Raw genomic sequence first — 288,358 nt, 5'->3', positions numbered from 1 at the left:
CTTGTCCATAGACAGCTTACATTGTAAGGAAACAAATATATAATTTTGTAATTTGGGTGAACTGTCACTTTAACCATAGAGTCCAAAGCTGGAGACAACATAAATTAACACCTTTCCCCTGGTTGTCAAAGGGCTGTGGATTCGTCCCAAAATGGCACCCTATTCCTTCTATAATGCACTACTTTTGACCAGAACCCTATGGGCCCAGGTCAAAAAAAAGGGAATCGGGTGCCATTTGGGACAAAGCCAGTGTAGGAGTTGCCGGGCTGATTGACTAAACCCCGACCCGTTTATGAAGCCAGATGTCATCTCAGACCACCAGTGCTTACGAAGGGTGACATGAGTGCTTAGTCTTTGATGACTGGCCTACCTGCAGCGACTAAAGGCCAATCTCTATGGCAGCGTAAGGAGGGTTGACCAGCTGTCAGATGACTAATCGAAAATCACCACTTGTGTCTCATATAATGAAGAACATGAAGCCAGACATTTGTAACATTTCTCTCCCACATGGTACCCAGGGGGCTGTTTCAGCAGCACCCTCACTGAGGAATATCAAAAAGCCTAAATAAGCAAACAGATGTACACTACCGTTCAAAAGTTGGGGGTCACAAAGAAATGTCCTTGTTTTTGAAAGAAAATCTCACTTTTTGTCCATTAAAATGAAATAGATCAGAAATACAGTGTTGACATTGTTAATGTTGTAAATTAGTATTGTAGCTGGAAACAGCTGATTTCTTTATGGAATATCTAGATAGGCGTACAGAGGCGCATTATCAGCAACCATCACTCCTGTGGAAGTTCCAATGGAACGAAAACCCTTTTGCAATTATGTTAGCACAGCTGAAAACTGTTGTGCTCATTAAAGCAGCAATAAAACTGGCCTTATTTAGACTAGTTGAGTATCTGGAGCATCAGCATCTGTGGGTTCGATTACAGGCTCAAAATGGCCAGAAAATAAAATATTTCTTCTGAAACTCGTCAGTCTATTCTTGTTCTGAGAAATGAAGGCTATTCCATGTGAGAAGTTGCCAAGAAACTGAAGGTCTCGTATAACGCTGTGTACTACTCCCTTCACAGAACAGCACAAAATGGCTTGAATCAGAATAGAAAGAGGAGTGGGAGGCCCCGGTGCACAACTGAGCAAGAGGACAAGTACATCCAAGAGTCTAGTTTGAGAAACAGATGCCTCACAAGTCCTCAACTGGCAGCTTCATTAAATAGTACCCGCAAAACACCAGTCTCAACGTGAACAGTGAAGAGGCAACTCCGGGATGCTGGCCTTCTAGGCAGAGTTGCAAAGAAAAAGCCATATCTTAGACTGGCCAATAAAAAGAAAAGATTAAGATGGGCAAAAGAACACTGGACAGAGGAATTCTGCCTAAACTTCATAAACAAGATCTCACCAATAATGGGTTTAACAGAAGACTGTATTTTGGTCACATTAGGGGGGGCTGGCAGCCCTAGCTCACTATTTGAGAGACAGAGATATTAACGAATACCCACCAACCAACTTTATTCTACAGCTGGCTGAATAAGTTTTGACGTATAACTACTTCAGGTCTGATGATGAATACTATCTCCACATTCGCTCCGAGTTACGCTAACCTTTATGTGGGTCTTTTTGAAGAACGTTTTGTTAATAATGAAAACGAAAATCCGTATTTGAATGAAGTCTTGAAGTGGTATTGATATATTGACGACACTTTTTGCATATGGGGAGGAACGGGAAAAGAGCTGTCAGACTTTATGACATTCCTCAATGACAACCCCAATCTCAACTTCACAATTGAATGTGACACTAAACGTGTTCATTACCTCGATATATGGATTGAGAAATCAAATGGAACACTGTTTACTGGAACACTGTTCACTGTATGGAAAAGAAACAGACAGAAATACTCTATTACAGGGGGACAGCTTCCACCCTGAGCCATTAAAAAGAGGACTTCTAAGAAGCCAGTTTTTCAGACTCGTCGTATATGCCACTCCACGGAGGACTATGCGCAATAGGTTTCTAATAAGAGGGTATTCTCCAGCTCTAAGAGGGTATTCTCCAGCTCTCTCCAGCTCTTCATTTAGCATTGCTGAAAGCACGACATGAACTGCTACAAAAAAGACCCGTTCAAGCTAAAGAACACCCTGAAATGTTCACAACTACATATACTTTGAACTCGCAAAATGTAGGAGATGCGGTCAAGAAACACTGGCATGTTGTATCATCGGACCCAGCTTTGCCTGCTGAATTTAAGAATCCACCACTTATTGTATATAGGAGAGGTCACAATTTACGCAATAAATTGGTCCATGCCAACTGCCAGCCACAAAAGAAAATCAGCCAGGCTCTTTTACGCCCTCTTCCAAATGGTAGCTATAAATGCAGAGGTTGCGCACAGTGCAGCAATATGATGAGGTGTGAATATTTCTGCTACCCACATACAGGAAAACGGTTCCAAATAAATGACATTTTTATGTGCTCCACCACCCATGTAATCTACATTGTTAAATGTCCATGTGGGCTGTGCTATGTAGGTAAAACCTCTCATTCTCTCAAACAGAGAATCAGTGACCATCAAAGTTCAAATAGGAGAAAAGACAGGGATTATCCAGTCGCTGTACATTTTAATGACCTAAAACATGACATTTCTACGTTGACATTTTGTGGCATAGAGAAATTTAAGATATCATACAGGGGAGGTGATATAAATAAAAATCAGAGTAAAAGAGAATGTTTTTGGATTATCACCCTCCAGACATTATTTCCTAAAAGGTCTTAATGATAAAATGTCCTTTACTCAAATCCAGATAGCTGATATTCTGAAAGAGCTGCAAAATCTGGACCCCTGCAAATCAGCTGGGCTAGACAATCTGGACCTTCTCTTTCTAAAATGATCTGCCGAAATTGTTGCAACCCCTATTACTAGCCTGTTCAACCTCTCTTTCTTATCGTCTGAGATTCCCAAAGATTGGAAAGCTGCCCCGGTCATCCCCGTCTTCAAAGGGGGGGACACTCTAGACCCAAACTGCTACAGACCTATATCTATCCTACCCTGTCTTTCTAAGGTCTTCGAAAGCCAAGTTAGCAAACAGATTACCGACCATTTCGAATCCCACCGTACCTTCTCCGCTATGCAATCTGGTTTCAAGGCTGGTCATGGGTGCACCTCAGCCACGCTCAAGGTCCTAAACGACATCATAACCGCCATCGATAAGAGACATTACTGTGCAGCCGTGTTCATCGACCAGACCAAGGCTTTAGACTGTCAATCACCGCATTCTTATTGGCAGACTCGACAGCCTTGGCTTCTCAAATGAGTTCAGTGTGTTAGAGTTCAGTGTGTCAAATCGGAGGGCCTGTTGTCCGGACCTCTGGCAGTCTCTATGGGGGTGCCACAAGGTTCAATTCTCGGGCCAACTCTCTTCTCTGTATACATCAATGATGTTGCTCTTGCTGCTGGTGATTCTCTGGTACACCTCTACGCAGATGACACCATTCTGTATACTTCTGGCCCCTCTTTGGCCACTGTGTTAACTAACCTCCAGACGAGCTTCAATGCTATACAACTCTCCTTCAGTGATCCTCGACTTTGGTGATGTCATCTATAAAATAGCCTCCAACACTCTACTCAACAAACGGGATGCAGTCTATTACAGTGCCATCTGTTTTGTCACCAAAGCCCCATACACTACCCACCATTGCGACCTGTATGCTCTCGCTTCATATTTGTCGCCAAACCCACTGGCTCCAGGTCATCTATAAGTCCTTGCTAGGTAAAGCCCCACCTTATCTCAGCTCACTAGTCACCATAGCAGCACCCACTCGTAGCACGCGCTCCAGCAGGTATATCTCACTGGTCACCCCCAAAGCCAATTGCTCCTTTGGTCATCTTTCCTTCCAGTTCTCTGCTGCCAATGACTGGAATGAACTGCAGAAATCTCTGAAGCTGGAGACTCATATCTCCCTCACTAGCTTTAAGCACCTGCTGTCAGAGCAGCTCACAGATCACTGCACCTGTACATAACCCATCTGTAAACAGCCTATCTATCTACCTACCTCATCCCCATACAGTATTTATTTATTTATTTATCTTGCTCCTTTGTATCTCTACTTCCACATTCATCTTCTGCACATCTACCATTCCAGCGTTTCATTGCTATATTGTAATTACTTTGCCACCATGGCCTATTTATTTCCTTAACTCCCTTATCTTACCTCATTTGCACTCACTGTATATAGACTTTTTGTTTTCTTTTGTTCTACTGTATTATTGACTATGTTTTGTTTATTCCATGTGTAACTCTGTGTTGTTGTATGTATCGAATTGCTATGCTTTATCTTGAGCAGGTCACAGTTGCAAATGAGAACTTGTTCTCAACTAGCCTACCTGGTTAAATAAAAGGTGAAATAAAAATAAATTTAAAAAATGCCTATGTATGTTTTGTACATTTGAACATGAATTATGCCCCTATTTCAGATTACTCTTGACATTTTTCTTACACTGTACCCAATGATTTATGAAAACTTGCTTGGTAGGTCGATGTCCTCATTGGGGTTTTACAGTTTTATGTACACACTTCCAACCCCATTCGATGCGTGGAACGTATGTGGGTGTGGCTAGGTCTACATAAGGGTGTAAAACTCACAAAAGCTCTGATGAAGGCCGTGAGGCCGATACTAAAGCTTATTAAAGATCAGTGATACGATCGAGAGCAGTGTGCGGGTTCCTTCTTATTTCTTCTCATCTTATCCAACTGTTAACATGCACCTGACAAAAAAGATAGCTCAAATGCCTTTTGCATTTTGAATGGGTGGCTAAGTGAAAATTTGACAGGGAAGTTTGGATTCGCCCCTAAATCACAGTATTTATTTCATATGCTTTTTGTTCTTACTGTCAAGACCTTTACCTCTTCAGTCCAATTAGCAGGTTAGCATTTTTTGTCATGAATTGTGTTCTGGAGGCAGCTCTCCCGAGTGAAATCTGATTTTAAACCTTAACACTAACCTTAACCGCACTACTAACCCTAACCTTAAATTAAAACCAAAAAGCAAATTGTTGTTTTTGTGAATTTTTACAATAAAGCCAAAATCGCTCAGTTCTGCCTCCAGGACAAGATTTGAAGTGGGCATTGGCCAAAGAAGGTGTCTTCAAGGTGTTCTTAAAAAATGTCCTTCTATTCAGTATTCCTTGATAAGAATTTGTGATTGCACTTTATTTCACAGCCTGGTTTAGGTTGGTACTTACAGTACCTAATATTTACCTGCAACAATAGATACTTTCTAGACAGTGACTTACCGCAAATAACTCAACACAAATGGTACCTGGTACCAAATGGTACATATGGAAGTTTATGGAAGTTCTACCAGTAAGGCTGTCATAACCTTACATCACAAGATCATTCAAACTTAACCTGTCCCATGTCATTAGTCAGTTAATGCGTGTGTGGTTCCATTGCACTGTGCTGTGGACTCGGTATGTGAGGTAGCGATGTCCCCAGGGAGTGGTTCCAGTCAACATGAATGTCCTGCAGTGCCACTCATGGTGCAGCTTTTATTGTCCTGACTGCCACTGACAAAGGGGCCAACACAACCGGTCTCTAGCAGGTTCGTTATCGTACTCTCCCCACTGCACTCAGAGAGTCAACACTAATCCTACACAATCCCTCAGAAATAATCATGTGTTCAAAATAGAAGCAGATGAAGTCATGTGCTTCATAGGTGAAATGTTTCCTGTAGTCCTTTTGTCACAGCCTATCATTAACGCTTTATTTGGATAGCCCATGTTACCTTATATTACTTAAGTCATGAATAGTTCTCTTGTAATCCTTTCCGTCATGATCACTGATCTGAAGGGTATCTGATAGGTGAAAGCAACATGCTTGAACCTTTGTCCAGTCCCTCTCCTTGAATCACTAACCAGCAAATATGGGGGAAAGGCCGTCCCACGAGTTAAAGGACATTCTCCCATCATTCTACAGTGCATTCAGAAAGTATTCAGACCCCTTCACTTTTTCAACATTTTGCTACGTTACAGCCTTATTCTAAAATGGATTAAATAAAACAGTATCCTTATCCATCTACACACAATAGCCCATAATGACAAAGCGAAAACATTTTTTTATTTTTATGTTTGCAAATGTAATAAAATAAAAATAAAAACAGATACCTTATTTACATAAGTATTCAGACCTTTTGCTTTGAGACTTGAAATTGAGCTCAGGTGCAGCCTGTTTCCATTGATTGTCCTTGAGATGTTCCTACAACTTGATTGGAGTCCACTTGTGGTTTATTCATTTGGTTGGACATGATTTGGAAAGGCACACAACTGTCTATATAAGGTCCCACAGTTGACAGTGCATGTCAGAGCAAAAACCAAGCCAGGAGGTCGAAGCAATTGTCCGTAGAGCTCCGAGACAGGATTGTGTCGAGGCACAGATCTGGGGAAGGGAACCGAAATATGTCTGCAGCATTGAAGGTCCCCAAGAACACAGTGGCCTCCATCATTCTTAAATGGAAGTAGTTTGCAACCACAAAGACTCTAGAGCTGGCTGCCTAGCCAAATTGAGCAATCGGGGGAGAAGGGCCTTTTTCAGAGCTCCAGAGATTCTCTGTGGAGATGGGAGAACCTTCCAGAAGGACAACCATCTCTGCAGCACTCCAACAATCAAGCCTTTATGGTAGAGTGGCCAGATGGAAGGCACTCCTCAGTAAAAGGCACATGACAGCACGGTGCTGTGCCAAAAGGCACCAATAGGACTCTCATACCCTGATAAACAATATTCTTTGGTCGGATGAAACCAAGATTGAACTCTTTGGCCTGAATTCCAAGCATCACGTCTGGAGGAAACCAAACACCCCTCATCACCTGGTCAATACCAGGAGCCCAACACTCAGGGCTCCCGAGTAGCACAGTGGTCTAAGGCACTGCATCTCAATGAAAAAAGGTGTCACTGCATCTCAGTGAAAAAAGGTGTCACTGCAGTCCCTGGTTCAAATCCAGGCTGCCTCACATCTGGCTGTGGTTGGGAGTCCCATAGGGTAGTGCACAATTGGCCAAGTGTTGCCAGGGTAGGCTTGTTCTTGCACTGCAGCCCCTTGAATTCAGCCCCAGTATAGACCTTTGCACTGCCTGTTCTCCGTGGCAGTGATAAAATCATTATAAATGTGTTCTTAACTGACTTGCCTGGTTAAATAATAATTCAATTTTTTTTAAATACCCTCCCTACGGTGAAGCAGCATGGTGGTGGCAGCATCATGCTGTGGGGATGTTTTTCAGCGGCAGGGACTGGGAGACTGGTCAGGATTGAGGGAAAGATAAACTGAGCAGAGCGCTCAGGACATAAGACTTTGTTGAAGGTTCACCTCCCAACAGGACAAGGACCCTAAGCACACAGCCAAGACAACACAGGAGTTGCTTCAGGATAAGTCTCTGAATGTCCTTGAGTGGCCCAGCCAGAGCCCAGACTTGAACCCGATCTAACATCTCTAGAGAGACCTGAAAATAGCTGTGCAGCGACACTTCCCATCCAACCTGACAGAGCTTGAAAGGATCTGCAGACAAGAATGAAAAATAAACTCTGCAAATACAGGTGTTCCAAGCTTGTAGCATCATACCACAAGGATGTACACGTTGCCAAAGTCTGAATACTTATGTAAATGCCTTTTTCTTTTTTTTTTACATTTGCAAAAAAAAACTGTCTTTGCTTTGTCATTATGGGATATTGTGTGTAGATTGATGAGGCGGGAAAAAAACTATTGAATCCATTTTAGAATAAGACTAACGTAACAAAATGTGGAAAAAGTGGAGGGGTCTGAATACTTTCCAAATGCACTGTATGTTCATCTCTTATTGTGCACATCACGCTCTTGTCAGTAACACATAGGCCTACTGGTACACGACTCAGTCTGTCGACAGTATGTCAGCGCCACATGGCCAGCTGCAACCTTTCTCTTGGTGCTCACACCTCCAACCACCCAGTCAACAGTGTGGGATCCAACCTCCTGGCTCAGACTGGCACCAAATACCACTCGCATCAACTGACATGTATCAGCACTCATAAGTTGTAAAATATTGGTGGATGATTTGAAATGGGAAACCAAGTTCACAGTGTCTATATTAGGACAACTTCAGCAAATGAGGTTAACACAACATATATCTATGAGCCATTTTAAGATTCTCAGGGTGCAATCTCCAAAATAAAGCAATAGTAAAACGATGAACATTGTCACCAACAGTGACAATTGCCACCAACAGTAAACCAGACCCTTTGACTCCTGGTTGAGAAACTTTGTTTTGGTACTGTATATAAAAAGTCCAGACCTAAATGTGAAGTCAAAATGTTTAATCTGTAGTGAATTCTGGGTCAGAGTATTCTATTTAAGCAACAACGTTATGCATGAACGATCGTCCTGAGTTCAGTTTATCAGCCATCTTCGAATGAATTGGCAGCTTTGGTTTCGCCGTGCTTGAGAAATGTCACCACTGAAATGAGACAGATCTCTAATCCCAACAAGCTCTCCCTGTTTCTTGGTGAGAGAAAACAAAATGAACACACACGTGAGGTGGCGTGCCTGCTCCATAGAAGAACCACGGCTAACACGTTGAACACACTATCTGAAAACACATCTATTAATGTACTTTGAACACTAGAAAGGTCCAATTGCAGAAAAAGCGAGTGTGTACGCCTGAGGGGGATCGACTAATTCTAGCATGAGAGGTAATCATTTCAATATCTTTAAAAAAAACTACTGCAAGTGGGACAGAGAGAGCCACATGATGCCTGTTTCGTTCCAAGTTATGCCTGTGTCTGAAGAGATGGATTTGAGTGGCAATAGTCGACATTGAGTGCTGCTCCTCTGTGATTACATGGAGTTACGAGTGTACACACATTTTGATAGATATTACCATCCACTGTTGGTTTGAAAGTTTAAGGAAAGGATGTGGTATGTAAAACATTGCATTTCAATCCAAAGAGCTCAACTCTGATGCTAGTGTATGTACTGTATTGCACTCAGTGGAGTCTAACCAACCAAGTGGCAGAGTAAGGTCTTTTAAAGGGTCCTCAAATTACAGGTCTGTGAGTAAGAGCTTGTGTAAAATCTGATGTTTTGGCGAGTTTCAATTCCAAAAGACTGTAGGCATGGACTGCTCCAAGGGTGTCTTCTTAGTCCCATGTCCTAAATAAGGACCTGGGGCTGCTCCCTTTTGAGAGCCTTTGGCACTCTCTCTATTGCCGAGGCCTAGAAAGACAAAAAAACGAAATGCTGGAATTAATCAGCAGTGGAAAAATACTGCCAGGACTTGACCATCAAGGCCAAACATTATTTGTAGCACGACTAACGGGCAACCTCATTTGGGATGGCTCTTTACATGCTCTGTGAATTGTCCATCCAAAAGGATTTTATGCTCGATGGTGAGGTAAAATGAACCAGTAGCTAAAGAGTTGTTTTCCCCCATTGAGGCACAATGACAGTGTAAGATCAGTGTCAGGTTTTCTCAAAACAGCCAAGTCTAGTGTGTCTTCCTGTGAGGGGATAACTACCTTATGTATTCTACTCCCTTCCATACTGAATCATGGTTTGTCATAAAGAGCTCTCCAATGACATTGTATGTCATTACAAATCAACTCAAGAACCCGACAAATTGTAGTTAGAAGAAATTGAAGACAGGTAATCCTATGCTCGGGGGCATAGCACTGCATGGCCATTTCTAAAGAGCAGGGCTGCTGGGGAATGAATAGGTGTCAGCATTATTCAAAACAAGCAACAAGGAAATGGCAATATTACGTGCTTCTTCAGTTTCAAGGGTATAGATAATATGGTATGAGCGGAGAAGCGGTTAGACAGGGCAGAGCCTGGTTACTACATGATTCCCTATGTGTTATTTCATAGTTTTGATGTCTTCGCTATTGTTCTACAATGTAGAAAATAGTACAAATAAAGAAAAACCCTGGAATGAGTAGGTTTGTCCAAACTTTTGACAGGTACTGTTTATGGCCCAATAACACGAGGGAAAGGAGGGGGAGTGTCCAGGCATTTATTAATTGTAAATCCATAGGAGAAGTGTCGGACTGTTTCAGAAATAGGCCCACACTAATTGGTATTTTGACCAATCACATCAGTTCTTTTTCAGAGCTGGTATGATTGGTCAAAAGACCAATTAGTGAGGAGAAAAAAAGGATCAGCATTGGGCTGCTTCTCTAAATGCAGCCTTGGTTTCTCACTGAGGAGGGGATTTATCAAATTCCATCTAGGATATGTTGAGATAAGGTTAGATCAGTGTAGAAATTTGTAGTGTAAGATAACTAAAATGTGTATCCAGTCATATGAATTTTTACAGTAAATGTACCATGAAGTTATTTCAATATAGCAAAATAAAAAACATCTTGATAGATGATGAAAGAAAATATACCAACACGTACAAAGTATGCAACAACTCTTATTGAAGCTGATGCATTTTTGCTTCAGGGTTCAGTTTCTCAAGTATTCAAACAGTTGTAAAAACTTCACTTATCCAATATCCAACTTTTCTGGACCAATGAAACTGCAGCTATTTGTTATCTATTATAAATACTCTGATAATTCACACTTAACACACTTGTTCTGGCAGTGAGGCCAATTCACTTCGCCTGTAAAGTGAGCTTGTTCGTGGACTACAGCCCCTTGATTTCAGCCCCACTATAGAACTATTCACTGACCATTCCTTTGCACTGCCTGTTCTCTGTGGCAGTGATGAAATCATTGGAAATGCTATGCAGTATTTCACACATCCTCTGCTGGCACAGCCAAGCAATTACACTGCTGTAGTGATGAAGGAGGGGGGAATTACATAGGCTTTGACAGGCAGGGAAATAGGAATGCATACATATAGTAGGCCTATGTACAGAGTTTGATATCTGTTACCCTGAGACTCAACATAGGCCTGTTATGAGCAGGTGTAACATCAAAATGAGATGCATTTTATGCATACTTCAGTTATCCCTTATGGTTACTGCGCCAATGTTTAAAAAGGGGGGATACTGACACACAAATACTTCTAGCTGACTGGAGAGAATACCAATCGTCTGTGCATATTTAGAATTTCCTCCTGTTCAGACAGATTAGATAGAGATATTATAAACAATTGACAATGTGTTGCCTTCAGAGCAGCGGGAGGTCAAATCCCTGCCAAAAGTAGTCACAGACATCACTTTGTCACGCACTTGGATACAAAGATCCAATAAAGTCCCACGACAGCTTGACATAAGGTTAACTTCCCCACCCGAAACAGAAAGCTTACAGCCTCTTTCAGGTATTAATTATTGATCCTTCATTCACAAGCAGTGGTAATAATTGTGTTCAACAGCAGAGGAAATGGATAAATGTATCAAATTGCTAGCTTAATGTCACACCCTGACCATAGTTTACTTTGTATATTTCTATGTTTTGGTTGGTCAGGGTGTGAGCTGAGTGGGCATTCTATGTTTCATGTCTAGTTTGTCTATTTCTATGTCTGGGGGGGGGGGGGGCTCACAGGGAGTATGGCTATGCCAGGTAGGAGACCTGCGCAAACTCCCTGTGCTTACCGGGGGGCTAGAGAGACCGGGCAGGCACCATGTTATGCTGTGGTGCGCACGGTGTCTCCAGTGCGGGTGCATAGCCCGGTGCGGTATATTCCAGCTCCGCGTATCGGCTGGGCTAGATTGAGCGTCGAGCCAAATGCCATGAAGCCGGCTCTATGCATCTGGTCCCCAGTGCGTCTTATTGGGCCGGCTTACATGGCACCAGCCTTGCGCTCGGTGTCTCCGGTTCGCCTGCATAGCCCAGTGCGGGCTATTCCACCTCGCCGCACTGGCAGGGCGACCGAGAGTATTCAACCGGGTAAGGTTGGGCAGGCTCGGTGCTCAAGAGCTCCAGTGCGCCTGCACGGTCCGGTCTATCCAGTACCACCTCCACACCCCAGCCCTCCGGTAGCAGCTCCCCGCACCAGGCTTTCTGTGCGTGTTTTCGGTCCAGTACCACCAGTGCCAGCACCACGCATCAGGCCTACAGTGTGCCTGGCCTCTCCAGCGCTGCCAGAGCCTTCCTCCTCTCCTGCACTGTCGGAGTCTCCCGCCTGTTCAGCGCTACCAGAGCTTTCCGCCTCTACAGCGTTGCCGGAGTCTCCTGCCTGTTTAGCGCAGCCAGAGCTGTCAGTCTGCATGGAGCAGCCAGAGCTGTCAGTCTGCATGGAGCAGCCAGAGCTGTCAGTCTGCATGGAGCAGCCATTGCTGTCAGTCTGCATGGAGCAGCCGGAGCTGCCAGTCTGCAAGGAGCTGCCAGTCTGCAAGGAGCTGCCAGTCTGCAAGGAGCAGCCAGAGCCGCCAGTCAGCATGGAGCAGCCAGAGCCGCCAGTCAGCATGGAGCAGCCAGAGCCGCCAGTCAGCATGGAGCAGCCAGAGCCGCCAGTCAGCATGGAGCAGGCAGAGCCGTCAGTCTGCCAGGATCCGCCAGTCAGCCAGACTCTTCCAGATCTGCCAGTCAGCCAGACTCTCTTCCAGATCCGCCAGTCTGCCAGACTCTTCCAGATCCGCCAGTCAGCCAGACTCTTCCAGATCCGCCAGTCAGCCAGACTCTTCCAGATCCGCCAGACTCTTCCAGATCCGCCAGTCTGCCAGACTCTGCCAGACTCTTCCAGATCCACCAGTCTGCCAGGATCTGCCAGAGCCTTCCTCCTCTCCCATGCTGCCGGAGTCTGAAGAGCCCCTCTGTCCCGAGCTGCCCCTCTGTCCCGAGCTGCCCCTCTGTCCCGTGTTATTAAGTAGGGTTGCCGTGGCTAGGAGGTCACGGAAGCGGACAAGGTGGGGGAAGACTACGGTGAAGTGGGGGCCACGTCCAGCACCAGAGCCGCCACCGCGGACAGATGCCCACCCAGACCCTCCCCTATAGGTTCAGGTTTTGCGGCCGGAGTCCGCACCTTGGGGGGGGGGGGGGGGGGGGTACTGTCACACCCTGACCATAGTTTACTTTGTATATTTCTATGTTTTGGTTGGTCAGGGTGTGAGCTGAGTGGGCATTCTATGTTTCATGTCTAGTTTGTCTATTTCTATGTCTGGCCTGATATGGTTCTCAATCAGAGGCAGGTGTTAGTCATTGTCTCTGATTGGGAACCATATTTAGGTAGCCTGGGTTTCACTGTGTGTTTGTGGGTGATTGTTCCTGTCTCTGTGTTTTCACCAGATAGGACTGTTTCGGTTTTCGTTACGTTTCCACGTTTGTTGTTTTTGTAGTTTTTGTATTGATTCGTGTTTTACGTTTGTTGATTAAACATGGATCACAATCTACACGCCGCATTTTGGTCCGACTCTCCTTCACCACAAGAGAATCGTTACACTTAAATTATTACTATCATGATCACTAAGATTTGGTGGTTCACTAAATAGAAAATGCATTAAAAAAAGGTCCACCCTAAGATGTATGTAAATGTGTCTTTAATTGTTCAAAGGGGTAACATTTTACATTTTATCGTAGCACTTTAATTGTCTAGAAAACAATTAATTGATTTGGAGAAACATTTATTTATACCTAAGGGCAACACGGCCGGTGTTCTTTCATATACAGTAGATACCCTGCTGTTTTTCATCACTCCATTAGAATGTATAATTCCTCAATTGTGATGATTCCTCAAATAAAGTGTGATACAGTATAAATGATCATGTGATCAGGAGCGAACTGGGACCAGAAATTGGCCCAGGCATTTCTGACACACCGGCAAACAGGTTCTCTCTCGCATGAAACCAATCCACTAGCCTAAATATGGATTGAACCACCAAGCATTTGCCCGAACTGCCCTATCGCCAATCTGCTGGAGATTATCAATCGTAATATTAAGGGCACATATACTGTCTATCAATGAAGCCTAGAATACAAGCCCCACATGGGCCAACACTACTCAAATCAGTCCCCTTTGGTTTAGGTGCTGATTTGGGCTAAGATTAAGCTAATACCAGCATATCCCTGTTTAAATTGGAATCAACTGGGTCAACACATGCTACTGACCAACGAGGGTATTGGCCCACTCAAACCAAAGAAAGCCATGCCAAAGCTGTGTAATCACATTTTTGGAGGCATGTTTCAACAGGTTTTTATGATCACTGATATTTGCCAAGTGATAGATCACAACCCAGGCTTACCAGTGCTAACCTCCCTACCCATGATCCCCCAGATTACTGCTTCCTAAAACTCTGCAGTAAACATCAAGAAGCCCTTTAATTCGGATTGGGGGAGGAGCTGGTGCCTGGAGGTCTCTAGTTGTTATTTTCAGAGAAGAGCTTGAAGCCTAAAAAGCTAACTCTGCCAACGTTGAATCAGGCACTCTATACACTAGAATCCCCAACTGGTAGCCAGGACACAAGACTGTACAAACACCAGGAAATTTGCCCCAAATGATTTTAATTTTGGAAATCTGCTCCCAAGTAGTCCCACGCATAATAGAGAGATACGTGATCTAGTGGTGCACGGGTCAGCTGTTTGTTCACCTGCACCCGCCCGCAACTACTAATAACCCATCTGTAACCGCCCGACTATATGTGATATGATGTAATCTGAGGCCCACACCCAACCCGCTAATATAGAAAATGAGTCATAATTTTTTGACAGGGGGTGCAGGACTTTTTTGGGGCCCTGATTTTTGCATTTGGTAGGCTTTGTTTTATTAGTCAACTATTAGTCAACTTCTATAATTATAAAAATGCAGATTCTCTGTCATTATATGTTGCCCTAAAATACTAAATAAACCCTTGCTCACCAGAATAATGTAATACATCGATATAATGAATGCTTCCATCTAGTTGACATTGGTCATGTTCTCTGTCATCTCTGTTTCTTTCGTGAAGCAAAGCCGTTTAGGGACTGGGGAGAAAAAGCAATAACAAAGAAAAATAATTAAACAGGAAAAAATGTCTGTGCAAAATTTCCAAATGACAGAAGTTTGACCGGTTGTAATGAAATAGAAAGCTGTAAAATTGACCAAACATCTTTCTGATAACATTTCAGTTCGGCTTGGATGCATGTTTTATGTGGTTGAAATACTATCAGCTTTTATAATGCTGATAATGATACCCTCTGTAGATGAGCTATCTAACTGTGCATTTGCATTCTGTCAAGCTGAAATAAATCATCACACAATCATGTTTCTCCACTCCTGTTCCCAAGTAACTATTTTGCCTACATTTGGTATATCATTTCACTGCAAGAAATGCTTAATTCTGCAGGAGTTAATATTAAGGATATGTGAGAAGTTATAGGCCTATAGTCAGTGTCCAAATTTCAGTTTCCATTTAACCCATCTGAACAGGCATACAGTCCCTTGTAAATGTATACAGCCCCCTTGGCATTTTTTCCTATTTTGTTGCATTACCACCTGTAACTTAAATGGATTTTATTTGGATTTCATGTAATGAACATACACAATATAGTCCGAATTGGTGAAGTTACATTTTTTTAAATAGTGGTGCGTGCATATGTATTCACCCCCTTTGCTATGAAGCCGCTAAATAAGATATGGTGCAACCAATTACCTTCAGAAGTCACATAATTAGTTAAATAAAGTCCACCTGTGTGCAATCTAAGTGTCACATGATCTCAGTATATATACACCTGTTCTGAAAGGCCCCAGAGTCTGCAACTAAGCAAGGGACACCACTAAGCAAGGGACACCACCAAGCAAGCGGTACCACCAAGCAAGCGGTGCTATGAAGACCAAGGAGCTCTCTAAACAGGTCAGGGACAAAGTTGTGGAGAAATACAGATCAGGGTTGGGTTATGAAAAATATCTGAAACTGAACATCCCACGGAGCACCATTAAAAACATTATTAAAAAATGGAAAGAATATGGCACCACAACAAACCTGCCAAGAGAGGGCCGCCCACCAAAACTCACAGACCAGGCAAGGAGGGCATTAATCAGAGAGGCAATAAAGAGACCAAAGATAACCCTGAAGGAGCGGCAAAGCTCCACAGCGGAGATTGGAGTATCTGTCCATAGGACCACTTTAATCCGTACACTCCACAGAGTTGGGCTTTACGGAAGAGTGGCCAGAAAATAATAAGCGAACATGTTTGGTGTTCGCCAAAAGGCATGTGGGAGACTCCCCAAACATATGGAAGAAGGTACTCTGGTCAGATGAGACTCAAATTGAGCTTTTTTCACCCCGAGAGCCCAATGTTTTTCATCGGCAGGGACTGTGAAACTGGTCAGAATTGAAGGAATGATGGATGGCGCTAAATGCAGGGAAATTCTTGAGGGAAACCTGTTTCAGTCAAGACATTTGAGACTGGGAGGGAGGTTCACCTTCCAGCAGGACAATAACCCTAAGCATACTACTAAAGCAACAATCGAGTGGTTTAAGGGGAAACATTTAAATGTCTTGGAATGGCCTAGTCAAAGCCCAGACCTCAATCCAATTGAGAAACTGTGGTATGACTTAAAGATTGCTGTACCCCAGCGGAACCCATCCAACTTGAAGTAGCTGGAGCAGTTTTGCCTTGAAGAATGGGCATAAATCCCAGTGGCTAGATGTGCCAAGCTTACAGAGACATACCCCAAGAGACATGCAGATGTAATTGCTGCAAAAGGTGGCTCTACTGAATATTGACTTTGGGGGGAGGTAAATAGTTATACTTTCGCAAGCCACTGTATTTTAAGTCCCAGTCTTGTGACTGTCGAATTTGTATGGTGCGTCACAATCATCACACATAACATAGCCGGCACTGCTATCATCCTCTTTTACCACCCACAGATATAACCGAGGGGACTGCGGGTTATGAGTCAACCCGCACATCACTAATGTGATTGTTTACAAATGTAAGCAAGGTTTGAAATTATCATGTTTTAGTCAAATATTATATGCGTTTGGGCTTCTTACAGTCTACAGATTATTTGTAATTATGTTCCATCCCCCCGAGCATCCTCTCAAGACAAAATCGGCCTGCGGCTGAATCTACAATAGTTGATGATCCCTGCTATATACTGTTGTTTTGGCTTCACTTGGTGTGATGAATGAGTTAGAGATCAATGTATTTGTTAGCATAGCAAAACTAGAGTTGAAGACTGATTGACAATAAACCACTGACAATAAAGTCCACCTTATTGCAATATTCATGGTACTATATCCTATCCAAAGGCATCTCTCAACATAGTCAGAAATATAATGAGTTATCTACAATGTTCAAAATAAATAGACCTACTCTCTGTTGTTACAAATGTAGCGCTCTGCTGGTGTTAAGAGAGATGAGGGGAGTGTTCACATTTCTATTTCATAGGCCTTTTTCTCCTTGGTTTGAGGTCACAAGAGAGATGCATTCTGCCCCATATTCCCTTCTTTAGGCTTTCACGAGGTAATCTCACTGCTTTAAACTGGCCAATCCCCTTCCTCCCTCTTTTTTTCTCTCTCCCGCTCTCTCAATTTCTGTCTCTGTCCTCTCCTCTCGCTCCCTCTCTGTGTCTGACTTTTCTCCCCTCTATCTCTTGTTCTGTACTGCACGCTCTGTATCTCAGCCCCCCCCTCTCTCCTTCCGCTCTCTCTCTTTATGTCTAACTATCGCCCCTTCAATTTGTCTACAGTCCCATCTTTTCCCTCTTACATGTTTCTGTGGCTCAGCATTTTTTGCCTTTAAAGATCCCTTCCTAAATAAACTCCAATTAGTGGTTGCTCATCCAGTAATATAGGCGAGTGAGTTAGGAACCATCCATTCATCTTGGACTGGTGACAGCACACTGCATCTTGTGGCAGCTTTGTAAAGGGATCGGCCCAGGGCTGGGGAGTGTGTGGGATGGGGTGGGAAATGTGTGTGTGTTTCTGTGTTATGGGTGGGTGTGTAAACAGAGAAAATACCTGCACCTCTCTAACACAGTGGCCACATCCTAATAGTCTGAAATGGCTTCCTTTTTTAGGTTGCGTTCATTAGGCACCAAAGGGAAGAAAACAGACTAAAACAGGGAGCAACTACCTGGACTTTTCCAATAGGAAACTCATTTGTCATTTGTCCGTCGGACTGCCAGATGGTGAAGTGTGATTCATCACTCCAGAGAACACATTTCCACTGCTCCAAAGTCCAATGGCGGCAAGCTTTACACCACTCCAGCTGATGCTTGGCATTGCGCATAGTGATCTTAGGCTTGTGTGCGGCAGCTCTGTCATGGAAGCCCATTTAATGAAGCTCCCAATGAACAGTTCTTGTGCTGACGTTGCTTCCAGAGGCCGTTTGGAGTGTTGCAACCGAGGACAGACGATTTTCATGTGCTACGCGCTTCAGCACTCGGCCGGCCCCGGTCTGTGAGCTTGTGTGGCCTACCACTTCGCGGCTGAGCCGTTGTTGCCCCCGAGACGTTTCCACTTCACAATAACAGCACTTGCAGTTGACCAGGGCAGCTCTAGCAGGGCAGAAATATGACGAACTGACTTATTGGAAAGGTGGCATTCTATGACACGTTGAAAGTCACTGAGCTCTTCACTAATGCCATTGTACTGCCAATGTTTGTCTATGGAGATTGCATGGAGGTGTGATCAATTTTATACACCTGTCAGCAACGGGTGTGGCTGAAATAGCTGAATCCATCAAGTTGAAGGGGTGTCCACATATATATACAGTATATATATATACAAAAGTATGTATACTCACACACACACACACAAACACAGAGAGAGAGTACATGACTCCATACTCCTGAGCGTATGCGAGTACCCACACTGAGGGGATACGACAACCCTCTACTCCAGTAATCTAGCTTGGCCCACACACTTGTCACGAACAGACAGTTCTCTACTCCCTTGTCATTGTGACTTAACACAACATGATGCAGTGACGCTCGGGAAGCCTCCAGCCCGCATATAAGAAACCTGGGTCAAAATACTATTCACCCATTCCACAAGAACCAAGCATTTGCACAGAATTGCAACTTTCCCAAATACATGGTTAAGTCTAGTCCTGTCATAAGAACAGCTTGTTTTATAGTACAGGACTAGGCTTATTCTCTGTCTGGGAAATCCTCTCTCCGTCTTACTACTTCACTAGCCTAGTCCTATCTGCAGCTCGTTTCTGTGCTTTAGCCAACTCCTGACACTATTGTGGCTACAGCACATACAGTTCTAGGACCAGGTCTCATGTTCAGCAGTGGTGTCATATAAGCTCTGCCTTGAATGGTCATCGGGACACAATCCATGTTCTGTCAGGTTGAGGGAGAATGATGAGACAGGTAGTGAATCCCAAACCACTCCTTCGCCCCTAACAACTCGCTCGGGAAAGCCCTCCGTTGTCACGTGTTGCTGATGAAACTCCGAGGTTGACTTCCAGAGAGTGGCGAGGGTGTCAATAACCCATTAACTTCAGGACACACCCCTAACTTGAATGAATTCATGTTCCACTTTTAAATAATACAAATCAGCATGAAATTCAAATGAACAAATCCCCCCGTCGTTTTACAAGATATAAACCTCAGGAATAGTTCAACATTAATTCCTCTCCATTCTTTAGTGTGAAACTCAAAAATAACATGATGCCTTATGGGATTCCATTTCGCTCTGATGCCGGCAGCATTGTTGGCTCGGTCAAAGTGGTTATCCGAGGGTCTAATTAGCCCCCACACCCATCATCATTTTCACTCCCTCAGCTTTGAGACACTTGTGTATATGGCACTTGTGTATATAGTGCGAGTGAACACACAAATGGTGGGTCAGGGGAAAGGGGGTTAATTGGGATTCAGCCAAGGTTGTTGCTTTTATGTCTGGACTGATGAAAATAGATTTCGTTATGTCTAGACAGAGTGTCTGCTCTTCTATCAGAGTGTCTGCATCTCAAATGGCACCCTATTGCCTATATTGTGCAGTACTTTTTACCAGGGCTCATAGGACTCCAATATAGGGTATTATACAGGAGATAATGTAGGGTGACATTTGGGATGCAGACACTCTGATAGAAGAGCAGACACTCTGTCTAGACATAACAAAATCTATTTTCATCAGTCCAGACATAAAAGCAACAACACTCTGTTTTCACAAACAGCCAGTAGTGTTTCCTCTGTGAGGAGGGATATGAGGCCTTTTGAGACAGAACGCACAATTTTATAATCACCATGTACACAGACACCAAGATGGACACACTTTAGTTCCATACATTTGGATTTGTGGGTATTCATGCATCAATTCAAATTGACATGCATACTGAGTGAACAAACAGTGCCTTCGGAATGTATTCAGACCCCTGGACTTTTTCCACCTCATTCTAAAATGGATTAAATAAATAAAATATTATCAGCAATCTACACACAATACCCCATAATGACAAAGTGAAAACAAGTTTAGAAATGTTTGCACATTTATAAAAAAACAAAAAACAGAAATAGCTTATTTACATAAGTATTCAGACCCTTGCAATGAGACCCGAAATTGGGTTCAGGTGCATCCTGTTTCCATTGATCATCCTTGAGATGTTTCTACAACTTGATTGGAGTCCACCTGGGGTAAATTCAATTGATTGGATATGATTTGGAAAGGCACACACCTGTCTATATAAGGTCCCACAGTTGACAGTGCATGTCAGAGCAAAAACCAAGCCAGGAGGTCGAAGGAATTGTCTGGAGATGCGAGACAGGATTGTGTCGAGGCACAGATCTCGGGAAGGTTACCAAACAATTTCTGCAACACTGAAGGTCACCAAAAACACAGTGGCCTCCATCATTCTTAAATGGAAAAAGGAGGCAACCACCAAGACTGTTCCTAGAGCTGGCCGCCCAGCCAAATTGAGCAATCGGGGGAGAAGGGCCTTGGTCAGGGAGATGACCAAGTACCCGATGGTCACTCTGACAGAGCTCTAGAGTTCCTTTGTGGAGATGGGAGAATCTTCCAGAAGGACAACCATCTCTGCAGCACTCCACCAATCAGGCCTTTATGGTAGAGTGGCCAGATGGAAGCCACTCCTCGGTAAAAGGCCATGACAGCCCGCTTGGAGTTTACCAAAAGGCACCTAAATACTCTAAGACAATGAGAAAGAAGATTCTCTGCTCTGATGAAAGATTGAACTCTTTGGCCTGAAAACCAAGAGTCACATCTGGAAGAAACCTGGCACCATCCCTACGGTGAAGCATGGTGGTGGCAGCATCATGCTGTGGAGATGTTTTTCAGCTGCAGGGACTAGGAGACTAGTCAGTATCGAGGCAAAGATGAACAGAGCAAAGTACAGAGAGATCCTTGATGAAAACCTGCTCCTGTGTTGAAGGTTCACATTCCAACAGGACAACGACCCGAAGCACAGAGCCAAGAGAACGCAGAAGTGACTTCGGGACTAGTCTCTGAATGTCCTTGAGTGGCCCAGCTAGAACCCGGATTTCAAACCTATCGAACATCTCTGGAGAGTCCTGAAAATAGCTGTGCAGCAACACTCTCCATCCAGAGCTTGAGAGGGCCTGCAGAGAAGAATGGGAGACTTGTCCTGAAGCCACCCCTGTGTTGTCTTGGCTGTGTGCTTAGAGTTGTTATCCTGTTGGAAGGTGAACCTTCACCCCAGTCTGAGGTCCTGAGTGCTCTGGAGCAGGTTTTCATTGAGGAAATGCACGGTCCAGAGCTTATTTTTCAGTCCCCTATGGGGAACAGATGTCGATGACGTGACTGTAAACATTTGGAGAAGGCTGGCCGCAGCAGTTGGCCATTCACACTGCCCTTGTAAAAATCACTTGTGATCCAGAAAGGATTCCTCTATAGTTTGGAGCCTGCCGATAATGGAAGAATTACTTAGAATAGAGTCCAATCCTCTTGAATGCTGTGCCCTTGAATGGTTGTGTCTTATGGTGTGTTGAGTGATATCAGCCGTGTTCTGAGTGACAGCTTGTGGATTGAGAAGTGTTGTGGTTCCAATTCACAGCTTTTGTCCTTTTATTGACACTATTGATAGTGTGCATTGACAAATCAATCAATTGATTGTGTATGATTGCACCATGGACAGAAAGTAGTTTCTGTCTTGTTGTATAAGCCGCCTAAGGAGCCATTGCAATGTACACTGAGTATACTAAACATTAGGAACTGGCCTGGCACCTAATACCATAGCACTTAAATATTTTGTCTTGCCCATTCACCCTCTGAATGGCACACATACACAATCCATGTCTCAATTGTATCAAGGCTTAAAAATCCTTCTTTAACCCGTCTCCTCCCCTTCATATACACTGATTGAAGTGGATTTAACAAGTGACATCAATAAGGAATCATAGCTTCACATGGTCAGTCTATGTCATGGAAAAAGCAGGTGTCCTAATGTTGGGACTAGAGCGATTCCTTGGCCTTCACCTTAGCTCAGGATGGTTTGGGGTTTAAAGTACTTCAAAATGTGCAAATTATTATAAGATCCAGGGTATTATTGACCCCGGCCTTTGGTAGCAATTCATATAGAACTCTATGCTGGCATGCATGCCTCCCTGCTATATTATCAGCTGTCATAATCAACTAATGCTAGTTAATTACAACAGTCACCATATGCGGTCAGTTTGTGAGTTAGGCGACCTGCTAGCTACGAGCAAGCTTGCCAACTGCTGAATTTGGCCATGTCAGTGTTAGTAGTCATCCTAATGACCTATGTTGGCACGGTTATGATATGACTTTTGTTTTCTCCGTAAGCTTATGACAACATAAAGAGGGCAGTCTTGGCCTCCCGGGTGGCACAGTGGTTAAGGGAGCTGTACTGCAGCGCCAGCTGTGCCACCAGAGACTCTGGGTTCGCGCCCAGGCTCTGTCGTAACTGGCCGTGACCGGGAGGTCCGTGGGGCGCCGCACAATTGGCCTAGCGTCGTCCGGGTTAGGGAGGTGTTGGCCGGTAGAAAAATCCTTGTCTCATCGCGCACCAGCAACTCCTGTGGCGGGCCGGGCGCAGTTGCCAGGTGCACGGTGTTTCCTCCGACACATTGGTGCAGCTGGCTTCCGGGTTGGATGGCGCTGTGTTAAGAAGCAGTGTGGCTTGGTTGGGTTGTGTATCGGAGGACGCATGACTTTCAACCTTTGTCTCTCCCGAGCCTGTACGATGAGACAAGATAGTAGCTACTAAACAATTGGATACCACGAAATTGGGTAGAAAAAGTGGGGTAAAATTCAACAACAAAAAAACACACAAAAAAAGAGGGCAGTCTTGACCAAGGGTTCAAATCTAGTGTGAAGTGAACATTCTTTTAGGACAGCAGGAAGGGACACTGTTGGATATGGTAGAGGATAGAGAGGAATTGACATGGCGCCTGTCTGAAAGCCCAGTGGCTTAGATGTCTGGAGGAGAGATAAGGCCAATGTTTTGTAGATGTGTTTGTTGCTATTTCACTCTTTAAAAGAAAAATATTTTCATTGTTTTATTCTCTCTCTCTCTCTCTGTCTGTCTCTCCTCTGTCCGAAATAACACAGCCTGAGACACATCGGTCAGCCAAGAAACAGTCAAGACTAGAAACTAACCCGGTACGTCAAACTCAGCATGTCAAACGCTGACAGACAAATAAGATCTACAAATGCAGCTGTGCACCAAGACCAATCTGGCTCACTCCAGCTTTTTAAACCACTGTCACAGAGCCCAGTAGGCATACAGATACATTGAGAGTGCTGAAAAAACAGCACTCTCAATGTTTCCCAAATGACAAAGCCATGTACTGTATTAAATTCCAAAATGCAGTGGCTTGGATTATCGACTGTTGATATGTGTACTAAACCAGGCCATGTGGTTGTCCCAATCAATTCAAATTTGAATCGATTGAACTGGTGATCTGTACTGGTAAACTGTGTTGCACTTATCCAATGTGGATTCATCAGGAGTGTTGTAGAGCTCAAAGTACTGAATCCCCAATGTATCCCAACAGAGTGTATTAATCCAAAAACGTCATGGGTGGGTGGGTGGCACACACAAACACACTCACAATCCCTACACTTCTCGATATAGGCAGAGGGGGTAGGAGTGTGAGACAGGCCCACTCTCTGTTTGACCTAGTTAACTCACCCTCACGCCCTCTTCCCCCCCCAACCCCCCCTAAAAAAAATCCAGTGCCACACAGTATGTTCCATGCCTGTCGACCCTGGGTACAGAGAAAAAAGGGGGGCGGGGGTAAAGCTTTTTTTTCAGCGTCTCACGAATGTTCTTCTTTGTGATCCGAACACCTCAAACTTAGATTCGTCTGTCCATAACACTTTTCTCAAATCTTCCTCTGTCCAGTGTCTGTGTTCTTTTGCCCATCTTAATCTTTTCTTTTTATTGGCCGGTTTGAGATATGTCTTTTTCTTTGCAACTCTGCCTAGAAGGCCAGCATCCCGGAGTCGCCTCTTCACTGTTCACGTTGAGACTGGTGTTTTGCGGGTACTATTTAATGAAGCTGCCACTCGAGGACTTATGAGGCGTCTGTTTCTCAAACTAGACACTCTAATGTACTTGTCCTCTTGCTCAGTTGTGCACCGGGGCCTCCCAGTCCACTTTCTGTTGTGCTTAGATGTTGTGTTTGCGCCTGTTCTGTGAAGGGAGTAGTACACAGCGTTGTACGAGATCTTCAGTTTATTTGCAATTTCTCGCATGGGCTCTCCTTCTCTGTGGCCGATGTGAGAAAGACATTTAAACGTTTTAACCCTCGCAAGGCTGCCGGCCCAGACGGCATCTCTAGCCGCGTCCTCAGAGCATGGGCAGACCAGCTGGCTGGTGTGTTTATGGACATATTCAATCTGTCCCTATCCCAGTCTGCTGTCCCCACATGCTTCAAGATGGCCAACATTGTTCCTGTACCCAAGAATGCAAAGGTAACTGAACTAAATGACTATCGCCCCGTAGCACTCACTTCTGTCATCATGAAGTGCTTTGAGAGACTGGTCAAGGATCATATCACCTCCACCTTACCTGTCATCCTAGACCCATTTCAATTTGCTTACCACCCAAATCGGTCCACAGACGATGCTATCGCCATCACACTGCACACTCCCCTATCCCATCTGGACAAGAAGAATACCTATGTAAGAATGCTGTTACTTTACTTTAGCTCAGCATTCAACACCAAAACCTCCAAGCTCATCATTAAGCTTGAGGCCTGGGTCTTGTCGGGGTAGGTTCCTTGTCAGACAATATCTTCTTTAACTTTTTATGGCTGCAAGGGCAGTATTGAGTGGCTTGGATGAAAAGGTGCCCATTGTAAACGGCCAGCTCCTCAGTCTCAGTTGCTAATATATGCATATTAGTATTAGTATTGGATAGAAAACACTCTAAAGTTTCCAAAACTGTCAAAATATTGTCTGTGAGTATAACAGAACTGATATTGCAGGCAAAACCCTGAGGAAAATCAAAACAGGAAGTGGAAAACTCCCCTGTTCCATAGTCTCCCTCTGCTCCATTTAAAGGGATATGAACCAGATTCCTTTTCCTATCGCTTCCTCAAGGTTTCATGTCTTCAGACATAGTTTCAGGCTTTTAGTTAGAAAAATTTGCCAGAACGATAACATCTCGTCAAGTGGTCACATGAGTTTTGCTCGCGCAACAGAGTTTGGCTAGGTATTGCTTTTCCCTCTCCTACTGTGAAAGACATTTGCGGTTGATATAATATCGATTATATATTTTAAAAACAACCTGAGGAATGATTATAAAAAACATTTGACATGTTTCTGTGAACATTATGGATATTATTTGGAATTTTCGTCTGCGTTGTCGTGACCGCTCTTTCCTGTGGATTTCTGAACATAATGCGACAAAGAAACGGAGGTATTTTGGATCAAAAAATAATTTTTATGGAACAAAAGGAACATTTGTTGTGTAACTGGGAGTCTCATGAGTGAAAACATCCGAAGATCATCAAAGGTAAACTATTAATTGAATTGCTTTTCTGATTTTCGTGACCGAGCTACCTGATGCTAAGTGTACTTAATGTTTATCGTGCGATCGATAAACTTACACAAACGCTTGAATTGCTTTCGCTGTAAAGCATAATTTCAAAATCTGACACAACATGTGGATTAACAAAAGGCTAAACTGTGTTTTCCTATATTGTACTTGTGATTTCATGAATATAATATTTATAGTAATATTTATTGTATGTAGTGCTATGCTATTCAGTGGTTGTTGATGACACTTATCCCGATATCGGGTTTGCAGCCATAACAAGTTAAGGTCATCAATTAAACTTTTATTAACGCAATTGCAGACAGAAGTTGACAATGGAAACATAACATGTATGTTTCAGAGTAAGTTATGCAACCAACCTTATAAGGTAACCTAGTACAGTAGCTTCTCTGAATTCATTAGCATTGTCCACTGTCACACAAGATCAAAATGTCAAAGCCAGACAGTGGTTACTTCTCTTTATCTAGTTTCGGTCTGAATCACACATAGCCTGCAAGCACACTCTCGCAACAGCTAGGGCTTAACCGCAAAGACTAATATAGATAGCTTGTGCAAAGTATAGTGGCAGTGTTCAGACACATAGCAACAGTATAATAGTGAGACAAGCATATGAATATTTAGGTCCCCTTAATCAATAATGCGGATGGTCTTTGGGACCCTGCCCCTTACAGTCTCAACCCCGCCCTGTGCAATTGGGTCATGGACTTACTGATGGGCTGCCCCCAGGTGGTGAATGTAGGAAACAACATCTCCACTTCGCTGATCCTCAACACTGTTGCTCAGCCCCCTCAGGTACTCCCTGTTCACCCATGACTGCCCTCCAGGACACCTACAGCACACCGAAGGCCAAAAAGGTCATCAAGGACAACAACCACCCGAGCCACTGCCTGTTCACCCACTATCATCCAGAAGGCGAGGTCAGTACAAGTGCATCAAAGCTTGGACCGAGAGACTGAAAAACAGCTTCTATCTCAAGACCACGCAGCGCGTTATGTCAAAATCGCAAAATCGCAGACAGGTCGGTACATATAAGTGTCTTATATCAGCTGAAAGCTTAAATTCTTGTTAATATAACTGCACTGTCCAATTTACAGTAGTTATTACTGCGAAACAATGCCATCCTATTATTTGAGGAGAGCTCCTAACAACACAACACTTTTTTCAACGAGATAGATTTGATAAATTCACCTCTGAAGGTGAAATGTGTACTTACATTCTGAAATCTTGCTCTGATTTATTCCCCAAAGGGTCCCAGAGATAACAAAATCCTTTTTCATATCCTAAAAGGTCCATATAGCACACACAATCGATTTTGTATTTCCACTCGTTTAATTTGCAAAGAAAGGAATCTGTGAAAATCTCACCCTAAACTTTGTTTGAACGAGTCAAATCACGTTCATATCTATTCATCAGAGATCCTAGAAGGTAACAAGACTTCACTATTTAATTAGGGTGTAGTATATCCTATAGGACACCATATTTGGTCAGAGAGCAACGCCTTCATGGCAAGCCGATGACGCAGGCGGCCATCACTTGAACAAAAACCATGTTTATTTTATTAAAACCAGGTAGACTAATGGAGAACAAGTTCTCAAATGCAACTGCGACCTGGCCAAGATAAAGCATAGCAGTGTGAACAGACAACACAGAGTTACACATGGAGTAAACAATTAACAAGTCAATAACACAGTAGAAAAAGAGAGTCTATATACATTGTGTGCAAAAGGCATGAAGAGGTAGGCGGATAATTATAATTATCAGATTAACACTGGAGTGATAAATTATCAGATGGTCATGTACAGGTAGAGATATTGGTGTGCAAAAGAGCATAAAAGTAAATAAATAAAAACAGTATGGGGATGAGGTAGGTAAAATTGGGTGGGCTATTTACCGATAGATGAGGGAGATAAAAGTCTGTTCACTGATCAGTGAGATACACCTGCCGGAGCGCGTGCTACGGGTGGGTGTTGCCATCGTGACCAGTGTACTGAGATAAAGCGGAGCTTTACATAGCATGGACTTGTAGATGACCTGGAGCCAGTGGGTCTGGCGACGAATATGTAGCGAGGGCCAGCTGATTATAGCATACAGGTCGCAGTGGTGGGTGGTATAAGGTACTTTAGTAACAAAACGGGTGGCACTGTGATAAACTGCATCCGGTTTGCTGAGTAGAGTGTTGGAAGCTATTTTGTAGATGACATCGCCGAAGTCGAGGATCGGTAGGATAGTCAGTTTTACTAGGGTAAGTTTGGCGGCGTGAGTGAAGGACGCTTTGTTGCGGAATAGAAAGCCGACTCTTGATTTGATTTTCGATTGGAGATGTTTGATATGAGTCTGGAAGGAGAGTTTACAGTCTAGCCAGACACCTAGGTACTTATAGATGTCCACATATTCTAGGTCGGAACCATCCAGGGTGGTGATGCTAGTCGGGCGTGCGGTTGCAGACAGCGAACGGTTGAAAAGCATGCATTTGGTTTTACTAGCGTTTAAGAGCAGTTGGAGGCCACGGAAGGAGTGTTGTATGGCATTGAAGCTCGTTTGGAGGTTAGATAGCACAGTGTCCAAGGACGGGCCGGAAGAATACAGAATGGTGTCATCTGCGTAGAGGTGGATCAGGGAGTCGCCTGCAGCAAGAGCAACATCATTGATATATACAGAGAAAAGAGTCGGCCCGAGAATTGAACCCTGTGGCACCCCCATAGAGACTGCCAGAGGACCGGACAGCATGCCCTCCGATTTGACACACTGAACTCTGTCTGCAAAGTAGTTGGTGAACCAGGCAAGGCAGTCATCAGAAAAACCGAGTCTACTGTACAGTATATCAATAAATGTAGGTACCAACCTTGTACGACAGCATGCCTTTTCATTTTGGACAACATTTCCAAGGATATTCAGAGTTATGAAAACGGGTTGTTTGGCAAATGTTGAACTTATAATATGGCTACTAATACTTGGAAAGCCAAATCAAAGTCCAAGTATACAGATTTGATGATATTCTTGCAGAAAAATTGAATATGAATGCCGAATGTCTCCTTCACAATTTTCCCAAATGTCCCTGGGGACTTCACACTAAAATTCTTGTAGGTCAGTCATTCTACAAGTTATCCATCTGAAACTTTTCACATACACCGCTGCCATCTTCTGGACTCTATCGGAATTACAACCAGAGTGATGGTTAGAACTATGACCTTTTTCTTGCATTTCAAAGATGGTGGCAGAAAAAGACCATTTGTTTTTCTCTTTGTATTTTCTTCTACCAGATATATTCTCCTACATTCAATTCACACTTCCACAAACTTCAACGTGTTGACTTTCAAATGGTACCAAGAGTTAGATTTGGGTATGTCATTTAGGCGAAAATTTAAAAAAAGGGGGCTATCCCTCAAACAGCCATCACTAGCACAGAGGGGCTGCTGCCTACATACAGACATGAAATCATTGGCCACTTTAATAAATGGATCACTAGTCACTTTAATAATGCCACTTTAATAATGTTTACATATCGTGCATTACTCATCTCATATGTACTGTATTCTATACTATTTATTGCATCTTAGCCTATGCTGCTCTGTCATTGCTCATCCATATATTTATAATTTTATATTCTTATTCCATTCCTTTACTTAGATTTGTGTGTATTAGGCATTTGTTGTGGAATTTCTAAATATTACTTGTTAGATATTTCTCCACTGTTGGAACTAGAAGCACAAGCATTTCGCTGTGCTTGCAATAATAACATCTGGTAACCATGTGTACAGTATGTGACCAATAAAATTTGATTTGATATGACAAACACATGCACGGGCACATATAGCCTACACAAACATACAGTGGACAGTGTCCTGGTAGCCATCCAAGGCATTCTCTATGTCTGCTAGTAACGTCTCAGTGTCGTTTGGCTGACCTGGAACAGCGTCAAAGGTGCAGAAGGTTTTGACAAGTTTATCAAGGCATTCCGTGCCAAGAGGGTTGGCTTCATCCTGTGGGGAAATTGGTTCCGGAAGGCCAAGAGGAGAAGCCAAGTTTTGGCTTTGTTTGCAAAGAGGCGGCATATTACTCTGTGCCAAATGACAAAGAGGAGAAGACTGAGGGACACATGACGGAGGCAAATTCTGAAACCTCCTTTCGTCTTCACTCCTTTGAGTACCGAGCTCCGGTTGGGTAGTCACCCTGTAGCACATGACCGTCCTGGAATTCCTCCAGATTGTACCTAAGGGTGGTATTCTGCTGCATAGCAGAGTCCACTTAGGCTCTTAGATGACTGATTTTAGACACGTGAGTGTCGCACTTGCTCCGTTCGGCCTCATACTTATCTGTCATGGTTTGCACGTCTTGAGTACGGAGTGAGAGATTCAGTGATTAGATTTCCTCCACTTGCTAAGAAATCAATATTTCCATCTTCATCACCTGAGTTCTCTCATTAATTTGGTCAGCGACTTCAATGAGTTCTGCTGATTTGTCATCCACCTTAGTCATTGTGTTCACTTACTGATTGTCTTTGGTCTACAGCATTACGGCTAGAACATTATTGCTTTGAGTAAAGTTCATCAAAACTGCATGCAAGTTAAGCTCTCCTGTTTGTAGATAACTTGACAGATTTATCTAGGTTGGAGTGGACTACCTCGTATTTAGTTTTGGCTAAATCGAGTTGTTCCTGTAGAAGACAATTTTGTTGAAGAGTTTGTGCTCGGTCATCGTCATAAGTGTTTGCAATTACTTTTAATTGTTCCGTTTTCAAACTAGCAGAATGTTTTCACTTCCTACTTTTCTCATTAGTTGCTCGGTTCTCTCCACCTTTCCCTTCATATTAGCTATTTCTTGCACGTGCTTCTGCTGAGCATTGTGGTACTGGACCGATGCCAATCTCTGATGGCGATACATAAGGGCTAAAGTTGAGAGAACCTTTACAATGCCTGCTCTCGATGGTTGATTTTGGAGAGTTTTTTACCATTTCTGCTGTTTTTCCGCTAATGGCGTAGTTAGGGAACCACCCCCTCTGATAGCTTGCACATTATTAAAACATGTTATAAAATGTTTTCAAAGTTTGGGTTTTGAGTCGTTAGAAGCTGCAAAGACTATTTTAATCTATTTAAAGACATTAATGAACCATCAATACTGGATCAGTAATGTGGGAGTTGGACATGAACAAATCTTCAAGAGAAATTTTAATTGAGTAATCAATGTTAATAACCTCTTGGAACTACCCATCCCGGCTTTTGGCGGTAACATTAATTTTACTGCTAGCTAAAGTAAGCTGATCAGAATGGCTAACATATTGCATCTGAAACAGTTGGATTTTCTAGTGGATATGGGAGGAAGACCAATACCTGATCTTAGGGACCAACAGTTGAAGTCGGAAGTTTACATACACTTAGGTTGGAGTCATTAAAACTAGTTTTTCAACCACTCAACAAATTTCTTGTTAACAAACTATAGTTTTGCCAAGTCGGTTACGACATCTACTTTGTGCATGACACAAGTAATTTCCCAACAATTGTTTACAGACAGTAGAAAGAGGAGGAAGGGAAGCGCTACTAAAAGGATCCCTTTCAATTCAGTTTTTAGGTCCTCCGTAGGGTTGAAGGTAAGAGATTGGTAGAATTCATCATTGTCTAATTGACGGTAGGCTTCTGTCACATATTTGTCATTACTCCACACTACTGTAGCACCACCTTTGTCTGCTTTTTTAACCACAATCTATTCATTTTTGGACAATGATTCAACTGCATCCCGCTCTGTCTCAGAAAGATTATGTTGTGGGGGGGCGGGGGTAAAGCTGTGCCAGGCGAATGTGGAGCAAAGCCAGCCATCAGATACGCAATTATTTGTTCAGCTCCGTACATAATGAAAAGGAATTACTTGGGCTTGGCTGAGATTTTCGGATTTATGAAAATGTTCCACTTAATTTTTAAGTTACGTGGCAGAAAATTATTCTACTCAAATGTATAACCTAAAAATACGTCAGCAAAATGTCCTTACACAACAGTATACAACCAGACCATGGCTAGTTGTGTGGGCTAATAGTTTGTCTTGTCGCGGCTTTTCTCAGCTTGTACACAAGGGTACCAGCCAAACTAAAAAAATGCCAGAATGAGAATTATATTACCTTTCTTGATCATAGATCAAGGCCATCGACCACATGGGCTGGGTTAGATTAATTTGTCATTTATTTCTCTGAACGGTGCTAGGATGTTTGAGGAGTAACTAAAACTAGAATGTTAACAGACATAGAAAAAGAGAACAAACAGGGCTGGGAGTAAAAGACTGAAGACCATTACTGTATAGTCTGTGAACAAATTCCATTGTGTCAGAGCCCAAACTGCAGGAATTCTGGGAACACCAACTAGCTCAATAAGAGGAGCACAGAGCCATCACAGCTCCATTCCTGTTGTAACAGATTCCCTTGCAAGCATGGGGGCACTGGGCTTAGCTTCAGCCAGCCAGCCGGAAAGCAGTTTATCTGCCCTCCCTTTATGTCTTACAATAACCAATAACCACAGAGCCTGGGCCCAACTCATTTGCATTTGTTGAGTCAACTGCAGTTAACATTTTACAAAGCGCAGGACAACCCAAATGGATCCCTGAGTGTGGATAAGTGACAGTCGCGCAAGCGACTCTTTCGCTGTCCTTTTGAAATATGCACATTTTTTAATGGTGTGGAAAAACACAGACCTATCTATTGTCTTCTGCAGGTACACGAAGAGACAAAAGTTATTCCGTTCTAAAATGCCCGTGGGGGGCTTCGCAGATCTGTATTTTTTAATGCATGCACTGTACATATTAAAGCCTATACTAATTATATTGTCATGGTAACATGAAGGTATCAAATTTGTTCTTCAGGTTTATATTTGGAGGTCTCATTTTACTGACATGGGACTTAAGATGAATGACAAAGCAGTATGAGAATGTTTAACCTCGAACAAACAATACCTTGAAAACCCATTATGTATAGTAATTTCTTTAAAGAAACAAACCTTTGTATAAGTTGACCTCGAAAATGCATCCCCTCTCAAATAGGCATTATACATCTCTTTCTTATGGGCCTCCCTTGTGTGTGACACTCCGGATTGGCGTTGAGGCTAGCAATTTATGTCGTCTGCTGGCTCTCTCCCCCTGACCAACCTTTTCCCAAAACCCAGGAGAGCAGAGGGTCCAGCTGGCAAAATGGCCCACCATGGTGAGAGCACAAAGACTGACAAGCAGCCCGCCTTCACACACACACAGACAGACACACACAATATCCAGGACAGATGTCTTTACTATTATTCTAAGTTAAAGAAAAACCCTAGGTGTGTAGGTGTGTCCAAACTTTTGACTGGTATTATATTTGTTGTTTCCCATGGTCTGTCTCTTACATTTTCACACAAGGCAAAGCAGTGAGGCTGTAGCAACAGTCCTATTGAGGACAATGGCTCAGCTTACAGCCAAGCACTTTGTAAAGAACACAAACTCCAATGTATGAGTGCTGATCTAGAGTCTGTGGAAGTGGCTCATATATTTTGGAGTCTTTTTGGATTTCTATTTTCAACTCGCTCAACTATGGCTGTAGGGACTTGGATGTGAAGTGCTCCTACTGTTTTTTAGGACTTATTTGTCTGGCCCTTGGGATGTGGGGATGTGAGTCGTGTTGTCTTGATGAATCGTGACAATGCTTCAGGCTCTGTGTCTAGGGTTCTTGTAAACCATAATGTACTAGGGGTTTGGGCATATGGGGATGCATTAAGGCAGGCAATAAGGGCTGTAATATTACTGCTCTTACTTACAGGGTTGTTAGGGGAGCAAGCTTTTAGAGTGCCACTCGGAAAGGAAAAGCTTTTGGTAAATATTCTCCCACCAACTGTATGTGGATAAAGTACAGAGACTTATGGCACATCATAAAGTTCTGTAATTTTCAAATATGTAAACCCACCCCCAAAATAATGTTTTTTTCCCTTGGCTATTGTGATACCCATAATGGACTTCTGGAATTTACCATCTCTCACTTTGGCAAATGCCAACCATGTACTTACTGGGCATATTTGGTATGCCTATTCATATTTTCACTACCGTTCAAAAGTTCTGGGTCACTCAGAAATGTCCTTGTTTTTGAAAGAAAAGCACATTTTTTGTTCATTAAAATAACATCAAATTCATCAGAAATACAGTGTAGACATTGTTAATGTTGTAAATAACTATTGTAGCTGGAAACGGCTGATTTTTTGGAATCAATGATTTTTCTGTACGCCTATGGAATATCTACATAGGCGTACAGAGGTGCATTATCAGCAACCATCACTCCTGTGGAAGTTCCAATGGCACGTTGTGTTAGCTAATCCAAGTTTATTATTTTAAAAGGCTAACTGATCATTAGAAAAACTTTTTTGCAATTATGTTAGCACAGCTGAAAACTGTTGTCCTGATTAAAGAAGCAATACAACTGGCCTTCTTTAGACTAGTTGAGTATCTGGAGCATCAGCATTTGTGCGTTCGATTACAGGTTCAAAATGGCCAGAAACAAAGAACTGTCTTCTGAAACTCGTCAGTCTATTCTTGCTCTGATAAATTAAGGCTATTCCATGCGAGAAATTGCAAATAAACTGAAGATCTCGTACAACGCTGTGTACTACTCCCTTCACAGAACAGGCGCAAACACAACATCTAAGCACAACAGAAAGTGGACTGGGAGGCCCCGGTGCACAACTGAGCAAGAGGACAAGTACATTAGAGTGTCTAGTTTGAGAAACAGACGCCTCATAAGTCCTCGAGTGGCAGCTTCATTAAATAGTACCCGCAAAACACCAGTCTCAACGTGAACAGTGAAGAGGCGACTCCGGGATGCTGGCCTTCTAGGCAGAGTTGCAAAGAAAAAGACATATCTCAAACCGGCCAATAAAAAGAAAAGATTAAGATGGGCAAAAGAACACAGACACTGGACAGAGGAAGATTTGAAAAAAGTGTTATGGACAGACGAATCTAAGTTTGAGGTGTTCGGATCACAAAGAAGAACATTCGTGAGACGCTGAAAAAATGAAAATATGACAACCATCTGTCAAGCATGGTGGAGGCAATGTGATGGTCCGGGGATGCTTTGGTGGTGGTAAAGTGGGAGATTCTTACAGGGTAAAGGGGATCTTGAAGAAGGAAGGGTATCACTCCATTTTGCAACCCTATGCCATAACCTGTGGACGGCACTTAATTGGAGCCAATTTCCTCCTACAACAGGACAATGACCCAAAGCACAGCTCCAAACTATGCAATAACTATTTAGGGAAGAAACAGTCAGCTTGTATTCTGTCTATAATGGAGTGGCCAGCACAGTCACCAGATCTCAACTCTATTGAGCTTTTGTGGGAGCAGCGTGACCGTATAGTACGTAAGAAGTGCTCATCAAGCCAATCCAATTTGTGGGGGATGCTTCAGGAAGCATGGGGTGAAATCTCTTCAGATTACCTCAACAAATTGACAACTAGAATGCCAAAGGTCTGCAAGGCTGTAATTGCTGCAAATGGAGGATTATTTGACGAAAGCACAATTATAATTTTAATTAAAATCATTATTTATAATCTTGTCAACGTGTTGACTATTTCCTATTAATTTTGCAACTCATCTCATGTATGTTTTCAAGGAAAACAAGGACATTTCTAAGCGACCCCAAACTTTTGAATGGTAGTGTATATATTATCTTTTGTCATCTATTTTTAAAGCATACGGTGATAAATAATGAGTAGGGCCGTTAAGAGGCGAGATCCAAAAACATCAAGGGAACAGTTGAAGCTAAACTCATGAATATTTCACAACGAATCAGTTGGACGGGCATTTGATTTCCATAGGCGGGCACGTGTTTTCCCACGGGACCTCCTACAGTGGGGAGGCAGGTAGCCTAGTGGTTAGAAAGGTTGCTAGATCAAATCGCGAGCTGATAAGGTAAAAATCTGTCGTTCTGCCCCTAAACGAGGCAGTTAACCCACTCTTCCTAGGCCGTCATTGTAAATAAGAATTTGTTCACAACTGACTTGCCTAGTTAAATAAAAAAATACATAAAAAATACAGTGCATTCGGAAAGTATTCAGACCACTTGACTTTTTCCACATTGTTACGTTGCAGCCTTATACTAAAATGGATCAAATTAAAATAAATCCTCATCAACCTACACACAATACCCGATAAAGACAAAGTGAAAACAAGTTTAGATTTTTTTGCAAATTTACATAGGTATTCCGACCCTTTGCTATGAGACTCAAAATGAAGGTCTGATGAAACCAACTATTTGGCCTGAAAGCCAAGCATCATGTTTGGAAGAATCCTGGCACCATCCCTACAGTGAAGCATAGTGGTGGCAGCATTATGCTGTGGGGATGTTTTTCAGCAGCAGGGACTGGGAGACTAGTCAGAATCCAGGGAAAGATGAACGGAGCAAAGTACAGAGAGAGATACTTGATAAAAACCTGCTCCAGAGCGCTCAGGACCTCAGACTCGGGCGAAGGTTCACCTTCCAACAAGACAAAGGCCCTAAGCACACAGCCAAGACAACGCAGGAGCGGCTTCGGGACAAGTCTCTGAATGTCCTTCAGTGGGCCAGCCAGAGCCCGGACTTGAACCCGGTCGAACATCTCTGGAGAGACCTCACAATAGCTGTGCAGCGATGCTCCCCATCCAACCTGACAGAGCTTGAGAGAATCTTCAGAGAAGAATGGGAGAAACTCTCCAAATACAGGGGTGTCAAGCTTGTAGTGTCATAACCAAGAAGACAAAAGGATGTAATCGCTGCCTATGGTGCTTCAACAAAGTACTGAGTAAAGGGTCTGAATATTTATATAAATGTGATATTTTTTATTTGATCATATTTTTTGTCTAAAAAACAGTTTTTGCATTGTCATTATGGGGTATGTAGATTGTGTAGATTGATGAGTGGAAAAAACTATTTAATCCATTTTAGAATAAGGCTGTAAAGTAACAAAATGTGTAAAAAGTCAAGGGGTCTGAATACTTCCGAATGCCCTGTATATATAGACTGTAAACAGTAGTAGGCCGAATATCGAACCTTGAGGCACCCCTTTACATAACTCAAGGAACTCAGATTTGAACCCATCTACCTTGATGGCTTGAGTTCTGTCATTGAGATAATTATGAAACCATTGGCAAGCATCAGTACACAACCGTATCGAGGACAGCTTATACAACAAAATAACATGGTCTACAGTAACAAAAGCTTTTGACAAGTCTGCAAACATGGCAGAATATAGTTTTTTTTATCAACTAAGGCATTTGCAATATAAATTACCACAAGCACGGTAGCCGTAGTAGTGCTATGTTTAGGTCTGAATCCAAATGGATTAACATTAAGAATACCATTTACAGATAGAAAATAATGCAACTGTTTGTTGACCAATGATTCTAGTAATTTCGCAAGATAAGGGAGCCTGGAAATGGGTGGATAATTATCAAGTTAAATAAGAAATGTGTATTACCTAGCCAGCAATGATGGGCGCTGCATACTTAAGCAAAGATGTGTCCAAATCTGAACTTTTTCAGTAATGATGCAGGAGTCTAAAACTACTTCCTTTTTATTTTGTATTTTATTTCACCTTTTATTTAACCAGGTAGGCTAGTTGAGAACAAGTTCTCATTTACAACTGTGACCTGGCCAAGATAAAGCAAAGCAGTGCGACAAAAACAACACAGAGTTACAAACAAACTTACAGTCAATAACACAATAGAAACATCTATGTACAGTGTGTGAAAATGTAGAAGAGTAGGGAGGTAAAGGCAATAAATAGGCCATAGAGGTCAAAATAATTACAATATACCAATTAAACACTGGAGTGATAGATGTGCAGTAGATGAATGTGGAAGTAGAGATACTGGGGTGCACAAGAGCAAGAGGATAAGTAACCATATGGTTATTAGGTAGTTGGGTGAGCTATTTACAGATTGGCTGTGTACAGGTACAGTGATCGGTAAGCTGATCTGACAGCTGATGCTTAAAGTTAGAGAGGGAGATAAGACTCCAGCTTCAGTGATTTTTGCAATTTGTTCCAGTCATTGGCAGCAGAGAACTGGAAGGAAAGGCAGCCAAAGTAAGTGTTGGCTTTGGGGATGACCAGTGAAAGATGCCTGCTGGAGCGTGTGATGCGAATGGGTGTTGCTATGGTGACCAATGGGCGGGGCTTTACCTAGCAAAGACTTATAGATGACCTGGAGCCAGTGGGTTTGGAAGATGAATGTGTAGTGAGGGTCAGCCAACGAGAGCATACAGGTCGCAGTGGTGGGTAGTATATGGGGCTTTGGTGACAAAAACGGATGGCACTATGATAGACTACATCCAGTTTGCTGAGTAGAGTGTTGGAAGCTATGTTGAAGTCAAGTATCAGTAGGATAGTCAGTTTTAAGAGGGTATGTTTGGCAGCATGAGTGAAGGAGGCTTTGTTGCGAAATAGGAAGCCAATTCTCGATTTAATTATTTTGGATTGGAGATGCTTAATGTGAGTCTGGAAACTATGAAATAACACATATGGAATCATGTTGTAACCAAAAAAGATGAGTATGGGGCTAGGAAGCTGGTTGCGAGAATGCAAAGAGAGTGCAAAGCTATCATCAAGGCAAAGTGTAGCTCCTTTTAAGAATCTCAAATATAAAATACATTTTTATTTGCTTAACACTTTTTTGCTTACTACATGATTCCATATGTGTTGTTTCATAATTTTGATGTCTTCACTATTATTCTACAATGTAGAAAACAGTCAAAATAAAGAAAAACCCAGGAATGAGTCCAAACTTTCGACTGGTACTGTATATGTTTTTAAACGTCAAATCCATATCAATCCAAATGCTTAAGTATTTATATGGGGGAACACGTTCAATTAGAGAACCATTTAATAAGTGAACATCTAATACATTTTTACAAGAGTTTAAAAGCAACATGAATTTTGTTTTGCCTGTATTAAGCACAAGTTTTGAATCAGCAAGAGATTCCTGCATAGCTGTAAAATCGGACTGTAGTTTTGACACAGCCAGATCAAAAGTCTGGGTGGTGTTTATATAAATAGTGAAGAGAATAGGTCCCAAAATCGACCCCTGTGGTACATCTTTATGCACATCAAGAAATTCAACTTAACCCCATTACTCACAATGGCCTGAGATCTGAAACGATGAACAGGTGTTCAACTCAGGCCTATCGAGGACAACTTAGTCAATAAAACAGAATGATTAACAGTATCAGAAGCTTTGACACGTCCACAAACAAAGCAGCACATTTCATTTTAGTGTCGAAAGCATTGACAAGAATATTTAACAACTAAAGTGGTGAATGCTATGCCCAGGCCTAAACCCTGATTGGTTTACATTCAAAATGCATTTCTCAGATTTAAAAAAAGGCCAAAGTTTTATATTTACCAAGGATTCGAGAATCTTAGCTCGACAAGGAAGCCTTGAAATGGGGTGATAATAACTAAGATCCCTACTATCCCGCCCTTATGGAGTGGCAGCAGCACAAGCTGATTTCCATGCTCTTGGTATATTTTCTGATAACAATGTAAAATGTGAGTTATTGAGCAACAATGATGGGCGCTGCACACTTAAGCAGACCAGGATCCAATTAGTCAGCTTCTGTAGATTTCTTCTTGTCCATTGCTAGCAAAGCATCCATGAGTTCTTTTCTGTAAATAGCCTAAAAGAAAAGCTTTAACTATCATTTCTCTGATGATTTAACAAGTTTCCCCTATCAGCATCCAGCCCAATATCATTGTGAATAGGCTTAGAAGTTCTTTCAAAGAGAGAGCCCGCTGAAATAAAATGGTGATTCGGTAGTGAGAACCCTTCAGGGATTTGACAGTTTTACAGAATATAGCTGGGTTCCCATTACAATCTGAAAGAGCGGTTACATAATAATCAGATTTAGCTTTTCTGATTATTTTTTTTACACAATGATTCCTCAATTGCTTAAAAGCTTCCCAGTCTGGGCCTAAGCCTGTGTTCCTGACCTTGACATCATCTCTTTTATGAATGACTTCTGATAATTCTACCAGTACCAGGAATTCAATCTATATTTAACTCTTAATTCTTTGAAGGAAGCACGATTATCCACAATACTATTGAAGACCATCTGCAAACGAGGATCAAAGCTAGATCAGGTTCAGGGATAGCTGAAATACAATCAAGGTCACTAAAATAAAGAAAGTGTCAAAAAGACTTCACTGAAGTTTTTACATTTCCTCTTTGTAATGACACAAGGCTTAGATTTTTGTATTAATACATCTCTAACACATTGGATAAAAGTAGAGACTCAGAGCTACAAAATAGTATATTATACACTGCAGTTGAGGAACAATGGGAAAGTAATTCTGCTTTGAAAGTTTATAAGCTTGTAACCCCACTTTTTAGAAAATCCCGCCCGCCTGACTATGAGCCTGCCTGCCGTCATGTACCTTGGCCTCTACTCTGTATTATCGACCCCTGCCTGCCTTGACCTGTCGTTTGCCTGCCGCTGTTGTTACAATAAACATTGTTACTTCACACAGTCTGCACTTGGGTCTTACCTTGGTACTTGATAACTGGAGAGTCCATTTAAAATGTTGTATAATTATTACTCAGCAGGAAGGTCTGATTTCTCTATTATTAAAACAAGACCAAGATGGCATATATAAAGACCCAGTCTATCTAAAAAAACTGGAGGCCCCTTACACTTCAATGTTGTGATGAAAGGGTTTTACCAGGTATTGTTCATCCTGATCAGACAGGTTTTTACATGGACAATACATTGGAGATAATATACAACAACTACTAGCAATAATAGAACATCATGAAACATTTAAGAAGCCAGGCCTGGTATTTATAGCGGATTTTGAAAAGGCATTTGATAAAGTAAGACTGGATTTTTTTCAATTTCGGTAATTCGCTAATAAAATGGGTAAAAATAATGTATAGCAACCCCAAGTGTAAAATAGTAAATAACGGCTACTTCTCAGAGAGTTTTGAATTGTCAAGAGGAGTTAAACAAGGGTGTCCGAGGTCACCATATCTATTCGTTATGGCCATTGAAATGCTAGCTATTAAAATCAGATCCAATAACAACATTAGAGGATTAGAAATCCAAGGCTTAAAAACAAAGGTATCCATGTATGCCGATGACTCAAGTTTTATATTAAGTCCGCAAGCTGATCCCTGCAATGTCTTTTTTTTCACCATAATTTGCAAATAAATAAATTAAAAATCCTACAATTTGATTTTCTGGATTTTTTTTCTCATTTTGTCTGTCATAGTTGAAGTGTACCTATGATGAAAATTACTCTTTTTAAGTGGGAGAACTTGCACAATTGGTGGCTGACTAAATACTTTTTTGCCCCACTGCATATAATGAATATGAATTGGGTGGGTTGAGATTATTAAATATAAAAGCACTAAACCTCTCTCTAAAAGCTTCACTTATTCGAAAGTTCTACTTGAACCCTAAATGGTTCTCAAGTAGATTAATAAGAAAAAATTGCCTTTTTGCCTTTGTGCAGATTGCCATACCTCATTTTCGATTAATTGAAAATGATACTTTTTTCAAAGTATCTCTCTTTTTCAAACAAGCATTGGCTACAATTTCAATTTCATCCCCTGAAAAGATAGAACAAATATTACAACAAATAATACGGCTGAACTCAAATGTGCTGGTTGATAAAATACCTGTATTTATGGGAAAGATGTTTGAAAAGGATATTTTGTTCTTAAATTATATTCTAAATTGTAAGGGTAGAGTTATGTCCTTCATGGAGTTTGACCAATTGATTACAGCATTACCTAAAAAATGGAGGAGGCAAGTGGCAGTGGGAGGAGGTAGGGAACTGGTCTGTCTGCCCAATATAAAGGATCAAAACTGGCAGAGGAATAAAAATAGCATAAATAGGAAAGTATACCCGTTTCATTTGAGGACCAGGGTGTTGACAACTGTGCCATAGATATTGCAAAATAGTTGGGAAGAGATTTTTGATATACCGATTCCATGGTACAGGGTGTATGAGTTGATACATAAAACAATGCAAGATTAAAGACTTTGTGCTTTACAGCTAAAATTATTACATATAATTTTTGTCACCAACAAAATGTTGAATATTTGGGGCATAAAATCATCGAAATTCTGCAGATTTTGTTGTGAGGATACAAAATCAATGGACCATTTATTTTGGTATTGCTCTCAGATAGCCTGTTTCTGGTCTCAGGTTCAGGAATGGATGAAAATGCATAGCATTGATATAAAATTGACCCTAGACATAGTACTGTTATGAGATCTGGAGAGACCGGGTCAGTAAATTACTAATACTCTTAGTAAAAGTATTTATCTTCAACTCGCATTCTGTGGATTCTATTCGATTAGATAGATTGAAACTGTACGTTAAACATCACAGCATAGTTGAAAGATACAGTGCCTTGCGAAAGTATTCGGCCCCCTTGAACTTTGCGACCTTTTGCCACATTTCAGGCTTCAAACATAAAACTGTATTTTTTTTTGTGAAGAATCAACAACAAGTGGGACACAATCATGAAGTGGAACGACATTTATTGGATATTTCAAACTTTTTTAACAAATCAAAAACTGAAAAATTGGGCGTGCAAAATTATTCAGCCCCCTTAAGTTAATACTTTGTAGCGCCACCTTTTGCTGCGATTACAGCTGTAAGTCTCTTGGGGTATGTCTCTATCAGTTTTGCACATCGAGAGACTGAAATGGACTTTGACTTGGCCATTCTAACACCTGGATATGTTTATTTTTGAACCATTCCATTGTAGATTTTGCTTTATGTTTTGGATCATTGTCTTGTTGGAAGACAAATCTCCGTCCCAGTCTCAGGTCTTTTGCAGACTCCATCAGGTTTTCTTCCAGAATGGTCCTGTATTTGGCTCCATCCATCTTCCCATCAATTTTAACCATCTTCCCTGTCCCTGCTGAAGAAAAGCAGGCTGCCACCATGTTTGACAGTGGGGATGGTGTGTTCAAGGTGATGAGCTGTGTTGCTTTTACACCAAACATAACGTTTTGCATTGTTGCCAAAAAGTTCAATTTTGGTTTCATCTGACCAGAGCACCTTCTTCCACATGTTTGGTGTGTCCCCCAGGTGGCTTGTGGCAAACTTTAAACGACACTTTTTATGGATATCTTTAAGAAATGGCTTTCTTCTTGCCACTCTTCCATAAAGGCCAGATTTGTGCAATATACGACTGATTGTTGTCCTATGGACAGAGTCTCCCACCTCAGCTGTAGATCTCTGCAGTTCATCCAGAGTGATCATGGGCCTCTTGGCTGCATCTCTGATCAGTCTTCTCCTTGTATGAGCTGAAAGTTTAGAGGGACGGCTAGGTCTTGGTAGATTTGCAGTGGTCTGATACTCCTTCCATTTCAATATTATCGCTTGCACAGTGCTCCTTGGGATGTTTAAAGCTTGGGAAATCTTTTTGTATCCAAATCCGGCTTTAAACTTCTTCACAACAGTATCTCGGACCTGCCTGGTGTGTTCCTTGTTCTTCATGATGCTCTCTGCGCTTTTAACGGCCCTCTGCGTAGAAACCCGAAGTGGGTGGCCAGCAGAGATAGATGGGATGGGCTGAGGGAAGCTGAGGGTTAGGATGTGGAATTGGAGACAAGTGGGAGTGGAGTTGCTGTGCGGGAGATAGAATGATGGTCAAAGATAAAAGTTTTAAAAAAGGCAGAATAATACATAATAAAAGTAAGTTTGAGGTTTGCCTGAGGCTGATGCCGTGCAGGTGTTTGTACACATGCATATACACACACTCTCATTCAAATGAACGCATACAAGAATACACACATACATGTAATATTGCCAGACATGCACATAAACATTTACAGTTGCCATTGTTGTTATGATTTCAGTTGTCCTTGATGTCCTTTGTTTTAAATGGATTACTATTTTTTTTTTTTTGCATTGTTGTTTTCTGTTTTCTGTCTTTCTCTTTTATCTCTTCAGTTCATTCTCTTGGTTGTTGGTGCATTGTGGGGTTCTTGGGGGTGGGGCATGGAATTAATTGTATTTTCTTTCTTCTTCTTGGGGGGGACTATGGGAGGGACAGCTATTGGGTAACTGTGGGGGGGATCTTGGAGGGTTCGGGTTCACGTTTTTTGGCCTGGTGGGAGATCTGTCAACTTGCCCTTGAGCAGGGCATTGACCCTGGATGTTTCTGTGTGTCGCTCTGAATGGGAGTCTGTTCGATGACTGGTATGATTTAGTTGTTGAGCGGCTTCACTGCAAGTGTATTGTATGTTTCGAATATTCAATAATAAAAAATAAATAATAATAATAACTTGAAAAAATAAAATTGTGTAACTTAATATTACTAACTGCACTGTAGCTGGCGGCACTGGCGGCTCCTTGCAGACTGGCGGCGCTGGGCAGAATGGCGGCACTGGCGGTGCTGGGCAGACGGGTGGCTCAGGCGGCGCTGGGCGGGCAGACGGGTGGCTCAGGCGGCGCTGGGCAGACTGACGGCACTGGCGGCGCTGGGCAGATGGGTGGCTCAGGCGGCGCTGGGCAGACTGGCGACTCTGATGGCGCTGGGCAGACGGGTAGCTCAGATGGTGCTGGGCAGACTGGCAGCTCAGATGGCGCTGGGCAGACAGGAAGCTCCGGCAACACTGGAGAGGAAGGCTCTGGCAGCGCTGGACTGAGGAGCTCTGGCGCCTCTGGAATGAGGGGCTCTGGCGCCTCTGGACTGAGGGGCGGGGGCTCTGGACAGAGGGGCAGGGGCTCTGGACAGAGGGGCAGGGGCTCTGGACTGAGGGGCTCTGGCGCCACTGGGCTAAGGAGCTCTGGCGCCTCTGGGCTGAGGGGCTCTGGCGCCTCTGGGCTGAGGGGCTCTGGCGCCTCTGGGCTGAGGCGCCTCTGGGCTGACTGGCGGCTCTGGTGGCTCCTGGCTGACTGGCGGCTCCTGGCAGACTGGCGGCACTGGCGGCTCCTTGCAGACTGGCGGCACTGGCGGCTCCTTGCAAACTGGCGGCACTGGCGGCTCCTTGCAGACTGGCGGCGCTGGGCAGACTGGCGGCGCTGGGCAGACGGGTGGCTCAGGCGGCGCTGGGCAGACTGACGGCACTGGCGGCGCTGGGCAGACGGGTGGCTCAAGCGGCGCTGGGCAGACTGGCAACTCTGATGGCGCTGGGCAGACGGGTAGCTCAGATGGTGCTGGGCAGACGGGAAGCTCCGGCAACACTGGAGAGGAAGGCTCTGGCAGCACTGGACTGAGGAGCTCTGGCGCCTCTGGAATGAGGGGCTCTGGCGCCTCTGGACTGAGGGGCGGGAGCTCTGGCAGCGCCAGACAGGCGGGAGACTCCGGCTGTGCTGGAGAGGAGGAAGGCTCTAGCAGCACTGGACCGGCGGGACGCACTATAGGCCTGATGCGTGGTGCCGGCACTGGTGGTACTGGGCCGAGGACACGCACCTCAGGGCGAGTGCGGGGAGCTGCCACCGGAGGGCTGATGCGTGGAGGTGGCACCGGATAGACCGAACCGTGCAGGCGCACTGAAGCTCTTGAGCACCGAGCCTGCCCAACCTTACCTGGTTGAATGCTCCCGGTCGCCCTGCCAGTGCGGCGAGGTGGAATAGCCCGCACTGGGCTATGCAGGCGAACCGGGGACACCGTGCACAAGGCTGTTGCCATGTAAGCCGGCCCAAGGAGACGCACTGGAGACCAGATGCGTAGAGCCGGCTTCATGGCACTTGGCTCGATGCTGACTCTAGCCCGGCCAATACGCGGAGCTGGTATGTACCGCACCGGGCTCTGCACCCGCACTGGGGACACCATGCGCTCCACCGCATAACACGGTGCCTGCCCGGTCTCTCTCGCCCTCCGGTAAGCACAGGAAGTTGGCTCAGGTCTCCTACCTGTGCCTCCCCCCAAGACATTTTTGGGGCTGCCTCTCGGGCTTCCTTGCCAGCCGTGTTCGCTTCGCCAACCTCATTCTCCTGTAACCTTCCGCACACTGCTCCATCGAATCCCAGGCGGGCTTCGGCACTCTCCATGGGTCGACCGCCCACCTCTTCCCAAGTTGTGTAGTCCAGATTCTGCTCCCATGTCCCGAAATCCTGACATCGCTGTTGCTGTTGCCCGTTACCGTGGTGGGTGATTCTGTCACGGTTTACCTCTGTTGACGGAAAGGCGGACAAAAACGCGGCGTGGTTTGTGTTCATCTTGATATTTAATTAAAGAAAGTACTGAACACTGAATACAAAAACAATAAACAAATAACGACCGTGATGCTAAATGAGAACTGTGATGACACAAGCAATCACCATAAACAATCACCCACAAACAAACAGTGCAACCCAGGCTACCTAAGTATGATTCTCAATCAGAGACAACTAATGACTCCTGCCTCTGATTGAGAACCATACTAGGCCGAAACATAAAAATCCCCAAATCATAGAAAAACAAACATAGATTGCCCACCCAACTCACACCCTGACCATACTAAATAAATACAAAACAAAGGAAAGGTCAGAACGTGACAGATCAGTTGAAGAATGTCCATCTTGAGTATAACTTGACTCAGTTGATAAAGAAATCCACTCTGATTATTGTGAAAAACCTAGAAAACTCCTCATTGATTGACCTCATCCTGACTAACCATCCTCATAAGTATTTGGCTAGTGGTGTTTTTGCAAATGATATCAGCGACCACTGCCCTATTGCTTGGATTAGAGATACCAAATGGAAAAACTCTAACCCTCGTATAATTGTGAAGATGTTTTTTTTCCATTCTCCCCCAGGCGTTCCTTCATGATCTATATTATTCAGAGCTTTTTTCTACTAGCTGCATACTGTTTGACACTTGAATTTTTATCATCCACTTTTACCTCTCTGGATGATAAACATGCCACTTTCAAGTGACTCAGATGCAAAAACCCGAACTAACCCATGCTACTCTCCTGTACTCTCAGACCTCTTGATAAGAAATTAAGCCTGGGCCGAGGCTAGACAAACTGGCTCGTTAGCTGATTGGCAGCTATTTAGGCAATTGAGAAATAGGACAGGAGGCAGAGGCGAGGTTCGACTTCAAACAAGGAAGCAAAATAGAATTCATCGTTCTATATTGTGGTAGGATGCTGGACTGTGGTCGACATGGATGATAGTTCTGATGGTACGGGTGGGGATGATGAAAGTCATGGACCTGGATGGTCTGTGGTGAAAAGTAAAAGAAAAAAGAATGGCCCTGCTATAAGCGCTGCTGGCAGCATTGGCAGTTCTTGTGTTGAGACCGTGAAGAGTGTGAAGGTAGTGAAAAGCCCTACTATAAGCGCTGCAGACAGCAGTGGCAGTTCTAGTGTTGAGACCGTGAAAGTAGTGAAAAGCCCTACTATAAGCGCTGCAGACAGCAGTGGCAGTTCTAGTGTTGAGACAGCGAAGCGGGTGAAGGTAGTGAAAGGCCCTGCTATAAGCGCTGCTGGCAGCAGTGGCAGTTCTAGTGTTGAGACCGTGAAGGTAGTGAAAGGCCCTGCTATAAGCGCTGCAGACAGCAGTGGCAGTTCTAGTGTTGAGACCGTGAAGGTAGTGAAAGGCCCTGCTATAAGCGCTGCAGACAGCAGTGGCAGTTCTAGTGTTGAGACCGTGAAAGTAGTGAAAGGCCCTGCTATAAGCGCTGCAGACAGCAGTGGCAGTTCTAGTGTTGAGACTGTGAAGCGGGTGAAGGTAGTGAAAAACAAAAGTAATGATGTGTCAGAGTGGAAAGTCGTAATCATGTTTGATGTGACCACAGGGTCTCATCTACACCCTATTCGATTAACCAATGCTGTTAAGAAAGAGAGAGGGGAAGTCACATTAGCCCGGTTCATTGGTAATGGTATGCTGTTATTATTTTGTGCTGACTACGTTCAGCAAGGGAAGATTCTGGAGAAAAAAACCTCTCATGGGGAAGAAAATCACAAGTAATTTCCCTGGAACTTCGGCTAAGCTGAGGTTCTACTATCTAATTCTGGGGTTCCACTATCTATGTCCATAGATTATATTAAAGAAAATGTAGAGGGGGGCATATCGTGATATAACTGTCCCATCTGAATATGGATGTGTGATGACTCAAGTGTGTGCTGCTTGTGTGTTTGCCAATTCACGGGCTTGTTTTAGGAGGTGCGGTGCGGGCTCTATTTGGGAACTCACTGTGGTTTATAGCATTTTTTTTGTAAATTCCTGTTAATAGAGACACGGAAGCCCAATTAGCCTAGCTAGCCTGTAGTCACACACCAATACGACAAACAGAGAGAAAACGGAGGACTTTCTCATACACTATACGAGCGGGAGATGACCATCTCGCAAGGTGGTGCTGTAGAAGCAAGTAGTAAATTGCGGGGCAGTGAGCCAAACACCTGTCAACAAGTTGAGAGAGGTAGAAGGGGTATTCTCTTACCAACGAACAGTGTGGAGTGAACGAGCAGCGCGGCGTGAACAATACAGCATGTCAGATCACTAATCTGCCTGCCAGTTATGATTATTTTTATATGCACATTTTTTGTGGAAAAGTTGAATTTAAATAATAACGTTTTCGTTTCTCAATCATTGTCACGGGGCAAATCATCAAAATCTGAATAAAGTTACAATTCAACTCATGCGAGAGCACCAGCCTCTGCCAAAATATTTCAAATTTTGTGTTACAGCAGTCTGAATTGAACATTTATTCAATTTATTTATTTTCTCGCCCATCTACACACAATACCCCATAATGACAAAGTGAAAACTTGTTTTTCGAAAATGTATTTAAAATGAAATTCAGAAATATCTAATTTACTGAAGTATTCACACCCCTGAGGTAATACTTCAACGATGTTTCTAGAGACAATATCTCTCTCTTCATCACTCAATACCTAGGTTTACCTCCACTGTATTCACATCCTACCATACATTTGTCTGTACATTATACCTTGATGCTATTTTATCGCCCCCAGAAACCTCCTTTTACTCTATGTTCCAGACGTTCTAGACGACCAATTCTCATAGCTTTTAGCCGTACCCTTATTCTACTCCTCCTATGTTCCTCTGGCGATGTAGAGGTGAATCCAGGCCCTGCAGTGCCTAGCTCCACTCCTATTCCCCAGGCGCTCTCTTTTGACGACTTCTGTAACCGTAATAGCCTTGGTTTCATGCATGTTAACATTAGAAGCCTCCTCCCTAAGTTTGTTCTATTCACTGCTTTAGCACACTCTGCCAACCCGGATGTTCTAGCTGTGTCTGAATCCTGGCTTAGGAAGACCACCAAAAACTCAGACATTTTAATTCCAAACTACAACATTTTCAGACAAGATAGAACTGCCAAAGGGGGCGGTGTTGCAATCTACTGCAAAGATAGCCTGCAGAGTTCTGTCCTACTATCCAGGTCTGTACCCAAACAATTTGAACTTCTACTTTTAAAAATCCACCTCTCTAAAAACAAGTCTCTCACCGTTGCCGCCTGCTATAGACCACCCTCTGCCCCCAGCTGTGCTCTGGACACCATATGTGAACTGATTGCCCCCCATCTATCTTCAGAGTTCGTGCTGCTAGGCGACCTAAACTGGAACATGCTTAACACCCCAGCCATCCTACAATCTAAACTTGATGCCCTCAATCTCACACAAATAATCAATGAACCTACCAGGTACCTCCCCAAAACCTTAAACACGGGCACCCTCATAGATATCATCCTAACCAACTTCCCCTCTAAATACACCTCTGCTGTCTTCAACCAAGATCTCAGCGATCACTGCCTCATTGGCTGCATCCGTAATGGGTCAGCGGTCAAACGACCTCCACTCATCACTGTAAAACGCTCCCTGAAACACTTCTGCGAGCAGGCCTTTCTAATCGACCTGGCCGGGGTATCCTGGAAGGATATTGATCTCATCCCGTCAGTAGAGGATGCCTGGATATTTTTTTTAAATGCCTTCCTAACCATCTTAAATAAACATGCCCCATTTAAGAAATTTAGAACCAGGAACAGATATAGCCCTTGGTTCTCCCCAGACCTGACTGCCCTTAACCAACACAAAAACATCCTATGGCGTTCTGCATTAGCATCGAACAGCCCCCGTGATATGCAGCTGTTCAGGGAAGCTAGAAATCATTATACACAGGCAGTTAGAAAAGCCAAGGCTAGCTTTTTCAAGCAGAAATTTGCTTCCTGCAACACTAACTCAAAAAAGTTCTGGGACACTGTAAAGTCCATGGAGAATAAGAACACCTCCTCCCAGCTGCCCACTGCACTGAAGATAGGAAACACTGTCACCACTGATAAATCCACCATAATTGAGAATTTCAATAAGCATTTTTCTACGGCTGGCCATGCTTTCCACCTGGCTACTCCTACCCCGGACAACAGCACTGCACCCCCAACAGCAACTCGCCCAAGCCTTCCCCATTTCTCCTTCTCCCAAATCCATTCAGCTGATGTTCTGAAAGAGCTGCAAAATCTGGACCCCTACAAATCAGCCGGGCTAGACAATCTGGACCCTTTCTTTCTAAAATTATCTGCCGAAATTGTTGCCACCCCTATTACTAGCCTGTTCAACCTCTCTTTCGTGTCGTCTGAGATTCCCAAAGATTGGAAAGCAGCTGCGGTCATCCCCCTCTTCAAAGGGGGGGACACTCTTGACCCAAACTGCTACAGACCTATATCTATCCTACCGTGCCTTTCTAAGGTCTTCGAAAGCCAAGTCAACAAACAGATTACCGACCATTTCGAATCTCACCATACCTTCTCTGCTATGCAATCCGGTTTCAGAGCTGGTCATGGGTGCACCTCAGCCACGCTCAAGGTCCTAAACGATATCTTAACCGCCATCGATAAGAAACATTACTGTGCAGCCGTATTCATTGATCTGGCCAAGGCTTTCGACTCTGTCAATCACCATATCCTCATCGGCAGACTCGACAGCCTTGGTTTCTCAAATGATTGCCTCGCCTGGTTCACCAACTACTTCTCTGATAGAGTTCAGTGTGTCAAATCGGAGGGTCTGCTGTCCGGACCTCTGGCAGTCTCTATGGGGGTGCCACAGGGTTCAATTCTTGGACCGACTCTCTTCTCTGTATACATCAATGAGGTCGCTCTTGCTGCTGGTGAGTCCCTGATCCACCTCTACGCAGACGACACCATTCTGTATACTTCCGGCCCTTCTTTGGACACTGTGTTAACAACCCTCCAGGCAAGCTTCAATGCCATACAACTCTCCTTCCGTGGCCTCCAATTGCTCTTAAATACAAGTAAAACTAAATGCATGCTCTTCAACCGATCGCTACCTGCACCTACCCGCCTGTCCAACATCACTACTCTGGACGGCTCTGACTTAGAATACGTGGACAACTACAAATACTTAGGTGTCTGGTTAGACTGTAAACTCTCCTTCCAGACCCATATCAAACATCTCCAATCCAAAGTTAAATCTAGAATTGGCTTCCTATTTCGCAACAAAGCATCCTTCACTCATGCTGCCAAACATACCCTTGTAAAACTGACCATCCTACCAATCCTCGACTTTGGCGATGTCATTTACCAAATAACCTCCAATACCTTACTCAACAAATTGGATGCAGTCTATCACAGTGCAATCCGTTTTATCACCAAAGCCCCATATACTACCCACCATTGCGACCTGTACGCTCTCGTTGGCTGGCCCTCGCTTCATACTCGTCGCCAAACCCACTGGCTCCATGTCATCTACAAGACCCTGCTAGGTAAAGTCCCCCCTTATCTCAGCTCGCTGGTCACCATAGCATCTCCCACCTGTAGCACACGCTCCAGCAGGTATATCTCTCTAGTCACCCCCAAAACCAATTCTTTCTTTGGCCGCCTCTCCTTCCAGTTCTCTGCTGCCAATGACTGGAACGAACTACAAAAATCTCTGAAACTGGAAACACTTATCTCCCTCACTAGCTTTAAGCACCAACTGTCAGAGCAGCTCACATATTACTGCACCTGTACATAGCCCACCTATAATTTAGCCCAAACAACTACCTCTTTCCCAACTGTATTTAATTTTAATTTATTTATTTATTTTGCTCCTTTGCACCCCATTATTTTTTTATTTCTACTTTGCACATTCTTCCATTGCAAAACTACCATTCCAGTATTTTACTTGCTATATTGTATTTACTTTGCCATCATGGCCTTTTTTGCCTTTACCTCCCTTCTCACCTCATTTGCTCACATTGTATATAGACTTGTTTATACTGCATTATTGACTGTATGTTTGTTTTTACTCCATGTGTAACTCTGTGTCGTTTTATCTGTCGAACTGCTTTGCTTTATCTTGGCCAGGTCGCAATTGTAAATGAGAACTTGTTCTCAACTTGCCTACCTGGTTAAATAAAGGTAAAATAAAATAAAAAACTTTGTAGAAGCACCTTTGGAAATGATTACAGCTGTGAGTCTTTCTGGGTAAATCTCTAAGAGCTTTCCACACCTGGATTGTGCAACATTTGCCCATTATTATTTTCAGAATTCTTCAAGCTCTGTCAAGTTGGTTGATGATCATTGCTATGCACATTTTTATTCCTGAACTTGCCATAACAAAGAGGTTGAATACTTATTGACTGAACACATTTTAGCTTTTCATTTTTAATTAACTTTGACATTATGGGGTATTCTGTGTAGACCAGTGGCAAAAACTCTAAATTGTATACATTTTTTATTCTGGCTGTAACACTGCAAAATGTGGAAAAAGTCAAGGGGTGTGAATACTTTCTGAAAAAGCACTGTAGGCCTAAAGCCAACAAATAAAAACAGTAGAAAACATACTGATGAAAATTCAGGTTATTTCAATCTCATTTATCTCTCTACTTTGTCTGTCTGCTTCCCTTTCTATTTGTCTTGACTTGAGCTATCACTAGTGAAGTGCAATATTGTATAAAATCAATCATCATGGGTCTGGCCTGAAGCTGTCCCTAGAGAAATTGCAACATTGTATCAACTAGCCTATTCCGTTCCTCAGAGTTTCTCTGCCAGTGGGCTCAGGACAGACAGCTGTTTTTTTAATGACATTTCCATTGGATATATGGGATAATCAGATCATGATCATCATCATATTTTGCTCTTTCACACCGAGGCTTGGTGATTATCGAGGCCGGGAGAGTGTTGGAAAGAATGTTCAAATACTGTGAGGAACTATTATTAATTGCAATGGAGGTAAGAAAAATTGACTTTAATGACTTTTTCAGTGAGGTGAAGAAAAAAATGACAAAGAAGCTCAGCTTATTAGTGGTGGACATGGTGAGTTAAGACGATCAGAAATGAGATATCCCTAAATGGGCACTTTCCTACATTTTTTATTTATTTATTTTTTATTTTACCTTTATTTAACCAGGTAGGCAAGTTGAGAACAAGTTCTCATTTACAATTGCGACCTGGCCAAGATAAAGCAAAGCAGTTCGACAGATAAAACGACACAGAGTTACACATGGAGTAAAAACAAACATACAGTCAATAATGCAGTATAAACAAGTCTATATACAATGTGAGCAAATGAGGTGAGAAGGGAGGTAAAGGCAAAAAAAAGGCCATGATGGCAAAGTAAATACAATATAGCAAGTAAAATACTGGAATGGTAGTTTTGCAATGGAAGAATGTGCAAAGTAGAAATAAAAAAATAATGGGGTGCAAAGGAGCAAAATAAATAAATAAATAAATACAAATTAAATACAGTTGGGAAAGAGGTAGTTGTTTGGGCTAAATTATAGGTGGGCTATGTACAGGTGCAGTAATCTGTGAGCTGCTCTGACAGTTGGTGCTTAAAGCTAGTGAGGGAGATAAGTGTTTCCAGTTTCAGAGATTTTTGTAGTTCGTTCCAGTCATTGGCAGCAGAGAACTGGAAGGAGAGGCGGCCAAAGAAAGAATTGGTCTTGGGGGTGACTAGAGAGATATACCTGCTGGAGCGTGTGCTACAGGTGGGAGATGCTATGGTGACCAGCGAGCTGAGATAAGGGGGGACTTTACCTAGCAGGGTCTTGTAGATGACATGGAGCCAGTGGGTTTGGCGACGAGTATGAAGCGAGGGCCAGCCAACGAGAGCGTACAGGTCGCAATGGTGGGTAGTATATGGGGCTTTGGTGATAAAACGGATTGCACTGTGATAGACTGCATCCAATTTGTTGAGTAGGGTATTTGAGGCTATTTTGTAAATGACATCGCCAAAGTCGAGGATTGGTAGGATGGTCAGTTTTACAAGGGTATGTTTGGCAGCATGAGTGAAGGATGCTTTGTTGCGAAATAGGAAGCCAATTCTAGATTTAACTTTGGATTGGAGATGTTTGATATGGGTCTGGAAGGAGAGTTTACAGTCTAACCAGACACCTAAGTATTTGTAGTTGTCCACGTATTCTAAGTCAGAGCCGTCCAGAGTAGTGATGTTGGACAGGCGGGTAGGTGCAGGTAGCGATCGGTTGAAGAGCATGCATTTAGTTTTACTTGTATTTAAGAGCAATTGGAGGCCACGGAAGGAGAGTTGTATGGCATTGAAGCTTGCCTGGAGGGTTGTTAACACAGTGTCCAAAGAAGGGCCGGAAGTATACAGAATGGTGTCGTCTGCGTAGAGGTGGATCAGGGACTCACCAGCAGCAAGAGCGACCTCATTGATGTATACAGAGAAGAGAGTCGGTCCAAGAATTGAACCCTGTGGCACATGCAGCAGGCCAGGTAGGCCTACTTCTATGTGTTCTCAGCCGTATGCTCCCTTAACGAGAAACCAGGAACATGCTCATTGCTTACATGGAGCATTCAAAACAAAAGACAATGAAAAAATGTTTTAAAAAACTTGTAAATCATGGTTATGAAATCAATCAAAACTTGCAAGTGTGGCAGGTTGTGAACTCTGCAAACAACATTTCCACTCCAATAATGAGAGAAGTAGGTAAATTACTGTAATTAATACTTTCAACAACTGACACTGACTCTTATCAAACTAGGTACTGCCATTATTTGTATATTACTAATCAGCAGGTCTTATTATTTTATATCATGCCTATTAATGAGTGCATTTTAATCACGTGTGCTGTGTGTTGTTTACAACGATTGACTTTTACTTAAATTCGGACATTCTGACATTGGTGAATGTCAGAATGTGAAATTTGTGTGAAATGTAATTGCATGAACTATTTGCTTGCTTGCATGGTGTGCTGTGATTCCCCAGATTGGTATGGACTACATTAGAGATGGCCAACTGGTGGCCCGCGGTTTTGAAGGCCCTTGGATCAATTCTTCCCCTCAAAACAGAGGTAGAATAGTAGAATACACAAGTTGCAATTTCAAATTTTTGTTGTGCTTCAACAGTTTTTCTCTTGTTATGTCAGTCATTGATAGTCACTCAATTAGCCCATGTCAGCTAACAGTTTTTTAATTGTCAAATTCGTCTAGTGGTCAGCTATCCAAATGTATTGTAACCAAGGTTGAATTAGAGCCCAGGGAGAACCCATTGATTTTCTTCATCAATCTCACTCAGATCATATAAAAAACTGCAAGCATTTCTCTCCACCCTATGGCACAATTTCTATTTATGTATTTCACCTTTATTTAACCAGGTAGGCCAGTTGAGAACAAGTTCTCATTTACAACTGCGACCTGGCCAAGATAAAGCAAAGCAGTGCGACAAAAACAACAGAGTTACACATAGGATAAACAAACGTACAGTCAATAACACAATAGAAAAATCTGTATAGAGTGTGTGCAAATGAAGTAAGGAGGTACGGCAAAAAAATAGGCCTATAGTGGCAAAGTAATTACAATTTAGCCATTTACACTGGAGTGATAGATGTGCAGATGAGGTTGTGCAAGTAGAAATACTGGTGTGCACAAGAGCAGAAAAACTAAAATAAATATGGGGATGAGGTAGGTAGTTGGATGGGCTATTTACAGATGGGCTGTGTACAGCTGCAGCGATTGGTAAGCTGCTCTGACAGCTGACGCTTAAAGTTAGTGAGGGAGATATAAGTCTCCAGTTTCAGTGATTTTTGCAATTCATTCCAGTAGAGAACTGGAAGGAAAGGCGGCCAAAGGAGGTGTTGGATTTGGGGATGACCAGTGAAATATACCTGCAGGAGCGCGTGCTACGGGTGGGTGTTGTGATGGTGACCAGTGAGCTGAGATAAGGCGGAGCTTTACCTAGCAAAGACTTATAGATGACCTGGAGCCAGTGGGTTTGGCGACGAATATGTAGCGAGGACCAGGCAACTAGAGCATACAGGTCGCAGTGGTGGGTAGTATATGGGGCTTTGGTGACAAAACGGATGGCACTGTGATAGACTGCATCCAGTTTGTTGAATAGAGTGTTGGAAGCTATTTTGTAAATGACATCGCTAAAGTCAAGGATCGGTAGAATAGTCAGTTTTACGAGGGTATGTTTGGCAGCATGAGTGAAGGAGGCTTTGTTGCGAAATAGGAAGCCGATTCTAGATTTAACTTTGGATTGGAGATGGTTAATGTGAGTCTGGATGTGTAGAATTGCAGGACATAAAGCTGTAAAACTGCTCATGTTCCTCTCCACCACATGGCAAAATGAGTAGAATTGCACTAAATGAACTCTAAAATTAAAGAATTAGCATGAAATTAGTTTTAAAATGGCTAAATCTTCTCTCTGCACCATGGTAAAATGTGTAGAATTGCAGCAAACTAGCTTTAAAACAACATTTTCTCTACACCCCATGGCAAAATGGGTAGCAACTGCGGCCCTTCATGATGAGTTCAGATTTTTTGTGGCACCTTGAGACATCTGTTGCCAATTCCCTATAACCTTCTCACTCCAATAACTATATTGCTAAACACACCCTAGAACGAGAGTTAAAAGGAACTTACCTTCAGGCACCATTCGGACCGGGGACCCCTTGACATCCACCTTGGTGCTGCTGTTCGCCTGCTGTGGGAAAAAGACATCACAACGCTCTCTATAGCCCTTCTAAAGGAAAGTACATGTTTAGAACATGCGAGTGTGACTCCAATTGTTGGCCAGCACATGCTCTAATTGTATGTTTTGTGTCCCCTGCAACTGTGAGAGGCTACACCCAGCGCTAAAACCCAGCAGGCCAAGCATAGAGCGAGAGATAGCCCTGTAAGTAGCCACCAAATCTGCTACTGATGACTGAACCAGTCATTGACTACCGGACTAGCTATCGATTAACGACCCATGCTTGGGAGGAAGAGCCGAACCCTGTTTGGGTAGGGCCAAACAAACAAAACCTGCCTGGGTAGAGCCGAACAAACAAACATATGCCAACGCTCTGTAAGTGAATCAACTGCTGTGTTAGTTTCCTCTGTGGTCATAGTTAGCCTATAGCCCTAAATCCTGGCTCCTTTATACATTGTGATACTGTGTATTGTCATTGTTGTAAAAGCTGAATTTATAATAAAGAACCTTTGATTGTACTTTGGCTTGTCTCTGTGATTGTGTTTGCTGTAGGATTATAGAACTCTGTTTTTGACACATGCTGTAATGGTTTTCCTCCTCTTCGTCTGAAGAGGAGAGGCGAGAAGGATCGGAGGACCAATATGCAGCGTGGTAAGTGTCCATGGTCTTTATTTAAACACATAAACTGAACACTCCATACAAAACAATAAACGTACCGTGAATAACGAAAACCAAAAACAGTACCGTGTGGTGTAAAACACAGACACGGAAACAATCACCCACAAACAAACAGTGAAACCCAGGCTACCTAAGTATGATTCTCAATCAGAGACAACTAACGACACCTGCCTCTGATTGAGAACCATACTAGGCCGAACACAGAAAAACAACCTAGAAACACAAAACATAGAATGCCCACCCAACTCACGTCCTGTCCAACTAAAACAAACAATTAGCACAATAACTAGGGTAAGAACCTGACAGATGCATTAACATAAAAGAATGGAACCAAATTCTGGGGATTACAGGTACATTTACTAAGCCTACTGGTGACATGTAATGGGAAATAGATCAAAATAAACAAAGGGCAAACAATTCACACAATGAAACAATGAATGAGCAAGAATTGGCGAGAGAGACGCGCCAGCATCCGAACAGTGGGAGTCGTTGTCCCAAAGAAACGCATTGGACTTATTCTGGACAGATTTTGGTGAGAGTGAGCCCTCTCGCTTCGCCTCTTCCTCTCTTCTTAATCTCAATGGAGAAAGCACCAGAGCAAGCAGAACGGCGCCCCTCTGTCTTACTATATGTAGCCCATGTATCTGATGCTGTCTGGACAGAAATAGTACGACATACCATACTCTTTTAGCCTCTTTTTGTACATTCTCTTCCTCAGGGATGGGCAAATAGTTTTGTTTTTTTGGGGGGGGGGATTATAAAAATGAAATTATAAAATTACTAAATCTTATCTCTGCCCCATGGCAAAATGTGTAGAATTGCAGCAAACTAGCTTTAAAACAGCAACATTTTCTATAACCCCATGGCAAAATTGGTAGAATTGCACAAAATTAACTATAAAACAAACAAATAAACCCCCATCAAAGATGCCCATCCCTGTTCTACACATACTGAGACAGAGGAGCACTGTTTCGCTCGCTCTGACACTTTCTCTGAGATTGATGTGTCTTTCTGAAGGCACGCGTCTTGATCAAATAAATTATCAATATTTCAATATTTTATTTGGACAGGCAAGGAAGTACAGTAGTGCGGGCCAGGCCCCCTTAAGGCCCCCCCATAACTCTGTAGATTATTACACTGTCACAGATTATCATGAAAAAGACACATTACTTATTCAAAATTTGTGAGGCGCAAAGGAAAAAGTATTTTTTTTTCGTGTCCACCACATTATTTTCTTCTTCATAACTCATTCGTGTCCAGAATGCGATTTTCTTCATAACGATTCCAATTTGGTTTGGCTAATGTTAGCTAGCTAGGTTAGCTTGGTGGCTAACATTAGCTAGGCTAGGGGTTACGGTTAGGGGTTACATTTAGGTAACATGCTAGCTAAGTAGTTAAAGGGTTAAGGTTAGGGCTAACTTATGTAACAGTACTGCTTCCTTCCCTCTCCTTGCCCCAACCAGGGATCCTCTGAACACATGAACAACTGCCTCTCACCTATTGCTCCACAAAAGCTGCAGCCCTTGCAGAGCAAGGGAAACAACTACTTCAAGGTCTCAGAGCGAGTGACATCACCGATTGAAACATTAATAGCGTGCACCGCTAACGAGCTTGCCATTTCATACCCGTTAAGCTTACATGTTAGCAAAGTAGTTCAAAAGTAATAAGAAGTTGCAAAGTTGCTAATTAGCTCAAATGCTAAAGTGGTCAATCATGTGATTCAAACATGCAATGTTTGGGTTGCTAGACCTTTGCATTACACATCCGCCCATCCTCCCTGACCAACCTTGATTCTATCATTTTTGTCTTAAGTAACCTACTACCTTTATCTGTGATTAACCACTGCTCAGTCCCCAACAACTGGATGTTCCGGTTTTCTGGGGAAATGTAAAGAGAGCCTGTGACGTGACTTCCGCTTTTAGACATTAACAAGACGACAATCCATCCTAAATCCACCTCCACATTTACTGGATTGGTTGAACAGTGCAGAAGAGAACCTTCCCCGACAGTTTTTTTGTTGTTGCCATCAACACCATATGTTGGGAATCTAGTTTCAGGCGTTTATTTTTCACATCCTACGTTAGGTTAATCTGTGATTGAAATGCACTGTATACACATTTGTGTGGTGGACACAAAAAATGTGTCTGTCACGAATTTTCAAAAGTAATTTGTCTATTGCATGATAATTTGTGATAGTGGGTTGTATCATTAGGCAACCAGCAGAATATTAATCATTCCTTTAAAAGTTCAGAGCTTGTTAAATGGCTTTATACTGTACAATCAATCAATCACGTTATGCTAACAGTGTGCAAGAGTAAATCTTACATAATGACACGTTTACATTGATTAGGTCAAATATTTAGTTTTGTCACTTAGTTGAAAGGGCTGTAGCTTTGTAGGGCAATAGAAAATAATATATTATCATGCATTAAACTTTATTTGTCCACGATCCCCTGTCCAAGTGCATTTTGATGCCAAAGATTTATTGGGCCCAGCACGTAGAAATAAACATTGAAGATGAGAAAAACAGTGCATCTTGGTTAAGTGTCAACCTGAGTGCTGCCCAGCTGTAAAATGTCATAGAGGCTGGCATAATTGAGGGTCAGAAAGCATTGGCAGTCCACCAATGCTTCCATTAAAAACGTCTGAAATAGCAAACCATTCCCACTGTACGAGGCCTACTAGCTACGGAAGAAAGTGTCCATAATTACGACTGAAGGATTTACTGTTGTTTGCATAGTGCTACTTTGCAAATCATACACAGATTACTTCCTTACTTATTGTTTTAACACTTTTAATACTAATATCTTCTCCCAATAGTTTAGAAATTGTGTATTATGTGGTTTAAAATCAAATCCCCTGGACTAAACATATATTATTTAAAGCTCTTAGGATGGTATTTAAACCCTCACGAGTAAAAAAAAACTCATTACTCCAGATTAATTGGCACGTGTTTACGTTTCAAAGTGTGTTCTGCATGTAGGCTACACTAATATAATGTACCTCTGAAATCTTCTGTCCACACTGGTAACACATTCAGCTAGATATGCATTCATAAAGCCTTTAGAACAGCCTACATAGGACATTAACCAATCATATGGTATAGTACACACAACACAATAAAAAGCTCATCAAATAATGTTGTAATTACACAAATGGTTAATAACTTATTACAAAAGTGTAATAGCCTACGACTGGTGGGCTAACTATTAGAATAGCTATTCTATGCGGTGGAGATACAGAATAGTTGTGCGCAAGCAATGACAATTTGACTTATGGAAAGGGGAACTATCCTCAGAAAACACGAGATAAACTATCGAGATGTGTTCTTCACGGACTTATGGGCAGTATCGTTAGACGTTGGCGTAGCTTTACTCAGGGCTATATCAGAATGACGCATGTTGCGCTTCGGTTGATGGCAATATTGAATTATAGTTCCATGTAGGAAGTAATCCAATATTCCTGAACGCCATGAATCAGTAGAAAATATGTTAATTAAAGTCTGTGTCAATAAACGATTAGTGTATGATAAAGTAGCACGGTGGACCGCTCACCGTCAAGAGTGTAGGAGCGCGCGCAGGTTGCACCTGCAAGTCGCCTCATTTTTTTTGCATCAAGTCCCATGAAGATGGAAGACATATTTGGAATCCTAACTCTCCGCTCGTGTTAGTGAGTGCAATTATGTTTTAGATAGAGGAACTTGCATATTCGATCCAGAACCTATCACTGTTATTGCGCATGATTCTGCGGCTCTTGTACAACTTCACGCTCCAACTCACCTTGAAACAGGGCTCGTCTGGTATTCTGGTAGTGCCTCCAGAGCGACAGTGGGGAAACCAATCCACGCCCCAAACCCTCCCAAACTCACCAATAAAAATAATGCGGAGGCGGATCTAATAGCTAAATTATCACGCCTGGTTTCATGTTAGATTTGCCATCTAGACCCGTCTGCTCTCCTCTCAGTGTTGCAGGTGCTCTGTCTAAGCGAGAGAGGATGCGAAAGGAGTGCAGGGGAGGGATAGAGAGAAGGAAAGCGCCGGTGAAAAGTCAGCAGTATGGTGCAGGGAATGATAAAAATGATATCAACAGCAGCAGAAAGCGCATTTATTGACCTGGGGGCTCTGCAATGAAAGGTTTCTTGCAAGGGACACTTTGAGATATGATGAGGTTTCTTTCTGGTTGGCAATAGTACTATGATTTGGTATGTGGTCACTTTGATAGCAAGTGTATTCAGCACCCGAGGAACGGCAGCTCAAGGTGAGTTGAAGTGCAATATTTTATACTGCTTGCTGATTAAGTTTTATTGTGGATATGTTTAAAAGGGTTTATGGCTTTCAGAATGATTGGTTGTTTGCCTGTCGTAAATGTTGTCCACAAGTAATTAACAGAAGTACGAAATTTGAGATGATTAAATTGGATATTCAATGTGTTTGAAGTGCTTGCACCTGTTTCGAAGTGTCATGTTGCAAAATGGTCTCAGAGTATTTACTATTATTCTGTACGTAAATCCAAGACACTCCATTTAGTATGATATGTTACGTTTGGTTGAATGATGAGACGAGCACAAATTAGGAGGAAAAGTAATACAAATTATTTTAATTATGAATAGCCACTCCATGTCCAGTATCTAAATTAGGGTAATGGGGGTGGATAATAAGAAATTAACAGCACTAATCATGATATATATCACTAATATATCTAATAATATGGTTTGGGCATGGATTGTCATGCTGCTATAAATTTGATTAACCCTCTTTAGGTAGCTGCAGAGGCGCATGCAAAGCACCATCCTGATTCTCAATAGTGTTGTAAGCTACAGTAAGCATATTGACTGACTGGTCTATAGCTTTTTGTATGTTTAAAAACGCATGGTTAGTTCAGTGTGTTATAGATTCTAAAACACCCGTCCTGTAGAGTTTTCTTTTGACTTCCTTCATCGCAAAATGCAGGCCTACTTGTATGTTTGTGCTACCAACTATGGTAATACATCATGTCTTGCCAAAACAGGTAAAGTGATACATTTTCATCCCAATATACCGGTCTCTTTTATGGACTCAATTAGGCCAGTACTTCCATATTTGTCCACTGGGTGGAGGGATCTTTGATATTATCAAATTGCTGCAACATGGTACATTGTACAGTATGTTGAAGTATGGTGAAACATGCGCAAGTTTATACTGCATATATCCATTGACAGTTGACAGTTCATTTTTGGTTTAATAATCAAGAGGTCGAGTTTACTTTGACAGTTAGCCTTTCCTGCTGTGTAGATAATAGATACACGTAGCCTACAGCATTCATTACAACAGTAGTATATCTTCCTTTCCCATGTAGTCCCATTCAATGCAGTATCAGCCAGGCAGGCAGCAGATGGTTGTCATTGCCAAGAAGACGAGGACAGTACAGTGAGTGACGCTGTGCTGCTGGTGTTATATGCCTCTGGGCGACTGAGGACTGACTGTCTGTCACCTTGCTCTGCCGCTCCTGCGCTCCTCTGCATATGTTCCCCGTCTCGGCGTTACAGACAGACAGTCACTGAGCTCTAGAGCTGTACACACTCACATACACACATACATACCAGCAGAAGCTGGCTGTACTACGTTCTTCTGCCCGAACGCTCTATCTGAAGCTGTCAGCTGGCAAACGCCACCCTCGACTCTGGCCAGCGATAACCCTGGACACAAGTTCTCTCTTTTTGCCCCCCCGTTAATCTGTTACTCTCTCCCAGTCTTAAGTCTCATCTACTGTCTTTCTGTCTGCTCCTCTCTCTGTCTGTGTATTCTCTTCCCCCCCCCCCCCCCACACACACACACCCTCCATCTCTCCCCCGTTCTTTGGTCAGGTGCTTTCTCTAAGTTATCTTCCTCTCTGCCACACTCGCTTCCTCTGTCTGTCTGTCTCTCCTTCCACCTATTTCCCTAGCTCTCCACACAAACTCAACGCCCCCCCACCACCATTTAAGTTGGCTGGCTCTAAGCAATATGGGATGACAGAGTGGGGGGGCGTGGGAGCATGGAGAGCGTTGTTAATGGAGGCCTGGAGGGGTGCATGGCAATCGGCTGCTAGTATCCACACTCCACTTGTTACATCCCCCACATAGCCCCCCTGAGGGAATAGTGAGTCTTTAACCATGATATGAGCATATGCCCACTAACAGGATGGCGCTCTCCCCCTGTAAAACTGATTATGATTAGGCTGTGAGTTAAATGCCACTCTGGTGCTCCACCATAATGCACATGGCACAGGTGCAGAGTGGCCAGGTTGTGTTGGGTCAAGGGGCGGGTTGGAACATCACTTGCCCCCCAGGATCGTTTCTCAGGTGTGTGTGTGTGTGTGTGTGTGTGTGTGTGTGTGTGTGTGTGTGTGTGTGTGTGTGTGTGTGTGTGTGTGTGTGTGTGTGTGTGTGTGTGTGTGTGTCTGTGCATGTATTTGTGCTTGCATGAGTGGGCTATATGTCTTGCGTGTGTGCAGACCGGGGAGGGTAAAGAGTGTAAACACACAGGAAGAGATTTAGTTAAAGGCATAATGTTAGAGATTTCAGTTCCTAATACTTTTACTGCCTCACAGGGCAATTGCAAAAAAAAATACTTCAGTGGTATGTATACACATTGCAAAAGAGGAGATTGGAGAGAGTGGGCGACTGTTGATGACCTCACAGAAACCTTAAGACTAGTTACTAATTAACCAAAAATAGGAATGCTGAGACAGCCAATTTAAAGCAATCGATTTCATTGTGAAGGTTCGGTATAAGGTGTGTATGTGTATGTGTGAGTGAGCGCGTGAGATTGGTACAACTTTATAAATGCAGACAGATAATATGGTTCGTTCGACATGGTGTCGGTAAAATTCATTATGCAAGAAATGGTGGTGGAAATGCCTTTATGTGCAAATATTTATATAACCATCATATCGAAGTAAACTAGGTGTCATATGATAAGTCAGTGTGTGGTCCTCCCACTATGACTCGGAAAAGCATGCAGTTTATTGGACAGTAATTACATTTGACAGTAGTTACACATAATGGAAACAGGTAATATATACATTAAATTATTATGACAGATTTACTTAATTTACTTGATTTGTTCGAACACACAATTGAGAAATAATCATTAGAAATAATTATGTAGAAATAATTCATGTTTCGAACACAACTGGGTCAAATACCTCCAAAATGAATCAATTACTCCTTTGCAATAAATATCAAGGGTCTTATTCTGATGACATGATGATCGATACTTGGCTGCTGTATGACAAATACAAATAATCTTGCTATTTTGTCCATAATAATCTCATCATGATGTAGGCTAGCCACACTGTATCTGTGAGCTGTTGGCTAGAGTGCATGTACCAAGACCAGAGTGGGCACAATCGCCGTATGATGCAACTTTTTTGTGACAAAACCATCAGTAGAGTTGAAAATGCGATGGAACCCCAGTTAACTTGTATCGGTACATGGTAATTGAACTGCAAAAGTTATTTTTATGTGCACTACGTCATCACGCACAGACTTTTAACAAGTCAATTTTATGGAAACACCTCTGGTGGGAATATGAGCACACTGTTTTTATGCGTATTTTAGAATATATGAAGAATATTTAGAATATGAAAATCGGTCATAAATTGGATGGAAATCCAGCTAGTTAGAGTGAATTTGTGTTTGCATGTATGATGTGTCCATATGTGTGTGTGTAAGGTGTGTGCATTTAGGGCATTCCTAACACTGCTGACAGGTTTTAATCATGACATGGATATTCAAGTGACATGGTCACTTGGTGTTCCACATACACACAACAAATCACATAGCATATGTTGTATTTCATACGACAGTGATTGCTCCACTAAATGTTTTGCGATTATGCTGCGGTACTTAGAGGTCATTTGTAGTTTATTACGGTACCCTGCGTCACCACTTCATTTCTCCAGTTCAGCGCAAGGGGGAGTTAGAGCACTGATTATGCTTTTGGGTCTTACTGTGTCTCTAACTGATAATGAATGGGCGACATAAACCTAAAAAGAAACTGATAATTGTGCACGACTTTTGTATTACTTATTAAAACTGTTGTTACACTAAGTTTTGTATTATTTTATTTTGTAAGGATAATTTTGATCTTACTGTAGTACTGTAGCCCACTCCCGACCGGTCATGTTGTACAGTGCCTAGGTGGCGCAAGAGTCTAAGACACTGCATAGCAAGCTGTGTTGCTACAGATGCTGGTTCAATACCTGTGCTGGCCTCGACTGGAAGACTTGTGAGATGACTGTAGGTTTTTGGTTTCTCTCCCTCTAAAAACAGAAATAAATACAGTGGGGAGAACAAGTATTCGATACACTGCCGATTTTGCAGGTTTTCCTACTTACAAAGCATGTAGAGGACTGTAATTTTTATCATAGGTACACTTCAACTGTGAGAGACGGAATCTAAAACAAAAATCCAGAAAATCACATTATATTGATTTTTGTATGATTGTATGATTTTTAAGTAATTCATTTGGATTTTATTGCATGTCATAAGTATTTGATACATCAGAAAAGCAGAACTTAATATTTGGTACAGAAACCTTTGTTTGCAATTACAGAGATCATACCTTTCCTGTAGTTCTTGACCAGGTTTGCACACACTGCAGCAGGGAATTTGGCCCACTCCTCCATACAGACCTTCTCCAGATCCTTCAGGTTTCGGGACTGTCGCTGGGCAATACGGACTTTCAGCTCCCTCCAAAGATTTTCTATTGGGTTCAGGACTGGAGACTGGCTAGGCCACTCCAGGACCTTGAGATGCTTCTTAAGGAGCCACTCCTTAGTTGCCCTGGCTGTGTGTTTCGGGTCGTTGTCATGCTGGAAGACCCAGCCACGACCCATCTTCAATGCTCTTACTGAGGGAAGGAGGTTGTTGGCCAAGATCTCGCGATACATGGCCCCATCCATCCTCCCCTCAATATGGTGCAGTCGTCCTGTCCCCTTTGCAGAAAAGCATCCCCAAAGAATGATGTTTCCACCTCCATGCTTCACGGTTGGGATGGTGTTCTTGGGGTTGTACTCATCCTTCTTCTTCCTCCAAACACGGCGAGTGGAGTTTAGAACAAAAAGCTCTATTTTTGTCTCATCAGACCACATGACCTTCTCCCATTCCTCCTCTGGATCATCCAGATGGTCATTGGCAAACTTCAGACGGGCCTGGACATGTGCTGGCTTGAGCAGGGGGACCTTGCGTGTGCTGCAGGATTACAATCCATGACGGCGTAATGTGTTACTAATGGTTTTCTTTGAGACTGTGGTCCCAGCTCTCTCCAGGTCATTGACCAGGTCCTGCCGTGTAGTTCTGGGCTGATCCCTCACCTTCCTCATGATCATTGATGCCCCATGAGGTGAGATCTTGCATGGAGCCCCAGACCGAGGGTGATTGACCGTCATCTGGAACTTCTTCCATTTTCTAATAATTACGCCAACAGTTGTTGCCTTCTCACCAAGCTGCTTGCCTATTGTCCTGTAGCCCATCCCAGCCTTGTGCAGGTCTACAATATTAACCCTGATGTCCTTACACAGCTCTCTGGTCTTGGCCATTGTGGAGGGGTTGGAGTCTATTTGATTGAGTGTGTGGACAGGTGTCTTTTATACAGGCAACGAGTTCAAACAGGTGAAGTTAATACAGGTAATGAGTGGAGAACACGAGGGCTTCTTAAGGAAAAACTAACAGGTCTGTGAGAGCCAGAATTCTTACTGGTTGGTAGGTGATCAAATTCTTATGTCATGCAATAAAATGCTAATTAATTACTTAAAAATCATACAATGTGATTTTCTGGATTTTTGTTTTAGATTCCGTGTACCTATGGTAAAAATTACAGACCTCTACATGCTTTGTAAGTAGGAAAACCTGCAAAATTCAAATCAAATCAAATCAAATTTATTTGTCACATACACATGGTTAGCAGATGTTAATGCGAGTGTAGCGAAATGCTTGTGCTTCTAGTTCCGACAATGCAGTAATAACGAACAAGTAATCTAACTAACAATTCCAAAAAAAACTACTGTCTTATACACAATGTAAGGGGATAAAGAATATGTACATAAGGATATATGAATGAGTGATGGTACAGAGCAGCATAGGCAAGATACAGTAGATGATATCGAGTACAGTATATACATATGAGATGAGTATGTAAACCAAGTGGCATAGTTAAAGTGGCTAGTGATACATGTATTACATAAGGATGCAGTCGATGATATATAGTACAGTATCTACGTATGCATATGAGATGAATAATGTAGGGTAAGTAACATTATATAAGGTAGCATTGTTTAAAGTGGCTAGTGATATATTTACATCATTTCCCATCAATTCCCATGATTAAAGTGGCTGGAGTAGAGTCAGTGGCATTGACAGTGTGTTGGCAGTAGCCACTCAATGTTAGTGGTGGCTGTTTAACAGTCTGATGGCCTTGAGATAGAAGCTGTTTTTCAGTCTCTCGGTCCCAGCTTTGATGCACCTGTACTGACCTCGCCTTCTGGATGACAGCGGGGTGAACAGGCAGTGGCTCGGGTGGTTGATGTCCTTGATGATCTTTATGGCCTTCCTGTAGCATCGGGTGGTGTAGGTGTCCTGGAGGGCAGGTAGTTTGCCCCCGGTGATGCGTTGTGCAGACCTCACTACCCTCTGGAGAGCCTTACGGTTGAGGGCGGTGCAGTTGCCATACCAGGCGGTGATACAGCCCGCCAGGATGCTCTCGATTGTGCATCTGTAGAAGTTTGTGAGTGCTTTTGGTGACAAGCCGAATTTCTTCAGCCTCCTGAGGTTGAAGAGGCGCTGCTGCGCCTTCCTCACGATGCTGTCTGTGTGAGTGGACCAATTCAGTTTGTCTGTGATGTGTATGCCGAGGAACTTAAAACTTGCTACCCTCTCCACTACTGTTCCATCGATGTGGATGGGGGGGTGTTCCCTCTGCTGTTTCCTGAAGTCCACAATCATCTCCTTAGTTTTGTTGACGTTGAGTGTGAGGTTATTTTCCTGACACCACACTCCGAGGGCCCTCACCTCCTCCCTGTAGGCCGTCTCGTCGTTGTTGGTAATCAAGCCTACCACTGTTGTGTCGTCCGCAAACTTGATGATTGAGTTGGAGGCGTGCGTGGCCACGCAGTCGTGGGTGAACAGGGAGTACAGGAGAGGGCTCAGAACGCACCCTTGTGGGGCCCCAGTGTTGAGGATCAGCGGGGAGGAGATGTTGTTGCCTACCCTCACCACCTGGGGGCGGCCCGTCAGGAAGTCCAGTACCCAGTTGCACAGGGCGGGGTCCAGACCCAGGGTCTCGAGCTTGATGATGAGCTTGGAGGGTACTATGGTGTTGAATGCCGAGCTGTAGTCGATGAACAGCATTCTCACATAGGTATTCCTCTTGTCCAGATGGGTTAGGGCAGTGTGCAGTGTGGTTGAGATTGCATCGTCTGTGGACCTATTTGGGCGGTAAGCAAATTGGAGTGGGTCAAGGGTGTCAGGTAGGGTGGAGGTGATATGGTCCTTGACTAGTCTCTCAAAGCACTTCATGATGACGGATGTGAGTGCTACGGGGCGGTAGTCGTTTAGCTCAGTTACCTTAGCTTTCTTGGGAACAGGAACAATGGTGGCCCTCTTGAAGCATGTGGGAACAGCAGACTGGTATAGGGATTGGTTGAATATGTCCGTAAACACACCGGCCAGCTGGTCTGCGCATGCTCTGAGGGCGCGGCTGGGGATGCCGTCTGGGCCTGCAGCCTTGCGAGGGTTAACACGTTTAAATGTCTTACTCACTTCGGCTGCAGTGAAGGAGAGACCGCATGTTTTCGTTGCAGGCCGTGTCAGTGGCACTGTATTGTCCTCAAAGCGGGCAAAAAAGTTGTTTAGTCTGCCTGGGAGCAAGACATCCTGGTCCGTGACTGGGCTGGGTTTCTTCCTGTAGTCCGTGATTGACTGTAGACCCTGCCACATGCCTCTTGTGTCTGAGCCGTTGAATTGAGATTCTACTTTGTCTCTGTACTGGCGCTTAGCTTGTTTGATAGCCTTGCGGAGGGAATAGCTGCACTGTTTGTATTCAGTCATGTTACCAGACACCTTGCCCTGATTAAAAGCAGTGGTTCGCGCCTTCAGTTCCACACGAATGCTGCCATCAATCCACGGTTTCTGGTTGGGGAATGTTTTAATCGTTGCTATGGGAACGACATCTTCAACGCACGTTCTAATGAACTCGCACACCGAATCAGCGTATTCATCAATGTTGTTGGCTGACGCAATACGAAACATCTCCCAGTCCACGTGATGGAAGCAGTCTTGGAGTGTGGAGTCAGCTTGGTCGGACCAGCGTTGGACAGACCTCAGCGTGGGAGCTTCTTGTTTTAGTTTCTGTCTGTAGGCAGGGATCAACAAAATGGAGTCGTGGTCAGCTTTTCCGAAAGGGGGGCGGGGCAGGGCCTTATATGCGTCGCAATTGGCAGTGTATCAAATACTTGTTCTCCCCACTGTAATTCTAATTAACAAACTGGCTTTATTTACAAATTAGTAACCATGTCTCACCCAAATCAAGTGAATTTATTTTTGTCACATCCACATGGTTAGTAGATGTTAATGCGAGTGTAGTGAAATGCTTGTGCTTCTAGTTCCGACAATGCAGTAATAACCAACGAGTAATCTAACCTAATAATTCCACAACTACTACCTTATACACACAAGTGTAAGGGGATAAAGAATATGTACATAAAGATATATGAATGAGTGATGGTACAGAACGGCATAGAAAAGATGCAGTGGATGGTATCGAGTACAGTATATACATATGAGATGAGTAATGTAGGGTATGTAAACAAAGTGGCATAGTTTAAAGTGGCTTGGGATACATGTATTATATAAAGATGCAGTAGATGATATAGAGTACAGTATATACAGTGGGGCAAAAAAGTATTTAGTCAGCCACCAATTGTGTTATATACCCTTTGTTGGCAATGACAGAGGTCAAACGTTTTCTGTAAGTCTTCACAAGGTTTTCACACACTGTTGCTGGTATTTTGGCCCATTCCTCCATGCAGATCTCCTCTAGAGCAGTGATGTTTTGGGGCTGTTGCTGGGCAACACAGACTTTCAACTCCCTCCAAAGATTTTCTATGGGGTTGAGATCTGGAGACTGGCTAGGCCACTCCAGGACCTTTGAAATGCTTCTTACGAAGCCACTCCTTCATTGCCCAGGCGGTGTGTTTGGGATCATTGTCATGCTGAAAGACCCAGCCACGTTTCATCTTCAATGCCCTTGCTGATGGAAGGAGGTTTTCGCTCAAAATCTCACGATACATGGCCCCATTCATTCTTTCCTTTACACGGATCAGTCGTCCTGGTCCCTTTGCAGAAAAACAGCCCCAAAGCATGATGTTTCCACCCCCATGCTTCACAGTAGGTATGGTGTTCTTTGGATGCAACTCAGCATTCTTTGTCCTCCAAACACAAGGAGTTGAATTTTTACCAAAAAGTTCTATTTTGGTTTCATCTGACCATATGACTTTCTCCCAATCTTCTTCTGGATCATCCAAATGCTCTCTAGCAAACTTCATACGGGCCTGGACATGTACGGGCTTAAGCAGGGGGACACGTCTGGCACTGCAGGATTTGAGTCCCTGGCGGCGTAGTGTGTTACTGATGGTAGGCTTTGTTACTTTGGTCCCAGCTCTCTGCAGGTCATTCACTAGGTCTGTGGTTCTGGGATTTTTGCTCACCGTTCTTGTGATCATTTTGACCCCACGGGGTGAGATCTTGCGTGGAGCCCCAGATCGAGGGAGATTATTAGTGATCTTTGATGTCTTCCATTTCCTAATAATTTCTCCCACAGTTGATTTATTCAAACCAAGCTGCTTACCTATTGCAGATTCAGTCTTCCCAGTCTGGTGCAGGTCTACAATTTTGTTTCTGGTGTCCTTTGACAGCTCTTTGGTCTTGGCCATAGTGGAGTTTGGAGTGTGACTGTTTGAGATTGTGGACAGGTGTATTTTATACTGATAACAAGTTCAAACAGGTGCCATTAATACAGGTAACGAGTGGAGGACAGAGGAGCCTCTTAAAGAAGAAGTTACAGGTCTGTGAGAGCCAGAAATCTTGCTTGTTTGTAGGTGACCAAATACTTATTTTCCACCATATTTGCAAATAAATTCATTAAAAATCCTACAATGTGATTTTCTGGAATTTTTCTCATTTTGTCTGTCATCGTTGAAGTGTACCTATGATGAAAATTACAGGCCTCTCTCATCTTTTTAAGTGGGAGAACTTGCACAATTGGTGGCTGACTAAATACTTTTTTGCCACACTGTGAGATGAGTAATGTAGGATATGTAAACATTATATTATATTAAGTGGCATTGTTTAAAGTGCTAGTGATACATTTTTACATCAATTTCCATGTTCTCACTCATTTTACGTTATTTGAAAACTAAATAATCGAAATAAGCTATTATTATTATTATTATTAATTTATAATTATATAAAAGCCCCTTGGATATTATCGCAGATATATAATTTAAACTACATTTTTGTTGCACTTCCACCCAGCTCCACAACCACGGGTAAAACCTTGTTGAGATGATCAATGTATTTGTTGCATTGTTGTATCGGCAATTTCTCGAGCCAAAACGTCTTGATGGCCTCAAAAGTTTGGACACACCTACTCATTCCAGGGTTTTCCTTTATTTTTACTATTTTCTACATTGTAGAATAATAGTGAAGACATCACAACTATGAAATAACACATAAGGAAACAGTTAAGAACAAATTATAATTTACAAGGACAGGCTACTCCTTCCTACCCGTCGGGGAATTGAATCCTGGTCTTCCGCGTGCCTACACGACATGGGGATTCTTTAGCTAAAAAGCCCAGCACTGTAGTTTACAACCGTCATGTTGAACCGCGCCATATTTTCCGTTCCATCCTATTGGAGACCCAGAGGGCTTTTGTTTTTCTTGGAATATAAACACCATAATATTAATCTAATTATTTAAGCAACATTTCTTAAAATCAGTCCCATATAGTATGCTCTTACAAAAATAGGTTTTAAATTCTCTAGTACAGCCACTATTGAAGGCTATCAAATGCTTCTCAAAGATGCCCTCTGGTGGTCAAACTATCACTAACTAGCATTAATGGTACCAGTGGTTGGCACTTAATCTTAAGGATCGCCCCTTTTTTCTATTTTAATTTAGCCTAAAATGACATACCCAAATCTAATTGCCTGTAGATCAGGCCCATTTGTTACCATTTGAAAGGAAACACTGTGAAGTTCGTGGAAATGTGAAAGGAATGTAGGAGAATATAACACAATAGGTAAAAGATTATACAAAGAAAAAAAAACGTTCTTTTGTATTTTCTTTGTACCTTCATCTTTGAAATGCAAGAGACAGGCCATAATGTATTATTCCAGCCCAGGTGAAATTTATATTTTTGCCACTAGATGGCAGCAGTATATGTGAAAAGTTTTAGACTGATCCAATGAACCATTTAGTTTCTGTTCAAAATGTTGCATCTTCACAAGGTCCTTTGCTGTTGTTCTGGGATTGATTTGCACTTTTCGCACCAAAGTACGTTCATCTCTAGGAGACAGAACGTGTCTCCTTCCTGAGCGGTATGATGGCTGCGTGGTCCCATGGTGTTTATACTTGCGTACTATTGTTTGTACAGATGAACGTGGTACCTTCACCTACTCTGGTACCTGATGCTCAACTTATTAGTATTATTATGTGGCCGGTGACACTTTGTTTCTTTAAAGTCCAATATCTTGAAAACTTGACTGCTAACATCCAAAATATTTTAGGACTGTATCAACAGTGGACTTTTGAAAGAAATATCAAAAGTGTAGAAAATGTTTTTGGGAAACTGGTGCTCTGGCTTGGCGGTCGTACTTAGAAGTAGCTCTCGAAGAGTGAGGCCTTGGCCAGTATTTGAATCTGCATAAGTTCATAGGTTCTTCAATACCTTTTATAGAGATATTTTTGTACATGGTTCTTTATTATGTTACTATGCATCTAATGGGATGTATTTTCTGGTGAGTAGTTAACCAGTATGAGAAAGAAGTCTGTTATGGAGAGATGTGGGTCACTGCTTATAAAGATTTTCTTGAAATAGATCTTAAAAAGATGCTTAAGGAATTTGGTAGAGCATGAAGAGCATAGAGCAGTAACACATAAAGCTACTTTTCATCTTTCCTCTAGTTCATGGTTGTTTATGCTTGTTAGCATGATAATATGCTTTCGATAGAGTCCATGTCCCGCTAAAGGAAGTCCTTCACCCTGTTTGAGCTTGATGGGTAGTAAAGTTGCAGCCTCCCCTCTCGCCCAGGGCAAATGCCGTGCTCCATAAAAGTCACCAACCTTCAGACATCAATCAGCTGATATTTGGAATATGAAAGATTGCCTCAGGTCAGATTGCCTGGAGCCCCCTGGGATCCAGACTCCATTTTGGGTCACTGAGAGAAACCAGTTTCTATGGTTGAGGTGCCTTCTGGACCAACTGATGCTAGAGAGTACTGGTGAAAGATGCTCCAGATGACGATGGGCGGGAGCCTTGTGGAACATCTTCAATTATGCATGATTCTACTCCACAGAGCTTTAGTGTAGGTCAGTGTGTTATTATTTCAGTCTTGTCAACACTGAAAACCACCCAGTTCACATTTGCAACAAAGTAAATTGCTGTTTTATTCATGTTGCAGTGGTGGATAACACACACTATTTTACCTGTCTGTTTCCCCTCTCCATGTCTGCTGGACGTCTAACCATTTGGAGTAGAAAATTGCTAATTGACCGATAAGGTAGCACATGTGGCCCTGTCTCAGTGTTTCATGTTGTTAGTATGATTTATATGATTAGCTATTGCCTTGTTGGAAGATGTCTTATGCAGACAGGGGTGCTAGGGCAACTTGTCAAACTGCCTCAAGGTCAAGCAAGTGTCTTGTGTCTCAAAGGACACAGCTGTGGCATTCAATTTCTTAAAAATATATTGCACTTCAAACAATGGCTCTCCACAGCAAAAGGAATCAGGAATCCACATTTAGTTTTTAGTCTGGCAGATTAGTGGCTTCATGCATGCATATATGCATGTGCTCAAGTGTTTGACGCCCCACCGCTTAAGTCTTTTGGGAAAAGCTCAAGTCTGTACAGGGAAAAGGACTTCCTCACCTTGTAACTTCCTGCATGCTTTAAATTATGTATCAGCCAGGAGGGAAGGTGGAGTAGAGGAGTCTGGGTGCGCTGTTGTTTTTGTGTGGAGGGAGACGGGCGGGTAGTCTCTTGGCCCCGTGTACTGATCTCATGAAGGATGGAGACAGGAGCTGATAGTTGGGAGCCATTGATCGGCATGTTAATGCTATACTTGTCCTATTATGCATTGACAGGCCCACTCCACGGCCCACAAAAACCTGTGGTGGGATTTGTATTGGAGCCACAGTTGCTACAGTACAGGCCTATTACCTGACTCGCAGTCGACTGAAAGTGTGTTTGTTTAGAGGAGCATTTGCGCTCTCATATGTTTGCGAAACATCTCCTCTTGTCGCAGTTCAGTCACATTTAAGCCGTCCAAGCTTGTAATCACTTGGGCCAAAGGCTGCAAAGGGAGAATATTGTCCAGAATATTAATTGTTGTGGCAAAGGCTTTGGCTTTTTCAAGGGTGAGAAGTCCCACACCCGGTTTCAACTAAGCATCTTTCATGGCTTTTCAGTTCATTGACTGCTTGGCTGTTGATGACGTCAGTACTCTCCTCACAGCTGCTGAACTGCCCTGCCTTGATGGAGAAGCTTGATGTGGGTTGCGAAACGCCATGCACTGGTGGTTGGCCATCTTGCCTCTGCTGCAGTGATGCCTTTGAACTCATTTAAACTATGAGGTCACTACCCAGGCCACCAGGGAGGGTCAGGTTGGTAAGGTAACGCTCCTCTATGACTGTGTTTGTTTGAGATCACACCAGCAGAGAGGGATTCTACAGTGGGGACTATGTATTAGGAGGACAAAATATAATATAACAGCCAGGCCCTGCCAGGGTCCGTGGATTTTAGAGCGCTGTTGTCGATTTCACATAGGTGAACATTGATTCATCCTCTGTTGGTGCCATGGACCCAAGTGACAATCCTTTGCCTACCCAGTAATTGAGTGTAGGAGAAGTGCATGGATTCAAATGTTGTGATGTTCTCGATCAGAGATCAAATCAGTTTCATCACAGTCTTCTGTATTGCAATGTTTTATGGCATACATTACAGTTTATATGCGTTTTCATTTTCCATTCATTCCAATATGTTACATTAATTTCAATATGCCATTGATCAGTGCTAGATCCCCAGTAAAATGGCTGGTGAAAATTATTAATATTACCTGGCAGGAACAGCTGGGATGAATTACACCCATTTGCTGATTAAGGCTAAAGTATTGGAGGTAATGGAGCTGTACATCATATAGCAACGGCCTAATGATTAAGAGCGTTGGGCCAGTAACCGAAAGGCTGCTGGTTCAAATCCCTGAGCAGAATAGTTGAAAAATCTCTTGATGTGCCCTTGAGCAAGTTACTTGACCCTAATTGTTCCTGTAAGTCCCTCTGGATAAGAGCATCTGCTAAATGACTAAAATGTAAATATAGCTGAAATGTTTGTCCAGAAGTTGAAAGCCTAGTTCTCTGTAGTCTGATTGTCTGTCCCTCAGCCAAGTTCTTTGTCAATGATCTGCCGTATTGGATGAGGAGCATAAGCTCCCGGGATTGCATGAATGTGATGGCTCAGTGTGTGCATCCAAGTTGTTTCTGTTGGTGTGTGCATATGACATGCGTGCATAGAAAGATGTGTGCATATGGGTCGGTCTGTGCGGTAGTGGGTACATAGGTCTGTGTGCTGGGGGGTGACTGTTGTAGATTTGTTTTTCTGGCGTGCATGCACCTTTGTGAAGTGTGTGTGTATTAGAGCTTATGAGTGAGGGTTCATATGCATCAATGCAATGAAAAGCCTCACAACTCCAAGCCTCCATTTAAATTTAGCAGAGGCTGGCATTTGCGGCAAATGCAGAAAAACAGTTCCCCAAGCATGGCGGCCCACTAATTGACTGTAATCTACACCTCTTTGGCAGCGGCCACGCCTATATCCAGGAGCATGTACTACTCGCCATCATACTGTACACTGAGTCCCACACACTATACTACCTGTTTTTGGGAGTATGTGCAGCCAAGCACCACCACTACCTCTAGCCCGGGGTTATCTGGCAGCTTAGGCCTACTCTGCCGGAGCTGTCCACATGCAGAATAAGAAGATTAAGACATCTTATCCTCCATGCCCGCAGTTTGAGGGCCCTTGATTAGAATTCCACGCTAGTGTTCACTACCTAATTGGCCTGTGTGCTTCGTTCGCTCCGGGCTTTGGTTGTGGTGGTAACAAAATTGTGAAGTGCGGTAGAACAAAACTGCATTCCATGGCAATCCTATTTTAGAAACATCTTGCGATGTCCTGTCTGTGCACAAACTTGTGCTAATATATTGATGTTGGAGGGAGCTTTGTTTCACATTACAATTAGACACCTGTTGATCTTAGGCCAGTGTCTCTCCCCAAAAAAATGATATCAGGGGCTAGTGGGCTTTGGTGTTCTGGCATTGGTGACCTTTTGAATTTAAACTAATACTTGAGAACTGATTATTGATGTACTAGAACTATCTGATAGACCAGTCTGAAACACCCCACAGAACACTATGGTACTGGTCTATGGACAAAGGTGGTTTAGAAACAATAATCATTTAAAATAAATATATATAGAGTACCAGTCAAAGTTTGGACACACCTACTCATTCAAGGGTTTATGTTTTTTTTTACTATTTTCTACATTGTAGAATAATAGTGAAGACATCAAAACTATGAAAGAACACATATGGAATCATGTAGTAACCACAAAAGTGTTCAGCAAATCAAAATATATTTAAAATGTTTGATTCTTCAAAGCAGCCACCCTTTGCCTTGATGACAGCTTTGCACTCTCTTGGCATTCTCTCAACCAGCTTCACCTGGAATGCTTTTCTAACAGTCTTGAAGGAGTTCCCACATATGCTGAGCACTTGTTGGCTGCTTCTCCTTCACTCTGCAGTCCAACTCATCCCAAGCCATCTCAATTGGGTTGAGGTCAGGTGATTGTGGAGGCCAGATCATCTGATGCAGCACTCCATCACTCTCCTTCTTGGTCAAATAGCCTTTACACAGCCTGGAGGTGTGTTGGGTAATTGTCCTGTTGAAAAACAAATGGTAGTCCCACTAAGTGCTAACCAGATGGGTTGGCGTATCGCTGCAGAATGCTGTGGTAGCCATGCTTGTTAACACTTTTTGGTTACTACATGATTTTTGGTTACTACATTCCATATGTGATTTCCATATGTGATTTCATAGTCTTGAATGAGTAGGTGTGTCCAAACTTTTGACCACTACTGTATATATATATATATATATATATATATATATATATATATATATATATATATATGTATTTTGTTTATATTTTATTCAGTTTTATTGATAGCCTAGACAGAAGTGAGCTGGGAGACAAGGAGCTGGGAGACAGAAGGAGCTGGAAGACAGAAGGAGCTGGTAGACAGAAGGAGCTGGGAGACAGAAGGAGCTGGGAGACAAATAGAGGGAACATAGTGTAAATACCAGTGGAGCCCGGGATTTGATCCCACACAGGTTGGGGATCACATAAGCCTCATCCAACCTCAGGCACAACATTGTTATTATTTTAGACGTTCGTCATTCAACACTCCAGACTGTGATTCGGAAGTGCGAATCACCTCAATGCTGTCATTGTCAGTGGGATACACTGTGTCCTTCTTTCAGAGGTTGACAGAAGCTGGAGGCATCTGCCTGTCTCAAGCCCTTTTTCTCTCTCAGAGGAATCCCGGGTTGTCAGTGTTATTTTTCCCATCAGAGTCCTGGGCAGGCTCACACAGAGACACACACACAGAAACAAACACAAGGAGAGACCACTGCAACACTGCTGGCTCTGTCATCGCTCTGTGAGCCCAGCCACTCTCCGTCACTCACACAGACAGAAAGGTGGGCAGGTAGGCAAGGCAGTTGGAAGAGCTTTTGAACTGCATGCACTCACTTCGATCAATGCTTTTCTCCATTTGCTAGGCAGAGCAATGCTCTTTGGAGTGTGCTGTGCTGTGCTGTGTGTGTGTGTGTGTGTGTGTGTGTGTGTGTGTGTGTGTGTGTGTGTGTGTGTGTGTGTGTGTGTGTGTGTGTGTGTGTGTGTGTGTGTGTGTGTGGATGCGCACGTGCATGTGTGAGCCCTGAGTGGGAGTGTACAGTTGAAGTCGGAAGTTTACATACACTTAGGTTGGAGTCATTAAAATTTGTTTTTAAACCACTCCACACATTTCTTGTTAACAAACTATAGTTTTGGCAAGTTGGTTAGGACATCTTTGTGCATGACAAGTAATTTTTCCAACAATTGTTTACAGACAGATTATTTCACTTATAATTCAATGTATCACAATTCCAGTGGGTCAGAAGTTTACATACACCAAGTTGACTGGGCCTTTAAACAGTTTGGTGTCATGCTCGTCAAAATTAATGGACCAAGGCACAGCGTGCGTAGAGTTCCACATATTTTAATTAATAGAAACTCACCAAACAAAACAAACAAGCACAAATGAAACGTGACGTTACTGGTGTGCACACAGGCAACTATCTGTAGACAAGATCCCACAAAGCACAATGAGGAAATGGCTGCCTAAATATGATCCCCAATCAGAGACAACGATAAACAGCTGTCTCTGATTGGGGACCATACCAGGCCAACATAAACCATTAATTACCTAGATGACCCACCCTAGTCACTATCACGCCCCAAACAACAGATAATAAACAGCTCTCTATGGTCAGGGCAGGACAGTACCCCCCCCCACCCCCCCCACCCCCCCCCCCACCCCAAAGGTGCGGACTCCGACCGCAAAACCTGACTCAATAGAGGAGGGTCCGGGTGGGCATCTACAGTCTGGGCGGCGGCTCCGGTGCGGGGCGAAGTACCCACTCTGCTTGCAGATACGACGTCTTCCTCCATGGCGGCTCTGGTGAGGGGATCGTCGCAGGAGGAACCGGACCGTGTGTCGTCGCCGGAGGCACCGGACCTTAGATCGTCACCGGAGGCTCCGGATCGTCACCATAGGAACCGGACCGTGTATCGTCGCAGGGGGCTCTGGACTGAGAACCCCTGCGGAAGGCTCTGAACTGCAGACCGTCGCTGGAGGCTCTGGATCGCCGACCGTCGCTGGAGTCTCTGGACCGCCGACCGTCGCTGGAGTCTCTGGACCGCCGACCGTCGCTGAAGTCTCTGGACCGCCGACCGTCGCTGGAGTCTCCGGACCGCCGACCGTCGCTGGAGGCTCCGGACCGCCGACCGTCGCTGGAGGCTCCGGACCGCCGACCGTCGCTGGAGGCTCCGGACCGCCGACCGTCGCTGGAGGCTCCGGACCGCCGACCGTCGCTGGAGGCTCCGGACCGCCGACCGTCGCTGGAGGCTCCGGACCGCCGACCGTCGCTGGAGGCTCCGGACCGCCGACCGTCGCTGGAGGCTCCGGACCGCCGACCGTCGCTGGATGCTCCGGACCGCCGACCGTCTCAGGAGGTTCAGGACCGCCGACCGTCTCAGGAGGTTCCGGACCGCCGACCGTCTCAGGAGGTTCCGGACCGCCGACCGTCTCAGGAGGTTCCGGACCGCCGACCGTCTCAGGAGGTTCCGGACCGCCGACCGTCTCAGGAGGTTCCCGGACTGTGAAACTTCGCCGCAAGCTCTGGACTGGGAACTGTCACCGGCAGGACAGACCTGACTGGGGACACAACTGTTTTGCCATAATGACCATCGTTATTTGGGAGGGAAAAGGGGGATGCTTGCAATCCGAAGAACACCATCCCAACCGTGAAGCACGGGGGTGGCAGCATCATGTTGTAGGAGTGCTTTGCTGCAGGAGGGACTGGTGCAGTTCACAAAATAGATTGAGGGAGGAATATTATGTGGATATATTGAAGCAACATCTCAAGACATCAGTCAGGAAGTTAAAGCTTGTTCACAAATGGGTCTTCCAAATGGACAATGATCCCAAGCATACTTCCAAAGTTGTGGCAAAATGGCTAATTTACAACAACGTCAAGGTATTGGAGTGGTCATCACAAAGCCCTGACCTCAACCCTGTAAATAATTTATGGGCAGAACTGAAAAAGCATGTGCAAGCAAGGAGGCCTACAAACCTGAATCAGTTACACCAGCTCTGTCAGGAGGATGGGCCAAAATTCACCCAACGTATTGTGGGAAGTTTGTGGAAGGCTACCGGAAACGTTTGACCCAAGTTTAACAATTTAAAGGCAATTCTACCAAATACTAATTGAGTGTATGTAAACTTCTGACCCACTGGGAAAGTGATGAAAGAAAGCTGAAAGCTGAAATAAATCATTCTCTCTACTATTATTCTGACATTTCACATTCTTAAAATAAAGTGGTGATACTAACTGACCTAAGACAGGGAATTTTTACTAGGATTAAATGTCAGGAATTGTGAAAAACTGAGTTTAAATGTATTTAGCTAAGGTGTATGTAAACTTCCAACTTCAACTGTATGTGCATGTTGCATTGTACAGTATCTCTGCCAGTGTGTATATCTGTGTGTTTGTGTGGTGTGGTGTGGTGTGTAGCTTGCACAGGGCATTTTGGCACCATGTCTTCCCATATGCAGAACGTTTGCGTGCACAGTGCTGTGCCTCTTCCTCAGTCCTCCAAGCCCCTGCCTGGGCCGCTTCCTCCCCCATCTCATCTTACAGCTGGCCACTGATGCAGCGCAGTCAGCTTCCTCCATGCCGGCTACTCCAGCCCCATTAAACATTCATGGGACCCAGGCCATGAGATACCATGGCCCAGCCCCGCTGCACTGCACTCAGCCCGAGGAATGAGCTGGCCTCCTACCCTCGGCAAAGACCCGGAGCCCTCCAATTCACCCATAGATAGTCTGGATTGAATAAGACACGGTTCTGTATTCCAGAAAGGGACACTATGGTGTATTTGACCGGACATCGTAGAATAAGACTGGTTCTCCATTGGCGTATGAGATACTACAGTGTAGAAGCAGTAGTAGAATATCTCTTGAACAGATGCACCTTGCAGTGCATGGTGCATATATATTTTTCTGAATTGATGTGTGCAGTAAGCGATGCACATCTTCCTGTCATTCTCTAGAAACTGATCTATACTACAGTATGTCGGCAACTTTCATCCATCCATCCATCAGTAGATGGGCCCAGTAGTTGAATGCAGGGCCTCCTCTGGTCCATGTGCCAAATGAGAGTACACAATAACATCATCAGTTGTTCCCAGCCCAGGCCCCTGTCACCAGCCGTGACGCACTCCGGACGCTCCCTGTCACTCCCAGAAGGCCACGGCTGATGGATCAGCCCCTCGCATCCTGCCTATCCCTATTCTTATCTTCTCTCTCCATTGTCTTTTTTTGCTTTCTTTGGTCAGCTCAATCTCCTCTCTTGGCTTCACCATCTCTACTCTCTGTATTGAACGTTCTGGGTTTGTGACTGTGGCAGGCGGAATGTGTACAAGTGTGTCTGTATGTCTGTCTGCCTCTCTTCTCAGGTTCCTAACCTCTTTGGCACAGTGTTTAACTGGACATAACTGTACACACACACTTATCCTGCACACGCCACATATTTTGGACACGCGCACACACACACACACACACACACACACACACACACACACACACACACACACACACACACACACACACACACACACACACACACACACACACACACCCCTGTGGTAGTGCAGGTTGGCTTTTGGATACATGAGCTACTCTATCACACTGAGAAGTCCCAGAGCACCAACAGGAGCAGACCTCTACATCTCTCTTATTCTGTTTACACGGAACCTCAACAGGCTCACAGCCAGGGTCAGAGCCAGAGTTAAAGGAGTATGTTTGTGTTGGCCTTGATTATGTGTGTGCCATTGGTAATGGTCAGTTATTGTTTTATGTCACTTCACTTACTCAAAATCCACCGTAACCTCACTCCACTGCTAGCTTGAAGTGTCACAGATGGAGCTATCCAATTGGTAACTTTGTGTGGCTCAAATGGTTTGTACGTTGTCAAACTGGCAGCCACGTGTGTTAGCGAGGTAAAGGAGCCTGGTCCAAGCCCAGTCAGAGGTGAGTTCAGTGAGGCAGTGTATATATGCCAAGCTAGCACACTGATGCTCCAGAGTTGGGCTCAGCTCGACTGCTAGATGGGGGTTAGTGTAACGGAGTAAGAGTAAGCTATACCGTAAGCTATACAATTGGTACCTTTTGTTAGGGCTGAGATGTTCATGGAATTTTGGATGCTAGTGTCATGACGTTGGCCTGGGTGTAGGTTTATGACAGTCATAAATACCTCTTCCCCCCTTTTTCCTCTCTCTACCCTACTGAAACCCCTTGGTTAACATAGAGATTCTGGGAACATCAGAAGGTGGGGGGAAGTGAACTATATTCTGGTAATCCGACCAATTGAACATATGCGGTGGTACTTAACTTTTTATGGCTACAGGGGCAGTATTGAGTAGCTTGGATGAAAAGGTGCCCATTGTAAACGGCCAGCTCCTCTTATTATTAGTATTGGATTGAAAACACTCTGAAATTTCTAAAACTGTTTAAATTATGTCTGTGAGTATAACAGAACTCATATAGCAGGCAAAAACATGAGAAATTCCACTTCCTGTTTTTTTTCTGGGGGTGGCACATCTTCAACCAAGCTCTCATTGAAATTACAGCGAGATATGGATGAGTTTTCACTTCCTACGCCTTCCACTAGATGTCAACAGTCAATAGAACTTTGTCTGATGACTCTAATGTGAAGGGGGGTTGAATGACACAGGAAATAGTCACCACTGCCACGAGTTGACCATGCATTCACTATGCGCATTCACAGGGGAAGCACCTGCGTTCCACCGCTCATTTGAAGTCATTCTAATTCTCCGGTTGGATTGTTATTCAAGATATATGTAAACAACATTCTAAAGATTGATTCAGTACATCGTTTGACATGTTTCTACTGACTGTTACGGAACTTTTGGACATTTTGTCACGTTATAGTGGACGCGCTTTGTGACTTTGGAATTGTTTACCAAACGCGCTAACCAAAGTAGCTAATTGGACATAAATAACGGACATTTTCGAACAAATCAAGCATTTATTGTGGACCTGGGATTCCTAGGACTGCATTCTGATGAAGTTCATCAAAGGTAAGGAAACATTTATCATGTATTTTCTGGTTTCTGTTGACTCCAAAATGGCGGCTAATTTGGCTTCTGTACTGAGCGTCATCTCAGATTATTGCATGTGTTGCTTTTTCCGTAAAACTTTTTTGAAATCTGACACAGCGTTTGCATTAAGGAGAGGTTTATCAATAATTCCATGTGTATAACTTGTATTATCATCTACATTTATGATGAGTATTTCTGTTGAAACAATGTGGCTATGCAAAATCACTTGATGTTTTTGGAACTAGTGAATCTAAATAGCCAATGTAAACTCATATTTTTTTTATATAAATATCAACTTTATCAAACAAAACATGCATGTATTGTGTAACATGAAGTCCTATGAGTGTCATCTGATGAAGATAATTCAAGGTTAGTGATTCATTTTATCTTTATTTCTGTTTTTTGTGAATGCTATATTTCGCTGGAAAATGGCTGTGTTTATTGTGGTTTGGTGGAGACCTAACATAATCGTTTGTAGTGCTTTCGCTGAAAAGCCTATTTGAAATCGGACACTTTGGTGGGCCCGGACTTGAACCAGATCGAACATCTCTGGAGAGACCTGAAAATAGCTGTGCAGTGACACTCCCCATCTAACCCGACAGAGCTTATGAGGATCTGCAGAGAAAAATGAGAGAAACTCCCCAAATACAGTTGTGCCAAGCTTGTAGCGTCATACCCAAGAAGACTCAAGGCTGTAATTGCTTCCAAAGGTGAAGGGTCTGAATAGTTACAGTTACAGTCAAAAGTTTGATTGTATCTTTTCACAGCACTGGCAAACCATGGTTGACACACTACCTGACCAAAATGGCAAACTCCAAGTGGGCTGTCATGTTCCATTTTCTGAGGAGTGGCTTCCGTCTGGCCACTTTACTATAACGGCCTGTTTATTGGAGTGCTGGAAGGTTCTCCCATCTCCACAGAGGAACTCTGGAGCTCTGTCAGAGTGACCAACGGGTTCTTGGTCACCTCCCTGACCAAGGTCCTTCTCCGCCGATTGCTCAATTTGGCGAGGTCTGGAATGAGTCTTGGTGGTTCCAAACTTCTTCCATTAAATAATGATGGAGGCCACGGTGTTCTTTGGGACCATCAATGTTGCAGAAATGTTTTGGTACCCATCCCCAGATTTGTGCCTCGACACAATCCTGTCTCGGAGTTCTACGGACAATTCCTTAAACCTCAATTCCATAAACCTTGGTTTTTGCTCTAACATGCACTGTCAACTCTGAGACCTTATGTGACCAGTTTCAGGAAATTAGGCATATGTCGTGGGTTACTTCTTCACAGGAGAGCTGTTTGAACGTTAACTTTTTTGGCAAAAATGCCTTCTTGAACATGTGAACTTTCATGTGCCTTAATAACAAACGTGTATATCATCTGTAAATATAAATACAATTGTTAAATTAACAAGCCTAGTTGGTTTAGCCACAGAAAATGACAGCAACCTTCTCACTAGCCATGATTGGCTAAGATAATGAATGGGTTGGACATGCCGATAGATGAGTTTTGATTGGTCTGCCATATAGCACGCTTCTGTCTATTTGAGGTAGTCAGTATCAAATCAAATCATTTTGTTTTTGTCACATGCGCCGAATACAACAGGAATACAACATTTCACCTTACAGTGAAATGCTTACTTACAAGCCCTTAAGTAACAATGCAGTTTTAATAAAAATACACAAAAAAAAGAAATAAAAAGTACAAATAATTAAAGAGCAGCAGTAAAATAACAATAGCGAGGCTATATATAGGGGGTACCGGTACAGAGTCAATGTGCGGGGGCACCGGTTAGTCGAGGTAATTGAGATAATATATACATGTGGGTAGAGTTAATAAAGTGACTTATGCATAGATAATAACAGAGAGTAGTATCAGCGTAAAAGAGGGTGGGGGGGCAATGCAAGTAGTTAGGGTAGCCATTTGATTAGATGTTCAGGGGTCTTATGGCTTGGGGTTAGAAGCCGTTTAGAAGCCTCTTGGACCTAGACTTGGCGCTCCGGTACCGCTTTCCGTGCGGTAGCAGAGAGAACAGCCTTATGTCTCGGGTGAATGGAGTGTTTGACCATTTTTAGGGCCTTCCTCTGACACCGTCTGACATATAGGTCCTGGATTGCAGGAAGCTTGGCCCCAGTGATGTACTACCCTCTGTAGTGCCTTGCGGACCGAGGCCGAGCAGTTGCCATACCAGGCAGTGGTGCAACCAGGCACCACTGCCTGGTATGGCAACATACCAGGTGATGGTGCAGCTGTAGAACCTTTTGAGGATCTGACACCATGACAAATATTTTCAGTCGTGCCCTTTTCATAACTGTGTTGGTGTGCTTGGATCATGTTAGTTTGTTAGTGATGTGGACGCCAAGGAACTTGACGCTCTCAACCTGCTCCACTACAGCCCCATCGATGAGAATGGGGGCGTGCTCGGTCCTCCTTTTCCTGTACTCCACAATCATCTTCTTTTGTGGGTCTAGGGTTTCTGGGATAATGGTGTTGATGTGTGCCATGACCAGCCTTTCAAAAGTATTCATGGCTACAGACGTGAGTGCTATGGGTCGGTAGTCATTTAGGCAGGTTACCTTAGTGTTCTTGGGCGCATGGACTATGGTGGTCTGCTTGAAACGTGTTTTTATTACAGACTCAGACAGGGAGAGGTTGAAAATGTCAGTGAAGACACTTGCCAGTTGGTCAGCGCGTGCTCGGAGTACACATCCTGGTAATCCATCTGGCCCTGGGGCCTTGTGAATGTTGACCTGTTTAAAGGTCTTACTCACATCTGCTGCGGAGAGCGTGATCACACAGTCGTCCGGAACAGCTGGTGCTCTCATGCATGTTTCAGTGTTATTTGCCTCGAAGTGAGCATAGAAGTAATTTAGCTCATCTGGTAGGCTCAGGGTTAGGGTATGTGCGTACAGTCACTGTGGGGACGACGTCATCGATGCACTCATTGATGAAGCCAATGACTAATGTGGTGTACTCCTGAATGCCATCGGAAGATTCCCGGGAACATATTCCGGTCTGTGCTAGCAGCTTAGCATCAGCTTCATCTGACCACTTTTTTATTGACCAAGTCACTGGTGCTTCCTGCTTCAATGTTTGCTTGTAAGCAGGAATCAGGAGGATAGAGTTATGGTCAGATTTGCCAAATGGAGGGTGTAGCAGAGCTTTGTACGCGTCTCTGTGTGTGGAGTAAAGGTGGTCTCGAGATTTTTCCCCTCTGGTTACACATTTAACATGCTGATAGAAATTTGGTCAAACGGATGCTGGAATGTAACAAATAACTATACAAAGGCAGACATTAGTCGAGCACCAAAGTTTGAGGCAAGAAAACAGGATTTGAATTCAAATAGGATTCAAATAGGATTACTTCACTGTTGGTTTTGTCCTTAATTAATTTGCTGCCATCCTAGGGTCGAGCACTACCCATAAACATATATTATTCAGAAACATCAAATACTCTCATACCGTCAAAAATGAGAGAAATACTGCATTATGATGTTTTGTCCATATTGCCCAGCCCTAGTACTAGTATCAGTTTGTCTCAGTTGTTTGGATTACTCTGAACCAAATGGGTGTATATTGATTAGCCCAAATCCAAGTTGACCCCTAGACCCTATGTCCTATGTACTTGTGGAGATCTGAAAGGTTACAATTGGTAGAAGCAGTACGGTGAAACTTCCACCTAGCCTTTTAGAGCAAGGTGGAGCTATTACGATATTGATTGCACATGTTAAATCCTCTTAGATCTCCACAAGCACATAGATCCTGGGGTCTAGGAGTCTATTTGGGATTGAGCCATTGTTCGACACATACTCAGAGACATCTCTCCCCCTAGCAGTAGAAGGTCAACCCAGTGGTGGCCAGAAGAATATATATTTTTTGAAAACTTTTATCCAGAGTGACTTATCAACCAAATTTTGAGGAGCATGTATTCTCTCCCTGCGCGACAGGTGATATTCCACCCAATCTCTGTTCCTGCTGCTTCCCAGTGCTTAATTTGGGAAACCAAGTGTAATCTGTTCTGGAACATTGATAGTAACATGTTTTCACAACAAAACTTACTTAATTAAACTGTTGACAGACGCTCTCTCTGCACGCTCGAGAAAGGAATGAAGGAGAGAGAGGAGGATATGGAAATGCACGGTGGTGAGATATTATGTAGCTCAAGGTAATGTGTCAGCCTAGATTTCTAGGGTATTCAAAATCAAATAAACTCAGTAAAAAATGAAACATCCCTTTTTCAGGACCCGGTCTTTCAAAGATAATTTGTAAAAATCCAAATAACTTCACTGATCTCCATTGTAAAGGGTTTAAACACTGTTTCCCATGCTTGTTCAATGAACCATAAACAATTAATGAACATGCACCTGTGGAACGGTCGCTAAGACACTAGCAGCTTACAGACGGTAGGCAAATAAGGTCACAGTTGTGAAAATTTAGGACACGAAAGAGGCCTTTCTACTGATTCTGAAAAATACCAAAAGAAAGATGACCAGGGTCCCTGCTCACCCCAGGAACGCACAATCCCTCCAACAGTGCTCAGACTGTCCGCAATAGGCTGAGAGAGGCTGGACTGAGGGCTTGTAGGCCTGTTGTAAGGCAGGTCCTCACCAGACATCATCGGCAACGACATCGGCTAAAGGCACAAACGCACCGTCGCTGGACCAGATAGGACTGGCAAAAAGTGCTCTTCACTGACGAGTCCCGGTTTTGTCTCACAGGGGGTGATGGTCGGATTTGCGTTTATTGTCAAAGGAATGAGCGTTACACCGAGGCCTATACTCTGGAGCGGGATCGATTTGGAGGTGGAGGGTCCGTCTCAACGCTGTGCGTTACAGGGAAGACATCCTCCTCCCTCATGTGGTACCCTTCCTGCAGGCTCATCCTGACATGACCCTCCAGCATGATTATGCCACCAGCCATACTGCTCGTTCTGTGTGTGATTTCCTGCAAGACAGGAATGTCAATGTTCTGTCATGGCCAGCGAAGAGCCCGGATCTCAATCCCATTGAGCACGTCTGGGAGCTGTTGGATTGGAAGGTGAGGGCTAGGGCCATTCCCCCCAGAAATGTCCGGGAACTTGCAGGTGCCTTGGTGGAAGAGTGGGGTGACATCTCACAGCAATAACTGGCAATCTGGTGCAGTCCATGAGGAGGAGATGTACTGCAGTACTTAATGCAGCTGGTGGCCATACCAGATATTGACTGTTACTTTTGATTTTGACCCCCCCCTTGTTTAGGGACACATTATTCAATTTCTGTTAGTCACATATCTGTGGAAATTGATCAGTTTGTCTCAGTTGTTGAATCTTGTTATATTCATCCAAATATTTACACATGCTAAGTTTGATGAAAATAAACGCAGTTGACAGTGAGAGGACGTTGTTTGATGAGTTTACATGTTCGCTATAATTGTAGTTAACTCTTTAAGCTGCCCTGCACAATCAGTGAATCAACAGCATAGCCTGGGCCTATACATTCTCTCTAAGACTCATGGGTAGACAGTTTGGAGCATAGCACAAGTCAACTAGTCCATCCAGTCTGCATAATAGTACAGTCCACACTCAAAAGTGATGACTAGAATTTGTTTAATCTCGGAGTATAGGCTAGACCAATTATGTACCAAAGACATCTTAAATCAGTTAATAATTATTTGTTTTGCCATGCATATAATATGCAGTAAACTATGCATTGTTTAACGCCATACAGTGCCTTCGGAAAATATTCAGACCTCTTTTCCACATTTTGTTACGTTACAGCCTTATTCTAAAATGGATTAAATGAAAAATCCAAAGCTATCTACACGCAATGCCCCATAATGACAAAGCGAAACAGGTTTTTTGAAGTTTTTGCAAATGTATTAAAAATAAAACAGAAATACGTTATTTACATAACTATTCAGACCTTTTGCGATGAGACTCAGGTGTATCCTGTCTCCATTGATCATCCTTGAGATGTTTCTACAACTTGATTGGAGTCCACCTGTGGTAAATTCCATTGATTGGACATGATTTGGAAAGGCACGCACCTGTCTATATAAGGTCCCACAGTTGTCAGTGCATGTCAGAGCACCAAGCCATGAGGTCAAAGGAATTGTCCGTAGAGCTCTTAGACAGGATTGTGTGGGTTCTGCAGCATTGAAGGTCTCCAAGAACACAGGGGCCTCCATCATTCTTAAATGGAGAAGTTTGGAACGACCAAGACTCTTCCTAGAGCTTGCCTCTCGGCCAAACTGAGCAATCGGGGGAGAAGTGCCTTGGCCTGGGAGGTGACCGAGAACCTGATGGTCACTCTGACAAAGCTCTAGTTCCTCTGTGGAGATGGGAGAACCTTCCAGAAGGACAACCATCTCTGCAGCACTCCACCAATCAGGCCTTTATGATAGAGTGTGGCCAGACGGAAGCCACTCCTCAGTAAAAGGCACATGACAGCCCGCTTAGAGTTTACCAAAAGGCATCTAAAGACTCTCAGGCAATGGAAAACGAGATTCTCTGGTTTGATGAAACCAAGATTAAACTCTTTGGCCTGAATGCCAAGCGTCACGTCTGGAATGCCCAGCATCATGTCACTAGTCAGGATTGAGGCTAAGATGAACAGAGCAAAGTACAGAGCTCCAGAGCACTCAGGACAGCAGACTGGGGCAAAAGTTTACCTTCCAACAGGACTAATGCCCACAGTCAAGACAACGCAGGAGTTGTTTTGGGACAAGTCTCTGAATGTCCTTGAGTGGCCCAGCCAGAGCCCGGATTTGTCCCGATTGAACATCTCTGGAGAGACCTGAAAATAGCTGTGCAGTAACACTCCCCATCCAACCAGAGCTTCAGAGGGTCTACAGAGAAGATTGGGGAAAACTCCACAAATACAGGATGTGCGACTCTGGTAGCGTCCTACCCAAGAAGACTCAAGGCTCTAATTTCTTCCAAAGTTCTGAATAAAGGGTCTGAATATTTATGTAAATGCCAATGCCTGTAAATGCCTGTATGTGTAACCTCTCACATGCTAATGAGTGTTTTGAATTAGGCTAATCATCACCTTAGAAAGTGCTGTCCATTACGCTGTGTTAGGCTTTAAAACAACCTCCATGTATTCCACTCAGTTTCAACCTGTTGTCGAACGTCTTTCTTCAAGTTGATCAATTTCAGTAAGGAGAGTTTTAAAAGCAAGATACTGTTTTGATGAGATTTGTGATGATTTCAGTGTGGTGAAGAGGGACAATAGAGCTCTGAGTGTCTGGCAATTAGCGACCTTATGATCGTTAGCGAGTTGGGTACTACCAACGAATGTCCAGAGTGCATAAAAGGAGATTACCATGTCTCAACGGTCACGTGGAATTGACTAATGACTGACGGCATGGCGATAATACATCAGGCAACAGCAGTAACTGTACTGTACTGAGAGCTAGGTTTTTTGAATCACAGCTATTTTGTATTATACAGCAGAGCTCTAGTTTACAAACACAAACGGTATATTACTGGAGTAAATATTCTGTTCTTCAAAAGTTGCTAGTACCTGAAATGACATATTTTGTATCTACCATGTTGCTGTAGTGGGGGGGGGGGGGGGTTGGGGGCATAACAATAAGTCAAATCAAGATCAAGCTTCTTGGTTACAGCAGAGACATTCAATCCCCTCCTGGATCAAGATCCCTGTTGCCTAAAATGTTTGGTGCGACCCCAAAAAATGATATATATATATATATATTGTTTTAAATAGCACCCCTTGTGTGCACTTCTGGTAATACCGTATTTTGGATACCGTCCAACCCTAAGGGATTCTGCTTCTGCCACCGGGCTAAAGTTAGCAAAGTTGTTTCCATGGGCCGCATGGGGAGGATTAAGAATGAGCTCCTCTTCCTCCAAGAAAAAGTTGCAGACTATGAGGATAAGACACGGTCAACATTTTGCCAACAATATGGGATTTGTGCCCTTCGTCTGCCATAGATCTAATCATGTTTTATAATCTCATTTAGAAGAGTGTGTTTATCTCTACCATTGTGGGATTTGCAATTCCCCCTCCCTGGATGCTGGCAGAGAGTGCATGCTGATGAGGCACACTTTTAGCCGTTTATGGCTGTGATAGAGGTTTGAGCCAAAGGGATGGCCTGTGACATGAGATGAACAGAGAGAGAAAGAGAATGAAGTCCCGCTATAACCTGGCTCTCCATTTAGGCTCCCACGGTTTCTGGACTGCCTCTCTTCCCTCATCCCGTTCCCCCAACTGACGTGACCTTCACAGAGGCATGACAGGCACTCCATTATGACCCAATCAACGTCTGTGACCAGCCAAGCAAAGTCACATCCTTGATTGGGAGACCCCTTTCGCTACCATTACGGAGACCGCTGGCCGGCTGTGCCCCTGTTGGAGCACGGGCAGCGTAATTGAAATTACCTCCTTGCTGCCCTCTCATGCAACGCCACATCTTGATATACTATCTATAGATTCGGGCTGACCAAACACTAGTCATTTCTGAAGAGATAAGGGTTATACTTGGGTTACCATACAGATTGATATTTTGTATTTTAGAAATGCTCAGCCAGCGAAGTGGAAAATATGTTGAGTGGTTGCACTGAGGCTAACTGACTAAATTGCTCAAATGGCTTGTTGTAAGGGCATTGATGTTAAATTACGCTTTATGAGGCTAATGTTTTGGCACAGCAACCACAATTGAATGTATGTGGTGTCCCTCTATTGACAGTCATAAGCACTTCCCTGGTTGACATTGACAGTGCAATGTTTGAAATAGGCGATTCCACTGCAGGATAGCCCAAAAATATTTTGGGGTTTCTCAGATTGTTCTAGAAATTTTCACAGAAACTTCATTGGGAGAAAGAATGTATGACATGCTTTTTACATTTGTATCACAATTTTCTTTTTGAAAATCATAAAAGTGACCTATTCATGCCCTCCTGTAAGACCCTATGATCTGTGAACCGTACATGATACAGACAACACCTTTATCATTATACTGCTTTTAGCATGCTCTAAAAGTTGGAGTATGTCTAGATTCTGAAATATACTGAACAAAAATATAAATGCAGAATGCAACAATTTCAAAGATGTGTTCAGTTACCTTTTCATATAAGGAAATCAGTCAATTGAAATAAGTTCATTAGGCCCTAATATATGGATTTCCTCATGTAGTGCAACACATCTCCTTCGCATAATGTTGATCAGGCTGTTGATTGTGGCCTGTGTAATGTTGTCCCACTCTTCTTCAATGGCTGTGCAAAGTTTCTGGATATTAGCATGAACTGGAACATACTGTCGTACACGTTGTTCCAGAGTATCCCAAATGTGCTCAATGGGTGACATGTCTGGTGAGTATGCAGGCCATGGAAGTACTGAGACATTTTCAGCTTCCAGGAATTGTATACAGTTCCTTGTGACATGGGGCAATGCATTATAATTCTGAAAAATTAGGTGATGATTGTGGATGAATGGCATGACAAAGGGCCTCAGGATCAATTCAAATTGCCATCGATTCAATACAGTTGTGTTCATTATGCCGCCCCATACCATAACCCCACTGCCACCATGGGGCACTCTGTTTACAACGTTGACATCAGCAAACCGCACACTACCCCAGCGTGCCAGTGGCAATCGAAGGTGAGCATTTGCCCACTGAAGTTGGTTACAACACCAAACTGCAATCAGGTCCAGACCCAGGTGAGAATTATGAGCATACAGATGAGCTTCCCTAAGACAGTTTGTGCAGTTTTATCAGCTGTCCGGGTGGATCGTCTCAGGCCATCCCGCAGGTGAAGAAGTCGGATGTGGAAGTTCTGGGCTGCCAAATTCTCTAAAACGACATAGTAGGCGACTTTGGCAACAGCTTTGGTGGACATTTCTGCAGTCAGCATACCAATTGCACGCTCCCTCAAAACTTGAGAAATCTGTGGCATTATGTTGTGTGACAAAACTGCACATTGTAGGGTGACCTTTTATTGTCCCCAGCACAAGGTGCATCTGTGTAATGATCATACTGTTTAATCAGCTTCTTGATACGCCACACCTGTCAGGCAGATGGATGATCTTGGCAAAGGAAAAATGCTTACTAAGAGGGATGTAAACAAATTTGTGAAAAATAATAGCATTTAATGATGAAGAAAAGCAAGCATTTTACCTTTGAAAGAGCCGAGCAAATTTAACCCAGGATGTCAGGCCTAGACATGCCAAGGTAAATACGGTACAACCATTAATCATAGAGCGCTTGGTAATTGCGCTCTTAGAGTAATTGTCTCCTTTAATGTTGTAGAACAGTAAGCAGTTAGGTCAACAATTATTTGTCACTCATGCTTTGTTATGTGTTCCAAGCCTAATACTTCAGTGAGTATATCTGTTCATTATATTTTGAGAAATCTCCTTGTTGTCAGTTACAGTTGGATTTAAATTTTGTACTCACAGATTTCGGTCCTGATTTGGCTAAAATTTTGTTGTTGAATGCTAACCTATCTTCTTCAGTGAGCAGAGTACTCTAGTCAACTGAACTCTGGTACATTTTCAAAGATTTTCCAAAACATGCCATTGATTTGATCTGTTCTCAACTTAATCAAATAATGTGGATTAAGTCTCTGTAGAATAAAGTGTCTTTAAGTGGTAGACACAGATGCTAACTGTGCCCACCAGGCTACCAGTCGCAAAATCACAGGTCCATGTGAAAGTAGTTACAGAAGCCTAACAAACAATAACCCTTACAAGCCTAGTACTCCCAAAGACAAACCATATTTTGAGAAATGAATTTAGTAGATTATTACAATCTTCAGTGAAGCAATAGATTCCTCATCACCTATTTTCATATGTTTGCTGATTAAGTTTATTAAACCTCAAATACCAACAAACTATCTGGATTAGCTGTACTCACCCTAAACCCTTTGCTGTGATGTCTCTGCAGAGAGCATCTATATCGTTCCTGTATGGTAATAGAGTTGCACTGACTGTCCCGATTCTCCACCCTTTTCCAGAAGTGCACTTGCACACTCCTGTCATGGATTTAAAAGCATAAGTTTGGTGTATGCATCCATGCACGATAGTCTGTGAGTGCACACTTCAGGAAAAAGGTGGAGAATCAGGGGTGTCAGTGCATCTCTATTGGCCTTAATTACAGCCAGACACTAGGGGGTAAGAGTCTCAAAATCAGACCCAGTTACTTTGTCCTCTTCAAAGACACTCCGTGGTGAGATCTTAAGTGTAAGCAGGCAAAAGGTTCAAATTCCACTTCCTCTGAAATTTCTGCATGGAGGTTCCCTGTTGCCTCCTGAATACATTTGACTCCTAATAAGTACAAACTCTGTTTAAGAGCTATACAGTTCATTTGCAGTCTTTTTAATTGCATGCTCCGGTTTTGTGCATACTGTCTCGGCAGTCCCAAGCCTTTACATTCATCAGCAGGTGATGGTTTACTGTTCACTGTCTTACAATTCCCTAGGCTTGATGGTGATAAATTGCGCTATATGCAAATTAGAGTGGGGAGTAAGATTTCTATTTTACTGTCAAACCTTTTCACCATACTGATTCTTTCAAGGCAAATCTCATTATATAAATTTTTGCAATGTTTTCTGACCTGCTGACTTTGCTGTAAAGCTTCAGATGGTCTGTAAAGCTTAGAAACCAGATAACAGAAGTTCCCGGAATATGAAAACCCCTCTGTCTGACCTTAGTCCAATGACTAATTATCAACAGAGTCACCAAGGTCCTCCAAGGATTGTAGGCACCATGAATCAACAGGGCAACTACAAAGTGAAGTCATGCACACCATATAAGAGCATTATAGGGAAATGAGATATCAGGGGGGACAACAGGGCAAAGTAGAGGGAAGGGGGCAAGGAGATGGCATTAACAGAGCTGTCAGAAGCAATATCCATCATAAAGGATACTGCTGCAGAAGCGGTGAACAGGTTAAGGTGAAGTAATCAACCTGCACAAAGGAGCAGCCTCTCATCAGGTTCTAAAATGCTAATCGATGCTGCATGGTTGAGTTATGCACTGCCTCCTCCCCTCTTTCGTAATTAGAGGTCCATCAATGCTAACATGCTACTCTATGGTTATTTATTGGAGCTTATGTGAGAGCAGGGGAGCACTGAACGGGTGTGGATTTGTATTAAGAAAGTCGTTTGGGCACATATGATGAGCATCAATACCATCAATGAAAGCAGGCAGTGGAGAGGCACGATGAATGGACACTAATGCAGTGTGCGCCTTTTATTGACAGCGCCACAACGTTTGGCCTCATAAGGTTCTTCACTCAGTGGTTTCTGTTGGAGGTATTGGTCCGAATCACCTTTGACAAGGATTTTAGGGAACACGTACCTTGTTGTCACGTCTGTTGCTGGAAAAAGACCAAGGTGCTGTGTCGTAAGCGTACATTTTCTTTTTTATTTCAATATGTCAACAACAAACGAAAAGACAACCGTGAAGCTTACAGGACATTAGTGCCACAGGCAAAGTTAACTACCCACAACAAAAGGAGGGAAAAAGGGCTACCTGAGTATGGTTCCCAATCAGAGACAACGATAGACAGCTGTCCCTGATTGAGAACCATACCCGGCCAAAACATAGAAACACAAAATCATAGATAACAAAACATAGAATGCCCACCCCAAATCATACCCTGACCAAACCAAATAGAGACATAAAAAGGCTCTCTAAGGACAGGGCGTGACACTTGTAGTGGAATGACTTGAAGAATGCATGGTTGCATGACATGATATCAGTTGAAATGTACAATTTCACAAATCTTCAATGTACAACAATCTATGAGATGTCCAATATGAAGAGAACCAAAATAAATTTTTAAGTTTGGCCAAACATTGACTTTAGTTACTTAACTAAGCAAAATCTCCAGACACTATTAGCCCTTGACCAGTAATTGGCACAACTGGTCTGAACTCTTGTTGGGCTTAAAGATTGGCAATTGAGTGGTCAAGTTTGACACTACTAAACACTATACAAATGTATATACTAACTCCCCTTTTGCAAACCCAGCCATCATAAGGGTACCACCCAAAGCACACATTTCAAATTCCTTATATTAAGCATGTCAGATGGCACCATTTTCTTGATTTTAAAATGTACGAACACCCGAGAGCACACTCGTTTACAAACGAATCGTTGACAAACGAAGTATGTGTGTTTAGTGAGTCCGCCAGATCAGAAGCAGTAGGGATGACTAGGGATGTTCTCTTGATAAGTGCATGAATTGGACCATTTTCCTGTCAGCTAAGCATTCAGAATGTAACAAGTACTTTTGGGTGTCAGGGTCCAATATGGAGTAAAAATTCAATCATTTTCTTTAGGTATGTAGTGAAGTAAAAGTAAAAGTAGTCAACACTATAAATAGTACAAATATCCCCAAAAAAGAGTTAAGTAGTACTGTAAAGTATTTTTACTTAAGTACTTTACACCATTGCACACAACTCGGCCATCCTTGTCACAGATGGGCTATTGCAACCACACCCAGCTACAATCCTATCAGCTAAAAACAACGGATGAAATGGGCTGTTCACAGTATGAATGTACCTTCGTCCAATCTGCAGCAACTGCATGATGCCATCGTGTCGGCATGGACCAACATCCCTTTGGAACGTTTCTGTCACCTTGTAGAATACCCTGAAGAATTCAGACTGTTCTGGAGGCAAAGGGGGGTCCGACCCGGTACTAGATGGCTGTACCTAATAAACTGGCATGTGAGTCCGTTCTGGGGGAGAGATAGGTGTAGGGCAACAGGGCAGAGACGGTGTACCAGGGAGTTAGCTTGCAGAGAGGTAAACTGTTAACGAGCAGTGCACACTAGACAGACTCAATGAAGGTTTCCTTCAAATGGTACTATCATACCTGAACCCAAATAACAATCTCTCACTTGGTCCTGTGAATAAAACTCACATGTATCAGAACTCTCTTTGATGTTACAAGCAGCAATGTAACCATTACCTTTAGATACGTAGACTTGAATAGACATGAATTCATGGCATGATAATAAGGCCATGACTACACTCTAGCAGTGATGCAGGAAGAATTAGATGCTCTCTGTGCACCCCGGCAGAGTCTCCTTTGAATTGAAAATGAGTGAGTGATACTCGTTGGAGGGCATGTGAGCCAAGTAGGTCAAATCCTGCCCTTCCCTCTGTGCTTCATTAGTTTCTCAAGCCACCATGATATTTGGGTTTTTGACAGTCGACATACACAGATGAGCAGCGCAATTAGTCTGGCCGAGGAGGTGAAGCAATTCCATATTAAATTTCCCATTTCTTCTTCTACTGCATAAGTTAAACACCGCTAACGGACTATTTCACATTTCATTCTCTTTCACGGCGTGTGTCCCGCTGGATTTCTCTTCCCTGCGTGTGATAATTGCACAGTCAGGCACAATGAATCCAGTCTCTATGGTTTTGCAAATTTTCCCTTTATTGATCTAAAACTGAGTCGTGCTGCCTTTGATCTTTGAGTGCACAGCCTATTGGCTGCCACTACTTCTCTGGCACTTTTTGGTTAGGTAATAACAATGCCAAACATGTAAAGTGTTGGTCCCATGTTTCATGAGCTGAAAAAAAGATCCCAAATGTTCCATATGCATGAAAAGCTTATTTGTCTCAAATGTTGTGAACAAATGTGTTTACATCCCTGTTAGTGAGCATTTCTCCTTTGCCAAGAGAATCCATCCACATAACAGGTGTTGCGTATCAAGAAGCTGATTCAACAGCATGATCATTACACAGGTGCACCTTGTGCTGGGGACAATAAAAGGCCACTCTAAAATGTGCAGTTTTGTCACACAACTCAATCCCACAGATGTCTCAAGTTTTGAGGGAGTGTGCAATTGGCATGCTGACTGCAGGAATGTCCACCAGAGATTTGCCAGAGAATTTAATGTTAATTTCTCTACCATGAGCAACCTCCAACGTCGTTTTAGAGAATTTGGTAGTACGTCTAACCGGCCTCACAACCCCAGACCACGTGTATGGTGTTGTATGGGCGAGCGGTATGCTGATGTCAACATTGTGAACAGAGTGCCCCATGGTGGTGGTGGGTTTATGGTATGGCCAGGCATAAGCTACAGACAACGAACATAACTGCATTTTTTATCTATGGCAATTTGAATTTACAGAGATACTGTGACAAGATCCTGAGGCCGATTGTCGTGCCATTCATCTGCCACTATCACCTCATGTTTCAGCATGATAATGCATAGCCCCATGTCACAAGAACCGGTATCCAATCCCTGGAAGCTGAAAATGTCCCAGTTCTTCAATGGCCTACATACTCACCAGACATGTCACCCATTAAGCATGTTTGGAATGCTCTGGATCGACGTGTACAATAGTGTGTTTCAGTTACCGCCAATATCCAGCAACTTCGCACAGCTATTGAAGAGGAGTGGGACAACATTCCACAGGCCACAATCAACAGCCTGATCAACTCTATGCCAAGGAGATTTGGCCAATGGTGGTCACTGACTGGTCCACGACCATACCTTTTCTTTAAGGTATCTGAGATCAACAGATGCATATCTGTATTCCCAGTCATGTGAAATCCATAGATTAGAACCTAATTAATATATTTCAGTTGACTGATTTCCTTTTATGAACTGTAACTCAGTAAAATATTTGAAATTGTTATATGTTGCGTTTATATTTTTGTTCAGTGTAGTTTTACTACCCAATTATGTGTTTCTCTAAATTAATAGATTTTAAATATGCTATATCATCAAATTAGTTTACACCTTTTGGGTTAATACCCACTTAACTTGTAGGTTAATACCCACTTAATTTTGAGCAATTAAGTTAATTTTCAAAAAAGTAATTTTCTTTATTTTTTAAAACTCCCAACATAAGTATTTTCTGGAGGTAAGGACATTTACAGTGTAGACTGTAGATTTTACATTTCAGTTCAACTTCTCCGCCATCTACCACTATTTCATCTTCCTGAACTTAAGAATTCTTTGTATTCAGTGCAAGCTAGCATATGGACTTTAGTATTCAACAATGGTCTCCCTCAATGAGTTCGGAAAGTCTTGCATATTTAATGTATACTTCTAACCTCTCGAGGAGTGTGATTGAGGGTGCTTCAAACTTCAGGCACAGTTCACGAACAGTTCAGAAGTGAATGGTTTGTTTGATAAATGTAGCTATTAATATAACCATAATGAAATACTGTACTCTTAAAATGGTTGGACTGATAAAGAACATTTGGATTGGGCTCATTAAATTCGGACAGAGACACCATTGAGTGACAGCTGTCCAAATATCGACCTTACAGCCGAGAGTGATAAGACATCTCATCTTCTTGAACACAGACAGCCATGCTCAAACAGAGCCCACTCTATAGGCTGTCTGTGAACCTCTCTGGAAGGATATGCTCTACTCTTCCCTCTTGGAGCTCGGAGATTAAAGCGTTTGACCGTCCCACTCTGGGCAAAATCCTAATGGAAAAGAAGAGGAGCTTATTAATGCTTGTTTCTCCTCCCTCTCTCTCATCAATATAAACAGTGAAGTCATTCCTTCCAGAGGCCTGTTTTCGCTCGCTGGTGATGTCACCGGCATCCAATCAACCCGTAGCGCTGGGCTATGTAGGGGAGGCAGGGGGAGTCTTGGGTATACACGCTCTCCCTCAGCCTCTGTTATTTATCCGCCCATTCCAAGCACAAGAAGAACACACACAGATCCACATAGTAAACCATCATCCAACATTACAGCAATGTTTCGGCAACCGTAAATATGCCTGTTATAGTTATAGCGTTCAATGTAAGTGCCTGACTTCCATACCTTAAAAAGACAGAATGAGAGGATTTCTCTGTACTGGAGAAGCATTTTGAGCAGCCTCCGACTGCCCAGAATGAAGCTGTTTTGGGTTCATCCGACATGTAGCCAAATACAACGGAATTATATGATAATCATCCTCTGTTTAGTTTAAAGTGAGGTAATTAAGCTATTATTTTGTGTTGACCTCCAGCCAAGGTGACTGTTGAAGCTTTTCATGCCTCTGAATTAGAGTTCGACCGATTATGATTTTTCAACGCCGATACCGATTATTGGAGGACTAAAAAGCCCATACCTATAATATGTGCCATGTAAAAATGTGTGCCATGTAAAAAAGCTAATGTTTAAGTTCCTTGCTCAGAACATGAGAACATATGAAAGTTGGTGGTTCCTTTTAACACGAGACTTCAATATTCCAAGGTAAGAGGTTTTAGGTTGTAGTTAATATAGTATTTATAGGACTATTTCTCTCTATACCATTTGTATTTCATATACCTTTGACTATTGGATGTTCTTATAGGCACTATAGTAGTGCCAGTGTAACAGTCAGTATAGCTTCCGTCCCCCTCCTCGCCCCTACCTGGGCTCGAACCAGGAACACATCGACAACAGCCACACTCGAAGCATCGTTACCCATCGCTCCAAAAAAGCCGCGGCCCTTGCAGCGCAAGGGGATTAACTACTCCAAATCTAAAAGCGAGTGACGTTTGAAACAGTATTAGTGCACACCCAGCTAACTAGCTAGCCATTTCACATTGGTTACACCAGCCATTAGGCTGATAGGCTTGAAGTCATAAACAGCGCTGTGCTTGCGAAGAGCTGCTGGCAAAACGCACGAAAGTGCTGTTTGAATGAATGATTACGGCCTGCTGCTGCTCAGTCAGACTGCTCTATCAAATCAGACTTAATTATAACATAATAACACGCAGAAATACGAGCCTTTGGTCATTAATATGATCGAATCCGGAAACTATAATTTCAAAAACAAAACGTTTATTATTTCTGTGAAATACGGAACCGTTCGGTATTTTATCTAACGGGTAGCATCCCTAAGTCTAAATATTCTTGTTACATTGCACAACCTTCAATGTATGTCATAATTACGTAAAATTCTGGCAAATTAGTTCGCAATGAGCCAGGCAGCCCAAACTGTTGCATATACCCTGACTCTGCGTGCAATGAACGCAAGAGAAATTACACAATTTCACCTGGTTAATATTGCCTGCTAAACTGGATTAGTAGTTATAACTAGTGATTATAATTGATTGTTTTTTATAAGATAAGTTTAATGCTAGCAAGCAATTTACCTTGGCTTCTACTGCATTCACGTAACAGGCAGGCTACTCGTGGAGTGCAATGGTTAGAGCGTTGGACTAGTTAACTGTGCGGTTGCAAGATTGGAACCCCTGAGCTGACAAGGTGAAAATCTGTCGCTCTGCCACTGAACAAGGCAGTTAACCTACAGTTCCTAGGCAGTCATTGAAAATAAGAATTTGTTCTTAACTGACTAGCCTAGTTAAATAAATGGTATAAAAAAATATATATATCTATATATTTTTTTTAATAATCGGAAATCGGCGGCCAAAAATACCGATTTCCGATTGTTATGAAAACTTGAAATCGGTCACAATTAATCGGCCATTCCGATTGATCGGTCGACCTCTACTCTGAATATGGGCTTAATATACACTTGAAAAGCTCATGCCGTTTTTCCCTGCTTCAAACCTCTTGCTGTAAACATCCCTGCCTCTTGCTGTAAACATGAGTTAAGTCATTTGTAACATACAATAATATCCTTGAGTCTCTCCTCAACAAAGTGTACTTCACATAGTTTTCCTGGCTGCTGGCTTCCTTTCACCCTATTGTTTGTATACAGTAGTGCAGAATGTGATGTGGAAACTTGAAGGTTTACAAGCGTCACTGTCTCTGCTGCTCCTTGATTTGTTGCATTCACCGAGGCCCCTGACTATAGGCCTACTCCTATTCTAGCCAGGAAATAAAAGTGAATTTCCCCCTCCCAGCAGCGGGAATTAGGAGTTGGTGAGACATTGGTTATTATGTTACAGTAACAGATCAATAATTAAGTACCAGGGAGAAACAAAAACCAGCAGACACCAGCTGGAGAGCAACATGGATGTAGAGCATTCCTATAACAACCCACTGGCACTGGGTCATCCTCAAAGACAAACCCAATAATCCCAAGCATCCCTATGGGCCACAGAGGTGAGCAGACCACCATCTGATTAGCTGTATTGACTGGTAAAATGAAAGAACACTTCACTTCCGGTTGTAAATCCAAGCCATACATGAATTAGTAGAGGATCAATGCTCTGGTAGAACAGATAGCCCTGTGGACATATGTACACACAGCTTCATCTTAATAAACCAACAATGTCAAGTTCCCTGTCAGTGTCTGCAGAATTACACTATACATACAAAATTATGTGGACACCCCTTCAAATTAGTGGATTCGGCTATTTCAGCCACACCAGTTGCTGAGAGGTGTTAAAATCGAGCACACAGCCATGCAATCTCCATATATAACAATGGCAGTAGAATGACCTTACTGAAGAGCTCAGTGACTTTCAACGTGGCACTGTCATAGGATGTCACCTTTCCAACAAGTCAGTTTGTCAAATTTCTGCCCTGCTAGAGCTGCCCCAGTCAATTGTAAGTACTGTTATTGTGAAGTGGAAACGTCTTCTAGGATGCGCAATACCATGCGCAATGCCAAGCGTCGGGTGGAGTGGTGTAAAGTTCGCTGCCATTGGACTCTTGAGCAGTGGAAACGTGTTCTCCGGAGTGATGAATCACGCTTCACCAACTAGCAGTCCGACGGACTAATCTGGGTTTGGCGGATGCCAGGAGAAGGCTACCTGCCGGAATGCATGGTGCCAACTGTAACATTTGGTGGGGGAGGAATAATGGTCTTGGGCTGTTTTTCATTGCTTGGTTTGCCCCTTAGTTCCAGTGAAGGGAAATCTTAACACGGCAGCATGCAATGACATTCTAGACAATTCTGTGCATCCAACTTTGTGGCAACAGTTTGGGGAAGGTCCTTTCCTGTTTCAGCATGACAATGCCCCCTACACAAAGCAAGGTCCATACAGAAATTGTTTTTTTGAGATCGGTGTGGAAGAACTTGACTGGCCTGCACAGAGCCCTGACCTCAACCCCATCAAACAACTTTGGGATGAATTAGGATGCCGACTGTGAATCAGGCCTAATTGCCCAACATCAGTGCCCGACTTCACTAACGCTCTTGTTGCTCTATGGAAGCAAGTCCCCGCAACAATGTTCCAACATCTAGTGGAAACATTTCCAGAAGAGTGAATGCTGTTATTGCAGCAAAGGGGGGACAAACACCATATTAATTCCCATGATTTTGGAATGAGATGTTTGACGAGCAGGCGTCCACATACTTTGATCATATAGTGTATGTCTTGTAAAAAGTAAATAAGGAAGTTGAGAAATGTTCCATCACATTTTACAGCATGTAATGAAAGTCCAGTAAATGTACAGTGTGTGTGTGTCTGTGTGTGTTTTTGTGAGCGTGTGCCTTATCTTTCTCAAGTGAGTGTCTCAGACTCGTAGAAAGCCTAATGCCACGGCAGCAACAGGTGATGGTATCAAGACAAAGTGCACAGTTTTTTTCCCCACACACAGAGCTGGGTAGCCTAGTGGTTAGAGCGTTGGACTAGTAACCGGAAGGTTGTAAGTTCAAACCCCTGAGCTGACAAGGTACAAATCTGTCGTTCTGCCCCTGAACAGGCAGTTAACCCACTGTTCCTAGGCCGTCATTGAAAATAAGAATTTGTTCTTAACTGACTTGCCTGGTTAAATAAAGGTAAAATAAATACAAAAAATATGTCCTTTATATTCCATTCCTAAAACTATTGGTCTTAGCTCAGGATGGAATTTGTTGTCGCCACCTTGAGTTATGACACCCGTAGTTCTCTGTCATCACAAACAGGGTGCTCTCTACGTGAGAGAAAAAGTAAACCAGGATGGTGGAAGTGGAGGAGGCTACTTAAAAGGCAGATGTTCTAACAAATAAGAAGACCTTATGGTTGAATAAGGCTCTGTGGCCCAATCAGTGTAATTTAGGTTAGGTCTTCTGTTTATGTTGTTTGAGGATGTACCACTGTATATCACGTTTTGTGAATATTGTACTTCGTGAACATTTTCAAAATGATTGTGGTTAATGTTGGAACTCTAAGACACAATGTGGATGGTATGCTAATAAAAGATTACCCTTTTGCTTCAAGGTTGCTTTCGGTTGGTTATTTCACCACAATTAAGTATTGTCCCTAGCTGTTACAAGGATACTCACAATGCCCGCCCCCTCTCCGTTTCCCAGGTGCCCACGGCGTGCGAGAGGAGCCCCAGTTTGTGACGGCGCGCGCTGGAGAGAACGTCATCCTGGGATGCGACGTGGCCCACCCCCTGAACGGCCAGCCCTATGTGGTGGAATGGTTCAAGTTCGGAGTGCCCATCCCCTTCTTCATCAACTTCCGCTTCCACCCGCCTCATGTGGACCCAGAGTATGCCGGTAAGAGAACACCTCTCCCTCTTCATTAGCCCCAAACCACGGGTGTCACAGTTTGTTGCCGTTGGTCAGTTTTGTCAATGTCATTTTGTACACCTATTCAGCCCCTCTTCTACAAGGTGTTGAAAGCGTTCCACATGGATGCTGGCCCATGTTGACTCCAATGCTTCCCACAGTTGTATCCAATTGGCTGGATGTCCTTTGGGTGGTGGACCATTCTTGATACACATGGGAAACTGTTGAGTATAAAAACCCCAGCAGCGTTGCAGTTTTTGACATATCAACAATTGACATCAATAAGGGATTATAGCTTTCACTTGGATTCACCTGGTCGGTTTATGTTTATATTCAACTATGACAGACAAAATGAGGAAAAAAATTCCAGAAAATCACATTATAGGATTTTTTTATGAATGTATTTGCAAATTATGGTGGAAAATAAGTATATGGTCAATATCAAAAGTTTATCTCAATACTTTGTTATATACCCTTTGTTGGCAATGACAGAGGTCATACGTTTTCTGTAAGTCTTCACAAGGTTTTCACACACTGTTGCTGGTATTTTGGCCCATTCCTTCATGCAGATCTCCTCTAGAGCAGTGATGTTTTGGGGCTGTTGCTGGGCAACACGGACTTTCAACTCCCTCCAAAGATTTTCTACAGGGTTGAGATCTGGAGACTGGCTAGGCCACTCCAGGACCTTGAAATGCTTCTTACGAAGCCACTCCTTCGTTGCCCGGGCGGTGTGTTTGGGATCATTGTCATGCTGAAAGACCCAGCCACGTCTCATCTTCAATGCCCTTGCTGATGGAAGGAGGTTTTCACTCAAAATCTCACGATACATGGCCCCATTCATTCTTTCCTTTACATGGATCAGTCGTCCTGGTCCCTTTACAGAAAAACAGCCCCAAAGCATGATGTTTCCACCCCCATGCTTCACAGTAGGTATGGTGTTCTTTGGATGCAACTCAGCATTCTTTGTCCTCCAAACACGACGAGTTGATTTTTTACCAAAAAGTTGTATTTTGGTTTCATCTGACCATATGACATTCTCCCAATCTTCTTCTGGATCATCCAAATGCTCTCTAGCAAACTTCAGACGGGCCTGGACATGTACTGGCTTAAGCAGAGGGACACGTCTGGCACTGCAGGATTTGAGTCCCTGGCGGCGTAGTGTGTTACTGATGGTAGGCTTTGTTACTTTGGTCCCAGCTCTCTGCAGGTCATTCACTAGGTCCCCCCGTGTGGTTCTGGGAGTTTTGCTCACCGTTCTTGTGATCATTTTGACCCCACGGGGTGAGATCTTGCACGGAGCCCCAGATTGAGGGAGATTATTAGTGGTCTTTGTATGTCTTCCATTTCCTAATAATTGCTCCCACATTTGATTTCTTCAAATCAAGTTGCTTACCTATTGCAGATTCAGTCTTCCCAGCCTGGTGCAGGTCTACAATTTTGTTTCTGGTGTCCTTTGACAGCTCTTTGGTCTTGGCCACAGTGGAGTTTGGAGTGTGACTGTTTGAGGTTGTGGACAGGTGTCTTTTATACTGATAACAAGTTCAAACAGGTGCCATTAATACAGGGAACGAGTGGAGGACAAAGGAGCCTCTTAAAGAAGAAGTTACAGGTCTGTGAGAGTCAGAAATCTTGCTTATTTGTAGGTGACCAAATACTTATTTTCCACCATAATTTGCAAATAAATTCATTCAAAATCCTACAATGTGATTTTCTGGATATTTTTTCTCATTTTGTCTGTCATCGTTGAAGTGTACCTATGATGAAAATTACAGGCCTCTCTCATCTTTTTAAGTGGGAGAACTTGAACAATTGGTGGCCGACTAAATACTTTTTTGCCCCACTGTATATAAATCCCGGCCCCACCACTACTCTGAATCTCCCCTTTCCATATCATTTGTCTGTCTCAATAAAAAAACACTTTCAAATGATCAGAGAGGCTAAAGTGTTTTCAGATTCACAAGATCGAGTGTGTGTAAGGAACGGAGCACGTTTGGGATTTTCACTGCAGTCTAGAGGAGGTTGTCTCTGTATAGCACATAACATCAACTCCTACACTCTCACAACCCTCCCCTTACACCCACAGTGGGAATCAAATGCTCTGTAAGAAATATCCCCTTCTCAGGTGCGAGAAGTGTGATATGCTTGTGAAACATGACATATGGCTGATCTCTGCTTTAGCTATGAGACCATAATATTGTTGTTCTTTGACAGGTGTTATTAGATATAATGAATGGGTGTAAAATGTGCTTCAATTCTTATTCATAGAATAGATCAATGTATAATGAGGGTGAAGATACAAAGATGTCTTTCTTTAAAATGGCTAATAATCAACTCCATTGATTTTACAGGTGCATTTGTTCCTAGGTCATATATTTCGCTATTAAATGTATCCTAGAATGATCACAGTGGAAAACAATCTGCTTCCCTTTGATCCCTTAAATAACATCACTCCCATTAGATGCATTATACTGTTAATATGACATATATGATTAGCACACTATAATCCCTTTGGTTGGGAGCCAGTCAAAAGATTATCTGCAGTCTGCATCAGACAAAGTGGAGGTTTCTGTTAAAGTGCCTTTACAATGCAGAGCCAGGCTCCCACAGCAAAATCTCTAGGATTTGGAGTCGGAGGCAGTTGCTATGAATGCCTTCTTTATAATGTATTATAAACGACTGATTATGACCGATAATCCAGCCATGAAGCAGAATAGTTAATACTGTAGCCAGATAGCTGACTGAGCAGCCAAGTAGCAAGTCACTTGCGTGTTTGATGTCACATGGTTCCAACATGTATTATATGTATTATATACTGAACAAAAATATAAACGCAACATGTAAAGTGTTGGTTCCATGTTTCATGAGCTGAAATAAAAGATCCCAGAAATGTTCCATACGCATAAAAAACGTATTTCTCTCATTCTGAGCACATATTTGTTTCATCCCTGTTACTGAGCATTTCTCCTTCATCAAGATAATCCATCCAACTGACAGGTGTGGCATATCAAGAAGATGATTAAACAGCATGATCATTACACAGGTGCACCTTGTGCTGGGGACAATAAAATGCAACTCTATAATGTGTAGTTTTGTCACACAAAACTATGCCATAGATGTCTGAAGTTTTGAAGGAGCGTGCAATTGGCATGTTTACTGCAGGAATGTCCACCAGAGCTGTTGCCAGAGAATAAGTTGCCTCCAACGTCGTTTTAGAGAATTTGGCAGTACGTCCAACCGGCCTCACAACCACAGACCACGTTTAACTACACCAGCCCAGGACCTACACATCCGGCTTCTTCACCTGTGGGATCGTCTGAGGGGGTGCTGAGGAGTCTTTCTGTTTCTAATAAAGCCTTTTTATGGGGAAAAACTCATTTTTATTGGCTAGGCCTGGCTTGCTGGATATTGGCGGGTACTGGAACATGCTGTCGTACACGTAGATCCATAGCATCCCAAACATGCTCAATGGGTGAAGTACGGACAGTTTCTTTAATATTTTATTTCAGCTCATGAAACATGGGACCAAGACATTGCATGTTGTTTTTATAATTTTGTTCAGTGTAAATCATCATTTAGAGAACAATAGAACATAATTATTATATGGCTAAATGGCATCGAAGTGATACATTGACCAATTGATTGTGATTCATAACATTTCACTGGATCAAAGACTTAAATCATATGGACCGTGTTTTAGTGCATCAAGAGACAAATAATTGAAGGTGGTAGAACATTTTCAATCTTCTAAAATAGCTTCCAGCCAGCTCTAGATCATAGGCATTTTTTTTATTGTTGGAATACCTTTCAAAGGATTTATGCTTCTCCTCTACAATCTTCCCCGTTGCTGTTTTTAGACAGCTCCTCGCACCCCGGCACAAATTACATTTGACAACCCTCACAGAGATTGACAACCCGTGCTTTAAACTTCAGCCAATTTTTCCCTGCTGCGCTGCAGTAGCTACTGAACAGGGGCCATTTTCAATTAATGCTACTGGATCCGAAGCTCTAGTCGCCGCTAACTGACTTCTGCCTCCCACTACTGTGAGTTACAATGGAACACAGTGAGGATGGAACAGCGCCGGAACAGAGTGAGGGTCAGCGTCAAGTCTAGGAATCAATAGCACGTCTTATTCACACAGAGGTCTGAGTTGTGCCCATTGTAGATTGGACTGCTGCTTTTTTCACCATGGAGGGCACTGAGGGGGCACTGCTTCCTCTGGGCAAAGGGCGGCCCTCCGTCTGTCGTGCCAACAAGGTGCATCTTTGTTTCGGTGTCATGCCGTCTAGCCACCCCAAGCCAATGAAAAGGCTTTGTGTATTGGCAGGAAGGCATTTCCACTTTGTATGAGAGAGGAACATTTATCTATGGTGTTTGGCTTGTTCCATTAGGAGCTACAAAGAGTCTGTCCACATTCTGGGCCTAAATGAGACCTCCGTTCAAGCACCATTGACTTGGGTCTGCATTTGATTGTCTTCATAGAGAATATGATAAATCAAATCAAATCAAATTGTATTTGTCACATGCACCGAATACAACAGGTGTAGTAAACCTTACAGTGAAATGCTTACTTACAAGCCCTTAACCAACACTGCTTTAAGAAGTTAAGAAGAAAAATGTGTTAAGTAAAAAATAGATAAGTAACATAAAAATAAAAAAAATATAGAAAATAAGAGTAACAAATAATTAACAGCAGCAGTAAAATAACAATAGGTAGGCTATATACAGGGGTACCGGTACAGAGTCAATGTGCGGGGGGGCACCGGTTAGTCGAGGTCATTCAGGTAATATGTACATGTAGGTAGAGTTAAAGTGACCGTGCATAGATAATAAACAGAGAGTAGCAGTAGCGTAAAAGAGGGGTCTGGGTAGCCGTTTAATTAGCTGTTCAGGAGTCGTATGGCTTGGGGGTAGAAGCTGTTTTGGACCAAGAAGCCTTTTGGACCTAGACTTGGCGCTCCGGTACTGCTTGCCGTGTGGTAGCAGAGAGAACAGTCTATGACTAGGGTGGCTGGGGTCTTTGACAATATTTAGGGCCTTCCTCTGACACCACCTGCTATAGAGATCCTGGATGGTGGGAAGCTTGGCCCCAGTGATGTACTGGGCCGGACGCACTACCCGCTGTAGTGCGTTGCTGTCGGAGGCCGAGCAGTTGCAACCATTCAGGATGCTCTCGATGGTGCAGCTGTAGAACCTTTTGAGGATCTGAGGACTCTTGCCACTCCTGAGGGGGAATAGGCTTTGTCATGCCCTCTTCACGACTGTCTTAGTGTGTTTGGACCATGATAGGTTGTTGGTTATGTGGACACCAAGGAACTTCAAGTTCTCAACCAGCTCCACTACAGCCCCGTCAATGAGAATGGGGGCGTGCTCTGTTCTCCTTCTCCTGTAGTCCACAATCATCTCCTTTGTCTTGATCATGTTGAGGGAGAGGTTGTTGTCCTGGCACCACACGGCCAGGTCTCTGACATCCTCCCTATAGGCTGTCTCATCATTGTTGGTGATCAGGCCTATCACTGTTGTGTCATCGGCAAACTTGATGATGGTGTTGGAGTCGTGCCTGGCCATGCAGTCATGAGTGAACAGGGAGTGCAGGAGGGGACTGAGCACGCACCCCTGAGGGGTCCCCGTGTTGGGGATCAGCGTGGCGGCTGTGTTGTTACCTACCCTTACCACCTGGAGGCAGCTTGTCAGGAAGTCCAGGATCCAGTTGCAGAGGGTGTTTAGTCCCAGGGTCCTTAGCTTAGTGATGAGCTTTGAGGGCACTATGGTGTTGTAGTGAATGAATAGTACATCACTGGGGCCAAAAGTGTTTCTTTTGTCCAGGTGGGAAAGGGGAGTTTTGAGTGCAAAATCTGTGGATCTGTTTGTGCGGTATGCAAGTTGGAGTGGGTATAGTGTTTCTGGGATAATGGTGTTGATGTGAGCCATGACCAGCCTTTCAAAGCACTTCATGGTTACAGACGTGAGTGCTATGGGTCGTTTAGGCTTAGTATTTTTTTTACCCCCTTTTCTCCCCAATTTCATGGTATCCAATTGTTAGTCATTACTATCTTGTCTCATCGCTACAACTCCCGTACGGGCTCGGGAGAGACGAAGGTCAAACCTGCGATGCGTCCTCCGAAACACAACCCAACCAAGCTGCACTGCTTCTTAACACAGCACGCATCCAACCCGGAAGCCAGCAGCACCAATGTGTCATAGGAAACACCGTGCACCTGGCGACCTTGGTTAGTGTGCACTGCGCCCAGCCCGCCACAGGAGTCGCTGGTGCGCAATGAGACAAGGATATCCCTACCGGCCAAGCCCTCCCTAACCCGGACGACGCTAGGCCAATTGTGTGTCGCCCCACGGACCTCCCGGTCGCGGCCGGCTGCGACAGAGCCTGGGCGTGAACCCAGAGTCTCTGGTGGCACAGCTAGCGATGCAGTGCCCTAGACCACTGCGCCACCCGGGAGTAGGCTTAGTATTCTTGGGTTCAGGGACTATGGTGGTCTGTTTGAATGGTCTGTTGGTATTACAGACTCAGTCAGGGACAGGTTGAAAATGTCAGTGAAGACCCTTGCCAGTTGGTCAGCACATGCACGGAGTACACGTCCTGGTAATCCTGCGGCCTTGTGAATGTTGACCTGTTTAAAGGTCTTACTCACAACAGCTACGGAGAGCGTGATCACACAGTCGTCCGGAACAGCTGATGCTCTCATGCATGCTTCAGTGTTACTTGCCTCGAAGCGAGCATAGAAGTAATTTAGCTCGTCTGGTAGGCTCGTGTCACTGGGCAGCTCTCGATTGTGCTTTCCTTTATAGTCTATAATAGTTTGCAAGCCCTGCCACATCTGATGAGCGTCTGATCCGGTGTAGTACGATTAAATCTTAGTCCTGTATTGGCGCTTTGCCTGTTTGATGGTTCGTTGGAGGGCATAGCGGAATTTCTTATAAGATTCCGGGTTAGAGTCCCACTCCTTGAAAGCGGCAGCTCTACCCTTTAGCACAGTGCGGATGTTGCCTGTAATCCATGGCTTCTAGTTGGGGTATGTACAAACGGTCACTATAGGGACGACGTCATCAATGCACTTATTGATGAAGCCAGTGACTGATGTGGTGTACTCCTGAATGCCATCGGAAGAATACCGGAACATATTCCAATCTGTGCTAGAAAGACAGTCTGCCTACCTTTGACTGCAAATGGATTAAGATCGCTTTAAAGGGTCTCTTTGTTGTTGCTGATGGTCAATGTAGCAGGCATACCAGATCCCCCAAAATAACCCAACATATGGAATATTCCAACCTTTATCCCCTTGCAATTCTTGAGAACATTGCTGTCGAAGATTGCACATGGCGACCTTAGAGAAACATTGTCCCCAAACTGATGACTTTCCTTACACTTGCCCTAATACCAAGCCAAACCGGATTTCTCTCCCTATGCCCTGTGTTTCTATAGAAACAAGCACTCAGCGTTGGATCAGGCATTTTTTCTGAAACCAAAAGATTGTGGTACACTTGTTTCAAAGAAAAAGAGCCACAGTAACGGTTACATTAACTGTGGCATAGATACTGGCCACTCCACCGAGTAGAGGACTCTATTTACCTGTACCTACACTTCCAGCATGTCCCACAACTTTGGTACTATCTTCAACCTCCATGTCCGCGTAGTTTCCCCCCTCTCTCCCATCCCCACTTAAAAAATATAGCTGACTTTTAAAGCAATCCTTCCTTTCTATTGGCCAGGCAGGCTGTTATCCTTCTGAAGTATAGATCTCCAACACTGATCTCCAATATTCGCTACAGTGTGAGAGCCAACCTTCAACCACAGCCACTCTCCAATATCAATGAGGATCTCCAAGTAAGGCCCCCAAAAAGACTAGAGTTGCATAAGTTCCTCAAAGCGACAACATCCACATTGCCCTTATGTCAAAGTTTAGCAGAACTTATTAGGAATCCTCTCAGGTTTGCGTTGGAGCTAGTGTGAATTGTAGATGGCTCCTCTCACAATATCATCCCATTTGATTTGATATGACAATCACTAGGTGTGGCAGTCTGACATGCAATGACAGGTATGAGGTCATTTTTGAGGATTTTTTTTTTTGAGGAGAGGAGAGAAGAGGGAAAGGAGGGACAAGTGTAACAGCTGGACTTGTGTCAACATTAGCTCAGAGAAGAGGTCTGACTGAGTGGTACTCTAGACCTGAGGCTTCATGCTGCTGCCCTACCTGTACACACCAATTATGTATATAAAACCTAATTACTGGTGCTATGTATTGGCCATTGAGAGGCTTTGAAGCCACCGGTTGTAGGATCAGTCCTCCATATGTATGTATTTAACAATTTCTTATATATTTTTTACGTATCATTTTTATGTTTAGCTCACATAATATAATTTCAAAGTATGCATTAAGGTGTCTGTAATATAATACATATAAAACGAATGTAGACATGTATAAATGCATTTCTATACCTTCCAAAATATTTTTTACAAGGGTGGGGGAGTGCCAAGATGGAGGCACGATGGATTCAACACAGTCATCGAGTGTATATATAAAGCATTGGTACACACAGAAAAATAAAGAAACACCGATATAGACATTCAGGCAAACAGTATATACAGATATAAACACATATGCATGTACAGTGCCTTCGGAAAGTATTCAGACCCCTTTACTTTTCCCACATTTTGTTAGGTTACAACCTTGTTCTAAAATTGTTTAAATAGTTTTCCCCCTCAATCTACACACAATACCCCGTAATGACAAAGCAAAACTGAAATATCACATTTACATAAGTATTCAGACCCTTTACTCAGTACTTTGTTGAAGCACCTTTGGCAGCGATTACAGCCTTGAGTATTCTGGGGTATGACGCTTGGCACACCTGCATTTGGAGAGTTTTTACCATTCTTCTCTGTAGACCCTCTCAAGCTCTGTAAGGTTGGAATGGGAATTTCGCTGCACAGCTAATTTCTGGTCTCTTCAGAGATGTTTGATCTGGTTCAAGACCGGGCTCTGGCTAGGCCACTCAAGGACATTCAGAGACTTGTCCCGAAGCCACTCCTGCATTGTCTTGGCTCTGTGCTTAGTGTCGTTGTCCTGTTGGAAGGTGAAATTTCACCCCAGTCTGAGGTCCTGAGTGCTCTGGAGCAGGTTTTCATCAAGGATCTCTCTGTACTTTGCTCCGTTCATATTTCCCTCAATCCTGACTAGTCTCCCAGTCCCTGCCGCTGAAAAACATCTCAACAGCATGATGCTGCCACCACCATGCTTCACCGTAGGGATGGTGCCAGGTTTCCTCCAGACGTGCCACTTGTCATTCAGGCCAAAGAGTTCAATCTTGGCTTTATGCCTTTTGAAAGAATTAACTCATTTAATATATCAAAGATCAAATGGCTATGGTAGGCTACAAATCTTATTATTCATCTGAAGCAAGCCTACAAATTTTCTTCAGTACATTTACCTAATCTTGTTTCTCTTGGCCTGAGAGTCCTTTAGGAGTCTTTTAGGGGCAAACTCCAAGCAAGCCGTCATGTGCCTTTTACTGAGAAGTGGCTTCCGTCTGGCCACTCTACCATAAAGGCCTGATTGGTGGAGTGCTGATTGGTGGAGTGCTGTCCTTCTGGAAGGTTCTCCCATCTCCACAGAGGAACTGTGAGTGACCATCCGGTTCTTGGTCACCTCACTGACCAAGGCGCTTCTCCCTCGATTTCTCAGTTTGGCCGTGCGGCCAGCTCTAGGAAGAGTCTTGGTGGTTCCAAACTTCTTCCATTTAAGAATGATGGATGCCACTGTGTTCTTGGGGACCTTCAATGCTGCAGAAATGTTTTGATACCCTTCCCCAGATCTGTGACTCGACACAATCCTGTCTCGCAGCTCTATGGACAATTCCTTCGACCTCATGGCTTGGTTTTTGCTATGACATGCACTGTCAACTGTTGACATTATATAGACTCAAACAAGTTACAGTTTACTTACAATTAATAGAGGACAATCCAGTTCTAGGAGAAACAGTCATGTTCTATTTTACAGAAACAAATGGGAGTTCTCTCTGACCTTAAACACAAATCACCATACTTAGATCTAACTAACTAGCCTTTCCAAATCTTGTCCAATCAATTGAATTTACCACAGGTGGTCTCCAATCAAGTTGAAGAAACATCTCAAGGATGATCAATGGAAACAGGGTGCACTTGAGCTCAATTTCGAGTGCTGAGGATCTTTATTTATTATCCATTTTAGAATAAGGCTGTAACGTAACAAAATGTGGAAAAAGTTAAAGGCACTGTACATACACTGATAGACAGAGATGAGTACAGATGGACACGTGGTGTTATGATGACAAAAGCAGATGGATAGAAACAGACCTGCACATTTGCACACAGGCTAGGAATAAAGTCACAGTTGTCCTATTAATAGTTATTTTCTATTTGCCCTTACTTAATGTGATATAACATGTGTTACATAATGGAAGTCACTCAAAAACATTGACTCTGGGGAGTGCGTAATGAGCCGTGGAGGACCTTGATAATGTTGATGTTGTGGGCCATTGTGCCTTCAAAGCCCTTTGTTTAGCCCATATCGTCGGCCACCATCTGTTATGAGGGGTTGCCAGATTGCCAAGAGCAAAATCATAAATCCCCCCCCCCCCCTTTCACTATTTGACCTGTAAAGAGTGAAAGCTGCTGTGACACTGGGCTGCTACACAACCCCTGTAGTCTTAGTTTTATGATTGATTCAGATTTGGCAGGCTCTTGTGTTTCTGTGCTCCATTTCTATGCGTCTGGTGGGGTGTTTGGAAGAGTTAGGAATGGCACTCGGCACGCCTGCCACCCAAAATAAAACAAGCACATCTACTTACCGGTATTTGTTCAGATTTTGTAAAGCACAACAGTATATACAGGGTCCCTTCTTTTCATTTGGCATGCAAATTGAATTGCTACTTAGCAAGCAAATGTCACTTGGGAGAATACTAAAACCATTTCATCTCACCATTCTTGGATCCCTGGGAGCTATCCCTGATTTTAGTTGGCTAAAGAAACAAGGGGCATTTGTTATTAGCCTACTGTAGTTATTTGACCATAGGCTATTTACTTACCTCACTTCTGTTCAAACTTCTCATGTAAATCGTGGTTAGTCAATGTGCTAAAATGGATAGTATTATTGCATATCATGTCCATGTAAGCTTGCTCCTGTAAGTATAGTGTAATGTGGCTACTGTAATAATGTTTGAGACTTGATGTGTGTCCAGTCCATCCAACCAGCATATGTTGTGGGTAATTACTTTTTTCACAAAAATGCTTCAGGGAGTAAGATATGAGCTACTGGCTCTCAGACTGGCTCACAGACTAATGGAAGTTCATGTAGTTAATGGAATACCCATCCCGTGCCCTAGAAAGAAGAAGATAAAGGTACAGGTCCGGGGCCCGGTGGTTCGGAAAACCTGGTCTATATGATACAGTAGAGGGAGGATTATATACACCCTTAGAAAAAATTGTTCCAAATGTGTTCTTCAAGGGAGAACCCCTTTTGGTTCCAGGTAAAAACCTTTTTGGTTCCAGGTAGAACCCTTTTGGGTGTCATGTAGAACCGTCTGAGGAAAGGGTTCTGCATGGAACCCAAACAGACTCTACAAAGGGTTATCCTATGGGGACAGCCTCAGAATCCTTTTAGGTTTGAGATAACAACTTTTTTTCTAAGAGTGTACTATGGATTATAGCGTACTGAATACTATGTTTCCTGGTTTGACCACTGTTATTAATCTCCCCCCCCCCCCCCCCCCCCCCCCCCCCCCCAGGCCGAGCCAGTCTGCACGGAAAATCTTCTCTGCGGATTGAGAAGGTGCGTTCAGACGACCAGGGCTGGTATGAGTGTAAGGTCCTGATGTTGGAGCAGCAGTACAACACCTTTCACAACGGCAGCTGGGTGCACCTCACAGTAAACGGTGAGTGAGGTGGACGTCACAGGCACACACGCACACACACGCACCCAGTCCATCACTCTTTCATACACACAATTGCACGCCCACCCCTCCACACACACACAGACACCTGTCGCTGTGTTAGCAGACACCTCAGACAGACACGCAGCCTCCCCCGGTCCCTGGTCACAGCACATTAGCTCAGTGTCATCAGCACTGTATGACTTACCCAGAGCTCTGGAGAGGAGCCAGTCATTTAAGCCCCAGGTACCTCCGCTCTACCACTGTCCAACTATCACGCCTCTGCTAGACTAACTGAAATGGATTCATTGCAGCAGCCATCTGCTGACTGGACACCCCAGCCCTTACTGCTGTGGATGGGTTGAATGTCCTATAATGAGACCTTAGTTATCAACATAGCAAGTCAGTTTGGCTTTGTCAATGGGTCTTTGATGAAGGCGATTCTGTTGTTTGGGGTGGGTGGTTTGATTTGGTACAATTGATTCTGTTTTGTCTACAGAATAGATTTACTCTCTTGTGGTGGATGTTTTGTGTAGGACAGGCCTGGGTTGTATACTTATTCCAAATACTGTTTGAGAGACTTGCCTGACATTAAGAGTTTGCACTTTTTGGACTCCATTGCTTCAAGTCCACCTCAATTATGTGAAATATTTGAAATACATATTTGACTTGGGAATACGTCTGACATGGGCTAGATTTACAGTTCTACTAAGTCATACATGGTAGCTGGGTTGCTGAGATACGGTGCCTTCAGAAAGTATTCATATCCCTTGATGTATTCCACATTTTGTTGAGTTATAGCCTGAATTCAAAATGGATTCAATATAATTTTTTCTCACCCATCTACACACAATACCCCAAAATGACGAAGTGGAAACATGTTTTTAGAAATACAGAAATATATCATTTACGTCATTATTCACACCCCTGAGTCAATACATGTTAGCATCAACTTTGGCAGTGATTACAGCTGTGAGTCTATCTGGGTAAGTCTCTAAGAGCTTTGCACACCTGGATTGTACAATATTTGCTCATTATTCTATTTAAAATTACAACAACTCTGTCAAGTTGGTTGTTGATCATTGCTAGACAGACATTTTCATGTTTTGCCATAGATTTTCAAGCCAATTTAACTCCAAACTGTAACTAGGCCACTCAGGAACATTCAATGTCGTCTTGGTAAGCAACTCTAGTGTATATTTGGACTTGTGTTTAAGGTTATTGTCCTGCTGAAAGGTGAATATCAATCAATTCAATCAATCAATCAAATGTATTTATAAAGCCCTTTTTACATCAGCCGATGTCACAAAGTGCTATACAGAAACCCGGCCTAAAACCCCAAACAGCAAGCACGGTGGCTAGGAAAAACCTAGAGAGAAACCAGGCTCTGAGGGTTGGCCAGTCCTCTTCTGGCTGTGCCGGGTAGAGATTATAACAGTACAGTGGCCAAGATGTTCAAACATTCATAGATGACCAGCCGGGTAAAATAATAATAATTACAGTGGTTGTAGAGGGTGCAACAGGTCAGCACCTCAGGAGTAAATATCAGTTGACTTTTCATAGCCGATGATTCAGAGTTTGAGACAGCAGGTGCGGTAGAGAGAGAGAGAGAGTCGAAAACAGCAGGTCCGGGACAAGGTAGCATGTCCGGTGAATAGATCAGGGTTCCATAGCCACAGGCAGAACAGTTAAAACTGGAGCAGCAGCATTACCAGGTGGACTGGGGACAGCAAGGAGTCATCAGGCCAGGTAGTCCTGAGACATGGTCCTAAGGCTCAGGTCCAACGAGAGAAGAGAGAAAAATAGAATTAGAGGGAGCATACTTATATTCACACAGGACACTAGATAAGAGGAGAATATAACAGACTGACCCTAGCCCCCTGACACATAAACTATTGCAGCATAGATACTGGAGGCTGAGACAGGAGGGGTCGGGAGACACTGTGGCCCCGTCCGATGATACACCCAGACAGGGCCAACCAAGCAGGATATAACCCCAGCCACTTTGCCAAGGCACAGCCCCCACACCACTAGAGGGATATCTTCAAACCACCAACTTACTACCATGAGACAAGTATAGCCCACAAAGATCTCCCCCAGGGCATGAACCTGAGGGGGGCACCAACCCAGACAGGAAGACCACGTCAGTGACTCAACCGACTCAAGTGACGCACCTCTCCTAGGGACACAATGGAAGAGCACCAGTAAGCCAGTGACTCAGCCCCTGTAATAGGGTTAGAGGCAGAGAATCTCAGTGGAGAGAAAGGAAACCGGCCAGGCAGAGACAGCAAGGGCGGTTCGTCGCTCCAGTGCATTTCCATTCACCTTCACACCCCTGGGCCAGACTACACTCAATCATAGGACCAACCTACTGAAGAGATGAGTCTTCAATAAAGACTTAAAGGTTGAGACAGAGTCTGCGTCTCTCACATGGATAGGCAGACCATTCCATAAAAATAGAGCTCTATAGGAGAAAGCCCTGCCTCCAGCTGTTTGCTTAGAAATTCTAGGGACAGTAAGGAGGCCTGCGTCTTGTGACCGTGACGTGTATGGCAGGACCAAATCTGAAAGATAGGTAGGAGCAAGCCCATGTAATGCTTTGTAGGTTAGCAGTAAAACCTTGAAATCAGCCCTAGCCTCAACAGGAAGCCTGTGTAGAGAGGCTAGCACTGGATTAATATGATCAAATGTTTTGGTTCTAGTCAAGATTCTAGCAGCCGTGTTAAGCACTAACTGAAGTTTATTTAGTGCTTTATCTGGGTAGCCGGGAAGTAGAGCATTGCAGTAGTCTAATCTAGAAGTGACAAAAGCATCGATACATTTTTCTGCATCAGTTTGGACAGAAAGCTTCAGATTTTTTCAATGTTACGTAGATGGAAATAAGCTGTCCTTGAAACAGTCTTGATATGTTTGTCAAAAGAGAGATCAGGGTCCAGAGTAATGCTGAGGTCTTTTACAGTTTTATTTGAGTCGACTATACAACCATCAAGATTAATTGTCAGATCCAACAGAAGATCTCTTTTTTTCTTGGGACCTAGAACTAGCATCTCTGTTTTGTCCGAGTTTAAAAGTAACACATTTTCTGCCATCCACTTCCTTATGTCTGAAAAACATGCAATTTTTAGACTACACCATGTTTCATCAAAATGTACAGCTGTGTATCGTCCGCATAGCAGTGAAAGTTAACATTATGTTTTCGAATGACATCACCAAGAGGTAAACCATCCACAGAGAATTTTGGATTGGAGATGCTTAACCTCTAGCGTCGAGCAATCCCGTATCCGGGAGCGTAATTATAGCCTCAAGCTCATTACCATAACGCAACGTTAACTATTCATAAAAATCGCAAATGAAATGAAATAAATATATTGGCTCACAAGCTTAGCCTTTTGTTAACAACACTGTCATCTCAGATTTTCAAAATATGCTTTTCAACCATAGCTACACAAGCATGTGTGTAAGAGTATTGATAGCTAGCATTCAGCAGGCAACATTTTCACAAAAACAAGAGAAGCATTCAAATAAAATCATTTACCTTTGAAGAACTTCAGATGTTTTCAATGAGGAGACTCTCAGTTAGATAGCAAATGTTCAGTTTTTCCAAAAATATTATTTGTGTAGGAGAAATCGCTCCGTTTTGTTCATCACGTTTGGCTAAGAAAAAACCCCGAAAATTCAGTCATTACAACGCCAAACTTTTTTCCAAATTAACTCCATAATATCGACAGAAACATGGCAAATGTTGTTTAGAATCAATCCTCAAGGTGTTTTTCACATATCTATTCGATGATAAATCATTCATGGCAGTTTGGTTTCTCCTCTGAACCAAATGGAAAATTGCAAGCAGCTGGAGATTACGCAATAATTTCGACGGAGGACACCAAGCGGGCACCTGGTAAATGTAGTCTCTTATGGTCAATCTTCCAATGATATGCCTACAAATACGTCACAATGCTGCAGACGCCTTGGGGAAACGACAGAAATTGTAGGCTCATTCCTGGCGCATTCACAGCCATATAAGGAGACATTGGAACACAGGGCCTTCAGAATCTGGGGCATTTCCTGTTTGAAATTTCATCTTGGTTTCGCCTGTAGCATCAGTTCTGTGGCACTCACAGATAATATCTTTGCAGTTTTGGAAACGTCAGAGTGTTTCCAAAGCTGTCAATTATATGCATAGTCGAGCATCTTTTCGTGACAAAATGTCTTGTTTAAAACGGGGGGGAAAAAAATCGCAAAAAATTAAAAGAGCGCCCCCTATATCGAAGAAGTTCATGTGAGTCTGGAAGAAGAGTTTACAGTCTAACCAGAAACCTAGGTATTTGTAATTGTCCACATATTCTAGGTCAGAACTGTCCAGAGTAGTGATGCAAGACCGGCGGGAGGGTGCTGGCAGCAATCTGTTGAAGAGCCTGCACTTAGTTTTACTAGCATTTAAAAGCAGTTGGAGGCCACTGAAGGAGTGTTGTATGGTGTTGAAGCTTGTTTAGAGGTTTGTTAGTGTCCAAAGAAGGGCCAGATGTATACACAATGGTGTTGTCTGCGTAGAGGTGGATCAGAGAATCACTAGCAGCTAGAGCGACATTATTGATATATACAGAGAAAAGTGTTGGCCTGAGAATTTAACCCTGTGGCACCCCCATAGAGACTGCCAGAGGTCTGGAAAACAGGCCCTCCGATTTGACACTCTTTACTCTATCTGAGAAGTAGTTGGTGAACCAGGTGAGGCAGTCATTTGAGAAGCCAAGGCTATTGAGTCTGCCGATAAGAATGCGGTAATTGACAGGTTTGAAAGCCTTGGCCAGGTCGATGAAGATGGCTGCACAGTACTGTCTTTTATCGATGGCGGTTATGATATCGTTTACGACCTTGACCGTGGCTGAGGTGCACCCATGACCAGCTCAGAAGCCAGCTTCCATAGTGGAGAAGGTACGGTGGGATTCGAAATGGTCGGTGATCTGTTTATTAACTTGGCTTTCGAAGATTTTAGAAAGGCAGGGCAGGATGGATATACTGTAGGTCTATAACAGTTTACGTCTAGAGTGTCTCCCCTTTGAAGAGGGGGATGACCGTGGCAGCTTCCAATCTTTGGGGATCTCAGACTACACGAAAGAGAGGTTGAACAGGCTAGTAATAGGGGTTGCAACAATTTCGGCTGATCATTTCAGAAGGTCCAGATTGTCTAGCCCAGCTGATATGTAGGGATCCAGATTTTGCAGTTCTTTCAGAACATCAGCTGTCTGGATTTGGGTGAAGGAGAAGGGGAAATGTGTGAAAGAGAAATGATCAATTATCGTAGATTTATCTGTGGTGACAGTGTTTCCTAGGAGGAGGTGGTCTTATTCTCCATGGACTTTAGTGTCCCAAAACTTTTTGAAATTAGTGCCACAGGATGAACATTTCTAAATCTAGCCTTAGCTTTCATAACTGACTGAATATATTGGTTCCTGACTTCCTGACACGGACTATATCTGTTCTTAGTTCTACATTTTTTGAATGGGGAATGCTTATTTAAGATGGCGAGGAAAGCACTTTTGAAGAGCAACCAGACATCCTCTACTGACGGGATGAGGTCAATATCCTTCCAGGATACCCGGGCCAGGTCAATTAGAAAGGCCTGCTCGCTGAAGTATTTTAGGGAGCGTTTTATAGTGATGAGGGGTGGTCGTTTGACAGCTTACCCGGTACGCACGCAGACAATGAGGCAGTGATAGCTGAGATCCTGGTTAAAGACAGTACAGGTGTATTTAGAGGGCAGGTTGGTCAGGATGATATCTAAGATGGTGCCCATGGTCACGGATTACATGTTGTACCTGGTAGGTTGCTTGATGATTTGTGTGAGATTGAGGGCATCTAGCTTCACTTGTAGGATGGCCGGGGTGTTAAGCATGTCCCAGTTTAGGTCACCTAACAGTACGAACTCTGAAGACAGATGGGGGGCGATCAATTCACGTATGATGTCCAGGGCACAGCTGGGTGCTGATTGGGTGTCTATAACAAGCAGCAAAGGTGAGAGACTTGTTTCTGGAAAGGTGGATTTTTAAAAGTAGAAGCTTGATTTGTTTGGGCACAGACCTGGATAGTATGACAGAGCTCTGCAGGCTATCTCTGCAGTAGATTGCAACTCTGCCCTCTTTGGCAGTTCTATCTTGTCGGAAAATGTTATCGTTGGGGATGGAAATTTCAGGATTTTTGGTGGCCTTCCTAAGCCAGGATTCAGACACGACTCGGACATCCGGGTTGGCGGAGTGTGCTAAAGCAGTGAATAAAACAAACTTAGGGGGAGGCTTCTAACGTTAACATGCATGAAACCAATGCTTTTACAGTTACAGAAGTCAACAAATGAGAGCGCCTGGGGAATGGGAGTGATGCTGGGGGCTGCAGGGCCCGGGTTAACGTCTACATCACCAGATGAACGAAGGAGGAGTAGGATAATAGTACGGCTAAAGGCTGAAAGATCTGGTCGTCTAGTGCTTTCGGAACAGAGAGTAAAAGCAGCAGGTCTGGACACGGAAGAATAGATTCAAAGCATAATGTACTTAAAGTGCATTTCTTTGCCACATTTTTTGTGTGTTTTGGAATATTTTTTATTCTGTACAGGCTTCCTAAGTATTGTGGAGTATCTACAATGTTGTTGATCCATCCTCAGTTTTTTACTATCTGTAACTGTTTCAAAGTCCCCATTGGCCTCATGGTGAAATCCCTGAGCGGTTTCCTTCCCCTCCGGCAACTGAGTTACTGATACAGAATTCAAAGTGTAATGAATAACTTCACCATGTACAAAGGGATATTTAATGTCTGCTTTTTAAAATTGCGAGGCATTTGAAAACCTCCCTGGTCTTTGTGGTTGAATTTGTGTTTTTAATTCATTGCTGTACTGAGGGACCCTACAGATAATTGTATGTGTGGGGTACAGAGATGAGGTAGTCATTTAAAAAAAAATCATGTTTAACACTATTATTGCACACAGAGTGAGTCCATGCAACTTATTATGTGACTTGTTAAGCAGATGTTTACTCCTGAACTTATTTAGGCTTGCTATAACAAATGTGTTGAATACTTACTGACTCAAGACACTTCAGCTTTTAATTTTTTATTAATTTCAAAAAACATAATTCCGGGGGTATTGTGTGTAGGCCAGTGACAAAAAAAAAGAATTTTATCAAATTTTAATTCAGGCTGTCTCTCAACAAAATGTGTGAAAAGTCAAGGGGTGTGAATACTTTCTGAAGGCACTGTATTTCAGCAACCCAGCTACCATGTAAAAACCTTGTTGTCACTGCCCGAATGCATTTCGATGATTTGTGTGCTCAATAAAGTGTCCCACTGTGTGAAACAAAAAATAAAATAATAAAATAATTCAATCATGCCGCCTCAGTGTGCTGGAAGTATTTTTAACTGATCTAGGTAACCAGTTTAGACAAAACAGGGCCCTTGATTATTATGTTGCTGTCCTTGAATTCTGCGTTTGTCTAAAGAAAAGCTTACCTCAGCATCAACTCCTCATGACCCTGATCAGTAAGATTAGTTTCAAGATCAGATCAATGGATGAAATGTGGACACTGCCCTAACCGGAACTCACTGTAGCCAGCCAGTGTGTGTGTGTGTGTGTGTGCCTGTACATGTGTGCTTGCTAGTGTGTGCTTATGCGCATGTGCTCATGTTTGTGTCTGTCTGTGAATGTGTGTACGCACTCTCCTGTGTGTGTTTGCAGTGCCTGCGGGCCTATTTGTGTACGTGGAGCCGCCTCTTACAACACCAACCCACTGTAGCAGTGGCAAAGTCATAAATATCCATTGTGGGGTTTGGAAATCTTTTGGGATGTATGGATATCCAAGCTCCCAAGGTTTTCTCAAGATGCGGATAGTTAAGAGTGGCTCCATGACATTGGTGAAGATCACGTGAAATTTGGTGGTTGGTTCAACTATTTTGCTACCATGCTACCCTGCATTTCCTGTTTCTTGAAGTGCAAAATATCTCAAAATATCTCAAGATACAGTACGAGAGACTAACCAACCCAAAAGGAGTTGTGTAATCTACGCACACACTATCGAGCAGCTTTATCGAGTCCCATGTTTGGTACTGCAATCATCGGGACTGGATGGAGACTTCAATCTTCAAGTAATTAAATGGAATCAACTCCAAGCCCTTGAACCGGCACCAGGCCGACAGCTCTGTGTTTTTGAATGTTTGAGGAGATACCACTCAAAGAGCTCATTACCATCCCTTCCAACATCGTGACTGCCTTCCTTATGCCTTCAAATGACACAGGAAATGCCTTACGTAACGTCATGAATATATTTATGGTGCCTTGTGCTGCCAGAACTCTCTCGGGGTTTGGAGCCGGCACATACTGATAATGCGGCAGCCGCTGCCTGTTGTCCGCTGGTGGTCTCTGTTGTCAGGAGGCTATTTGGGGAAGTTGCTAATTAGCAGATAGCTTCAGTAGCGCTGAGTAACTGAGTAGGTTAGAGCCAGGTTAGCGTCCATAGCATTGAGTGGCAATCGGTTGGGCTATTGTGATGCTGATGTAGATACTGCTGTTCAAGTTCCTGTGATATTCCTCGCCCTCACACCCTCACGCACCCTGTCAACCAATGTGTGAGCTAAGTGTTGAAAGGGGGAAGGGGAGAGGGGTTGGAGGGAATGATGCTTCTCTGTGTAGAGTTGGGGATTTTTTCCTCCCAAGCTTTTGATTTGAATGGGATGGGGGGGGGTTCAGATCTCCAAGGCTTGGTCCATTGACCCCCTCAAATAGCTCCTCCAGCTCCCCCCTCTCCTCAGCTCTCCTCCTTTGCAGCAGAGGTCTGCATATAAGCTGCACAGCTTCTCTATATCTTTCCGCTCTCCCACTCTTTCACTCTCTGTCTCTATCTCATTCTATTTGTCTCTCTCTGTCTGCTGCATTCATTTCATCTCTAGTTCTCTCTCTCTCTCATAGCTCTCTGAAAAAAAAATTCAGATTTTTCTGTCTCCTCTTACGCCTCTGAACAGATTAACCCATGACCCCTGGCCACTGTTTAGGATTAAAGAAACAGCCCAGACTGGAGGAGAAAAGGCCCAAAACTCTACATTATGCTCCTTGCAACTATGATGTAAAAGGAGAAAAAAGTATAAAGACTGAGGAATTCACAATGATGATAATAACCAACTTTATTTGCGTCTTATAATAGAGGAGACAAGGCGACACGAGGAGCTTTTAATATTAAAATAGACCAACTGCATAAAACAACATTCAGTTAAAACATGTAGAACAACTTGAAAGGAAGGATGGAAAGAAAGAAATGGAATGAAAAGTAATGGTGTTGGAGTGTCTTTGGAGCAGTGCTGCCACATCATCAGAACATGACACTTCACACCGAGTGGGAGGTTTCTCTGCACCGTCACGCTACAAAGTGGAAGGGACCAATACTCACTGCACATGCAGGCAGACTCAACAAACCAGTTAAACCACCCCTCTCATTCAAACAAATGATTCCGTCCTTCCTCGTCTAGTTGTTCTGAAAACGTTATAGCAGCACACTTGGAGACTGTACCACACTCAAAGAGCATAGTGATAGCCTCTTAAAGGTGTAGTCACCCAAAATCAAAGTTGTCAGATTTGGTGAACTATCCTTTTAATTGAGAGATCTGAGAATAGATCTGAGAGCATACACTTTTTTGTTGCTTTTTTTGGAGCTCTGTGCCTATGAATCAGACTGGAAGTACAGTCATGCACTGTCTGTGTTGTAGGATGAATGGAAACTCTTTTATCCTCCACTGCGTTTGATGTCAAAGAGCTAACATGTCAAAGCTTCTTCCCCGTTTCTTTGGTTGCACTTAAACCCGCTCCATACTAAGAAATAAGGAACTGGCTGTTCTCTTCGGGAGGACATCCTTCATATGTAGCTCCTCTAGTAGTTCTTTGATGCTTCTAACAAATGTTGAGAACCAACAGTGGAATTCTAGTCTGACAAAACCCTGTTTTATTCTACTCTATTCTAGTCTTGTGTTTCCCGATTGTCTCACTGCTGAGAAGGAACAGTAAAGCCTACCATATTGTAGTAGAGCTTTGTTTATTTGTAATGCACCGGGCGTAGTGGGTGCGGAGTCAGGCATAGGAGGCAGAAGGTACAGTATAGCCTACCATTTTGTAGTAGAGCTTTGTTTATTGGTAATGCACCGGGCGTAGTGGGTGCGGAGTCAGGCATAGGAGGCAGAAGGTAGAGAATAGCGCTTTATTACACACTGAAAAAATTGTATTCGCCAAGATACTGGGCACACATACACAAATGCCCAAAACCAGGACCTAACCAGTCCAGAGGGAAAAGCCAAAAACAACACGCACTACCACACAATAACACAGTGGGAAATTAAATAAGCCCGCACAAACAGCAGGCGGGCCTCCCGGCTTAAATAGCTCATCTAAACCTAAACAAGAAACAGGTGTTACTAATCAGACAAAAACAACAGAAAAGGGAAAAGGGATCGGTGACAGCTAGTAGGCCGGTGACGACGACCGCCGATCGCCACCCAAACATGAAGTGGAGCCACCTTCGGTAGGAGTCGTGCCATTATTGATGTTTGTGATGGTCCTTTGTCCACCTTTTCTGTGCAGATGTTTATTGGCCCATTCAGAGCATTGACTATATAGAGTAACACAACACACAACTGATAATGCTTCTCATTTGTGTGTAGAGAATCTATGCCTTGCAATCTCCTGACAGATTTGCTCAGAAACCTGTGATAACAAAGCAAATCCAGCCACAACATCCGCCTTGCTATGCAACACATGGAGCAGACAGGAGCAGTTGGTGATGGGGTCAATCTGTTGTTCTGTCCCTCTCTGTCTGTGGTTCAGTCTAAAGAGTGGGTTTACACTGCAATACAGTACTCAGCATCTTTCTGCAATGTAGGGCCTACAACAAAAACATTTGGTATTCCTTTTAATCAATACATTTTTACTACCTTTGGAAAATTGGTACAACTGTAAACAAATAATATTTCTGCCACACACTACAAATGCATAGTTTTGAATTCATTCACCTCCTCCTTGGGTAGCCCATGTCAACCATGTTGACCCATAGTGAGTGTGTGAAATTAGCCCCACCATGGCCCCTGGTGCTGATGGTAGCCAATTGGTGCTGATGGTAGCCAAATGACCGGAAAGAAGCTTCTGGATTACACATGTAAGCAGATAAGTCCATTATAAGATGACTATAGATACGTAGAATATGAAAAAAGAGCTGTATGAGTCATTGGGTACATTTACAATATGATTATAATATGATTATTGTGAATACTCAAATTAATATAATAGGTAGATGAAAATGTTTACATGATTTACAAGATCGATATCCCTAATAATCCTGTTTACAGGCTAGTTGAAGGTGACTCTGATGAATGCAGAAAATTGCCAATCAAAATAAACGTTCTACCACCATGTTATTTTGGGGAAATCTATTTCATTCTGAGTTCGGACATATGACCATTTGGGTCCTGCTTTAAAATGATGTGCAGCTTATAAAGGCTTCATAAACCCTTTATAAACACTACATAAATGTGTCACAAATCATCTATGACCGTATGTAATGATCTATAAAGTGTTCATAAATGTGGCATAACTGTGTGAAATAACCACCATTGTATAATGTGACACAACCCAGTATGTCAAACTCAAATATGACATAAACCTGTACTTTATCAAGGGTGGCATAAGCACCGCTTAATAAAGGCTTTATTAAATATATTAAATTGAGGCTTCACAAAGCATTTATAACCTTGTCATGCATCTTGGTAGAGCATTTCAACGCCAGGATAGTGGATTTGATTCCTGGGACCACCCACACGTAAAAATGTATGCACACAAGACTGTAAGTTTCTTTGGATAAAAGCATTTGCTATATTGTATATATTATATTATATTATATTATATTAATCTAAAACATTTCTTAGGATGGCTCAACCTCTTTCCCTATTGGGTGTATAGCCAATATTGGATCTGACCTCAACTTTCCCCAAAATGCTGTGCTGCAGAATGACACACACACTCTAAAGTGCAGTTTATTTTCTTAAAAGTTATATTTTCTTGGTTTTGTTTTCCCAGGCTTTGGATATCCCCAGTTTTTGCATAGTTTTTGAATAGAAAAACAACTCAATTTGATTTTCTGTGTTCACAAAAATGCTTAAACCACATCAGGGGACAACTTTTGATGTCTGTGAAAAATCTATGAAACGTTGATATTTGAGTGTAGTTTAATTCTCAACTGTTGTTTGGTTAGCGGAGTTTCTTGTGATGTTTGTAAATCAAATACCCACTTTTGGTGCCACTGGACAGTGAAAACCTAGTAAGTTAACCTTTTGTACATCGCAGTGTTCCGTACACTTGACCTTATTTTAGCGCCCCAAAAATGTAATACTTCCAGGTCAACTGCAATATGAATACCATTGTAAAGCACAATTTATCCCCTTTCCAGCAAAATCAATGACGAGACCTTTATGCACTAAATGTATCTTCACAAGTAATCTGTGGCTGTCACGGTTTTTGAGAGTCATGATGGCTCACAGTGATGACGTAAAAAATGAACATATATATTTTTTTATAATTACATTTAACTAGGAAAGTCAGTTATGACAAATTCTTATCTACAATGATGGCCTACACCTGCCAAACACGGACGACGCTGGGCCAATTGTGCACCATCCAATCACGGCCGGTTGTGATACAGCCTAGATTTGAACCAGGGTGTCTGTAATGACGCCTCAAGCACTGATATGCAGTGCCATAGACCGCTGCGCTACTCGGGAGCCCAATTGTTTGAATTAACTATTGGTGAACTCAATTAATTAACTTTACACTCACCATTACGCTCAACATTGATCATTTCTTGTTTTTAATCTGCGAGAGAAGCGCTACCCCTGGTGGAAAGAGGCACACAATGAGTTGCATAACGTACAGCGTCAGTGTAGTCAGTTTTTTTCTACTTTTCTTCAATACTATTAGTACATTTCCATGTCAATCAACGCTTGAACAGAAACTTAGTTTACACCCCGGATTTTGATGCCAACACAGTCGCTACAGTCCCATTCGTTTTCATTGCAGCCTAGTTAGAATGCCGCTGTTACGCAAAATGTGTACAGAACGGTGTTAGTCAAAGTTATTTATTGTAATTTGTATATAGTAGTTAAGTGTTGCGTTAGATTACATAGCTACCTCACACGTTATTTTGAATAATTTTGGTGAATTCACAATAATTGCTAGCTAGCTAGCTAACAAAATTTAGCTAGCTAGCAGGCTCAGCTAAATAAAAATCCCCCTAGATACAGCCAAGTCTCATAGTCACGTCATGAGATTTGTAAATGGAAGAGGAATATAATAATACAGATCGAATGGAGTTTCCCATCTCCCCATTTAGAGTATTTCTGGCACAGCACAGAAATGCCCTTATCCAGATGTTGTGACAAAGTGATTTCCTAACAGACCTGCTAACTTTCTTTGTTGTTACTTTTAAGGTTAGAACCAACATGCAGGACCTCCAGTAGGCAGAGAGTAGTGTAGCTTGTCCCTGCCAGCTCAGAGACAAGCTACACTATTAATATCCCTGTGTAATGTTCAATGTAATTGCATTGCTGGACTTTTTGGAACTTTGTAGAACAATTTTTTTTAAAGAAGGAAATGCATAGTTTAAAAATGTCTTTAATATTTACATTATTTAGCTGTTATTGATAATTCCCTAAGTGTTAATACATTTGTGTTTGCATCATTAAGCCTTTATGCATGTGTTATGAATGACCAGAAGTGACTGACTTCATAATAAGTACAGCGTCATATCATATAAGGCATTTATGGAGGAGGTACTGTTTAGGGATAGTTAGGGAGATTAGGGGATTTCAATGGAACTAAATACATCTAGCTGGGTGTAACAACTTTAGCCATTAAATCCTGTTCAATAGGGAGGTTTTGTTTCCCAAATACAACACACAGTGCATAGGCTAATGTTTCATGCTAAGTAACATACCCTTGGCCATTCACAATCTTAACAAGGGAAAATTAGGAAGTTTGAAGTCACATTCAAGGCACAAAAAAACATTAGATGGGTGATGATGACATTGTTGACCCATAAGCCCAAATTCAGGCTTGTGCCAGACAAGGATTGGTTAGCTGGTCTTATGTCCCTGATGAACTGGGTTTAGCTCTGTGTGTGCCATTGTCAGAATACGAATCTCTGTGTCGAAACAACTTTGACTTAACCTTGACACGTCCATCCTCACACAGAGATGCCATGTCAAGACAAAGTGCATGTGCGGAAGTGTAGATGTGTGTGTATGTGCGCAGCAGGATCAATGCAGATATTCAATATGCACTCATCATAACATGATATAGAGAATCTGACGAAACTTGTCACTGACAGTCTACTGCTAATAAAGTCCCAAATCTACCTACTGGTCTCTAGAAAGAGTAGTTTTGCTCCTGTGGTTGCTAGTTGCTGGAAGTTGAACTAGTGAAACGGTGACATTGCACTGTAGGTACAGTATGTCTGAAAAGCTAACAGCTGTTTTTGTACTGCTCCAGTGCTGCATCATACAGTAATAGTATTGAACTGCTTTCACAAATTTGACCCTGCAGATAGTGCAGAATACAGATCTGTCTGAAATGCACACTCACAGTGTGGGACAATACCCATTGTTCAAACTATCGGGGGGATATGTTACAACGTTAATAGACAGCCGGCATTATGAGTTCAACGATATAAAGAGACCATGCAAGTTTGAGCCTTTGTCTACCGAAAGCTTTTGGGAAGCAGGGATGCCGAAATGAGAGATAGAGATGGAGAAACAAATTTACAGTAAACAAACCGATGTGCTGATACACCACCGCAGCTAATTACGCAAAAACAAAAAAAGCGAGAAAGATCGCTTTGGGGCGCTTTACTCAAAAAACAAATGCAAATCCCAATTTTATCTCAGAAATAAAATCCTCTTTGCCCCGGGGCTTGAAGATTGGGATCGGAACAGAACATCTGAGACAATTGGCGCGTCTCCCGACAAAACAGACCCCCGCTGTCCCTCCTGGACAGAGAGACACAACCAAGCTTATATATACATGCAGCATAATAATCCGATATTAAACTGATTATGGTATTAGTAATGTAAACACCTTAGTCCGCTTATCTTAATCGGTGTATGGTCATAATCGCTGCCCGCACCCGCCCGACTAGCATCACTACTCTGGACAGTTCTGACTTAGAATATGTGGACAACTACAAATACCTAGGTGTCTGGCTAGATTGTAAACTCTCCTTCCAGACTCATATTAAGCATCTCCAATCCAAAATTAAATCTAGAATCGGCTTCCTATTTCCCAACAAAGCCTCCTTCAATCACGCTGCCAAACATAACCTCGTAAAACTGACTATCCTAGCGATCCTCGACTTCGGCGATGTCATTTACAAAATAGCCTCCAATACTCTACTCAGCAAACTTGATGCAGTCTATCACAGTGCCATCCGTTTTGTCACCAAAGCCCCATATACCACACACCACTGCGACCTGTATGCTCTCGTCGGCTGGCCCTCGCTACATATTCGTCGCCAGACCCATTGGCCCCAGGTCATCTATACGTCTTTGCTAGGTAAAGCTCCGCCTTATCTCAGCTCACTGGTCACCATAACAACACCCACCCGTAGCACGCACTTGTCGTGACGTTGTATTAGTTAATGTCACGACTGTTGTTCATCAAATGATTAAAGTTTCTAATTGCGTGATTAACTGAATCAAGCAATTATTAACTCATTAACCTGGGGCTCCATGAGAAAACTCGTTTTTATTGAGTTTCTATTTCCCAAATTAACTCAAAGAATATCAGAATATCGATTTTACAACAGCCGCTAATTAACCAGTTGCCTCTACCAATCTCGTTCTGAACGTCGTATAGCCCGTGAATCTGCATGGACCCGGGTCTCACCAATGAGTTCATACCACACCAATCTTAGTTGAGTATTTATTTACTAAAAAGCTAAAATGAAACACATAGACAAAACACATTATAGGCTATTGATTAGAACTTAGTATAACGGGCCAACACACTATGGCGAGTGTTACCCACAATGGGGATTTCAAAAGAGAGAGAAAAAAGAAAGTACACAAGAAAAATATACATTTGGGTGAACTTGTCAGCTATGCTATTCCAACCCCAGCCTTGCCCCAAACTGCCGCTCTTATGGGTCAGAATATAATGATGTAATTACGTGGGGATGATCTCCGAGGATTCTCTGCGTAGGCCTTCAGCTGTTCGATGACGCACTACTCCGGCGCGCCTCTCTGAGCGTCCTCCCGATGTCAGTGTCCTTTTTGGCTTAGGAGTCTGTTCCCTCACCCTTTGCTCTGGAAGGGGTCTTCTGAGGACAGACAGCTCTGTAGCTCAGAGCTCACAATATAGGATTGAAACCCTTTAGATACCACGATTCGATGGGAGATGGCTAGGTGGTTTGACTTGAATTCACCTGCTTAGACACAGCTACTCATCCGTAGCTTGGGTAGAAAATGATTTCTTTGTCTTCAATCTTGCGTTGCGTTCTGGGTTCGTTGACTTTTTAGACCTTGCTGCAGCTTGGGTCACGTTGTCTTGTCGTAAATTCTATACTCACAGATTTTATACCCTTGGGTCAGAAGTGGGCATAACCGCCTTTAGGGCAATTCTCTGGGCGTACCAAGTTAATGAGGCAAGGTCTAGATTTGATTCAAATCCAATTTTAGACAACTAATTTAACATTTAATCTTCCCCAAAACATTCTCTTTGATTTGGATATTTTCCATACGACGTACAATGTATAAACATCAACCATATACTAGGAAAACTCTTCACATTACAATGTTTTCTTAATAAAGTCATCTATTAACCTTTAATGACAAAACAAAAATGACATACATTTTCATATTCCATCTATCGTCATGACCACCATTGTGGCTGACGGAAACCATTGTTCCAAAGTCCCTTTATTTCATGTTTAATGTTCTGAGGCTGGTTCTCCATAGTAACAGGACAAAGGAATTTGTCTGTGGCCTGAGATTTACCTTCAGCTGAATAATAAGATTTGTAGCCTACCATAGCCATTTGATCTTTGATATATTAAATGAGTGAATTCTTTCAAAAGGCATAAAACGTATTTGGATGTTGTTGCAATGTTATACATTTAGGGTGATCAACCATCCTCCCAAAGAGCTAATGGGTGTGCAGGCTTTTATTCCAGTCCTCTAACAAACCACATTTTAGAAACCTTGATAAACAGGCTCTGATGTGTGTGAGGTGAGCTTGATCAAAAGCCTGCACACCCAGTAGCTCTCCAGACTGAGGGCTGACCACGTGTTATATACAGTTGCCTAACAGGTATTCTACTTTGTGGGGGATTAAGTGCCTTGCTCAATCACAGGAGATGGTACATGGGATCAGAGAGCAGCCTCCCAGTGTCAATACCACATTGTGCATACTTTTTTTTATATGTACATAGAGACTCCACTAACGGTTGGTCATAGTCATTTGGTTTAAATTCATGGAGAATTCATGGAAAGCCAGGAAATTCCATCTGTCAAAATGTGTATGAAGCCTGGAAAGATTGCTTAGTCTCTCCCCAGCATTCAGATGTAGCTTTAGAGAATAACTAGAAGAATGCCAGGTGTTCCGAGTCTGAACACTAAGAGAGAGAGTGGGCCGATGCAGATGGTAAGGCCTGCTATGGGCCAGACTATGAAACTAGCCATTATCCTGCTAGGCCAGACAATAAAGCTATCCTTTATTGTCCCATTTCAAACCATTTGGAGGATTCAGAGTACTAGTTATGTTGTTTGGCCAGATGTAGTGTCTGTTGCAATGATTATGTTTTTAATTTATTCATTTTAAACTGGCAAGATTTTAAAGCTCCAGTCTGGTATTGGAAAAATCCTGTTAGCATCAGGATCCACTTTCAGATATTGCTCCATGGTATAATACTACTACAGTCCTACTACTACTACTACTACTACTACTACTACTACTACTACTACTACTACTACTACTACTACTACTACTACTACTACTATACAACTATTTGTTTACTATTAATAACACTTTTTCATGTGGAGGTGCATTATTGCAAAAGGCATCAGACTATTTAAAAGGTGCACTTGGAAACACTGCCACGTCCATTAGCGAAAGCGTTTAAATTCCACATTGGCCACCTCCAGTGGCCTCCAGTTTATTTTTAAGGTCCTAGTTGAAGCCCTAGCTACTGCATATGGATGCACTGTACATGTTTATGTCTAATCGAGCACATCTCTCTCTCTCTCTTTCTATCCCTCTCTCCCTCTCTCTTTCTCCCCTCAATCTCTCCTCTCTCCCTCTCTCTTTCTATCCCTCTCTCCCTCTCTCTTTCTATCCCTCTCTCCCTCTCTCTTTCTCTCCTGCTCTTCCTCTCTTCCTCTCTCTTTCTCCCCTCAATCTCTCCTCTCTCGCTCCCTCTCTCTCTCCTCTCTCTCTCTCTGATGTCTTGCTCACTTTTCTCCCTCCCACTCATCCACCTGACGGCACTAATATATTGTCACATTGAAGGAGGGACAGAGAGAAGAGGAGAGGCTATGAGCAGCAGCATGATGCGTGGCTGTGCTGTGGTTGCTGACCTGATGTGACACAGAAAAGGAGGAAAGGGAGAAAGAAAGATAAGAATTGTAATAGCTTCAGGTTTGGCCATACTAGTGCACCACTACTTCGGTACCCGAGATGTGAATACTGACCTGCACTACACACCTGATCCAACTAATCAACTGCTCATTCAATTTAGACTTGAATAGGTGAGGTAGTGCTGGACTGAAACAAAAACCAGCACGCACTGTAGTCCACTGCTAACCTCTGCAGTATAACACCAGTTATAGCTAAGGGGTAAAGCCAAGGTATTGTTAAAAAACCTTTGAATGCAGCAGGCTAGTGGAGATACAGAGAGCCAGTGGATGGACAGATGCTGTGCGCTCTTAATTGCCTGCTTTATTAGCTCCTGGCCAGGTGCTGTTGGTTGCATTAGAACATGAGGCACGAGTCCCACGGGGACAGTGGGATCCAAAGGATGTCATGGAATTGAGATCTGTCTGGATAATACTATAGTTAGTATCTGTGATACTACAGCTACCTGGGTTGGGAACTGCCTAAAGAATAAGTTAGTCATATCCAGATGTGTAACGCTGTGTTGACAGTGGCAGAATGTTATGATTCCCACACAGTATTGAGGTAAAGTGGGCAGTAATTACCTAGAGTCCATCTTCCCATGCCTGTATGTCCTTTTGTTAAGGCCTCATGGCATCTGTTTTGGCTCTGATACCATCATGCCTGACTGTTACCCCATGATACATCTAAAAGTGTGGTCACTGGGGCAAACTGTCACACAGGTGTTCCCCAGCAGTAGAGTCAAGGCCAGGTGAAGGTTTCAGCACATGCATTATTGAACTAAGGAGTTGACTAGTGTGAGGCCCTGAAGTACACTACATCCGATTCCATAGAGGTAGTATCTCGTCTAGTGATCACTGCAGTCTTTCTGTAGGAGAGTGCAGTGCACTTTGTGACTTTTTTTCTATGTCTCAAACTATGTTTGAGGCCCCAGATATTTTCTTCTCCTGTCCTGTTTTCCAAGACTGTGCTTTTTGATATTTGTTACTTTCCAACATCAGGAAGACAGGGGTCTCTCAAACGTAACTTTTAAATATGTGCGCTATACATTTTTCAAACACACAACAAAGTTGGGCGTTTCCGAAACGTGTGTGACCTGGAAATTATTTTCTAATTTCAACCATGAAATCCAATAAATATTTTGAAAAGAATTGTGTTGACTACTAAAATGCACAGTAAAGATGTTCAGTCCAGTCATTGCCTTTGTGTAATTTAAATAGAGATGTTCACACAATGCCTTGTTTTCATATGCATTTCTCCTGTAATTGGGTATTACAGAAACCGTGTGTCCATTAACGTGCAATTCTGTAGTTAGTCAAATTAACAATTTATGTTTGAAGCTTCTGTAAAGCAAATTGTCCCATGGTATGATGTAAATGGAATATTGTTGGAAAAAGATGAGCGGAAGGTTATGCACTATGGCGTTACTGTAGTATTGAATACATTGAACAAAACTGAGAGATGAATGTGTTTTTATTCTCTTGCCCTATGTGCTGTAATTTAGTTCCATCTCTTTCTCTCTCTTTCTCTCTCTCCCTCTCTCTCGCTCTCTCTCCCTCTTTCAGAAAATTAAGGCATTATGTTCACAACATTTAAAGAGTTGAGGATAATGCAGAAAATTAATGAAAACCTTTGAGAAAGTGTTATATAAGTGTACCATAGTAGTGACAAAGACAGCATAACCCACCTCCATAGTGACCATATATATTAATGTTATAACTAGGGCCTAACTGACTTCTCATATTTTTTTACCTTTATTTAACTAGGCAAGTCAGTTAAGAACAAATTCTTCTTTTCAAGGATGGCCTAGGAACAGTGGGTTAACTGCCTTGTTCAGAACGACAGATTTTTACCTTGTCAGCTCGGGGATTCGATCTTGCAACCTTTCGGTTACTAGTCCAACGCTGTGACCACTAGGCTACCTGCCACCCCTTGTTCTGTGACTTATCAAAGCAAAATTGGGACTTCGAGAGATTTGGGTTACGTCTAGGCCATAGTTTTGGTCCTAAATCAGAAGCAAGTAATGAATGGGCCCTGGAGAGATGGAGAGAGGAGGAGAGAGGAAAGAGGGAGAGAAAGTATTCACACTTAAAGTATCCCAGAGGAGTAGAGGATGGGGAAAGTGAGTGGAAGTGGCTAGCGGTAGTGGCTCATACACAGTACACTTAGAGACTATAAATGCCTGGAGATGGTGTTCACAGAAGATTCATTGCTGATTGAGTAAGTGGCTCTTTTGCACCAGGTATATGAGCACAACTTGCATAGATTGTGTTTTGGAATTTTCATGAATTTGGCAGGATTAGCTAGCAGAGCTCATTTTTGTTTAATCTGGCTATGAACAAAAGGGTTGTGGATAACACTTTATATTACATTTCAGCAATAAACCATTTATAAAGCATTTATATACAGTTGAAGTCGGAAGTTGACATACACTTAGATTGGAGTCATTAAAACTAGTTTTTCAACCACTCAACAAATTTCGTGTTAACACACTATAGTTTTGGCAAGTCGGTTAGGACATCTACTTTGTGCATGACACAAGTAATTTTTCCAACAATTGTTTACAGACAGATTATTTCACTTATAATTTACTGTACCACAATTCTAGTGGGTTAGAAGTTTAATTGGATGTGTACCTGTGGATGTATTTCAAGGCCTACCTTCAAACTCAGTGGCTCTTTGCTTGACATCATGTGAAAATCAAAAGAAATCAGCTAAGACCTCAGAAAAAAATGTAGACCTCCACAAGTCTGGTTCATCCTTGGGAGCAATTTCCAAACGCCTGAAGGTACCACGTTCATCTGTACAAACAATAGTATGCAAGTATAAACACCATGGGACCACACAGCCGTCATACAGCTCAGGAAGGGGAAGCATTCTGTCTCCTAGAGATGAACGTACTTTGGTGCGAAAAGTGCAAATCAATCCCAGAACAACAGCAAAGGACCTTATAAAGATGCTGGAGGAAACAGGTACAAAAGTAGCTATATCCACAGTAAAACAAGTCCGATATCGACATAACCTAAAAGGCCGCTCAGCAAGGTAGAAGCCACTGCTCCAAAACAGCCATAAAAAAGCCAGACTACGGTTTGCAACTGCACATGGAGAAATGTCCTCTGGTCTGATGAAACAAAAATGTAACTGTTTGGCCATAATGACCATCGTTATGTTTGGAGGAAAAAGGGGGAAGCTTGCAATCTGAAGAACACCATCCCAATCGTGAAGGACAGGGGTGGCAGCATCATGTGTTGGGGGTGCTTTGCAGGAGGGACTGGTGCACATCACAAAACAGATGGCATCATGAGGGAAGAAAAGTATGTGGATATATTGAAGCGACATCTCAAGACATCAGTCAGGAAGTTAAAGCTTGGTAGCAAATGGGTCTTCCAAATGGACAATGACCCCAAGCATACTTCCAAAGTTGTGACAAAATGGCTTAAGGATAACAATGTGAAGGTATTGGAGTGGCCATCACAAAGCCCTGACCTCAATCCCATAGAAAATGTGTGGGCAGAACTGAAAAAGCGTGTGCGAGCAAGGAGGCCTACAAACCTGACTCAGTTACTCCAGCTCTGTCAGGAGGAATGGGCCAACATTCACCCACCTTATTGTGGGAAGCTTGTGGAAGGTTTGACCCGAGTTAAACAAGTTAAAGGCAGTGCTAACAAATACTAATTGAGTGTATGTAAACTTCTGACCCACTGGGAATGTGTTGAAAAAATAAAAGCTGAAATAAATAATTCTCTCTACTATTATTCTGACATTTCACATTCTTCAAATGAAGTGGTGATCCTAACTGACATAAGACAGGGAATTTGTACAAGGATTAAATGTCAGGAGTTTTGAAAAACTGAGTTTAAATGTATTTGGCTAAGGTGTATGTAAACTTCCGACTTCAACTGTAAGTAGTGTGATGGTCATTTATTAATCATTACTCCTACATTTATAAACCATCTAAAGTGAGTGCTGTTTATACTTTATAAATACTTTATAAAGGTTTTGAGTAACTAGTGTAATTTCTCATAAGATGAGCATGACATTCGTAGACTTTCCAGCAGTACCTGATGCATCTTAGCTCTGAAAATGACCTAGATCATATCAATGATAAAAGAATAAGCACACAACACAGAATGTTTATGGAAATATATCTAAGATTTTCCTATAAATCAGGGATTCTTGAAAAACGGGACTATCTCAACTTTTCCCCGAATTGTCCCCAAATTGTCCCCATGAGATTTGAATATCTGAAATAAAATGTCACCAATTACTGATATAAAATGTCACTAATTACTGTTCCAAAAGGACTCAGACAGGTGAGGAAACTTCAAACCTCTTTTCCCATTCAACTTTTCCTATTGTAAACGATGAGCTAGATCAAAGGCGCATGTTTAGGACGCATACAAATAATGTGTACACTTTCCTTGACCTACATTGCAATATGACCACCACACATGATTTGGGGAGGAGGGGGGGGTGGGGTGTTCTTATGACATTGCCAGCAGTATGATTTGAGTTCAATTTCCAAAAAGACAAAAACTGTATCTTTCAAATGTCACATTCTATTTTCTGACAACAACAAAACATGTGTGCAAAGCTGTCATCAAGGCAAAGGGTGGGTGCTTTTAAGAATCTCAAAACTAAAATGTTTAACACTTTTTTGGTTATTAAATGATTCCATATGTGTTATAGTTTTGATGTCTTCACTATTATTCTACAATATAGAAAATAGTCCAAATAAAGAAAAACCCTAGAAGGAGTAGGTGTCTCCAAACTTTTGATTGGTTCTGTAGCTCACAGCAGACTGAAATATAACAAAACTGTTTGACATATAAACACCAGATTTTTTGCAGGTCTAAAAAAAACTATATTTATGAATTATTAACTACATTCCACCCGAGGCCACTAGAGGGCGATTTTGTCATTTGACTGCAGGAAGGGTCTACTACTACTACATGTAGTGAAGACATGAATAAGGGGTCCTTATGGTATAGCTGACCATGGTTTTTCCTGATTAATTTAGGATTTTAGACTAATCTGATGGAGTTGACCAAATCTCCGGACACATTTTTCTGGAAACACAGCTTTGAGAGAAATATTATTTAAAGTCACAGAAGGCTATGGCAAGAAACTGTATAAGATCACATATTTTTTATAAGAGTTTGAAATTGGGATCCTTGTGGGAGTAATGATTAATAAATGGTGCACAAACTGTTTGTATATGCCTTTATAAACGGTTTATTACTGAACGTTAATATAAAACTTTACCAGGGTTTGGGCTATTCGGTTAAACACAGGTCATATTTTGGTCCAAACTTCAATTTCAAGTAGTTTATTTGCCATTTGCAGGTATTAACAGTAATATATACATTGGAAATGTTCGTTGAAGCTTACTCACATAATACAGTACATACACATATACAGTAAAAAGATCATAAAACACTACTGCATTGTATTCATTACTTGTATGTGGTAATGATTACATTTTCCAAGCAAAGTCTGTAAATATTCACTTGATTTTGCGCCTCTCCCAGCAACACATCTAAGGTTTGCTAGCTAGAGCTTCTCGTAGTGGATCATTGGATTAATACATTTGAAACAGAATACGTCAACTTTATTTTCCACATTATGGCCACACACATTGACATAGACAGACATATAAACACAAATATCACACGAAAACACATACAACATTGGAACATTAGAGATTTTCCCTTCTGATATTTGCCAATAACATTTTTCTCACTGTTTATTTTATATTGTCCTCTTCACAGCTCCCCCCAGTTTCACGGACACGCCGCCACTGTACGTTGAGGCCAAGGAAGGCGGCAGCATCACCCTGAGCTGCATTGCTTCCGGCAACCCCAAGCCCTCCATCAACTGGCTCCGGGAGGGTGAGCCCCTGGAGGACAGCATCAAGTACAAGGTAGGACCCCCACTTCACCACTTCATGTGTTTTTTGCCACCTAAAATCAAATCAAATTTTATTTGTCACATACACATGTTTAGCAGATGTTATTGGGGGTGTAGTGAAATGCATGTGTTTCTAGCTCCAACAGGGCAGTAATATCTAACAATTCACAACAATGCATGCAATACACACAACCTAAAAGTAAAATAATGGAATTAAGGAATATGTAAACATTAGGATGAGCAATGTCGAAGTGGCATAGACTAAAATACAGTAGAATATAATTCAGTATATACATATGAGATGATTAAAGCAAAAATATGTAAACATTATTAGAGTGACTAGAGTTCCATTATTAAAGTGGCTAGTAATTTCAAGTCTATGTATATGGTGCAGCATCCTCTAAGGTTCATGGTTACTTAACCGGGTGGAAGCCGCCAAGTGATGACTATTTAACAGTCTAATGGCCTTGAGATAGAAGCTGTTTTTCAGTCTCTCGGTCCCAGCTTTGATGCACCTGTACTGACATCGCCTTCTGGATGATAGCGGGGTGAACAGGCAGTGACTCAGGTGGTTGTTGTCCTGACCTTTTTGTCCTTCCTGTGAAGGTGCTGTAGGTGTCCTGGAGGGCAGGTAATTTGCCCCTGGCTACCTCTTAGTTATTCATGTGATGATGACCCAAAGAAGTCTATAAGTAGTTCTACTAAGCTAGAAAGGACAACATTGTCTATATCATGCAAACTGTTGAGAAGATAGATTCCTGGTAAACATTACATTTGACCTGCTCCTTCTGTTGTCTACTTCGTGGCTCTATTCATTGGATTGCATAGTCTGCTAGTAAAATTGAGATTTTCTATCCGATTCCATTTACAACTGGCCATGCGTTAATTCCAGATAGAAAGGGTATCTGGCTTTTTCGAGCATTAGGGAGTTTAGCGCCGAATAGCCATGGGAGGTCCTTGACTTTGTATTCACAGTATCAAATCACATTTGATTTGTCACGTTTGATAAACAACAGGTGTAGACTAACAGATAAATGCTTACTTACAGGGCCTTTCCAACAATGCAGAGAGAAAAATAGACAAATAATTGAAAAACAATAACACAAGGAATAAAACACAATGGGTAACGATAACTTGGCTATATACTGTACATGGGATACCAGTAACAAGTTGATGTGCAGGGGTATGAGGTAATTGAGGTAGATACTGTATGTACTGTATAGAAAGGGGGAGAGTGACAAGGCAACAGGATAGATAATAAGCAGTAGCAGCAGCTTATGTGATGAGTCAAAAGAGTTAATGCAAAAGAGTGTTAATGCAGATAGTCCGGGTATCTATTTGGTTAACTCTTTAGCTTGGGGGTAGAAGCTCTTCAGGGCCCTGTTGGTTCCAGACTTGGTGTATCGGTACCGCTAGACGTGCGGTAGCAGAGAGAAGTCTTTGAAAATGTTTTGGGCCTTCCTCTGACACCGCCTTTTATAGAGGTCCTTGATGTACTGGGGCGTACGCACTACCCTCTGTACCGCCTTGTGGTCAGATGCCAAGCAGTTGCCATACCAAGCGGTGATGCAGCTGTGTTGGTATGTGCGGACAATGTTAATTCCTAAGTGATGTGGACACCGAGGAACTCGAAGCTCTTGACCCGCTATACTACAGGCCCATCGATGTGAATAGGGGTGTGCTCGGCCCTCCGTTTCCTGTAGTCCACAATCAGCTCCTTTGTCTTGCTGATGTTGAGGGAAAGTTTTTTGTCCTGGCACCACACTGCCTCTCTATAGGCTGTTTCATTGTCATCAGTGATCAGGCCTACCACTGTCTTGTCGACAGCAAACTAAATGATCGGTACACGTCCTCTGAGTACGCATCCTGGTAATCCGTCTGGCTCTGCAGCCTTGTGAATGTAAAGCTGTTTAAAGGTCTTACTCACATCGGCAATGGAGAGCAAGATCACACGGTCGTCCGGAACAGCTGGTGCTCTCATGCATGGTTCACTGTTTCTTGCCTCAAAGCGAGCATAGAATACATTTATCTCGTCTGGTAGGCTCGTGTCACTGGGCAGCTTGCGGCTGGGTTTCCCTTTGTAAGATGTGATAGTTTGCACGCCCTGCCAAATCCAATGAGCATCAGAGTGGGCGTAGTAGGATTCGGTCTTAGTCCTGTATTGGCGCTTTGCCTGTTTGATGGCTCGTCGGAGGTCATGGCGGGATTCATTATAAGCGTCCGGATTAGTGTCCCGCTCCTTAAAAAGCAGTAGCTCTAGCTTTTAGCTCAGTGCGGATGTTGACTGTAATCCATGGCTTCTGGTTGGGATATGTACGTACAGTCACTGTGTGGACGACGTCGTCAATGTACTTATTAATTAATGAAGCCGGTGACTGATGTGGTAAGCTCCTCAATGTTATCGGATTAATCTGTGCTAGTGAAACAGTCCTGTAACTTAGCATCTGCTTCATCGGACCACTTCTGTATTGAGTGCGTCACTGGTACTTCCTGTTTGAGTTCTTGCTTGTAAGCACAAATAAGGAGGATAGAGTTACGGTCAGATTTGCCAAAGGGGGGGCAAGGGAGAGCCTTGTATGCGTTTCTGTGTGTGGAGTAAAGGTGATTAAGAGTTTTGTCGCATCTAATTGCACAGGTGACATGCTGGTGAAAATTAGGTTAAACGGATTTCAGTTACCTTTCAGTCAGCCAACTTCGGTACAACATACTATGGGGGAGTCGCACTCTCATGACTTCGGATATACAATCACGCATGACAAGGCCAATGAAATCCGCGCTTCGCTGGAAGTCCCGCCTTCCACAGGTGATAAGTGTGAGGCTCAGATTCATTCCTTACAAATTTCCGCTCTTCACCTCAGTGTGAACCGGTTCACGCTATTAAAACAAACAATTGGAACACGAGACTGTCTTATGTTGCGCCGACTACTGTAAACTGTCCTTTAGTGGTCGAGCATGCTGAAGTTTTTATGGATCTTTATTTATTTTATTTAACCTTTATTGAACTAGGCAAGTCAGTTCAAAACAAATATTTACAATGACGGTCTACCAAAAGGCAAAAGACCTCCTGCGACAAGAGAGACAACAGAACACTACATAAAGTGAGACCTAAGACAACAACATAGCAAGGCAGCAACACACGACAACACAGCATGGTGTCATGAACCGGTTCAAAGTGCGTATCAAAAAAGGTGACAACGTGGAGATAAGGAATAACAAAATATATTTATTTAACTAAAGTCAACTAAATATAATTAACAAGGGTGTGTGCAGTCAGTAATCAGTAGTGTAAGTGAGTGGTTGTGTGCATAAATGTGATAATGAGGGGTGTTGAAAGGTGCCAACGCAAACAGCCACATAAATGCCACAACCAAAATCTGTGTCTGCATGGAGAGAGTCTCCTCAATGAATGGGGAAGAGGTGAATTTATCCTGGGACAAACCCAAGCCCAGGTGTGTCCCATTTCGCTGACGACCCTCCGGCTCCGCCCACCGACATCCTATTAAGGAAAACAAGAGCAAAGAGAGAATTTGGCACACAGAGTAGGAGGGTGGTCACAATGGTAGCATCACAACATGACAACAACATGGTAGCAAACACTAAGTGCATGCTCTTCAACCGATTGCTGCCCGCACCGTCCCGCCCGATTAGCATCACTACTCTGTACGGTTCTGACCTAGAATATGTGGACAACTAGAAATACCTAGGTGTCTGGTTAGACTGTAAACTCTCCTTCCAGACTCCAATCCAAAATTATTATCCTATTTCGCAACAAAGCCTCCTTCGCTCATGCTGCCAGACATACCCTCGTAAAACTATCCTACAGATCCTTGACTTCGGCGATGTAATTTACAAAATTGCCCCCAACACTCTACTCAGCAAACTGGATGTAGTCTATGACAGTGCCATCCGTTTTGTCACCAAAGCCCCATATACTACCCACCACTGTGACCTGTATGCTCGCGTTGGCTGGCCCTCACTACATATCCGTCGCCAAACCCACTGGCTCCAGGTCATCTATAAGTCTTTGCTAGGTAAAGCCCCGCCTTATCTCAGCTCACTGGTCACCATAGCAACACCCATCCGCAGCACGCGCTCCAGCAGGTATATTGCACTGGTCATCCCCAAAGCCAACACTTCCTTTGGCCGCCTTTCATTCCATTTCTCTGCTGCCAATGACTGAAACGAATGACAAAAATCTCTGAAGCTGGAGTCTTATATCTCCCTCTCTAACTTTAAGCATCAGCTGTCAGAGCAGCTTTACCGATCACTGTACCTGTACACAGCCAATCTGTAAATAGCCCACCTAACTACCTCATCCCCATATTATTACTTACCCTCTTGCTCTTTTGCATCCCAGTATCTCTACTTGCACATCATCATCTGCACATCTATCACTCTAGTATTAATACTAAATTGTAATTATTTAACCTCTATGGCCTATTTATTGCCTTACCTCCCTAATCTTCTACATTTGCACACACTGTTCATAGATGTTTCTATTGTGTTATTGACTGTACGTTTCTTTATGTGTAACTCTGTGTTGTTGTTTTTGTCGCACTGCTTTGCTTTATCTTGACCAGGGGCCTGTTGCACAAAACTAGGATAAGGGATTAAGCCAGGATATCTTGGTGATCCTGGCTCAATTGATCCGTAATCCGGTTGCACTAAAGATGGATAGGGGGCAGGAGGATATGTTATGGTATAAATTACCATGGAGATTTATTCTGTGGAGCTAGCCTGCTCCAGACCAGGCTAAATTCCAGGATCTATTTAATCTCATCCCTAATGTCAGTCAGCAGTCACCACAAATGGAAACCAATAGTTATTTCACTGCTCACTATACATTGTTATCACATATAACTAGACCCACTGTTATTATTTAAACGTTTGTGATCATTAATTTCAATGATTTTGGATAAAAAATTATTTTTAGATGATGTTGCTATCATTAGATAATTTACAGTTTCCCATAGACTATAAGGCTATATATAAAATGATAGAATATTAGGGCCACAGAGGGGAAAAAAAACACAAGTCATAATATTGTAACCAGTTGTTTTAAAGGAGGACAGTTGTTAAAATGACAGATGTGGGGCATTTCGTGAAATTGTACTTCAGTATGGTTTCATAAACAAAGACATGCTGATGTGCCAGAATATTAAGTATCACATTGTCATAAGTATCAAAACTGTAAAAACAATATGTAGCTTTTCTGCAGAAAGAACCAGCCTCATAAATGTATGACTTTCCTTTTTCTTCAGTGTGGCCCTAGTACTCTGTCATATAAACAAATACACATTCCATATGAATATAAAAACACAATGTGTAACATTATGTTCCTTTATTGAATAAGGACAAAACAAAGCAGGTAAACCATCAGCTCCTTTCGAAACTGAAGTCACAGTGACTCTACAAGATGGAAAGCACAGAATCCAAGCATATTATACAAAATGATACATACACATTCAAAGGTCTGTATATAACACACCCTGCATGTCTGCACACTAAAATAAATGCAGGACAAATCCATACACATCAACTGAACAGACAAATGAATGGATGCAGTAGCCTCCCTGCAGCCTTGTATTACACACAGTATACCGCACAAACATCATAAGAGGCCAAATTCGTCAAAAAACGAACCCCAAAAAAACCAAATTCCTCTGCCACCGCAGGACATATTTAACCAAAATTGAAAGCACACATACTAACTCAAATAATTCAACACATATTGGTCCCTCAGCAGCCGACCACTGTCGTCATCAGGGAAGATTGCCGGATTGTCCCAGTCCATGGCTGGTGGCACTCTGGGGGCCCTCTCCTTCCTCAGGCAGGCCACATTGTGGAGGACAGCACAAGCCACAGTAATATCACATGCCCTAACAGGGCTGACCCTTAATTTGTGAAGGCAGTGAAAGCGTGCCTTCAGGAGGCCAAAGGTCATTTCAACTCTGGCCCTGGTCCTGGCATGGGCATGGTTGTAGGCCTGCTGTGCTTCCTGGGGGTCTGTGAAAGGTGTCAGGAGAAAAGGCTGGCAGCCATACCCCCTGTCTCCCAGCAACACACCAGAGAATTCACCTGTCAACACAAAATCTCATCATTACTACCTCATAAACACAGTGATATTCTTGACACAGCCATGATGGTTATAAATAGGGGTTGTGTGGCTTACCTTGTGATAGGCACTGATAGATTTCAGAGGCCCGAAAGATTCTGGAGTCATGGACTGAGCCAGGCCATTTTGCCACAACATTGCTGATCACACAGTCAGCATTGCAGACCATCTGAAATCATAAGATGAGGAATATTACACCAATCAATGCACATCACTGGCAATGCAGAGTGTTCGTCAATGGACAATATCAAAAAGTTATGTTCACCTGAACATTAATGCTGTGAAAGGATTTCCTATTCACAAAATCGGCCTCATGGGCACCTGAGGGGGCTTTTATCCTTATGTGTGTGCAGTCCACTGCACCAATGACATTGGGGAAACCTGTCACACAAAGTAATGAGTATCCTACTATGTGTTAACAGTTGTCCTGTAATTTGTAGATCCTCTTACCTGCAATCCTATAGAACTCCTCTTTGATGTCACAGAGTCTTCTGTGGCCAGGGAAGGAGATGAAGACATCTGCTAATGCTTTGATAGCCAGACACACACTCCTTATTGTGCGGCAAATTGTGGCCTTGTTCAGCTGTTCTGCATCCCCCACTGAGTACAGGAAGGCTCCACTAGCAAAAAAGCGCAAGGCCACACAAACCATTTGCTCCACACTCAGTGCATGGCTCCGTGCAGTGCGGTGCTTAATCCTGGGACCCAGTAGTCTGCATAGATACCTGATGCCATCTGCAGAAAACCTGTATCTTTCATATAGATGGTCATCAGGGAAGGCCAGTGGGTCCAACCGGTCCCTGAAGACCCTTTCTCGCCTGAAGGCTCTCCTCAGCACAAGTGCTTCTTCATCCACCACATCTCGCACGAATGGGCATGCCATTGTCAGAGCAGAAAGGAACACACAATTTTGGGCCTTCATATAGGCTAGTGGCCACACCTGGTGCTGGGGGGGTGGGCAAAAGAGGGCGATGCCTTATAACGATGACTTGGTTGTACTGATTGCTGGGAAAATAAAAAAAACCTTAGAAAGATGCCACCGTCCTGTGTGCTCACAATAAGAGCTCATATGTCATGGCTCACTTGACTTTATGAGAATATACCTAATTTTTATTTTGAGCTGTGTCATCTTCTTGGAGCTGGGGGAGGAAAGAAAAATAATGATTAATACATTTGTGTTACAGTTAGCATACAGTGTACATTGAAGGCATATCTCACCTCCCTCTCAAGTTTTTTTATTTCAAGGTCCAGTTTCCTAATTGTCCTCTTTTTTATTTCGAACTCCAGTGCAAGATTTTCCATCTTTTTCTTCTTGTACTGAATGTCTATGTCTGCCAGTTCTATTTGGCGCCGGAGGTGGTTGCCATACAACTTTCTGATAGCTTGTGAGCTCTGTGAACACAATACAATTAGCGCAGCTGGAATTTGGCAGGATGTGGTGTCCTTTTATTAATACGCACTATGTTGCCAGGCTGGTTTTCCCACTGTATAGCATCTGGGTCCTGTAAAAGAAATTAGATTTTTTGATTTTGATGAGGACTCCTCACCATTGTAGAGTAAATAGTACTTTCACAGTCTTAACATGATACCTCATGCCTTCTGGAATCCAGAGAGATGGTCTCCTCCTCATCATCGTCTCCATCATGTGCTGTTGCTGCTGCACTGGGGCCTTCACCCTATCACATTTAATCGGATTCATATTGAAGCTAGTAGACAAGACATGCCAGGCCTACAGTATGCCTTTGATGGAGTACTCACTGGATCAGCATCGTCTGGTGCTTGTGCTGGTGGCTCTAACAGGAACACAGTGCTGCCAGACACTGCAAGGCAATAGGTAAACCAAAGTCAGACAGTCCAAATTGATTCAATATGAATGTGGTTGTATCCCATGTAGAGATGGAAGGACATACCTTGAATGAAGCGGGTGGCATCTTGGGAGGAACCTATGCTCGTCTCTTTCCCCCCAGGGATACCCTCTAAGACGGGCCTGCCTTTATTTAGCTCCAAGGCCATGTCCTCTGCTGGGGTAAGGTCAGCCTTTGGTGACCCACCACCCGTGCCTTGTCTGTGGGTATTCTTTTTCACTGCTAAAACAGTACAGACAATGTGTGAGCAGGCACCTTCTGGGTACAATATATGCTTGTGCTTTGTTAAATATTAGTCAGGGACCATACCATTCTGCAGAATGTTCTTGTATTTGATTTTGACCTGCTGCCATGTCCGTTTTGGCCCGTTCATGTTTAATCTACACACACACACACACACACACACACACACACACATTTAATGGAGTCACACTGCAAAAAATTACTTGGTATTTTTGTCTTGTTTTCAGTAAAAATATCAAAAAATGTATCATAGCTTTATACAGTGTGATGGAGTTACTTTACACAATTTCACTCATATCTGCAGTGCATTTCAATAAAAAATTTAACCGTTTCATAATTACAGTACAACTGCATTTTTGGAGATGTTAATTAAATATTTGAATTGTAATTGTGATGTTTCAGCGGAGCGGTGAGTGTGTAATTGTGCACTACTTACGCATTCAGGTCGGTCTGCAATACTTTGCCACGCTTTTTCTCTTTGCTTTATCACTGTGGCGGTGTTGCCTTTCTTCTTAATTATATCTTTTACCTCCTCGTATGCCTCCATGAGGATTTGTGCTTCCGACGGGGAAAAGTACGCGGCTCTAGTTGCCATGGTAAATCAGTTAATCTGTGATCTGTGGCGGGGTCTATTTGAGTGAGCCGTGAGCGCGCACCTATCCAGGATTGGTTTCACCTGGCTTAATGAATCCGTGTCTGCTCATCCTGGCTTGGTCTTTGTGCAACCAATTAAGCCTGGACGCACATGTTTTGGCTTCATTGAGCTCAGCTGAGTCATTTATCCCGGATGTCTTAATTCTACTTTTGTGCAACAGGCCCCAGGTCACAGTTGTAAATGAGAACTTGTTCTCAACTTCCCTACCTGGTTAAATAAAGGTGAAATAAAATAAAAACACAACATGGTAGCAGCACAAAACGTGGTACAAACATTATTGGGCACAGAGAACAGCACAAAGGGCAAGCAGGTAGAGACAACAATACATCACGCAAAGCAGCCACAACTGTCAGTAAGAGTGTCCATGATTGAGTCTTTGAATGAAGAGATTGAGATATCATAAGGATCTCAAGTTTCCTGATCACTAACAATTAGTTATTCTTCTAATTGCTTGGCCGGGCTATAGCAATAAGTAAGATGACTAATGCATCCTAAACGACGAAGGCTAACAAGCTGGATTGGGTTCGCACCGATGCCCCAAGGAATCAAAAGATACTCACATTGGTTGTCTTGTTTGTCTCGGCACGGTGCATGCTCAAGCTACCCTCGCTTGAATCAGTTTGTGTGTGAGACTAGGGGACGGCTGGCATTGTTCCTCTACTAGTCGGTGGCGCTTGTTCTTTTGTTACTTCCGGCGCCGACAGAGATGGCCGCCTCGCTTCGCGTTCCTAGGAAACTATGCAGTTTTTTGTTTTTTTACATGTTATTTCTTACATTAGTACCCCAGGTCATCTTAGGTTTCACAACATACAGTCGAGAAGAACCACTGAATATAAGATCAGCGTCAACTCACCATCAGTACGACCAAGAATATGTTTTTCGCGACGCGGATCCTGTGTTCTGCCTTACAAACAGGACAACGGAGTGGATTCCATGCAGCGACCCAAAAAAACGACTCAGAAAAAGAGGGAAACGAGGCGGTCTTCTGGTCAGACTCCGGAGACGGCACACCGTGCACCACTCCCTAGCATTCTTCTTGCCAATGTCCAGTCTCTTGACAACAAGGTTGATGAAATCCGAGCAAGGGTAGCATTCCAGAGGGACATCAGAGACTGTAACGTTCTTTGCTTCACGGAAACATGGCTCACTGGAGAGACGCTATCCGAGGCGGTGCAGCCAACGGGTTTCTCCACGCATCGCGCCGACAGAAACAAACATCTTTCTGGTAAGAAGAGGGGCGGGGGCGTATGCCTTATGGCTAACGTGACATGGTGTGATGAAAGAAACATACAGGAACTCAAATCCTTCTGTTCACCTGATTTAGAATTCCTCACAATCAAATGTAGACCGCATTATCTACCAAGAGAATTCTCTTCGATTATAATCACAGCCGTATATATCCCCCCCCAAGCAGACACATCGATGGCTCTGAACGAACTTTATTTAACTCTCTGCAAACTGGAAACCATTTATCCGGAGGCTGCATTCATTGTAGCTGGGGATTTTAACAAGGCTAATCTGAAAACAAGACTCCCTAAATTTTATCAGCATATCGATTGTGCAACCAGGGGTGGAAAGACCTTGGAACATTGTTACTCTAACTTCCGCGACGCATATAAGGCCCTGCCCCGCCCCCCTTTCGGAAAAGCTGACCACGACTCCATTTTGTTGATCCCTGCCTACAGACAGAAACTAAAACAAGAGGCTCCCACGCTGAGGTCTGTCCAACGCTGGTCCGACCAAGCTGACTCCACACTCCAAGACTGCTTCCATCACGTGGACTGGGATATGTTTCGTATTGTGTCAGATAACAATATTGACGAATACGCTGATTCGGTGTGCGAGTTCATTAGAACGTGCGTTGAAGATGTCGTTCCCATAGCAACGATTAAAACATTCCCTAACCAGAAACCGTGGATTGATGGCAGCATTCGCGTGAAACTGAAAGCGCGAACCACTGCTTTTAATCAGGGAAAGGTGTCTGGTAACATGACCGAATACAAACAGTGCAGCTATTCCCTCCGCAAGGCAATCAAACAAGCTAAGCGTCAGTACAGAGACAAAGTAGAATCTCAATTCAACGGCTCAGACACAAGAGGCATGTGGCAGGGTCTACAGTCAATCATGGACTACAGGAAGAAATCCAGCCCAGTCACGGACCAGGATGTCTTGCTCCCAGGCAGACTAAATAACTTTTTTGCCCGCTTTGAGGACAATACAGTGCCACTGACACGGCCTGCAACGAAAACATGCGGTCTCTCCTTCACTGCAGCCGAGGTGAGTAAGACATTGAAACGTGTTAACCCTCGCAAGGCTGCAGGCCCAGACGGCATCCCCAGCCGCGCCCTCAGAGCATGCGCAGACCAGCTGGCCGGTGTGTTTACGGACATATTCAATCAATCCCTATACCAGTCTGCTGTTCCCACATGCTTCAAGAGGGCCACCATTGTTCCTGTTCCCAAGAAAGCTATGGTAACTGAGCTAAACGACTACCGCCCCGTAGCACTCACTTCCGTCATCATGAAGTGCTTTGAGAGACTAGTCAAGGACCATATCACCTCCACCCTACCTGACACCCTAGACCCACTCCAATTTGCTTACCGCCCAAATAGGTCCACAGACGATGCAATCTCAACCACACTGCACACTGCCCTAACCCATCTGGACAAGAGGAATACCTATGTGAGAATGCTGTTCATCGACTACAGCTCGGCATTCAACACCATAGTACCCTCCAAGCTCGTCATCAAGCTCGAGACCCTGGGTCTCGACCCCGCCCTGTGCAACTGGGTACTGGACTTCCTGGCGGGCCGTCCCCAGGTGGTGAGGGTAGGCAACAACATCTCCTCCCCGCTGATCCTCAACACTGGGGCCCCACGAGGGTGCGTTCTGAGCCCTCTCCTGTACTCCCTGTTCACCCACGACTGCGTGGCCACGCACGCCTCCAACTCAATCATCAAGTTTGCGGACGACACAACAGTGGTAGGCTTGATTACCAACAACGACGAGACGGCCTACAGGGAGGAGGTGAGGGCCATCGGAGTGTGGTGTCAGGAAAATAACCTCACACTCATGTCAACAAAACTAAGGAGATGATTGTGGACTTCAGGAAACAGCAGAGGGAACACCCCCCTATCCACATCGATGGAACAGTAGTGGAGAGGGTAGCAAGTTTTAAGTTCCTCGGCATACACATCACAGACAAACTGAATTGGTCTACTCACACAGACAGCATCGTGAAGAAGGCGCAGCAGCGCCTCTTCAACCTCAAGAGGCTGAAGAAATTCGGCTTGTCACCAAAAGCACTCACAAACTTCTACAGATGCACAATCGAGAGCATCCTGGCGGGCTGTATCACCGCCTGGTACGGCAACTGCTCCGCCCTCAACCGTAAGGCTCTCCAGAGGGTAGTGAGGTCTGCACAACGCATCACCGGGGGCAAACTACCTGCCCTCCAGGACACCTACACCACCCAATGTTACAGGAAGGCCATAAAGATCAACCACCCGAGCCACTGCCTGTTCACCCCGCTATCATCCAGAAGGCGAGGTCAGTACAGGTGCATCAAAGCTGGGACCCAGAGACTGAAAAACAGCTTCTATCTCAAGGCCATCAGACTGTTAAACAGCCACCACTAACATTGAGTGGCTGCTGCCAACACACTGACACTGACACTGACTCAACTTCAGCCGCTTTAATAATGGGAATTGATGGGAAATGATGTAAATATATCACTAGCCACTTTAAACAATGCTACCTTATATAATGTTACTTACCCTACAATATTCATCTCATACGCATACGTAGATACTGTACTCTATATCATCGACTGCATCCTTATGTAATACATGTATCACTAGCCACTTTAACTATGCCACTTTGTTTACATACTCATCTCATATGTATATACTGTACTCGATACCATCTACTGTATCTTGCCTATGCTGCTCTGTACCATCACTCATTCATATATCCTTATTTACATATTCTTTATCCCCTTACACTGTGTATAAGACAGTAGTTTTGGAATTGTTAGTTAGATTACTTGTTGGTTATTACTGCATTGTCGGAACTAGAAGCACAAGCATTTCGCTACACTCGCATTAACATCTGCTAACCATGTGTATGTGACAAATAAAATTTGTGACAAATAAATTTTTATTTTATTTGATGTTGTCAATTGTGGAGCATTCTTTCGGGGGTTTGGTGTTTCTGATGGTGACTTCCTCTCCTGGGTGCTCGTACCTCGTCTGAGTCTGAGTTGCGGGACGTGGATGATGGTTTGGGTCGTTGGTCAGGTCAAATGTCTCCCGGGCTCCAGAGCGCTCTGTTGCTGGTTACAGGAGGCTACTCAAAGAGAGAGGGCGACCAGATTTTGTGGGTATCTCCCAGCCGCCTGTGTCTGCCTTGGTTAAGCACCGCATGTCTCTTTTCGCAGAAGGGTGTGGGTCCCACCTCAGTGATCTGGTCCTACGTACACTTTCGAGACCAGGCTAGCTAATGAGCACTGCATAGCATTCTAGCCAGATTGGATAACTTGCAGAGGCGAGCTAGATATTATTAGCTATTCCTCCTCATTCTGACAACAGTACCCCCAGGTGGTACTGCCACTTGAGATATGTCACTGATCGCCGGAGCCCTTGTACCCAGAGTGGGCCAAGCTTTAGGCAAACCTTGGCACATAAAACCCCTAAGTTCATCAGTGTTCACGGGTGTCAAAAATGTTGTCTCCTGCAAGTGATTTCAATGAAAAGTGTCCCTTCTCCACGTTCAGACACATGGTTGTCAAAAGTAGTGGAAATGGAAAAATAACCAACCTCTCCCAGTCCATGAGTTGGCATCCCGCTCATTCAGATGGCACTTCACTGGAGGCTCGCTGTCTGCTCCGACCAATCGCGCGCATGCGCAGTGTCGCCCTGGATCATGTGAACAGTGACGTCAGGGTACAGGCTACAATTTGTTGTGCTTACCCCACACTTCGGTGGCATCCTCACATTGACTGTTCCCGAGGCCTAAGCGCACATTTTGAGGGAGGATATATCCTCCCGTCTCCAGAAGCAGGCAATCCGAGTTGTTCCTATGTCGAAGATCCAGGACGGATGGTACAGCCGTGGTTCTGAAAAAGTATGGTTCTGGTTCTGAAAAAGTATGGGACACAGTGTGTTTTTGCCAGTGCCAATGCCTACCATTCCAATGGGGCTATTTTTGATGAGGCCCTGGATGCATCTCGCAGCCTACTGGACATGGCCCAGTAGTGGTCAGTAGTGGCATGCATCAACGCTCTGGTGCACCAGTAGCTCCCCGTTGGCCCAGGCAGCCTTGGTTCGCGGAGATCATTCGCTTTGGCCTCCCTGAACGTGTTGGGGATCTCCACGCGTTATCCGCTACTCAGTTCTAACCAGGCGACTTTAAGGTGATGTTGCGTCCAAATGTGGCCTTCGCTCGAGAAAGTCATGTCTATGATCCTACAGGGCCTAAGCTTTTGAGCGATTTCCCTATTCACCTCCTTTTGCTTCTGAATAGCAACAGAGGTTAGGTGCAATATGCAGTGATTTTGTCAAATTTGTTGCGAAAATGCTCTGATGAGGGAAAACTTTTGTTGACGTGTGGCTTGATTGAACTTTATTATGTGGTAAATGTACAGTGATTGGTTGAAATAGTGAGCCCTCTTTGTACTGCTGTGATGGGTAATTTTATGCAATAGAATTTAGATGATTGGACTGTTTTATGCATAAATAGTGCAGTGATTGGTCAAATGTGCAAGCCCTCGCATACTATGTGGGGAATTGTTGATTTAGAAAAAACATTGAAAAATTGAGGAATCCTGGGGGGACTGTAATTACATGACACTAGCAAGCATCGCTGAATGTTAACGTAGTTTGAAGTGTAAATTATAAGAAAATGGACTTTGCCCTCCTTGACGCTACATCAGATATATGTCGTGGTGGAGAGCTGAACGAATGAACACTGGTTTTGACAGAGCTTACAACCGTGTTTGTTCCATTGACTTTTGAGGGATAGGAGTGGAGGAGTGCTCTCGTGTGGGTGTGTTTGTGTGTTTGTTTATGTGTTTGTGTGTTCTTTTCAGCTGCTATCTATCTCCGCTCCCTGAGACACATACACACATGCACAGAGAAAAGAGTAGAGTAAAAGTGTGTGGGTGCGTGTGTGAGAGCACAAGAGAGAGAGAGAGAGAGAGAGAGAGAGAGAGGGGGGCTGTTGAGGTGTAGGTAATATGGCCTTTATTTCCCTCTTTGTCCTTGTATCAGTAGCTCTACTTTAATCTGAAAACCCCAGAACATCCAGTGATGATCACACTGAACTGGTGCAAGCAAAGTATCCAACACCTATCGCTTACACACATCCTGTTTTTTTTCATATCAGTGTAGATTAAGGACAGGTGACCGCTTTAGACTATTTACACACACTTCCTGCTTTCCTTCCCTCTTCCCAGTTGTAAGACCCCCCTCAAGGTAGACTTAGTCGTCCATCTCTTTGCCTATGTGGGCCCACTGATTGAGGACTGCATGGCTGCAGCCTCCACTCTCATCTCCTGTGACCTGTTACAAACAGGAAGAGACAACTCACTACCTTGTTTGTCCTCCTCCTCCCCTCTAGGGCTACATAGCCATCCTCCCTTTCCTCCCTTTCCACTCGTTCATCCTCTTTTTACATTTCATCCACCCTTTTGTGCCATATTACTTACATCCACCACCAATCCAATCTTGTCAGATTTACCGTACCACAAAGTTCATAGGGGTAGGGAGCAAGCCATGGGGTCATTTTCGAATGGGGCAACATTGTACTAAAAGATTATAAATCAAAGACTAGTGAGCCAGATGGGGGTTGAAGCTGAACCAGCTACACATGAAACGCTCACACCTGATTGGATAATCCTATAGATCCTACATACAGTCGCCAGCCAAACTCTGCATACACACCCCTTGCAAAGTTGTCACATTTTGCTGCCTTAAAACTACACTACATCTAAAAAAGGAATTAAACTGAAACATTTTCCTACCGACCCACAACCTACTTCACATTTTCAAAGTGAAGGAAAATCTGCTTAAAAATCACAGAAAAGGTTGAAATATTGCTGTACATCAAGGGTGTCAAACTCATTTTGCCCGGGGGCCACATTTGGTCTTCAACGAGATCCGGGGGGCCGCTCTGATAATTGGTTATATTTCCTTGCCGTCAAAATTTGCAAAAGATAGTCCTTTAACCATCATTTTTGGAATTTCCAATAATCCCTGACTGTTTACCTTTAGGTGATTATTAGTGAGCTGGACACAGTCAATAAACTTGTATAAATGTAGGTCCATTATCATTTCTACACAGTTTTGATTTGGTTTTAGTCATTTTAAAGAATAGTTAGTTTCCTCATCAATCTACACACAATACTCCATAATGACAAAGTGAAGACAGGTTTTTGTATTTTTGTATTAAAAATAAAGAACATAAATACCTTATTTACATAAGTATTCAGACCCTTTGCTTTGAGACTCAAAATTGAGATCAGGTGCATCCTGTGTCCATTGATCATCCTTGAGATGTTTCTACAACTTGATTGGAGTCCACTTGTGGTAAATTCAATTGGTTAGACATGATGTGAAAAGGCACACACCTGTCTTTATAAGGTCCCACAGTTGACAGTGCAAGTTAGAGCAAAAACCAAGCCATGAGGTCGAAGGAATTGTCCGTACAGCTCCAAGACCGGATTGTGTCGAGGCACAAATCTCGGGAAGGGTACCAAAAATGTCTGCATCATTGAAGGTCCCCAAGAACACAGTGGCCTCCATAATTCGGAAGGTTTCTGGATTGAATCCCCAAGCTGACAAGGTACAAATCTGTAATTCTGCCCCTGAGCAAGGCAATTAACCCACTGTTCCCCGGGTGCCGAAAGACTTGGATTAAGGCAACACCCCGTACCGCTATGATTCAGAGGGCTTGGGTTAAGTGAGGAAGACACATTTCAGTTGAAGGCATTCAGTTGTACAACTGACTAGGTACCCCCCTTTCCCTTTCTTAAATGCAAGAAGTTTGGAACCACCAAGACTCTTCCTAGAGCTGGCCAAACTGAGAAATTGGTGAAGGGCCTTGGTCAGGGAAGTGACCAAGAACCCAATGGTCACTTTGACAGAGCTTTAGAGTTCCTCTGTGGAGATGGGAGAACCTTCTCTGCATCACTCCACCAATCAGGCCTTTATGATAGAGTAGCCAGACGGAAGCCACTCCTCAGTAAAAGGCACATGACAGCCCACTTGGAGTTTGCTAAAAGTCACCTAAAGACTCTCAGACCATGGGAAACAAGATTCTCTGGTCTGATGAAACCACGATGGAACTCTTTGGCCTGAATGCCAACTCCCCAAATACAGACATGCCAAGCTTGTTGCGCCATACCTAAGAAGACTTGATGCTTTAATCGCTACCAAAGATGCTTCAACGAATTACTGAGTAAAGGGTCTGAATACTTATGTAAATGTGATATTTCAGTTTTTTTGTTGTTGAATAAATTAGCCAATTTTTCTAAAAACTTGTTTTTGCTTTTTCGTTATGAGGTATTGTGTGTAGATTGATGAGGGGGGAAAAACAATTTAATCAATATTAGAATAAGGCTGTAACATAACAAAATGTGGAAAAAGTCAAGGGGTCTGAATACTTTAGTCAGAAGTTTGGACACACCTACTCATTCAAGGGTTTTTCTTTATTTTTACTATTTTCTACATTGTTAAATAATGTGAAATAATGCATATGGAATCATGTAGTAACCAAAAAAGTCTTTAAAAAGTGTAAATATATTTTAGATTCTTCAATGTAGCCACCCATTGCCTTGATGATAGCTTTGCACAATCTTAGCATGCTCTAAACCAGCTTCACCTGGAATGCTATTCCAACAGTCTTGAAGGACTTCCCAAATATTCTGAGCACTTGTTAGCTTCTTTTCCTTTACTCTGCGGTCCAACTCATCCCATACCATCTCAATTGGGTTGAGGTCGGATGATTGTGGAGGCATCATCTGATGCAGCACTCCACCAGTCTCCTTCTTGGTCAAATAGCCTTTACACAACCTGGAGGTGTGTTGGGTCATTGTCCTGTTGTAAACAAATGATAGTCCCCCTCAGCGCAAACCAGATGGGATGGTGTATCACTGCAGAATGCTCTGGTAGCCATGCTGGTTAAGTGTGCCTTGAATTCTAAATGAATCACTGACAGTGTCACCAGAAAATTGCCCCCACACCATAACACCTCCTCCTTCATGCTTCACGGTGGGAACTACACATGTAGAGATCATCCGTTCACTTACTCTGCATCTTACGAAGACACAGAGGTTGGAACCAAAAATCTCAAATTTGGACTCCACCGATGTCCATTGCTTGTGTTACTTGGCCCAAGCAAGTCTCTTCTTATGATTGGTGCCCTTTAGTAGTGGTTCCTTTGCAGTAATTTGACCATGAAGGCATGATACACACAGTCTCCTCTGAACAGTTGATGTTCAGATGTGTCTGTTACTTGGGGCGGCAGGTAGCCTAGTGGTTAGAGCGTTTCGGTTGCAAGATCGAGTCCCTGAGCTGACAAGGTAAAAATCTGTCATTCTGCCACTGAACAAGGCAGTTAACCCACTGTTCCTAGGCTGTTGTTGAAAATAAGAATTTGTTCTTAACTGACTTCCCTAGTTAAGTAAAGGTAAAACAAAAAACATTTGGGCTGCAATCTGAGGTGCAGTTAACTCTAATGAACTTATCCTTTCCTGTGGCGGCACTCATGAGAGCCAGTTTCATCATCGTGCTTGATGGTTTTTGCAACTGCACATGAAGAAACTTTCAAAGTTCTGAAGCATGGTGGTGGCAGTATCATGCTGTGGGGATGTTTTTCAGAGACAGGGACTGGGAGACGAGTCAGGATCGAGGGAAATATGAACGGAGCAAAGTACAGAGAGATCCTTGATGAAAACCTGCTCCAGAGTACTCAGGACCTCAGACTGGGGCAAAGGTTCACCTTTCAACAGGACAACTACCCTAAGCACACAGTCAAGACAAAGCAGGAGTGGCTTCGGGACAAGTCTCTGAATGTCCTTCGATTGGCCCAGCCAGAGCCCGGACTTGAACCTGATTCGAAAATCTCTGGAGATCCAACCTGACAGAGCTTGAGAGGATCTGCAGAAAAGAATGGGAGGAACTCCCCAAATACAGGTGTGCCAAGCATATAGCGTCATAATCAAGAAGACTCAAGGCTGTAATCTCTGCCAAAGGTCCTTCAACAAAGTACTGTGTAAAGGTTCTGAATATTTATGTAAATGTTATATTTCTGTTTTTTATTTTTAAGAAATCTGGAAAAATGCCCCCCAAAAATGTATTTGCTGTGTCATTATGGGGTATTGTGTGTAGATTGATGAGGGAAAAATACTATTTAATCCATTTTAGAATTAGGCTATAATGTAACAAAATATGGAAAAAGTGAAGGGGTCGGAATACTTTCCGAGTGCACCTTATATGGGGCATACAACCTTCTCACCTCTGCAGACTTTGCTACAAAGAGACAGAATCATTAGATCACTGACATTATTTTGGTATTGCCCCTACTGTATGTATCTATGGGGGAAAGAGGAAGGGTTTGTCATCCCAACGCCTATTATTTCACAGGTGGGTTTTCTAGGTGAATTATATTTCTATGTTGGCCTAGTATGGTTCCCAATCAGAGGCAGCTGTTTATCATTGTCTCTGATTGGGGATCAAATTTAGGTAGCCATTTTCCCATTGTGCTTTGTGGGATCTTGCCTATGTATAGTTGCCTGTGAGCATTATTCTAGCTTCACGGTTCGTTTGTTAGTTTTGTTGTTTTTGTTCTTTGAAGTTTTCTATTCCGAAATAAAGGATGGAAACATACCACACTGCATCTCGGTCTACTCCTTATTACGATTGTGACACAGAGTTATCCAAGTTATTATGTGATTTGTTCAACCACATATTACTCCTAACTCATTGAGGCTTGCCTAAATAAAGGGGCTGAATACTTATGCAAAGACTATATTAATTATGCATTTTTATATTTATATTAAACATAATTTTTCTTCCACTTTGACATAAACAGAGTATTTTATGTAGATTGTTGACAAAATTACAAATAAATCAATTTTAATCCCACTGTAATACAATAAAATGTGAAGACACTGCAAGGCACTGTAGTGCTTAAGGAGATACGTAGCTGTTCTGTTGAATAGTGCAGCGGACAGTTATGTACAGAACAGTATTTATAAACAGTAGACAGGCTGTTGAAGAAAATATCGATTTAAGCACTACACTACTTGACTATTCTCCCCCATTTTACTGGAAAAATACTAATCCTATCAATTTGTTTATTCGTTTAAACAAGAAAAACAAAAACAAATCTTATGAGTTAATTTCACCCTTTTTACAAGAAGAAAAAAAAGTTCACTTAAATCTGTTTGTCTGTCCTCATTTTCTCACGAGGCATTTGGTGTGTTTAACATTATTTTTTGTTGTTGTTGTGTTGTCTTTTTTTAAAACCCTCCGTTAAATTACGGCAATTATACTGTACGGCTTTTAGTCTGACTAATGTTTGAGTCCATAGTCCCCGCCAATCTGTGCGCGTTCTCAGAGGATTTTCTGGCTAAGCTTATGGTACACCTCTGTCACATTATGCATTGAAGAAGGGTGGTAGTGGAGTGTGTTCTCTCCATATAAATATATTCATTATTTCTGTATTTCTTTTAGTAATGTAAGATGGTGATGTCATATGGGCCGCTTTTTCTTTGGGTAACAGGTGGTTGATTGGTTGTTGAAAGTACTGTTAGTCTTTGGTGGAAACTAAAGGTGACGGTTGCGTGGCAAGCACACACTCTCACTCAAGCACACATACACATGCAGACATACACACACAACACATCTCACTTACTACTACGTCTGTCGACCTGGTCTCCCTATACCACAAGTATCACATGTACAGTAACACATGTATCACATGTACAGTAACACATGTACAGTACCACATGTACAGTAACACATGTACATTAACACATGTGCCACATGTACAGTATCACATGTAGATGTCGACCGATTAATCGGAATGGCCAATTAATTAGGGCCGATTTCAAGTTTTCATAACAATCGGAAATCTGTATTTTTGGGTGCCGATTTGCCGATATTTATTTATTTATTTATTTATTTATTTTAAAGAAATGTATACCTTTATTTAACTAGGCAAGTCAGTTAAGAACACATTCTTATTTTCAATGACGGCCTAGGAATGGTGGGTTAACTGCCTTGTTCAGGGGCAGAACGACAGAGTTTCACCTTGTCAGCTCGGGGATCCAATCTTGCAACCTTACAGTTAACTAGTCCAATGCAATAACGACCTGCCTCTCTCTCGTTGCACTCCACAAGGAGACTGCCTGTTACGCGAATGCAGTAAGCCAAGGTAAGTTGCTAGCTAGCATTAAACTTATCTTATAAAAAACAATCAATCATAATCACTACACATGGTTGATATTACTATATATTATCTAGCGTGTCCTGCGTTGCATATAATCTGACTGAGCATACAAGCATACAAGTATCTAAGTATCTGACTGAGCGGTAGTAGGCAGAAGCAGGCGCGTAAACATTCATTCAAACAGCACTTTTGTGCGTTTTGCCAGCAGCTCTTCGTTGTGCGTCAGGCATTGCGCTGTTTATCACCTCAAGCCTATTAACTCCCGAGATGAGGCTGGTGTAACCGAAGTGAAATGGCCAGCTAATTAGAGCGCGCTAATTGTCGTTGTGTTGCTGGTTCGGGCCCAGGGAGGAGTCAGGAGAGGGACGGAAGCTGTACTGTTACACTGGCAATACTAAAGTGCCTATAAGAACATCCAATAGTCAAAGGTTAATGAAATACAAATGGTATAGAGGGAAATAGTCCTATAATTCCTATAATAACTACAACCTAAAACTTCTTACCTGGGAATATTGAAGACTCATGTTAAAAGGAACCACCAGCTTTCATATGTTCTCATGTTCTGAGCAAGGAACTGAAACGTTAGCTTTCTTACATAGCACATATTGCACTTTTACTTTCTTCTCCAACACTTTGTTTTTGCATTATTTAAACCAAATTGAACATGTTTCATTATTTACTTGAGGCTAAATTGATTTTATTGATGTATTATATTAAAATAAGTGTTCACTCAGTATTGTTGTAATTGTCATTATTACAAATGAATTAATTGTAAAGAATCGGTATCGGCTTTTTTGGTCCTCCAATAACCAGTATCAGTATCGGCGTTGAAAAATCATAATCGGTCGACCTCTATTCACATGTACAGTACCACATGTACAGTAACACATCTACCACATGTACAGTAACACATGTACAGTAACACATGTGCCACATGTACAGTAACATGTCTACCACATGTACAGTAACACGTCTACCACATGTACAGTAACACATGTGCCACATGTACAGTAACATGTCTACCACATGTACAGTAACACGTCTACCACATGTACAGTAACCTTTTCCTATTATCTTGGTGAACTATTAATGTTATCTATAAATGATTTCATATGGATATCAAGACCACTGTACTTGGCCTTTAATTGGTCCGTTAGATTTGAGGGGGAGAATATTAGAATCAATGACTCTGGCTCTATTGAGTAAATGGCTTTGTAAAAACCACTGTCTGTACATAACATTTTTTAAAATGTTTTATTTCACCTTTATTTAACCAGGTAGGCTAGTTGAGAACAAGTTCTCATTTACAACTACAACATAAATAACTATGGAATGATTTAGGAATTTGTCAAAAGTAATTAATGAATGGCTACAGTGAGATTGACAAAGTTAGCTTTCTGCTCAGGATGTGTGTTGCACCACTATGAAAGTAGTGTAGTGTGACTTGATCTCTTAAATGTTGTTTCTTGTCGGACAACAAGTCGTGTCCCATCCTGTACTCTGGGAAATGAGAGAGAGATGATTCATTTCTGAGTGACAGCACTATGTGGCAGCCGTGGTTTATGTAGTGCTTGAGTAGTGTGTAATTTACAGTCTTTATGTTATAGGCTGTAAGTGTCAGTTCTGCTCTATTTATCCCACAAGGGGCTAGGTGAGTAGTGCTAATTGGTACATGCATGAACATACATGTATACATATAAAACGATAACACTAATAGTTACACTCATAAGAAATGATGTATTGTATGATGTAATGATACAACTGGTTAAATGCCTGGTCCAGTGGTTATTCCCAGCAAACATGACCCCATTGGCCTAATTTGAGTATTCGGTGGGAATGGGCTAGCCCACACCAGCCCAACACAGGCTAGCCCACACCAGCCCAACACAGGCTAGCCCACACCAGCCCAACACAGGCTAGCCCACACCAGCCCAACACAGTCTAGCCCACACCAGCCCAACACAGGCTAGCCCACACCAGCCCAACACAGGCTAGCCCACACCAGCCCAACACAGGCTAGCCCACACCAGCCCAACACGGGCTAGCCCACACCAATCCCACATCAGCCCAACACAGGTTAGCCCCCACCAATCCCACACCAACCCAACACAGGCTAGCCCCCACCAATCCCACACCAGCCCAACACAGGCTAGCCCCTACCAATCCCACACCAGCCCAACACAGCCCCACCAATCCCACACCAGCCCAACACAAGCTAGCCCACACCAATCCCACATCAATTTGCACACTCATCTGTCAAATCTACAATTCCAGTGTTTTAATTGCTATATTGTATTTACTTCGCCACCATGGCCTATTTATTGCCTTTACCTCCCTTGTCTCACCTCATTTGCTCACATTGTATATAGACTTATTTTTCTACTGTATTATTGACTGTATGTTTGTTTTACTCCATGTGTAACTCTGTGTTATGTGTCGAACTGCTTTGCTTTATCTTGGCCAGGTCGCAGTTGTAAATGAGAACTTGTTCTCAACTTACCTACCAGGTTAAATAAAGGTGAAATAAAAAATGTATAGCCCACACCAAGCCCACACCAATCCAACACAGGCTAGACCACACCAAGCCCACACCAATCCAACACAGGCTAGCCCACACCAAGCCCACACCAACCCAACACAGACTAGACCACACCAAGCCCACACCAACCCAACACAGGCTAGACCACACCAAGCCCACACCAACCCAACACAGGCTAGACCACACCAACCCAACACAGGCTAGACCCACACCAAGCCCACACCAACCCAACACAGGCTAGACCACACCAAGCCCACACCAACCCAACACAGGCTAGCCCACACCAACCCAACACAGGCTAACCTACAACAGAACATAGGCTTTTGTATTTTGTAACATGGGTGTTATTTAGTGCCAATTGCAGTGCTTTATTGTTGTACAGATAGTGATCCAAAATATGGAAGGGAATGTGAGTGTCCAATGTCAGTCATAGAATCTCTTCTAGAATGTCAATAGCTATTTAAGTCAATGTTCCCTGATTAGTGGACCGGCGGCCATATTGATGGTACCCTATGCCAGGAAGTAAAATCAGAAAGTACAGTATTCAATCAGTAATAATAATTTTATGGTGTCCTCTCCCTCCCCAGGTTTCTGATGGGAGTCTGACGGTGCTGTTGGTCAGCCGCGGGGACAGAGGGGCGTACACCTGCCGAGCCTACAGCATCCAGGGGGAGGTTGTCCACACCACACGCCTGCTTGTCCAAGGTAGCATCACCACAACTCAACGTCTGTGTGTTTGTGTCTGTGTGTGGATGTAAGTAAGTGCATGTATACCTACGTGCAGCAGTGGGCAGGTGTGTATATCAGTCGACATGTACAGTATGTGTGTCTTTGTGTTCGTTCTCTGCTGGGTATATGTGTCAGTGGACAGGTGTACGTATGTGCATGTGCAGGAAGACGTGTAAGTGTGTGTGGTCTACCACTACAGGAGCTAATTGGCTGCCATATGGAGCATGTCTTAGGATCAAGGCTTTAACAAGCTGTCTGTCTGTCTGTGTCTGTCTGTCTGTCTGTCTGTCTGTCTGATGATGCATGTTTTAAAGGTGGTGGCGTTTGATTGGCAAATGACTCTGGGGATAGGGATTATGCTAATTCGGTGTCCCTGTTGGAAAGCCACTGAATCCGATCGCCACCAGATCAACTAAGCAAATCTGCAGCAGGCAGCGTTTCCAGTTGTGCCCCTACTATACACACCCATACACACACACGTGCCCATACACACCCACACACCCATACACACACACGTGCCCATACACACCCACACACCCATACACACACACGTGCCCATACACACACACGTGCCCATACACACCCACACACTCATACACACACACGTGCCCATACACACCCACACACCCATACACACACACGTGCCCATACACACCCACACACCCATACACACACACGTGCCCATACACACCCACACACCCATACACACACACGTGCCCATACACACCCACACACCCACACACAGTGGGTTTGCAGATAAGAATCCTTCCCCTGTTAGAGGCTCAGGCCCTGGGCTCTGGATCAGAACTACCATATTAGGCTGCCAGCCAAAATCACCAAGCTGGCTTAAGGAGGAGGATGGACTGTGTGGGTGTGTGTGGGCTTTGTATTATGGACTCTGCAATCAGCTCAGCTTTGCATCTGCTAAATTACTCAAATTTATGTTTGTGTGTGCTGAGTATGTTTGTGTGTACGCACACGTTATGACATGAATTTGAGGATTTTCCATCGGTGCAGGCAGATGAAATGAGCTGAAATTACTGATAAGATATCATAGGCCATCTTTCCCTCTTTTCTCACTCCACTATTCCACTTAGTGCCTTCAGAAACTATTCACACCCCTTGACTTTTTGTTGTGTTCAGCCTGAATGTATAATGGCTTACATTGAGATTTTGTGTCACTGGCCTACACACAATACCCCATAATGTCAAATGGGAATTATGTTTTTATAAATGTTTGCAAATTAATACACAAATGTAAAGCTGAAATGTCTTGAGTCAATAAGTATTCAATGCCTTTGTTATGGGAATCCTAAATAAGTTCAGGAGTAAAAATGTGCTAAACAAGACACATAATAAGTAGCATGGACGCACTCTGTGTGCAATAATAGTGTTTAACATGATTTTTGAATGTCTACCTCATCTCTCTACCACACACGTACAATTACTAAGGTCCTTCAGTCAAGCAGTGAATTTCAAACAGATTCAACCACAAAGACCAGGGAGGTTGTCACGACTTCCGCCGAAGTCGGTCCCTCTCCTTGCTCGGGCAGCGTTCGGCGGTCGACGTCACCGGTCTTCTAGCCATTGCCGATCCAGTTTTCATTTTCCTTTTCCTTTTGTTTTGTCTTTGTTTTACACACCTGGTTTCAAATCCCCAATTACATGTTCATTATTTAATCTCTGTTTTCCCCATGGTTGTTGTGCGTGTTTATTCGTTGTGAAGTGGTCAGTACTTCTGTGAGCTGGTGTGTTTCCCAATGGGGAATTTATTGTTGGTTTATTTCGAGTAATTACTCATTTCGAGTTTTTACTAATTTCTGTGTCCTGCGCCTGACTTTGTCCGACCCGCTACACACTGATTCTTTACAGAGGTTTTCGAATGCCTCACAAAGAAGGCACCTATTGTTAGATGGGTAATAAAAAATAAAAACATCAGACATTGAATATTCCTTTGAGCATAGTAAGGTTATTACACTTAACATAACTAAAAACGCAACATGCAACAATTAAGATTTTACTGAGTTATAGTTCAATATAAGGAAATCAGTCAATTTAAATAAACGTCGGGAACTGGAACACGCTGTCGTACACGTCAATCCGAGCATCCCACACATGCTCAATGGGTGGCATGTCTGGTGAGTATGCAGGCCATGGAAGAACTGGGACATTTTCTGCTTCCAGTAATTGTGTACAGATCTTTCGACATGTGGCTGTGCATTATCATGCTGAAACATGAGGTGATGGAGGCAGATGAATGGCACGACAATGGGCCTCAGGATCTCCTCGCGGTATCTCTGTGCACTTAAATTGCCATTGATAAAATGCAATTGTGTTTGTTGTCCGTAGCTTATGCCTGCCCATACCATAACTCCACTGCCACCATGGGGCACTCTGTTCATAAAGTTGACATCAGCAAACCGCTCGCCCAGATGACGCCATGCACGCTGTCTGCCATCGGCCTGCTACAGTTGAAACCAGGATTCATCCGTTAAGAGCAGACTTCTCCAGCATGTCAGTGGCCAAGCTGCACATTTTAGAGTGGCCTTGTATTGTCCCCAGTACAAGGTGGACCTGTAAAATGATCATGCTGTTTAATCAGCTTCTTGATATGCCCCACCTGTCAGGTGGATGGATTATCTTGGCAAAGAAATGCTCACTAACAGGGATGTAAACAAATTTGTGCACAACATTTATGAGAAAAGCTTTTTGTGCATTTAGAACATTCCTGGGAACTTTTATTTCAGCTCAAAAAGGGGGTAAAATACAAAAAATATATGCAGTACCAGTCAAAAGTTTGGACACACCTACTCATTCAAGGGTTTTTCTTTATGAAGAGATCAAAACTATGAAATAACACATATGGAATCATGTAGTAACCCAAAAAAGCGTTAAACAAATCAAAATATATTTTATATTTGAGATTCTTCAAATAGCCACCCTCTGCCTTGATGACAGCTTTGCACACTCTTGGCATTCTCTCAACCAGCTTCATGAGGTAGTCTCCTGGAATGCATTTCAATTAACAGGTGTGCCTTGTTAAAAGTTCATTTGTGGAATTTCTTTCCTTCTTAATGCATTTGAGCCAATCAGTTGTGTTGTGACAAGGTAGGTGTGGTATACAGAAGATAGCCATATTTGGTTAAAGTCCATATTATGGCAAGAACAGCTCAAATAAGCAAACGACAGTCCTTCATTACATGAAGGTCAGTCAATCCGGAACATTTCAAGAACTTTGAAAGTTTCTTCAAGTGCAGTTGCAAAAACCATCAAAGGCTATGATGAAACTGGCTCTCATGAGGACCGACACAGGAAAGGAAGACCCAGAGTTACTCCTACTGTAGAGGATATGTTCATTAGAATTAACAGCCTCAGAAATTGCAGCCCAAATAAATACTTCAGAGTTCAAGTAACAGACACATCTCAACATGAACTGTTCAGAGAAGACTGCATGAATCAGGACTTCATGGTTGAATTGCTGCAAAAAAAAACACGACTAAAAGACACCAATAAGAATAAGAGACTTGCTTGGGCCAAGAAACACAAGCAATGGACATTAGAACAGTGGAAATCTGACCTTTGGTCTGATGAGTCCAAATTTGAGATTTTTGGTTCCAACAGCCGTGTCTTTGTGAGACGCAGAGTAGGTGAACGGATGATCTCCACCTGTGTTATTCCCACCGTGAAGCATGGAGAAGTAGGTGTGATGGTGTGGGGGTACTTTGCTGGTAACACTGTCTGTGATTTATTTAGAATTCAAGGCACACTTAACCAGCATGGCTACCACAGCATTCTTCAGCGATACGCCATCCTATCTGGTTTGCGCTTAGTGGGGCTATCATTTGTTTTTCAACAGGACAATAACCCAACACATCTCCAGGCTGTGTAAGGGCTATTTGACCAAGAAGGTTCAGTTTCATTGCTTCTTTAATCAGGGCAACAGTTTTCAGCTGTGCTAACATAATTGCAAAAGGGTTTTCTAATGATCAATTAGCCTTTTAAAATGATAAACTTGGATTAGTTAACACAACATTCCATTGGAACACAGGAGTGATGGTTGCTGATAATGGGCCTCTTTACGCCTATGTAGATTTTCCATTACAAATCAGCCGTTGCCAGCTCCAATAGTCATTTACAACATCAACTATGTCCACAATGTATTTCTGATCAATTTGATGTTATTTTAATGGACAAAAATGTGCTTTTATTTAAAAAACAAGGAAATGTCTAAGTGATCTCAAACCTTTGAACGGTAGTGTATATAAAATACACAGGGATGTAACCCAAACAAAAGAGCAAGGTTTAACCTCTAATAATTACACGGGACGAGACCTGTCATAACACTACATGGGACAAGATCCAAAATTACAAGTGCACAATACACGTAGCACGAAACCGAAACAACAAAGCAGAAGACCAAAGGATATGGGAACAAAAACCGACAAGGACAATGGGGAACAGAGGGCACATAAACTCAGCAAAAAAACAAAACGTCCCTTTTTCAGGACCCTGTCTTTCAAAGATAATTTGTCAATTCCAAATAACTTCACAGATCTTCATTGTAAAGGGTTTAAACACTGTTTCCCATGCTTGTTCAATGACCCATAAACAATTAATGAACATGCACCTGTGGAACGGTCGTTAAGACACTAACAGCTTAAAGATGGTATGCAATTAAGGTCACAGTTATGAAAACTTAGGACACTAAAGAGGCCTTCCTACTGACTCTGAAAAACACCAAAAGAAAGATGCCCAGGGTCCCTGCTCATCTGCGTGAACGTGCCTTAGGCATGCTGCAAGGGGGCATGAGGACTGCAGATGTGGCCAGGGCAATAAATTGCAATGTCCGTACTGTGAGACCCCTAAGACAGCGCTACAGGGAGAGAGGATGGACAGCTGATCGTCCTCGCAGTGGCAGACCACGTGTAACAACACCTGCACAGGATCGGTACATCCGAACATCACACCTGCGGGACAGATACAGGATGGCAACAACAACTGCCCGAGTTACACCAGGAACGCACAATCCCTCCATCAGTGCTCAGACTGTCTGCAATAAGCTGAGAGGGGCTGGACTGAGGGCTTGTAGGCCTGTTGTAAAGGCAGGTCCTCACCAGACATCACCGGCAAAAACGTTGCCTATGGGCACAAACCCACTGTCACTGGACCAGACAGGACTGGCAAAAATGAGTGAATGAGTGTTACACCAAAGCCTGTACTCTGGAGCGGGATCGATTTGGAGATGGAGGGTCCATCATGGTCTGGGGCAGTGTGTCACAGCATCATCGGACTGAGCTTGTTGTCATTGCAGGCAATCTCAACGCTGTGCATTACAGGGAAGACATCCTCCTCCCTCATGTGGTACCCTTCCTGCAGGCTCATGACCCACCAGCATGACAATGCCACCAGCCATACTGCTCGTTCTGTGTATGATTTCCTGCAAGACAGGAATGTCAGTGTTCTGCCTTGGCCAACGAAGAGCCCGGATCTCAATCCCATTGAGCACGTCTGGGACCTGTTGGATCGGAGGGTGAGGGATAGGGTCATTCCCCCCAGAAATGTCCGGGAACTTGCAGGTGCCTTGGTGGAGGAGTGGGGTAACATCTCACAGCAAGAACTGGCAAATCTGGTGCAGTCCATGAGGAGGAGTTGCACTGCAGTACTTAATGCAGCTGGTGGCCACACCAGATACTGACTGTTACTTTTGATTTTGACCCCCCCTTTGTTCAGGGACACATTATTCCATTTATGTTCGTCACATGTCTGTGGAAGTTGTTCAGTTTATGTCTCAGTTGTTGAATCTTGTTATGTTCATACAAATATTTACACATGTTAATTAAGTTTGCTGAAAATAAATGCGGTTGACAGTGAGAGGACGTTTCTTTTTTTAATATATATATATAAAACATACTAATCAGGGGGAATGGGAACCAGGTGTGTGTAATGAGACGAAGACAGTCCGGGTTGGTGGTAATGATCCAGTTCAGTGAAGCCTAGAAAGCTGGTGACGTAGACCTCCGTAGCTGGTGAATGGAATGAGCAGCAGTACCAGGGGGATCCGTGACAATTCCAGGATGTATGCAATAGGCATGTCCCTTTTTAAAAAATTCAGGATTAAGGGCAGAGAGAACCCTTGGTTTACTGAGGAACTTACTAAAATCGTAAGGGAACGAAATGCTATGTGAGCTAAAGCAAGAGGGTCTGGTTCGGCGGATGATTGGACTGTATTTTTTTTCTCATATCTTCTCCTTTTTAATGTGTTTGAGTACATGTAAAAAAAAAAGATTTAAAAAAGTGAATGTAACTAATTGCCGTTGTTTTGTGCTTTGTGTCCCTCCAGGGCCACCGTTCATCGTTTCCCCTCCCCAGAATCTGACGGTGAACATATCCCAGGCCGCCAAGCTGGACTGCCTGGCCGAGGCCTACCCTGGCAACCTCACCTACACCTGGTTCTGGGAGGATGACAACGTCTTCTTCAAGAAGTAAATTTATGATCGGGTTCATTACTGTTCCATCCCCTATCCCCCACCACCCTAAACACATGCCGTACAACTGGGGACACATTAAATATGAGTTTTGTGATGCTTTGTTTGGTGTGAATTGTGTATACCAACCACCACTTACAGAACTGTTTGTTCATTGTCCTTGTGAAAGAAAGAAGAACTAAAATAAAATCCCGCCCTGACGCACATACACAATGAAGTTGGAACTCTCAACCTGATCATGTCATCTCATTTTAGACCCTTGCACAGAGAGAGTATTAGTTATTGTGTTGCCTGCATTATTGTGCACTTCTTTCTCCTCACATGGAATTAAGATGCCCTGTGATAGCATAACAGCAGTGCCTGAAATAGTGTCAAACATGCTGCAGTACCCCACCATGGTGACAGAAAAAAACTTGAGTGCAAAGGGGGTTTGCCATCAATACTTGATAATACCAAACACCGAACACTATCCATGGTAGGGATTGTAATAAAAATAAAAAGGAAAATACAACTGATAAAGAAATACAATTCAAATGCACTATACCATTCAAGATAGGGAATGTAGTCAAATAATTTGGAGTTAACTTTCTATTTATAGTATTTATAAATAGATAATATAGCATTAAAATAAAGTACAATTAATTAAATACATCTTCAAATAAGGAACTGGAACACAAACATACTCAAAAGCCTGAAATTAGGCAGGAATCACATGATAGAAATAAAAACACCGCAAACAGAGGACATCGAAGGCACAGTATGTGGGTATGTACATGCGGTGGAAGATGGGGTGTGTGTTTGTGTGATTGAAAAAGTGTGTTGAGTGAAAAAGTGAATTTGGTTGCAAAAGCCAGAGCCCATGTGTGTCTGCGAGCAGGGGTTGTGACAGAGAGTTTTCAATTTTATGCAGATATTGGATATGCATTTTAAAATAAATTACAATATAGTTTATTTATTTATTGTCCTATCACGATGGAACCGTCGCCAACCCTATATCCTAGACACCCACCTGAGTGACCCACACACTAAGGATCTGTTATCTTCATCTGTTTTATAGGCCTACTGCAAGTAGTGTCTATACTCAGCCAAAACAGACAAATAAACACGGTCAGAGACCCACTAAAGCAGTGTTGCCCACTCAAGAGTCTGAGCCTGCCTGACAGGGTTGGTCAAACAAAGCCAGAGCCCCCGGATTGGTGAGCATCAAGGGAAAGCGTGGCTACTTTGAAGAATGTCAAATATATTTTGATTTGTTAAACACTTTTTTGGTTACTACATGATTCTATATGTGTTATTTCATAGTTGAGGTATTCAACCATTATTCTACAATATAGAAAATAGTAAAAATAAAGAAAAATCCTTGAATGAGTAGGTGTGTCCAAACCTTTGACTGGTACTGTATATGGTAGAGGCTAAATCAAGATAGTCATCTTCACTACTTTCTTATGTCATTCTCACTTGCCCCAAAAGTAAAACGTTTTGATAGGGGACAGAATGCGGTCAGACCATCAATTAATTTGCATAATTATTGCTCTTACAGAATTCAAGTGGGCGAGGATATTGGCAATGTAATCAAAGCCTATTGTAAGACTACTTGTTTTTAACCAAGACAGACCTTTTCTGACATACAATAAAGGGATCTGCTGTACCTATGTTATGTGACACTTTTAATTGTCCTTTTAGGGTAGAGAATAAATTAGAGGAAAAACAAAAAGAACTGGAGGAATGTTTTGAAGAAAAACCGAGTGTAATATATTCTAAAAAATAAAGCAAACTGGATGGAAGATGGGGAAAAATGCACCAAATATTTTTTTTATCTTCAACATAGAAATGCTACCACAAATAATGAACTGAAACTTGTTACAAACGACAGTCACAAAGTACTTTAAGCATATGTTTTCGTTTCAGTCTCCTCCATTTCTATTAATAATGTAGAATGAACAGCTGTACAGAAAGACTCATGTGAAGGCCAATTTACAGAGGAGCTCATTGATGCAATTAAAGCCTTTAAGTCAGGGAAAACTTGAAGGGCTGGATTGCATGCATACCAGTTGAGGGATATCACATTTTTTGATGTACTCAGAGGACCGTTATTAGCATGTTTTAACCACTCCTATAAAAATATACAGATACTCAACAAGAAGGTCAGATTTCACAGGTTTTTGACATGGACGATACATTGAAGATAATATAAGACAAGTACTGGAAACAATAGAACACTGAAATCTGTGAAACCAGGCCTAGTATTCATAACTGACTGAAAATATTTGATAAAGTACAACGGGAATTTATATATAAATATGGAGGAGGGAGGGTAGAGAGAGGGGGAAGAGAGTATTGAATACGATTGAAAGAGAGGAAGGTAAAGAGGTACATGCACAGTGTAACATGTACCTCTAAGCAAAGTAGGGAATGAAGACAGACAGTCAGATGGAAAAGAGTTGGACTGAAGCAGAGGGAGGTCGGGAAGGAGGTACATAAGAGAATGAAGATAGAGAAAATGAGTGAGTCAAAGTCAAGGAATTTGGAAGGAAGAAAGTGAGAACGGTATGTACAGTGTCACCACAATGGAGACAGAAAGACAGTAAGCAAAGAAAGATAGTCATGGAAAAAGGTAGAAGGCAATAGATAGAGGACCCCCTCACCAACACCACCTCTTCTTCACCACCCCTCCTTGTCCCCAGTGACAGGAATATCTAGTGACACAGTGCTTGTGCCGTTCCACGCTCCACTAGCTATGATTACGGGACTTCCACCTAGCCCCCAGCAATCCCACATCCACTCATGCGTGGCCTGTACACTTTTTCAACCTCCACACTCCCAGAGAATGAAATGTTTAAGTGGACGGAGATGGGGAGGGAGGAGAGACAAGGCAAGAGCCCTTGTTTCAATATGAGGCAGTTTGTTATTGGAGCCCAGGGAAGTTGAGACAATGGTGTTAATACACAATGATATTAGAAAATGTACAGTATATAACAAACTATATGTCACGTTGAAAAAAATGATTGGAGACAGACGCAGGAATACGTAATAGGGGGTTAATATCACATGCCATGAAAGGCAAGGGGACGAAGCCCAAAACAAACACGTATACAAAAACAGAGGGATGTAACCCAAACAAAAGAGCGAGGTCAGAAACCATCTCAGGGAAGCTCAACTGCGTGACCTGAGTGCAGTTTAGCGTCGTAACCTTCGAAGGCATCTGGCATGCTGGAAAAGTGCGCTCTTCACGGATGAATCTTGGTTTCAACTGTACTGAAAATGTCCCGCATACTCACCAGACATGTCACCCATTGAGCATGTCTGGGATGCTCTGGATCAATGTGTTCAACAGTGTGTTCCAGTTCCCGCCAATATCCATTAACTTCGCACAGCCATTGAAAAGGAGTGGAACAACATTCCACTGGCCACAATCAACAGCCTGATCAACTCTATGTGAAGGAGATGTGTCGCTCTGCATGATGCAAATGTTCACACCAGCTATTGACTGGTTTTCTGATCCATGCCCATACCTTTACTTTTAAGGTATCTGTGACCGACAACTGTATTCCCAGTCATGTGAAATCCATAGATTTGGGCCTAATGAATTTATTTCAATTGACTGATATGAATATGAACTCTAACTCAACCCTTATATGAACTCTAACTCAGTGACATTTTTTTAATTGTTGCATGTTGAGTTTATATATGTATATATACAGTACCATTCAAAAGTTTGGACACACCTACTCATTCCAGGGTTTTTCTTTATTTTTACTATTTTCTACATTGTAGATTAATTGTGAAGACATAAAAACTATAAAATAACACATAAGAAATTTGCACACTTGGCATTCTCTCAACCAGCTTCATGAGGTCACCTGGAATACATTTCAATTAAAAGTTAATTTGTGGAATATCATTCCTCCATTAATGCATTTCAGCTAATCAGTTATGTTGTGACAAGGTAGGGATGGTATACAGAAGATGGCCTTATTTGGAAAAAAAAAAGACCAAAAAGACCAAGTCCATATTATGCCGAGAACAGCTCAAATAAGCAAAGAGGAACGACAGTCCATCATTACTCAGTCAATCCGTAAAACTTCAAGAACTTTGAACGTTTCTTCATGTGCAGTTGCAAAAACCATCAAGCACTATGATGAAACTGGCTCTCATGAGGACCGCCACAGGAAAGGAAGACCCAGAGTCACCTCTGCTGCAGAGGATAAGTTCATTAGAGTTAACTGCATCTCAGATTGCAGCCCAAAGGCTTCACAGAGTAAATGTTTTTTCTGTAGTTTTTTTTAACCTTTATTTAGCTAGGGAAGTCAGTTAAGAACAAATTCCCGTCACAAGACCCACTGGTTGATGCTTTTTTATAAAAAACCCTCTTAGGCCTCACTCCCCCCTATCTGAGATACCTACTGCAGCCCTCTTCCTCCACATACAACCCCCATTGTGCCAGTCACATTCTGTTAAAGGTCCCCAAAGCACACACATCCCTGGGTCGCTCCTCTTTTCAGTTCGCTGCAGCTAGCGACAGGAACGAGCTGCAACAAACACTCAAACTGGACCATTTTATCTGTATTTCTTCATTCAAAGACTCAATCATGGACACGCTTACTGACAGTTGTACCTTCTTGCCCTTTAGTCAGTTGTCTGTGCCTAATAATGTTTGTACCGTTTTGTTCTGCTACCATGTTGGGCTGCTGCCATGTTGTGGTCATGTTGTGTTGCTACCATGCTGTGTTTTCATGTGATGCTGTCATGCTATGTTGTTGTCTTAGGTCTCTCTTTATGTAGTGTTGTGGTGTCTCTTAACGTGATGTGTGTTATGTCCTATATTTTTTTTATATTTTTAATCCCAGCCCCCGTCCCCGCAGGGGCGTTTTCCTATTGGTAGGCCATCATTGTAAATAAGAATTTGTTCTTAATTGACTTGCCTAGTTAAATAAAGATTAAAAATAAATAAAACACAATTATTTTGTCATGTGCCTTTTACCACTTCATCTACACTGATTGAAGTGGATTTAACAAGAAAGAGCAGATGTTCTTAATGTTTTGTACACTCAAATTGTAGACCTCCACATACATATATACATATATACAGTTGAAGTCAGAAGTTTAGATACACTTAGGTTGGAGTCATTAAAATTTGTTTTTCAACCACTCCACAAATTTCTTGTTAACAAACTAAAGTTTTGGCAAGTCGCTTAGGACATCTACTATGTGCATGACACAAGTAATTTTTCCAACAATTATTTACAGACAGATTATTTCACTTATAATTCACTGTATCACAATTCCAGTGTGTCTGAAGTTTACATACACTAAGTTAACTGTGCCTTTAAACAGCTTGGAAAATTCCAGAAAATTATGTCATGGCTTTAGAAGCTTCTGATAGGCTAATTTACATAATTTGAGTCAATTGGAGGTGTACCTGTGGATGTATTTCAAGGCCTACCTTCAAACTCAGTGCCTCTTTGCTTGACATCATAGAAAAATCTAAAGAAATCAGCCAAGACCTCCACAAAAAATTGTAGACCTCCACACGTCTGGTTCATCCTTGGGAGCAATGTCCAAAAACCTGAAGGTACCCCGTTCACCTGTACAAACAATAGTACGCAAGTATAAACACCACGGGACCACGCAGCCGTCATACCGCTCAGGAAGGAGACGCGTTCTGTCTCCAAGAGATGAATGTACTTTGGTGCGAAAAGTGCAAATCAATCCCAGAACAACGGCAAAGCACCTTGTGAAGATGCTGGAGGAAACACGTACAAAATATCTATATCCATAGTTAAGCGAGTCCTATATCGACATAACCTGAAAAGCCGCTCAGAAAGGAAGAAGCCACTGCTCCAAAACCGCATAAAAAAGACAGACTACAGTTTGCAATTGCACATGGGGACAAAGATCGTACTTTTTGGATAAATGTCCTCTGGTCTGATGAAACAAAAATCTAACTGTTTGGCCATAATGACCATCGTTATGTTTGGAAGAGAAAGGGGGAGGCTTGCAATCCGAAGAACACCATCCCAACCGTGAAACACGGGGGGTGGCAGCATCATGTTGTGGGGGTGCTTTGCTGCAAGAGGGACTGGTGCACTTCACAAAATAGATGGCATCATGAGGGAGGAAAATTATGGGGATATATTGAAGCAACATCTCAAGACATCAATCAGGAAGTTAAAGCTTGGTCGAAAATAGGTCTTCCAAATGGACAATGACCCCAAGAATACTTCCAAAGTTGTGGCAAAATGGCTTAAGGACAACAAAGTCAAGGTATTGGAGTGGCCATCACAAAGCCCTGACCTCAATCCCATAGAAAATGTGTGTCAGGACTGAAAAGTGTGTGCGAGCAAGGAGGCCTATAAACCTGACTCAGTTACACCAGCTCTGTCAGGAGGAATGGGCCAAAATTCACCCAACTTATCGTGGGAAGCTTGTGGAATGCTACCAGAAACGTTTGACCCAAGTTTAACAATTTAAAGGCAATGCTACCAAATACTATTTGAGTATATGTAAACTTCTGACCCACTGGGATTGTGATGAAAGAAATAAATGCAGAAATAAATCATTTTCTCTACTATTATTCTGACAATTCTCATTCTTAAAATAAACTAACTGACCTAAAACAGGGAATTTTTACTAGGATTAAATGTCAGGAATTGTGAAAAACTGAGTTTAAATGTATTTGGCTAAGGTGTATGTAGACTTCCGACTTCAACTGTATATACTTGTTAGGTGAGAATTATCGGTTAATTGAATGACAGAACAAAATTATCTTATCAATACTGTATTCTATACCATCTACTGCCTCTTGCCTATGCCGCATGGCCATCACTCATCCATATATTTATATGTACATATTCTTATTCATCCCTTTAGATTTGTGTTTATAAGGCAGTCGTCGTGAATTTGTTAGATTACTTGTTAGATATTACTGCACTGTCGGAACTACACTTGCATTAACATCTGCTAGCCATGTGTATGTGACCAATACAATTTGATTTGATTTGATTTAGAGCTCCGAGACAGGATTGTGTTGAAGCACAGATCTGGGGAAGGGTACCAAAAAATGTCTGCAACATTGAAGGTCCCTAAGAACACAGTGGCCTCCATAATTCTTAAATGGAAGAAGTTTGGAACCACCAAGATGCTTCCTAGAGCTGGTCGCCTGGCCAAACAGAACAATCGTGGGAAGGGCCTTGGTCAGGGAGGTGAGTTCCTCTGTGAAGATGGGAGAACCTTCCAGAAGGACAACCATCTCTGCAGCACTCCACCAATCAGGCCTTTATCAGGGATGCAAACTAGTCACCTTTGGCGAAATTCTCCGTTTTGAATCCAAAATAAGTGACCTACATGATTCGTGTAGATCCGATGAGAAATGTTTGGGCGAGGGGGGGCTTTGGATGCCTACTGGCTGTATGTGAACGAGTGATGCACATTTGCTTGTAAGCGAACGAGTGATGCGCGTTTGGAGCAATACTGGCTGTATCCAATGCTCAGCTAATCGTTCACATAACAACAGAAAGCAGCATGCGACTGAAGAGAGAAAAGAAAACCAATTTTCTAGTTGCAGCATCAGCGTGCACTCTTGAAAGAGGCTTGGAAAGGCAGTTTTCCAGTTAATTTACAGCAGCGCGTCCCCAGAACGATAACGAAGAGGTAGGTGAGAAGCCTGACCACGAAACAGGGGTGAGAAGTTGATGAAGCTTACTTCATGAGCTGTAACCGAAAACTGAAATTTGAAAAAAATTGAGGTGAGGGAGAAAGTGTGGTGGAGCAAGTATTGTTAGCATTGTTAAGTATCTTGCTAGCTGGTTCGAATTATCCGTTATAGTTTGCCAGAGAAATGTTGAGCAACATTATCCAACTGAACTGATCAAATAATTGAGTTTATGGTGTGAAAATTAGCTGGCTAATAAAGTCAGCTAGCTAACGTTACAACATGAGATGAGCTAACGTTAGTAACCTAACCAATTCACTATAGTATTAACTGGTAACGTTATATGACTCCTTGCCGTTCTTCAAGTTATAACTCGTTAGTTGCTTACTGGACCCTGGTAATCTGTGTGAAATGTTAAATGGCTAACTAGTTTCCCTAACTAGTTAACTAGCTAACGAACTCACTACTATCTGTGAACTAATGTTTTCCCTCTACAGTACAGTACGTTATGTGGTACATTTTCAGAATGAGAGAATTAGGTGAGAATGAGGCGTTGCTTGTGTTATGTTCAAATTTTTCAGAGTAAATAACTCACGGACACTAGAGAAGCTTAACCAAGTTTAATTCTTCCCAAAGGGTCGACACAGCTGTATGTGGTGGTTTAAGCAGGATCCCACTATAGAGATGAAAGGAACACCACACACTTTCCCTCTTTCTCACTTTTTCAATACAGTGGATAAAAAGTGGTGGTATGGTGGTATGCCAGGTGTACTCTCTGCCTGAAAGAGATCAATTATGCCAACAAAGGGTATCATGCTCTGCTGGCACATTGTAGAACAGATGTCCACAGGCAGAAAGTGTACAATGTAATAATGTGCAGTGTAGCCCAAAGATATTGCTTTTGTTGTGTTGAACTTGACAATAACACTTGTATGTGAGTGAGGGGGAATTATTACATTTTCTACTCAGTCAACGTTATTTTTGCACACATGTAGCCTTGTGCACTTGATCGGTGGCCACTATAATAGAGCAAAAATAGAATGCCTGTTTGTTTCATTCTATTTCTACTTAAGATGCTTTTTTCCCAATTGCAATATTTAGATGTGTGTGTGGTCACAAGCATTCTATTATAAAGGCTGTCATGGCTAACTGCAATATTAGTGTATTGTTTTTTCTCATGACTTGAGTATCATTTGCAGTAAAATATAGGCAACAAAAAAACATTGCAATGCTTTCCTTACATTTTTTAGCTGTGAGTTAGGTTCACATTAACCACTTTTTATTTTACACACAGAGACTGATCATGTCTAATCTGGGGTGGCAGAGTAGCCTAGTGGTTAGAGCGTTGGACTAGTAACCAAAAGGTTGCAAGTTCATATCCCTGAGCTGAGAAGGTACAAATATGTCGTTCTGCCTCTGAACAGGCAGTTAACCCACTGTTCCTAGGCCGTCATTGAAAAAAATAATTTGTTCTTTAACTGACTTGCCTAGTTAAATGTAGGTCATGTTGTTTGTTTAATTAGTTAAAACCTGCATTTTCCCCTAGCAGGGATTGTTTTGCATGTTTCAGTGCAAAAAAATAAAATAAATAGGCCCTCACCAGTTTGCATCCCTGCTTTATGGTAGAGTGGCCAGACGGAAGCCACTCCTCATTAAAAGGCACATGACAGCCCGCTTGGATTTTGACAAAAGGCACCTAGAGACTCTCAGAGAATGAGAAACAAGATTCTCTGGTCTGATGAAAGTCTGGACCTCAGACTAGGGTGAAGGTTTACCTTCCAACAGGACAACAACCCTAAACACACAGCCAAGATAACGCAGGAGTAGCTTCGGGACAAGTCTCTGAATGTCCTTGAGTGGCCCAGCCAGAGCCCAGACATGAACCCGATCGAACATCTCTGGAGAGACCTGAAAATAGCTGCGCAGCAGCGCTACCCATCCAACCTGACAGCGCTTGACAGGATCTGCAAATAAGAATGGGAGAAACTCAGAACACAGGTTTGCCAAGCTTGTAGCGTCAAACACAAGAAGATTTGAGGCTGCCAAAGGTGCTTCAACAAAGTACTGAGTAAAGGGTCTGAATGCTTATGTAAATGTGATATTTCAGTTTTTTATTTGTAATAAATATACAACAATTTCCAAAAACCTGTTTTTGCTTTATAATTATGGGGTATTTGTGTGTTGATTGATGAGGAAAAAAACTATTTAATCAATTTTAGAATAAGGCTGTAACGTAACACATTTTGTTAAAAGTGAAGGGGTCTGAATACTTTCCGAATGCACTGTATATAATGGTTTGTATAGACAGTATGGCATTGAAAAGGTGTGGTACTTGTATAGGATGAGCCATGACTAGAATACAGTATATACATATAAAGCGAGTAAAACCGTATGTAAACATTATTAAAGTGGCCAGTGTTCACTTTAATGGTGGGTGGTAACCAACTAGTAACAGTGATTATGGTTCAGGGCAGGGTATTGGGCGAAGGCCAGCTAGTGGTGAATGTTTAACAGTCTGATGGACTGTAGATAGAAGCTGTTTATTAGTCTCTCTGTCCCAACTTTGATTCACCTATCTCCTCCTTCTAGATGGTAGTGGGGTGAACAGGCCCTTGCTCAGGTGGCTGAGGTCCTCAATGATATTCTTGGCCTTCTTGTGATTCCGGGTGCTGTAGAAGTCCTGGAGGACAGGCAGTGTGCCCCTGCGGTTGCGGACAGTGCAATTGCCGTACCAGGCGGTGATACAGCTCGTCAGGATGCTCTCAGTGGTGCGTCTAGAAGTTTGTGAGGGTCTTAGGGGTCAACCAAATTTCTTCAGCCTCCTGAGGTTGAAGAGGCAGTGCTGCACATTCTTCACCACGCTTTCTGTGTGAAGGGACCATTTCAGGTCTTCAGTGATGTGCACGACGAGGAACTTGAAGCTTTTTACCATTTCTACTGCGGCCCTGTCAATGTGGATGTGGGTGTGCTTTTTCTGCTGTCTCCTTTAGTCCCCAATCAGCTCCTTTGTTTTGTTGACGTTGGGGGAGAGGTTATTTTCCTGGCACCACTCTGCCAGGACTATCATCTCCTCCCTGTAGGTTGTCTTGTCATTGTTTATAATCAGGCCTACCACTGTTATTTCATCAGCAAATAAGTTGGAGACGTGGGTGGCCACGCAGTCATGGGTGAACAGTGAGTACAGAGGGGCTGAGCACGCACCCCTGTGGGGCCCCAGTTTTGAGGATCAGCGTGGCGGAGGTGTTGTTGCTTATCTTCACCACCTGAGGTCGGCCCATCAGGGAGTCCAGGACCCAGTTTCACAGAGCGGGGTCCAGACCCAGGGCCACGAGGTTAGTGATGAGCTTGGAGGGCACTATGGTGTTCAAGGCTGAGCTGTACTCTATGAACAGCATTCTTACATAGGTCTTTCTCTTGTCCAGGTGGGATAGGGTTGTGTGCAGTGCAATGGCGATTGCATCATCCTTGGATCTGTTGGGGCGGTATGCGAATTGTAGTGAGTCTATGTTGTCAAGTAAGGTGGACGTGATATGGTCGTTAACTAGCATCTCAGAGCACTTCAGGATGACAGAAGTGAGTGACACGGGTCAATAGTAATTTAGTTCAGTTACCTTCACTTTCTTTGGTACAGGAACAAGGGTGGACATCTTGAAAAAATTTGGGACAACAGACTGGGATATGGAGAGATTGAATATGGCCGTAAACACTCCAGCCAGCTGCACATGCTTTGAGGACTAGGCTTATTTCAGCACCAATATTCAGCATTATTTTTCAAAGTCACACATATGTCTGTGTCATTGGGGCAAATCCTAACTTCCACTTGAAGTTGAATTTGAACTTTAAGTTTCCCATTGACATGAATGCACGAATAGGTAAAAATGCGTGTTGTGGAAGTTAAGATTTGACCCATTGAGTCAATGATGTGGTTATAGACGCTACTTTGATGCTCTTCCCTCCCTATCTTCCTCCCTCCCTCTCGCGCCATCACTCCTCTGCAGTGGCCTGAGGGACAGGGTCAGTATTCTGGTGGACGGCTCGCTCATCATTGGCAGTGTGAAGCCAGAGGATGCTGGGAGATTCACCTGCAGCCCCAGCAACAGCCTGGGCCAGCCCCCATCCGCCTCGGCCCAGCTCACAGTGCAATGTGAGTGTCTCGCCCTATCCTCTACAATCAACCCATACCCCCTACCCCTTATCATAATAATAATTTGTCCTGTTACACATGTTTTTCTTGCATATCCCTCTGAGACACCTGCAGGGAGTGGGGTCATGGCCAGGGTCACCATTGTAGAGCAGCCCTTGCTCAAGGGCACGGCGACTGATTGTTCACCTTGTCAGTTACGGTATTCGAACCAGCGACCTTTCGGTTATGGCACGCTCTAACCTCGAGGCTACCTGCCACCCTGCGTTTGTCAAGATGTGGGTTGTGTTCATCAGAGCACACAGAGCTACTGGGTGTACACTACAGCAAGATCCATCCTACTCTAACAATTCTAATTTTACTCATCAGCCGAATTTAGGACATTGATTGACTGATCCTAGATCGGTGCTTATAAGAGCAACTTGAACCTGCAGCTGTGCTATTGAGCAGTCCCACTGCAACTGTGTACATTCAGTCCTGCTGATGCTGTTCTCTACTTAATGAGTGTTATACTACCTAACCACCCTATGAATCACAAGCCAAATACCTGTTTCCATATTACTGTATATACATTTAATGGACGATAAAGCTTTACAGGAAATATGGCATGACATCTGGCCATGGTATGCACCAGGGATCATCAACTAGATTCAGCCGCGGGCTGATTGTTTTTCTTGAGCGGATGGTCAGGGGGCTGGAACATAATTACAAATAATTCTAGACTGCAAATTGACCACAAGAAGTCCAAACAGAGAATATTTGACAAGAACATAATCATTTCAAACCTAGCTTTAATTTATATATGATCACATATATCTCTCTATTATGCATGGGAATACATTGGAACAGATTTCCAAAATAAAAATCACTCAAACAATTCATTTATTTATATAAAATCATGTCACCAGTTGGGAAACCCTGGTATAGACTTAGTTAAATAGAACCCCTCTCTCTCTATCCACTGCACTGTGTAATTGAGATTAATTGGAGGTTACACTGGTGTGTGGTCTCCGAGACAATTTCAGACCCCCCACCCCATATGCCAAGTGGGCATATTAGCCCTTACCGTGATCCCATTCAACCACTACACACACTGTCTCTAAACCCCAACACACACATCATTCCCGGGAGCCCTGATGGTTAGAATTGAAAAAGTGACCTTGAAGTCACTCTTCTTCAAAGTCATTTGAGTCACTTTCACCAATGTTCTCCTCGCATTAAATGCTCTCTTTCTTTCGTGTTCAGTCACACAGGCTTTGTGTTTGATCAGAATTAATAAATATTACACGCAACCCGCCTTTCACTCATGAGTTGTGACATTCAAAAACTCCAGCCCTGTCATTCCCCTGAGGTAAATCAGATGTATTGTAATCTAAATGAATGGAGGCGAGGATGAATGTTGCGCACCGGTAATACCCATCCACCACAGAGATGTGGCCCCGTGTCGGTGAGTAGTGACTCGTCTGGGTAGCCAAGGCAACAGACATTTTGCATTCCCCCGCTCTATCTCCTCCTACACGGCTCTAAATTAGATTTTTGTTCTTCTCAGGGCCCAAGCAGGAGAAAACATTACCAGTCATGAGGGAGGGAGGAAGCATTACACCATTGCTTTCAGAGACCAGACACTTTTTTGACACAGAGATAGAGGGAGCTTTTTTCTCTCAAGTAGTGACCACTACTTTTCCCAAAGCAAGTCACTGCTAGAGCCAGGATGCAGAGAGCAAGAGATTGCTAGCTATCTAGCGCTGTTCTATTTTTAGACTTTGGATGATATTCTTGTCTGCTCGGCTGCCACTGAGGTCTTTGTTGAGAGTTGGAGCTGAGTAGTAGTGGTATAGTGTGATAACTACTGGTTCTCCAGGGTTTTTAGGGTGGTAGGATGTAGATAGACTGAACTACCAGGATATGCTTTCTCTCTCCATCTCTTAATCTCTCTCTCGCTGTCTACTTTTATTTATTTAACCTTTATTTAACTAGGCAAGTCAATTAAGAACAAATTCTTATTTACAATGATGGCCTAGCAAGAGGCATCTGCAGCTTCCTGCGGGGACAGGGGCTGGGAATAAAAATACAAATATTCTCTCCATCTCTCTTTCTGTTTCTCCTCTCAACATCTCCTACCTCTCTGAATCCACATTGTCAACCTAATCTTTCTCGCTCTCTCCTTCTATCGCTCCTATTCTCTCTCTTCTCCCTCCTTGTCTTCCTTTCTGCCCCAGGAGAGCAGTACCATGGAAGCAGCCACACACACTCACATACAAACACACACACACTCTAATGCTCACACTCACACGTGCCACAACACACGGCCACACAAACGCACAGACCAAATTTGTCCACCGTGACCTGCTGTTTCGGTGCTGCGTGCGTATGACAGAACCAGAGAAAGCGAGGGAAAGGGAGAGTGAAAGAGAGAAGGAGGGTGGGGGGGAGAGGTGACATCATCCTCTGTGGAAACCCTCTCCTCTGCAGTGACGTCAGCTCCAGACGCCAGGCAGGCAGGGAAGCAGGCAGACAGGCAGCATGGGCGATAGCGGCCCCAATAGACCACTGATGGCACTGCAGCACTACGACAAGATTACAGGCTGTGTGTGTGTGTGTGTGTGTGTGTGAGAGAGAGAGAGAGAGAGAGAGAGAGAGAGAGAAATACATGTGTGGATGTGAGTGTGTGTGTATGCTAGCTGTATTGAGAGTGGCACTGCCCCCCTCATCTTTCCTATAAATAGACTGTGGCACCTTGCCAAGCATTATGTTTTTTTTTTTTTTTACCGTTCCTTTCTGAGCTGTACCAGCCGTCGGACGGATATCCATTAGCTCTTTGTGGAGCGTGGCTTTGTGGCCATATGTACAGGGCTTTGAGCAGATGACAATGTCTGAATCTGCCATTAGGCCACAGATATTATCCATCAGAACCGACACAGCCTGAGACTTGTCCGGTAAAAGGTTAGATAACACAGAGGGAAAGAATGGGAAGTGCAGACAAGTTTTTTGGTTTGTGGGGTTGTCACTAGTTACCACAGCCACAAAGTCTTAAACCCAGGCCATTTCTACAATGTATCTTCTTAAAACTTGATTTTAAACTGAACCCTAACCTTAACCACACTGCTAACCTTGTGCCTAACCTTAAATTAAGACCAAAAAGCTCATTTTAGTTTTAATACATTCTTACGATCAAGCAATTTAGACTTTGTGGCTGTGTTATCTAGTGGAAACCTGGTTTGTGCCGTTTTGTAATGTTTATTTTTTTTGTTTTATTTTACCTTTATTTAACTAGGCAAGTCAGTTAAGAACAAATTCTTATTTTCAATGACGGCCTAGGAACAGTGGGTTAACTGCTCTAACCACTAGAGCGTGTAGTGGCGAATCTGTTACTATATAGGGCTTTTCACACACCTGAGCTGAACTGGGCCAAGCCAAACCAAGTTGGACTGAGCTGACCTGCTTACACAGCCACCAAAGTGTAAAAATATAGGGTATATGGGTCTTTGAAACGGCCCACTTTGACATAATTTTGACATAATTTTGCTAAGCACCTCTACTATGCAGTTTTTGTTTTTTTTACGTGTTATTTCTTACATTAGTACCCCAGGTCATCTTAGGTTTCATTAAATACAGTCGAGAAGAACTACTGAATATAAGATCAGCGTCAACTCACCATCAGTACGACCAAGAATATGTTTTTCGCGACGCGGATCCTGTGTTCTGCCTTACAAACAGTACAACGGAGCGGATCCTATGCAGCGACCCAAAAAAACGACTCCGAAAGAGAGGGAAACGAGGCGGTCTTCTGGTCAGACTCCGGAGACGGGCACACCGTGCACCACTCCCTAGCATTCTTCTTGCCAATGTCCAGTCTCTTGACAACAAGGTTGATGAAATCCGAGAAAGGGTAGCATTCCAGAGGGACATCAGAGACTGTAATGTTCTTTGCTTCACGGAAACGTGGCTCACCGGAGAGACGCTATCCGAAGTGGTGCAGCCAACGGGTTTCTCCACGCATCGCGCCGACAGAAACAAACATCTTTCTGGTAAGAAAAGGGGTGGGGGCGTATGCCTTATGGCCAACGTGACATGGTGTGATGAAAGAAACATACAGGAACTCAAATCCTTCTGTTCACCTGATTTAGAATTCCTCACAATCAAATGTAGACCGCATTATCTGCCAAGAGAATTCTCTTCGATTATAATCACAGCCGTATATATCCCCCCCCAAGCAGACACATCGATGGCTCTGAACGAACTTTATTTAACTCTCTGCAAACTGGAAACAATTTATCCGGAGGCTGCATTCATTGTAGCTGGGGATTTTAACAAGGCTAATCTGAAAACAAGACTCCCTAAATTTTATCAGCATATCGATTGCACAACCAGGGGTGGAAAGACCTTGGATCATTGTTACTCTAACTTCCGCGACGCATATAAGGCCCTGCCCCGCCCCCCTTTCGGAAAAGCTGACCACGACTCCATTTTGTTGATCCCTGCCTACAGACAGAAACTAAAACAAGAGGCTCCCACGCTGAGGTCTGTCCAACGCTGGTCCGACCAAGCTGACTCCACACTCCAAGACTGCTTCCATCACGTGGACTGGGAGATGTTTCGTATTGCGTCAGATAACAACATTGACGAATACGCTGATTCGGTGTGCGAGTTCATTAGAACGTGCGTTGAAGATGTCGTTCCCATAGCAACGATTAAAACATTCCCTAACCAGAAACCGTGGATTGATGGCAGCATTCGTGTGAAACTGAAAGCGCGAACCACTGCTTTTAATCAGGGCAAGGTGTCTGGTAACATGACCGAATACAAACAGTGCAGCTATTCCCTCCGCAAGGCTATCAAACAAGCTAAGCGCCAGTACAGAGACAAAGTAGAATCTCAATTCAACGGCTCAAACACAAGAGGCATGTGGCAGGGTCTACAGTCAATCACGGACTACAGGAAGAAATCCAGCCCAGTCACGGACCAGGATGTCTTGCTCCCAGGCAGACTAAATAACTTTTTTGCCCGCTTTGAGGACAATACTGTGCCACTGACACGGCCTGCAACGAAAACATGCGGTCTCTCCTTCACTGCAGCCGAGGTGAGTAAGACATTTAAACGTGTTAACCCTCGCAAGGCTGCAGGCCCAGACGGCATCCCCAGCCGCGCCCTCAGAGCATGCGCAGACCAGCTGGCCGGTGTGTTTACGGACATATTCAATCAATCCCTATACCAGTCTGCTGTTCCCACATGCTTCAAGAGGGCCACCATTGTTCCTGTTCCCAAGAAAGCTAAGGTAACTGAGCTAAACGACTACCGCCCCGTAGCACTCACATCCGTCATCATGAAGTGCTTTGAGAGACTAGTCAAGGACCATATCACCTCCACCCTACCTGACACCCTAGACCCACTCCAATTTGCTTACCGCCCAAATAGGTCCACAGACGATGCAATCTCAACCACACTGCACACTGCCCTAACCCATCTGGACAAGAGGAATACCTATGTGAGAATGCTGTTCATCGACTACAGCTCGGCATTCAACACCATAGTACCCTCCAAGCTCGTCATCAAGCTCGAGACCCTGGGTCTCGACCCCGCCCTGTGCAACTGGGTACTGGAATTCCTGACGGGCCGCCCCCAGGTGGTGAGGGTAGGCAACAACATCTCCACCCCTCTGATCCTCAACACTGGGGCCCCACAAGGGTGCGTTCTGAGCCCTCTCCTGTACTCCCTGTTTACCCACGACTGCGTGGCCACGCACGCCTCCAACTCAATCATCAAGTTTGCGGACGACACAACAGTGGTAGGCTTGATTACCAACAACGACGAGACGGCCTACAGGGAGGAGGTGAGGGCCCTCGGAGTGTGGTGTCAGGAAAATAACCTCACACTCAACGTCAACAAAACTAAGGAGATGATTGTGGACTTCAGGAAACATCAGAGGGAACACCCCCCTATCCACATCGATGGAACAGTAGTGGAGAGGGTAGCAAGTTTTAAGTTCCTTGGCATACACATCACAGACAAACTGAATTGGTCCACTCACACAGACAGCATCGTGAAGAAGGCGCAGCAGCGCCTCTTCAACCTCAGGAGGCTGAAGAAATTCGGCTTGTCACCAAAAGCACTCACAAATTTCTACAGATGCACAATCGAGAGCATCCTGGCGGGGTGTATCACCGCCTGGTATGGCAACTGCACCGCCCTCAACCGTAAGGCTATCCAGAGGGTAGTGAGGTCTGCACAACGCATCACCGGGGGCAAACTACCTGCCCTCCAGGACACCTACACCACCCGATGCTACAGGAAGGCCATAAAGATCATCAAGGACATCAACCACCCGAGCCACTGCCTGTTCACCCCGCTGTCATCCAGAAGGCGAGGTCAGTACAGGTGCATCAAAGCTGGGACCGAGAGACTGAAAAACAGCTTCTATCTCAAGGCCATCAGACTGTTAAACAGCCACCACTAACATTGAGTGGCTGCTGCCAACACACTGTCAATGACACTGACTCAACTCCAGCCACTTTAATAATGGGAATTGATGGGAAATTATGTAAATATATCACTAGCCACTTTAAACAATGCTACCTTATATAATGTTACTTACCCTACATTATTCATCTCATATGCATATGTATATACTGTACTCTATATCATCGACTGCATCCTTATGTAATACATGTATCACTAGCCACTTTAACTATGCCACTTTGTTTACATACTCATCTCATATGTTATACTGTACTCGATATCATCTACTGTATCTTGCCTATGCTGCTTTGTACCATCACTCATTCATATATCCTTATGTACATATTCCTTATCCCCTTACACTGTGTATAAGACAGTAGTTTTTTGGGAATTGTTAGTTAGATTACTTGTTCGTTATTACTGCATTGTCGGAACTAGAAGCACAAGCATTTCGCTACACTCGCATTAACATCTGCTAACCATGTGTATGTGACAAATACAATTTGATTTGATTTGATTTTCCTGCTTCCGGGGTTGTTCAAAGTTAAAAGCTGGTGTATTGACTTTCAGTTCCAACTCCTCTTTCCTGTCGTCTATCCTTGTTGCCGGATAAAGTTAAATTAGCCGTGACTCCAGACAGACTTCCTCAGCCATGGAAGCCTCTGTCTGAATACTAAAGAGGACAGCCTTCTCTAAACTAATTTTTATCCACACATTGATTCCATTCTACATATGTGACTGTCTCAGATTCTCCTTCCTTGTGAAATGAATTGACATACTAAAAACATATTTCCCTGTTCACTAGTCAGTGTTTACCCATCTACTCTAAACACACACACAACCTCCACATGAACAGCTACTGCTCTCAGACCAGCTGCTACAGAAGCACACAGTTTATCATGTTACGACAGCCCGTGTTATTTCTCCTGGCTCCTGCTGAAGTACTGGTCCCATAATCACTACCAATGTTACTCTACTATAAAGATAATGTTTTAGTATGATATTTATCTTGTGACCTGGATGGTCTAGCTAGAGGTTGCTGCCACTGCCTACACCATTGTATGCCCGTGTCATCTTGGGTTCCAATCCAGCCCACTGCCTTTGTGACAAACTCTCTACTTTTTCCACCATCTCTCCTATGTCCAATAAATACATTTCTCGCCCCAGACCCTGCCCGTGTCAAAGACATGCCACCTGCCATTTATGTGGCCATCGGCCTGCCAGGCTTCATCCGCTGCCCGGTGGACGCCAACCCGCCAGCCACGCTGGTCAAGTGGACCAAAGATGGCAACCCTCTCCGGATAGAGAAGGTGAGTCGAGGGTCGTATTCATTAGAGCACACCGGAGCAAAATGTTTTGCAATGGGTAAAAAAAAGTCCCTCTCTGTTTCAGTAGCTTTGCTTGCGTTTAGTTCCTAATGAATATGAGCCAAAACATTCAGAGACAAATGTATTGTGTAGAACCAATATGATGATCTGTTAGGTAAGATAAGGGATGGTGTCTGTTCTATTTCAATCTGTAATGTTCAGAATATTTGACATCACTGAATACATAATCACTTGTGGACAGACGCATAGGATGGAATGTTATCGTAGCGTCTGTCAACAGACTGTGGGATGCGACGACTAATGAGGAACGTTGTTCCAATGCGCATATACTTCGTCACTAACAATTTGGACAAATTACGATTTCAAATTTTGGAAGAGGGGACATTTGGGCCGTAGACGTTCCCAAAACCTCTATTTAGAGGGGTGGAGAATTTGCCAGTCTCATTAGTATCTTTTCTCATACATCGAACTCCCCCAGAACTTCATTGAGCATCTGACGCAATTACAGAATATTTTAGTTCTGGGTTTCTGAGATAACTGAATACAGCCCAGTTAAGTAGGGTGAAGACACTGATCTAAAGTCAGTTTTGTGTTTTCCCCTAATGGTTAAGTTTAGGGCTAAGGGGTAAGCTGACAGTGCCTAGAAGGGCAACATCTACCCGGCTTGGGGATGGCAGACTGGGAAATCCCCTCAAGCTTTGAACTGCAACAAAGGTGATGAACTGAGCTAACTGCAGGGCTACTTTAGTGGGTAATTTCTACACTTCACATGTGCATTAAACTAGTGACTAAGTTTCCTAGTTTCAGGCTTCTAAGGGTGGATAAATTGTTGTATATATCCTAGACAATCTAGCTGTTACTTTTCTGTTTCGTTTCACTACTTCTTGACATTGCCTTCAGTCCCCTTTGATTCAGAACTTTTAACTATTGAGAACAATGGGGGGAACGAGCGTACCTCTCACTTCCTATTCCATCGGGCAGCCACAGTCTTCTCAGCTCCTCTTTGCAGGATGATGGGATAGTGATGTGCCACTGGTGAGCTCAGCCATACAAACATTGCGATGTCATAGTGTTAGCCCCTCTTTGTTCCCTCAGTACCCTGGTTGGAGCCAAATGGAGGACGGGAGCATCCGCGTGACTGAGGTGACGGATGACTCTCTGGGCACCTACACCTGCATGCCTTACAACGCCCTGGGCTCTGAGGGTTGGTCCGATCCCACTCCCCTGGTGCTAAAGGTATGCAGGCTGATGCTAACGCTAATTAGTGTAGCATACTAGTTAGCATAGCAGTGATTATGCATTTTCTATAAGAAGACTAGCATGCTGCAAGTTAGCCTAGCGACTACACCCAGGCTCAGGCCAAATCTCACACTTTCTCTGGGCAGGATCCCCCCAAGTTCTCGATTGTTCCCGGAGGGGAGTACAGGCAGGAGGCTGGGAGAGAACTGGTCATCCCCTGTGCGGCTGAGGGAGAATTTCCCTATCCCAACATCACATGGAGGAAGGTAAATGACCCCCACCACCACCCAAAGCACTCATGTTGTGGCCTGGTCTATTACTTTATAATAGGACAGAGCTACAGCTCCTCTTCTCTATCCTTTCACTCTAAAGTTCTGGGTATTGGGTAGCACGTTGATGTACACTCACACAATATATTTGGCATTGAGAGTAACAAAGCTACTCGGTGTCACTAATTCCCCAAGTGATGTTAGGTGACCATTATTGAGTAATGATGAGGGGTGGTTATTACTACCATAAGCCCCCCCCCCCCCCATTGGGTTTACTTCCTAACGATTGTTGATATTGGAGTCATCTTCTTTTCCATCTTTGCCAAAAGAATGAGATGAGATTTCAATCAAACTGGCTCCTAGAAATCCCAATGTTTTAATTGCATTTTAATGGTGGCTTTATCAGTTGAAACAAACTCTTTAGCATTAACCTTAAATTGTCTCTTGATTACGGAGCTTCTTAATCTCTCCTGTTGAAAACAATGTGATTTGCAGTTGTTTGTCTCCCCTTACCGTTGTGATGCCGATGCCGAACATTTTAGTTATATGAATAGCTGAGGAAGGATGAGTCTCTTACAACAGTGACAGTGACTGAGGAAGGATAATTTTTTTAAGGTGTTAGTCTTTCTGTTTTGCCTCTCTGTCTGTCTGTCTACTAATCTACCTGTCTGTTTGTGTGTGTCACTGTTTGTCTGTCTTCCTTTTTGTCTGTCTTCCTTTTTTTCTATCAGTCTTCTGTTCTCTGTCAGTCTGTCTTTCTATGTGTCTGTCTACTAATCTACTGTCTGTCTGGAAGCTATGTGGGTGGACGATAATGTCCTTTCTTGCCAGGACCAGTACAGTATGTGGTGTTCTGTGAGATGTGTGACTCAACCTTCTTCTCCTCTCCCTTTTTAGGTATGGAAGCCCAGCAAAAGCAAGCACAATGTCCTCCCCTCAGGTACCTTACAGTTCAAGTCCCTAAGCAAGGAGGACCATGGGGAGTGGGAGTGTGTGGCCACCAACGTCGCCACGAGCATCACTGCCAGCACACACCTCCTAGTTATTGGTACGAGCCACTCTGCCGCACACAGGAACAGGCATAGTCACACGCATACAAACACATCAGATTTGGGTTCAAATACGTGCAGATTTGATTATTTGTTATTAAAATATTTATTTTAAAATCTTGTGGCCCGAATCAACTACTTCTATTGGAAGTATTTAAGTATTTTCAAATACTTTCCTATAAATAGCCTATTATTTGAAGTATTTTCAATACTTATTTCAAAATACATGATTTCAAATACCAAACATACCTGGTTCAAATGCATGGGAGTATTTAAATATTTTATATACAGTATACTGTGTATTTGAGTATTTTCAAATATTTTTCAAGTGTATTTACAAAATCATTCCAATATTCAACTGCTTGGTTTTTCAAATAAAAAATATCCAAATACTTAATATCCAAATGTCTTTGAACCCAGTAGTATTTTAACGCAGGTCTGAGACACACACACAGAGTTCAGTTTGACATTTATAAATTACAAGCCTTATCACCATTCACATGGGGCCCTGTTTGAAAATGTCAAGAAGTCCTCAAAGTTATCCCTGCTCTAACACGATTGGACAGGTGAAAGCAAGGGCAACCGAATCAATAGGATGAACGACCAGCCAGCTTGGGTAGCAACCCTAGATTTGGGTCGGGGCTATATCTTGTGGAAGGATGAAATAGTATGAAAATATGTCAATTATTATTTGAATATGTTTGTAACCCGTTGTATAAAAGTGATGTTTAGAGGATATATTGGCACCTCCACTTCATCTCGGGACTGGCAACACCCATGCCAATATATCATCCAAACACTGGCTTCTCAGGCATTATCACTTAAATAGACTAATAAGAGAGTTCCAAACCTCTCTGCCAATAACAGCTAGTTTTCAGGTTACATATCCCTCGCATTATGGTCCTCCAATTAGGCCCCTCACTCAGACTACTCCCAGACAGTCCTAGCAAAACTATTGCTTGAGAAATAGTTTTTGGCTTATTTTTATGGAAAACTTACAGTAAGGTACTTCATTGTTAAATGATTTGATATTGAGATAAAAATGGCTGGAATGGGCCTTTTAACACCATGGCGAGTCAATCCAGTTAAATTTGAATCTACAATATAACTAGTCTAGTAGAAGTAGTCCAATACTAGAACATCACGTCCAAAGGTAACCAATCTGAAATACTAATTTTCATTATCTGTTGCAAAACCGCTGCATGCCTTAATGATTACGACCCTTGTGTGCTCTGAAGGGTAGTGAAGAGAGGCAGGGCTTTGCAGAGCGGCAGTGATGGCGGCATCCAAGAGTCAACCACTGACAATTTTCCAAAGCTCGACGTGTCAGCCAAAGCACCTGGGGGACATGTGCAAAGAGCAATTTGCAAGGTCAATGACGTGGCACGCCAATATCCGCAAATCACAAATGAGCAAATTGAGCTCGCCGCATTAGGGAAGTAGACACAGAGATTGTTTCCACTGCTGAAAACTCTAGTTTGTCTGCTAAATAAAGACAACCGATAGATTAACTGTCACTTGTTGTGTCAAGGCCATCCAATTACTAATGATGCCTTTTTGGAACAGTCTTAGTGTTCCTAGCTGCAGCTGGCTATGTAGAAAGACCACTCAGTCTTCAGTTAGCTGGCCACTGATATTGCCTGTGTGGAGGTTGTTGTGCATAGGTGCTAGAGTTACAGATGGGGTAATCAGGCCACTGTTTCTTTAGCATTCTTGCATTCAATGGTCAAGCAACAGTAAATAGCACAATTCGAAGATGTTCAATAGGCCAATGAAATACGTTTTCATGTATTTGGTGGGTGATTAGATTATGGCCAAATCATTCCTCTCCTTTACCTTTCAGCACATTTTCGTGTATAATTAGTAGGGAATATTTTGTACTTTTGTTCGAACATGGCTAGAGATTTCTGAAATCGTCTACTGCATACACAACATAGCAGGACTGCTATAAGACATTCTGACGTTCTACGGTTACAAGGTCAACCAATTAAGATACATTCTCCTCCATTTTCTTGGACAGCAGAAGGCTTCCTGGCACAGGAGGTTGGTGGTACCTTAATTGGGGAGGAAAGGCTCATAGTAATGACTGGAGCGGAATTAATGGAATGGTATCAAATATATCAAACACATGGAAACCATGTGTTTGATGCCATTCCGTTTGCTGCGTTCCAGCCATTATTATGAGCTGTTCTCCCCTCAGCAGCCTCCACTGCTTCCTGGGTAATTTGTCTGCCTTCCAACCCCTACATCCTTTTGTCTGCTGAAACGTTTTGGTGCTAACATCTGGCGTCATTACGAAGTGGCATGACCATACGAGGTCACACCTGTTATGACAGATGCTGATGTGTGATTGAAGGATGAAAGGGAAGAGGGTTTTAATTATTTTTCAAGTCTGACCTCACTGGTGACCATTTTAAGATGTTATTAAAGTATATGTGGACTTGGAATGGGGCAAACCCGAGCCAACTTGTCATGTAGGGATAATCTAGTGAGCCATAACCAATCCAGCTAGCTAGCTTGTCAGTCACAAGAGACTACATAGGAATGACTGTAGTTACAGTACATGGCTACAGTATATTATTGTCTCACTATGAAATTATATAATCTCCCGAGTTCTGCCAAGAGTCACCTGTATGGAGGTGTAGAGAAGTTGGCAGCACACACGTACACACACACACACACATACACGCACTTACACACTCAGTATGGCTCTGATCAGGTCCAGCTGGCTCACAGGCCTAAGCTTGTTCTTTGCATAACCACTCAGAGGCCTATCACCTGACTGTAGTCTTTACACAACCACTCAGAGCCCGACCACCTGACTGTAGTCTTTACACAACCACTCGGAGGCCTACCACCTGAATGTAGTCTTTACACAACAACTCAGAGGCCTACCACCTGACTGTAGTCTTTACACAACCACTCAGAGGCCTACCACCTGACTGTAGTCTTTACACAACCACTCAGAGGCCTACCACCTGAATGTAGTCTTTACACAACCACTCAGAGGCCTGTAGTGACTGTAGTCTTTACACAATCACATAAAGCCTACACATATCAGCAAGAGCTGACTTCCTTCCAGGCCAACTCAAGTGTGTGTGTGTGTGTGGTTTATGATTCATGTTTCACTCTCTTTCTCTCCCACCCTCCTCACTACCGCCACTCTCTACTTGACTCCTCCCCTCCCCAGGCACAAGCCCCCACGCCCCGGCCAATGTCCATGCAGCGGTCTCCACCACCTGGGCCAACGTGTCATGGGAGGCTGGCTACGACGGCGGCTTTGAGCAGACATTATCAGTCTGGTATGGCCATGTGTGAGTCATCCCAGCATGCTTTGCTTCCTGCTTCTTCTTTCTTCAAACTTTTTTCCCTCTAAGGCTACGTCCCGATTCTCTACCCTTCTCACTCCAGGCAATGCTTCCACACAAATACAGTGCTTTGAAGTAGATGACAGGGAGAGTAGAAGTGCACAGGTCTTGAAAAGGGTGGAAAATCGGGATGTAGCCCAACAGTTTTTTGGGAAACCAAGCTCCTCTCTGCCCCCTTCTGCTGCTCTTCTGCTTAGGGGAGGCTGCTTTACCTTGGCTGGAGAAGAGGGGGGCTGGGTGGGGTAGTGGGGGGGAAGTTGCCCCTTGACACTATCAAGTTCAGTCTCACGTTTTAAGGTTCAGGTTTGGGGAGGGGTAGGCTGTTCCTAGACCTGTGCCTTAAAAAAGGTAAACTGTTACCCAGAGCGGATGGGAAGGAGTGGGGATAATACGAGAGAGAGGGGACGGCTTAGCATAACATGCCGTTCAAGTCATCCCAGGTCAACTCCAATACGTTTGGATTGAGACACCAAATTACTAATATTTTCAGTTGACTGTCATGGAAATGTGCTGTAGCTACACACCGATGTTCAGAACGGGGCAAATATAGCACTGGAAACCGGATCAACAATAGTTTGACTTTATCACAAATCCTTTTCACCCATTGATTCCTCAAATGGTATTCACCAGATAATCATGCTTATAACATCTACATACTCAATTCCTAGCATCACTACAAAAGTATACATTATCACCAAGCAGCTCACTTAGTACTACTGGGCCTGTATTGATAAAGCGTCTCAGAGTAGAAGTGCGGATCTAGCATCCGTTTTGCCTTTCAGATTATAATAAATAAGCTTACATGGACAGCGGGGACCTGATCCTAGATCAGCACTCTGAGATGCTTTGTGAATACTGACCCTGAAGCAGCATCCACTGAGCTCCTTATAGATCACCACCACTTCACTCACAGTCCACAGCAGACCAGACCAGTCCAAACCAGACCAGCGTAGACCAATCCAGACCAGTCCAAACCAGACCAGTGTAGACCAATCCAGACCAGACCTGACCAAACCAGACCAAACCAGACCAGACCCAGGATATTCTGCACTGTCATCAGCTCGTTCTCCTACTCCCAAACAGACACACAGCAAATGGGCTTGCCCCTTACTTAACGACCACAGATAAAAACCAGCGAGAAGAACTGTCAGACTGTTACGATCCCTAGATGGGGGAGTTGTTATTAAAAGTGAATATGAAGTATCATATTAAGAAACGAGGAGAACAATTAGCGAGAAGCGTACTGGGCAATTAGCGCGCGCTTTAAGTACTGTGATCCTCTAAAAAAGTAATGATATATTCATGTGCTATTGTCACGAACCGGCTCAAAGCCCGTAACAAAAGGGAGACAATGTGGAGATAAGGAGTAACAAAATATATATTTATTAAATAAAGTAAACTAAGTACAATATACAATGGTGTGTGTAATCAGTAATCAGTAGTGTAAGTGAGTGTTTTGCATACATGAATATAATACTGCAGGGTGTTGAAAGGTGCCAAAGCAAACAACCAAAAGGCCACCAAGATACACAACAAAATCTGTAAAGATGTCTGCATGGAGAGAGTCTCCTCCATGAATGGGGAAGTGGTGTATTTATCCTGGGAGACACCGGGCCCAGGTGTTTCCCATGTAGCTGACGACCCTCCCAACTCCGCCCACCGGCATCCTAATAAGGAAACAAGAACAAAGAGAGAATACGGCAGACAGTGGGAGGGTCGTCACACTATAAAAGCTGTGTCGTGCCCACCCCCCATGCCCATCTATGCCCTCATGCCACGCCATGCCAACGGGCGTGTTTTCGTCGGAGGCTCCGTCGCACCCTCCCTCGTCAACTTCTGAGGACACTTACCATGTCAAGTAGTTTTTATTAATAGAAGTGGTTAGTAACTTAAGTTCATTAATATGCCTGTGCTTCACATTAAACAAGGTTTTTACAATATCACATATCCATTGTGCTAGTACTGAGATGCATCACATTTAGTGGAAATATTTTGCAATCAATTCATCAAACTATTTGAATGTTTATTTTCTGCCTGAAAGGGAACTGATTCCTTTAGAAATGCTGTCTTTTAGTTCCTATATTAGCAGCAGGCAAGGTGTGCCATCGGATCTGTTTATAACAAACTGGAATTACTGCCACAAATCTTCATGACATCATCTGGCCTCGATCGTCATCAACAACACAACTGTCAGTTCATTACACCACAATACTAGATATTCAAGAGTTAGCTGATCACACACAAAACAATGCTGATCACTCAAGGGTTTCTGTTTTGCCAAGCAAGATTAAACAGAGCTTCTCCTCCACGCTATCCAACCAACTGGCCCCCTTTACCCTCTCTCTCTCTTTCTGTCCCTCTCTCACTCTTTCTCTCACACTCTTTCACTCTCTCTCGGCTAGTGCCTAGACCTCCAACTACCTGCTCTCCCTAAAGCTGATGCAACTCTAACAAGTAGCAACCTTCCACTTCCAATATTCCTGCCAAATATCCCTATTCTATAGCCCCCGCTGCTCTTAACTCTATAGAATGTTCTATAAAGAGCTGTAGTATCATTGTTTTTTGTATGTTTGTTTGTTTGATTATGTTTCAGGTGTGAAGGACAGAAACAGCAGCTCATATTAATTTGATTCGGGAAAATGTTGTCCACAAATGTGCCACAAACCCAGTGTACACCAGCCTCATATAACATTGTGTATTCTAACTCTGTATCAGGTGAAGAGGCTGTTATAACAGGTCGTAACCCTATGTATTATGTATGTAGACCCATAGGCCCAGACAACCAATTCTAACCCCATGTCAGGACATTAGGTGATTATAGCAGGTGGTAAGCCCCATTTATAGCTCTATGTTCTGAATGCACTCAGTCATTGACTCTAACGATCCTGTCTGATCTTTTTAGTTGGCACACTTTAACACCTTAAGTCAGGTCACTATGGCATATAACAAGTCTCAAGCCCCATATAGCTATCTCCTCTCCAGAGTGTTAAAGCATGGTGGTGTGTGAGACTGCCAGGTTGCTGGGTGATGCTGACATTGGACTGCATCCCAAATGGCACCCAATTCCCCATATAGTACACTACTTCTGACCAGGGTGCGCATGCGTTGTGTCTTTTAGCATCAGATAGGGAGCTGATTTTGGAGGACAGTGCCAGTATGCAGGCAGCACGGTTAAAAAGCTAAAAGTTAAAATGCTTCTGCCGGTCGGGAGATTAAGACCAACGCTTCTCAAGACCAACGCTTCTCCTCTAGCAAACATGCTTGGCAGGCCTCCACCCTGATGCGTTTACACACACGTGCACTTGCACACACACACACACAGTCGTACACACACTGTTGTAGAACACAGACACAGACGCACGCATTCGCGTGCACACACACACTGATAAGATTTCATGTGTATTGCCACAAACTTCAACATGTACACACATATGTGCTCACGCAGACACCCATACACACACTTGCATGCATGAACTCACACGTACTGGTACATGTGTGTGATTGACCTGTTATCGACCTGATGGTTTAGTTCCACTCACCTACCTTAGATGACAGATTAACTCGCTGAGCTAAAGGTTAGCCTCAGTCAACAATAACAAACAAACATGGTATGCTAAAGCATTATCACACATTAACGCCCGCACACACACACAGGCTCCACACAGAAGTTCCATCTCCTCCTGAGTATTTCTGAGTATCATTATCAAGCAGTCTAGCCGTAGTGCTTGGCTTTTGATAAAGTGAAAAAACTAACTTTTTCCCCAGACACCACTCGCAAGTCCTTTTCAATTAAATAACTTGTGAAAATGTATACAGGATGTAGCGGAATTGTCTTAAACTCAAATGTAATAAATATTCATAGTACCCTGAATAGTACTGCCCCACTTATTGAAACCCCCCCCCCCCAAAAAATTAAAAATAAATTAGCCTCACTGGGAAGGACGTACGGTCTTTACTGGTCCCATGTGCTAAGCAAAAATGGGACCGCCCCCAAACAGCCCCCCTCGACCACATTACAAACACACCGACAGGCTAGCCACCATATCCTATTACAATGACTGCCACCATATGATTTACTCACTGACAGCCAGTACATTATGGACACACTGACAGGCTAGCCACCATGTCCTATTACAATGACTGCCACCATATGATTTACTCACTGACAGCCAGTACGTTATGGACACACTGACAGGCTAGCCACCATATCCTATTACAATGACTGCCACCATATGATTTACTCACTGACAGCCAATACATTATGGACACACTGACAGGCTAGCCACCATATCCTATTACAATGACTGCCACCATATGATTTACTCACTGACAGCCAATACATTATGGACACACTGACAGGCAGTGCACCGTGATATACAAACTGACAATGAAAATATTTCATACGGTAATATACTCACTGACAACAAGCATAATGTACACAACCATAACAGACAACGAAGCACAATAAACCCACTGACGGTGAAGTAATATACACACCCTCACAGTGAATGCATCATAATATACACGCACTCATAGTGAATGCATCATAATATACACACCCACACAGTGAATGTATCATAATATACACGCACTCATAGTGAATGCATCATCATATACACACCCTCATAGTTAATGCATCATAATATACACACCCTCATAGTGAATGCATCATAATATACACACCCTCATAGTGAATGCATCATAATATACACACCCTCATAGTGAATGCATCATAATATACACACCCTCATAGTGAATGCATCATAATATACACACCCTCATAGTGAATGCATCATAATATACACACCCTCATAGTGAATGCATCATAATATACACACCCTCATAGTGAATGCATCATAATATACACACCCTCACAGTGAATGCATCATAATATACACGCACTCATAGTGAATGCATCATAATATACACACCCACACAGTGAATGTATCATAATATACACGCACTCATAGTGAATGCATCATCATATACACACCCTCATAGTTAATGCATCATAATATACACACCCTCATAGTGAATGCATCATAATATACACACCCTCATAGTGAATAAATCCTAATATACACACCCTCATAGTGAATACATCATAATATACACACCCTCATAGTGAATGCATCATAATATACACACCCTCATAGTGAATGCATCATAATATACACACCCTCATAGTGAATGCATCATAATATACACACCCTCATAGTGAATGCATCATAATATACACACCCTCATAGTGAATGCATCATAATATACACACCCTCATAGTGAATGCATCATAATATACACACCCTCATAGTGAATGCATCATAATATACACACCCTCTTAGTGAATACATCATAATATACACACCCTCATAGTGAATGCATCATAATATACACACCCTCATAGTGAATGCATCATAATATACACACCCTCATAGTGAATGCATCATAATATACACACCCTCATAGTGAATACATCATAATATACACACCCTCATAGTGAATGCATCATAATATACACACCCTCATAGTGAATGCATCATAATATACACACCCTCATAGTGAATGCATCATAATATACACACCCTCATAGTGAATGCATCATAATATACACACGACAGCTATCATGTCACTTAACATACGCACAATGGCCAAGACCTGAGAGTCACTAGATGCCCCCTAGGATGGCGTAAAGATTTCCCGGGATTGGGAAAGTTGGGAACACCGTCTGCGCGTGGCATTTGCTGTAAATCACAGAGAGGCGTTTTGACCGTCAGCACAAAGTAATCACATTGTGATTTATCACAGTCCCTAACCCCCAGCCTCTATCATGTACACCATCATGCAGCTTATACATGCATGTCTGTTAGGGAGAGTTATGCCTACATATTACATGACACAATTACATTGTATACGAGGATCATGACTCCCCCCTCAGGTTGATATACATGTTGGTGTATAATGTTATCTTTCTGAACCTTGTTTATAGTGAGATAAACCCACGGTCCCACAGTGGTCTCATACATTGCTATCTATTTAGGACTACACTATGTTACAATACGAGTGGAGACTAATGCCATGCATACTCACTGGAAAGTAGAAGAACTCATTTACCCATATGATTTTTTCAGGGAGATCTGTTGCAGTGAAAGTCAGAAAAGTGGTGTTGAATCTAACGCATGGTCCATCTTTAGCTTCAATGGGAATTTGCACGGCTGAGCGCAGCATGGGCTTACCACCATCAACTGTATTACTGTGTGAAATTATTTGACTGAAATACTGTGAAATGACATTCTGTAAATGAAATGTTCTAACAAATGATCTTACTGAAATGATACGGACACAATGACACCACTGACTGCAACTGCAAAATGTCATTCCAGAAATCCTGTTACTGAACTGACCGGACAAAATATTTTTACAGAACTGACAGGATAGAATTGACCGTTACTGAAATGACAGAGTGCATTGACTAAAAGTCTCGGCCCTCTCCATATCCACTCCTATGTGTATTTCCCTCATCCCCCTCTCCCATGCCTGTTCTCCTATCGTCCCCCTCCACCTTGCAGGGTGAAGAGGGAGCAGCTGGGCCCACATGATTGGCTGTCTATAGCTGTGCCTTCTGGCCAGACATGGCTGGTAGTGCCCGGCCTGGAGCCCCAGACTGCCTACCAGTTCAGTGTCCTTGCACATAACAAGCTGGGCACGGGCCCCTTCAGCGAGGTCATCACTGTGAACACACTAGGTGGGTATTACGGTATTCACCTCTGACCTACAGTATATGACCTAAGAGAGTGAGGCAAGAGTGACCTTACCTGGCGGGAACACAACAGAACTGTGTGTTGTAAGTACAAGATGGCAGCAAGGGAAAAGTTGTGATGGTAATTATAATTGAATGATGTGTGGTTTTGTTCTCTTTCCAACTCTCCATCTCTCCCCCTCTATCTCTCTCTCTCTCTCTTTGTCTCTCCGTCCAGTTTTTCCTATAAGTATACCTGAACCTCTGGTGCTGCTTACCCCACCACGATGCCTCATAGCCAATCGGACGCAGCAGGGCGTCTTGCTCATGTGGATCCCGCCGGCCAACCACACAGCTCCGATCGAGCGCTACGTCATGGAGTTCCGCCTAGGGGAGAGGTGGGATGTCCTGGACGATGCCATCCCCGCTGGAGAGACAGACCTGCTAGCCAGAGACCTCATTCAGGTAGCTTACTGTATAAACACTGTTGCATACAGAATGACGGGTAGCCAGTTATCCGCATGGCTGGTGTGGGCGCATGCTTTAATTCCAGCCAAGCTCATTAGCACACCTTCTTCCAACACTATGGTTATGACTACACGACATGACCAAAATTATGTGGACACCTGTTCGTCGAACACCTCATTCCAAAATCATGGGCATTAATATGGAGTTGGTCCCCTCTTCTGGGAACGCTTTCCACTAGATGTTGGAAATTTCTGCAGGGACTTGCTTCCATTCAGCCACAAGAGCATTAGTGAGGTCAGGCACTGATTTTGGGCAATTAGGCCTGGCTCGCAGTCGGCGTTCCAATTCATCCCAAAGATGTTCAATGGGGTTAAGATCAGGGCTCTGTGCAGGCCAGTCAAGTCCTTCCACACCAATTCCAACAAACCATTTCTGTATGAACCTCGCTTTGGGCATGGGGGCATCGTCATGCTGAAACAGCAAAGGGTCTTCACCAAACTGTTGCCACAAAGTTGGAAGCACAGAATCATCTAGAATGTCATTGTATGCTGTAGCGTTAGGATTTCCCTTCACTGCGAGGTTGGCACTATGTTGGCACTATGCATTCGGGCAGGTAGGGTTCTTCTGGCATCCGCCGAACACAGATTTGTCTATCGGACTGCCAGATGGTGAAGCATGATTCATCACTCCAGAGAACATGTTTCCACTGCTCCAGACTCTAATGGTGGTGCTTTACACCACTCCTCCCGACGCTTGGCATTGTGCATGGTGATCTTAGGATTGTGTGCGGCTGCTCGGCCATAGAAACCCATTTCATGAAGCACAAGAACGAACAGTTCTTGTGCTGACATTGCTTCCAGAGGCAGTTTGGAACGTAGTAGTGAGTATTGCAACCGAAGACAGTCGATTCTTACAGCACTCGCCGGGCCTGTTCTGTGAGCTTGTATGGCCTACCACTTCAGAGCTGAGCTGTTGTTGCTCCTAGACGTTTCCACTTCACAATAACAGCACTTGCAGTTGACCGGAGCAGCTCCAGCAGGGCAGAAATTTGACAAACGGAAAGGTGGCATCTTATGACGGTGCCATGTTGAAAGTCACTGAGCTCCAGTAAGGCCATTCTACTCCCAATGTTTGTCTATGGAGATTGCATAGCGATGTGTTTGATTTTATACCCCTGTCAGCAACGGATGTGGCTGAAATAGATGAATCCACTCATTTGAAGGGGTGTCCACATACTTTTGTATATATAGTGTATGATGATTGGGGATGGGAGTCAGTTGTGTTTTTAAAAAATGTGTTCTTCAAAGGACCAACTATATAATGTTACACTGAGTGTACAAAACATTAGGAACATCTGCTCTTTCCATGACATAGACTGACCAGGTGGAAGCTATGATCCCTTATTGAGGTCACCTGTTAAATCCACTTCAATCAGTGTAGATAAAGGGGAGGAGACAGGTTAAAGAAGGATGTTTAAGCCTCGAGACAATTGAGACATGGATTGTGTATGTGTACCATTCAGAAGGTGAATGGGCAAGGCAAAATAATTAAGTGCCTTTTGAACAGGGTATGTTAGTAGATGCCATGCGCAACGCTGCTTGGTTTTCATGCTCAACAGTTTCCCGTGTGTGTCATGAATGGTCCACCACCCAACAGACATCCACTGTAGGAAGCATTGGAGTCAACATGGGCCAGCATCCCTGTGGAACGCTTTCGACCCCTTGTAGAGTCCATGCCCCGAAAAATGTAGCCTGTTCTGAGGGCAAGATGGGGTGCAACTCAATATTAGGAAGGTGTTCCTAATGTTTTGAATGCTCAGTGTTTATGAAAATTACTTTTTTATCTTCCTTGTCAGCCCAAGCCTATCTGATATCTCAAAGAAGTCATAAAACATTTTAGGATGCTTTTCAAATAGTACCAAATTCCATTATTCCCCCATAGGGCTCTTGTTAAAATAAGTGCACTGTATAGGGTTTAGGGTGCCATTTGGAATGCATACTTAGTCTCACATAGGTACACCATCTGGGGAGAGTGATGTGTTAAAGTATAGAAATGTATTTTTCCACCAACGTTGAAAAAAATCTATATTCCTTTGTTGTATGTCGGATTGTGCTCCTGGCGTGAAATGTTTAGTGTGTTTTTTTTGTCTCATTCAGCCATCAGTCACAGGACGCATCCCAAATGGAAACCTATTTATTTTATAGCGCACTACTTTTGAACATGGCTCAAGTAGGATACTAAATACCATATTAGCACTATAAATGGAATAGGGTGCCATTTGGAACGCGGACACATTCTATGCAGGTACTTTATTCTAGCATGACTCCCAACACCCACTCACACTTCTCTATCACTCATTACACCTATACTGTAGTACATTCCTGCAGCTCGCTTTTTACTCAAGCTATTGAGGTAATTGGACCACGAGGGACTGTCTATTTGTTGCTCTGCCTTTTTACTTCTTTGCTAAAATACAGTTAGTGATGCGAAACATTTTCATGCCCACTTTGACAGGTAGATTTCCTTGTGGATTTCCTCCTAAAACGAACAAACTGGTTTCTTTTTTGTAAACAATCGTTTTTATTGACTCTAAGAAGAATTGGACAGACTACAACATGAATGACAGAGTTCAACATTAAACAGATGTTTCACTAACACACACAAATACAGTGTTTCCTCTGCCCCTGTCTTACTCTCATCTCCCTGGTGTGTGTGACTTAGGAGGCATGGTATGAGTTCCGGGTCATAGCAGTCATGGAGGAACTGGTCAGTGAGCCCAGTAACACAGTAGGAGTGTCCAGTACAGGTGAGTGAACAACACACCTCCGCATAAATGTCTATGGACACCCCTTCATCACACAAAACATGTCTAGGATTTGAGAGACAGAGGCATGGGGCAAGTGGCAGACTAAAATTGAGATATGGCAGACATTAACTGAAAAAATGACAAAACAAAGCAAATGGGGAAATAATTGTAGGGATTCATCCTGTTAAAAAAAACTGTAATGTCATTTGGTGGAGTGGTAATTTAATGACCCATTTAAATCCCACAAAACTGTATAAAATGATCATACAAAATATACACTACCGGTCCAATGTTTTTGAACACCTACTCATTCAAGTGTTTTTCTTTATTTTTACTTTTTTCTACATTGTAGAATAATAATGAAGACATCAAAACTATGAAAGAACACATATGGAATCATGTAGTAAACAAGAAAGTGTTAAACAAATTAAAATATATTTTATTGGAGATTCTTCAAATAGCCACCCTTTGCCTTGATGACAGCTTTGCACACTCTTGGCATTCTCTCAACCAGCTTCACCTGGAATGCTTTTCCAACAGTCTTGAAGGAGTTCCCACATATGCTGAGCACTTGTTGGCTGCTTTTCTTTCACTCTGTGGCTTGTGGAGGCCAGGTCATCTGATGCAGCACTCCATCACTCTCCTTCTTGGTCAAATAGCACTTACACAGCCTGGAGGTGAGTTGGGTCATCGTTTTGTTTGAAAAACAAACCAGATGGGATGGTGTATCACTGCAGAATGCTGTTGTAGCCATGCTGTTTTTGTGCCTTGATAGTGTCACAAATACGTTGGATAGTGTCACCAGCAAAGCACAGTGGGAAATACACATGCGGAGATCATCCGTTCACCCACACCACGTGTCACAAATACGTTGGAACCAAACATCTTCAATTTGGACTCCAGACCTAAGGACAAATTCCCACCAGGCTAATATCCATTGCTCGTGTTTCTTAGCCCAAGCAAGTCTCTTCTTATTATTGGTGTCCTTTAATAGGTTTCTTTGCAGCAATTTGACCATGAAGGCCTGATTCACACAGTCCCTTACCTTGTCACAACACAACTGATTGGCTCAAACGCATTAAGAAGAAAATAATTTCCACAAATAAACTTTTAATTTACATGCATTCCAGGTGACTACCTCGTGAAGCTGCTTGAGAGAATGCCAAGTGTATGCAAAGCTGTCATCAAGGTAAAGGGTGGCTATTCTCAAAAATAAAATATATTTTGATTTGTTTAACACTTCTTTGGTTACTACATGATTCCATATTTGTTATTTCATAGTTTGTATGTCTTCACTATTATTCTACAATGTAGAAAATAGTAAAAATAAAGAAAAACCCTTGAATGAGTTGGTTGTTCTAAAACTTTTGGCTGGTAGTGTATATTGTAAGAGATCCAGAGGGATTGCCAATTCTTAAGTGTCAAACGTGACAATGACCATAGGAGTTAGCAAGACAGCACTAACACATCTGGGACCAGGCACGAATACTTCCTGGAACAGCCTGAAAAGTATGACATCACAAAACCCCCGTTCATATTCCTCCTATGGACATTCCACATAAGATTTCCATCTTCAGTGCTGTCAGGTTGAAATACTCTCTACCCTGTGATGTTGTTCTGGTGTGGAGGTCACAGGGAATATATCGTCACAGAAATTGTGACTGTGAGCAACTGTGAAAGCATCGCCAGAGCTGCAAAAAATTCTGTGGTGAAATTATTGTAATCAAAAGGAGAGACTTAAGATTTCTTCAAAAGAATCAAACTTTACTATTTAATTACTGCAGTAATGGAGCTGTTCGGTAATAACCCCTGGAGGTGATGACTGAGAACTCAACGAGCTGGTTTGAGCCACAGCATTTTATAGCAAAGTCCATCCTCCTTCAGTCTACATGACACACAACAGATGTACTGTATGGAATGGGTCACAAGGTTAAGGTTTGTCTGAAAGATACTTATAATTCACAGCAGACAGTATTTGCTCTAAAAACATGAGAACTCATTGTGTAGAGACCAGTGTCCCAACTCCATACTGGAGCCATCTCTCCATGGTACCGTGTAGAACAGAAACATTAACTCATGCTCTGGAATGCGGTATCACCCAAAGACATCGTAAATCTTCCAGAGGCCCATCCTCAGTAGAACACATACAAATGAGCATTCTAATAACCCCTTATTCTGTTGCATAAAACAGCCATTTGATGCAATTACAGCATTATAACATAATCTTGTAATTTCCACCATAATTCACAAGTTTACTTCCTAAACTTGGAAGTACTTTGCTGCCCCCTCCTGATGAAATACTTGTACTACAATATTTTAACAGTATTTGATCACAGTCTTGCTGAATGTTGATATTTCAAATTCTCCCCAAGATAAAATGAGGAGGGCGGGAACATATTCACTATCCAGTCATCTAGACAGTCTGTGGTCATGAAAGGATAGTAGATGAGGAAAGGAGTTTCCTAATCCATTTCCATTAAATGATGAGTCGCTGAATCAGGTGAATTGGACGGCCAGTTGGTGTGGTGATTGGCAGGAGCCAGCTAGACACACACACACACGGACACACACACAGTTGGTGTGGTGACTGATAGAGGCCTGCAGATGTCAGATGTCAGGCCCTCCCATACATAGTAATCAGTTACATTCTCCTTATAGTCCAAGCCTAGTACAAAAGGCTATGTAGAGTTACTCAAGTTATTTACACAATGTAATACAATTTTCTTGCTCACAAGATTGCGTGTTTAATGGCTAGACTGGAAATATTTAGTTTACTAATATTTAGTTTACTATACCAATATAAAGCGAATATACTTATTATTGTGGGTGGATATCGGTCACAGTATTGTTTTGGGTCAAAGACCTCTCCAAGCCTATAGCCTCCTGGCAGACAAGTCATGTCATGTCTCACTCTCACTCTCTTTCCTTCTCTCTTCCTCCCTCTCTCCCCTCCCCCTCTTCCAATCCTACACTCCTCCAAACACTCTTTCACACCCACCCTCATCTCCCCCAGACTTCTTCCCACCCCCGGAATTGGTGGATGAGGGGGGGCTGGCGCGGCCGGTGGTGGCTGGCATCGTGGCTACCATCTGTTTCCTGGCAGCTGCTGTCCTCTTTAGCACACTGGCAGCCTGCTTCGTCAACAAGCAGCGCCGACGAACGCTCAAGAGGAGGAGAGGTGAGACATATAGAGACACACAAGGATTTACAGACAGACACATATACACATGATTTGACAGCTGATAAAGCAATATAGAGCTCTCTTGACATTTCTTTGAATTGACATTGAATTAATCCCCCCCACCTCTTTTTCAGACCCCCCTCTCTCGATAACACACTGCAGAAAAAGTGTGGAAACTCCGTAAGTAACCCTAAGCCAACAACGCTTTTCTCTTTTTCTTATTTCATTGCAAATTATGCAAATCAAGGGCAGGGTGCACTGCATCACAACTCAAGGCTTCTAGCAGATGTAACAGTATAACTTTAGACCGTCCCCTCGCCCATACCCGGGCGCAAACCAGGGACCCTCTGCACACATCAACAACAGTCATCCTCAAAGCATCGTTACCCATCACTCCACAAAAGCCGCGGCCCTTGCAGAGCAAGGGGAACCACTACTTCAAGGTCTCAGAGCAAGTGACGTCACCGATTGAAACGCTATTTAGCGCGCACCGCTAACTAAGCTAGCCGTTTCACATCCGTTACACAGACACGCCCATCAAATAGAGAAAGCTTATTGGCAGGACCACCAATCAGTGACCAGCGATTGGCCAGATATTGACGGACAGGGGGCGGTCACTGTGTAGCTAGCTATTACCCGTAGTTCATCTCAGCAAAGCCCATACTTGCTTTTTAACTATCATATTTGGAACGATACTTGTTGCGTACAGTAAATGCTCAATATGATATTGAAAAAATACAACTCATATTTTATAAACATTTACCAATCATGTTGTCGATAATTCCCAACAAAATGCGGCCTAGAGAAAACACTTTCAGCTACCTGTTTTCATTCATGTAATTTTAATGGACTAGTAGAGCTGAGCTTGTACACAAGCTTGTCTTTGTCACGGCCCAGGAAGTTCAATTCATCGTTGTTGACCTTGTTTTCCTAATAAGTGGGACCGAACGATCAATATCTCTTGGTCACGGAGAGGTTGTCATGGCCGTGTTCACAAACATTGGTGTCTAATCTAGCAATCAAGTCTTTGTGTGTGTTCCCTTATATAGTGCACTACGTTTGACCAGAGCCATATTGGGTGCTGGTAAAAAAATAAGTTGTGCACTATAAAGGGAATGGGGTGTAATTTGAGACGCAGCCCAAGTCTTTTAGTATCAAAAGAAAACAATCCTACATAGAGACATCAATCAAAAATCCACTCACTTACAGAGCGTGTTTTGTTGAACTCCTGGTGTAGTGGTACTTACATTGCAACAGGACGTACAACCAACATTTTAGGGGAAGATAATGTGTTATTTCTGTAAAGTTGTGGTGTTTTAAATGTCATGTAAGAGGTAAAAAAAAAAAAAAGTAACAGGTAAGTATCCAATTTATCACTGTAGCCTGTTATTTTTCCAATAGCTGCCACTTGATTGTGATTACTGTCTTTAGCCCTCGTCTTGGGACTCCATTTGACCCTTTTAACACTAAAGTGCCGACCCGAACCCTACTGTGCTGGTTCTGATGTTTTCCTTCCACATTGTCCTATCCTGCAAACTTCCAGCAACTATGGTGGGTATGTAACCCGGCCAGCCAAGTACGGCTTGGCTTGTCATGGCCCGGTTCAGTAGTAATGTGAAAAGGGTTATATAGTCCAGATGACCTGGCCTCCACAATCCCCCGACCTCAACCAAATTGAGATTGTTTGTGATGAGTTGGACCGCAGAGTGAAGGAAAAGAAAGCCAACAAGTGCTCAGCACATGTGGGAACTCCTTCAAGACTGTTGGAAAAACATTCCAGGTGAAGCTGGTTGTGAGAATGTCAAGAGTGCAAAGCTGTCATCAAGGTGGCTATTTGGAGAATTTCAAATATAAAATATATTTTGATTTGTTTAACACTTTTTTATATTTGTTATTTCATAGTTTTGATGTCTTCACTATTATTCTACAGTGTAGAAAATAGTACAAATAAAGAAAAACCCTTGAATGAGCAGGTGATCTAAAACTTTTGACCCGTAGTGTAGGTTTGGTAAATCATAAATCAATTCTAAACGTCTTGTTACAGTGTTTGCATTCAAAGTCAGTATTTTATGTAAGGGTATTAGGGTATTTTGTGTAAGGCAAATTCTACCAAGGTACCATGGTACACTAAAACACTTTATCAATGTTGTCATGGAAAGTTGACACATTTTCCAAACTCTGAAATCACACTTGAAAAGAACAACTGACCAAACTGCTCACTGAGCCTAATGAGAGAAATTATCTTGTTCTTCAATTCATTAATTTATTGAACCACTCTTTTGTGTGTCTTCTCCCCCCAGTTCTAATAACTGCCACCATTGATGACTTTTGGATATGGCTTAATGGTTTTACACACCATGCCAAGGAGAAATCTCTTGCGTTGTACATATGATCCTATTATTTGTGTAATATGCAGTACTCATCATCAACGTTGCATACTTTCCATCCACTTTGCCTTGGCTATGGTTATGCAATTGAATGTTATCTTCCAAATCTCTCTAATAACTGTACATATTATAAGGCTTGAACATAGTCACAGAAGAAAGAGAACAGAAATTTAAAACAAAGTTTAATGTATTGTTGTCAATGGGGTATTTATGGACAATCCATTTTTCTTGGAGGGCAAGCTGTCATTATTGGCTTCTGTAAATGTTGGCACAAGCCAATTGCACTCCAGTTCACTACGTCACTTTTGAGCAATAGAACAATGAAATATATATATATATATATATATATATATATATATGTATACACAGTGCATTCGGAAAGTATTCAGACCCCTTTACATTTTCCACATTTTGTTACATACATTTTTTCCCACACTAAATCTACACACAATACCCCATAATGACAAAGCAAAAACATGTTTTTAGAAAGTTTTGCAAATGTATATAAAAAAAAAGGAAATATAACATTTACATAAGTATTTAGACCCTTTACTCAGTACTTTGTTGAAGCACCTTTGGCAGCGATTACAGCCTCAAGTCTTCTAAGGGTATCATGCTACAAGCTAGGCACAACTCGATTTGGTGAGTTTCTCCCATTCTTCTCTGCAGATCCTCTAAGCTCTGTCAGGATGCATGGGGAGTGTCGCTGCACAGCTATTTTCAGGTCTTTCCAGCAATGTTCGATTGGGTTCAAGTCCGGGCTCTGGCTGGGCCACACAAGGACCTTCAGAGACTTGGTTTTTGCGCTGACATGCACTGGCAACTGTGGAACCTTATATAAACAGGTGTGTGCCTTTGCAAATCATGTCCAATCAATTGAATTTACCACAGGTGGCCTCCAATCAAGATGTAGAAACATCTCAAGGATGATCAATGGAAAGAGGATGCACCTGAGCTCAATTTCGAGTCTCATAGCAAAGGGTCTGAATACTTATGTAAATAAGGTATTTCTGTTTTTCTTTATGAATTAGCAAAAATGTCTAAAAACCTGTTTTTGGTTTGTCATTGTGGGGTATCTGTGTAGATTGATTCGGATTTAAAAATATTTAATCCATTTTAGAATAAGGCTGTAACATAACAAAATGTTTAAAAAGTCAAGGGGTCTGAAAATTTTCCGAATGCACTGCATATATACAGTTGAAGTCAGAAGTTTACATACACTTAGGTTGGAGCCATTAAAACTTGTTTTTCAACCACTTCACAAATTTCTTGATAACAAACTATAGTTTTGGCAAGTCGGTTAGGACATCTACTCTGAATATTTTCCGACTGCACTGTATATATACAGTTGAAGTCTGACGTTTACATACACCTAGGTTGGAGTCATTAAAACCTGTTTTTCAACCACTTCACAAATGTCTTGATAACAAACTATAGTTTTGGCAAGTCGGTTAGGATATCTACTTTGTGCATGACACAAGTCATTTTTCCAACAATTGTTTACAGACAGATTATTTCACGTATAATTCACTGTATCACAATTTCAATGGGTCAGAAGTTTACATACACTAAGTTGACTGTGCCTTTAAACAGCTTGGAAATTTTCTGAAAATTATGTCATGGATTAGAAGCTTCTGATAGATAGGCTAATTCACATAATTGGAGGTGTACCTGTGGATGTATTTCAAGGCCTACTCTCAAACTCAGTGCCTCTTTGCTTGACATCATGGGGAAATCAAAAGAAATCAGCCAAGACCTCAGAAAATAAATTGTAAACCTCCACAAGTCTGGTTCATCCTTGGGAGCAATTTCCAAATGCCTGAAGGTCCCACGTTCATCTGTACCAACAATAGTACACAAGTATAAACACCATGGGACCACGCAGCCGTCATACCGCTCAGGAAGGAGATGCATTCTGTCTCCTAGAGATGAACGTACTTTATTGTGAAAAGTGCAAATCAATCCCAGAACAACAGCAAAGGACCTTGTGAAGATGCTGGAGGAAACAGGTACAAAAGTATCTATATCCTCAGTAAAACGAGTCCTATATCGACATAACCTGAAAGGCCGCTCAGCAAGGAAGAAGCCACTGCTCCAAAACTGCCATAGAAATGCCAGACTACGGTTTGCAACTACACATGGGGACAAAGATTGTACTTTTTGGAGAAATATCCTCTGGTCTGATGAAACAAAAATATAACTGTTTGGCCATAATGACCATTGTTATGTTTGGAGGGAAAGGGGAGGCTTGCAAGCCAAAGAACACCATCCCAAACGTGAAGCACAGGGGTGGCAGCATCATGTTGTGGGGGTGCTTTTCTGAAGGAGGGACTGGTGCACTTCACAAAATAGATGGCATAATGAGGGAAGAAATGTATATGGATATATTGAAGCAAGATCTCAAAACATCAGTCAGGAAATTAAAGCTTGGTCACAAATTGGTCTTCCAAATGAACAATGACCCCAAGCATACTTCCAAAGTTGTGGCAAAATGGCTTAAGGACTACAAAGTCAGGGGCAGGACAACAATAAAAAAAAGCGTGTGCGAGCAAGGAGGCCTACAAACCTGACTCAGTTACACCAGCTCTGTCAGGAGGAATGGGCCAAAATTCACCCAACGTATTGTGGGAAGCTTGTGGAAGGCTACCGGAAACGTTTGACCCAAGTTTAACAATTTAAAGGCAATGCTACCAAATACTAATTGAGTGTATGTAAACTTCTGACCCACTGGGAATGTGATGAAAGAAATAAAAAAAACTGAAATAAATCATTCTCTCTACTATTATTCTGACATTTCACATTCTTAAAATAAAGTGGTCATCCTACTTGACCTAAAACAGGGACTCTTTACTAGGATTAAATGTCAGGAATTGTGATAACCTGAGTTTAAATGTATTTGGCTTAGGTGTATGTAAACATCCGACTTCAACTGTATGTCAATTTATATATATATACAGTACCAGTCAATACTACTCATTCATGGGTTTTTCTTTATTTTTACTATTTTCTACATTGTAGAATAGTTGTGAAGAAGACATTAAAACTATTAAATAACACACATGGAATCATATAGTAACCAAAAAAGGGTTGAAAAAAATCCAAATATATTTTATATTTGAATGTATTTTGCCTTGATGACAGCTTTGCACACTCTTGGCATTCTCTCAACCAGCTTCATGAGGTAGTCACCAGGTGTGTGTTGTTAAAAGTGAATTTGTGGAATTTCTTGTCTTAATGCGTTTGAGCCAATCAATTGTGTTGTGACAAGGTAGGGGTGGTATACAGAAGCCCTATTTGGTAAAAGACCAAGTCCATATTATGGCAAGAACAGCTCAAATAAGCAAAGTGAAACGACAATCCATCATTCCTTTGAGACATTCAAGGTCAGTCAATACAGAATGTTCTTTCAAGCGGTATGATGAAACTGGCTCTCATGAGGACCACCACAGGAAAGGAAGACCGAGAGTTACCTCTGCTGCAGAGGATAAGTTAATTGGAGTTACCAGCCTCAGAAATTGCATCCCAACTAATTGCTTCAGAGTTCAAGTAACAGACACATATCAATATTAACTGTTCAGAGGAGACTGTGTGAATCAGGCCTTCATTGTCAAATTGCTGCAAAGAAACCACTACTAAAGTACACCAATGATAAGAAGAGACTTGCTTGGGCCAAGAAACACAAGCAATGGACATTAGACTGGTGGAAATCTGTCCGTTGGTCTGATGAGTCCAAATTTAAGATCTTTGGTTCCAACTGCCATGTCTTTGTGAGACGCAGACTAGGTGAACAGATGATCTCCGCATGTGTGGTTCCCACAGTGAAGCATGGAGGAGGAGGTGTGATGGTGTGAGGGAGCTTTTCTGGTGACACTGTCAGTGATTTATTTAGAATTCAAGGCACACTTAACCAGCATGGCTACCACATCATTCTTCAGTGATACGCCATCCCATCTGGTTTGCGCTTAGGGGGACTATCATTTGTCTTCCTACAGGATAATGAACCAAAACACATCCAGTCTGTGTAAGGACCGGAGGTGTGGACCAAGAAGGAGAGTGAGCTGCATCAGATGACCTGGCCTCCACAATCACCTGAGCTCAAACCAATTGAGATGATTTGGGATGAGTCGGACAGCAGAGTGAAGGAAAAGCAGCCAACAAGTGCTAGCATATGTGGGAACTCCTTCAAGACTGTTGGAAAATCATTCCAGGTGAAGCTGGTTGAGAGAATGCCAAGAGTGTGCAAAGCTGTCAAAAAGGCAAGGGTGGCTACTTTGAGGAATATAAAATCTAAAATATATTTAGATTTGTTTAACACATTTTTAGTTACTTCTTTTATCAAAGATTCTCTGTTATTAGTATTACGCGATCATGACTAATCAGTTGTAAATGTAATTAACTAGGAAGTCAGGGCACCAAGGAAAAATATTCAGATGACAAAGTTATCATTTCCTAAAATAACTTTTCAGATCAATTAGTCTTCGAATTAATGAATTATTTACTTTCTCACGTTTGTCTCATTCCAAACGTCGTAAATTGTTGGTTATCTGCACGAACCCAGTCTTCACTATGAGTCATCCATACATCAATTCTCTTAAATAATTTATTTATTACTAACTAAGTAAATCACAGAAATGTATAAAAAAAACTGTAAATATGGTTACAAGAAATGATAGGAGAATGTGCCCTAGTGGGCTAAACCGGCATGGCGGCTTGTTTGACAAAAGGGGAAGTGGTGGTCAACTAAGAAGTCACTACAGAGTGATAATTACACTTGAAATGCTAATCCTTTGCACATGAACGCTCACTCATTCGGGAACAATTGCAATCAATACATATATTTACGCTCGGTGTGTCGTCTTGATCGCTGGTGAAAAGTTTGTTTCTTTTGTAGAATTGTCCATCTCTCCCTCTCTCTCTCCGTCGTGGTTATAGTGGATAGTTCAGAGTGACATTCATTCGTTTCGTTATAGAGTGGATGTTTTGGCGGTTGTCGTTCTTCGCGTTCAATGATACCGAAATCCTAGCTGCGGACTAGTAATTAATATTAAAGACTTGTTCTTATTCTGTCTGTATCGATAGTCTAAGAGTTTAACCACGTGGTATGGTTAAAAGAATCAGCATTGGTCCACAACCTTTGTCCTCCCCTAATGGAGAAAAACATGGTCTGCAACCTTTAGCCATCTCGTAATTGAGGTAAGCTCGGTCTGCTGATCAAAAACCCAAGTGTTTTATTTTTCTAAAGGCAGAAAGGGGCTGTCCCAGGACACCTGACTCTAACTGGGCTCAGGGGCGGTCCTCTGATTTAGTTAACTAAAATCCCCTTTTTGAGTTTTCCTTCATTAAACAGTCCAAAATCACGTTGTAAAATTGTGTAAACAGTATCATACTCACTCATTCATCTTATACAACAATTAGATGTAAACCTCATATCTGAGGCTATTATATAAACAGTGTTATGGTAATGTGGCCACACCGTCTCCCATGAGCTTCCCCAAGTTGTGACAAACGGACCAGTTCGTAGCTGGATTCTTCACCGATCTTTTATACTTTCTCCGGAACATGAAATTTGTTCGTACCTCAAGTTCTGTGAGGTGGAAGGATTTCCTTTGTTCTCCATGAAAATCTACTCTCTCTATACTGCGTGTCCATGAGGAGATCCTCAGGAATTTACGACGTCTCTCTGACCATAGCAGCCTAGTTGAAGGAGTCAAGGGGGAGGCAAGGAGAGGGGGATGGGGCTTGCTATACCCAAAGAGGCCAACGTCATGACAATTCCATATGTGTTGTATGAGAAATTTCTCACCTCAATTTCTCACCTCAATTTCTCACCTTTCTCACATTGTTATGTTTGGAGGAAAAAGGTAGAGGCTTGTAAGCCGAAGAACACCATCCCAACATGAAGCACGGGGGTGGCAGCATCATGTTGTGGGGGTGCTTTGCTGCAGGAGGGACTGGTGCACTTCACAAAATAGATGGCATCATGGGGGAAAAAATTATGTGGATATATTGAAGCAACATCTCAAGACATCAGTCAGCAAGTTAAAGCTTGGTCGCAAATTGGTCTTCCAAATAGACAATGACACCAAGCATACTTCCAAAGTTGTGGCAAAATGGCTTAAGGACAACAAAGTCAAGGTATTGGAATGGCCATCACAAAGCCCTGACCTCAATCCCATAGAAAATGTGTGGGCAGAACTGAAAAAGCGTATGCGAGCAAGGAGGCCTATAAACCTGACTCAGTTACACCAGCTCTGTCAGGAGGAATGGGCCAAAATTCACCCAACTTAAGGTGGGAAGCTTGTGGAAGGCTACCCAAAACGTTTGACCCCAGTTAAAAAATTTAAAGGCTATGCTACCAAATACTAATTGAGTGTATGTAAACTTCTGACCCACTGGGAATGTGATGAAAGAAATAAAAGCTGAAATAAATCATTCTCTCTACTATTATTCTTACATTTCACATTCTTAAAATAAAGTGGTGAGCCTAACTGACCTAAGAAGGATTTTTTTACTAGGACTAAATGTCAGGAATTGTGAAAAACTGAGTTTAAATGTATTTGGCTAAGGTATATGTAAACTTCCAACTTCAACTGTGTGTATATATACACTGCTCAAAAAAATAAAGGGAACACTAAAATAACACATCCCAGATCTGAATGAATGAAATATTCGTGTTAAATACTTTTTTCTTTACAAGGTTGAATGAGCTGACAACAAAATCACACAAAAATTATCAATGGAAATCAAATTTATCAACCCATGGCGGTCCGGATTTGGAGTCACACTCAAAATTAAAGTGGAAAACCACTCTACAGGCTGATCCAACTTTGATGTAATGTCCTTAAAACAAGTCAAAATGAGGCCCAGTAGTGTGTGTGGCCTCCACGTGCCTGTATGACCTCCCTACAACGCCTGGGCATGCTCCTGATGAGGTGGCGGATGGTCTCCTGAGGGATCTCCTCCCAGACCTGGACTAAAGCATCCGCCAACTCCTGGACAGTCTGTGGTGCAACGTGGCGTTGGTGGATGGAGCGAGACATGATTTCCCAGATGTGCTCAATTGGATTCAGGTCTGGGGAACGGGCGGGCCAGTCCTTAGCATCAATGCCTTCCTCTTGCAAGAACTGTTGACACACTCCAGCCACATGAGGTCTAGAATTGTCTTGAATTAGGAGGAACCCAGGGCCAACCGCACCAGCATATGGTCTCTCAAGGGGTCTGAGGATCTCATCTCGGTACCTAATGGCAGTCAGGCTACCTCTGGCGAGCACATGGAGGGCTGTGCGGCCCCCCCAAAGAAATGCCACCCCACACCATGACTGACCCACCGCCAAACCGGTCATGCTGGAGGATGTTGCAGGCAGCAGAACGTTCTCCACGGCATCTCCAGACTCTGTCACGTCTGTCACATGTGCTCAGTGTGAACCTGCTTTCATCTGTGAAGAGCACAGGGCGCCAGTGGCGAATTTGCCAATCTTGGTGTTCTCTGGCAAATGCCAAACGTCCTGCACGGTGTTGGGCTGTAAGCACAACCCCCACCTGTGGACGTCGGGCCCTCATACCACCCTCATGGAGTCTGTTTCTGACCGTTTGAGCAGACACATGCACATTTGTGGCCTGCTGGAGGTCATTTTTCAGGGCTCTGGCAGTGCTCCTCCTGCTCCTGCTTGCACAAAGGCGGAGGTAGCGGTCCTGCTGCTGGGTTGTTGACCTCCTACGGCCTCCTCCACGTCTCCTGATGTACTGGCCTGTCTCCTGGTAGCGCCTCCATGCTCTGGACATTACGCTGACAGACACAGCAAACCTTCTTGCCACAGCTCGCATTGATGTGCCATCCTGGATGAGCTGCACTACCTGAGCCACTTGTGTGGGTTGTAGACTCCGTCTCATGCTACCACTAGAGTGAAAGCACCGCCAGCATTCAAAAGTGACCAAAACATCAGCCAGGTAGCATAGGAACTGAGAAGTGGTCTGTGGTCACCACCTGCAGAGAACCACTCCTTTATAGGGGGTGTCTTCCTAATTGCCTATAATTTCTACCTGTTGTCTATTCCATTTGCACAACAGCATGTGAAATTTATTGTCAATCAGTGTTGCTTCCTAAGTGGACAGTTTGATTTCACAGAAGTGTGATTGACTTGGAGTTACATTGTGTTGTTTAAGTGTTCCCTTTATTTTTTTGAGCAGTGTGTGTATATATATACATGAATATTTACACTCCTTTACTTATTCTCCATCCCACCAATATGAACTATTAACTGCTAATAGGTTTAGGGTTGAAAGTAAAGAAGGAGGTTTGGAAATGTCTCCCAAAAGACATAGGAACAAGGGTGTGTGTGGTGCTGCTACCAAAGCCAGACAGAGGGATACCCCCGTTCTCTGAAATGCATTACTTCCACAGTACTCAGTATGTAGTCCTAGCATGTGTGGGTTTCTAATGGTATGCTGAATGACTCATTGTGCCTAATAAATGGAGAGCTTGTCAGACGTGCATTGTACAAATATCTTCTTGTGTCTTTCGCTCCTCCCTGTATTCTTTATTCCTCTCTGTTTCTAGCTCTTGCTTCTATCTCCTCTCCTCCCTTTTCTCTCTGTCTTGCCTCCCTTTTGCTTTCTGCTTGTTTCTCTGACTCAGCTTATCCCCAGGTTTCTCTTCCCGTTTCTCTGACTATCTCTTTCTCCCCCTCTCTCTGTCTCCTTGTCTCTCCATCTTTTTATCCCTACCCACACACCCCCTGTCACTCACTCCATTTCTCTGACCATCTCTTTCTCTCTCTCTCCCTCCCTCCTCTCTGTCTCTCCTCTATCATCCCTCACTCGCTTTCTCTCTCTCTTTCTCTGTTTGGACATGTGGAAGCTCTGGAGACTCATTGACAGCATTCCTCCTCCCTCTTCTCCCCTCTTTTTCTTCCTCCTCTCCCATCTCTGTTGTATTTCCCACCGCAGGACTCCTCTTAGCCCATTGCCCGGCATAGAGCCCTACTGTGAGGGGCCAGACGCCAGCAGCTACCAGCCCCCGCCCTCCAGCCCTCAGTGAGTGTGGCTACCTGCACCTTGTTCAGCCCTCCCCTCAGTCAGTGTGCTGCTGGCTGGCTTGGCCGCATGCTTCGTGTGCTGGGCACAGTCGCACGGTCACATGCTGGTTCAAGCAATTTGGGCCCTAAGCTCCCTCACGGTTCACTCACAGGAGATGCAGAATTATTGAATAGATACAGCTGTAAAAAGATACACACTAAGCAACCTACCTGGAGTCATACTTGTTTTATGGTCCACGGAGATAGTCATAGTCTTAGATGTCCAGCAGAGGGTGACGTGCGTACAGCATTGTTGGGTAGAAAGTGCCCTTTGAGAAAGCTGTTGAGCTGAATTTAAATACATCTGAATCAAGACGAAAGCCCTAGATCCCGATATCTCCGAAATTTTCCCAAATTGGGCCAACTAGCATTTCAGACCAGTACTATTAATGGTCTCCCCGAGGTGCGTGCAAACGTAGCGTGATAGCACCGCGAACTGAGAAGGATTTTCAGCGGTCAGAATGCTCCAAATTCAAATTGACATATAAGCCACGGTAAGTGGTGTAACTACAGTGAATTACACTGAGTGTACAAAACATTAAGAACACCTGCTCTTTAAAAACATATATTGATATGCCTTTGAATGCTGCTGTGTTTTTCACACGCAACAGTTTCCCGTGTGTCAAGAATGGTCCACCACCCAAAGGACATCTGGTCCACTTAAAACAACTGTGGGAAGCATTGGAGTCAACACGGGCCAGCATCCATGTGAAACACTTTCGATACCTTGTTAAGTTCATTCCCCGAAGAATTGAGGCTGTTCTGAGGGCTAAAGGGGGTGCAACTCAATATTAGGAAGGTGTTCTTAATGATTTGTACACACACTGTATATGAATAACACAAGTGCCTGATTCAACATTGCACAGGAGGCCATTGTATTCAGTTTTCCCGAAATGGTACCAATTGCCCCCGATGCTGACCACCATGCTGGACATGTAAGATGAAACCACTCCAGTGTGGTTGTTTACTCTCCTTTGAATTGACAGACGACTCTGTCCCATTGAGGATTTCCACTGGGCCTACACACCCAGTATTCTCTCTTCCCATCTCGTGGGTTTCATTGGTCGGCTGCTGCTGCTGCTGCTTCTCCTCACGTCCCACCCCCTAACTTCCCTCCTGTGCCATACACTGAGAATATAACAGCAACATTAGAGGAACATATTGCCACTTGTCATGAAGCTCATGGGCATAGCATCCCATGCTCTGGTCTGACCTGTTTAAAACCTAGCACAGGTAGATCAATGGCGTTTTAAGTTTGGGATGGCTATATAAAGGGAACAGGTCTGGTGTACCATAACTGGAAAGCAATGGGTTTGGTTAATTGATTACATCAGGGAGACCATTGGAAAATGGAGTCTCTTTTGTTCTACTTCAAATGAGATTGATATTCAACAGAAGCTGACAGTTATTCAGTAATTATGACAATTTGCTTTTACTGCCCCCATTATCTGTTACTTTAATACCTAGTCAAACCTGTTGTCACTGCATCAATGTGTACAATGTGTGGGGAGTTTGGGCAAATGTAACTTTCTTTTTTTTTTCAAAAGTACAAATTACTCTCACAGTTATTTGAAGTCTGGGCTATCCAACTCCAAAAACACCCCTAGAAGTCTTTAGTTTGGGGGAAGGTTAGGTTACTACATAATTCAAATAACTCTGTGGCAGTGACATATGTCAAGACCCACCCACACAGTTTACATATACAGGACCAGGCAAAATTTTGGACACACCTACTCAGTCAAGGGTTTTTCTTTATTTTGACTATTTTCTACATTGTAGAATAATAGCGAAGACATCAAAACTATGTATGAGGTCAGGTGATTGTGGAGGCCAGGTCATCTGATGCAGCTCTCCATCACTCTCCTTCTTGGTCAAATAGCCCTTGCACAGCCTGAAGGTGTGTTAGGTCTTTGTCCTGTTGAAAAACAAATGACAGTCCCACTAAGCGCAAACCAGATGGGATGGCGTATCACTGCAGAATGCGGTGGTAGCCATGCTGGTTAAGTGTGCCTTGAATTCTAAATAAATCACAGACAGTGTCACCAGCAAAGCACCATCACACCTCCTCCTTCATGCTTCACGGTGGGAACCACACATGCAGAGATCATCCGTTCACCTACTCTGCTTCTCACAAAGACATGCCGGTTGGAACCAAAAATCTCTAATTTGGACTCGTCAGACTAAGGTACAGATTTCCACCAGTCTAATGACCATTGTTCGTGTTTCTTGGCCCAAGCAAGTCTCTTCTTATTATTGGTGTCCTTCAGTAGTAGTTTATTTGCAGAAATGTGACCATGAATGCCTGATTCATGCAGTCTCCTCTGAACAGTTGATGTTGAGATGTGTTACTTGAACTCTGAAGCATTTATTTGGGCTGCAATTTCTGAGGCTGGTAACTCTAATGAACTTATCCTCTGCAGCAGAGACAACTCTGCATGGTGGTCCTCATGAGAACCAGTTTCATCATAGCGCTTGATGATTTTTGAAGAATCTTTCAAAGTACACCTCTGTATTGACTGACCTTCATGTCTTAAAATAATGATGTACTGTCGTTTCTCTTTGCTCTTTTCTGTATACCACCCCTAAATTGTTGCAACCCCTATTACTAGCCTGTTCAACCTCTCTTTCGTGTCGTCTGAGATTCCCAAAGATTGGAAAGCAGCTGCGGTCATCCCCCTCTTCAAAGAGGTGGGACACTCTTGACCCACACAGCTACAGACCTATATCTATCCTACACTGCCTTTCTAAGGTCTTCGAAAGCCAAGTCAACAAACAGATTACCGATAATTTCAAATCCCACGATACCTTCTCGCTATGCAATCTGGTTTCAGAGCTGGTCAGGGGTGCACCTCAGCCACGCTCAAGGTCCTAAACGATATCTTAACCACCATCGATAAGAAACAATACTGTGCAGCCGTATTCATTGACCTGGGCAAGGCTTTCGACACTGTCAATCACCACATCCTCATCAGCAGACTCGATAGCCTTGGTTTCTCAAATGATTGCCTCGCCTGGTTCACCAACTACTTCTCTGATAGAGTTCAGTGTGTCAAATCGGAACGCCAGTTGTCCGGGCCTCTGGCAGTCTCTATGGGGGTGCCGACTCTCTTCTCTGTATGGACCGACTCTCTTCTCTGTATACATCAATGATGTCGCTCTTGCTGCTGGTGAGTCTCTGATCCACTTCTACGCAGCCGACATCATTCTGTATACTTTTGGCCCTTCTTTGGACACTGTGTTAACAACGCTCCAGCTGAGCTTCAATGCCATACAACTCTCCTTCCATGGCCTCCAATTGCTCTAAAATACAAGTTAAACTAAATGCATGCTCTTCAACCGATCGCTGCCTGCACCTGCCCGCCCGTCCAACATCACTACTCTGGACGGTTCTGTCTTAGAATATGTGGACAACTACAAATAACTAGGTGTCTGGTTAGACTGTAAACTCTCCAGACTCACATAAAACATCTCCAATCCAAAGTTAAATCTAGAATTGGCTTCCTATTTCGCAACAAAGCATCCTTCACTCATGCTGCCAAACATACCCTTGTAAAACTGATCATCCTACCGATCCTCGACTTCGGCGATGTCATTTACAAAATAGCCTCCAATATCCTACTCAATGAATTGGATGCAGTCTATCACAGTGCCATCCGTTTTGTCATCAAAGCCCCATATACTACCCACCACTGTGACCTGTACACTCTCGTTGGCTGGCCCTCGCTTCATACTCGTCGCCAAACCCACTGGCTCCAGGTCATCTACAAGACCCTGCTAGGTAAAGTCCCCCTTATCTCAGCTCGCTGGTCACCATAGCAGCACCCACCTGTAGCTCGCACTCCAGCAGGTATATCTCTCTGGTCACCCTCAAAAGCAATTCTTCCTTTGGCCGCCTCTCCTTCCAGTTCTCTGCTGCCAATGACTGGAACGAACTACATAGCCCATCTATAATTTAGCCCAAACAACTACCTCTCCCCCTACTGTATTTATTTAGCTTCTTTGCACCCCATTATTTATATCTCTACCTTGCACATTCTTCCACTGCAAAGCTACCATTCCAGTGTTTTACTTGCTATATTGTATTTACTGCTATATTGTATTTTTCTACTGTATTATTGGCTGTATGTTTGTTTTACTCCATGTGTACAGTGCCTTGCGAAAGTATTCGGCCCCCTTGAACTTTGCGACCTTTTGCCACATTTCAGGCTTCAAACATAAAGATATAAAACTGTATTTTTTTGTGAAGAATCAACAACAAGTGGGACACAATCATGAAGTGGAACGACATTTATTGGATATTTCAAACTTTTTTAACAAATCAAAAACTGAAAAATTGGGCGTTCAAAATTATTCAGCCCCCTTAAGTTAATACTTTGTAGCGCCACCTTTTGCTGCGATTACAGCTGTAAGTCGCTTGGGGTATGTCTCTATCAGTTTTGCACATCGAGAGACTGACATTTTTTCCCATTCCTCCTTGCAAAACAGCTCGAGCTCAGTGAGGTTGGATGGACAGTTTTCAGTTCTTTCCACAGATTCTCGATTGGATTCAGGTCTAGACTTTGACTTGGCCATTCTAACACCTGGATATGTTTATTTTTGAACCATTCCATTGTAGATTTTGCTTTATGTTTTGGATCATTGTCTTGTTGGAAGACAAATCTCCGTCCCAGTCTCAGGTCTTTTGCAGACTCCATCAGGTTTTCTTCCAGAATGGTCCTGTATTTGGCTCCATCCATCTTCCCATCAATTTTAACCATCTTCCCTGTCCTGCTGAAGAAAAGCAGGCCCAAACCATGATGCTGCCACCACCATGTTTGACAGTGGGGATGGTGATGAGCTGTGTTGCTTTTACGCCAAACATAACGTTTTGCATTGTTGCCAAAAAGTTCAATTTTGGTTTCATCTGACCAGAGCACCTTCTTCCACATGTTTGGTGTGTCTCCCAGGTGGCTTGTGGCAAACTTTAAACGACACTTTTTATGGATATCTTTAAGAAATTGCTTTCTTCTTGCCACTCTTCCATAAAGGCCAGATTTGTGCAATATACGACTGATTCTGAGTCTCCCACCTCAGCTGTAGATCTCTGCAGTTCATCCAGAGTGATCATGGGCCTCTTGGCTGCATCTCTGATCAGTCTTCTCCTTGTATGAGCTGAAAGTTTAGAGGGACGGCCAGGTCTTGGTAGATTTGCAGTGGTCTGATACTCCTTCCATTTCAATATTATCGCTTGCACAGTGCTCCTTGGGATGTTTAAAGCTTGGGAAATATTTTTGTATCCAAATCCGGCTTTAAACTTCTTCACAACAGTATCTCGGACCTGCCTGGTGTGTTCCTTGTTCTTCATGATGCTCTCTGCGCTTTTAACGGACCTCTGAGACTATCACAGTGCAGGTGCATTTATACGGAGACTTGATTACACACAGGTGGATTGTATTTATCATCATTAGTCATTTAGGTCAACATTGGATCATTCAGAGATCCTCACTGAACTTCTGGAGAGAGTTTGCTGCACTGAAAGTAAAGGGGCTGAATAATTTTGCACGCCCAATTTTTCAGTTTCTGATTTGTTAAAAAAGTTTGAAATATCCAATAAATGTCGTTCCACTTCATGATTGTGTCCCACTTGTTGTTGATTCTTCACAAAAAAATACAGTTTTATATCTTTATGTTTGAAGCCTGAAATGTGGCAAAAGGTCGCAAAGTTCAAGGGGGCCGAATACTTTCGCAAGGCACTGTATCTCTGTGTTGTTGTATGTGTCGAACTGCTTTGCTTTATCTTGGCCAGGTCGCAATTGTAAATGAGAACTTGTTCTCAACTTGCCTACCTGGTTAAATAAAGGTGAAATAAAAAATAAATAAAATTATAACAAGCATGCAGGCTTTCATCAAAGGCTTTCCAAAGTCAAATTAATTTTTACAGAATTAATTTTAGACTTTTGGAAATGTTAATGTGGCTGTCTGCAGAACGTACTCACACAATACATAGTTGTTCTATGTCAGTTTCAACCTAAATATTTAATCTCATCAAATTTCACTGTGGTTTCTCACGAGTTTGTCCTATCTTTAGACAAGCCAGTTTTTTCACTGTTACTTTGTTGTCAATAACAATAGCACCTTTTTTTTGCTAGAATGGACAGCATACTGTAGAAATCTCCCTCATGTTGGTATGTCACAAAAAGTGTTAGCTGAATATACCTTGTGTCCTTCCAGATTGTTTGCAGCCGAGCAGCCCCTGAATCTCTTTGTGATGAACCTGCCCCTGCACACCCGAGCTTGACTTAACCCTGCCCAAACATGAAACCCTTTCTTATTTTCTTTGTGAATTGATTTCATGTGATACGTAGTTAATTCAACACAATGTTATTTTCTCCGTCAGTTACTCTTTTCTATGCTTTGCTGTTTTCCTCTCAGCTATTCTGTTGGATTCCTTGAAAAGTCAAGAGTATTTAGTGTTAAGTTTAGTAGAGTGAGTATGTGTAATGGTAAGCATACAGTGTTGGTGCCAAATGGTGCTCATGTTACTGTATAAAAGCACATGGCACATTATATACAGTACATACAGTAACATACTAGAAGTATAATGTTGTATATGTGACCACCTGTAATTTTACAGCGTTGTAATCAAACCAGTGAATCAATATGACCAGGAGAACCCTTATGAGGTTCTCACTTTTACATACGTGTATAATCCTCATCTGCTGTACTGCTAAAAGTCATGCTACAACTAGTGTTAATACATCTTTGTCTCATAATAATATGAGCGGTGACAATCTTAACATGAAAAATGGCACATTCAGTAAATGTCATACTATATTCAAAAGTGATTTTTATAGAAACAAACAAGCCAGCATATTACATATTACAGTTCTATCTAGACTGAAGTATGTGTATAGCATTGCTTGTAATAGCTATTTCTATGTATTCAACTTGTTGATATAGTTTTAGATATTATGAACCACATGAGTAGTAGATATTGAATAGCTTGCTGGAAGAATCTTGAATGTGGGTTGTGCTCTGCGTCCAGTGGAGTCAGATGTGTTTGCCTGTGTCACGCACACTCTACTTGAAGACCCTGCACCACGACAGACAGTGCTTTCTGCGGAGAGAGAACGTACGTGCCTCATACGTAGCAGAGAATGAGAACGTCATTGCTTTTCAATGCGGGTCCTCGACTGTCAGTTGCCTTAGAAACTCAGCCCCTCCATTGCCACCGCAGCCATCACAAGCACAGCTAGGCCTTAGTGATTCAGCAAAATAGAGAGACTGAAAAGCCTCAGCCTTACATTGTATTTTGGTACTCTGAATAAAGTATTATCATATCGTCCAGATTTTTCTCTTTTCTTTTCTGGAAAATGCTTGTTGTTCCTCATTTCTTGGTATAACATAAATACTCTCTTGACTAAATGGGCTTTCAAATTTCTTCCTAAAGAATAAAACCCATACAACTAATAACAAACACGTAGTCTAATTTCTACAATGAGAACCTTAGAATGTACTGTATTCTAAGTGGATATTCTTAAATTCAAATCACAATTTGAAATACAAATAACATGCATGTCAACACCACATATAAATATAGTGAGAACAAGGCTCGAGAGTATGTGGTCCAGGGAAGTTTGAGTAATGACAAGACTTATCGAGAAAAAAGGAGGGGAAAAGGGAGAGATGCCCACTCTGCTAAAGATGGTCACCTGAGTCATCAAGATGGCCGTGTCTGGGCAATGGGAATGTGTGGGTGGGATGGGGGGGCATGTTAGAACCAACCAGAGGCAATGACTATCAGAGGTTTATTAAAATCTAAATAAATGGAAATGTCAGGTGATACAACACACACATTAAGCATTGTTATTCCACTGAGAGACACTTAATTAATGTGACTGACTTCACAACAATTACACTACCATTACTGAACAATGAAAATATTACTCAATCAGAAACTAACAGGCAGACATGATTTATAATCGGCAAATCCAGTGAGCCATGCTTCACGGAAACATGGCTCACTGGAGAGACGCTATCCAAGGCGGTGCAGCCAACGGGTTTCTCCACGCATCGCGCCGACAGAAACAAACATCTTTCTGGTAAGAAGAGGGGCGGGGGCGTATGCCTTATGGCTAACGATTTATAATCGGCACAGTCTCCTGTTGAGCTGTTCAAGTGATGCGGTTGAGCAAATGGAAAGTTAATAGACAACATAGACTGTTAACCCTGCACATAAAATATACTTTGCTCAGTGGGTCATCTGACTCCATACCAAGATCATGCACCTATGACTCAACAATTTATTTATAATGTTGCGTAGGAGAGCAGTCCAAAACTGCTGCACATGGTCCCTCCATCTCCATCCTCTATTCATAATCAACATAATCAACATTCAATCACTGCCTTGTCAGATCAAATCATTTGCGCATCGTAGCAGTGTCTAAAATCCCCATTTAATCTTCAGGCTCAAACTAAACTTATTCAGATAAACAATTATGACAATATTTATTTTGTTACCTAAATAAGAAACACTTATAGTCAGAGCTTGGCTCTAAAAAAAGCATTTTTTATGGATACATGTGTCATCTCTGATTGGAGACTTTATTTGATTTATTCCATCGTAATTTCCGGTTAAAATGTTGCCTGGCAGTAAAGGCATCGACAGAGGTGCTTAGTTTGGTTGTTTGCTGAGTCATGTTAAAGGAGGTAGGTGAGCAGGCATTGACTGGCCTTCTGTCTTTCCATTGTTTCTCAGGTCCTTCTCTGGTAAGGTGAGTCCGGAGAGTATGCGTTCCATGGGACAACCATCAGAGTGTTCTGAGGACGGGCATAGCATGAGCATGAAGAAGATCCCCCCGAGTTCTGCGAAGAAGGAAGAACTCTCCCTGTACAAGAAAACCAAGCGAGCAATAACGAGCAAAAAGTACAGCGTCTCCAAGTATGAAATGGAGGCAACCACGCCCATTGAGCTGATCAGCCGAGGCCCTGACGGACGCTTCGTCATGGACCCCAGCGACATGGAGATGATTTTCATCAAGCCCCGGCGAATTGAGGGCTTCCCCTTTGTTGAAGAGTCAGACCGCTATCCCGAATTCCGCCAGTCGGATGAGGAGAACGATGATCCCGGGCCCATGCCCCCCGTCATGGCAACCCTTCGACCTCACCAAATCTCCCCCATCTCCAGCCAGGAGTCTTACCTGCAGCCACCAGCCTACAGCCCCCGCTTTCAGAGACCCATGGAAGGTATGACCATCATGGAGAGCAGTCGGCTTGAGGCCACGGGTCAGATCCAAGGCTCCCTGCACCACAGAGCCTTCCCCCAGAGCCACGATCACTTCTACGGGTACCTTGGCAGCCCTGGGGAACCTGACCCTCCACCCCCTTTCTACATGGTAGACACCAGCCCTCTGAGCTCTGTCATGTCATCACCACCTTACCACCCCGAAGGGCCCTTTGGTCACCACTGCATCCCTGAGGAGATGGGGGAAGGAGATATTCATCACTATGCCGTCTCAAGCTTCCCCCTTCCCCTGACGCTTACCTCTTCCTCTCACTCCCCGGAGATCTGGCACAGACCCGATTTCCCCTTTGCAAATCTGGAAAGGCCCCACTTCATTTTCCCACCCCACCAACCTTTGCATCTCCACCGGGAACCTTTCTTTCCTCCTCCCCATGTTATTCCCCCTGGTGCTCTCCAGCCATCCTCTATCCAGGTGCCCTCCTATCCCGGTGTTCTGCAGCTGGAGGTCCCAAAGAGCTGTCCAGGCAAGTCTCCCAGCAAGGTCAAGCCTCAGGGCCTTCCAGTCAAGCGTTTAGCTATGCAAGAGGCTCAGAGTCTAGGGAAGCTAAGACACATAAGCTACGGTATGGGTGTGCCGGTTTTGCCTTACCCCGACCCAACAGCCATCATGAGCAGCCCTAGCACATTCAGTAGCCTGGACACCCGGTGGTTTGAGTCTACCTCCCGGCTCAGCCCCAGGCAGGCTCGTAGAATGGAGCCTAGCATGATGGTCCTCCAACCTTCCCGCCTCTCGCCCCTCACCCAGAGTCCACTTAGTTCCCACGAGGGCTCCCCAGAGATTCTAGTGCGACCGCGTCCCCGTCCTAGCTTTGTCCAGCCCTCCATACCTCCAGAGATGTCTGAGATCACCCTGCTTCCCCCCTCTTCAGCCAGCTTCTCTCGGAGGTCGTCTCCCTCTTCCTCTCCCGCCCATGGTCAGGTTAGCAAGAGAGCAAGTCCCAGCTTCCGCTCCCACATGGCCTTTGCCACCTCCGCCATAAGCTACCCGTCCCAGTCCCCGTCACCCCCCATGGAAAGCAGCAACATGTTTGGGCAGATCCCAAGTGATCCCATTGGGCAGATACCATCCCAGAGGAGAACTGAGGAGGAGGTCCTTCCGTCCGAGCCCTCTCCACCCCAGTTTTCAGCTTCAGGGTAGGTGCACAAGGCCTTCAGAGAGGGATTTACTTGTTATTTGCCCCATTACCAATTGCTTTAACTTGTTAGGTTGCACCTTGAGTTCTGAATGCAGTTACATTGAAGACAATTTTGGTTCTACTTTTAAAAGCTAAATGCACATGTCAGGAAAATTTGGGTTGGACTACATACAAATGTCAGTTTTTAGAGTGAAATATCAATATATATTTTTTCTTTTTTTCTTGACAAATGACTTAATCAAAGGATAGAATTTATGATGACAAATTAGGGACTCTTACATTATTCATTGCAATGTAATTTTGCTGTATAGTTTTATTTTATGGGCTTGGGAGTTCTGACGTTTTCAACTCAATCAATGCTGCTTTTCATGTCAGACATCAACTTTCAAACATCCATCCATTGAATCTGTGAAGCACTGTACCAAACTTGTCTTTTGACAAACCCCGATTGTTAATTTTCCTCTAAATTCGGACTTGGTGGATCAACTCCTTTGTGACCTAACAAGAGAAATGATTTGCTTCACAGATTACCTTACAGACCTTTCGGGGCTACAGTAAGTCTTTGGAGAAATTGCCATTATTATCTAAACCATTTCAAATGCATTGTGCAGTTTGTTTGATACAAGCCCCTAAAAGCCTGGAATCAGAGGGACATCACCACAGGATCCCTGGTTTTCCATGTGTGTCATGCTTTACCCTGCTTTCACCCAACAGGAGGAATCCCATATGTGCATCCGAATTGACTCTCAGACAAAACAAACACAATTGCTGTGTCTAACTCTTAGGCCTTTTAGGACTCGGTATTTATCATGCAGAGGGTACTTTCATGAGAGTCCATCTCAGCAGGCACAGGGGGGCCCATCCTCGTCCTTAGTAACCTGACTGCATGAACTGCCTCTTCCCTGAACCTGCCACCCCAACCCCATCCCTCACCCACCCCTCCATTGCTCCCAGGACATCCCTGGTCTGACTGCCAGGGAGGCTTGTTGGGCAAAGCGTGTTGCAGGGATCTGTCCGCTTTCATGTGTTGCAATGTCTCCATCATTATTGATTAGGGGCAGTTGGTGGTTCTTGATGGCTCCTGGAGTCTTACCTGCTTTGTTTTTGATTGATCTCAGCTATCTGGGCAGCGTTGTTGTGACCAGGTCCTCTACACCACAATAGGTAAGGGTTGGATCCATGTCTGAAAGGGGGGGGGGGGGGGCAGCAGGTGGGGCTTTGAATCACCTCGTCCTTTAAAGGGGAATACGAGTATTTCGCTCTTGCTTTGTTTACTCCAATCAACTTGCATTTCCTTTTTTTCCTTTTCTCAAAGTACTATGCATTTTGAGTCCTACAGTCTGCAATAATGTATGCATTCTGACATAAACATATGTCACCCTTTATGATAATTGATTTGGAGGTTAGACACATACAAAGCCTTCAGAAAGTATTCATACCCCTTGACCTATTCCACATTTTATTGTGTTACAGCCTGAAAACAAAATGGATGTTTTTCCTCAACCATCTACACCAGAGGTTCTTAAACTTTTTCCGCCTGGAAACCAAATGAAAAATTCTGTGTTTTCCTGGGACCCAAGCTTAGTAAAATATGCAACTATACGTAAATATATAGAACCTTCTGCCCCCAAAAAATGCAATATAGACAAAAACAAATAACAATGAAATACCCATAAATATATTTTCATTATTATTTTTCCCCATTAAAAACACTCCTACATACTCCTACATACCTGTCTAGGTTGGAACTGTTAAAGTACAATAAATAATTTCAATCTGAACTGGAATACACGGATTGATCACATCACACAGGATGTATAACAGAACACACACACACAGGCTTTTTGATGTGCAACCCTAAGTAACAGTCCAGAAAAAAATTATCAGGCCTATTGTACATCTTACTGTATAAATTATTGTTGATATAAAGTCTAGGTTGGAACTGTTGCTCTTAAAATACATACGTTTTATTCTGAACTGGAATAAACTGATTGATCACATCAAACAGATGTAGACCAGATAACACACACATACACACAGTCCTAATGAGAGGTGGGCTCAGTTTTTGACAGTGCAACACTGAGGTCATGGTCAGCATTGACACTTTTTCTGTACTTGAGAACTCTGACTTGCATAGGTATGTGGTGCCAAACTGGATCAGAATATCTACTGCTTTCTCAGTCAGACAGGAGACCGCTTCCTGCTGCAGATGAGAAACCCAGAACTGTGTGAGTGTTTGCCTCAAAAAGCATCTTGCTTCAATCAGTTTATTCCAGTTCAGAATGAAAAAAATATTACTTGTATTTTAACAGCAACAGTTCCAAGCTAGACTTGTTTCCAACAATAATTTATACAGTAAACTGTATAGAAGGCCTGATACTTTTTCATCTTCATCTGTACTGTTTCTTAGGGTTGCACTATCAGGAGCTAGTTAACGTAAACTCGTACATCGCCTTGGTCCAATTGCCCTTATTTTAGCGCCTCCAAAAAATGTAATACTTCCAGATCAACTGTAATGTCAATATTGTAAAGCACAATTTCTCCCCTTTCCAACAGAATCAATTACATGACCTCCACGCTGCCCGTTTCTGCATAATTCAAGCAGGCAATGAGCCTCATCGGGTCTTTTTAAAAATGGAGGGTGGGGAAGCAAAACTAATGCATGATAGTGAGAAGGAGAGATGTCGTGTGGGAAAATTGCTTTTTTTCACTCGATCTGTCCAACTTATCACCTTATCGCCTCTAAAACGTAAATAAAACACTATAAAGAGTTTATTTAATGTGTCATTACATGACTATTTGAAGGTTTGTGTCGAATTTGAAGGGCGGTTTATAGGGCGGAGCTAAAGTGATCTAATAAAGTAAACAGCGGCTTTGACAATGATGATCGCATGCAATGATGATGCAAAAAATGACTAGGTATCCCCCTTACCATTTCTTGTTTTTAAAGGATGAGAGAAGTGCTATACCTGGTGGAGAGAGATTGTAAGACAGAAAAAGTTGCTTTATGTGTGCTGTACTTTGCGACATGACATGTCTCGATGTAACGGAGGGTCCGTTTATTCAACTTTTCTCCAATACTATAGAGCCATTACCATGTCGATCAACGCTTGAATAGAAACCTAGTTCACACCCCCGATTTTGAAGTCAACACAGTCTCATTAGTTTTCTTTGTAGCCTCGTTTGAATGTCGTGGTTACGCACATTTGTACGGAATGGGGTGAGTTTATGTTACCTTGCTTTGGCTAACGTTATCTATTAGCTGTGTAACGTTACAAGGCCAGGGGATTGTTTGAAAGAGAAACTCACATCTACTACTATGAGAGATAGTACTCCCTTATTTCTGCTTATCATCACCTGTTATAAAATGACAACAATGCCTTCCTAGTTGACTTACTTTTCAACTTTCGAAGCAGTTTCCTGAAGCATTCTGCCCTGTTCTGAAATAACACCCTGGGTTTACCGTTATGTTGTGCCTGGATGTTTGGTCAGGACGTGTCGTTTTATTCATTTGTTCGTTTTGAGAGACTCATTACTAAGCACTTCCCCACACAAAACACAGTGGGCGCTCCTCGTTATTTCTCAAAGTTTGTATGAAAGAGACATAAAAGTCATCACTGTATTTGCGTTTCATTACGATTGAGCTCAGTCAGAACTTGTGGCTAGCATGAGTCCATTTCATTACAGCGGTGAGTGATGGCGAGTGGGAATAACAAGTCAGTGGCTTGAACGGAAAACTGCAGGAAAAAGATCCGGTAAACTGCGAAGCACACGGCATCTCCCAATACCTCTCCCACTCGAGAAGCTGCCAAACTGAGCAGAGACCGCTGCTAAACAGAGATCGCAATGAACCGAGAGCTGCAGTTGCGCTTGGCCAAGTCAATTCCAGTAATTTATTAAATAATTATACATTTACGTCGTGACCCACCAATAACAGGTCCCGTCGCAACCCATACTTTAAGAAACGCTGATCTACACACACAACCCCATAATGACAAATTGAAAACATGTTTTTAGATACAGTACCAGTCAAACAGTACTACTCATTCCGTGTTTTTTCTTTATTTTTACTATTTTCTACATTGTAGAATAACAGTGAAGACGTAAACTATGAAATAACACATATGGAATCATGTAGTAACCAAAAAAGTGTTAAACAAATCTAAATATATTTTTTGATTTTTGATTCTTAAAAGTAGCCACCCTTTGCCTTCGTAACAGCTGTACACACTCTTGGCATTCTCTCAACCAGCATCATGTGGAATGCTTTTCCAACAGTCTTGAAGGACATCCCACATAAGCTGAGCACTTGTAGGCTGCTTTTCCTTCACTCTGCTGTCCGACTCATCCCAAACCATGTCAATTGGGTTGAGGTCGGGTGATTGTGGAGGCCAGGTAATCTGATGCAGCACTTCATCACTCTCATTCTTGAAATAGCCCTTACACAGCCTGGAGGTATGTTTTGGGACATTGTACTATTGAAAAATATATTATAGTCCCACTAAGGGCAAACCAGATGGGATGGCGTATTACTGCAGAATGATGTGGTAGCCATGCTGGTTAAGTGTCTCTTGAATTCTAAATAAATCACTGACAGTGTCACCAGCAAAGCACCCTCACACCTCCTCCTCCATGCTTCACAGTGGGAACCACACATGCGGAAATCATCCGTTCACCTACTCACAAAGACACGGCATTTGGAACCAGAAATCTCAAATTTGGGCTCATCAGAACAAAGGATAGATTTCCACCAGTCTAATGTCCATTGCTCATGTTTCTTGGCCCAATCAAGTCTCTTATTATTATTGGTGTCCTTCAGTAGTGGTTTCTTTGCAGAAATTCAACCACGAAGGCCTGATTCACACAGTATCCCTTGAACAGTTGATATTGAGATGTGTCTGATACTTGAACTCTGTGAAACATTTATTTGGGCAGCAATCTGAGGTGCAGTAAACTCCAATAAACATATTTTCTGTAGCAGAGGTAATTCTGGGTTTTCCTTTCCTGTGGCGGTCCTCATGAGAGACAGTTTCATCATAGCGCTTGATGGTTTTTGCGACTACACTTGAAGAAATTTTCAAGGTTCTTCAAATTTTCCACATGTACTGACCTTCATGTCTTAATGTAATGATGGACTGTGATTTCTCTTTGCTTATTTGAGCTGTTCTTGCCTTATTGCGGACTTGATCTTTTACCAAATAGGGCTACCAAACCACACCTACCTTGTCACAACACAACTGATTGGCTCAAACGCATTAAGAAGAGAGAGAAATTCTACAAATTAACTTTGAACAAGGCACACTTGTTAAATTAAACGCATTCCAGGTGACCTCATGAAGCTGGTTGAGAAAATGCCAAGAGTGTGCAAAGCTGTCATCAAGGAAAAGGATGGCTACATTGAAGAATCTCAAATATAAAATATATTTAGATTTGTTTAACACTTTTTTGGTTACTACATGATTCCATATGTGTTATTTAATAGTTGTGATGTCTTCACTGTTATTCTACAATGTAGAAAATAGTCAAAAAGAAAGAAAGACCTTGAAGTGAGTAGGTGTGTCCAAACTTTGACTAGTACTGTATGTTTTCAAATTTATTGAAAATGAAATACAGAAATATCTTATTTACGTAAGTATTCACACTCCTGAGTCAATACTTTGTACAAACACCTTTGGCAGCGATTACAGCTGTGAGTCTTTCTGGGTAGAGAGCTTTCCACACCTGATTGTGCAACATTTGCCCATTTATTTTCAAAATTCTTCAAGCTCTCATTGCTTGACAACCATTTTCAGGTCTTGCCATATATTTTCAAGTAGATTTAAGTCAAATCTGTAACTTTTCCCCTCAGGAACATTCACTGTCTTCTTGGTAAGCAACTCCAGTATAGATTTGGCCTTGTGCTGAAAGGTGAATTAATCTCCCTGTGTCTGGTGGAAAGCAGACTGAACCATGTTTTCCTCTTGCATTTTGCCTGTTTGCTTAGCTCCATTCCTTTTTTTTTATCCAGAAAAAAAACTCCACAGTCCTTAACGATTACAAGCATACCCACAACATAATGCAGCCACCACTATGCTTGAAAATATGGTGAAATCCCTGAGCGGTTTCCTTTCTTCCCGGCAAATAAGTTAGTAAGGACACCTGTATCTTTGTAGTGACTGGGTGTATTGACACACCATCCAAGGTGTAGTTAATAACTTAATAACTTAATAACTTCACCGTGCTCAAAGGGATATTCAATGCCTGCTTTTATTTTTTTTTACCCATCTACCAACAGGTGCCCTTCTTTGTGAGACATTGGAAAACCTCCCTGGTTTTTGTGGTTGACTCTGTGTTTGAAATTCACTGCTTGACTGAGGGACCTTACCGATAATTTCATGTGTGGGGTACAAAGATGAGGTAGTCATTCAAAAGTAACGTAAACACTTTTATTGCACACAGAGTGAGTCCATGCAACTCATTATTTGACTTGTTAAGCACATTTTTACTCCTAAACTTATGTAGGCTTGCCATATGTAGCCTGTTGGTTAGAGCGTTGGGCCACTAACCAAAAGGGTGCTGGATCAAATCCCCAAGGTAAAAATCTGTCATTCTGCCCCTGAACAAGGCAGTTATCCCACTGTTCCCTGTGCGCTGTGGATGTTGATTAAGGTAGCCCCCCACACCTCTCTGATTCAGAGGGGTTGGGTTAAATGCGGAAGACACATTTCAGTTGAGAGCATTCAGTTGTACAACTCACTAGGTATACCCCTTTCCCTTAACAAAGGGATTGAATACTTATTGACTCAAGACATTTCAGCTTTTCATTTTTAAATGATTTGCAAAGAATTCAGAAAAAAGATTCCACTTTCACATTATGGGCTATTGTGTGTAGACCAGTGACAAAAAAAATCTCAATTTAATCCATTTAAAATTCAGGCTGTAACACAAAAAACAGTGGAAAAAGTCAAGGGGTGTGAAAACTTTCTGAAGGCACTGTATCACTAACACAACTGCATGCTTGAGATGAATGCTAACAACACTATTACATTATTTTTCGATGAAGAATGTTTTGGTTAATTACCATGACAGCTGACAGGTACATATAAAAAGCTGAAAGAAAGTCCTTGCACAAGCAAGGCCCTGACAAAAATGTTATCTGTTCTGTTGACCACAGAAGCATTATTATGTAAAATGGTGTTACTTTGGCAGCTTAGCTGCACTTATACTTACTTTTTTGTGCTTTCTTTTGTGTCTTCATTAAGAATAAGCAGTAGATATCAGAGGAAATATATATGTATCTGACAAAGACAATTACAATTGTAATAGCCTTTTTCTAAGCCTACCCAATGTTATATTATAGATTGTCCAGACTGTAGTAGCTTGTCTCTCTCGTCTAGTCTTGTGGGTTGTGGCAATGGGCACTTTGTTATGTCCTCTTTGACTTGTTACATTCTTAGCATTCCTCTCAAGCAGTAGACATACTATCCTTTCTTACTTAAGGTGCTTTTGTATAATACACCAATTAAATATTTTGGACCCATGCTCTTAGGAAATATTTTATATGATTGGCAGTCGAAACTCCCTTAACTTCAGTCAGTATGAAACAAAACACGCAAATAACCTAATTACACTTGTAAGTTTGGACTGCAGAACAGTTCTCACTACCATGTGAAGCAAGTGGCCTTCCACAACTGTTGACACACTTTCTTGATATTGTGGGGAAAGTAGCATTAGCCCAGGGTGTGAGGGGGACCAAGCACCCCTGGTTTTAGGTCCACAGTCCTATGAAGTGCTTTTATATAATAATATAATATATACCATTTATCAGACGCTTTTATCCAAAGCGAATTGCAGTCATATGTGCATACATTTTAAGTATGGAGTATGGAGTAAGTATGGCCCCAGGAATCAGCCCCACAATCCTGGCGTTGCAAGCGCCATGCTCTACCAACTGAGCCATACATGACCACTTTTCAGAGTATTCCCCTTTAAAGTCCTGTTCCATGTGGAAACTGCCATGCATGCCATCGCTAAATATTTATATTCAGTTCCCCCCCAAAAAACAAATATCTGAATAAACTCTTGTTACGTTTGTTGTCCGAGTGCTTCGTTTTGGTTTTGGCTTATTTTTCGTAATGTGACTGTTCCCAAGTAGCCATTTTCCCCTCCCGCCATCTCTCCCTGTCAGCATGGTGAAGCCCATTGTAGACAGTATCCATGTCTATGAATACATATTGATGATGCTTTGTCGCTCAGCTGTGATTTTCCCCCTCTTCTAAAAGCCTTCAATTTCTCTCTGCAGCCACAGCTGGAGGACAGCCCCTTTGTAATGCTATTTGTTTTCGTGTCTTTTGAGGAACTGGTGTGTTGGTGACAGAATTTGTGGGCTGCCATTTTAAGGTGCCTCGGTATCTGGATAGGGATACTCATTCATGTTCTACAAATTACAATATTGTTTCAGATTTGCAACTGTTCTTTTCAGAATAAAAATTGTAAAAATAAACCATAAGAAAGTGTTGCTCTTTACACTTAAGCTTGAAATCAAATTCCATTTGTATGGTTTATTTTATATATATATATCTTTTCACTCCCCTCTGAAAATAACATGTGCAAATATTTTTTCTAAATGTTTAAGCACTGTAATATTCTTGTATACCTCACCTTGGGATAAATTGACGCATCACAACTTTGTTACAAGGATGATTATATTTTTTAACAAATCATAGAACAGGAACACCCTAGATTCAAGTCACACAAACATACCTCTTGATTTTGTTTGGCCGAACTATTGGCTTTGTTCAGTCAGAAACCTCAGGTGTGTCACATTGCTCCAAACGTTAGGTAATGTGAAGCAGAACTCATAAGGTTTGATCCTTGGACTTTGAGGGCCTCTCATGCAGACAGAGAGGTCCAGTAGACAGATGTTCCTCAGGGTTACGTGTCTTCTCCCTCCTTTTTTGTTCAGAAATCGTCGAGGTGAGCCAAGTGCCCCTGCGGGGTCTGAGAGGTTTGATGCATTGAGGTACCAACGTATTAAAAAGGCCAAGAAGATGATGGTGGTCAACAACAACAACTCCAAGTCCAGAAGAAAAACAGGTGAGTCCTCTGGCGTTGTGGTTGTATGGTCCTGACGTAAGACAATGATTGAATAACATGCACATTTTGTGGCATACCGCTCTTATGACAGAAATTGTGTCTGGCAGTCTCAGATTTGTTTTCAGTAGCCATATATATTTTTAGAGACTTCACCACAGCAGGATTAACAAGGACTTTCTCTTTTACAGGCGCCAATCAAATTACATATATGCATCATACGATGCTATCTACTCAGCGGCACGCCACTATGGTGTGATTAAGGTACCATGGTGTGATATTTTCCCCATCTCTGATACCCAGCCGTAGTGGTGGTAACACCAAGGTAGTTCCCTCAATGAGTTCTGCAGTTCTCCAGAAACCTAACTTTGACACCAACTTTCTCCATAGTCATGACATAATTTCTAATAATACTTACACAGGTATCAAATGACTGTAGATGATCAGTTAATTCAATTTATCTTTTGAATCATACAATTCAACATCTCACTTATTCATGTTGCATTTCTAACTCATTAACTTATTTGAACCATTGTAAGATAATTTTTTTGTTGCCCAACAACTACCTTATTTTGGTCCCAAACATGTAGGTGCCACATTGTAGAAGCCCTTTAATGAATTTGAAACATTCAAACCAATAGTGTCATTTATCTGGCATTGAAATGCATTTTATGGACTGTTGGCTAGCTAGCATTTGCTAAACCTAAAGCCTACTGTAGCTATCCAAATGTGTTAATGTATTATTATTGAGGATGGGGACGTTATGATGATGTAACCCGAGTAACGTTTACATTTTGCTGATTGGGAAGTATCTACTCTCCTAGAGTATTGTGCGCAAATAACCATATTGTGGTGGTAAGGTGTGGTGAGTGGTACAGTGTAAAGTATTTACCTTGGATTGGAACTGAGCTCATTCTCTAATTCAACCACCCTTTTTTATGACCCATGGTTTCCTGTGTGTTTTGCATGCCTCACCTTCCGTCCCAATGTCTGTCTGATAGCACCCAGGACCCTTACTCTCCACCTCTGCCCTCTTATCCTGACCTAGGGCTCGCTCACCTCTGACCTGTATGTCGCTATCCCCATCCTCCAGGTGTCTCCACCTTTCAGACCCAGCAGGACTACACCTCTCAGGTACTCCAGCCCGAAGAAGCTCTCTACCTCCGCAAGAAGAAGAAACGGCCAGTCAGACAGGACCCGTATGCCCGCTTCTCCGCTCTGCTGTACCACCGCCCGCCCCGGGAGGACCGCAAGGCCATTTTGGCCAGCATGGATAACATGGACCCAGACCATGCCACTCTCCTCTGACACTGTGGGGGAGTCAGGTTACACTCTTCCTCCAAAATGCCACAAAACCCCACCTGGAAAATGACCTCTCAGTCTAAAGCGTTGCTCATTCCTCAGCATCAATCAATGGATTTAAGTTCCTTTTTTAAAAGAAGTTGAAAGTAAAACAGTGGCAATCCAATGTTTCCAAAGTTTTACTCCAGTGCAAAACATTTAATTTGAGGGAAGCAATACTGTGTGCTACAACATAGATTACTTTGAAACAAAGGTTCTAACCATTTGGAAAATGACCCGTCTGAGGTTTTCACTTTCTATCTCATCTTTATACTTCAGTACAGGCGTAGCCCATTGTAAAAACGGCCCATGAAGCCTAGTTAGGTCTCAGTTTACAGCACCTTGCTCACCCGAGTATCCTCACCTGCCTCACTCTGCTAGCCCTCTATCACCTCCCAGAGACTCTCCCATCCACACAGGGTTCTCACTCAGATCCTACAAAATATACCTCAGAGCACAGGACATGGCACCACAACGAGGCTCAGCTAGCTGAACACAACTGTATTGGCGTGTATGTTTTTTATGATCTTATAACTTATTTAAGCAGGGTTTGGTTGAAATTTGACACAATTTTAATAACTCCAAATGTGAAAATCCAATTGGTAACTGTCACGATCGTCGTAAGGAGCGGACCAAAATGCAGCGTGGTATGCGTTCATGATGATTTTTTTTCAGCACTGAACACAAAACGACCGTGATGCTATAATGAGAACTGTGCTGACACAAGCAACTGACAATCACCCACAAACAAACAGTGAAACCCAGGCTACCTAAGTATGATTCTCAATCAGAGACAACTAATGACACCTGCCTCTGATTGAGAACCATACTAGGCCGAAACATAGAAATCCCAAAATCATAGAAAAACAAACATAGACTGCCCACCCCAACTCACGCCCTGACCATACTAAATAACGACAAAAACAAAGGAAATAAAGGTCAGAACGTGACAGTAACAATATATACCAACATTTGATTAGGTCGATGTAGGTCTACTATAAGTTGTAGAATGATATCATGCAGATCAAAAATCTATCCCTGGGCTCTGGTCTTTTGACACACCATAACTGAAGTGTTCATAATGGCTATTAGGGAAATGGAGCATGTTATGCTTCGCATATTTGATATGTTGTGGACATACAGTATCCATCATCAAGTATTCTCTTGGAATCATTTAGAAGGTAATTGTACAGTTTAGTTATTCTTTATAAACATTCATTCAATTTTATTCTCTCTTAACCCCATAAAGGAATGGTGAGTATATCCCCTTATGGGGAAGATCCTTCATAAAGTAAGCACAAAAGCTCATAGATCTATTTTGAATAGGGCAAGGGGAAGGGATTACATTGGGATTATGCTCCATTTGAACAGAACAGGTACTACACTCTAGGCTACTGTACATCTCTCAAGGCATACAACCTCACACACTACACAACACAGTTACTATTCAGGTTGGACTTTGGTTGTGTCATCGTCTGGGAAAGGAGTTTGCACTGGAGTAAAAGTTTGTCTTTTGCCATTTTGCTAAATAATGTTTGTTTTTCTCTTTATTTGATGCCATCTTCACTTGTATTATTATACTTACTGTAGTGTTGTGAATAGTTCCGAGGGCTCCATATCCTATTTAAAAAGTACTATAGTAATGCCAAAAATACTACAACTTCCTTAATCAATAAAAACATCACGTGTACTGTAATGAGAGGAGGATAGGATTTTGTGCCATAGTATACTATAGTATTTTTTCATTCATATGGGCCTGATTCGATGAACAAGGGGCTTATGATGGCCTTTATAGGGCTTCTTCTGGTTGCCCCCTTCAGTTTTGTTTATTTTTTGGGGGTCTTTTTTTATAATTTTGTTCTCAATTGTTTATGAAAGTAACTGCCTTTGATGGCCATTTGCTTTATTTGTAGCCTTGGCATCTTTTTGTCTTCGTGTGCTTGGAATTCCACATGGCTGTGATGAGAAGAATGTCTCGACACTTGTCTATTCTCCTTCGGAAAGATCAATGGAGGAGCTTCTTGTGGAATAACGGCTACGCAGAGCTGCTAAAGTTTTTATTTTTTTAAATGTGTTTTCCTGTCATTGAAGGGTGCTTTTTTATAAATTGGCCTGTATTATCATGTCGATATAGACATATCTAGGCTCGTCAAGGCTGAACTGTGTGTGTCATGGCAATGGGGGGTGATCTGGTGATAGTCAGAAAATGAGAGGGGTGTTTGGAATGGTTTCACCCATACATGTAGGAACACAGGTGCTGCTGTGCACTGGAGACCAATGGCTCATATGTTTTGGTTCAACTGTTTGGTTCACTGTTGGTTTGACATTTCTCTGAATTATGTAAATCAGGCACTTTGATTTGGGTATATTAACACATTTCCCTCATTGGGTATATTATTGATACTGTAGAATAAAGGCACTTAAAGGTAACCCTCCCCCCCAAAACAAAAAATGATGTTTTGGTATCTGTTTCATTTCTTCATTGTTGACATAGTCAACATTTTGGGACTTTGTCAACAATGGACTAATGAAACAAATATCAAAATATAGTTTTTGTTTGGAGTTTTCCTTTAAGAGTTGCAACTTCAGGTGCTAACAAACTCACCAAAACTGAAAGTGGTATTTCTACTTGCAGAGAGATTCGTAATTTCAGAGGAATGACAGCTACCACATATATGAAATTATACTGTAATTGATCATACTTGATGTTTTAAGGTTGGTGCAATACAACCATACGCCTTTCAACATCCATCTTGGTGCTTCTTAAGCTGGATGTGTACATTGAGTCCAAGAGAGTCTGAATCATGGATACCAATGCTCATATTATGTTTATTTTTTGGCGTGTAGAACTTATATACTTTGCCTGCATATGTATTTTACATCATAAACAGATTACATATTGTGGATGCCTAGTCATGTACCTTAAAGAGTTGAAAGAAAGACGAGCAAAACTTCTAAAGAAGAAACTCTCAAAGTTATTCTACGATGGTTTTATGGAGCCAGGTTACAGTCTGTTCTGTTGGACTTCAAGTGAGAAACCTCAACTGAGGAACAAGTGTGTCAAATAGCCACAATTTCTTGACTTTTGTTTGACAGTACAGGACTTTTTGGATGGTTTATTATCAATTTGTGGCTAAAATGAACCTGAGTGTTACATATTGCGTAGTCAGCCGGATCAGGATATTCTATTTATCAGTAAATCCCCCACGTTGCACTTGTAAACACATGACATTGAGTACGGTTACATGCACATAGTCAGATTAATATAATAGTTTGATTTAAAAAATTACATATTTTCAAGAAGAACGATTTCCCTAATTATCCTGTTTACATGGACACATCTGGAATCAGGCTGCCTGATGGCACTCTGATAAATGCAGAAAATCGGCAATCAAAATAAACGTTCTACCACACCGACCATGTTATTTTTGGGAAGCATATTTGATTCTGAGTTCGGGCATATAAAAGTTTCTATGTGAAAACTACTTCTAAGACGCATACATACATTTGGGATGGCAGGGTAGCCTAGTGGTTAGAGCGTTGGACTAGTAACCAGAAGGCTGCAAATTCAAATCCCTAAACTGACAAGATACAAATCTGTTGTTCTGCCCCTAACCCATTGTTGCTAGGCCATCATTGAAAATAAGAATTTTTTCTTAACTGACCTTAAATAAAGGTCAACAACAACAAAAAACATTTATTCTGAACTCACTTCACTCGCTTTAAAGAGGGAGGCTCACTCGGATGGTGCTAGCGCATGCGCTGGAACACCGATTAAGGTGTTTACATGTCCTAATAATTTGAAAGATTCCCAGAAAACAATTGTTTTAATCGACGTATGCTTACTTCGATTTTGACCTTATGCCGATTAAGATAAACAGAGTAAGGTGTTTACATGACTATGGCATAATCTTCCTACTGCCATAATCAGTTTAATATCAAATTATTACTGTGCATGTTAACAGACAGTATAGGCTGATACTTTAAATAATTAGCATACTATTCCCTTCCTAGACTGATGATTTTGAAATATTCCTTCATTTGTGCTGATCCAACAGGATTTATCGACACTGTAAGTTTCGATTTAAAAAATTTACACTTTAAATCAAAATCAAGGTGCTTTGTTATGGCAACAACATTCAGAAATATGTTATGGTTTCTCTATTTTTTACAAAAAATATGTATCTGCTGATTATTTAGGAATGCAAGTTGTTGGCATTTATTTTCAAACCCTCCCTCAGAAGAATTATATAGATATGACAATCCAAAATGCAAGGAACATATTCTATTATAGAACATATATTAAATATATAAAAAATATATTCTACATTCAATTATAGCATATATTGCACAATGTATTATGAAAAAGTATATATTTTAAATAAATTGGACAATATATGCATGCAATTACATATATGCGTATATATTTTTTCTGATATTTTGGATTTCATATATGAAAATGATATTTATGTAGAGTACTTTATCCACACGGGTGACTACTTGCACAAAAGCAATTGGTAGTGGCTCAGGTAAGGAACAATACTGCCTTAGGGCATTCATATAATTGTTGAGGTAACTCAAAGAGTATCAAATCTCAACTATTTTCCTGGGCCTGGTTTACCAAAAGCATCATAGGGTAAGTTCATCTTTGAAAACCTGAGGCTCTTTCAGATACCCATTTTACTTTTTAAGTAAACATAAGTTATAGGAACTTCTTCAAGTAATATATTATTGACACTTAGCTTTGTTTGTTTATGAGAGAAACCATTTCTGATTTACAATGGCACAATTCTTTCACTGAATTGAACCATCATCCCAGTCAAAAATCCCAGTCAGCAAAAAGAAACCGATTGAATGATCATGGTCAGTACACAGTACATACAGTTGAAGTCGGAAGTTTACATACACTAAGGTTGGAGTCATTAAAACTAGTTTTTCAACCACTCCACAAATTTCTTGTGAACAAACTATAGTTTTGGCAAGTCGGTTAGGACATCTACTTTGTGCATGACAAGTCATTTTTCCAACAATTGTTTACAGACAGTTAATTTAACTTATAATTCACTGTATCACAATTCCAGTGGGTCAGAAGTTTAGATACACTAAGTTGACTGTGCCTTTAAACAGCTTGGAAAATTCCAGAAAATTATGTCATGGATTGAGAAGCTTCTAATTGACATCATTTGAGTCAATTGGAGGTGTACCTGTGGATGTATTTCAAGTCCTACTTTCAAACTCAGTGCGTTTTTGCTTGACATCATGGGAAAATCAAAAGAAATCAGCCAAGACCTCAGAAAAACAATTGTAGACACCATGGAACCATGCAGCTGTCATACCGCTCAGGAAGGAGACGCGTTCTGTCTCCTAGAGATGAAGGTACTTTGGTGCGAAAAGTGCAAATCAATCCCAGAACAACAGCAAAGGACCTTGTGAAGATGCTGTAGGAAACAGGTACAAAAGTCTCTATATCCACAGTAAAATAAGACCTATATCGGCATAACCTGAAAGGCCGCTCGGCAAGGAAGAAGCCACTGCTCCAAAACCGCCATATTAAACCCAGAATAGGGTTTGCAACTGCACATGTGGACAAAGATGGTACTTTTTGGAGAAATGTCCACTGGTCTGAGGAAACAAAAATGTAACTGTTTGGCCATAATGACCATTGTTATGTTTTGAGGAAAAAGGGGGAGGCTTGCAAGCCGAAGAACACCATCCCAACCGTGAAACACGGGTGTGGCAGCATCATGTTGCAGGGTGCTTTGCTGCAGGAGGGACTGATGCACTTCAAAAAATCAATGGCATAATGAGGGAGGGAAATGATGTGGATATATTGAAGCAAAATCTCAAGACATCAGTCAGGAAGATAAAGCTTGGTCGCAAATGGGTCTTCCAAATGGACAATGGCCCCAAGCATACTTTCAAAGTTGTGGCAAAATGGCTTAAGGACAACAAAGTCAAGGTATTGGAGTGGCCATCACAAAGCCCTGACCTCAATCCTATAGAAAAAGTGTGTGAAAGCAAGGAGGCCTACAAACCTGACTCGGTTACACCAGCTCTGTGGACCAAAATTCACCAAACTTATTGTGGGAAGCTTGTGCAAGGCTACCTAAAACATTTGACCCAAGTTAAACAATTTAAAGGCAATGCTACCAAATACTAATTGAGTGTATGTAAACTTCTGACCCACTGGGAATGTGATGAAATAAATAAAAGCTGAAATAAATAATTCTCTACTATTATTCTGACATTTCACATTCTTAAAAGAAAGAAGTGATCCTGACTGACCTAAGACAGCTTAATTTTTACCTGGATTAAATGTCAGGAATTGTGAAAAACTGAGTTTAAATGTATTTGGTTAAGGTGTATGTAAACAAACTGACTTCAAATGTATTTATATTTATATTTACACATTTACATTTACGATATATTGTGGCCCTTAAAGTATCAGCGGAATAATGCAGAAATCTGAATAATGCAAACTGGCCTTTTGTCTTCTCCACTCAGACGGACCCTTTGTAGATATTTGTAGAATATCCCCAAGGCTGGCAAGGGCTCTGTGCGTCATATTCTGTTGTTTCTGTACATGTGTCTGTTATGTAAGCTGAATGTAGAGAGGATGATAAACACCTCTCCAAAGTTGATAAGTAGCTCATAACTAAATAAGTATGTAGAATAACAGTAGTGCTATTGCTTTTAGCAACCACATTAATACTCACCAGCATTCAAAAAGTTTAAATATTGACCATAAATCTCCAGATAGAGGGAATAAGCCCTTTGCTATTTTTCAGAATGTACAGTTATTTAAAAAATAACTGGCTTTCCCAAGGCCTAAGACATGAGACATCTGAAAAAATATACTTTTTGAGATGTGCATACAGGCAGATTTATTTAAAGAGTTACAGTGCCTTGCGAAAGTATTCGGCCCCCTTGAACTTTGCCACATTTCAGGCTTCAAACATAAAGATATAAAACTGTATTTTTTTGTGAAGAATCAACAACAAGTGGGACACAATCATGAAGTGGAACGACATTTATTGGATATTTCAAACTTTTTTAACAAATCAAAAACTGAAAAATTGGGCGTGCAAAATTATTCAGCCCCTTTACTTTCAGTGCAGCAAACTCTCTCCAGAAGTTCAGTGAGGATCTCTGAATGATCCAATGTTGACCTAAATGACTAATGATGATAAATACAATCCACCTGTGTGTAATCAAGTCTCCGTATAAATGCACCTGCACTGTGATAGTCTCAGAGGTCCGTTAAAAGCTCAGAGAGCATCATGAAGAACAAGGAACACACCAGGCAGGTCCGAGATACTGTTGTGAAGAAGTTTAAAGCCGGATTTGGATACAAAAAGATTTCCCAAGCTTTAAACATCCCAAGGAGCACTGTGCAAGCGATAATATTGAAATGGAAGGAGTATCAGACCACTGCAAATCTACCAAGACCTGGCCGAGCCAAATACAGGACCATTCTGGAAGAAAACCTGATGGAGTCTGCAAAAGACCTGAGACTGGGACGGAGATTTGTCTTTAAAACAGGACAATGATCCAAAACATAAAGCAAAATCTACAATGGAATGGTTCAAAAATAAACATATCCAGGTGTTAGAATGGCCAAGTCAAAGTCCAGACCTGAATCCAATCGAGAATCTGTGGAAAGAACTGAAAACTGCTGTTCACAAATGCTCTCCATCCAACCTCATTGAGCTCGAGCTGTTTTGCAAGGAGGAATGGGGAAAAAATGTCAGTCTCTCGATGTGCAAAACTGATAGAGACATACCCCAAGCGACTTACAGCTGTAATCACAGCAAAAGGTGGCGCTACAAAGTATTAACTTAAGGGGGCTGAATAAATTTGCACCCCCAATTTTTCAGTTTTTGATTAGTTAAAAAAGTTTGAAATATCCAATAAATGTCGTTCCACTTCATGATTGTGTCCCACTTGTTGTTGATTCTTCACATAAAAATACAGTTTTATATCTTTATGTTTGAAGCCTGAAATGTGGCAAAATGTCGCAAAGTTCAAGGGGGCCGAATACTTTCGCAAGGCACTGTAAACATGAAGAAAATACTGTAAAGCATGAGGGAAGGGGAGCAGTAGAATGTCCCTCTTAAAAATATAAATATATTTACCATTTAATGTGCAATGGATATGGATAAAATGTACATAGTGTATAGCAGAGAGATCATTGCATGTTAAAGTTTCTGAATGTTGCTGTGAAAAGAGGGAATGCATATACAATACTTAATATCAATACCTGCAAGGTTGCTAGATCAAATCCCTGAGCTGACTGGGTAAAAAACTGTTTTTCTGCCCCTGAACAAGGCAGTTAACCCACTGTTCCTAGGCTGTCATTGTAAATAAGAATTTGTTCTTAACTGACTTGCCTAGTTAAATAAAGAAAAATGTGCTAGACTCAAAGACTACAGCAAACACAGTGTAAATAATGCTTAAAAAAAGCATACCTTGTCATTTATATTTTTTGTACATGAGAATATGATACACCGAGTACATTGCAGAGTGAGTGGGAACTGAGTAGTGTACAGTCTGTTTCAGTGGTACATTGTGACAAGTAGCAGACCACTAGATTTCTATGTGAGTGACTGAATTATTCTAAATACTACAAATTAGTTTTAATTATTCAGTATTATAAATCAAACAGATATAGAATACATTTGGTGTCAATGGTTTTCATGGTGTATTATTTAATGTTGTTTTTATTTTTATATCCACTTGTTGCTTTTTTAGATAAACAGAATCATACAAATAAAGAATATTTATATTCCACTGACACAGAAATGCCTTTGAGGCAAACCATTTCAGTTCTGTACAAAACAAAATAAATAACAGAAAAAGGGTGCAAGTGTCATTGGTTTATTACGGACTAAGATAAAGATACAGGGTTTTGCAAATTGTTAAGCATAACTGGAAAGCACTGGAATTAATTCTTTACTTAATTTTACCTGCAATGAATCATTCCTGACAAGTTGATCTTGGGATATGCTAACATGGCTAGCTTGGCCAATGGGAATAATGAATAACTATGTGGCACTACAATAGGTCCATCATTATACCAGTCTGTTCCCAAGACTGCCACAGATCCTCAACTCCAAATGTTACTGCTGGCCCGCTCAAGAACCATGTATCTTGTCTTAGACTCAATTGGCTTTAGGAAAGAGGGAACGTTTTCATGCAGGTGTTCATTTGCGTTCTGTATAGCAGCAGATTACAATGTACTGTATGTGTAATCTATATTCCTCTCGTCAACAGATTGTGTAATCAGAGATATTTTACAGTGTATGTGTACGTAACAGATATTCAATGCTGCTTTGAAAAACAATTTTAGGGGTTCCTAATGTTTTTATGACAGCAAAGTAAGTGTGTTTCCAATTTAGCCACATTGTTTATGGTGTAATGTATATGTTCTGCCTCTAGCTCTCAATAGGTACAAAGATTTGATTAGTAGAGTTGCAGCAGACTATAAAGATGACAGTAACATTTTCTAGAGACCCATAAGTGGGGCAGATTGAGTTTGTAATTCCATTGCACACATTCTGACAACAACTGGTGCTATTATCAATCCATTTTGTGGTGCTTTAAGTGGTGAGTTAACACCTCTACAGAATCGGTGGGTCCCCCGTGGGATGGTTGAGCTAACATAGATAAATGCGATTAGCATGAGATTGTAAGTAACAAGAACATTTCCCAGGACATAGACATATCTGATAATGGCAGAAAGCTTAAATTCTTGATAATCTAACTGCACTGTCCAATACCATGCTATTGTTTGAGGAAAGTGTACAGTTATGAACTTGAAAATGTATAAATAAACCAATTAGGCACATTTGGGAAGTCTTGATACAAAATGTTTAACAGCAATACAATGGTTCATTGGATCAGTCTAAAACTTTGTGCGTACACTGCTGCCATCTAGTGGCCAAAATATAGATTGTGCCTGGGCTGAAAAAATCATTATGGCCTTTCTCTTGCATTTCAAAGATGATGGTAAAAAAAATATACAAAAAAACGCATGTTTTTTTCTTTGTATTATCTTTTAACAGATCTAATGTGTTATATTCTCCTACATTCATTTCACATTTCCACAAACTTCACAGTGTTTGCTTTCAAAATATGCATATCCTTGCTTCAGGTCCTGAGCTACAGGCAGTTAGATTTGGGTATGTCATTTTAGGCGAAAATTGAAAAAAAGGGTCAGATCCTTAAGAGGTTTTTAACTCCTTGCTTTTGTTTTTTTTAACCAACAAACAATGTTGTAGTCTACTGTAGAACCATCCTGAAACTGTACATTGTGGTTAGACATTTTGGCAATGAACAAACCCTTCTTGGTGTACTGATTTTGTATTTGTTATGGCATTTGACATACAAAGATATCAAATTCATTGACAGTTTAGTAGGATATCAAATGAGGTAAACCTTTAGACGTAGGCCCATTGTTAGTTAGTATAGGTACAGTACAGAGTAGAGATACGTTGCTGATCAAAGAAAACAAGAAAAAGTACTTATTATTTGGCATAGATTCATTGTTTTTTGTGTGTGGGTTTACTGTATGTAATGGATATTGCTGTGTCAGAGTTGTGTTGCAGCTTCAGGGAATAATCAGATGAGATGGACTTACATCCTCAGTGTCCATTTTATGAGAATCCAAGTTGCCATAGATTGGAAAGACATTTCATTATTATGACTCCCATGTCGTTCTTGGTACAGAGTACATGGGTGTTGATGCTGGATAAATTGAGACATTGATTGCTCTGTCCTGTATGTCCAAGTATTGGTGGTCATTATACAGTTTCACACGCTTTTTACAGGTTTGCACAACACTGCTTGACAATTCAGTTTACAAGCACTCAACTGCAGTAGTGTTAACCCTTTTGATGTAGCCTCTGTGTATGATTTAATTCCATGCCATCCATCTTTTCACATCATTATGCCTCACTAAATGCAATACAAGTGTACAAAGGACTGTTCAGATGAATTTAGCTAAATATTGTCCCATCCTTATTTGGCCTCCCGCTCTGAATTTTTGGGTAACACAAAACAATACTCAATTAAATCTACAGCACAGTAGGGTTGAAGCCGGAGACAACTCAGTACCTCAGAATGCCTCATTGTAGATATCTTCGCATAGAGATGTTACTATCATCCGGCCATCAGGACACTTGAGAGCAGGGTATACTAGCATTTAAATTTGCCAGCACAGACACAATAACTAGAATGTATTGCCATCTACTTCCTCACTTCTGGTCATCCCAGACATTCTAAAATGTTCCATAAACAGACAACATTTTATTTCTAGTGTACTGGTATGTTTGATGTTGAAATTTGCAGTAGGTTTACTGATGTATATTACATCACTTTTTTGTTAGAGTATTGTTTTGTGTTATATAAAATCATTTTTGAGTGATTTCTAAGCAAATGGATCAATGGCATTTCATGTACCTGTCCATTCAAAACATATTTTATAGACCATTTTTTATATTTCCCTTCAAAGTGACTTTGAAACCAAACCATTTCAATTCCATATATTACATTTTTTTGTTTACTGACACAACTTATTAGCTTATCTACATCAAATCAAATCAAATCAAATTTATTTATATAGCCCTTCGTACATCAGCTGATATCTCAAAGTGCTGTACAGAAACCCAGCCTAAAACCCCAAACAGCAAGCAATGCAGGTGTAGAAGCACCATAAATCATTCACAAATACAAGAGGCACCCAGAGGGTTAATTGCACCTCATCTTCTGGTATTATTGTTATATGAATGTCCCTGATACATTTCCTTTTATGTGAAAGAGAGAAACAAACGTGTACTGTATATGGTGCTGAACAAAAGCCTTGCGTCATACTGTTTTTCTGTTTTTACCACCCTTTCTCTTGTGCTCTCTGGGCAGACCAATGCCTCACCCAGGAATGTATGGAAAGCTTTAGAAAGTGCATACTACTTACACATGCCATCACAAACGAAAACGTGTCATCCTGCTTCACTGACTGTAACATGAATTGTAATTAATCAATCAGTTGGATAATTGTGTTCAGAAATGCACAGATTGACAGAAGTCATTCTTAGCTGCCACTGTATGTATGTTTGGGGGTTTTTGAAATTATGATTCAGTCACGGAGGAACGAGACAAAGACATCAAGAATGTGTGACAGCCCATGCAGCTTTACGGGGGATACTTGTTATGTACAAACATGTTTCTTGTTGTCTGTGATTGATAGAGGAGCAGAATGGCCCCAACAGGCACTTGGATATCAAAGGATTGGATAGGTTCAACCAGGCTTGGGTTTCGCCACAGGGGGGATGAAAACATTTGAGTGGCCCCCTATTTATTTTAAATTTTTTACAATTAGGGCTAATAACTTCAAAAGTAGCTAGTATCATCAATGCATTAATGTTTGAATGGTCGTCAGTCATCATTTAGTACACTATACCTGTACCCAGATTATGGAGTGCGTAGATTGATAAAAGGCAATGTGCAACGAGCAGCTAAAGTCAAAATTATGAAGAAATAATTAGGCCAAGCTAGGCTACACCTTGTTCTTTAGAATAGTCGGACAGCAATAAAATCGCATCAATCATGTAAGATCGGGTAGACAGCTGTCTTCACAACATAAGCAGCAGAACCATCCACATCAATTCAATATTGCTTTATCAAATCACATTTTATGTGTCACATGCTTCGTAACCAACAGGTGTAGAGACTAACAGTGAAATGTTTATTTACGGGCCCTTCACAACAATGCAGAGAGAAAGAAAATATAGAAATAATAGAAAAGTATTAACACTTAATAAAAGTGATAATAAGTACACAATGAGTAATGAAAACATGGCTTTATACATGGGGTACCAGTACAGAAACGATGTGCAGGAGTACGAGGTAATTGAGGTAGATATGTACATATAACTAGGAATAAAGTGACTAGGCAACAGGATAGATAATAAACAGTAGCAGCAGCGTAAGTGATGAGTCAAAAAAGTTAGTGCTAAACGGGTCAGTGCAGTTAGTTAAATAGTTAACCAAATAGCTACCTGGACTAACTATTTAGCAGTCTTATGGCCTGAGGGTAGAAGCTGTTCAGTGTCCTGTTGGTTCTAGACTTGCCGTGAGGTAGCAGACAGAACAGTCTATGACATGGGTGGCTGGAGTCTTTGACAATGTTTAGGGCCTTCCTCTGACACCGCCTGGTATAGAGGTCATGGATGGCAGGGAGCTCAGCCTCAGTGATGTATTGGGACGTACGCACTAACTGCAGTAGCGCCTTGCAATCGGATGCCAAGCAATTACCATACCAAGCGGTGATGTAGCCAGTCAAAATGCTCTCAATGGTGCAGCTGTAGAACTTGAGGATCTGAGGGCCCAAGCCACATCTTTTCAGGCTCCTGGATTGGAAAAGAGGCATTGTTGTGCCCTCTTCACAACTGTGTTGTTGAGTAAGGACCATGATAGATCCTTAGTGATGTGGACACAAGGAACTTGAAGCTCTCAACCCGCTCCTCTACAGCCTCATCAATGTGAATCGGGGCGTGCTCTGCCCTCAATTTCCTGTAGTGCACAATCCTCCTTTGTCTTTGGCGACGTTGAGGGAGAGGTTGTTGTCCTGGCACCACACTCCCATGTCTCTGACCTCTTCCCTTAAGGTTGTCTTAACATCGCCGGTGATCAGGTCTACCACTGTCGTGTCATCAGCTAACTTAATGATGGTGTTGAAATTGTGCGCAGCCACACAGTCGTGGGTGAACAGTGAATACGGGAGGGGAATAAGCAGGCACCCCTGAGGGGCCCCCGTGTTGAGAGTCAGCATGGCGGATGTGTTGTTGCCTACCCTCACCACCTGAGTGCGACCCATCAGGAAGTCCAGGATCCAGTTGCAGAGGGAGGTGTTCAGTCCCGGGGTCCTTAGCTTAGTGATGAGCTTGGAGGGCACTATGATGTTGAAAGCTGAGCTGTAGTCAATGAACAGCATTCTCACATAGGTGTCCTTTTGTCCAGGTCGGAGAAGACAGTGTGGCATGCAATAGAGATTGCGTCATCTGTGGATCTGTTCCGGCGGTATACGAATTGAATGGTTCCAGAGTGTCTGGGATGATGGTGTTAATGTGAGTCGTGTTAGCCATAAACATGTCAGTGAAGACACTTACCAGCTGATCAGCGCATGCTCTGAATACACATCCTGGTAATCCGTCTGGCCCTGCAGCTTTGTGAATGTTAACCTGTTTAAAGGTCTTACTCACATTCACTACAGTCGTCCGGAACAACTGGTTCTCTCGTGCATGGCTCAGTGTTGCTTGCCTCAAAGCCTGCATAGAAGGCATTTGGCTTAGTAGGATTCAATCTTGTATTGACACTTTGCCTGTTTGATGGCTTGTCGGAGGTCGTAACAGGATTTCTTATAAGCGTCCGGATTAGTATCCCACTCCTTGAAAGTGACAGCTCTAGCCTATAGCTCAGTGCAGATGCTTCCTGTAATCCATGGCTTCTGGTTGGGATATGTACGTACGGTCACTGTTGGGATGACGTCGTCGATGCACTTATGAAGATGGTGACTGATGTGGTAAACTCTAAAATGCCATCGGATGAATCCTGAAACATATTCCAGTCTATGCTAGCAAAACAGTCCTGTAGTTTAGCATCCGCTACATCGGACCACTTCTGTATTGGGTGCATCATTGGTGCTTCCTGTTTCAGTTTTTGCTTGTAAGCAGGAATCAGAAGGATTCACTTATGGTCAGATTTGCCAAATGGAGGGCGAGGATGAGTTTTGTATGCATTTCTGTGTGTGGAGTAAAGGTGCACAGGTGACATGTTGGTGGAAATGCAGTTAGACTGATTTCAGTTCCCCTGCATTAAAATCACTGGCCACTAGGTGCTCCGCTTCTGGATGAACATTTTCTTGTTTGTTTATGGCCCTATACAGCTTGTTGAGTGCAGTCTTAGTGCCAGCATTGGTTTGTGGTGGTAAATAAACATCTACGAAAAATATAGATAAACTCCTTGGTAAATAGTATGGTCTACAGCTTATCATGAGGTATTCTAGGTGAGCAGAACCTTGAGACTTCCTTAATATTAGAGAATGTGTTAACAAAGAGACACACACCTCCCCTTTACCTTACCCGAAGCTGAAGTTCTGTCCTGCCGATGCATAGAAAAAACAGATAGATGTATATTATCCATGTCCTTGTTCAGCCACGAATCAGAGAAACAAAGGATATTACAGTTCTTCAGGTCCTGTTGATGGGATCATCTAGAACCAAGCTCGTCCTGTTTCTTCCCCAGTGATTGTATGTTTGCCAATAAAATGGAGGGTAGAGGCGACATAGTTTCGTCTAAGTGCCCGCATGTCGGCCTCGCTTACGTCACCTCTTTCTTCTATGCATCTCAGGGATTAGGGCCTGGTACGGGGTAAGCAGTATGTCCTGCGATGACGACTCATTGAAGTAAAAATCTTCATCCAAATCGAGGTTAGTGATTGCTGTTCTGATGGTGCAAACATTATGTACAAAATAAGTTAAGATCAGCTCAAAAAACACACACAAAATAGCAGAATTGATCAGGAGCCCGTAATACGGCAGCTATCTAATCCAGCACCATTCTATATGCCTGTAGTCAAGCACAAGGAACTGAATCCCATGTGCCTGTTAGGCTATAGTTCAACCTTGTCATCTGATATAAAATATCCAACTTTTGCTTTCAGAGGCCTTTCAAAACTACGTTTTTAATTTCCTACTGTTAATTTCCTACAAACAATATATTATTTATGTGATGGTATATATTAAATTGATTTATCAGACTGTTTAAAATGTAGACAAAAGGCGTCATTGGCTGTTTCTTGTATAGGCCTACCTCAAGTTCTGGCAGTGTGTTAACTAAATTTAAACTATTAAATGTATTAAATAACTTACTAAAAATTAATAAATATATAATCATTTTGAAGACCCTGGTCCCTCAACCACCACCAGCAGCCAACCTGAAGCATAGCCGCCAGTCCCAGGCCAGGGGGCCCCTCAAGGCAGTATAGCGACAGACACAGCTGTACATTGTGGCAGGGAGCCTAGCGGTCAGATCGTTGGGCCAGTTAGCGAAAGGTTGCTAGTTCGAGTCATGCTGACTGTCGATCTGCCCTTCAGCAAGACAATTAAAGCTAATTGCTCCAGAATGGACATCCTCTCTTTGACGCCTTTGCTAACAGGTATTGGGTTTTAAATTGACACATTACATGTTAGCAAAGGCGTCAAAGAGAGGATTTGCAAGAGCTTACAGGGATTTGTAGTCTTGCATGATGTCTACTTTAATGCTAATTGGCATTTTAGTTTCTGAGAATAAATAGAGCCAAATATATTGATAAAAGTTTTATACACAGTTATCAAAACATCATGCCAGGGTAAGCCTACATGAAACACAGCCCTTATTTTAAGTTTGTCTGAAATCCCCCATGGGAAAATGAATGGTTGAAAAACGATTGGAACCATTTCCCTGTTTGACAGCTAGGTATTATGACTCATACTGTGGTATTCTATGTGCATGTGTCAATTGAATCTCAATTGACATAGTAAGTAGTATGAGAAATGCAAATGAGGAAAATGTTGGTGGTTGTATTCGATACACGTTTTTATTAAAAGTATGAATTTTAGCACCCTGCGGAAGGACCGCAGTTGTACAGGACAAACATAGGTCCAGGTAAGCGTTTTCAGAATTGACATTTTTACAAGAATCGACTGATGCTGACTCAATGTTGTTGCTACCAAATCCTGTGACCAGTTATCAAAACTCAACTCCGCCTGGATATAAGAGAATGGAGTTGAGCGTTTCTTAGCTATTGATTAGCCAGAGGCTCATGGGAAGTAGCAATTCATGTCTACTGAGATGTGTACCCTGCTTCCCAAGGTAGTGTTGTATTGGATAATAGTACCAATTAAAGGCCCCTTTCCCTCTCACCCATTCCATGCTGACTCTGCAGAACTTATTGAGTTGACATTGTCAGATGCTAAAGTCTCATGTAACCTTTACTCTGCTTCAGATATGTTTTGTATTTTGATATAATAAAACGTAACAAATCAATGTGCTTTTTCCCCCGTCATTTGTACTGTAGCATGCCTCTTATTTGCCCCCGGACACCTGCTTTTGGGGCCCCAGACTAAGCTTTTCCTAAGGCAATTTGGTGTAGTGGCCAGTCACTGGTGTGGTGTACTGTCACAACAGTGTAAATTATGGTAACCTTTAGAGGATGCCATTACAGACAAGCACCAGAGGATGGCAGAGTAGTAGAGTAAAATTACACGACAAAGATGATAGTTTCAGAGCTGGGTTTCAAACATACTTAGTGTTTTACAAAATTGCAATCTGATTGATGAGCAATGTCCTGAGAGACCGAGCATGTTAAATCTAATCCACGTGCGCTCATTCCACGAGAGCGCGCACAGTCACGAACGGTACGCCTCTGCGCGTTCACGATGTCCTCGGATTCTCTCCTGGAAGTGGTGGTTCGAATGTTTTAGTGCGAGTAAAGTTTACCTATAAAACTGTCCTTCAACTGGCTGCAAAGGGAATTTCAGTCAATGTTTTCTCATTGTGAAGTACCATCACATTTTTTAAGGCAGTTTAGCTTTACTTAAACACGATAACAGCTGTTTGAACATTGCCAACGAGCCATCTCCAGCGGGAGTTTTTGAACACACGGACAGCGAGGTTGAGGCGATATTTTTTTATGGGACGTAACGTTGTTGTTCAGGAAACATTTACCTAACTAGCTTAACGTTAGCTATATAAAATATCTAGCGTATTTGGTTTGTTTTATAATGCGGTGTTTTGGCTCCGAGGGATCAAGCTGTGTTTCTGCAGCTGGCGTGGAAGACACCAGGAGGAGGAAACTGTGGTGAAAGCGAGAGTGATAACCCGAAAAACATCTCATCAAACACACCGGTAAACATACATTTCTGTCACTTCAGTTAACGTTATCAAACGTTTACATGAATACCAATAATTCCATATTAAATTAAGGCAGTAGTCCGAGTATGGCAATATTGTAATGTGTTTACATGACTATCTTAAACGGATTAATGTCAAAATCAAAGTAAACATACACCAATTAAAAAACCTGGTTTTCGGAATAATCTTTTTAATTATTAGGACAGGTAAACAATTTAATCGGCGTTCCAACGGTGTATTTGATCTGTGCGTGTTCCAAAACCCTTTCATACACGAGTGAAGTGAGTTTTGGAAAAACAAAGTATGGATCTTTAGAAATGTATGTTTACACATACAACTTTAACGTTATGTCCGAAATCTGAATCAAAAACGTTTAGCAAAAATACCATGGTTACTGTGGTATAACGTTAATTTGGATTGGCAATTTTCTGCATTTATCTAAAGTCCTAGCCTGAAAACCCAATGTTGAATTGCAAAGAATTCTATGTAGGCAGAAATTAGCGTTTGGAACAGGAAAGTTAACTCACGACCAATACAAGGCAAAAGAGTGAATAAAAATATTACTTCACCGGTTGGTCGTTTTACAGAGAGGAATGTGAGACAAAATATCCACAGAGTAGTGTAGCAACCTGACCTAGAGTATGTTGGTCAATATCGTTTTTTATTTTCAATACTGATGCAATTCGCACTGTGACTAATCAAACTGCCAGGTGAGGTAACATGCTTAGGTCGACTACATTCCCTTATGGTTTACATATTGTGTAATAGAGCCCCACAGTGGAGGTGTAATAATACCCAAAAACCTAGCGGTCAAATGGTAAATGGTTTCAATCGTTTCTACAACATTATTTTTATCAGTAGGGAATTTTAGAAACACTTAAAATAAGGGCTGTGTTACGTGATGTTTTGATAACCATGTAAATCTCTCCTTGACAAGGTGCCTTTGGGGCGGCAGGGTAGCCTCGTGGTTAGAGCGTTGGACTAGTAACCGGAAGGTTGAAAGTTCAAACCCCCCTAGCTGACAAATGTCGTTCTGCCCCTGAACAGGCAGTTAACCCACTGTTCATTGAAAATAAAAATGTGTTCTTATTAACTGACTTTCCTAGTTAAATAAAGGTAAAATAAAATCAATATATTTGGCTCTATTTGTTATAGACCCCCTCAGTCCCCAGCTGTGCCCTGAACACTATATGTGAATTGATTGCCCATCTATCTTAAGAGCTCGTACTGTTAGGTGACCTAAACTGGGATATATACTGTTAGGTGACCTAAACTAGAGGCCCTCAATCTCACACAAATTATCAAGGAACCTACCTGGTACAACCCTAAATCCATAACCATGGGCACCCAAATAGATATCATCCTGACGAACTTGCCCTCTAAATACACCTCTGCTGTCTTCAACCAGGATCTCAGCGATCACGGCATTGCCTGTGTCCGTAATGGGTCCGCGGTCAAACGACCAAGTTTTAAATTGACACAATACCTGTTAGCATGCAGGAACTTGCTTTTAAACGCTCCCTTAAATCCCTCAGCAAGCAGGCCTTTCTAATCGACCTGGCCCGAGTATCCTAGAAGGATATTGACCTCATCCCGTCTGTAGAGGATGCCTGGTTGCTCTTTAAAAGTGCTTTCCTCACCATCTTAAATAAGCATGCCCCGTTCAAAAAATGTAGAACAAAGAACAGATATAGCGCTTGGTTCACTCTAGACCGGACTGCCCTTGACCAGCACAAAAACATCCTGTGGCATACTGCATTCGCACCGAATAGCCCCTGCGATATGCAACTTTTCAGGGAAGTTAGGAACCAATATACACAGAGTTAAGGAAAGCTATGGCTAGCTTTTTCAAACAGAAATTTGCATCCTGCAGCACAAATTCCAAAAAGTTTTGGGACACTAAAGTGCATGGAGAATAAGAGCACCTCCCAGCTGCCCACTGGACTGAGGCTTGGAAACACTGTCACAATCGATACATCTACGATAATTCAATTTCAATAAGCATTTTTCTACAGCTGGCCATGCTTTCCACCTGGCTACCCCTACCAACAGCTCTGCACCCCCTGCAGAAACTTGCCAAGCCCCCCCCCCGCTTCTCTTTCACCCAAATCCAGACAGCTGATGTTCTGAAAGAGCTGCAAAATCTGGATCCCTACAAATCAGCTGGGCTAGACAATCTGGACCCTCTCTTTCTAAAATTATCCACAGAAATTGTTGCAACCCCTATTACTAGCCTGTTCCAACCTCTTTCATATCGTCTGAGATCACCAAAGATTTGAAAGCTGCCACGGTCATCCCCTTCTAGACCCAAACTGTTACAGACCTATATCCATCCTGCCCTGCCTTTCTAAAATCTTCGAAAGCGAAGTTAACAAACAGATCACCGACCATTTCGAATCCCACTGTACCTTCTCCACTATGATATGATATGATATGGTTTCAGAGCTGGTCATGGGTGCACCTCAGCCACGCTCAAGGTCCTAAACGATATCATACCCGCCATCGATAAAAGACAGTACTGTGCAGCCATCTTCATCAACCTGCCCAAGGCTTTCGATTCTGTCAATCACAACATTCTTATCGGCAGACTCAACAGCCTCGGTTGCTCAAATGACTGCCTCGCCTGGTTCACCAAGTACTTCTCAGATAAAGTTCAGTGTGTCAAATCGGAGGTCCTGTTGTCCGAACCTCTGGCAGTCTCTATGGGGGTGCCACAGGGTTCAATTCTTGGGCCGACTCTTTTCTCTGTATATATCAATAATGTCGCTCTTGCTGCTGGTGATTCTCTGATCCACCTCTACGCAAATGACACCATTCTGTATACATCAGACCCTTCTTTGGACACTGTTATCAAACCTCCAAACGGGTTTCAATGTCATAACTCTCCTTCCGTGGCCTCCAACTGCTCTTAAATGCTAGCAAAACTAAATGCATGTTATTCAACCGATTGCTGCTCGCACCCGCCCGACTAGCGTCAGTACTCTGGACGGTTCTGACTTGTGGACAAATACCTAGGTGTCTGGTTAGACTGTAAACTCTCCTTCCAGACTCACATTAAGCATCTCCAATCCAAAATTAAATCTAGAATCGGCTTCCTATTTCGCAACAAAGCCTCGCACTCATGCTGCCAACATACACTCGTAAACCTGACTATCCTACCGATCCTTGACTTCGGCGACGTCATTTGCAAAATAGCCTCCAACACTCTACTCAGCAAATTGGATGTAGTCTATCACCGTGCCATCCGTTTTATCACCAAAGCCCCATATACTACCCACCACTGCGACCTGTATGCTCTCATCGACTGGCACTTGCTACATATTCGTCGCCAAACCCACTGGCTCCAGGTCATCTATAAGTCTTTGCTAGGTAAAGCTCCATCTTATCTCAGCTCACTGGTCACCATAGCAACACCCACCCGTAGCACACGCTCCAGCAGGTATATTTCACTGGTCATCCCCAAAGCCAACACCTCATTTGGCTGCCTTTCATTCCAATGACTGGAACGAATTACAAAAATCACTGAAGCTGGAGTCCTATATCTCCCTCTCTAACTTTAAGCATCAGCTGTGAGAGCAGCTTACTGATCACTGTACCTGTACACAGCCCATCTGTAAATACCTCATCCCCATATTGTTATCGATTTTGTTGTTTCTCTTTTGCACCCAAATATCTTTACTTGCACATAATCATCTGCACATTTATCACGCCAGTGTTAATGCTAAATTGTAATTATTTAGCCTCTATGGCCTATTTATTGCCTTACCTCCCTAATCTTACTACATTTGCACACACTGTACAGACTTTTTTTCTTGTGTCATTGACTGTACGTTTGTTTATCCCATGTGTAACTCTGTGTTGTTTTTGTCACACAGCTTTGCTTTATCTTGGCCAGGTCGCAGTTGTAAATGAGAACTTGTTCTCGACTGGTCTACCTGGTGAAATAAAGGTGAAATTAAATATTTACACTCAGATTTATGCTCAAATGTTAATTAGCATAAAAGTAGACCATGCAAGACTACAAATCCCTGCAAGCTCCTGCATGCTAACAGGTATTGTGTCAATTTAAAACTTGCACAAGACAGTTCACAGAATTGTCCATTTTAATGAAATTTTCCCAATTTATTCATTTCTACATTTAGCCAACATTATATAGTTAATCCAGAGATTACCTTTTTTCTTGATTCGTAAGTCTCGTCCACATATCATTTGTAGTTATTTGTGATAGCCACCTTAGCAGCTAAATGTCATTTCATTTTTGGGGGGTAAGTGCAGGCAAATATATTGATAAGTCACTTTGTCCTTATCAACATGTCATGCCAGGGGAAGCCTATACCATTCACAGCCCTTATTTTAAGCGTTTCTAAAATCCTCAATGGGAAAATGCATGGTGAAAAAACGATTGGAATCATTTCCTTGTTTTACCGCTAGGTTTTATGGGTATTATGACTAATACTGTGGTACTCTATGCGTCAATAGATTGAAAATACAAGATACAGAACCTCCCTGTGCTGCAAAAAGTTGGGTAAATCACACTTTCCTCTTTATATCCTATTGCCGCCTCCTACTCTAAAAAGGACAAACAGCATGTACAACCGGTAAAGTAAGTGTAAATATAATTTTATTCAACATTCTGCTTTGTAAGGACTATTGTATTTGTTTAGCGATGACATTGACTGATATCCATAGACTAACCATGCTAATGGTCCGATGTTTAGGCAACAAAAGTCCCATCAGTAGCTTAATTTCAGATGTGTCCATGTAAACAGGATTATGTAAATGTTTTAAACAAACTATTATACTAATCTGACTATCCACAATAATCATATTATTGTGTAAATATAACCGTGTTGGTTCTGTAAGGGAAGTCTGATCAATACCATAAGCATGCATCAAAGCTAACAAGAAGAAAACAAGCCTACGCATGTGCTAGCAAACACTTGCCATTTGGTTGTAAAAAAAAAAGCTAACTTCTCCTTTAATCATCCAAAACACATCTCTGCTTAAGCAAGTTAATGAATATGTATGAGCCTTTTTGCTCATGGTCAACCTGTTATTTATATGATTGTTTATCTTCCCTTATTATACCCCTTTGATATTACGTAGAGATTCCATCCATAGCCTACAGTTTAATCTAGTCCATGGCATCAATCTGTCTCGCACCCTAAAAGCAAGTCAGCCTGCAAAGCACTCGAGAGTAGCACATCAACATTTTACAGAGTGAAACTATTGGTTCAGAATGTAATGAAAATGTTTAGGCTTTCCAAAGTGCGTTCACTTATATATAATTTTTGGCGGAGAAGTGCATGAGAAATGGTTAGACAATTCCTTTGCTTTGCTATGACCAACTTGTGCACAAAACACTGTCGTTAGTGGAGTGGAGTGTAATGGCCCTCAAGATCTTTACGTGATGTACTGAAGTTTCCAAGGCTTCCCTAAACATTGACCCTAACTAACAAGGAGTTCCTTACTCTTGAAAGACCAGATCATGTGATCAATACCAAGGGAAACTACCAAGCGACATGGCTGGCGCTAGTCAATCTTTGTTGGATTTCCAATGCCACATCAGCCATAATGACTAAGATGATACTGGGCCATAATCAAAAATCAAATGCATTTTATTGGTCACATGCGCCAAATACAACTGGTGTCGACTTTACAGTGAAATGCTTACTTACAATCCCATTCCCAACAATGCAGAGTTAAAAAGTAAGACAAACATTTGCTATATAGAAACACAAAAACAGTCAAGGCAACATACAAGGAGTGCTATTACTGAGTCAATGTGCAGGGGTACGAAGTAATTGATTATGTACAGTGCATTTGGAAAGTATTCAGACCCCTTCACTTTTTGCACATTTTGTTACTTTGCAGCCTTATTCTAAAATTGATTAAATAGTTTTTTTCCCTCATCAATCTACACAAAATACCTCAAGGACACAGCAAAAACAGGTTTTTATAAATGTTTGCAAAAAACCCCCCCGGAAATATCACATTTTACAAAGTTTTCAGACCCTTTACTCAGTACTTTGTTGAAGAACCTTTGGCAGCTATTACAGCCTCTAGTCTTCTTGGGTATGAAGCTACAAGCTTGGCACACCTGTATTTTGAGTTTTTCCCATTCTTTTCTTCAGATCCTCTCAAGCTCTGTCAGGTTGGATGGGGAGCATCGCTGCACAGCTATTTTCAGGTCTCTCCAGCGATATTAGATCGGGTTCAAGTCCGGACTCTGGCTAGGCCACTCAATGACATTCAGAGAATTCTGAATACTTATGTAAATAAGCTATGTATGTTTTAAATTTGATAAATTAGCAAAAATGTCTAAACCTTCAATTTGCCGTTATTGTGTGTAGATTGAGGGGAAAAAACAATTGGATCCATTTTAGAATAAGGATGTAACATACATTTTTGGGGGGCAAAGTCAAAGGGTCTGAGTACTTTCCAAATGCACTGTACATGTGGGTAGGTGTGAAAGTGACTTGGCAATCAGGATATAAACTCAGAATAAAAATAAATGTCCTCACTATCAACTGCATTTATTTTCAGCAAACTTAACATGTGAAAATATTTGTATGAACATAATAAGATTCAACAACTGAACAAGTCCCACAGACATGTGACGAACATAAATGAAATGTGTCCCTGAACAAACCTTCAATGCTGCAGAAATGTTTTGGTACCCTTCCCCATATCTGTGCCTCGACACAATCCTCGGAGCTCTGACATGCACTGTCAACTGTGGGACAGTGCAAAATCAAAAGTAACAGTCAGTATCTGGTGTGGCCACCAGCTGCATTAAGTACTGCAGTGCATCGTCTCCTCATGGACTGCACTAGATTTGCCAGTTCATGCTGTGAGATGTTACCCCACTCTTCCACCAATGCACCTGCATGTTCCCAGACATTTCTGGGGGGAATGGCCTTAGCCCTCACCCTCCTATCCAACAGGTTCCAGACATGCTCGATGGGATTGAGATCCAGGCTCTTTGCTGGCCGTGGCAGAACACTGACATTCCTGCCTTGCAGGAAATCACACACAGAACGAGCAGTATGGCTGGTGGCATTGTCATGCTGGAGGGTCATGTCAGGATGAGCCTGCAGGAAGGGTACCGCATGAGGAAGGAGCCTGTCTTCCCTGTAATGCACAGCGTTGAGATTGCCTGCAATGACAACAAGCTTAGTCCGATGATGCTGTGACACACCGCCCCAGACCATGACTGACCCTCCACCTCCAAATCGATCCCGCTCCAGAGTACAGGTTTCTATGTTCCTTCAATGATAAAAGTGAATCCGACCATCACCCCTGGTGAGACAAAATCGTAACTCGTCAGTAAAGAGCACTTTTTGCTAATCCTGTCTAGTCCAGCGACAGTGGGTTTGTGCCCATATGTGACATTGCCGGTGATGTCTGGTGAGGACCTGCCTTACAACAGGCCTACAAGTCCCCAGTCCAGCCTCTCTCAGCCTATTGTGGACAGTCTGAGCCCTGATGGAGGGATTGTGCATTCCTGGTGTAACTCAGGCAGTTGTCGTTGCCATCCTGTACCTGTCCTGCAGGTGTGTTTAGATGTACCAATCCTGTGTAGGTGTTACACGTGGTCTGCCACTGCGAGGACGATCAGCTGTCCATCCTGTCTTCCTGTAGCGCTCACAGCAATGGACATGGCAATTTATTGCCCTGGATCTGCAGTCCTCATGCCTCCTTGCAGCATGCCTAAGGCATATTCACGCAGATGAGCAGGGAACATGGGCATCTTTCTTTTGGTGTTTTTCAAAGTCAGTAGAAAGGCTTCCTTAGTGTCCTCAGTTTTCATAGCTGTGACATTAATTGCCTAATGACCATTCCACAGGTAAATTTTCATTAATTGTTTATGGTTCATTGAACAAGCATGGGAAATGGTTTTTAAACCCTTTACAATGAAGATCTGAAGTTATTTGGATTTTTACGAATTATCTTTGAAAGACGGTCCAGAAAAAGGGACGTTTCTTTTTTTATTTTTTTTACTGCGTTTATAGTAAAGAGTAGCAGCAGCGTATGTGTGTGGCGTTAACATGCGTTTGTGTGTTGGAATGTCAGTGTAGTAAAGTGTGGGCAGAGTCTAGTGAGTGTGCATAGAGCCAGTGCAAGGGAGTCAGTTCAAAACTATTAATTTCTTTTTTTTATTTTTTATTATTTTTTATTTCACCTTTATTTAACCAGGTAGGCTAGTTGAGAACAAGTTCTCATTTGCAACTGCGACCTGGCCAAGATAAAGCATAGCAGTGTGAGCAGACAACAAAGAGTTACACATGGGAGTAAACAATTAACAAGTCAATAACACAGTAGAAACCAAAGGGGGAGTCTATATACAATGTGTGCAAAAGGCATGAGGAGGTAGGCAAATAATTACAATTTTGCAGATTAACACTGGAGTGATGAATGATCAGATGGTCATGTACAGGTAGAGATATTGGTGTGCAAAAGAGCAGAAAAGTAAATAAATAAAAACAGTATGGGGATGAGGTAGGTGAGAAAGGGTGGGCTATTTACCAATAGACTATGTACAGCTGCAGCGATCGGTTAGCCGCTCAGATAGCTGATGTTTGAAGTTGGTGAGGGAGATAAAAGTCTCCAACTTCAGCGATTTTTGCAATTCGTTCCAGTCACAGGCAGCAGAGTACTGGAACGAAAGGCGGCCAAATGAGGTGTTGGCTTTAGGGATGATCAGTGAGATACACCTGCTGGAGCGCGTGCTACGGATGGGTGTTGCCATCGTGACCAGTGAGCTGAGATAAGGCGGAGCTTTACCTAGCATGGACTTGTAGATGACCTGGAGCCAGTGGGTCTGGCGACGAATATGTAGCGAGGGCCAGCCGACTAGAGCATACAAGTCGCAGTGGTGGGTGGTATAAGGTGCTTTAGTGACGAAACGGATGGCACTGTGATAGACTGCATCCAGTTTGCTGAGTAGAGTGTTGGAAGCCATTTTGTAGATGACATCGCCGAAGTCGAGGATCGGTAGGATAGTCAGTTTTACTAGGGTAAGCTTGGCGGCGTGAGTGAAGGAGGCTTTGTTGCGGAATAGAAAGCCGACTCTTGATTTGATTTTCGATTGGAGATGTTTGATATGAGTCTGCAAGGAGAGTAAGATAAATAAATAAATCATGTAGGCGTTCAATGTAAATTGCCCGGGTAGCCATTTTATAAACTTTTCAGCAGTCTTGTGACGTGGGGGTAGAAGTTGTGCAGATGCCTTTTGTTCATATACTTGGCGTTCCGTTAACGCTTGTCGTGCGGTAGCAGAGAGAACAGTCTATGACTTGGATGGCTGGAGTTCGGCCCCAGTGATGTACTGGGCCGTACACTCTACCCTTTAGCGACTTGCGCTCGAATGCCGAGCAGTTGCCATATCAAGTGTTGATGCAACTAGTCAAGAGGCTCTCAATGGTGCAGTTGAACTTTTTGAGGATCTGAGTTTAACTTTTTGCCAAATTCTTCAGCCTCCTGAGGGGGGAAAAGGTGTTGTGCCCTCTTCACGACTGTGTTTGTGTAATTGGACCATGCTATGTCCTTAGTGATGTGGACACAGAGGAATTTGGAAGCTCTCGACCCGCTCTACCACAGCTCTGTTGATGTGACTGGGGGCGTGCTCGGTCCTCCGTGTCCTGTAGTCCATGATAAGCTCATCTGTCTTGCCCACATTGTGGGAGAGGTTGTTGTCCTAGCTCCACACTGCCAGGTCACACTGCTGTCTCATCGGTGATTTGGCCACTATCGTGGTGTCGACAAACTTAATGATGGTGGTTGAATCGTGCATGGCCATGCAGTTGTAGGTGACCAGGGAATACAGGAGAGAACTGAGCATGCACCCCTGAGGGGTCCCCATGTTGAGGATCAGCGTTGCGTATATGTTGTTACCTACCCTCACCACCTGGTGGCAGCCCATCAAAGTTCAGGATCCAGTTGCAAAGGGAGGTGTTTAGTCCCAGGGTCCTGAGTTTAGTAATGAGCTTGGAGGGTGCTATGATGTTGAACCCTTAGCTGTAGATAATGAACAGCATTCTCACGTAGGTGTTCCTTTTCTTCAGGTGGGAAAGGGCAGTGTAGAGTGCAATAGAGATTGCTTCATCTGTGGATCTGTTGGGGCGGTATGTGATTTGGAATGGATCTAGGGTGTCTGTGATGGTGGCGTAGATGTGATCCATGAAAATGTAAGTGAAGACTGTTGTCAACTGATCAGTTCATGCTCTGACTGAGAGTCCTTGTAATCCGCCTTGTGAATTGTAACCTGTTTGTTTGTTTGTCTTATCACATCTGCTACAGAGAGCGTGATCATACAGTCATCTAGAACAGCTGGTGCTCTCATGGATGGTTCAGTGTTGCTTCCCTCAAAGCGGTGCTCGTCTGGTAGGCTCACGTCACTGGGCAGCTCTTTACTGGGTTTCCATTTGTAGTTTGCAAGCCCTGACACATCCGACGGGTGTCAGAGCTGGTATAGTAGGATTAGATCTTAGTCCTGTATTGATGCTTTGTCTGTTTGATGCTTTGTCGAAGGGGCGAAGCGGGATCTCTTATAAGCGTCTGGATTAGCTCCTTGAAAGTGGCATCTCTAGCCTTTAGTTCAGTAAGAATGTTGCCTGTAATCCATGGCTTCTGTTTGTGGTGTATACGGTCACTGTGGGGACATTGTCGTCATTGTGGTGAACTCCTCAATGCCATCAGATTAATCCCGCAACGTATTCCAGTCTGTGCTTGCAAAAAAGTCCTGTAGTTGCTACATCGAACCACTTCCGTATTGGGTATGTCACTGGTACTTCCCGTTTGAGTTTTTGCATGTAAGCAGGAATCAGGAGGATAGAGTTATGGTCCGATTTGCCCAATGGAAAGCAAAGGGAGAGCTTTTTATGCTCCTCTGTGTGTGGAGTTAAGGTGATCTAGAGTTTTATCCCTCTAGTTGCACAGGTGACATGATGGTAGATGGAGGTTTCCTGCATTTAAAATCACCGGCTTATGGCCCTATACAGCTTATTGAGTGTGGTCTTAGTGCTAGCATTGGTTTGTGGTGGTAAATAGGCTGCTACAAAAAATACAGATGAAACCTCTCTTGGTAAATAGTATGGTCTACAACTTATGAGGTATTCTAACTCAGGTGAACAGAACCTTGAGACTTCCTTTATTAGATTTCAGACACACCACCACTAACCCTGATCTTACCAGACTCTGCCATTCTGTCCTGCCGATTCATAGAAAAGAAACTGCTAGCTGTATATTATCCATGTCCAGCCATGACTCAGAAGTATGGTCTTTTACAGTTCTTAATGTCCCGTTGATGGGATAGTCTCGAACGAAGCTCGTCCAGTTTATTTTCCAGCGATTTCTAATTCGGCAATAGAATGAGGGTAGAGGTGATTTTATTAATTCACCACCGTAGTCTCACCAGGGTGCCGTGCGCCAGCCACTATAGTGCAGCCTCACCTTCTATGAGTGTCGGGGATTAGGGCTGGTGCAGGATAATCAATATGTTGACTTTAGTGATAGCTGTTCAGAATATACACTGCTAAAGGGAACACTTAAACAACACAATGTAACTCCAAGTCAATCACACTTCTGTGAAATCAAACTCCACTTAGGAAGCGACACTGATTGACAATACATTTCACATGCTGTTGTGCAAATGGAATAGACAACAGGTGGAAATTATAGGCAATTAGCAAGACACCCCAATAAAGGAGTGGTTCTCTGCAGGTGGTGACTACAGACCACTTCTCAGTTCCTATGCTTCCTGGCTGATGTTTTCGTCACTTTTGAATGCTGGCGGTGCTTTCACTCTAGTGGTAGCATGAGACGGAGTCTACAACCCACACAAGTGGCTCAGGTAGTGCAGCTCATCCAGGATGGGACATCAATGCGAGCTGTGGCAAGAAGGTTTGCTGTGTCTGTCAGCGTAGTGTCCAGAGCATGGAGGCGCTACCAGGAGACAGGCCAGTACATCAGGAGACGTGGAGGAGGCCATAGGAGGGCAACAACCCAGCAGCAGGACCGCTACCTCCGCCTTTGTGCAAGGAGGAGCAGGAGGAGCACTGCCAGAGCCCTGCAAAATGACCTCCAGCAGGCCACAAATGTGCATGTGTCTGCTCAAACGGTCAGAAACAGACTCCATGAGGGTGGTATGACGGCCCGACGTCCACAGGTGGGGGTTGTGCTTACAGCCCAACACCGTGCAGGACGTTTGGCATTTGCCAGAGAACACCAAGATTGGCAAATTCGCCACTGGCGCCCTGTGCTCTTCACAGATGAAAGCAGGTTCACACTTAGCACACGTGACAGAGTCTGGAGACGCTGTGGAGAACGTTCTGCTGCCTGCAACATCCTCCAGCATGACCGGTTTGGCGGTGGGTCAGTCATGGTGTGGGGTGGCATTTCTTTGGGGGGGCCGCACAGCCCTCCATGTGCTCGCCAGAGGTAGCCTGACTGCCATTAGGTACCGAGATGAGATCCTCAGACCCCTTGTGAGACCATATGCTGGTGCGGTTTGCCATGGGTTCCTCCTAATGCAAGACAATTCTAGACCTCATGTGGCTGGAGTGTGTCAGCAGTTCCTGCAAGAGGAAGGCATTGATGCTATGGACTGGCCCGTCCGTTCCCCAGACCTGAATCCAATTGAGCACATCTGGGACATGTCCAGGAGTTGGCGGATGCTTTAGTCCAGGTCTGGGAGGAGATCCCTCAGGAGACCATCCGCCACCTCATCAGGAGCATGCCCAGGCGTTGAAGGGAGGTCATACAGGCACGTGGAGGCCACACACACTACTGAGCCTCATTTTGACTTGTTTTAAGGACATTACATCAGTTGGATCAGCCTGTAGAGTGGTTTTCCACTTTAATTTTGAGTGTGACTCCAAATCCAGACCTCCATGGGTTGATAAATTTGATTTCCATTAATTTTTGTGTGATTTTGTTGTCAGCACATTCAACTATGTGAAGACAAAAGTATTTAATTAGAATATTTCATACATTCAGATCTAGGATGTGTTATTTTAGTGTTCCCTTTATTTTTTTTGAGCAGTGTATTTTAGGTCATAGGAAACAATGGCAAAAACATTATGTATAAAAATATGTTAAGATCAGTGCAAAAAAACAAACACAAAATAGCACAATTGGTCAGGAGCCTGTAAAACGGCCATCCTTCCTGCCTGCTCCATCTCCATTCCAATTGTGTATCCTTTCAAACGAGCACAGTTAGATCGTTCCTGTCTAGTGGTTAATTGGCCAACTATGGAACCTTTAGACACTACTTAGGATGGTTATCAATTACCATGTTTCATTGCGGGTGCAATTAATTAAGGAGATGTTTGTCACAGGTATTAATGTAAATTATCGTTTGATGTGCCTGTTTCTCTAATACAGGAGTCTGGCTGCTGTAAACTATGGACACCGTGTACTGACTCAGTATAGGATGTCTTCATATCCCATCATTTACACTCTAGTTTGAAGCTAGAGATAATTAGTTACTTATCTCACTGCAAAAACAAGGCCATCTTTCCAATTCCTGTTTTCCACACACAGAACGAGGCATACCAAATAGCTGCCACTGTGCCAATGACAAAGCAGAAACTTTAATAGTCACCATATTAATTTGATTGGTATCAATTGCATGTAAAGCGGGATTTATGATGTGGTGGTTAATTTGCCTCGGTAGTGATTTGGAGTAGTTTTAACTGAACAGCACAGTGCTTTGTCTTCAGAGATAAATCATTAGGAAACCTATTTGCAATGGTCATTCATTTGTGCTGCTCACTCATTGAGTTCATCCATTTTGTTCATTGTCAGCGGACTTAACTGGGATACTGAGAGCAGGGTGTTTTTGTTTTTATTTTTCATATTTTTTTTAAATTTAACTTTTATTTAACTAGGCAAGTCAGTTAAGAACAAATTCTTATTTACAATGACGTCCAAACCCGGACGACACTGGGCCAACTGTGCGCCGCCCTATGGGACCCAATCACGGCCGAATGTGATGCAGCTTTGATTCGAACCAGGTCTTCATGGTGGCAGGCAGAGCTCACTAGTGTTGATATAAATGGCTCTGCATCTATCTGCTTTTGCTCTTCATTTATAAGTGTGCTGTCCCGGCAGGTTATTTAAAACAGACCAGGCTAATGCAGCCGCCCTATTCAATGAGCTAAAGAACGTCAGGCCTGTCGGGTACCAGCCACTGAATTCCCCTCTCTATTCAGTATGCCTTCTGCCATGGTTGATTTAATACTAAGAAAAATAAGATTCAACGTCATCGCCTCAGTGAGCTGTTAGCCCAACTGTCCAAGCACTGGGAGTAGACTACTGCTCAGATGAAGTGGTGTAAATTGAATGAAAAGATTTTAGACTTAGTTGGCTTGAATTTAGATTTTTATGAAGTTGGACAAATTGCCTATTTTCCTAAGCTCGAAAAATATGTTTAATTCACGGAACATGACTGTCAAATTCTCCCTGTTAGTAACTTCAGCTTTATTAAAATAAAAGGACACTGCCTGTTCTACTATATGTCCCTCTGTTAACATTCAATTATTCTATGACATTGGAGAATCTAAAATAATCTTGTCATGTCAGCTCAAATTTGCAACATTTGAGATATGTGGTTACACCAATCACGAGTTTACCCCTTCTAAATCCAATGTAATGGACTCAGTGGCCTGTTCTTATTTGTCAGTTGTTTGGAACAAGACTTTCTGTGGAAGATGTTGAGCTCTGCCCTATCACCTTTTTTGATCGGGGGCATCTTGCCTCAACTTTTTTTCAATCAGGGATCTCAATGGTTAACCACCTGTCCTCTTAAAGTAGCATTGGATACTGAGTAGAGGTATCACCTCCCCTTTTGTATCAGGAGAAGCACACCGAACCTGTCTTATTCTAAAGCCCTATAAATTCAGTTTTTGTTTTTCCAGGTTTACATTGCTCCTTGTTTTTTATTTGTTAAAACAACTCAATTGATTAGTTTAAAGTCTAAAACCAGTGTTAAACCACATGAGGGGACCACATTTGAGGTCTGACATTTTTTTTTGCAGTGTGCTGTGTTTTTGTAGTGTGATGGTAGTGTTTGCAAAACAAATACCCACTGGATTGATGCAAATAATCATATCATTCTGCCAGGTAAGCATAGGCTACTTTATAGTTAACATTTTAATTGAAGGTTTTTGGGAAAGCCTTCCCATCTACCAGAATATTTATTTTTGTTAGCTTCATCGCTAACGGCTACACAAAGTGAAAGCTGTGCACACCGCACATACACAGATGGGGAATTCACGTTGCCTCTTCAGAAAGTTGCAGGGTATGCACTGATGCATTTTATTCATTTCTCTTGATATAAACGTAATAATTGTTCAATACATTTAGTTAATTGCTTACTAATAAGTTCAATACATTTGTGAATATTGTTGAATTCTGTTTTATTTTCTGGATTCATTGTTTCCATCAGCGTTCTCTGTATTGCAGATTTTTATTAAGGCCCTACAATTCCCATTACCAGAATATGCCTCCAAGGCCTGTGTTATCGTGGCCTCATTTCCATTATGCAAAGTGCTCAATTTGACCTCCCCCATCGATGGATAGCTGAAGTACAGTTGAAGTCGGAAGTTTACATGCAGCTTAGACAAATACATTTAAACTCAGTTTTTCACCATTTAATCCAAGTAAAAAATTCCCTGTCTTAGGTCAGTTAGGATCACCACTTTATTTTAAGAATGTGAAATGTCAGAATAATAGTAGAGTGATTCATTTCAGCTTTTATTTCTTTCATCACCTTCCCAGTGGGTCAGAAGTTTACAAATCAAATTTATTTATATAGCCCTTCGTACATCAGCTGATATCTCAAAGTGCTGTACAGAAACCCATACCTAAAACCCCAAACAGCAAGCAATGCAGGTGTAGAAGCACGGTGGCTAGGAAAAACTCCCTAGAAAGGCCAAAACCTATGAAGTAACCTAGAGAGGAACCAGGCTATGAGGGGTGGCCAGTCCTCTTTTGGCTGTGCCGGGTGGAGATTATAACAGAACATGGCCAAGATGTTCAAATGTTCATAAATGACCAGCATGTTCAAATAATAATGATCAAGTAGTTGTCGAGGGTGCAGCAAGTCAGCTCCTCAGGAGTAAATGTCAGTTGGCTTTTCATAGCCGATCATTAAGAGTAGCTCTACCACTCCTGCTGTCTCTAGAGAGTTGAAAACAGCAGGTCTGGGACAGGTAGCACGTCCGGTGAACAGGTCAGGATTCCATAGCTGCAGGCAGAACAGTTGAAGCTGGAGCAGCAGCACGGCCAGGTGGACTGGGGACAGCAAGGAGTCATCATGCCAGGTAGAGAATTAGAGAGAGCATACTTAAATTCACACAGGACACCGGATAAGACAGGAGAAGTACTCCAGATATAACAAACTGACCCTAGCCCCCCCCCCCCCCCCCCACACAAACTAATGGAGGCTGAGACAGGAGGGGTCAAGAGACACTGTGGCCCCATCCGATGATGCCCCCGGACAGGGCCAAACAGGAAGGATATAACCCCACCCACTTTGCCAAAGCACAGCCCCCACACCACTAGAGGGATATCTTCAACTACCAACTTACCATCCTGAGACAAGGCCAAGTACAGCCCACAAAGATCTCTGCCACGGCACAACCCAAGGGGGGGCTCCAACCCAGACAGGAAGATCACGTCAGTGACTCAAGTGACGCACCCCTCCTAGGGACGGCATGAAAGAGCACCAGTGAGCCAGTGACTCAGCCCCTGTAATAGGGTTAGGCAGAGAATCCCAGTGGAGAGAGGGGAACCGGCCAGGCAGATACTTACTTTATGGAGAATGTCCTCTGGTCTGATGAAACAAAAATAGAACTGTTTGGCCATAATGACCATGGTTATGTTTAGAGGAAAAGGGGGAGGCTTGCAATCCGAAGAACACCATCCCAACTGTGAAGCACGGTGGTGGCAGCATTATGTTGTGGGGGTGCTTTGCTGCAGGAGGGACTGGTGCGCTTCACAAAATGGATGGCATCATAAGGGAGGAAAATTATGTGGGTATACTGAAGCAACATCTCAAGACCTCAGTCAAGAAGTTAAAGCTTGGTCGCAAATGGGTCTTCAAAATGGACAATGACCCCAAGCATACTTCCAAACTTGTGGCAAAATGGCTTAAGGACAACAAAGTCAAGGTATTGGAGTGGCCATCCCAAATCCCATGTAAAATTTGTGGGCAGAACTGAAAAAGCATGTGCGAGCAAGGAGGCCTACAAACCTGACTCGGTTACACCTGCTCTGTCAGGAGGAATGGGCTAAAATTCACCCAACTTATTGTGGGAAGCTTGTGGAAGGCTACCCAAACATTTGACCCAAGTTAAACAATTTAAAGGCAATGCTACCAAATACTAATTGAGTGTATGTAAACTTCTGACCCACTGGGAATGTGATGAAAGAAATAAAAGCTGAAATGAATCATTCTCTCTACTAGTATTCTGATATTTCACATTCTTAAAATAGTGTGGTGATCCTAGACAGTTTTTTAATTTATTTTTTAGATGTCAGGAATTGTGAAACTGAGTTTAAATGTATTTGGCTAAGCTGTATGTAAACTTCCGACTTCAATTGTGTAACTATCTTTTTTTTTTTCTTCTCGTCACTAGATTTTTAGCTAGTATTGTAAAGCCAGTTTATTTGTTAGGTTCTCTAAGTAAACAAGGGTTTAAAGAAGGTTTTTATTCTTAATATTTGTGTTATGACCATGCATGGTTACTTGTTTCCAGGTATCAGTATTTTGTGGTTAGACATTGCCATTGTAGCAGATGTCTGACTTTTTCAGCTTGAAGCATTTTGTCATTTGTTTGCATTTTCTTATTTACCTGGGAAAAAAACCCTAATTGTAGCGTTATGTAGAAACAGCGAACACTTGGCCTATATACTACACTTGTCTGTCTTTATTTTTTAAAATATTTTTTACATAGGCTACTAAATGTCAAGCTTCCTTTTAATATCGGTCTTGCATCCCACTAGCGGATCTCAATATATTTGGTTCAAGAATCATGGTGTGATTATCTAACAAATCTTATCTTATCTATGCCTAGTCCATAGAAATACAAATGTAAACATAATAAATTATTCAAGATTATGTAGAACATAATGAAAATGTACAGGGTATGACGTAGGTTAAGGATTAGGCTAGATGGTGACAAATCTTACTTTCAACCCCTTCCCACCCCTTCAGCGTGAGTTCAGGTTTCTCTCAAACAAGCATTACTCAAACTAAGCTTTGTCAAAATTATAATTATTTATTTCTGTGAAATGCATGTTGCAATTTGGAGCATTGCACTCTTGAAATTCCAGAGTCTCGTCTAAGCTTGTCACGTTTGTGAGAAAAGACAGACAAGTGGGTGATTTTACACAACAGCCTCAGTGCTCTACTTTTCGTAGCATCGTGTTTTGACTGCTGCAGTCCTGTAGACTGAAAGAAGCGGTACTAATCCTCTCAACTGAACACATTTGCCATTACATTTATTATAGATGCCATGTTTGTGTAGCAGATGATTGTTCCTAATTTTAAAAGGGCTGCTGTCGTAAAAACATAAGCTAAAAGCATTTGTGTTATGAGAACAGGCCATTCGGCTCATCTAGCCTTCCCGTTAACTGAACTCTAAGTAACAGTCCCTAATAAATGTGAAACAAATGTGATTTCAGGTTTAGGTAAATATCAGGATGCTCGCATAATCTTTATAGGACATTCATAGTGGTGTCTGTGTCGTGGTTAGATAGACAGGTGACTGGCTGTTACTCATCAGTTAGCTGAGAGTAAGGTGTGCAGAGGAGCCACCAGAGCCTTGTTAGCTGGCACTCCAGGGTTCCTGTAGGCCATAGGAGGGATGGGGGTATATTGTGCGTAGCCACCGAGACACAAGGATTTATCGACGGATTCTTGACCTTGGCCTGTCGCATTGCACCCTGACCTGAGATACTTGGCAGATGAGCAGATAGAGTGAGAGGAGTCTTATGGGAACGAGAGTGAGATCACGAAAGAACGAGGCGATATACATGCGCCTCAACAATAGGAGCTCACCTAACTGTGTGGCAGCCAAATCACTTGAGGGACTTCCTCTGCTTAGTTTCAGCGTTTTGTGGCGTCCGCAATTACGCTAGGTTTTGCCTGGTGTCGTAATGACCGAAGTGCTATGCTTTTGGAAACTCTTTGGCACTCACAGCATTCTAAACAGACCTGACATGGCGCTTTTTCATAGACTACGTCAGCTCTCCACTCGGAATTCCACTTCCGTTAGCTAACAAGGTGCGAACACCCTGTCTGACTTAAACACAACCCTTTTCAATTTACCTGCTTTTTGCTAGCTGATGCCAGCAGACAATTCTGTAAATAACGGCCTTTTCATCCCTCTAATAGCTAACTTGTATTTAAAAAATAATCATCTCAATGATTCCATCACCAGGCTAGGTAGCTTGGCAACCACCAAGGCAAATTTAAGGAATGAAGGTGTTAACAAACAAGCATAAACTAGTGGACATAATCTTGAGTTTAATCTGATGTTCTAGATATTCAAAATGGAGTGGCTCTAAACAGACCTGCATTCATATTACACAACCAACCACACTCCTTTGTACACTTGTTATGTCTGTGAGTGCGCATATAGTCTCAAAGGGCTCCTTGTTTGTCTTCGGCCTCTCAATGCTGGATGCCCCGGTTGCTGGAGGAGCATTGTGTGGGCCGCAGCGCCCATTGTGGCTCCCCTCTGCATGTTCATTAATTACATAACTGGCATAGCCCAGTGTCCCTGGCCCCGACCCCACACATTAACGGAACTGCTAACTCGCTCTCCCTGCAGCCTCCCTGGCTGTACATACACCGGCTTTTGAGGATACCATGGATTTCCCTAACGGGATTCCATTCCCCCGTAAACAATTCCTGCATTGAGAGGGGAGGTTGGAAAGCTGCCAGGGTATTCCTACAATGGAGAGGCGGGGATAATGAGGCGGCAGCGTTTACTAAGGGAATTCTCATTCAGGGCCTGGATTGGCAACATGGTGTGAAACTGTGTGTCAGTGCTTAGAGAGCCACAGGGCCGATACCTGAGCAGGATCTTCCACCAACACTCACAATCCCAGACATTGTGCTCCCTGTGCAGGGGAGGCATCCAGTCATGCTGTTGGCAGGAATTTCAGCTCGCTTTTTTTATCAAGGCTTGAGAAACATTCACACTCTCCTCATAGTTATGCTTTTGCTCTCTTTTAAAAATATAAAGATCTAGAAGCTAGAGTAATTGAGGATTGGTCGTCTATGTTCCATTTTCTTCACTATATGTTTTTCCTTAGGTTATCATGCTAATGTTTTCAGTGAGGAATCCCATCGGCATGCATTTGTGCCCCCCGAGCTACGTGTTTAGCTATGTGTTTAGGGTTGCAGGTATAACTCAGTTATAGAAGTCAAAGTACTTAACACGAGTGGAAAAAGTGCACTGGCTCTACATTTGGGAGAGTTGTTTAGTTTACTAAGTGAGGAGATCAGTGAAATTGGGTGAGATTATTGCTGTTAATTTTGTCAGCTGATTATTGTCATGCAAAAGACTGGCGGTCTCACTGTAATTGACCATTAGTTGTTGTAAACATGTTGAGCATCTCCAGGCTCCAGTCATACAAGCAGCATACAAGCCTCTGATGCGTGCCTTTGGAACATTTACATAAAAAAATAAAAAGGCTTTTATGTGCCTTTTACTGACTGGCTTTTGTCTGGCCACTCAACTATGAAGTCCTGATTGGTGGAGTGCTGCAGAGATGTCCTTCCGGAAGGTTATCCCATCTCCTCAGAGGAACTCTGGAGCTCTGTCAGTGACCATCGAGTTCTTGGTCACCTCCCTGACAAAGTTCCTTCTCCCCCGATTGCTCAGCATGGTTGGGCAGCCAGCTCTAGGAAGAGTCTTAGTGATTACAAACTTTTTCCATTTTAAGAATGATGGAGGCCACTGTGTTCTTGGGGATCTTCAATGCTGAAGACATGTTTTCTTACCCTTCCCCAGATCTGTGCCTCGACACAATCCTGTGTCGGAGCTCTATGGATACTTGCTTCGACCTCCTGGCTTTGTTTTTACTCTGACATACACTGTCAACTGTGAGACCTTTTTATATAGACCGGTGTGCCTTTCCAAATCATGTCCAATCGATTTGAATTTACCACAGGTGGACTCCAAGTTGTAGAAACATCTCAAAGATGATCAAGAGGAACAGGATGCATCTGAGCTCAATTTCGAGTCTGATAGCAAAGGGTCTGAATACTTACAGTACCAGTCAAAATTTTGGACACATACTCATTCCAGGGTTTTTCTTTATTTTGTACTATTTTGTACATTATAGAATAGTAGTGAATACATCAAAACTATGAAATAACACAAATGGAATCATGTAGTAACCAAAAAAGTGTTAAACAATACAAAATATATTTTTATTTGAGTTTCTTCAATAACCACCCTTTGCCTTGATGACAGCTTTGCATTCTCTCAACCAGCTTCATGAGGTAGTCACCTGGAATGCTTTTCCAACAGTCTTGAAGGATTTCCCACATGCGTAGCACTTGTTGGCTGCTTTTCCTTCACTCTGCGGTCCAACTCATCCCAAACCATCTCAATTGGGTTGAAGTCAGGTGATTATCGAGCCAGGTCACCTGATGCAACACTCAATCACTCTCCTTCTTGGTCAAATAGCCCTTACACAGCCTGGAGGTGTGTTTTGGGTCATTGTCCTGTTGAAAAACAAATGATAGTCCCAGTAAGTGCAAACCAGATGAGATGGCATATCGCTGCAGAATGCTGTGGTAGCCATGCTGGTTAAGTGTACCTTAAATTCAAAATAAATCAGTGTCACCAGCAAAGCACAATCACACACCATCTCCGTGCTTCACTGTGGGAACCACACATGCGGAGGTCATCTGTTTACCCACTCTGTCTCAGACACAGCGTTTAAAACCAAAAATCTCAAATGTGGACTCATCAGACGAAAGGACAGATTTCCACCTTTCTAATGTCCATTTCTCGTGTTTCTTGGCCCAAGCAAGTCTTTTCTTCTTGTTGGTGTCCTTTAGTGGTTTCTTTACAGCAATTTGACCATGATGTCATGATTCATACAGTCTCCTCTGAACAGTTTATGTTGATGCGTCTGTTACTTGAACTCTGAGGTGCAATCTGAAGTGCAGTTAATTGCCGTTTTCTGAGGTGGTTAACTCCAATGAACTTAACCTCTGCAGCTTTTCTGTGGCGGTCCTCATGAGAGCACTTGATGGATTTTGCGACTGCACTTGAAGAAACTTTCAAACCTATTGACATTTTCCTGATTGACTGACCTTCATGTCTTCGTGATGATGGACTGTTTCTCTGCTTATTTGAGCTGTTCTTGCTATAATATAGACTTGGTCTTTTACCAAATAGGGCTATCTTCTGTGTACCAACTCTACCTCTTCCTTCTCACAACACAAGTTGTGCCTCAAAGTGCCTCAAACGCATTAAGAAGGATAGAAATTCCAGAATTTCTTTAACAAGGCACACCTCTTTTAGTTGATATGCATTTCAGGTGTCTACCCCATGAAGCTTATTGAGAGAATGCCAAGTGTGCGAAGCTGTCAAGGCAAAGGTTGTCTACTTGGAAGAATCTCAAATTTGTTTAACACTTTTTTTGTTTGTTATATCATAGTTTTGATGTCTTCACTATTATTCTACAATGTAGAAAATAGTAAAAATAAGTGAAATGAGTAGGTGTGTGCAAACTTTTGACTGGTACTGTATACACATGAAGTGAGAAACAGTATGTAAACATTAAAGTGACCAGTGATTCCATGTCGATGTGCATAGGGTAGCAGCCTCTACGGTTCAGAGGTTGAGTGGGTGGTAGGTGGCTAGTGATGGCCTTCTGGGTGCTAGCGGGTTGAACAGGCCTTGGCTTGGGTGGTGTTTGTCCTTGATGTTTTGGCCTTCATTTGACGTCAGGTGCTGTAGGTGTCCTGGATGGCATGTAGTGTGCCCCCGGTGATGCGTTGGGCAGACCGCACCACCCTCTGGAGAGCCCTGCGGGTGGTGCAGTTGACGTACCAGGCGGTGATGCAGCCGAACAGGATGCTCTTTATTATGCATCTGTAGGAGTTTGAGGGTCTTAGGGGCCAAGTCACATTTCTGAGGCCTCCTGAGGTTGAAGAGGCTATGTTGCGCCTAATTCATCATACTGTCTGTGTGGATGGACTATTTCAGATTGTCAGTGACGTGTACTCCGAGAAACTTAAAGCTTATCACCTGCAGTCCCTTTGTTGTGGACGGGGGCGTGCTCCTCTGCTGTGTCCTGAAGTCCATGATTAGCTCCTTCGTTTTGTTGAGGGAGATGTTGTTTTCCTGGCACTACTCCGCCAGGTCCCTCACCTCTTGTGTGCTGCCACGTCATTGTTGGGTAAACAAGCCTAGTCCTGTTGTTGTGTCTGCAAACTTGATTGAGTTGGAGGTGTGTGTGACCACGCAGTCGTGGGTGAACATGGAGTGCAGGAGGGTACTGAGCACATAGCCTTGTGGGGCCCCTGTGTTGAGGACTTGTGTATTGGAGGTGTTGTTTCCTACCTTCACCACCTGGGGGCGACCCGTCAGCAGGTCCAGGACCCAGTTGCTTAGGAAGGGGTTCAGAGCCAGGGCCCGGAGCTTAATGATGCGCTTGGAGGGTACATTGGTGTTGAAGTCTGAGCTATAGTCAATGAACAACATTATTACATATGTATTCCTCTTGATGCAATAAACCACTTTACAAAATATAATGCATTATTATTCCCATAGCATTATTACAGAGAATCAGACAAATTATGCTATATTCTGCCTGTTGGCTACTTATTTTATTCAATCCTGTCTCAAAATACAAGACTGCCCCTTTAAGAGGAAAAAAAAAGCTCTTTACCTGACTTGCTTTTCAAATATGTCTTAATGTACATGTTTTGTGCTCTTGTAGGAAGCAATCACTCCCCCATTGTGCTAGTAACTCACTAACTAGTAAAGGATATGAACAAATGTGCACACGTGGTTACTGTACATGCAGCTCTCGCTTTGATATCAAAACAAGCACATCTACTCACGACCGCTCATGCTGTGTAAACAGTCCAGTTCAAAATCTCTTGCATAGTTTTGAATACTAGTTCGTTTTGTTTTGGTATGTTGCATTGACAGTGGCTAATATTGTGTTTTTTGATCACAATTCCCTCACTAAAGGGGAATGTTGGTAGTGTTAACTTACTAGAGTTTTCCAACTTAGTTAAGTGAATTTCAATGTCGTGCTTCACTGCACAGGCTGATTTTTCTTCTGCACACGCGCAGCTTAGAGGGAACTTAAGTCTTTACCGATGACCAGCATACTCATAACATGATGCAGACACCACCATGCTTGAAAATATGTAGAGTGGTATTCAGTGATGTGTTGTTGGATTTGTTCCAAAAATAATGCTTTGTGTTCAGGACATAAAGTTAATTTATTTTCCATATTTTTTTTAGTTTTACTTTAATTGCATTATTCAAACAGGATGTATCTTTTGGAATACTCTGTCATTTAGCTTAGTATTGTGGAGTAACTACAATGCTGTTGATGAATCCTCTATTTAACTATGGAACCGTTTTAAAGCCACCATTAGCCCCATGGTGGAATCCCTGAGTGGTTTCCCTCCTTTCCGGCAACTGAGTTAGGAAGGATGACTATCTTTGTAGTGACTGGGAATATGGATTCACCATCCAAAGTGTAATTAACTTCACCAGGCTCAGATATTCAATGTCAGCTTTTTGTATTTTATTTGAGCGAAGTAAAGCCCCACTGGCCAAACCTTCCCCTAACTCTGACAACTCTGGGCCAATTATGCGCCGTCCTATGGGACTCCCGGCCACGGCCGGTTGTGGCACAGCCCGGGAATAAACCTGGGTCTTTAGTAACGCCTCTAGCACTGCGATGCAGTGTATTAGAATGCTGCACCACTCAGGTGGCTCTACTTTTTAAATGTTATTTTACCCATCTATCAATAGGTGCCCTTCTATGTGAAGCATTGGAAAACCTCTCTGGTCTTTGTGGTTTAATCTGTGTTTGAAATTCACTGCTCGACTGAGGGACTTTACAATTACCTGTATGTGTGGGGTACAGAGATGAGGTCGTCATTAAAAAGATCATGTTAAACACTATTGCACAGAGTGAGTCAATGCAACTTATTATGTGAACTTATTTAGGCTTGCCTTAACAAATGTGTTGTGTACTTACTGACTGAAGACATTTCAGCTTTTCATTTTTAATTTGTAAAAAGTTCTAGGAACATAATTCCACTGACATTATGGGGTATTGTGTGTTATGCTGTAACACAACAAAATGTGGGACAAGTCAAGGGGTGTGAATACTTTCTGAAGGTGCTGTAAATAAGTGCTCTGAGTGAAACTGAAGTGTGTGGTCTGAATGTAGAGGTCGACCGATTATGATTTTTCAATAACGATTATTGGAGGACCAAAAAAACGATACCGATTAATCACCCGAATAAATAAAAATTATGTTTTTTATTTATATCTATTTGTAATAATGACAATTACAACAATACTGAATGAACACTTATTTTAACTTAATATAATACATAAATTAAAATCAATTTAGTCTCAAGTAAATAATGAAACATGTTTGGTTTAAATAATGCAAAAACAAAGTGTTGGAGAAGAAAGTAAAAGTGCAATATTTGCCATGTAAAAAAGCTAACGTTTAAGTTCCTTGCTCAGAACATGAGAACATATGAAAGCTGCTGGTTCCTTTTAACATGAGTCTTCAATATTCCTAGGTAAGAAGTTTTAGGTTGTAGATATTATAGGACTATTTCCCTCTATACCATTTGTATTTCATTAACCTTTGACTATTGGATGTTCTTATAGGCACTATAGTATTGCCAGCCTAATTTCGGGAGTTGATAGGCTTGAAGTCATAAACAGCGCAATGCTTGAAGCACAGCGAAGAGCTGCTGGCAAATGCAGGAAAGTGCTGTTTGAATGAATGCTTACGAGCCTGCTGCTGCCTAACACCGCTCAGTCAGACTGCTCTATCAAATCATAGACTTAATTATAATAACACACACAGAAATACGAGCCTTAAATCATTAATATGGTCAAACAAAACGTTTATTCATTCAGTGAAATACGGAACCGTTCCGTATTTTATCTAACGGGTGGCATCCCTAAGTCTAAATATTGCTGTTACATTGCACAACCTTCAATGTTATGTCATAATTATGTAAAATTCTGGCAAATTAATTAGTCTTTGTTAGGAAGAAATGGTCTTTACACAGTTCAACGAGTCATGCAGCCCACAACCAACCTCGGTTCATCTTTCAATCACCCACTTGGGTAAATGTTCCTGATGGCACGTGGTTATATGCTTCTAAAAACCGAAGGGAGAGGTGGGACTTGCAGCGCATTCTGTGTCACCAATAGAATCAACTTCTATTTTAGCGCCTGGCAACGCTGATGCTCACTGGCGCTCGCAAGCAGTGTGGGTGCAATGATTGAATAACATGTATGTGTACATTTATTTTGCAATGCTCGCGGACGCGATGCATCCGGTTTGGGCATGGTGTCAGACCAAGTTACAACCCTACCACACACCCACACACACACTGTTTCTCTAATCTCTATCTGTTTTAGCCTAAGGATAAATGGAGCAAGAACATCAGATTTATATAAAGCTTTTTTTTCATCAAACAAACTACAGCCAGCCCTATATCAGGTTGTCAGCATAGAACAGGTCATTAAAGATATACAACGGCAATATTGAATGTTTCTGTTAAAATAAAGTAGGCTTAGTTATGTTTTTTTATTGTATGCAGGCATCTTTGTTTCGCTATGTAGGCTTCACCTGCTGCCTC

The 288,358-nt window shown here is 42.7% G+C and overlaps 2 protein-coding genes across 3 annotated transcripts in view; both read left to right on the top strand.

Annotated features, from left to right (window-relative positions):
- Nucleotides 1-61,257: 61,257 nt before the first annotated feature.
- LOC109873223 (protein turtle homolog B) lies at nucleotides 61,258-244,300 on the top strand. Its single transcript, XM_020464837.2, has 20 exons — nucleotides 61,258-61,590; nucleotides 104,735-104,926; nucleotides 116,718-116,864; nucleotides 141,300-141,451; nucleotides 165,896-166,013; nucleotides 172,378-172,519; nucleotides 184,172-184,317; nucleotides 191,938-192,080; nucleotides 193,194-193,334; nucleotides 193,484-193,603; nucleotides 194,504-194,654; nucleotides 197,846-197,957; nucleotides 204,590-204,765; nucleotides 204,998-205,224; nucleotides 207,949-208,033; nucleotides 211,047-211,211; nucleotides 211,349-211,394; nucleotides 231,413-233,092; nucleotides 242,039-242,169; nucleotides 243,260-244,300. The coding sequence occupies exons 1-20, from the start codon at nucleotides 61,527-61,529 to the stop codon at nucleotides 243,472-243,474; spliced, it is 4,353 nt and encodes a 1,450-aa protein (XP_020320426.1). The 5' UTR covers nucleotides 61,258-61,526; the 3' UTR covers nucleotides 243,475-244,300.
- Nucleotides 244,301-260,958: 16,658 nt separating this feature from the next.
- LOC109872604 (rho GTPase-activating protein 32) overlaps nucleotides 260,959-288,358 on the top strand; it is a 212,585-nt gene continuing 185,185 nt past the window's right edge. For both annotated transcript variants that reach the window (XM_031807802.1, XM_020463896.2), the window contains exon 1: nucleotides 260,959-261,450. The gene's annotated coding sequence lies outside the window, so the exon portion shown is untranslated. The remainder of the gene's footprint in view (nucleotides 261,451-288,358) is intronic.

The sequence above is a fragment of the Oncorhynchus kisutch genome, linkage group LG28, assembly GCF_002021735.2.
Source record: "Oncorhynchus kisutch isolate 150728-3 linkage group LG28, Okis_V2, whole genome shotgun sequence".
NCBI lineage: Eukaryota > Metazoa > Chordata > Actinopteri > Salmoniformes > Salmonidae > Oncorhynchus > Oncorhynchus kisutch.
Note: the sequence above shows the minus strand (reverse complement) of the source record. Positions and strands in the feature narration are given on the sequence as shown.

Bases quoted from the DNA above. Each gene is read 5' to 3' on its own strand.
- LOC109873223 (XM_020464837.2), top strand. From the start codon at position 61,527: ATGATTTGGTATGTGGTCACTTTGATAGCAAGTGTATTCAGCACCCGA. The intron at 193,604-194,503 runs GTAAATGACCCC...CTCCCTTTTTAG, and splicing joins CCAACATCACATGGAGGAAG to GTATGGAAGCCCAGCAAAAG. The intron at 211,395-231,412 runs GTAAGTAACCCT...ATTGTTTCTCAG, and splicing joins AGAAAAAGTGTGGAAACTCC to GTCCTTCTCTGGTAAGGTGA.